The following is a 286,101-nucleotide window of genomic DNA, read 5'->3' on the forward strand; positions in this document are numbered from 1 at the left end:
AGAGGCAAGAAGATCCATTGACCCCGAGTTCAGTGCTGAGAAATTGAGAAATGTTCTTTTTAATGTCTATTCAATAAATACCGCGTCCACCTTGCAAGGGGCTGCACAATCCACTGCCAATCCATTACGGGATGTTCTCGGGGCTGACAAGTTGTCCCGAGACAACCATGGCCACGAGATGAGGTTGGCCCTCGCTGTGGCTGTAAATCATCGGCCACCGCGGCTCAGGCCGGGGACACCTGCACCGAGTGTGCGTGTCCTTCCCGACCGGCGCCTTCTCAGAGCTCACGCTCACGGGAGACACTGCGGCCCAGACGCTCGCCGCGCGGCCGAGAGGGCCTCCTGGACCAGGCCCACGGAATGGGACGGGCATTCCGTAGAAAAGGGCTTCATGGGCCAGTCGGCTGACGGAACACTGACCTAACTGCAGTGGGTCCCCAAGTAGCGTTGCTTCATTATGACATCGATGAGGTGGACTCAGTTCTTTTTTCTATCCATTAGCCTGTAGCCAATTGGGTTTCTTATATGTTGTTTCGCTTAAGCAAAGCCACAGAACCTGCCAGGAACTGGCTGCCTGGCCTGGCTCCCAGCGCCCGCTCCCATGAGCAGCTCATTGATTGTCGGCCTCAGGAAGGAGGGCGCCGCACCCGTGCATTGTCTGCCTTGGACCCGCGAGTGGTCGGACGAAGGAAGAAGTCTCTGTTGGGACCAGCCTTCCGTAGAGCACACGTGAAGGACGTGTGTCCACCAAATGGGCCCTTTCTCAAAGCAGCTAGAAGAATCTCGCAGTCAACCTTGATTTTCTGTTTTGTGTCTGAGAAAGTGCTGGAAGTGGGCTCCGCTGGACTCAGGAGGCAGATTTATGTCTCCCCACGGAGCCAAGCGGCTGCAGCCGCAGATTGCGGGCTGAGGAACGGGAGCTCCGGGGAGCAGGGCGGTGGGGGCACCTGGGAGCAGCTCCGCAGAAAAATGAGTCCACCTGCCCCGCCCCCGCCCTGCTGCTCCCTCCGCCCGCCCCTGGGGACAGAGTGTGCGCAGCGCTGCGCCCTGCGGCGGACGGAGATGTTTTCTCCCTCTTTTGCACTTTCGTGCACCTCTCCCTGGACACCTCCCTACGCAGGTGAAGGGTCATTAGCACCCGTCTCCGTTCCTTTCTCCCCGTGGCGAATGACGGGGCGTCCCCATTGCCTTAAAGAGGCCCAGCCAGGGAGCAGGGAGGGTGCGGGCGGACTTTACCACAGCCTGTGCCCCAGGCCTGCTGCTGGGGTTTCATTCAGACCTTTGCTCACGGCCTTCGGGGCAGGTGTGAGCGTCCTCCGTCCACAGCCCAGGGGAGGCAAGTGACACCCAGGAGCGGCACCAGTGAATGTGGGTGAATTGCGCCTGGGCCTGCTGACCTCAAAGCCTGCTGCACCCCACACAGGTGGGCCCCACGCAGGTGCAGGAGCTGTACAGGCAGCCACAGATTCCGTGTGGCATCATCTCGTTTGAATCCTGACAAGTTTTATTAAATCAGCTTTCAAAGCAAAAGGGGCTGCCACTACCCAGGGACACATGGCAGGCCAGAGACCAGAGGAAGAGGCTGGACACCCTGCCCCGGGACGGTGGCAGCTCAGCTGGGTTACAATACGGTTGCTGAGTTTTGTAAATCATGATGGCCCGCGCATGGCGTCCTCCCGTTTCACCCTGGAAGCCGCTGTGGAACAGGCAGACCGTTTTCTGTGTCCCGACGAGGAATAAACAGGGTCTCCCGGCTGAGACAGGCTGAGACTCAGGATGGACGCCATGTGGGCAAGGCTGAGAGGCTGGTGGTCCTTTAACTCCATCCTCAGTAGGCGCATGCGGTAGGTCCCGGAATTATCCCCGTTTCACAGAAGAGAGCAGCGAGGCGCAGGCAGCTGAGGCGAGGGGTGCTGGGGCTGGCGTCCGCCCTCCTCAGTCCCATGGCCTCGTCTCCCCGAGGGCCTGGCTGCCTCGCAAATGCACAGCCTCCAGAGTCCCTGCTCCTGATGCGCACGCTCTGTCCCTGCAGTGGGGCTGGCAAACGTGGGAGGAACCCGGTCACCCGATTCCTTCCCTGGAGGAAACGCCCCTCAGCAGGTGCGGGGACGGTCACGTGCGCACAGCCTTCACTGCCGGCGGCTGGCGGGCTTCTCTGGGTCCTGTGTCGCTCTGGGTGCAGTGAGATCCTGTCGTCCATGACTGTGGTGATCCTACCCGAGGATACTTTCCCATTGCTTTTTTTTTTTTTTAAGAGACAATGAAAGGGAGGGAAGAAAGGGGGGGTGGAGAGAAACATCGATGTGAGAGAGATACTTCTATTGGTTGCTTCCTGTGTGCACCCTGACCTGGGCTGTGGATCTAACCTGCTACCCAGGTACATGCTCTTGATCAGAATCGAACCCGAGACCCTTCAGTGCGGGGGAGGGGAATACAAGGAGGGCAACGCTCTAACCACTGAACATGCCGGCCAGGGCAATGGGTTTCTTTATATCCGAGTGCAGGTGAGTGTCCCCTGACTGACCAGGGGAGCCGCCCTCCCTCAGACGGCCTGCTGGGGATGGCGTGCAGCCCGATCGGCCGGGCCTGGTCCTGGGGAGCCGGCGTCCCAGGGTGCATCTGCCATGGACCACGGCGCGGTGCTCGCGGGGCACAGCAGCTATTGTTACGATCGTCACTTCATCTGGGGCTTCGCTCTGGGGCTTGGGTTGAGCCCCGGTCACGGGATGACCGCCTCCTCGAATCAGCACTTAGGATGCCTGGCTCCCAAGGCTGCGGCCAGAGGACGCGCTTGCTGTGCAGAGCAGCCAGCTCCCGCGCGCCCGCAGCCTCCCTCCGGGCCTGCGCCGGGTCTGCGCCCACCATCCGCAGGCAGGGCACCGCTCCGCCCCTCACTGAGGAAGAGCCGACCCGGGCGAGCTGCCAGGTAGCGGGAGGCTGGACGTGGACAGGCGCCACCTGCCTGGCTTCCTGCTCAGAGGCAGGCCCCGGTCCCGGCCCCGCCACCACCCTCGCAGCCATGGCGGTGATGGTGTGTGAGCGGCCGGTGTCCTTGACAAACGGGGGAGCAGGGGCAGCTGAGCACCTGCGGGCCAGGGCGCCGGGGGCCGGACGGGATCTCGTCCACTCACGGCCTCCTTCCCAGCGAGGAGGGCGGTGGAGGCAGGAGAACTCCTCGGTGGGGCTGCATGCGGGCAGGGGCGCCCAGGGGGGAGGGGGGAGGAGGAGGGCACCACGGTCCTGGGGAGCAGCTGGCTGCCTCTTCTCCACAAACCACCAGCAAGTCCAAGGTGAAGGCTGACACCAAGGTCCTGCTGTTACCCCTGCGGCCTTCCTGGCCGACACGTGTGAGGGGCGCGCGGACCGGCGCCGGGGCTGCTGCCCGGCTCGCCTGAGGCGCATGCTCCTCGGTGACCGGTGCCCACTGCGCGCCTCCAGCCGTCCCTCGGGAGCCTTCCCAGGTGACTCTGTTGATCTGTTTTCTTTCCAAACACAGGAGCTGGTGGAAGAGGGACCGAGGGTGGGAGACGGTCATGGATGTGGGGCTGGGCCAGCGGCCGTGAGTGACGGCTGGGCTGTTCACCTTCCCCACATCCAGACGTGGGAGGCGGGGTCCCCGGCTGGTCCTCAGGTTCCGGTGGGTCCTTATTTTCTATCCAAAAGGGAGCAGTGTTTACTCCCTGAAGCGGGCGACAGCCTCTGAGGAGTCCTAGGTGCAGGGTGGGGCAGGGGCTTGGCTCCATCGCCTCCTTTTCCGTCGCCGCCGCCTCAGTGCCGCCCTCGCAATGAAGCGCGGTGGCCGGTGCCTTTCTGTGCCGCCCGGCCAGTCCTCCAGGCTGAGCCCGACCGGCACTACTCTCCAGTAACCAGTGTGCTTCGTATCGTCCCTCCAGAAACACACACGCACGCATGCACATATGCACCAATGCACACACACATGCACACACACAAATGCACGCTGGAGATCTATGGCCCCGACAGTAATGTAAGGCGAAGGAGCACACAGCTGACGGGCCCTCCAGCCCTCGTGGGAAGAGACTGAGATGCGTGCTGGGAGCCAGGCATAGCAGCGGCATGTGCTGGGTCCGTCCCGGCACATTTGGTGCACATCATCTTTTTAGGCGAATTTTAGCCTCAGAATCAAAACTTGTGCTGATTAACCTGAGTGCCGTACACATTAGGAAGCCGAGTCGCAGAATCACTTGCTCAGGGTCAGAGAGCCCTGGATTCCGGATTGAAGTGCCTTTGGTTTTTCCTCAAATTAAATGGAAAGAAGGCAAGTTTATGTCATTTTCCCATGAGGGTGAATGCGGCTCCACGTGGACAGAATCTGGTCTCAGGGCTGACAGTGGAGGGGACAGCTCTGCGTGTCTGGGGTGCGGGCGGAGGGCGGGGTACGGGCGGAGGCTGCAGGCGTGTCTTCACCGGGTAGCGTGGCTCAGGAAGGCACCCCACGCCTGAGCCTCCTTTTCCCTGTAAAATGGGATTGAATTCCTTCCTGAAGGTCACGGTGATGGGTCAGGATGCCAAGCTCCCGGCAAATGCTCCCCCTTCTGCAGGCCCAGGCCAGGCCGTCCTTCTAATAACAGCAGCGAGTGTTTCTGGGTGGGCCACAGTCTGCAGAACGCTTTCACGCCTTCGTTCCAACCACTCCGCCTTCCGGACCAATAAGAACATGGTCAGAGATGAGTGTTCTGTGAGTCTGAAAGCAGAAAACCGGAGCCATTGGGCCAGCGGACGGGGATGTGGGCGCTGTGCCCAGCTCCTCGAAGGACCCCCAGGAACCTGGCAGATGGGACAGTCTGTGTTCTGAGCCCCGTGGAAGCCTGTGCTCAGGTCCCACACCTGCTTTCCCATGTGACCAGGGCCATGCCGCTTGGGCTGTTGACTCAATATTTACCCACGTCTGCCACCAGCAAGGACACGCGTCTCAGCATCATGCTTGGCGAGAGGAGGGACGGAGTGGCCCTGCAGCGGTCATCTTTATTTCCATGGCAGGCAGGTCAGGAAAACTGATCAGATTAATCATACGAACCAGCAAACGTCAGGAGTGAGAGCGCAAGGAGCAGAGGAGTTCTCGCGGCATTCCGGGACGCACCTGCCCATGCGCTGATGGGATCTGTGGCCTCGGTGGGGGCATGGCCGTGGGAAGGAGGCCTGGGGGAAATCGAACACCAGCCATGGCAGGCCTGGGCCCTTGTGAATCAGAGCCTCGGGCCACCCCGAGCTGCTGGCCTGGAGGCCTGGGGTGTGCGAGAACGTCCACTCCCAAGGGCGCAGGGAGTGCGGGCTGCCGGTCCGAGACTGGGAGGGCCTAGTCGTGGGGTCTTGTTCTGACCCCACCCTGATTCTCTGAGCTCCGTGAACACTTCACGCGTGGCCTCTGAAACCCCATGTGTAACCGTGTTGCCTCCTTGATCCACAGGCTCCCGGAGAGCCCACGGAGCCCCTGTGGGTGGAAGTGTATGTAAGGCACAGGGCAAAGCCCAACCTCCAGCTGCTTCTACTCCAAGTCCACTTTGCTTGGTGTTTAATCGACGTTGGTGCGATTATGACAACGTCCCTCCAGGTTATTCCTTCATTAAAGTGTAACTGAAGAGCGCCATTGTGCGGAGGCGGGGAGGTGGCGATGCCGGCGCAGGCGGCTCTGCCCTCCAGCAGCCTACACCATGCAGGACCGCGGGGACTGCAGCCACCTGCACGCTGAGTGTGGTTTTCACACATTCAATGGTTGGGAAAAGTCCAGAAGAAGGGAGCTCACGAGGCATCAGGATTATGTTGAACGCGGGCGTCAGTGTCTATGGATAAAGTTTGATTGAAACCCAGGGATGCTCACTCATCTTCCTGTTCAATGGCTTCCTCTGTGCAGCGTGGCTGCGTGGGGCAGCCGTGGCTGTGTGGGGCAGCTATGGCCGCTTGGGGCAGCCGTGGCGAAGGCTCTGCCCTTTGCAGAACAGTCTGCGACCCCGTCAAGGGGACGAGTTGAACCCCACCGTATTGGGGGAAAGGGAAGGTCTGGGGAGACTCCCAGGTGGGCCTGCTGCAGACAGGGAGGCTGGCTCAGGCCTAGGGAATGGCAGCAGCCAACATTGCAGGCCTCAGGGCAGCAGAGAATGGCAGGTACAAAGGCCCTGGGGTGCAGTTTGACTTCAGAGGCCCTGCCGGGGCTGACCAGCAGACCCTGAGCGATGGGTGAGTGATTGCTCTGACAGGATGGCTGTGAAAGAGAGGGCTAAGGGGCTGCCGGCCAAAGGAACCAGACAGCCTCCATCGCCTGCCTCTCCAGGCTTTATTGTAGCAGCAGTTTGAGATACAGTTTGTCTTGTAGAAACAATCAGTAGGTAAGTAATCTTGGGAGGACACATGTGTCTGCAGTGTCCTTTAAGCAAGGACACCCGAAGATTATGTATAAAGATTGCGGTAAACACCCGGGGGTCCGCACGTACACAGACTTGTTTGGAAAGGTCAAGGGACATTAGGGGCAGCCAGCTTCAGCCAACTCCCCTAGGTCGGAATTCCAACAAACAGGGCGGGCTGCCTTCAGCCACTTCCCTTTTCAGAATTTCCTCCTTCCAGACTTTCCAACCAAGTCTCTCCTGCTTTCCTACAAGACCCGGTCAGTCCTCCTGCCCCAGGACTATAGGCCTGCTCCCCCCTCCCCCAGGACTATAGACCCTGCTCCCCCCTCCCCCAGGACTACAGGCCCTGCTCCCCCTCCCCCAGGACTACAGGCCCTGCTCCCCCCTCCCCCAGGACTATAGGCCCTGCTCCCCCTCCCCCAGGACTACAGGCCCTGCTCCCCCTCCCCCAGGACTACAGGCCCTGCTCCCCCTCCCCCAGGACTATAGACCCTGCTCCCCCCTCCCCCAGGACTACAGGCCCTGCTCCCCCTCCCCCAGGACTACAGGCCCTGCTCCCTCCCCTCCCCCAGGACTATAGACCCTGCTCCCCCCTCCTCCAGGACTATAGACCCTGCTCCCCCCTCCCCCAGGACTATAGACCCTGCTCCCCCCTCCCCCAGGACTACAGACCCTGCTCCCCCCTCCCCCAGGACTACAGGCCCTGCTCCCCCCTCCTCCAGGACTACAGGCCCTGCTCCCCCTCCCCCAGGACTACAGGCCCTGCGCCCCCTCCCCCAGGACTACAGGCCTGCTCCCCCCTCCCCCAGGACTACAGGCCCTACTCCCCCCTCCCCCAGGACTACAGGCCCTGCTCCCCCCTCCCCCAGGACTACAGGCCCTGCTCCCCCCTCCCCCAGGATTACAGGCCCTGCTCCCCCCTCCCCCAGGACTATAGGCCCTGCTCCCCCTCCCCCAGGACTACAGACCCTGCTCCCCCTCCCCCAGGACTACAGGCCCTGCTCCTCCCTCCCCCAGGACTACAGGCCCTGCTCCCCCCTCCCCCAGGACTACAGGCCCTGCTCCCCCCTCCCCCAGGACTACAGGCCCTGCTCCCCCTCCCCCAGGACTACAGGCCCTGCTCCCCCTCCCCCAGGACTACAGGCCCTGCTCCCCCTCCCCTCCCCCAGGACTACAGGTCCTGCTCCTTTCCCCCCTGAACTGTGGCCCTTCCAGTGCTGGGACAATGATGCTGTGTCTCCATCTCTGATGGGTCCCGGTCCGGCATCTGACGCTTGGTCCATACGCCCAGAGGCCTGGAAGAATTAGTGCTCATTCCTGCTGCCCACCTGTGAGCCCACCAGCCTCCGCCCCGTTGCTGAGCCTCAGCGTCCACGTAGATTAATTTATTTGGGGAAGTTTTTTCTTTGTCATCTCTAAAACTCTTCAGGGGCTTGCTATCCTCCTGAGCGGCCGTGACATTCTGGTTCTCAGTGTATTTATAGACCTTAAGCTTAAAAGCAAATATCACAAAGGTCAGAAAGGTGCTTGGAGATGTGTGCACCACGGGTTCTGTTGCTTTTTTTCAGTAAGAATAAGAAACTAAACACAAGAAAGGTCACATGTGGTGCATCCACGTTCTAGTCACAAATCTCTAATTTTATCAGGGGAGTCCCAGAGCCGCTAGAAGCCAGGACAGTGAGACAGCAGCGGCTTTGTGGGCCCTCAGTGGCCCCCGTCCCATGGTTCTGGCACTTGCACTCCCCTGCCTTCCCCTGCCCTCCCCTACCCTTCCCTGCCCCTACCTTCCCCTCCCCAACCCCTTCCTTCCCCTCCCCTCCCCTACCCTGCCCCTACCTTCCCCTCCCCTCCTCTCCCCTCCCCTGCCCCTACCTTCCCCTCCTCTCCTCTCCCCTCCCCTGCCCCTACCTTCCCCTCCCCTCCTCTCCCCTCCCCTGCCCCTACCTTCCCCTCCCCTCCTCTCCCCTCCCCTGCCCCTACCTTCCCCTCCTCTCCTCTCCCCTTCCCTGCCCCTACCTTCCCCTCCTCTCCCCTCCCCTCTCCTCCCCTCCCCTCCCCTCTCCTCCCCTCCCCTCCCCTCCCCTCCCCTCCCCTGCCCTCCCCTGACTCACGGGGTCCCTTCACATTCCAGGAGACTTGCCCACAGTTGCCAGGCAACGTCACAAGACTGGCCTTTCCCCCCGCAGTGAGGCATCGGCTATTGTCATCACATTTCAGGTTACTATTACTATTTAACAAAACGTGGCCGCGGCCTGTGTCGGGCTCAGTGGGCCCTCTCTCTGCAGAAACGCTCCTGCAGGTTCTGGGGCGGCTGGCTTGTTTGCTGGTCTTGAAGCAGATGAGTTAGCCTGGGGAGGACAGCGAAGGTCTGGCGTGGAGGAGGTGATGGAATGACAGCACCGGCGGCCTCGGGCAGGTGCACAGCCAGTACGGGGGTCACACAGGGAGGAGCGGACACGCTGCTCGACCCTGCTGAGCCCCGGCGTGCTGCCCGGTTCCCGGGAGCGGCCTGAACTGGAGGGACAGAGCCCTGTGCCCTCGGATCCGCCGCCTGCCCAGGGGGCGCAGCAGGCAGGATGTTCGCTCCTTAGACTTCTAAGGACTCTTGTTTCTCATTCTTGACTGACGTCTGGCCAGCACCATCACTGGCCAATTCCTCGGCCATCTCGCTGCTTGGTAAATAGTGCCCGTGGGTTGGGGGCTGGCAGAGCCAGCCAAGCACATGCTCACGCCGCTCTTGGTGCCTGTCCTTCCTCGTCCGGGGACACGGAGACGTGTTGGCCCGACAGAGCGTTGACGTGCACAGCGTACTTGAGACGGTGGTTGCGTAACGGTCGCGTTTGCTGTGCACCTGCCACTGGCCAGCACGGCGATAAACGCTTCCAGCCTCCGGCCGCCGTACCGCAGCCCATGCTGGATGTGCCCCCGCGTCGTCTGGTCACTCACGGAGCAGACGCTGGGGGGCGGGAGGGGGCAGGAACCAGCACAACCAGTGAGCACTCGCGTGAGCGCCAGCGAGGGGCACCTGCGCTTCCCGGGGTAAGTGTTCTGTGACGGAGACGCCGGAGCTGAGAGGACAGCGAGGCAGCGACGTGGCCCGGGCGCCTGTCACACAGGAGTGCCGGCTCCCGGCCAGTGCCCCTTCCACGTCATGGCTCTCCCAGCATTCCCCACCACGCGCGTGGGCGCACGCCCTGGACCCGCTGCTCGCGTGCTCTTGGACACCCCAGTATAATATTTTGTTTAAAAGTGTCTAATAACTTTGAAAGTAGGAAGTCAAAACAAAATTACACTTTTTAATATATGTCACTTGACCATGTATCATTTTACAAGTCTCGTGTGTACACAAGTGTGTATCCGTGTGTGTACACAAGCGTGTACACATGTGACTATGTCAATAACTGTGGGAAGAGCAGCAATGGGGCTGGGGGAACATCTTGGACAGCGTGCTACAACGGGGAACAGCAGCAAACATACAAACCTCCGTTTTCTGCCGCCCTCGGCTCCGGGGAGAGAGGACTCAGGAAGCTTCTGAGTCTCTGGCTCCCGCCCCCCCCCCCCCCCCCCCCCGGGTAACACAAAGGCCAGGGGAAGGGCGGGCAGACCTGGCAACGATGCTGGAAGGAAGAGAGGACACAGCCACCAGCAAGCGTTGGGAAAGGCAGAGCCAGCCTGCATCGAGCCTTGCTGACAAGCACTATTAAATATTAATCCCGTCGCCGCGGGGACTTCATTAACCGGCGTGCGTGCCGGTGCTGACCGCGCACGGCCCGCCTTGCTCTGCACCTGGGCGTGGCGAGGTGCCGGAGGCCAGGTCCCGCTGCCATGCGCGGCCTCTCACGTCACCCAAGTGCTCCGTGCCCTTGGCCGTCTGTCTGTCCTTTCCTTCCACTAATTGGAGACACTTTCCAGGAGAACGAGGGGCTCACCCGCGTGAGGCCGCACACGTGGTGCAGGCGGCTCACGCCTAGGCCCTGGTCTCAGACTCAGAACAGGTGCCACGTACACGCGTTCGGAGAGGTGAGGCCCCGGGGCCTTGTGCCGGCTCACTGCTCGGTTCCAGCTCCTCCTCTTCGAGACGCTTTAAATGAAGACCCCGAACATGAAGGAGGAGAAAGGTCACCCCACAGAGCCAGCAGAGCGTGTGGATGCAACGTCCTCCTGACGGGGCCGCACGGCACGGCTGCGGATGCGAGCGAGGGGCACTGCTCTCGGGCCAGGACCCCGGCTGCAGAGGCCGCCGCGCCCGGCCCCGTGGTCTGTGGCCCCAGGGGCGTCGGAGCATCGTGACCCCCGCGTCCCTCCCGAGACCCTGGCACAGCAGGTCTGGGCTCTGCCGACAAGTCCCGGGAGCTGAGGCTTCTGACTGGGGCAACACTTCGAGAATCTGCTCTCGTCCAACCTCACATCTTACCGACGGGAAAGCTGAGACCCCGAGACATGACTGCGGTTTGCCGAGGTGACCCCTTTACTGTAGGAGTGGCCAGGGCTGTGCCCACAGCCGGGGACAGCCAAGCGCCCGCAGCCACTCCCGGGCCCGCCGCCCTCTCGCCCGGCCCTGCCCAAGCTCCCCACAGAGGTGGCATCTCGGGGCCACGTCCCTGCCAGGGCTGAGACCCACCCAGGCGGCCCCTCTGGCACAGTGGCGGCGCCCAGCGGCCCTGCAGGATGCTGGTCTCCCCACGGAAGACTCCATGCAGCGGAAACACCCAGAATCACGGTCCCCGAGATCCCAGAGCGCATCATGGGGACCACGGGGCCCCGGCCGTGACTGCAGGAGCCTCTGGCCGTGGGGAGCCTGTCCCCCATTAAAGACAGGAAATGCGTTGTTTTCCGCCCACTGGACAGGAAGCCACATGCAGTCCGGCTGCCTTGGCGTTATATGCCCACCAGGGTCTCTTCTGATTTTAAAAGACATGGAAGTTAGAACCTTTTGGGGGCCCCTCCAGTAGGCACCGTGCCAGGTGTGCCCAGTGGTGAGGGGGCGGGGCCTCTCTGCCCCGAAGGCTTCGGCGCCGAGCTCAGCCCTGGGCTCTGCATGGAGACAGAGGGCAGCCCCTCGGAGGGTCGGAGGGTTCGAGGGGGGCAGCCCTGGCACCTGCACCCGTGCCCAGGACAAGCGGCCCGGCTCCCCCGGCGAGCCGCACCGCAGAGGGGCGCCGGGCGCAGTGGCTTTGCATACAATTATAGCGATGGCATCATTTTTTCTGAAACAAACTGTCCATAAATGTCACAGAGAATCCGGGTCTCCTTTTATTAAAACTGAAAAATGTGTATAAGTGTAAATAACAAATGACTGCTACAGGAACGGGAGCGGCACAGCGCGCGGGCGGCTCTCTCCCCTCTCCGCTCCTCTCCTCCTCATGTAATTTGCATTAATAAAGAGGCTGTTCCTTGTCGGAATGTGTTTCATCCGGTTTAAAATCCCAGGGCGATCCACTGGGAAGAGCTCGGGGAGAATCCAACTGTCAGAGCCGACGAGACAAATGAGTCCCCGTGTCAGGAGCGTGTGGTTCAACGATGACAGATTGAGAAGAACTGTCCCCCTCTCGACAGGCGGGCTTCATTTTCAAATTAATAAATCTGAATAAAATATTTTTCCTTTCATTACGCGCGGAGCCTGTTTGACAGTCCCGTGACAGGAGGGAGTCGCAGTGTTGATGAGAGCGGTTTGCAGATCCCACCTGGGCCTGTTCTGCTTTATTTTTACCTGCAAGCTCTCCCGTTTGCCTGGCGCCTGCCCTTCCTCACACCCTGCCTCCGGCGCCCTCCCTCCTCCCCGTCCCCGCCCCCCTGCTCCCAGCTCCCAGTCTTCCCTCCCTGCCGCCCCCACTCCCCTCACCTCTGAAATGTCACCGCTCCTGGGCTGTGCTGTTCTCGGCATTCACCTGCAGGCCGGCACGTTGAATTAAAGGCCGGAGCACATGTCACTGAGGAAAGGAGGAAGAGAAAGAAAGAAACACCTCTAATTATCATGAAATATTCGCTTTCTTCCTGTGGTTGTTTATCGCTGATCATGTCACGGTAACAGCTCACGCCAAGGCTGGAGGAGAGAGTGGATCTCTCTAATTTGTCATTTCACCTTAAGAAGCAGTCCTCATCATTTCCTCTTCACACACACACACACACACACACACACACATCTACACACATCACACACACACATCTACACACATCACACACACAACACATACACACACCCTCACACACATAACACACACACATCACACACATATATCACATACACACACCACACACACCACACACAGCATATACACACATCACACACATACATACCACACACTTCACACACATAACACACACACATCACACACATATATCACATACACACACCACACACAGCATATACACACATCACACACATACATACCACACACTTCACACACATGCATATACACATCACACACACATACACATCACACACATACCACACACATCACACAATACACACATACCACACACATCACATACACACATCACACACCTACACACACCACACATAGCATATACATACATCACACAATACACATCACACACTTCACACACATACACATACATATCACACATACACACATATCACACATACATACACATCACAGAATATCACACACACCACACACATACCACACACATCACACACCTACACATCATGCACCTACACATCACACACATGCATATACATCAAACACATACCACACACATTAACTGCGTACATATATATCACACACATACACACATATACACATACACATATCACACACACAATGCCACACACATATATAAATGTCACACACACATCACAAACACACACACATACACACATGCACACACACACACAAAAGCAACCCTTCCAATCAGACAGATTGTAGCCAGACCTTGTAGCCAGCTCCCTGCCCAGAGCGGAAGGCGCTCCTGCGCCCCAGCCGTCGGCACACGCAGGCGCATCTCAGTGCTCGGGGGACAGCGAGGCCTCTTAAATAATTCAGGGCACTTTGTGGGACGCGCTAGGCGCTCATTAGAGAACGCTCCTGAGGAAAGGGCGTCTTGCTGGCAGAGGGGGTTTTGTGTTGGCACTTGGTGTGGAATCTGGGCACAGCGGGCAACTTCCAAGTGCCCGTTCTGCGGCCCGAGATCCAGGCAGAGAGAAATGGATCTCATTACGTTCACGGCTGCAGCCAGCGACGCCCCAGTTCCCACCTTCAGGCAAACTCCCCTCCCCCTGGAAGGAAGGAGGGAGACCTGCCATGGCCACGGAGCTGAGAGGGGGGACCCTGAGGTCCGTGGCACACGCTCGGCCCCGGTCGGTGGTACTGGCCGTTGTCCTGCCGTCCCCGCCGCTCCGCGAGGGCCGAGGCTGCGAGCTCCTCTGCAGCTGTGCGGGCGCTTCGGTGCCGGGCCTGCACCCGCTGTCCCTGGGGGTCTGCCCCCCGCCTCCCCCAGCAGTCTCTGCAGACACAGGGCACCTAGGTACCAAGCTTGTGTTTGGGTAAATGTAGGTGGAATTTCCCAGTGACAATCAGATCTTTAGGCTTAGGGGAAAATGGGAGTGAGGGTGTGTGTGACATTTGGGGTTTGAATCTTGAAATCAACTATTTGCGTGTAGCCATTTGGACACAGGCACAGTTAGGGGAGCTTCCCGAATACCCACATGTAAGGGAGGCACTCTGTATGGCTGGGAAGCAGAGCCTGGTACGCAGACTTCTCAGACGGGTGAGATTTTGCTGAAACATCAGATTCCTCAACAGGATAAGTAGAAAATCTACCCACTAAAAGGTCCAAGGCAAGACATCCGGGGAAGACGGAGCAAGCTGGATGGTCAGTGTCCACATTCCAGAAGTCCCACCCCGGCGGCTGTGGCTGCTGTCTCGTTGTTTCCTGAACCGTTTCTCCCAGAGACAGCTCCCTCTGAGGGCGTCCCGCCACTCCAAACCGTCGCTGTGACCTAGAGGTGAGTCTCTGAGCAGCTGCCGTAATGCCAGAGGAAGACAGGGAAAGGCGTTGGGTGTTCAGGGTCTCTTTACATGCCTGAATTCATCCGATTTCACAGCAACCCGGGGACAGGCAGGCATCACAGCCCTCACTTCCTAGAACTTACGGGAAGTGCAGTGTCAGGATGAAGTCACTTCATAAGATCACTTGAGTCACAAATAGAGAAGGGGATTGATTTTCTCCTTAGTCCATGTTCACTAAATTGTACTTCACTCTGCTGTGTGTTTCTGTGTGTGTCCGTGTCTGCGTGTCTCTCTACTGGTATGTGTGCACGTGTGTGCATGCCTAATTGCGCATGTGTGTTTGTGCTTATGTGTCTGTGTTTGCATGTCTCTGTATGTCTGTGTCTGTATGTGCATGTCTGTGTGTTTCTCTATGTGTGCATGCCTGTGTGTGCATTTCTGATTGTGTGTGTGTGTGTGTGTGCATGCTCTCGGTTACACCACACATGAGTGGAGCTGACTACTGTTAACTGGCTGGAAGTTACTGCCTGGACTCCTACCCGTTCCCATTCAGCCTTGTTGATTACTTTGTATCTGCCTCTCGAAGTCTACATGTTTTCAGATTCTCTTCCATTTTATTTCTGGATAATATTCAGGTGGTTAAGAAACAGTCACATGAGCTCCATCAGTGCCCTCCAGCAAGTGGTGTTGGTTATTGATTGTTAAAGGGAGAGAACCTACAGAAATCTTGAGATCTGTAAGATTTTTACAGCAATGAGAAGTACTCACAAGCCCTGGCCTGTGTGGCTCAGTTGGTTGAGCGTTGGCCATGCACCAAAAGGTGGCTGTTGGATTCCCAGTCAGGTTCCATGCCCGGATAGTGGGCTTGCTCCCTGTAGGGGGTGTAAGGGGGTGGCTGATAGATGTTGCCACTCTCACATCAATGTTTCTCGCTTTCCCTCTCCCTTCCTCTCTCTAAAAATCAATTTTAAAAAATCTTAAAAAAATATTCATGGGATTGAAAGAGGGTACGGAGATCATAATAGATACATGATTTGTGTATTTTTAAAAGATGGGGAATTATGCCCTATTGTGGGTCAGTGAGCTGGTTACTTATTGAGTGCTAGGCTTTCTCGGGCCGTCTCACTTCCTCCAGGCTGTGTTAATATCGCAGACAATCATTGGTTTAGGAGACACTGGAGAATAAAGCAGCACCTTCACTTACATCTTACAACTGTCACAGAAACATTGTGTCTCTGCTTTCTTGAATTGGGCAGAAAAGAGAGTGAGTGAGAGAATGAATGAATGAAGAGTAAACAAACATCTTCATGTCAGCACTCCCAGGAGGCACTGCCATCCCGTCATTGCTGAATGAGGACGCAGAGCATTGACCGGCTTAGGGGCCAAAGCACTAAAGCGCGGCCGACCCTCCCGCACCCACGCCATCTGTCCGGGTGCTTTCTCCTACGTCGCAGTATCCGTAGCCTCAGGTTTCTGAAGGGTAGAGGAGCTTCTTACTCTGGGGTTGGGTCTTCCACGCCCCTGGGCAGACGATGGGTGTGGCTCACCTGCCATGAACTGGCATCTTGTATTTGGGACAAACCCATGCTGGGCAACTGGGGGGCGGAGAGGCTGAAAAGATTGCCGGCCTCACTCCTTCCGTGGGTCCCTCTAGCTTCATGGAGTGTAGCTCCACGCTTCGCTAAGGGGGCGTGGCTGCAGGTAGTGCCCCGTGGTGGCTCGCAGGTAGGGACAGCGGGAGCAGCCACGTTCCGAGCTCCCGCCTGCAGGCCTTAGGACCTGGGCTGCTTTCCCTCTTCACTCGGAAGCCCCGGAGGCAGCTGGGAAGGAGGAGCAGGTGACGCACTTGCACGTTTGCTGAGCTGCTGCTCTGTGCCAGGGACTGTGCTGGACCCGCCCTCCGGAGCCACACACACCTCCGCCTGTCTGCCTGGGTCCCCAGGGCCCGTCTCCAGAGCTGGGGCAGACGGTGCAGCGACTGTGGGGCCTCCTGCAGGTCTGCCTCTGGGCCGGTGCTTAGAAATAGGAGAATGCCACTGACAAGTACACGCCCTTGTGGCCAGGGCGAGTCCTGTCTTTGCATTACTTGTTTACAGCATTCCATCCTGCACTTAAATTGAATCACTTTCCTTTTATATTAATAATCCCTGCCACTGTTGTTATTACTACAACATTTGTTAGGCACCTACTGTGTGCCAGGCACATGCTGAGTCTTCCATATGGGTCTCCTTTTATTCTGACAATAGCTCTGTGAGAGTATTTTATCTTTCTCTCATTACTGAACGTAGCTGAGCAAATGGAGGTTGGAAGCCAAGCAGGCCCTCCTGGGCCCTGTGACTCGTGAGGAGTACAGCTGGGATTCGAACCGTGGACTTACCCCCAGGTCTGCATCATTAATACGAAACGTTATCACTTACCCTGTTTACACAATGTCTCTGTGCCTTTGCTGCATTTGCCTAGAATTGCCTTCCCCTGTATTTACACTTGTCACAATCCCCACACCTCCAACTCAGGGCTGAGTCCAAATGCCTCCTCCTCCATGAAGTCTTCCTGAATTTTCACTGCAGGGTGATGTCTCCATGTTAAGGGGATCCTTGAATATGACATTGCGGCTATCACTGTAGGATAATTGTGAGCTCAGGACCAGGAGCCCGTGGTCCTGCTTCGCGCAGGCTTGGCCCGTGTCCTCCCTCAGAGGACTGGATCTCTGTCCTCCTCACATGCCCAGGGATCGAACGTCTGCAGTCTCCCCCGTGGCCCACTGCTTTCCGGAGATCAGCACTCCCCCCCTCACCTGAATGCACGCCTCCTGCTGGCCATGCCACCGCCACTGAGGCGGCCTGCTCACCTGCTCAGGGGACGCACCAAACGCCGTCCCTCAGCTCCAAGCAGTAACCAAGCAACCCCGGCTTTCCCCTCCCTGACCTTTCCCACTCGCACGACCTCTGGCAGAGCCTATTTTTCATCCCTTAATCTTGTTGTCACTGCCCCCTCTCACCTCTGGCGTCAGCAGCAAGGAGAGCAGGTTCTGGCGCACAGAAATGTCACTAGCAGGTGGCGGCAGGCGCCTGCTTCGTGCCGCCCGCACCCTCCGGGATTAATAATAAGTAAGATCTGATGGTGGAATCTGGTGGTTTCCTCTTCCATGAGACAGGGTCACCATCCCCTTCCACAGGAGAGATGAGTAGAATACAAACGACGCAGCCGCACTTCCCGCTCTGCTCTGGAGGCTGTGCTGCGGCTCCGGGGCAGTCCTCCGGCGCAGCCCCGACGGCAGGAACCTCGGCAGGAAGACTCCAATTCCGGGTAATGCTCCTCCAAAAGCTCTGGGCTCCATTTCTTGGTCTGACTGGTGCCTTGAATTATTAAAGTCGATGATTCTCACCACCGACTAGAACTCCAAACAATGTGGAAAATCAGATACAGACTAGTATGTTAAACAACTGGGTGGCCTTCCGAGTGGTAGAAGGATTCATTCTGCTGGCATTAAGTGAGAACTTTCTGGATTCTAGGCTAGAAGCATTATGGGCGAGGGCTGCTGGGAGGGAGCTGAGGGTGGAGACCCTGAAGGTAACCTACCCCAAATGCTTTAACTCCCAGCTAATAAGTCGGAGGCTCCAAGAGGCTGTTGGAGGTGTGGCGTCACCAGGTGAGCCTGTGGGCTGTGGAGGTGTGAAATTACCCAGGTGAGCCTGTGGGCTGTGGAGGTTGGAATTATCCAGGTGAGCCTGTGGGCTGTGGAGGTGTGGAGTCACCAGGTGAGCCTGTGGGCTGTGGAGGTTGGAATTATCCAGGTGAGCCTGTGGGCTGTGGAGGTGTGGAGTCACCCAGGTGAGCCTGTGGGCTGTCGAGGTGTGGAATTACCCAGGTGAGCCTGTGGGCTGTGGAGGTTGGAATTACCCAGGTGAGCCTGTGGGCTGTGGAGGTTGGAATTATCCAGGTGAGCCTGTGGGCTGTGGAGGTGTGGAGTCACCAGGTGAGCCTGTGGGCTGTGGAGGTTGGAATTACCCAGGTGAGCCTGTGGGCTGTGGAGGTTGGTGAGCCTGTGGGCTGTGGAGGTGTGGAGTCACCAGGTGAGCCTGTGGGCTGTGGAGGTTGGAATTACCCAGGTGAGCCTGTGGGCTGTGGAGGTTGGATTTATCCAGGTGAGCCTGTGGGCTGTGGAGGTGTGGAGTCACCCAGGTGAGCCTGTGGGCTGTCGAGGTGTGGAATTACCCAGGTGAGCCTGTGGGCTGTGGAGGTTGGAATTACCCAGGTGAGCCTGTGGGCTGTGGAGGTTGGAATTATCCAGGTGAGCCTGTGGGCTGTGGAGGTGTGGAGTCACCCAGGTGAGCCTGTGGGCTGTGGAGGTTGGAATTATCCAGGTGAGCCTGTGGGCTGTGGAGGTGTGGAGTCACCAGGTGAGCTTGTGGGCTGTGGAGGTTGGAATTACCCAGGTGAGTCTGTGGGCTGTGGAGGTGTGGAGTCACCAGGTGAGCCTGTGGGCTGTGGAAGTTGGTGAGCCTGTGGGCTGTGGAGGTGTGGAGTCACCAGGTGAGCCTGTGGGCTGTGGAGGTTGGAATTACCCAGGTGAGCCTGTGGACTGTGGAGGTTGGAATTACCCAGGTGAGCCTGTGGGCTGTGGAGTATGCAATTATCCAGGTGAGCCTGTGGGCTGTGGAGGTGTGGAGTCACCAGGTGAGCCTGTGGGCTGTGGAGGTGTGAAATTACCCAGGTGAGCCAGTGGGCTGTGGAGGTTGGAATTACCCAGGTGAGCCTGTGGGCTGTGGAGGTGTGGAGTCACCAGGTGAGCCTGTGGGCTGTGGAGGTTGGAATTACCCAGGTGAGCCTGTGGGCTGTGGAGGTGTGGAGTCACCAGGTGAGCCTGTGGGCTGTGGAGGTTGGAATTACCCAGGTGAGCCTGTGGGCTGTGGAGGTGTGGAGTCACCAGGTGAGCCTGTGGGCTGTGGAGGTTGGTGAGCCTGTGGGCTGTGGAGGTGTGGAGTCACCAGGTGAGCCTGTGGGCTGTGGAGGTTGGTGAGCCTGTGGGCTGTGGAGGTGTGGAGTCACCAGGTGAGCCTGTGGGCTGTGGAGGTGTGGAGTCACCAGGTGAGCCTGTGGGCTGTGGAGGTTGGAATTATCCAGGTGAGCCTGTGGGCTGTGGAGGTGTGGAGTCACCCAGGTGAGCCTGTGGGCTGTCGAGGTGTGGAATTACCCAGGTGAGCCTGTGGGCTGTGGAGGTTGGAATTACCCAGGTGAGCCTGTGGGCTGTGGAGGTTGGAATTATCCAGGTGAGCCTGTGGGCTGTGGAGGTGTGGAGTCACCCAGGTGAGCCTGTGGGCTGTGGAGGTTGGAATTATCCAGGTGAGCCTGTGGGCTGTGGAGGTATGGAGTCACCAGGTGAGCCTGTGGGCTGTGGAGGTTGGAATTACCCAGGTGAGCCTGTGGGCTGTGGAGGTGTGGAGTCACCAGGTGAGCCTGTGGGCTGTGGAGGTTGGATTTATCCAGGTGAGCCTGTGGGCTGTGGAGGTTGGTGAGCCTGTGGGCTGTGGAGGTGTGGAGTCACCAGGTGAGCCTGTGGGCTGTGGAAGTTGTTGAGCCTGTGGGCTGTGGAGGTTGGTGAGCCTGTGGGCTGTGGAGGTGTGGAGTCACCAGGTGAGCCTGTGAGCTGTGAAGGTTGGAATTATCCAGGTGAGCCTGTGGGCTGTGGAGGTGTGGAGTCACCCAGGTGAGCCTGTGGGCTGTGGAGGTTGGAATTATCCAGGTGAGCCTGTGGGCTGTGGAGGTGTGGAGTCACCAGGTGAGCCTGTGGGCTGTGGAGGTTGGAATTACCCAGGTGAGCCTGTGGGCTGTGGAGGTTGGTGAGCCTGTGGGCTGTGGAGGTGTGGAGTCACCAGGTGAGCCTGTGGGCTGTGGAAGTTGTTGAGCCTGTGGGCTGTGGAGGTGTGGAGTCACCAGGTGAGCCTGTGGGCTGTGGAGGTTGGAATTACCCAGGTGAGCCTGTGGACTGTGGAGGTTGGAATTACCCAGGTGAGCCTGTGGGCTGTGGAGGTTGCAATTATCCAGGTGAGCCTGTGGGCTGTGGAGGTGTGGAGTCACCAGGTGAGCCTGTGGGCTGTGGAGGTTGGAATTACCCAGGTGAGCCTGTGGGCTGTGGAGGTTGGTGAGCCTGTGGGCTGTGGAGGTGTGGAGTCACCAGGTGAGCCTGTGGGCTGTGGAGGTGTGAAATTACCCAGGTGAGCCAGTGGGCTGTGGAGGTTGGAATTACCCAGGTGAGCCTGTGGGCTGTGGAGGTGTGGAGTCACCAGGTGAGCCTGTGGGCTGTGGAGGTTGGAATTACCCAGGTGAGCCTGTGGGCTGTGGAGGTTGGAATTACCCAGGTGAGCCTGTGGGCTGTGGAGGTGTGGAGTCACCAGGTGAGCCTGTGGGCTGTGGAGGTTCGAATTACCCAGGTGAGCCTGTGGGCTGTGGAGGTGTGGAGTCACCAGGTGAGCCTGTGGGCTGTGGAGGTTGGAATTACCCAGGTGAGCCTGTGGGCTGTGGAGGTGTGGAGTCACCAGGTGAGCCTGTGGGCTGTGGAGGTTGGAATTACCCAGGTGAGCCTGTGGGCTGTGGAGGTTGGAATTATCCAGGTGAGCCTGTGGGCTGTGGAGGTGTGGAGTCACCCAGGTGAGCCTGTGGGCTGTGGAGGTTGGAATTACCCAGGTGAGCCTGTGGGCTGTGGAGGTGTGGAGTCACCAGGTGAGCCTGTGGGCTGTGGAGGTTGGAATTACCCAGGTGAGCCTGTGGGCTGTGGAGGTTGGTGAGCCTGTGGGCTGTGGAGGTGTGGAGTCACCAGGTGAGCCTGTGGGCTGTGGAAGTTGTTGAGCCTGTGGGCTGTGGAGGTGTGGAGTCACCAGGTGAGCCTGTGGGCTGTGGAGGTTGGAATTACCCAGGTGAGCCTGTGGGCTGTGGAGGTTGGAATTACCCAGGTGAGCCTGTGGGCTGTGGAGGTTGGAATTATCCAGGTGAGCCTGTGGGCTGTGGAGGTGTGGAGTCACCCAGGTGAGCCTGTGGGCTGTGGAGGTTGGAATTATCCAGGTGAGCCTGTGGGCTGTGGAGGTGTGGAGTCACCAGGTGAGCTTGTGGGCTGTGGAGGTTGGAATTACCCAGGTGAGTCTGTGGGCTGTGGAGGTGTGGAGTCACCAGGTGAGCCTGTGGGCTGTGGAGGTTGGAATTACCCAGGTGAGCCTGTGGGCTGTGGAGGTTGGTGAGCCTGTGGGCTGTGGAGGTGTGGAGTCACCAAGTGAGCCTGTGGGCTGTGGAGGTTGGAATTATCCAGGTGAGCCTGTGGGCTGTGGAGGTGTGGAGTCACCCAGGTGAGCCTGTGGGCTGTGGAGGTTGGAATTATCCAGGTGAGCCTGTGGGCTGTGGAGGTGTGGAGTCACCAGGTGAGCCTGTGGGCTGTGGAAGTTGGTGAGCCTGTGGGCTGTGGAGGTGTGGAGTCACCAGGTGAGCCTGTGGGCTGTGGAGGTTGGAATTACCCAGGTGAGCCTGTGGACTGTGGAGGTTGGAATTACCCAGGTGAGCCTGTGGGCTGTGGAGGTTGCAATTATCCAGGTGAGCCTGTGGGCTGTGGAGGTGTGGAGTCACCAGGTGAGCCTGTGGGCTGTGGAGGTTGGAATTACCCAGGTGAGCCTGTGGGCTGTGGAGGTTGGTGAGCCTGTGGGCTGTGGAGGTGTGGAGTCACCAGGTGAGCCTGTGGGCTGTGGAGGTTGGAATTACCCAGGTGAGCCTGTGGGCTGTGGAGGTTGGAATTACCCAGGTGAGCCTGTGGGCTCTGGAGGTGTGGAGTCACCAGGTGAGCCTGTGGGCTGTGGAGGTTCGAATTACCCAGGTGAGCCTGTGGGCTGTGGAGGTGTGGAGTCACCAGGTGAGCCTGTGGGCTGTGGAGGTTGGAATTACCCAGGTGAGTTGTGGGCTGTGGAGGTGTGGAGTCACCAGGTGAGCCTGTGGGCTGTGGAGGTTGGAATTACCCAGGTGAGCCTGTGGGCTGTGGAGGTTGGTGAGCCTGTGGGCTGTGGAGGTGTGGAGTCACCAGGTGAGCCTGTGGGCTGTGGAGGTGTGGAGTCACCAGGTGAGCCTCTGGGCTGTGGAGGTTGGTGAGCCTGTGGGCTGTGGAGGTGTGGAGTCACCAGGTGAGCCTGTGGGCTGTGGAGGTTGGTGAGCCTGTGGGCTGTGGATGTGTGGAGTCACCAGGTGAGCCTGTGGGCTGTGGAGGTTGGAATTACCCAGGTGAGCCTGTGGGCTGTGGAGGTTGGTGAGCCTGTGGGCTGTGGAGGTTGGTGAGCCTGTGGGCTGTGGAGGTTGGAATTACCCAGGTGAACTTGTAGACTTGGTCAGGGCAGGTGTTGTTATGCCCTTCAGCTCTGTCTCCAGGCTCACCCACTACTTCTGGTTTGTTTGTTTGTTTGTTTTTCTCAAAAAGCGCTAAGTAACTGCTGTGGGAAAATAAATACAAAACGATGGCCAAGACTTCCAGGACAGGAACACTGGGTGCGATTCGGTGAGCTTGGAGCCATCGTCTGAATTAGGGACGGAGCCTGTAGTCTGGCTCCCGGGAACCCCGGGCTCAGGAGAGCGCAGACGCAGTTTCTCCAGGCAGAGGAGGGAACCACAGGCCCCTCTCTGTGCCCAGGGAGGCCACCGTGGAAACCATAGAGTTAAATAATAATTCGGGAGACAGGCCTGGCCACGGAACACACCAGGCGTCTGAGTGTAAGACCTACTGCCCAGCGACTGGCCGTGCAGGGGCAGTAGCGCTTAGTGGCAGCAGCACCGAGTCAGGAGGGCAGGGCAGCCACAGCTCAGCAGCGTGGACCAGAGTAGGGGGGCCGGGGGCCTGGAGGGAGGCAGCCACAGCTCGGAGGGGTCGCAGCCGGTGGGGGCAGGGGGCCTGGAGGGGTGTGGGACTTGGAATCGGGAGAATGTGACGTGTGCTTGATAATGCATAAATCCTGATGGCACCGCAGAGTCTGGTGAAGCAGGTTGTTGGGATCGGCCTGAGAGGCAGGCTTGGATGAGAGGGTGAAAGGTCAAGGAATGGGAGGGACTGAGTCCCTTAGCACTGGGCTGCCCAGTTCCCCACAGAGGCAGCCGTGAGGACCCACACACACACCTCCTAAGTGGATGTGTTTTCTGATGACGGCCATGTGGGCTCTGATTTATGAACCAACAGTGACATCTACCCCATGTTCTAGCCCGACAAAGCGAGTACTCTTCCGGGCGTGCCCTGCCTCGTTCCTGCCCCAGTGCATGTGGCTCCCGTCCTGTCCTCACCACCGGCCACTGCATACCTGTCTGAGCCACGTGGCGCCCGGACACTGGGAGTGACGCCCTAAGGCCCCCTGCGGACATATCGGTTGCCTCCTCCTGTCCTTACAGTGTGGGTCACGCCCAGACATGTGGTCCTCGTTGGAATGAGTTTAATTCACAAAACAGCACGTGTAAATACCGCCCATAAATTAATCAGCAGGACAGGTGTCTGCTGCCAACTTGAGGGCCCGTGGGCCACATGCAAGGAGACGAGGATGTGCTACTTGCCTTGGTTGGGGGGAAAGCTATCAGACATAACAAATCAGGACTTCTTAGGCATGCGCCTGTGGGTAGGGCACACAGAGGGAAGATGCTAGTCGGTCAGGACAGAAATTACTTGGTTGACGATTATTTGATTCTATCAAATAGCCCGTGAGTGTGTTGCCTGCCTTGTGGTTGAAGGTGGAAAAATAGTGTTGTCGTTAGACCGACAGTACAATGTTTTGGAAGGAGGTCCGTTTCTAAGGGAGGAAAGGGATGCTGGCAGGACCCTCTGCCCTGGGCCAGAGAGAAGGCAAAGGAGAAAGGAGCAGTGGCCGCACCAGGAAGTGGAGGCGGGTCTGAGCGGGGATGGGCGCCGCCCTCGACTACAGGGAGTGGAACTCACCGGGAGATTATAATGCCTTAAACCAGGGACCACGTGATTTTCTGGAGACAAGACAACATATAATCTAAGAAAACCATCGCCCGGTTTACCAGATAACCCTGACATAGTCGTGCGATGTTTGAGGCGGATTGTTAGCTTGAACTCGGAAGTGTTCTAACTTCGGTGTCTCCGGTCACACTAAGAGCCGCGCCCTTTTCTTCCCGCGGAGCCCGAGGCGCCTTCAGCAGTGTTTCCTGGGGCTCTGAGGCTCTGACCCCGTTTCTAAAAGGCAGCCCCGCAGTGTGTCTTTGTAAAGTATTTGTGTATTTTTAAAGGACAGTGTCTCCGTTTTAATAACGGACATATATTTGCATTATTTTACTAGTTATCAAGTGCTTTTGTGTACATTTATTATAACATTTTTTTCAAACCTTATGTGATAGTAATAAAAATTGTATCTTTTTTTAAAGAGAGTAGAAGAGAGGGGGGAGGGAGGGAGAGTGAGAGAGAGAGAGAGAGAGAGAGAGAGAGAGACATCAATGAGAGAGAGGCACATTGATTTGTTGCCTCCCACCTCGTGCCCCAACCGGGCTCAGGGATTGAACCTGCAACCCAGCTGTGTGCCCGTGACTGGGAATCGAACCCACGACCCTTCGGTGCACTGGCAGATGCTCTAACCACTGAGCCCACTGGCAGGTCTACAATAAACATTTGTATCTTCAATCAAAGGAACAAAGGGTCCAATTACTCAACCAAGAAGCCACACCCAGGACCGCCCCGGCTGCCCTGAGAGCGGGGTCCTCAGGGTCCGGACCCCATGTGCTCTCTGAGGGACCCCGCAGCTTCCAGTGGTGGTGAGGTGCCTGGACACCCCAGAAGAGGCTGTCGGAGGGAGCACTGCCCCCCGCACGGCGGTGCTGGCTGAGGTTTGCCTGGGAGGCCGGCTCCTGCCGGCTGCGGCGATGAAGCCCTCATTACGGAAGGGGCATGGGCTCCGGAATGGGGTTGGAACTGAAATTTTATTTTTCCTGCGGCTCTTAAATTCTCAGATAACTTTCTCCCACACTTACTTTCTGGTTGCAATAGAAATAGCGCCAAGAAAAGCTGACTGTGGAATTCCAGGCCATCAGAACATGAGAGGGTTTGAATGTCGCAAGAAATACTGGTTTCCTCGCGCTTTCAGACATTTTTCTAACCACATAAATAGCTTGGGGTGAAGAAAGAACAGGCGAGTGACGGAACGAGTTGGCGTGAAAATGTTGTATTTTCAAGAGAGGTAGCGCCGGGCTGTGCTTTGCCTCGTCCCAGCCGCAGCGGAGGGCTCAGGCCGGTAGCAGGCCCGGGTCCCGGTCTTGATGCTGCCCCTGAGGGTGATGGCGGACAGCTTACTTAATCAACTTCCAGCTATAACGTTAGAGTCTTTAAGATTAGAGATACATTAGCCCTTTGCACTCGCTTGCTTTTTTTCTCGATTCCTTTATTCTACTCGGGATTTAATTTTTTAAATACCCCAGATTTTACAAAGCACGGCAGTAGAATAAAAAACTGGAGTTTCTTTTCATACCAACTTATTTATTTAATGTAAGAAAAGCCCAAATAAAGGAGGAGGGATGGAGGGAGGGAAGGGATGGGCTACCATTGCTAACCGTGTCGAGTCACACTCGACATCCGAGTGCAAAAGGTTAGGAGACCTCTAAGACACTGGCTCTGAAGTTTGGTTAGTCCCCCCAACACCACCACGGAGCTGCCGACGCCCGGCCGATATCCCTGCCCTCGCTCGCTGTCGGGTGAGCGAGGAGGGGCTGCAGGAGGCTCTCTGAGGCCTGAGATGTCACAGGAGGAATCAGCTGCCTCCTCCAGGCAGAAGGCCCTTCGATGACGAGGGAGGGCAGGCTCGGCGTCCTGTGACCCCAGGGACCAAGGACACGGGGCCGCTTGCAGGCCGGAGCTCACCTGTCAGCCTCACACTCTGGCGGCCTGCAGTACCAGGCTCGCCGGGTCATTTATGTAGGAACCTCGCATTCACCCCGTGAGGAATTCAGAAGAAGACATAAGACAGCGCCTGGGCTACTGAGGCTCCGAGACCGTCAGCCGGTGCGATTGGGAAGCGGGGATCCGAGAACGTGGGAGCCGACAGTAAGCACCTTAGTGGCCGGGAACCTGCATGAGAGGAACCTTCCCGGAGCTGTCTGGGTGGAACCGGCTCACTGAGCTCATGCTGTCATCCGATAGCTCACTGTTGATGCAACGCAAGGGATCTCAGTATCATCCCATTGTGGCATCTGACAACGGTGCTCAGCCTCACGCTGTCTGCCGGCCTGCGGCTCCTGGAAGGAGGGTGGGCACCAGCTCTTTCTGGGGGTTCTCAGGCAGACACGCGAGGCGACTCTCCTGCTGAAACAGCTGAAATCCCACTTTTCCACCCTGGGGTGGTTAGCACCGCGCGGAGGTGTAAGGGCCCCGGGACGAGCCGGCACTGCCTTCCTGCGGTCCGGTCCAGAGCCGTCGGGGAGGAGTTCCCGCCTCCCTCAGCCGCGTGGCCATGGCCTTGGTGCCGTGATGGGACCGGTCTGCGTCCCCACACTTCTGCCGGGACACCTGTCTCGTGACCCCTCTGGTGGTTCAGAGCGACATCAGCCGGGATTAGAACCCGAAGCTCCCCGTTGCGCCCTCGCAGCTGGGACAGAAGAGCCGCGACCCCGTGGGCTCAGCACCTCCAGCCTCAGGCACTGCCTCGGCCTGGGTGGAAGCGCGACCACGGGAAATGGGGAATCTCAGCTCAGATTCAGACCGAGTTTCTTCTACAAATGGGCACTTGTTTTAATTTGCTAGAATGTTCTGGAATCATCGCCCTGTGATGAGCCAGCCTGGGCCACAGCCTAGAACCCTGAGCGAATGGCATTGACGGTCATGTAGCCCCGCTGTGCCCGGGGGCCCGCGGCTGTCCCGGCAGCGCCGGACGACTCCTCCCCACGGTCTGACGCGGCGTGTGTGGCCACGGGCGGGCTCCTCACGGCTGCGTCCAGGCTCACCTGCAGAGCGCACCTGGGTCCAAGCCCAGCGTCCGGACCGGACTTTCTCTCGGAGACACGGACACCTGGTCCCGCCCGTTCTTGCAGCGCTGGACGCTGTACAAAGTCCCCTCCCCCCTTTTCCAGGCAGATGTTGGGGTTGGAGCAGTGGTGAAGCTGGGGCTCCGGGCCAGGCTTCCTGACCCTCAGCCTGGTCTCTTCCCCAGGGCGGCACTGCACCCGCGCTGCTGGGCGGACCCTCGGGCGAGGACCCCGCGTCCCCACGACCAGAGGCTCTGTCGTCAGCAGATGGACGTCAGGAGCTCTCTCTGCTCCCCGGAATCTGGGGGAGCCATTCATGCTCTGGAGTCTCCATCTGTAACAGAGGAGCAGGCTAGGACTTGGGGAGACTGATGTCCGACCCTCTCCCTCCCCAGAGGGGTCTGTGAGATGCTAATTACCGGGGAGGCCACCGGGGCTCTGACAACAGAAAAGACGCCCTGTAAGTGGAAGCATTATCGTCGTCATCGCTTGGATGGATTGGTCTTAAAGCAATACACCCACACAGGCATTCCCTAGGTCCAACTGACGATCTGCTTGGAGGGAAGAATAAGCCAGGAGTGCAAACCTGATTGGATGCCGGGGGTGCCCGGGGAGTAACACTTCACAGAACCCTTGACCTGCCTGGCGTTTGTCTCGTGCTCTTAAACCTCTGGTTTTGTTTCAGCTCCTACAGGTACCATCAGTTCATGGGCACCGTGGCTGACGGTCTGGGGCCTCAGGAGCCCATGCGCTGTCTTATGTCTTCCTCACGGGGGTGAATGCGAGGTTCTTACATAAATGGCCTGGTGATCAGGATATTGCAACTTAAAAAAACACCCTCCCTGTTAGAATTCACTATTTCATTGTGGGAATCGGCCTGGTTAGGTCTCCTGGGGGTGGGGCCAGGGAGCTGGCATGCCGGGCTCCGCCTCGGTGAACCGGGGAGGGAGAGGTGGCGGGGTCCCGTCCCAGTCCTGCGCTCATGCTGCGTGCCGGTGGCCACACTCGGGGTTTGCCCGACAGCCCTGCTTTTGTTTGTGGGTCAGAGCCTGCTCCCACCTTCTAGGTGGCACCACAGGCAAATCACAGCCTCTTTCATCCTTAGCTTTTCACCTGAAAAGCTGCTGGGAAACTCCTAGCATGTAGCAAGCATGCAAGAGATGCTCGCTCACCATTGTCTTCCTCAGTCACTCCGTGGGACCTGGGAGGGTGACGTGTTCTGTGACCGCTGGGGCAGTTGCCTGCCGCCCACCGCCTCTGACACGCAGCTGAGCCCGGGCCTCTCCCCGCTGCTCTCTGCATCCGGGGAAAGCCTTTCCCCACCGCAGGGCCCCACAGCCACGCAGCGCCTTCTGCGGTGGCCGGGCCCCGGACCAGCCCCTGGCGGACGCTGTGGTCAGGGGTGTGCTAGAAGGACAGGACGATGCGGTGCAGGTGTGCTGTGATGGGCAAGGTGCGTCCCGTGGGCTGTTCCCGTCATCCGTGTGCAGTTTCCTCCATTTCAGCGACCTGGTCAGCAACAAGAATCAGCCAGTCTCACCTGTCACTCATCCCAGCTTTCGCTCCGCCCCTTTGCTGAGCCGCAGGGGGGCTGTGGAGCCAACCCCTCACGTCTGGGCCTCAGGCGGGTTTGGGAGTGATGGACACGCAGCTGTGGGACGCTGTGGTTCCTCGGGAGGGCGACGGGAGAGGTGAAGGGTGTCTGCGGGGTCTCCTGCTTACAGGGCTCAGCCTGCACTGTTCTCCCAGGGGCTTAGGCAGCAGCCAGGCAGGCCCCACCCTCCCTCACGCTCACACCCGTCAGGTCCCCCTCCCTGGGGTGGAGGCGGTCTGAGCACCCTGATGCCTCCGGCTCCAGAGCGGCTTGGTCACCCCCACCCCCCCACATCCCCAGTGCAGCGAGAGGGCCTAGTGATACTGGACTTCAGGACAGAGTGGCCAGGATCCCACTTGACCCCTGACCCTTCTAGTAAACATAATGGCTTTCTCCCAGACGCTACCTCAACGACAGTGTTTTCCACAGCACAAGGGTTCCTGCTCCTCCAGCGCAGCAGGGAGGCCACTTCAACGTCCTTTTGCATGATGAAGAGGGACGTTCGTGCCTGAGATGGAGCGGCCAGGGTTCTTTAGAGGCGAACGCCTTGCCCAGAGGGGACCCTCCTTGCCCAGAGGGGACCGCCTGGCCCAGAGGGGACCCACCCTGCCCAGAGGGGACCCGCCTTACCCAGAGGGGACCCACCTTGCCCAGAGGGGACCCACCTTATCCAGAGGGGACCCACCTTGCCCAGAGGGGACCACCTTGCCCAGAGGGGACCCACCTTGTCCAGAGGGGACCCACCTTGCCCAGAGGGGACCACCTTTCCCAGAGGGGACCACCTTGCCCAGAGGGGACCACCTTGCCCAGAGGGGACCGCCTTGCCCAGAGGGGACCGCCCTGCCCAGAGGGGACCGCCTTGCCCAGAGGCGACCACCTGGCCCAGAGGGGACCGCCCTGCCCAGAGGGGACCACCTTGTCCAGAGGGGACCACCCTGCCCAGAGGGGACCGCCTTGCCCAGAGGGGACCGCCCTGCCCAGAGGGGACCGCCTGGCCCAGAGGGGACCACCCTGCCCAGAGGGGACCACCCTGCCCAGAGGGACCGCCTTGCCCAGAGGGGACCACCTTGCCCAGAGGGGACCGCCTTGCCCAGAGGGGACCACCCTGCCCAGAGGGGACCGCCTTGCCCAGAGGGGACAGCCTGGCCCAGAGGGGACCCACCCTGCCCAGAGGGGACCACCCTGCCCAGAGGGGACCACCTGGCCCAGAGGGGACCACCCTGCCCAGAGGGGACCACCCTGCCCAGAGGGACCGCCTTGCCCAGAGGGGACCACCCTGCCCAGAGGGGACCCGCCTTGCCAGACAGCCTTGAGCAACATTTCTCTGGCTGTGGTTCCTCTTCGCCTGGTCCCCGGTTACATTGTTTATTATTCAACTAAAATGCAAGCCAGTTGCTCAGATTTCTCATTTAATGATACACTTAAAAATTAATTGAGTTTTAGAGAGAGAGGAAAGGAAAGGGAGAGAGAGAAACAGTGAGTGAGAGCAATACATAAATCGGCTGCCTCCCGCACGCCCCCTTCCTGGCAGGGACAGAGCCTGCACCCAGGTAAGAGCCCTGCAGGGAACTGAACCAGCAGCCCTTGGTGCACGGGATGATGCCCCACCAACGGAGCCGCCCCGCCAGGGCTCAGGGCACACTTCCCATGAGTGTGTGATTGTCACTTCACTTGCTGCACCTGCGGGCTCTCGTGGCGCTGAAGGGGGCCTCCGGCGGCAGCCGTGGACAGCCGTGCTCTCACATGACGGGGAAGTGCTTTGAGGTGGTCAGTCTGACGGGATCCCAGAAGTTTGAACAACTGTTTCCTCCAGTTTTGAAGAATGCCGTCACATTCCACGTTTATGTGTGTGTGTGTGTGTGTGTGTGTGTGTGTGTGTGTGTGAATCTTCACCCAACGATACTTTTTCATTGATTTTAGAGAGGGTGAAAGGAAGGGGGAGAGAAACATTGATGTGAGACACATCGATTGGTTGCCTCCCACACATGGCCTGACCTGAGTGAAGAACCTGCAACCCGGGCATGTGCCCTTAACCAGAAATCGAACCCGTGACCCTTCAGTACGCAGGCCAATGCGCTAACCACTGAGCACCGGCCAGGGCCTCTTATTTGTATTTTATCCACGTGATGAAGAGCAGTGCGTCCCTGGCTCGTGAATCTGAACAGACATTAGCCACCCTCTCCCCTCTACCAAGTCATTGACCTCTCACAGCGTCCATAGCTCCTCGGTCCTTTCTCACTTCTCGGGGCGTTGCAACATGAGAAAAGGTGTGAGGATATGGAGACACCTGTGTGTGGCTCTCCCACTGAAATCTGCCTGCTCCATAAGATAAAGGAGGAGGAGAGAAATAAACTCTCCCCCAAAGTTAAAACACAAGTGAGGAGCAGCTGTGCAGAGGAGAGAGAGGGAGGTCGTGGCGGCGAGGCCCAGGGGAGCGGGTGTGAGAGGGCCAGGGTGACGGGCCGCAGGGTGGGCCCCCGAGGTGGCTCAGAGGGCACGCCCTTCAGGGAGGCGTGGGCACACCACAGGGGCAGGCGGTCAGCAGGACGATGTTGTCCTGAGGAAGGAGGTTTCATGTAGGTCCATCTAAACCAGGCGTCCTCAAACTACGGCCCGCGGGCCACATGCGGGTGTTTTTGCCGTTTTGTTTTTTTACTTCAAAATAAGATATGTGCAGTGTGCATAGGAATTTGTTCATAGTTTTTTTTAAACTATAGTCCGGCCCTCCAACGGTCTGAGGGACAGTGAACTGGCCCCCTGTTTAAAAAGTTTGAGGACCCCTGATCTAAACAGAAAGTAAAAGCTAAACGACTTTGCATGTTTCTTTTTCTTGTTGGAAATGGCTGCTTTTGTAAAGATGGCCCCGGGGCTGCCTAGAACAGGTCGCAGGGGTGACCCTTAGTCAGGCGAAAAGAATTCTTGAAGCTTGAGCAAGGAAGATGGCATCCGGGTGCTTTGACCAGAAGGGAACTGATCTCTGGCCCTATATGCCCTGGGGGCGGGGGGGTCAGTGAGGGACGATCCTGGACCTGGGTCTGAGGTAGCAATGGGGGCATTGGGAAGACGGGAGGAATGGGATCAAATCTGAGACTCCCCCTCCATCTGTAAGGACGCCTGCACTCCCGACGCTCCGCGCTGCGTCTGAATGTCTCATGGGCTGTCCTGGCTAGTCCTGCTCCTGTGCACTCTGCAGGGAGGATGGCATCAGGCCTGCAACGCCCCTTCCTCACTCCCACAGCCAAGGGCCTCAGGAAACTCTGCTGCGCGTATGTGTGCGTGTATGTGCGCATGTGTGTGCATGTGCGTGTGCATGTGTGTGCATGTGCGTGTGCGTGCATGTGCGTGTGCATGAGTAAACTTTATTGCAGCCTGAACTCTCCTGCCATCAACCTTTCCTAACCTGGAAAGGGTCTCTTTCCCCACGCGGTTCCTGGTGCTGGTGCCTATTGTCCTCCGAGTCTCACTGAGTCCATCTCCGCGATTAATGCAATCACTCCCCCTGCCCCCCCTCTCCCCCTGTCCCTGCTCCTGCACGGGGGGAGCCACCGCAATGGCTGACGTTCGTCTACCGCTTGCTGTGTCAGGGCCACATGCAGCCTTTCGCATCGTCCGATGCAAGCTCTGCAGTGACCCTGGAAGGGAGGCCGTTCACACGCAGGCGCGCAGGGCCAGGACTCAGGCGGGGATGACCTGCGCGGTGTCCGGCTGCTTGTGATCTGTGCCTTGGGTGTTAGTGTCTCTTGGCACTGCCTCACCTCGCTCTCCTGAACAGTCCCTGCCTCACTGCTGCCACCTGCCAGGTGCCCTCTCGGCGCGGAGCCGTGCCTCCATCGTCCGGAGCCCCGGGCGGGGCCTTTGCTCAGCAGGGCGGCTGCCTCTGCTCGGCATCTGCCTCTGAAACCGGGCTGCTTAGCGTATCCGTGCCAGCTGCTTGTTCCCCGGCGGCCTGGGCGGTCTCCTCTGGCTGTGACCTGCTGCTAAGCGTCCAGCCTCTCTCGGGGGCTGCTGCCTGAGGGGGTGCCCCAGGGCACTGCATCCCCACTCACCTCCCAGAAGGCCTGCCTCGCCCTCCCGGGCAGAAGGAAGCTCTTCCTGCCGAAAGCGCTGCTTCCCAGTAGGAAGCTGGCGGCCTCCCTCCCTTCCCCGCCAGCTGCCCTCACTAGGCCCCGACCTGGTCTCCTGTTTCTGGCTCTTGTATCGCTCGACAGCACCTCCGTCCTTGTTGCTGCATCTGGACGAGGCTCCGTGAGGACCGGGAGCCCGACTGTTCTTCATTCACAGGGTCGAGGTTCCTGTGGGTGCCGGTGCCCAGCGCCCGTCCTCGCCGTCAGAGGACAGAGCTCCCGGCGCGGGCGTGTGCAGGGCCCCGAACCCCATGCTGATGGAATTCATCAGTGGACAGCGCTCTGCCAGCGAAGGGCACGTTAGAAAGGCTACGAGTCCTGGTCCTAGGGCGGGACGTCTAGTGTTTAGAGAGAAGTGTCAGCGGGATCACAGCGGTCACTGTGTGGAAATGCCAGTGGCTCCCGGCCTGTGGGCGCACAGCTCACAGAGGCCTCAGTGCCACGAGGCGGGCAGCGTGAGGACCAAGGAGCCAGTGTCAGGGCGACGTGGAAACCCTTTTTGGGGGTGACATTGGTTAGTAAAATTATATCTGGGGGTACAATTCTATAATGCATCATCTGTATGCAGTGCTGTGTGCTCACCACCCCAAGTCCAGTCCCCGTCGGCCCTCTGCCCCGGAGCACGCTGCAGGCCCCGGACCGCGGCCTGCGCCTGCCCGCAGGAGCCCGCCTTGGCAGCGCGGTCTCGGATGCCGCCTGCCCTGGGCACAGGGCCTCATGCCCTAAGGACATCCCTGGGCACAAGCTCGCAGACCGCGCGGGCCGGCTGCTCTGTCAGCCCTGCCGGGGAACGGGGGGGCCGGGAGGTCAGTGAGCAGCAGTGAAGCTGGACACGAGGGGACGCGCAGGATGGGGGCTGGGAGCCCTGGGCAGCAGCACCCGTGCATGGCTGGGCCGGGCCGTGGAGAGGAGCCTGAGTGATTCCCTCTCCCGAGCCCGGGGTTCTGCGTCCGTGTTTAGCTTCCGTCCTTCCAGCTCAGCCCGAGCTGCGGGACACTGAGTCTGTGCGGCGTGCTGGGCCCGGGGCTGAGCTGCAGGGGACGCCGGCGAGGCTGCAGCTGCTGGACTCCTGGCCGGGGTTCCACACTTAAAATGGGAACCTCCCTGGTGTGCGGAGCCGAGCCCACCGCGCCCAAAGGCTCCTGGCGAGCGGCCTGTATAACAGACGCAGCTGGACTGATTTAAGGAGACCTGCATGACGTGAGCGGCGGCTGCTCCACGCAGGAAGTGAGAAGTCCCAGTTCCCATCTGCTCCCTGGGTGGCCCGTGCCAGCGTGGGACACACGCGGGCCCAGGTTACCCCCATCCTTTCCAAATAGCACTGAGCTCCCATTTGTCCTGTCCTGTGGGCCTGATGACACCCTCCATGAGAATTTAAGACAGAGATAAACTTCCCAATAACTACATGGCTCTGAATTGGCTGAACTCGAACCCTGTCAGCCGGGTCCAGCCAGGCCCTGAGGCTGGTATGCAGAGAAGGGAGGCGCTGGTAAAGCCGTCGCGATAAAAGAACTGATTCCTGTAGGTGCAGGCCCGAACCTCCGCCTCTCCGACGTCTCCACTTCCCCTCACCACCCCGGAGGTGCCCACGCTCAAGGTCCCTCTGACCTTTGCCCGCAAGCACTTCGATGGCGATCCCAGCGATGAGCACAGTTATACACAGAAGGGTTCAGTCCGTGTTTAGCGATTTCAGGTGGTAGAAGGCACCCTACAAGCAGCACAGGTAACCTTGCAGGTGAGCTTCCCTGGGAGTCACGCTCAGCTCTTTGCAAGAAATTAACCTGTGAGGGTTGAAAAGAGAAGGGCCTCATCTCAGGCGCCACGGTCCGCTCGTGTCTGCAGGATACGGACAACTTCCGTGGCTGCCACCACGCTCAGGGCTAGGGAGGCGCTTCCGTAAAGTCGCTGAGCGATGGTTTTAGAAGAACTCTCCCGTTTGAAAGGACCGGAACAAGTACCTTGGGCATTAGCCCGGGTCCCAGGTGCTCACAATGTTCCAGGTCATGAGCCTTCAATCCACACACAGAGAAGACAGACGGCACAGCCATGGATCTTTTATCAAAAATCAGGCTTCCAGGAAAGAATACACATGGGAATCTTAGGAGCCAAAGTATGCCCCTCCCCCAACTTCAAAGCATAGGGACCCACGGCTGGAAATGGCTGCAGCTCGTTTCTCCAAATGTTTGGTCAATGACTCCCTTCCCACCTCACATGATTCCACAGAGGGCGAGGGGCTGAGGCTGTGGTCCATTATGTAAACGCATCATAAATGTGAAAACGAAAGTGTAGGGGAAAGTAGACATTGTTTGAAATATGAGAAATGTAGTTTATATAAATTCTAGAGGCCCAGTGCATGAAATGTGTGCATGGGTGGGGTCCCTAGGCCTGGCCGGCAATCAGGGCCGGGCAGGAGAGGAGGCGATGGTTGCCGGGCCGGGCGTGGAAGGAACAGACGCCAGACATGACACCACCATTATGGGCACCCAGCCACTACGCGGTTCCCCGCCTCTCCCCCTCCTCCTTCCCTCACCGCCATGCCACCACCACGGTGGGCAGGCGGCGGGCCTATCGGGGCCTGCCAGCTGGGGAGAGGGACGGGGCACGGGAAGTTGGCTGCCGGCCCTTGGCCCCCTGGGAAAGGGGCTGGATCCACCGCCACCCACCCCCAGTTCCCCGTTCCAGCCCAGGAGCTGGCCCTGATTGGGTGATCGGGGCCTGCCACCCAGGGCGAGGGAGGTTGGATGGCCGGGGGGAGATTGGCTGTGGGAGTGCACTGACCACCAGGGAGCAGCTCCCGCATTGAGCGTCTGCCCCCTGTGGTCAGTGCATGTCATAGCGACTGGTCATTCTGGTCATTCCAGTGGTTCCAGTTGCTTAGGCTTTTGTATATATAGACTAGAGGCCCAGTACACAAATTTGTGCATGGGTGGGGTCCCTCAGGGTGGCCTGCGGGGATCGGGCCCCAGCTTGCACCCCCAACTTCACAGACCTGCAGCCCCGCCTGGCACCCCTCATCTACTCCACCATCCCACCTGAGGGGCAATCGATCAGGTCTGGGCACCCCCACCTGGCTCCCTCAACACCTCGGAGCCAGGCAGTGCCCCCCCCCCCCACCGCTGGTCTCTGTCTGCGGGGTGATCAGGCCCCTGCTCGCACCCACCTTGGCCTGAAGCCGCCCGCTCACTTGCTCTGCCATCCTGCTGCGGTTCCACTCTCGTCGGGGCCCATCAGGGCTGGCAGCACCTCCACTGCCAAAGCTGTGTCGCCGGTGCCCCCTATGTTCAGAGCCGCCCCTGGTGGTCAGTGCACGTCATAGCGAGTGGTCGAACTCCCAGTCGAACAATTTGCATATTAGGCTTTTATTGCATAGGATAAGGTGGGTAATTACTAAGCACAAGATATAAACACTTGCTTATGATTTTATTTTCTGTCTAGGAAATAATTCACTGTTAGGAAAAGGTGACTCTCCACTGTGTGGTCAGTTTTAGGCTATAGGATGGAGACAGTGTAGGAAGCCAAACAAGACTTCTGGAAGCCCTGCTGGTGCCCAGCTGGTTGGAGCATCGTCCCTGCAGCAAAAGGTTGCAGGTTCCGGTCTGGCCTGGCAGGTTGCTGTGACTTCGGGGCACAGCCGGCCTGTTCTAGGGCAGAAATAGGTGCCTGCCCACCGAGAGGTCAGAGGCACCTACAGCCTCAGCCTGAGCACTCCCGGTCAACCTGCGATTAGCACTGAGTGAAAGTGCCCGGATATGACTCCCTTTACGCCGCAGCTGGGATGGCAATAGGGCTTGTCCTGCTTCCAGCGTGGCCGTGGCTGCCGAGACTATGCCTTTAAATGGTCTGGCTGCCAACAAGATCATTGGAAACAAGTAATAAGATTGCTTAGCAATGTCGGTCACGAGCCAGGGCTGGGTTCCATCCGCAAGCTGGTGGGATATTGACTTCACTATGTAAAGCAGTAAAACCTCCCAAACGAGGAGTCTACCTGTCATTTGCTCTATGGCAGTGGTCGGCAAACTCATTAGTCAACAGAGCCAAATATCAACAGTACAACGATTGAAATTTCTTTTGAGAGCCAAATTTTTTAAACTTAAACTTCTTCTAACGCCACTTCTTCAAAATAGACTCGCCCAGGCCGTGGTATTTTGTGAGCTGCATGTGGCTTGCGAGCTGCAGTTTGCCTACCACAGCTCTATGGGATCCCCTTTTTTGGGTCTGAACATACATGTATACACATATGCACATGGGTACATGCTTATCTATCCACTAACATACATGTACATACAATGAGTGGCCAGATTATTATGATCTCTGAACGCATAATAATCTGGCCACTCAGTGTATATCCTATATAATAAAAGGCTAATATGCAAATTGTCCCCTCGACCAGGAGTTCGACCAGCAGGCAAGCCGGCCAACCGCCCATGTCCCCTCCCCCTGGCCAGGCTGGCCGGACCCCACCCATGCACGAATTCATGCACTGGGCTTCTAATCCTATCTAATAAAAGAGTATTATGCAAATTGACCATCACTCCAACACACAAGATGGCTGCCCCTGTGTGGTCAAAGATGGCTGCCCCCATGTGGACACAAGATGGCCGCCACAAGATGGCCAGCAGAGGAGGGCAATTGGGAGGGACCAGGACTGCAAGGGAGGGCAGTTGTGGGCAATCAGGCCTGCAGGGGAGGGCAGTTAGGGGGATCCAGGCCTACAGGGGACAGAAGTTGCGGGGGGGGGGACCAGACCTGCAGGGGAGGGCAGTTGGGGGGGACCAGGCCTGCAGGGGAGAGAAGTTGGGGGTGACCATGCCTGCAGGGGAGAGCAGTTAGGGGTGACTAGGCCGGCAGGGGAGGGCAGTTAGGGGCAATCAGGCTGGGAAGGGAGCAGTTAGGCATCATTCCGGCTGGCAGGGGATCCTATTGATCGGGCCTAAATGGGCAGTCAGACATCCCTCTCACAATCCAGGACTGCTGGCTCCCAAATGCTCGCCTGCATGCCTTCCTGATTGCCACTAACAGCTTCTGCCTGCCAGCCTGATCACCCCCTAACCACTCCCCTGCCAGCCTGAATGATGCCTAACTGCTCCCCTCCCATTGGGATCAGGCCTAAATGGGCAGTCGGACATCCCTCCAGGGGTCCCAGATTGGAGAGGGTGCAGGCTGGGCTGAGGGACACCCCCCCCCATGCACGAATTTCGTGCACCGGGCCTCTAGTATATATATACACACACACACACACACACACACACACACACACACACACACTGAGTGGCCAGATTATGATGTGTTCAGAGATCATAATAATCTGGTCACTTGGGGCATTGGTGGTATAGTGGTTAGCATAGCTGCCTTCCATAAAATCTGGTCACTCAGTGTATTCATAAGTATAGATATTGGGAATGTGTGAATACATGCACTTACATTTTTACACAAATTCTAAGTACAGAACTCAGTGAATTTTCACAAAATGAATGTACTCAGGTCACGACGTAGATGTTAGCTCAGAAGCCCAGCCCATGTCCCTTCAGTCATACACCCTCTCCCAGTGACACCAATGTTTTATACATATTTAATTTCAGAGAGAGGAAGGGGGGGGGAGAGAGAGAGAGAGAGAGAGAGAGAGAGAGAGAGAGAGAGAGAGAGAGATGTGAGAGAGGAACATCAATGGGTTGCTTCCCTTACTTGCCCCAACTAGGGATTGAACCCACAACCTAGGTATGTGCCCTGATGGGGAATTGAACCCACAACCTTTTGGTGCGTGGGACGATGCTCCAACCACTGAGCAGCCCGGCCAGGGGTGCGGTGTTCCCGCTGACACTGTGGACCAGCTCTGCCTGTGCTGAGATGTATGTGATGAGACCTCACAGCACGCCTCTTCTGTGTCTGGTGGCTGTGGCTCAACATACTTGGGAGACCACTCACACTGCCTGTTTCCACTGTTGTGTCCTATTCCATTTCATGAGAACCCCGCAATGTATGATTGCCTATCACTCATGAGCATTTGGGCTGCCTCTGCTGGGGGTCATGAACCCGGCTACACGCATGGCTCTTGCAGCCTTTCCGTACCGCTCGGTGGGGCATCTATTCAACTTCAGCGGAGGCTGCTGCACGTGCTCTGAAGAAGTTGTGTGACTGTGTCATCACCAGACGTGTGTAAGACCTACAGACACTCTACCTGCACTGACACTGGGCACTGGCCATTCTGTGTGGTGCAGTCATCCCAGGGGGTACGTAGTGGAACCTCACTGTGGTTTTAATTTGCCTTTCTCCGATGATCCAGGACGGAGAGCACCTTTTCGCATCCTTCTCTGTGGCCAGCCTTGTCTTGAGATGCTCTTAATCTTCCAGCAGGAGGTAGATCCTTGCTGTCAGATTTTTTGTGCACGCATCTTGTATTATGAAGTTCCCTGCCCTTCCCAGGGTGGCAGCGTTTGATACATTATACACAGTATTGTGTTTTACTACATGCATTTCTCCAACTGCTGAGACGATCATATGATTTTTATCCTTTATTCTGAGAATGTGTGGCCTTATTTTAATTTTTTTCAAAAGTTTGATTTTTAATCAAGTATTTTATCGATTTTATTAGTCTATTATAAAAAACTTACTTTCATCCTCTTGATTTTCTTCCCATGTACTCTTTTTTTTCTATTTCATTGACTTGTGTTCTCTTCTTTAAGATTTTGTTTAATTTGCTCTTTTCCTCCTGGCTCCTTGAGATTGGCACTTAGAGCAGGCATTGCCCCTTTACACGTGCACGCAGTAAGGGCTGACTAACCTTCCTTCTAAGCTAGCTCACACTTCACCCCATAACATTTGATTTATGTTTTTATTTTCACTCAGCTGAAAATGCTCTTTAATTTCCTTGAGAATTTCTAGTTTGACCTCTGGGTTAAGTAGGAATATATTGCCTAATTTACAAATGTGGGGATTTTTTAGGTTTTCTTTTTCTTTTCTTTTTTTATTTCTAGTTTAATTCCACTGTGGTCAGACAGCATGCTGTGTGAGACTTCAACACTTTGGGATTTTTTGAGACTTGCTTTCTAGCTCAGCATATGGCAATTTTGGTAAAAGTTTGGTTTACACTTGAAACAATGTGTTCCATGCAGGTGTTGAGTATTGAATTCTATTAATGTCACTTAGGTTGTTTGTTAATTGTATTTTCAAATACCTTTTTCCTTTAGTGATATTTGGTTTGCTTTCTAAATCAGTTACTAAAAGAAGTTCATTACAATCTTTAACTATGACAGTAAATTTATTAATTTTTTCTTATATTTATTTTTGTCCCATTATTTCTCATGTTTATATATTCTTCTTTTATTAAGTTAGGTAGTTTTGATCTATTTTGTTAACTTCTGAAAACTCATGATTTTTATTTAAATCTATTTTTTAATATATCTTTACTGATTTCAGAGAGGAAGGGAGAGGGAGAGAGAGATAAAAACATCAATGATGAAAGAGAATCACTGAATGGCTGCCTCCTGCAGGATCGGGCATCTAGCCCCCAACCTAGGCGTGGGCCTTGATGGGAATCAAACCATGACCTCCTGGTTCATAGGTTGCTGCTCAATCACTGAGCCACTGTGGCCAGACTAAATCTATTTTTTAATCTAACTTATTAATTTCACTTTTATCTTTATTATTCTGTCTGTGTAGGTTTCACTCTGCTGTTCTTTTTCTAACGTTTGAGCTGAGAATTTAATTAATTTATTTCTATTCTTTCATGTCTATTGATAAATATATTTAAGTTCTAGATTTTTCTCTGAGCACTGCTTAACATAGGTCCCCGAGGTCTGCTGTGTGGTGCTGCCATCATTACTTTTGGATAGTCTTAGTTCTGGTCTGTGTTGTACTCCCTCCCAGGCATTGTTTACTGGGAGTTTTACAATTAACAGCTAGAAAGGAACTTAAACGCCTGCTAGTCATTCCTAGCTCTACCGCCCTGTGACCAGACTGTGGAGCTTCTAAATTATGAAGTGTGGTTATGTTTCTCTGTGACCGCACATACACATCGTTCTGTGGATGTTCCCTGTAGGAGAATGTGAATTCTTCATCACCAGGGCACAGATTCTGATATAGGTGCATATGTACTTATTGACATCATGAGATTCCTACAACCTAATCTCCACCTGCTGTTGGTCTTGTACTGAGAGTATGTGTTAAAGCCTCCTGTTATTTTGTTTCTATATTTACTTGATTTAACTTAGTTTCCCTTCATATAATTGGCTGCTGCGTTATTTGCTGTACTCAAGATTTTTGTAACTTTGTGTGAATCTTGCCTTTATTATTACTATTTTAAATATGTTTTTATTGATTTTTAGAGAGAGAGGAAGGCAGAGGGAGAGAGGGGGGAGGAGAAAGAGAGAGAGAGAGAGAGAGAGAGTCTGATTGGCCGCCTCCCGCATGTGCCCCGACCAGGAATCAACCGTGACCTTTTAGTGCACGGGACGATGCTCAGCCCACTGAGCCACTCAGGCAGGCAATCTTGCCTTTATTATTAAATCCTGTCTTTCCTTGTGTGTCGGTGACATTGGCTCGAGGTCTGCTTTGCTGGACATCAGGAATGCTGTGCTTGTTTATCTGTTATTTTCATCAGCTGAGTATGCCTTTGCCCCTTCCTTTACCGGAGCCTTTGGAATCATTTTGTTTGGGGCATATCTTGTACATATGGTCAGTACTTGGGTCTCTGTCAGCTAAATGAGATCCTTTCCATTTAATAGGTCAGTAAAGCCTGTTTCCATTTATATCATATAACTTTATGTTCTAATTTTTATGGATATTATATTTCTCACTAGAGGCCTGGTGCCTGCACCCTCTCGCAGTCCAGGAGCCCTCAGGGGATGCCCGACTGACAGCTTAGGCCCGCTTCCTGTGGGAGCGGGCCTGAGATGTCAGTGGGACATCCTTAGCGCTGCTGCGGAGGTGGGAGAGGCTCCCACCACCACTGCTGTGTTTGCCAGCCATGAGCCTGGCTTCTGGATCATCGGCACTCCCCTTGTGGGAGCACACTGACCACCAGGGGCAGCTCCTGCATTGTGCATCTGCCCCCTGGTGGTTAGTGTGCGTCATAGTGACCAGTCGTTTTGCCCTTCAGTTGATTTGCATGTTAGCCTTTTATTATATAGGACTAGGGGCCCGGTGTATGAAATTCGTGCACTGGGGAGGGGTCCCTCAGCCCAGCCTGCCCTCTCTCACATACTGGGAGCCCTCAGGGGATATCCTACTGATGGCTTAGGCCCGCTCCCCATTGGGAGCAGACCTAAGCCGCAGTCTGGCCTCCCTTTGCGGGAGGTGACTGGGCTGATCAGGGGAAGGTGTTAGCCCCATCACCCCGCAGCTGCAGCCACTGCCAGTCACCGCAGCCACCAAGGTATTTTCATCAACACGGACTCTAGTCCCTTCACCATGAAAAAATGACAACTCTCTTTAAGCATTTTCAAGATGTGTCTTTCTTAGGCTATGAATTTCTTTCTTTATTTTTCTTTTTATCCTCACCTGAGGATATGTTTCCATTTATTTTTTTTCCCCTTCCCTTCAGTCCCAGGCTCGGCCCCTTCCCAAGCCTAAAGCCTCTGCCCGATGGCCAGCTGGGAGTGACCTGGGTGCTGAGGAGGTTCCTGGGACCAAGGTATGTATGCAAATTAACCGCCATCTTTGTTGGGTTAATTTGCATACTCAGTCTGATTGGCTGTGGGCGTAGCGGAGGTACGGTCAATTTACATGTTTCTCTGTTATTAGGTAAGATGTTCCTTTTTCTACATGATATTTTTAAAATTCTTTGTAACATTTGTTAGCATATATGAAAGTGGGTATTTTTGTTCTGTAATCTTTGTACTTACTAGTATACCTGTTTATTGTCCATATTTCCTTTGACTTATCAGTTGCTGATTTTAGCTTTGTCAGAACATAAAATAAGAGATCAAGCATACATCATGTAAGAAATAGCTTATCACCGCTCCACCTTCACTGTCAGTTTTGTGTCCACCTTAGATCTCTACTTATCTGCACCGACTTCCCTGAGCCACCCCTCGAGGCTTCCCCAGTCATCCTGGTGTGGTGAAGCTTATTTTCTCCACTCCCCAAGGTGACTTGAAATTTGGAGCTTCTGTTCTCCTTCTATTCATTTCAGGGGATTATGCAAGTTCATTTTTGTTATTATAAGAAATTTGGATTTACACCAGACCCATTACCTTGGCTGCACAGAAATCTGGTGGATACACTTTTCAGCACTTTAAAAATCAATCTATTTTCTTCTGCCTTCCATAGTTCATTTATAAAAGTCAAAGTTCAGTCTTACTGTTGCTCCTTAATGAAAATTTTAAAATGACAAAAAAAAAAAAAAGCTTTTATGTGCAATATGTATTTGCTATTTTCACAACTTTTCTTTCTTTTTCGGAGACCCAAGATCCCAGCTAGTCTTTTTCCTGATGTATGAGAATGCCCACTAATGTTTTTTTTAGCATCAGGGTCTTGGAAGCATAGCTGTTAACTGGTTCTTTCATGTGGCATCTTATGTCCTGAGATTAATTCGTCAGGACGGGAGGTGGAAAAGAGTTGGGAGATAAGGTGCGTCGGCCGGGAAGTGCCACAGAGGGCCCACAAGCATTACCACCCCATCATGTGTTTCTGAAAATTTGGAAATGCAATTTATTTTTTTAGAAATAAACTTTCATATAGCAAATAATCTCACATTCAACAAGTTAACTAACAAAAACGTAGTTGCCATATAGTAAGATTCGGGGAGAAGTTGATACACACAAAGTTAGCAGCTTAAACAAGTTTCTAATTACTGGATGGACCTGCCCCCCCCCCCAAAAAAAAAAAAACACACCAAAAAAACAAAACAACAACAAACAAACACCAATTTTTGGAAAGGAAACCTAAAATAATCAAAGGCCAGTAAAGAGCTCACCTACAGTTAACAAGGAGACACCCTGTATGCAATATTGATTCTATTTCTCTGGCTTTCTTATCTGATTAACCTAAAGCCGTCGTCTAGAGCCTGGCTCTCTGCAAAGGACTGCAGGTCCCTAAGGAACTTTACAGGCTACCTCCATGAAATGCCAAGCAGACCCTGGAGCAAAGCTTCCAATTTCAGGGAACCTATGGCCACTAGCGTACCCACCAGCACGGTAAATGCCGTGTCTTCTTAGCGCACAGTCAGGTGGTTTTACCAACATCTCGAACTTGTACTTGAGGGTCATGAAAGAACCCTGCTCTGTGCAATCTCATCTCCATGAGGTCAAGGTCAAGGTCAGAAGCATCACTGCGTGCCCACAGGTATAACTAGGAAACACGTAATCAACAAGGGTGCTTTTGGCTGGCATTTGAGTGGCTTTTTGGAAAATGGTAAAAATGCCTTCTTGTATAGATCTAGAGAATATCACAGGAAGGCTGTCCCTAAAGATCATGTGCAAACTAAAAATTAAAACAAGACACCATCTTTTACCTATCAAATTTGGAAAGTTTTTAAAACATAATAACTCTTGTGTTTGGTGAGGGTGCAAGAAAATTGGTGCCGCCATATTCCAAACAGGAGTTAGGGCAATTAAACATAAATTAGGATAATTAAATGATGGTAGGTTGAGACCATAAAATTGTATGTATATATTGAAATCCATGCCTTAGCTGGGTGTTTGATGACGTGAGCACATAGTCATGTTCTATGGCGGAGCGGTTTGTGCAGAAACTAGCCTTCACCGTTGCTGTGGCTCTGCCTGCATCCCCGGAGGGTACACACAGTGGGAGGGTTTCTTAGTGAGTTCCCATGTTTTCCAAATTTAGATAATTAATATCTGTGTCTTCTATAATCAGAAAAAGTTATTAATTGACAGGAAAAATTGGGAAGCATACGCAGGAAACACATTGCAATTATTCTGTCTCAGTGACGACAATAAAATAATGTTTGCATCCTCTAGTTGTATCATATTTTTCAAATTCTGTATAATTAATATGTATTTTATGATGAGATTAGCCCTTTATGATCCAACTGCTTGTGTATCTGTGTGTGCAGGAGAGCTGCAGATAACATCCCAATACCTCAGCCCGGCGCCCTCGGGGACCGGGGCTTTTGATGGTTTCCATTTACTTCTTCATCTTTTCTGATATTTCCTACTTTGCACATTTAAGAACTCTATTTTCTAATAAGACAAAGGAAGGCTGTTCAAGTGCCCTTGCTACGCTGTGTTTCCATGTTGCTTGGCTTAGGGTGCGGTGTGTCCTCACCCGCCTGTGACAGGAAGCAGGCTTGTCTGCGTGAAGGTGGTGAGTGTGGATGTATTTCAATCACCAGCAGATTGAAGCGCCATCCAGCCACGTGCGGTTCGTGCCGGAACTGGAGACGTTAGGCCTGACGCAAAACAGGAGAGAAACCGAGTGCCGCACGGCAACCACAGAGGGTCCCAGGCGCAAGGGAACGGGGTCCGCACTCACGTCGCTCTGTCTGCTTCTTCTGCTGGAAGAATCGGGGACCGGGGCAGGAGCGCCCGGCCACCCTTTCACGACCTCTGTGGTGAGCAGGGAGAGCTGCTGGCATCCCTCAGAGCAGCTGCTGCAAGTAACTGAGGAACCAGGGCGGCTGGCGGTCAAGGTCACGCCACTAGGAGGTCGCTGACCCTCAACCGGGACTGAAACCCTAGGATAGTGTTAGGAGGAATTTTGACACAATGTAAGTATTCTAGGTGACCACGTCAGCGTTCTGTGAAAAGCAAGCTGAGATTAAACAGACCGAGAACTCCCAAAGACTAATTCAGAAGGAACCCAATTACACAGAGGCATTGGGTTTCTTGGTTAACTAGCTTTGTGGTAATAGTAACTTTTTAAAAATAACTTTTATTTATTTTTAAAATGTTTTTATTGATTTGAGAGAGAGAGGAAGGGAGAGGGGTAGAGAGAGAAGCATGGATCGGCTGCCTCCTGCACGGCTCCTACAGGGGATCAAGCCCGCAACCCAGGCATGTGCCCTGACCAGGAATCAAGCCGGCAACCTCTCCGTGCACTGGACGGCACTCAACCAGCTGAGCCGCACCAGCCAGGGCGAGGCACCACGGTTTTAGATTTGATGAAGTCCAGTTCATCTATTTTGTTGTTGCTTAACTTTAGGTGTCATACCTAGGGGTTCATGGCCAAGTCCAAGGCCACACAATTCACCCTTTATTTCTTCCAGAGTCTGATGGTTTTATTTGGGCACTGGCCCATTTTGTGTTAGCTTTTGGCATGGCAGGCAGCGGGCGGCACCTGCATCCTCTGGGACGTGGAAAGCCAGCTGTCCTGGCGACTTGTCACATGGACGCACGTGTTTGACTCTGGACTCAGCCCTGCGGGGCTGGTGTCTGCATTCTCCCAGGCTGCCTCCTGGTCTGCGGATTCGGAACCGGGAAGCGTGAGCCTCCAGCTTTCCCGTTCGCTCTCAGTGCCGTTTAAGCTGCCCGAAGCCCCTCGCAGCTCCGCGGGAATTGTTCAAAGAGCGGCTTTCTCATTTCCGCGAAGGCTGCTGGAACACGGGCGGGGACTGCGCTGGGTCTGTAAGTCATTTTGGTGGGTGAACAACTCGGCAATGTTACGGCTTCCTCTCCCTGCACACAGGTCTTCCCACTTCATTGAGGTCTTTCTTCAACTTCTCTCAGACCTGTTTGAAGTTTTCAGTGCACAAGTCTTTTGCCTTCCTGGTAAAGTGTTACATCTTTAAAAGTCTGCGTCTATGGAACTGCTTCCCATTAGGAACCCTGGGAGGTTGCGTGGAAAGCTGGCGACTCCACTGGACACGCTGCCTGTGCCGTGGGCAGCGGCTGGTCAACAGGGAGCATTCAAGTCTCTCAGGAGCTTATGACTCACACTCCTAACAGTCACAGAAGGCGTCTTTGCCTTCACGTAACGGGTACAGCAAGCCTAATGCCATCGTCCTTGGACTCCGAGGACCTGGGGTTCCTCGGTGAGGTCATTCGAAGCATGAACCACATCATGGAGGCACGGCAGCAGGAGGCTTCGCACGGGGCAGTGTGTGGAGGCTTCCAAACTGCTTGTGACTTTTGGTGTTTTTACAGGCGAAGTAGCTGACGTTGTCTGGATAGTTTTTTCTTCTCAAAAGAAGTAATACAATATTTTACATTTTATTTTAATTCATCCAGACTGTCTGTGCATTTCAGATTAAAACGAAACAACATTAAAGAAAGAAACCAAACCAGGAACGCTGCAGCGAAACCCGGGCCGAGTGTCTGCCCCAGGAGGGTCCTCGGAGCACCTCCGACGCCGCCCGGCCGCCCCGAGGAGCTGGGTCCGGCACCCTTCCGCCTGGTGCTCCTTCCACCCAGGAGGGTCTGAAGGCTTCTTCCTGCCTTAGAACACTCTGGCAGCGTGATCGGAGTCCCCCTGGACATGAAACGTTCCCCGGGAACCTTCTGGAAAGCCGCCTGGAAGTTGAACGTGACAGGAGGGTAGGACTCAGGTTCCCTGGGAGGGTTTTCAGGACCGAGTCACGGAGTCCGCCCGGGGCTGGCCTCCCTCTCGCGCAGCCCGTCTGCACAGGAGCCCTCATCCTTTCCAGGAAAAGACACCAACACGCCGAACTCCGCCGCTCTCCTGCCTCCTCGTCGGTTTCACACGCGGCCTGGGCCCGGGCGCCTGGGGAGGGAGGGTTTCAAAATCCAGGTCTTACAACGTGTAGTGGAGCCACTCGGACTTCTAACAATCCCGGTGCAGTGGGAGTGGCTGTGCAAACGAAGCCCGGGGTGCGGCGAGGGTTTAGGAAAAGCCCAGCCGTGGGAAAAGACCGCACCTCCCAGGAAGCAGGCGTCCGAGTCTCAGCGAGTCTCCTTGGACCATAAAAGGAGGTGTGAGAGCTTTACACAAGTTATTATCCGCAGTGATGATAAGGAAGTGATACTATGCAACAGGTAGCAACGTTTATTAAACAGCTCAATGGTAAACGAGGCACAGAAAACGAGTGAATTTACAGGCGGACGTAACACGTGTTGCATATGCGTGTGCCGGACCACACACGTGGCGCCCAGGAAATGACTGTGAGGTGGACATCAGTCTGGCCTTCTTCTTTTTCCAGGAGGAGATGATGTAAGGAGTCACATCCTTGGCTCTGGACCCTTGGACCCAGGTGCAAGCTCGGCCTGCTGCTGAGGCTCCCACGCCCCTGTCCGACCCCACGCCCGGGGGCTGGCGTCACCCACAGCCGCTCTGAAAGGCAGCACCTCCCTTTCAAGCCGGGTCCAATCGAGGGGTCCAGGAGAGGGCGCTCGGTTCTGGGTTGCCCAGTCGGGTGTGGCCAGCCGTGCGCCCCGGCTTTAGAGAGAGGAGCGGCCCCATGAGATTATCCCGCCGGCGTTTGCAGTGCGGGAGCCGACGGGCAGGCCGTGAGTGCGGGGCCAGCAGAGGAGGCTGGTGTGGAGAGATGTGAGAGGGAATTAGAGGAAAGCAAACGACAGTGAAACCTGCGGGACAGCCACACTCTGCGCAGCCTGAGGAGCAGCGCGGAGGGAGGCGTCAGCTCCTGCAGAGGGAGCGGCCGGGTGCCAGCCCCGCCCCCACGGCGAGGTTGGACGGCACAGGCCGGCATTTCTATGAGGCCTCTGTATTTTTGCATAAAAAGGCCCAAACCTGTTATTTCTGGAGGCCGTGGAATGGATTCCTCTTTTTTGAAACTTGAACCTAATCATGATCCCCGAAAAATGCTATTTGAGACACAGGCGCCGTGGCAGTTTTGGTTTCGCCAAGAGCTATAACCAGGCAAGAACCAGAGCTCCGGTCCCGGGATTGTGGGCCCTGCCAGGCACAGCTCTGCAGTTCACATGACATCTCCCCACCAGGTGGCAGGAACGGGTTCAGGGAATAAGCACAGAAGGCGTGTCCTTTCCCGTGACCTGTATGTGAAGGTCACCATGTCTGCTGTGTGAAGGTCACTGTGACCTGTGTGTGAAGGTCACTGTGGCCTGTGTGTGAAGGTCACTGTGACCTGTGTGTGAAGGTCACCATGTATGCTGTGTGAAGGTCACCATGTTTGCTGTGTGATGGTCACCATGTCTGCTGTGTGACGGTCACTGTGACCTGTGTGTGAAGGTCACTGTGACCTGTGTGTGAAGGCCACTGTGACCTGTGTGTGAAGGTCAGTGTGGCCTGTGTGTGAAGGTCACTGTATCTGCTGTGTGTGAAGGTCACCATGTCTGCTGTGTGACGGTCACTGTGACCTGTGTGAAGGTCACTGTGGCCTGTGTGTGAAGGTCACTGTGACCTGTGTGTGAAGGTCACCATGTCTGCTGTGTGAAGGCCACTGTGGCCTGTGTGTGAAGGTCACTGTGGCCTGTGTGTGAAGGTCACTGTATCTGCTGTGTGTGAAGGTTACCATGTCTGCTGTGTGAAGGTCACTGTGACCTGTGTGTAAAGGTCACTGTGACCTGTGTGTAAAGGTCACTGTGACCTGTATGTGAAGGTCACTGTGGCCTGTGTGTGAGAGTCACTGTGACCTGTGTGTGAAGGTCACTGTGGCCTGTGTGTGAAGGTCACTGTGGCCTGTGTGTGAGAGTCACTGTGACCTGTGTGAAGGTCACTATGGCCTGTGTGTGAAGGTCACTATGTCTGCTGTGTGAGAAGGTCACTGTGGCCTGTGTGTGAAGGTCACTGTGACCTGCGTGTGAATGTCACTGTATCTGCTGTGTATGAAGGTCACTGTGACCTCTGTGTGAAGGTCACTGTGGCCTGGGTGTGAAGGTCACTGTGGCCTGTGTGTGAAGGTCACTGTGACCTGTGTGTGAAGATCACTATATCTGCTGTGTATGAAGGTCACTGTGACCTGTGTGTGAAGGTCACTGTGGCCTGTGTGTGAAGGTCACTGTGGCCTGTGTGTGAAGGTCACTGTGGCCTGTGTGTGAAGGTCACTGTGGCCTGTGTGTGAAGGTCACTGTGGCCTGTGTGTGAAGGTCACTGTGGCCTGTGTGTGAGGGTCACTGTGACCTGTGTGTGAAGGTCACTGTGGCCTGGGTGTGAAGGTCACTGTGGCCTGTGTGTGAAGGTCACTGTGACCTGTGTGTGAAGATCACTGTATCTGCTGTGTATGAAGGTCACTGTGACCTCTGTGTGAAGGTCACTGTGGCCTGTGTGTGAAGGTCACTCTATCTGCTGTGTATGAAGGTCCCTGGCAGGAGGGCTGTGGGAGACGAAGGCTGAGGATGAAGGAGGGAAAGGACTTTTGCAAGGTTATTGGGATGTGACATGAAGCCTGCAGTTGGGCCAGAGACGGTCAGAGCTCATGGGACCACAGAGAGCATGTCCTGTCTCCTCGTTTGTAGAGAGGGGAGGCTGGGGGCCTGGACGCTCCGGAGGATTGACACCCAGGGCCGCCCGCGCTCCGCGTCCTCAGCCTCATTCCTCCTCGTCATGACCGCTCCTTCCCCGAGGAGCCTCTCTGCAGGGCAGGCAGCCGGGGCGCCCGGCAGACTGGGCACCGACAGGGGCCTTGGGATTCGTCAGATAATTAAGTCCATGTTTCTTTGATTCCCAGTAACCTGAGGCTGTTAGGAAGCAGGGAATAAAAGCACACTCTGTCCTGATTTGAGCCTTTAAAACTTTCTAAGTCTTAGAAATTGGTGAGTCTGAACCTTAAGGCCTAGATGTCCGCCTAACCTTCTCACTGAATAGAAATGCCTTTCCTCTGTACGTATAAACATTCATGGGTATGCAGTTGAGAGTCATTCGGGTGGAAATAATAGCCCGTGAACTGAGACCACTGGCTAAGCTCCCGACCGAGCCCGGCCGCGGGAGGAGACCGGCGCTCGCCTCGCTCCCGCGTGTTTCTGTGCTGTGCGCCATGAGCTCGTTAGCCTGGAGATGCTGAGTTTTGATGGACTTGTCGCCTGTAGTAAATTTTCGCATTGAGCAAAAAGCCTGGAAGTTCCGTTTGGAGGACTTGCCACCTGGCCTGGTCGCCCTCACAAGCCTTCATAACTGACCTTGCCTTTGCTCACAGCGAGGCCAGGCCCTGGAAACCACGGCAGCACCGTGGCCGCCAGAACGAGCCGACGAACACGTGGACGCAGCCGGGCCGGGAATCTGAACGTCTGAGCAGAGGCGTCGGGGAAAGTGAGGAAGACGGAGCCACGTGATGCTGGTGGCTGTTTGTTGAGTGTCTGACCTGTCCCGCTGTGATGTCATCATGCTCATGACTGTCCCCGAAGATGACGTCCGTCCAGTTTCAGGTAAGTAGACTGAGGTTCGGAGGGGAGACCACCTAACTAGGAAGAGGCAGACTGAAATTTAAATGTGGATGCAGCTAATCAATTCCCTAAGCCCAGGAATTAATTAACCAGGACACTGCCCTGTCTGTCACGTGACCTGGCAGCCACGGGACTTGGCCTGATACTGTACGACCCACGTTATAGCTGTCCTGCCTCGGGTGTAAGATGGGCTGTGATAAGGACAAATGCTCCGCGGGGGAACTGGACACAGATGTTGGAGGCTCAATAAGCCAGGCGTCCTCGATCTACGGCCCGCGGGCCACATGCGGGTGTTTTTGCTGTTTTGTTTTTTTACTTCAAAATAAGATATGTGCAGTGTGCATAGGAATTTGTTCATAGTTTTTTTTAAACTGTAGTCCGGCCCTCCAACGGTCTGAGGGACAGTGAACTGGCCCCTGTTTAAGAAGTTTGAGGACCCCTGCAATAAACAAACAAGCCCTGGTGGCTGCCAACCACAGGCAGGGCGGACGCCGGCCGCTCGCTTCGCAGGCGCAGGAGCCTGGAGGGCGGCTGGCAGGGAGACTGCGGACCAGGTGCGCCCACGCGGGCGTGGGGGGTGCTCGATGGCGAGAGGCACCTGAGGGCAGGAAAGGAGAACGAGAAGCTGTGAGCCACCTCTCCCCAGGAGAGCCAAGACTCGCGCCACAAACCACGGCCGACGCTCCTGGGACGGCTGGTGCCGCTGGAGCGGCGATCTCTGGGCTGCTGGGCTGTGGGCCCGTTCGGGCTCTAAAGGTGGACTCTCCAGGAAACAGCCTATCGCAGGCAGCGGCGAGCACCTGTGTGGGTCACCCGCCTGGAAAGGACACTGTCTAGAGTGTGATGGCCTCACGCTGCCGGACTCACCCGGCCGGAGAGCACGCGTGGGCGGCATGTACCCCCCGCCCCCGCGGGAGGGGAGGCCGCTCCCTGCAGGCGGGATGCTGGAGTCTCGATGTGCTTTTCAGCCTCAGCTCCAAGGAGCCCCGCCGGTTAAGGAGAGCAGCCCTGTTCTCCGCCCGCCGCCTCTGGGCAGTCGCCTGGTTAGGAACAGCGTTTGAACCGAGTGGTCAGGAACGTCCAGCAGTTAGCAATGTCCAGGATCTCTGTCTAACAACTCCTCACCCGGACCCGTGAGAAGCAGAGCAGGCCGCCGTCCAGCGTGTGGATGTTTGCTGCTTCGTCTGTGTCCCACGCCTGTCACCTCACGTGCTGGGCTGACGTGCTGCGGCCCCGCTGTCAGGCTTGTTGTAAAAGCCACCCAGGTCCCGCTGTTACATGTTACAGAGCCTCCCCATGTCTGCTGTACTCGGCCATGTCATCAATCAACGCCACGCGGATCACCCACCTCCCTCAGCTCCTTGTCTGCCTTCCTCTGCGATGGCCCCGCGTGCCTCCTGCTGACAGAAGCCCCTGAGACACCTGTGAGCCTGAGAGTGGCCAGGCCACCCATGCAGTGACATCCTACACTCACGCCCCATGCTGCCAGCCCAGGAACCCCGTGCCAGTTTGGTGAACAGCACTGGCCACTAGGGAGACTACGTATAGACGTCTGTCCTCAGAGTCCACTGGATCCCAGCACCAAAGAAGTTGTTGGTAAAACTGTGGCCTCTCTTCTTCAGAGAGCAGTGAGCGAGGCAGAGGCAATGTGCAGGTGCTTGTGCTCAGGTGCGTGTGCTCAGGTGTGTGTGCTGCAGGTGCGCATGCTGCAGGTGCATGTGCTGCAGGTGCGTGAGCTGCAGGTGCGTGAGCTCAGGTGCGTGTGCTGCAGGTGCATGAGCTGCAGGTGTGTGTGCTGCAGGTGCGTGTGCTGCAGGTGTGTGAGCTGCAGGTGTGTGTGCTGTAGGTGTGTGAGCTGCAGGTGTGTGTGCTGTAAGTGTGTGAGCTGCAGGTGTGTGTACTGCAGGTGCGTGTGCTGCAGGTGTGTGAGCTGTAGGTGTGTGAGCTGCAGGTGTGTGTGCTCAGGTGCGTGTGCTGCAGGTGTGTGTGCTGCAGGTGTGTGTGCTGCAGGTGCGTGTGCTCAGGTGCGTGTGCTGCAGGTGCGTGTGCTGCAGGTGCGTGTACTGCAGGTGTGTGCGCTCAGGTGCGTGTGCTGCAGGTGTGTGAGCTGCAGGTGTGTGTGCTGTAGGTGTGTGTGCTGCAGGTGCGTGTGCTCAGGTGCGTGTGCTGCAGGTGCGTGTGCTGCAGGTGCGTGTACTGCAGGTGTGTGCGCTCAGGTGCATGTGCTGCAGGTGTGTGAGCTGCAGGTGTGTGTGCTGTAGGTGTGTGAGCTGCAGGTGTGTGTGCTGTAAGTGTGTGAGCTGCAGGTGTGTGTACTGCAGGTGTGTGTACTGCAGGTGCGTGTGCTGCAGGTGTGTGAGCTGTAGGTGTGTGAGCTGCAGGTGTGTGTGCTCAGGTGCGTGTGCTGCAGGTGTGTGTGCTGCAGGTGTGTGTGCTGCAGGTGCGTGTGCTCAGGTGCGTGTGCTGCAGGTGCGTGTGCTGCAGGTGCGTGTACTGCAGGTGTGTGCGCTCAGGTGCGTGTGCTGCAGGTGTGTGTGCTGCAGGTGTGTGAGCTGCAGGTGCGTGTGCTCAGGTGCGTGTGCTGCAGGTGTGTGAGCTGCAAGTGCGTGTGCTCAGGTGCGTGTTCTCAGGTGCGTGTACTGCAGGTGCGTGTACTACAGGTGCGTGTGCTGCAGGTGTGTGTGGTGCCGTGTCTCTGTCCAAACGTGGGAACCTGCGCTTCTCCCCCGCTTCCGTGTCTGAGGTGACACACTTGATTTTGTAGACCTGGCTAGGTGTGACTCCAGTCTCCTGCCTTCGGGGCACCTGCAGCTCAGTTAAAGGAAGTGCTTCTGAGGCTGCCCCGATGCCGACCCAGCTGGCAGTGCGACCCCTGGAGCGCTGATGGAGAAGGAAGCGGGACTGCAGGGGAGCTGTCCCCGGGCTCTGACCCCCCACCCCTGTCCTTCCCAAAGTCCTTAGAGAGGACGCTGTCTTTACAATGGAACCCCAGTTCTCGAGTGTAATTTGTCCCGGAAGGCTGTTTGAGAAACAATTTGTTCAAAAACCGAATCATTTTTCCCCATTAGAAATAATGTAAATTGAATTAATCCGTTCCAGACCCCCAAATGATTTCGTTAACCTTTGTTTTTTTAAAAAAGATATTTTTATTGATTTCAGAGAGGAAGGAAGAGAGAGATAGAAACATCAATGATGAGAGGGGATCATTGATTGGCTGCCTCCTGCATACCCCCTACTGGGAATCGAGCCCACAACCTGAGCATGTGCCCTTGACAGGAATCAAACCTGGGACCCTTCAGTCCACAGGCTGACGCTCTATCCACTGAGCCAAACTAGCCAGGGCAACTTTTCTTATATACAGTAGATGTCTAAGGGACTGTTTAATCTGTAAACAAACACTTCTTTTCTTAAATTTATTGAACCACCCCGTCTAGCCTTAAAGAAATCGCTCCCAGCACGCGGCCCAGGGTGTCTGTCAGGTCAGCAGGCGGCATTTTGCTTGGTCACATGTCACTGCCTCGGAAATGCTGTCACTGGCTCAACACTGTTCCTTCCTCCAAATCAACAGCAGTTTCCCACCTCTTCCATTGCCTGTGGTCATGCTTCTTTCACCCCCTTAGCAACATGAGCACTCCTGACGGTCTCTTGTGTTTTAAAATCGTGCTAATTGTTGATTTTCTGGCCACAAAAGCATCCTCTCCTTTGTTTGTGGCCCGACACTTTTTGTCCTGCTGAGGTATCAGCACGAGAGGGTTGTTAGGTCAAAAACCAAAGTTTGGTTTGACAACCAAGACATATTTTTTCTGTGAGAAACTTGGTGGAGAACTGAACTGTTCAGATGGGCGATGTTCAAGAAACAAGGTGTGACTGCATTTATTTCCATCCTCCACAAAACACTGCCAGGAAGTGGGTCGGAGCCCCGCGGAGATCTCGGGGTCCGGCACCGCGCAGCGCCTTCGGCCTCCTCTCTCACGGCCACGGCTCTGCAGGGCTCCTGCTTCTCTCCTCACAGCAAAGCCGGAAGCTGCCTTCTCTTGTCTGTTCATGCTTGTTAGCCTGTGAATGTGCTTGTCGGACTCCTGGCCGGTCAGTTTCTAAGCCCAGTGACAGGGGTTCCGAGGGGCTTCGTGTCAGAGCTGCCACCCCGTGAGGGGTGATCCTCTGCTCTGTGGGGTCTCCTTGCTGGAGCAGCTATGACCTGGAAGGAGGCGCTACGCCCTGTCTCTCTCCTGACCAACTCTTGCCTGGGCTTCCCTGTGGGCCAGTTGTCCGTGCTCCCCCCTTCCTGACCTTCACTGTGAACATCTTAGTTCCTGGCCTTAGACAGGACCTGAACACAGCCAGGGGCCGATGGCCAGAAGTGGGCAGGTGTCACTTTGGGGGACTTGCCAGCTGCTGCCCGGAGCACCTAGAGCCAGCCCCCGGGTACCAGGCTTTCTCTATTTCCCTCCCCTCCAGCACATGCTACAGCCGGCAGTGGAGGAGCAGGAGGTGGAAAAGGAGGACCAGGAGGAAGACCAGGAGGAGGACCAGGAAATGGAGGACCAGGAGGGGGAGGACCAGGAGGGGAAGACAAGGAGGGGGAGGACCAGGAGGGGAGGACCAGGAAATGGAGGATCCGGAGGGGAGGACCAGGAGGGGGAGGACCAGGAGGAGAAGATGGAGGACTAGGAGGGCGAAGACTAGGAGAGGGAGGACCAGGAGGGGGAGGACCAGGAGGAGAAGATGGAGGACTAGGAGGGCGAAGACTAGGAGAGGGAGGACCAGGAGGGGGAGGACCAGGATGGGGAGGACCAAGAGGGGGAGGGCCAGGAGGTCTCTGGGACAAGTCAGGCTGTGGCGGGAACTCACACGGAGCACCCTGAGCAAGCGACTTCTTCCCCGGCATGTAGATGCTCTGGGCCTCCTCTCAGACCCCGGCTCTGCGTGTGGAGGGAGGCACGCAGGGTCCCCAGGCTGTTCTGCAGGCCACCATGCTCACCTCGGAGCCCAGGGGGAAGCATTTCCCGGGAGCAAGGACATAGTCGTTCTTGAATGTTGTCACATGATCAGACCCCCCTTCTCAGCCAGATTTGCTTTTATGGATTAAACAAAGAGGAAAAATAAAAAGGTAAAGAGAGTTGGATCTTAGCATATTTCCCTCAGCAGAGGGGAGGTGAGAGGGGCCTCAGGCAGCTCGCAGGGCTCAGTGGTCCCCTAGCATTTATTAATTCTGTTTTCAGAATTGTGCTCGGGCTCCGATGGGGTAATAAACAGTGCAACACAGCTCCCACCCCGCAAAGAATTTATGCTCTAACTGGGGAGAAGAAATAATGAGACGGTTTAGAATAAATGCTAGATTGTGTGTTTCAGATCCTATGAACTCTAAGAAGGAAGCGGGTTGTCACGGAGACCTAGAACAGCCAGAGAAGCCTGCGATAAGGTGACGGTGGAGACAAATCTTGAAAGACGGGTTAAATATGGTTCACGTGACCCCCACATGCGTGAACTGGGAGAGTTAATTAATCTGGTGTGGGGAACTGGGACCTGGCACCGGCGGCATCGTCACCCTTCTCCGTAATTACAGAAAGCCCGACCTGCACCCGGCAGCATTTGCGATGCATGGCCGCTTTGAGACAATTTATAGGCTTGTCACTTAAGGAGCGGGCTCTCTGCTAATTGGCCGCATTTCTCCTTTCCACTCCCTTTGTTTTGTGGGCGTTGTAACCTTTAACGTCTTTGAACTGTGGCTTCCTGTTAATATCCTCCTTCCTGGGAGCATTCCCCGAGACCCCGGGGGGCGGCGGGCTCAGGGCGCACGGAGCCCCTCTCCATATCTGCGGTCCAGGATGGCACCTGACCCGGCCCTGGTCTGTCCTCAGGCTCCATCTCTTGCTGCCTCGGTCAGCCAAGGGCGGCACCCAGCCCGCAGCGCGCCGCTCAGGGGATCCAGCTCGGCTTCCTTTTGTCTCCTCACGCACCTGGGAAAACCCCTTTGCGTCACCCTGTGTCACCCTGAATTAGGCTGCGGACGGCAGAGGAGAGCGACCCCTCCCCCGCCACCTCCACACGTTGCCTCTGGTTTTGTTCCGTAACATCCACGCCTCATGGCATGACCAGTTCGAGGAGAAGCCCTTCCATGTTGCTGCAAAGTGAAATCATATCAACTCACGTGTGTCAGCGCGTTCATATTCTTTCTCTTACTCACTCCATGTGCCAATTCCACGAGGCAGGAAGGAAGGGAGAGATCACACAGTCCCACTTCCCACGCAGACACGCTCTTTCCTTCACATGAAATAACCAGAGGGATGCTCCCTCTCAGAGATTCCTTCTTCTCTATATGCAAGCCGTACCGGATAATTGTAAACATGTGTGAAACACTCACCAACCCCACGCACTGCGTTCAGTAAGAAGGAAAAGATGTGGAGGGAACGTCTGAGCCTTTGGGTGGTGAAGGCTGCCCAAGGTCACCTGCCCAGCTACGTGACCAGACTGGGCGCCAGTCCATGCTGCCTGAGGCCCATCCCTGCCGCTGGGCCAGCCAGGGTGCCACCGAGAGAGCAATCCGCGAGGGCGCGGCGGCCTCAGCTCCCGGATCCGACCGTTAGGGCACATGACTTCATCAGCACAACACGAAGGTTAATGGGATCGCCTCCTTCCAGATCCATCACCGCGGACGCAGGCTTGATGGCTGCGTTAAAAGGACGACCTCTCTCAGCTGCGTGCTGCTCATTAACGAAGTTATCTCCCACCAGAGATTTACCGAGCCAGGGAGCACTGACCACTGACCGCGATGAAGTGTGCGGCCCTCACACTCCATAAAGCGGAGCAGAACCCCTGCGTCAGCAGCGGGGCCCGAGAGCCGCAGAGGCGTCCTCCGGCACCAGGGGTCTGCCCACTGCGGGGTGCTCCGGCCACATCCTCCTACGCCACGCCTGAGCAGCCGGCAGCTTGCGCTGCACGTCCACTCTTAAGCATGGAGTGCGGCCGCCTTTCTAGCCTCCTCCGTGGGGTGTTGGAGGGAGCTAGGCCGCCGCTGCAGGAGGGAAACCGTGGGATCGGTACACCTGGGCGGCTCTACGTTTCATTTCCAGCGAAGAGGCAGTGGAGAGAGCAGACAGGTAGTCATTCTTCATGGGCACTGCCATGCTGACTTCCCCTCGGGACCCTCAGGGCTATTACCCAGCAGCGGGCATGGTGTGACTTAGACGGCACCATCAGTGCCCGGGGACGCCGGTGAAAGACCCCGCTGTGCTCAGGGGTCACTCAGGGAGCAGAGACAGCCTCCTGCTGCCCTGGCCCCCCAGCCCCCTGGCCTCCTGCTGCCCTGGCCCTCTGGCCCCCTGGCCTCCTGGCCCCCCTGGCTCCCCTGGCCCCCTGGCCCCCTAGCACCCCTTGGCTCTGCCTTGTGGATTGTGCCAGCGTCTTGTGCTCCAGCTGAACTCATGCCGTGGTTGTTTCTTAACCACCACCAAGTGGCACATTAAGTCTGCACAGCCCAGACTGTTTTATCTGCTCGTGACAGCCACACTGATGGGGGCCCAGCAACGCTCACCATAAGACGCAGACCAAGTCCGGTCCCCATGTGTGCCGAGGGCGAGTCCAGATCCGGGTGTGGCTGATCGCTGAGAGCGCACAGGCTACCTCCCACTGAGCCCGCGCCAGGCGCACGGAGCCCTCTGCGCCCTCAGTCTTCCCCCCTCGGCCCGCGGCCTGGCTGCCTCCTTCCCCCTGATGCGGGTTGTTCCTGGGGTGGCATACTTGTTGACTTGCTCTTTTGGTGACATCTCCTTTCAATAAGGAGATCCGTCTGGTAACGCCTGGCCGGAGGGTGTGCTTCCTTAAAGTGTAAAATGTCAGGCTCGACCACGGATGACAAGGCCCCGGGCGGCGGAGCCCGCCTGTCGTCAGTCACTCGGAGCAGAGAGGAAGCGCCACCCTCCCCAAGGAGAAGAGGCGGGAATTGGCCGTGGACGTGCTCGTCCCGCCACTGCCCATCAGCCAGCTGGGGCCTGACCTGTCACCATCTCCCAACCGCCAGAAGGGCAGCAGGACAAAGTCAAGAGTCACAAAACCCAGTTGGGAACAGACATCCCGGCACCGAATCAGTTGGAGCTTGAATTTCTCCCGCCGAGAACCCACTGGCTGCACGCAGGAAGCACCGCCGGTCGTGGGCGGAGACCGGCCCCGGAGAAGATCAACGTCACAGTCCAGGATGTGCGTGAGGGACGTGGGAGGGGCAGTGGCTGCAGTGACCCTTACAGAGCTGGTCTCCGACTGTCCCGACATAGCGCCCCTTACACACCACAGCTGCCTGACGGCCGGGCACGCAGCCTGCAGGAGGCGGGTGACAGCTGGGCCTGAGGGCACCTTGCAGGGGCGTGGTCTTCCCGGGTCGCCACACAGCATGGGGACATCTTGGTTTGTCTAAAGCAGACCAGAAAGTGACTCATTCCACAGTGAAGTCACCTGGCGGCCAAGCATTTCCGTGTCTGGCAGAGCCGCACCCGTGCACACCGGCCTCCCTCCCGCAGACTGTGAAGCAAGCGCCAGCTCCCTCGGAATGCTGGGAGCGCCTTAGGCCCCGAGCCGAGTGCTCTCATCGGTTCCCGGTGGCTATAAGGCCTTCTTTTCTGTTGCAGCCGAATCACAGGCTTCCTGCGATCTTGGCATAGTGCCCGAGCATCGCCCTGACTTGAATTTTCCCGGTGAGGAATTATCTTAAAATCAGTTTAAGAGCTGGGCTTGTTATTTGCAATCTGAAGTCGCCTGGGTCAGCTCACAGCCAGGGATAAAGGGGATGGAGAGGTGATGGGGTCTACAGGTGAGGAGTCAGCGGCGGGACTTTCCTTCTTAAGACACAGTCACAGTCGGAGGCTTGTGGGAAAATGTTGAGGCCACGCGGTTACCTGCATCCGCGCACAATGGTACCTGGGTGTTCCAAGATGCCGTGTTGCGTGCTGGGAACCTGTTCGGCAAACACCACATTTTAGGTGCATTATTTAATTTATTCTCCTGAAACCATAGGAAGTAGGGAGCAGTAACTAACATTGTGGGTGAAGAATGAGCTCCCGGGAGGGCAGATAGCCCCAATCAGCAGAAGAGCGGGGCTTCGACTGTAGGTCTGTCTGAAATGCTAATTCAGTCTCATTCCTGAAGCCCAGCGGCGAACACTTCCTTATCTTTCACGGGAAAGAGATGACTATGGGGTTGGATGCATAGATTTTTTCTCTTGCCCTCCGCACTGAATTCACACATGTAGCTTTTCCCTTTCATTTCAGGGGTCCTGAGACTTGCACAATTTTCTCGAGTGACTTAGTTTAAGTGAAATTAACCCGCAGAGCTTCTATGATCTAACAATCACGCTGAGTAAGGAATATGCTAGGGTTTCTGGAAGGTTCAGCCTTCATATTTGGGGAAGATCAATGTGGTTGATGACCGACAGGACGATTTCTGTGCTCTTTAGCGAGAGTCACACAGGCCACCGAAGACCCCAAAATAGACTAATAACTCACCGTTGTTCAAGCTCGAGATAAATATCAGCTGAGATTTATATTCCGACGGAGGTTGAGGTCAGCTCTTGCTGCGAGGCGACCAGCCCCCGAGTCTGGTTTAAATTGGCAGGACGAGCCTCCCACCAGGCCTGACCCAGGAGGGTGATGCCCAGCTCCCACCCCGCCGCCCAAAAGCACCTTCGTGGCCGGGGTCGTGTCTATGGAACCAAACAAGGTGGGGAAAGAAGACGGTCATCAGCGTGAGTCAGGCCCGAATCACACTTTCATGAAAATCACCCAGATAATGGGGGTGTGTCTGATATTTTGGGTTGGCCCTGTCTAATCCCACCATTCCTTGGTTTTCTTCTTGAACACCAGTGAGGTTATGTGAAATTGAGTTTAGTGGTGCCGGGATGAATTTTTTCTGACTTCCTATTGTTCTTGTCTTTGTCACGGGTTGGAAATACCAGCTCTTTCCTGCCTTTTCTGTCTCTTTGGCGAGTCGGCAGTGAGGGTCACCATCCCACAGGGAGCATTGCAGGGTCATTCTCCGGGGGTCCCAGCCCCCTGTCCTACCCCTGAGGTCAGCTGAAAAGACAGCAGCCCCATGGAAGCATCAGCTGGCCTCTGGAAGCCGCCATGTCCAGCGAGTCCCAGCAACCTCAGCGTGAAGCCGGGAGGACACGGTCAAGTCTTGTTCTGGTGTTGACAGCTTGACACAGGGGCTCTTCATCGTCACCATTTCCACTTACCGTTTTCAATAATGCCCATCGGAGACTCGACACTCCCTGCCGTTAGGCTTTGTGCCAGCTAGTGTTCAACTATTTATATCGATAGTAATAGCAAAATGCAACTTCATGGGGAACTGTCCTTAAAATGATGTAAAACTTAGAAGTAATTTGAAAAGTTGGATGTCAGTATGATTACCCCCACTTCTCTTGTAAGTCACTAGGTAGTCTTAGTGTATCATGTATAGTGTGCAGTGAATATTTAAGGTACTATTTAAAGTAACAGGAAATTCTGAAATTTCAGTGGTTTCATAATAACAGGTGACTGGTCAGCAGCGGGGCCAGTGCATGACTACAATCGTCCAATGCTTATGTTTGGAGGAGAAACTGCCTGGTGACTCGGAGACCCAGGCTCTTTCCACCTTGTGGCTCCACCGCATCTCCAGGCCCTTGGGGTCTGCCACGTGCAACAGAAAGAAATGGACAGCGAGGTGCAAAGCCACACCTGCTGTTCCCCACTCTAGGCCTGGAGAATGCATCACTCCCCATCACACTCCACTGGCGATGACTGGGTCACGCGGCCCCATGGACACAGGAGGAGAGGGTGTAGCCTCCTGGATGCACATGGTGCTGAGGTGGGGAGGGGAGGTGCGCGTGGAACCGAAAGGCGGCGAGGGGCACAGATTCACCTCACTCATCTACGAGCTTGGCTTAAGGTGGGCAGCTTTTTGAAGGCTTCTTCATGGCAATAGGAGACAGGTCAAATGCAAGTAACCCCACCAACTTGAAAAACACAATTTCGGGTCAGTAGTCACGCGATGAACATACCAGGGCCGTTCCGCAGGGGACAGGAGGGACACAGAGGCAGTCGCATAGAGCTCGGTGGGAAGGCCGCTGCTGCAGGTGCATTGTCGCATGAGGATGCGGAGGGTCGCTGGCCTAGAGTTTTAAAATATGAAAGAGTTCCTTCTATGGAAAGAGTAAACTTTTAAAGGACACCGAGAAGCACCGAGGAAAGTAACCTCCAATAATAAGGGTGACTTTCTTCTCCAGATTTTGTCAGAGTGGATGGTCAGTATGGAGCAGAATTCCCAACCCCACGCTAATTTCATGTATGTCTACATGCATGCATGGGTTTCCCTCTGAGGACATTCAGGAACTTTACAACCGAGGGAGCTGCTCTTCAGGAAACGCTGATTCAAATGGTGACCCGACCGATATCGACTGAACACACGTGTGGCACACTGTGCCGCACACCCGGTGGGACTCGCTAGCGAGCGCTGCGGTGAGAAGCAGGAAGACCGGCTGGATTTCCGGGACACGCCGCGCTTGCTAGGAAGACAGCTCTGGGACCGCCCAGTGCTTCTGGCCCTGGAGGAGAGGCGGACCACGCCGACCACTAACCAATCACGTGGGGCTGTGTCTCCTGCACCTCTGCGTCTCAGTCCCGCTGACATACCAGCCCAACCCCGAACTCCTTGCTGAGTGGTATCTCCAGCGACTCAGGAACCGCTGGCGAGGTGAGTGCATACGTGCCTGTGCCGGTGCTTTCTAGGTTAAGGCATGTCAGATCTGCCTAAACCCCGGGCTTGGTGCTCAAATGTCACCCTGCCAGGATTCATTACATCCAGCTTATTAATTAACTAAACTGTGTTTACCGAGAGCAGGCCTCCGGAGGCGAGTGAAAAGCAGCATCAGGAGCGGCATCCTCCAGCCGGGGGCGTGTCTCCCATGGCAACGGGCTGCCCCCACGTTCTCCGCAGCGCCCCCAGGAGGCCCGAGATGCTGCGGACAGTTAGTGACAGGGCAGGAGGCCGGAGGACTTGCCTTCACTCCAGAGCTGGATATGGGGGACGTGTCTCTTTTCCAGACCACCGTGAAGTCACAAATACCAATACCACTGAGGCTGTTCAGATTAGCAAATCCCTCTCCCCGCCGCCCCCCCCCCCCCGCCCAACACACACACAGGTTTTATGGGGATGTCAGGTGTGGAGCTAAGGCAGCCCTAGATTCAGCCCCTAGACTCGGTGCTCCCACGACCTTTCCCGTCAACTGGCGGTGTGACACCAGGACCTTCACCCGCCCGCCTGACCTGCAGGCTCCCTCCTCTCTGCCGGCGGGTGAGGCACGCCTGCCCGCTGCCCCAGCGCTGCTGGGAGCTGAACCGAGTGTGCGGCCCTGCTCTGGAAGGTGGCCTGCCACAGACATGGAGTGTCCTTACGCGATGCCTTCTCAAGCATCCGGTGAGGACGTGTTTTTTTCACTGTCTAGACATGGGTTTAGGGCTCGGGGCTGAGGTGTGAGCTGAGGTTTCAGGCAACCGCTGGGCAGGTTGGTGGTGGCTGCGACGGGCACGGTACTAAGCTGTGGCAGGGCGGGCTTACTGCCGAAGAAACACCTCACGGATGCCATCGGCTGCGAGGAACCCACAGAAGCCTGTGCTGTAACGCTGGGCAGAGAACGGTTAAAACGGGGAAAAGTAAAACAGAGCAACAGGGGTGATAAGAAGTAAGAAAGAGAAAAGCCGCGGCGGGCCTGGCTTCCTTTGTCTTCCAGCAAATGGAGACGCAGCGAGAACACCTCGGTGTGAGACAGTGTGGGCACATTTGTTTGTTGAAATATCCGAACCAGTCTTAAGAGGGTAGTTAGTGCTCTCCAGGACGCAAATACAATTTGATTTATGTAGACTCTCTTTAACTCACTTCCCAGTACATGCCCGTTTCGGGGCCAGCTCGGTGTGGGCCTGCGCCTGCGCCTGCTGCCGGTGGGGACATACAGCAACGGCCTTGCTTCGTAATCATTGCTGGCCAATTCCAGGCTGGAGGTTGTGTTTAATCCAAAATTAATCCTTTTTAAAAAGTACTAGTCCACAGTTCGTAACTGTGTGATGCATAGCTCTCAGCACTGTGGGTCACTGGTCTCTTGCGGGGGACCGTCCCCCCGGGCCTGTGGACACGTTTCGGAAGAGGGTGGGAGACACAGTTGGTGGCTGTGGCAGGTCCGGACGCAGGTCTGTCCACCGGAGTTGAGTTTCTCGGGTGGCGTTCCATCTGCCTCCGTTCGTGCTAAAGCCTGGCTGGGCTCCTGCCCGGTCCTCCCTCTAAAAGGGGTGTTCTCTGCGCAAGGAGACCTCGTAGAGACGCTGGGAAATGAAATCAGTTTTCCAGGACTTACCCGGTTGGTAAGCCGGTGCATTTTCAGACCAGCCCCCGAATGCTGGCGGGGTCACACTGGTCATGCTTTCCATCGGAAGGGAAGCACTGTCCGATGGCCAGAGGGATGCTCGCTGGTGATTGGTGCTCCGAGATGCCCTCAGCCGGGCGAGTCTGGTTTAGGGGGATCTCTGTGCAAATGGGAATAAATACAGGAAAGTGTAATGTAAGGGCTAATGGCTTTATTTAGTCCTGCCTTGCTTCCGCATGCTCCCGAACCCACGCCACTTAGGGTCCAACAGTCCTGGCCCAGCAATCTAGGCCACGGCAGGGACGGGCCGAGACGCCTCCTCCTTCCTGCTCCGGCTGTCCTGGGGCATCCTGTTCTCGACGGCATTGCTAAAAGGCGGCATACATACGACTGCTGGACCCCACGGAGCCTTGACGAGGAAGGAGGGAACCTATGTTGAGTTACAGCAGTCAGATTTGGGGGCGTGTCAGATAGGCCATTGGTGTGAATGATGCATTTTTAGTTATCCTGGTGACGCCTCTTTCCTTCCATTCCCGGGGTTGCTGGCCTCATGGATACCAAATATACAGCTTCCTAGCGACCGGGTGTCATTTCAGTCAGAACGTTGCACCCTCCACGCAATGCCCTGCTCCGGCTGTAGCAAGATGTTTTGCGAATTCCAAGCCCTGGGAAGAGAGAGCATCCTGGTTTCTCTGAAAGGCGTTTCTTGGCACTAAAATATCTAAGGACCCCTCCCCACAGGGCTGGCGGTTGGCGTGTGGAAAGCCCTTTCTCTTTTATACGCGTGTAAAGGCCACGCTAAGCCATTTCCCCTCTGTGGACGGGGATCCCCGTGCCGGGACCCCGGGCCCGCCCTGCAGGACAGTAACTATTAGGACAAAACACAGGTCGATCGCTTTGGCGAAGATTGTGACCTGACACGTGTAGTCTTCATCTGTTTAGTATTCATAACATCCCAGGGAGGTCTATGCTCACTTCAGGACACGAAAAAGGGCAGGAAGTGGTCAGTGATGGTCCGAGCTCACACCGCTTGTCCATGGCAGCTCTGAAATACAATGTGGGTGTCTCGGCGTGTTCCCCCTCCTGGGAGCACGCCAGGCCTTTCCCTTCCCGCTCTTCTCCCCTCCCAGGTGTGTACCTCCTAAGCTCTGAGGGACCCCACAGGACTGGCAACCAGGGGAGCAACGGGCAGCGGCAGCTCGTCCCAGGCTCACCCCCTGAACCTGTCTCCAAGGCCCCCTGTAGCTTCCCCTATCCTGAGCCCTTCCTCATCTCACCGCCCAGCGTTAATAGACGTAATCTCGAGATAAAAATGCAGCACAAAGAAAACTGATGTCTCTGTCCTTGAAGGAGACATTTGTCACCGAATGGACCACGGTGTGACCAGCGCACTGAACGTGGGATCCCTGCGTTGAGGACTTTATCAGCCTCGAGGCCCTGCCTCGGGCCCTGCCGTGGGGTGTTGGGTCAGTGTGGGCTATTCTGCTGCAGCCAAGTCAGGGAGGCCCAGTCTTCACTGGCCACGGGACGGAGGGAGGGCGAGGCCAGCTCGCTCTCGGCCACCTGTCATTCTCAGCCCAGGGTACAGGGAGCAGCAGAGCGAGGCTGCAGCAGCGCTGACGTCCATGGCCCGTCGGAGGATGGAAAACACCTCTCTCTCTTTTCCTGCTGCATCTTAGGTTCCTGTTCCTACTGATCAGCAATTTCCGGTCCCTTGTGAGCGAGGAGAGGGAAGGAGAGGAAGAGAGACACTAATGGCTTGCAGCCTGGACAATGTCACGTCAGGCGGAGAGCAAACCCATGTCCACGCGGCCTGCCCTCTGCCTTCGGGCTCCATCGCAGTCAGGCCTGTGCGGCGGCGCCCGGCAGAGGGTCTGAAGGTGGAGGCCAATGCACACACCCGATCCTGCCTGCACCGCCTGGTCCCGTGGCCGCCTCACTGCGGGGGCCAGGCCCACGCCCGCCACGTTCCCCACGCAGTGCGGGAGAGGAGCCGATGGGGAAGACGTGTCAGCCACGACTCTGGATTAGCAGTCGCGCCTCAGAAGCAGCGGCTCACGTTTCCGTGGGAAACGAGTGCGTCTGGTGGCAGCTGGGCAGGTCTGTGCTCCTGGGACAGAGCACGGCGCTCTACTCCGGGTGCTGGGCCTTTCCGAGGGAGCTGCTGGCGCCTCACTTCTGACCTGGTTCTTGGCCCCCGGGACCACCTTGCTTCATTACAACGAGAGCCTAATGGAGGGGCGAGAGAGGTGGCAGACAGGACAGGGCGAGGGAGAAACCGCAGTAAAATGGAAAGGGGTGGCGGAGGCGAAGGGAGAGAAATCTGCCCATATGATCAATGCAAATTCCAGGTCTCCGAGCTACACTATCATCTTGCTGTGATAATTGCAAAATTAATAGCCTGCCAGTGAACAGGGCTCATCCCTGACCGCGGCCAGGCCAGGCCGCTGCTGAGGGAGGCTGGCTGGCGCAGGTCGCCGGTGTCATCGGCGGAGCCCGCCTCGGACCGGCGTCTCCTCCTTCTGTGCTCCGTCTGCACCGCTCAGCCCCCCTCGGCCCCTTGGCAGCCGCTGCCTCACCCGGAGCCCCCCTCCTCGAGACCCTGAACCCCATCTCAGGGGTTTGCTGCCCTTCTTCTCAGGGGTGGCAGTGAGCACCTGCCATTGGCATCCAAAGGTACCTGTTGTGAGGGCCGCCCTTCCACACTGCCCACGTTGATCCACACTGCTCACGTTGATCCACACTGCCCACGTTGATCCACACTGCCCACGTTGGTCCACACTGCCCACGTTGGTCCACACTGCCCACGTGGATCCACACTGCCCACGTGGATCCACACTGCCCACGTTGGTCCACACTGCCCACGTGGATCCACACTGCCCACGTTGATCCACACTGCCCATGTTGGTCCACACTGCCCACGTTGATGCGCCAGGTGAGCCAGCAGTGTGAGCGATGCGCTTACTCCCCCGGAATGTCTGTACGTGCATAACCGAGGGCTCTTAGGGAGCCTGCGGAGAGCAATTGGCGCGCGTGGGTGGGACGGTAACGCCTGTCTGAGAACAGAGGAGCCCAGGGCTTGCCTCTGCGGGGAACACAAGGCCGTCTCCCCAGAAGAGACCTCCGTGGAGCCACGTGTTGAAGGGACAGGTTAGAGGTCTGAGGCGTACAATGTGGCCCCGGACCAGATCCCTTAGGAGCCGCTAGCGGTGTTGACCCTCCGAGCCCACCCGGAGAACGGAGCCTAACCCTGCATTTAAAGAGCCCTCGCGTGCTTTGGGGTGTCCTCTGTGCACTGACGTTGGGCAGCGGTGAGGATAGGTCCTCACTTTGCACATTCGAATCGCCCGGGTTTGACGACAATATCAGCGCCCAGGGTCGCTCTACTGCAGCTGCTCACCAGACAGGCGAGCTGGCGCCGGCACGGAGGGGGTGAGGGTCTGCCCAGGTGGTGGTGCGTGGCTACGGGCATAGCTGAGGGTTTTATGCAGCCAGATTCAAGGCATGAAAAATGGGCCTGGTGAGAAGATGCTGAGAAATTCTTTCAACTCTTCAAACCACAAACGTGGGTAACCTGCAAATGGCCGTGACGACTTCAGTGGATGCGTGGCTCCCACGCCAGCTCACAGGACCAAGTCTCAGAATCCTCGGAGACGTGGCATTCGGGACACTGCGGAAAACTCCCACCGGCGGGGACTGGAGGCAGGAGGACAGGAGGAGGGACCCTATTTGGAAAGCTGCTTGTCCAGACTGTGAGGAAGGAAGGCTGTGCGAGTCCTGGGTCGGGCTTGCAGGAGGGTCGGAAGCGCGGAGTTAATTTGCGCAGCTCCCTCGTGGTTTTGGTCTAGTTCTGCTTCTTGCTGCCCCGCTCCGCTCGGAGAGAGAAATACCCCCGGCTGTCATGATGGATGTGACAGGTCCCGTGGTGTTCCCACCCCATCCACCGCAGCGTCCCGGCCAAGTTGCAATCAGAAAATTGCTCTCTGTGACTGTAAATTTCACACCTCCACCGTGAAGACTTCTCCGAACACACTCTCTACCCTGGCGGCAGGTCCTGCCAAGACCACGCGTGACATGTCCCCTCGAATGGGCTTCAAACCGAACAAGGCCTTGGCTAGACGTGTTTTAATGACAACACGTAAGTTCAGGTCATCGAGAGAATAGCTCCCCCTTCGTGTGACCCCTGTGCTGCTGGCATAAAATTATATGGCTGACATTCCCTTTCCGCGTAGGGAGGGCTGAGAAATCTTTTTCCCTTTCAGTCTGAAATTACTCTGCGGTGTAAATTATTACTCACAGCTCAACACTTGCGAGCTTGCCCAGAGGTGCCGCCTTCTCAAAGGCTCTGTGATTTATGGGGGAGGCAGAGAGTGGGGATGCTCTGTGCACACATGTACCTGCCCCCATGCCCCATCTGATCCAACAGAGAGTTGAGGGGGTGGGTCCCACTGAGTCCCACAAACCAGGCAAATACAGAGCCTGGAAGTTCACGGATAGGGAGCAGTTGGTGCCAGAGGGTGGAGAGCCACTGGGGCACTTCTGCCTGCCCAGCGGGTCCCTCCAGACTGGAGCCAGTGAGACCCCGGGATGATCTGAGTGGCAGGCCCAGGAGCCAATGAGACCCCAGGATGATCTGAGGGGCAGGACCGGGAGCCAGAGAGACCCCGGGATGATCTGAGGGGCAGACGGTGGACTCCAGGGCTGTTCCGCCTCTCGCTAACTTTGGAGCCTGAATGAGCATCTCAGCCTCCATTGCCTCAGTTATAAGATGGAGATAATATATCCTTGCTTACTTTACAAGGCTATTGTTTCACCCGAGTGAGATAAATAGGGGCGTGTTGTGTGAGCTGTACAAATGTGCGGCACCTTTATTAGATGAAGGTTCTGTTATCACACCTGGGGGTTCAGCCAGAGCATCCCTCCTCCGGAAGTCAAACACCTGCCCACAGGTGCTCACACATAACCCTGCAGCGCCCTGCACAATGCCACGCCCTCCAGAGACCCTGCAAAGGGTGCATTTTTTTTTTAGTCTCAAGAAATATTTGTAAAGTGTCTGTTTTCCTTTAAATCAGAAAGGACATAGATCTCCAGTACCTTCAGAAAATAAAAGGCCGGGTTAGCACCTGTCCTAGGAGAGCAGACAAGGACGGAGCGAGCGGTGTCCGGGCCACTGCCGGAAACCCTCCACGCCGCACCCAGCCGGTCAGAGGCCTGGAAACCGAGGTGCGGGAAGAAAACGGAAGGGGCACTGTGGCCGATCCCACCCAAAGCCACTCCCCACCTGGCCATGCCGCCTCAGAGAGAGCGGCCTGAGCCACGCTGCCCAGGGCTGGAGCGGGTCCCGCGTGAGGAGCCGCGGCCGCTCCGTCCAGGCTGCAGACCGGCGGCCAATCTGAGTGCATGTGTCTGTAAGAAGTGCTCGTCCCTGGGGAGTCGCTGAAAGCTCTGGGCCACACAATACAAAACAGAAGGCAAACGTGACAGTAGCCCTGCTCAGACCACGGCCCACCGGGCGGCCTGTGCGTGCGGGCGGGGGGACCGCAGCACGGCCGTGAGGGTGGGAGTGCTGGACTTCTGGCGAGGGGTCCTCCCCACAGGCCGCTGCCCATGCAGGCTGAGCTCTTCTCTGCCTTCCCAATTGGCTCTGCAGCTCTGGCCGAGCCCCCCTGGCTGGCTGCTCTGCCAGATGCACTCCTTCCCTGGGGTGTCGGCCTCTGTTTTACGGAGAAGAGCCCCACCGCCCAGTGCACGTGGCCGCGTCTCAGGCACCTTCCCCGCCTCAGCCCGACTCGGAGGCCTTTTCTCGCTGGGCCCACTGCCTCTCAGTGCCCAGCGCCGCCGCCTCAGACGCGCCGCTCTTAGGACAGAATCATGAAAGGACCCACGTGCTCACTGTTGGCAGCGTCGCTAGGGCTGCGTGGGAGTTAAGGGGCTGAGAGCCGCGGCAGGTGGGTGAGGGCCCGAGGGCCAGGCGTGCTTTGGCCCAGGAGCTGCTCACAGATGGTCCAAAACAAACCACCTCCAGGGGCTCGATCAGAGCTCTCAGGGATCTCTGTTGTGCTGTAATCTAACATTTGAAGTTTAGATTTAAAAATGCATGTATAATAATATGCATGTGTAATAATTGATACAAATCCATTTTAAAGTTTTTCTTAATAACTAGGTTCATCGTTTCTTCACATTGACACTGCATATGTGCATGTGAAATAATAGGTGATTGATAGAAACTGTTTACATGTCAGTTCTCAGGGGAACATTTTAGATATTGAAAAATACATGAGAGTAGAACTTGTTCAGAGCAGGGCTACCTGGAACTTCAACTCTGTCAAGATGCCGAGGAGCACAGTGTGGGGACACCGCGGCCTCGGGGACAGTGGATGTGTCAAGGGAGGTTCCCAGAGCGGTGACAATGGAGCTGAGTCACAGAGGTGAGAGGTCAGCAGGTGGAGAGAGAGACCATTCCAGGCAGAGGGCACAGTCTTGTGTGTGTACACGTCTGTGTGCATGTGTGTACATGTCTGTGTGTGCTTGTGTAGCTGTGTGTGCATGTGTCTGGGCACACATGTGCATGTATGTGCATGCATGCGTGTAGGAAGCTGGAGGTGACCTCATAAGGCTGCAGAGGTAGACAGGGACTGGTAGGAAGGGTTTTGTGTTCCCGATGACGCCCCTTCTGTTGTACCCTGAAGCCATGGAGTGGTGTGAATACAGAAGTCACAGGCGAGCCCCTGCTTCGTGCAGCTGGCCGAGCAGGTCATGGAAATGACCTCTGCCCTGACATGGCGTTCTGAAGAGTTGGCACGTCCACGGGACCTAACTCCCGCTCAGTGAAGTCAGGACAGAGTTTTGGAATTGGAATTGCTCGGTGTCCCCGTGCTCACAGAAAACGTCTGCAGCATGGAAGCGGGGTTCTCCGGGGCGGGGCCAGGCCGGGGTGGGAGAGCTGTCTGTTAAAGGCCTCCGAAGGAGCAGAGCTTCGTGGAGGCTTAGAATCACTGATGTGCCCGCGAGCCGTGTAACCAGAGCTCACGTGTGCTCCACTGCAGTGTCTTAGGAATTGCTAGTCAGAACGAGGAGAGAGGCCGGTGAGGATGAGGGCGGCATTGCCGGGAATGGCACAGGCCACCTGGGAGGCGGCAGCTGAGCCCGGGGACCGGTGGCCCCGCGCCTGGGGCAGAGCCTGGCAGGTCCCTGGAAGAAAGAAGGTTCCACTCACACACAGTCTTGTGCCAACCATAACCAAGTGTCTCCTATACAATTCGGTTTGTGTGGTTGTGAGGTTCTATGGGCTTTGCGCGGGGTGGGGGGCGGGGGGGGGGCGCTGCGGCAGGTGCTGAAGCTGCCATGCATTTCAGGTCGGCTGGCACCAGGCCGGTGCTGACGTCGGAATTTGCAGGCAGAGGTGTGAGGTCCATCCTGCATGGCCTCCCTCAGCCCCTGGAGTCCCTGCTGCGGGGGTGGGGCCCAGGTGTGGGGCAGACAAAAATAATCCAGGGAGGAAGGGGCCCGTGCCAGCTGAAGCAATAGCGACAGCTGCGTTCTCCAAAGTCACGGAGTGCAATCCTTGTTGCACACTCACCTTTCTTCCTCCGAATCCTGCAGATAACGTGACTTCAGGCAAGGGTGCCGAGCGATCGTGAGGGAAAGTGAGCGTGGAGCGTGGTCTGCAGGTCCTGCCGGCAGCGGAATGTTCAGTTGCTTCCATGGAAAGGAAGCCGGGCTGGGGCTCCTCCCTGCTGCGCGCCGTGGTGCCACGGGGGCCGCGGGCCCACTCTGCTCCCTCGGACGCCGCACCCCGCTTAGTGCGCAGAGCAGACTGTGCGCTCGGGCCACTGCCAGGCTCTTGTAGATGATGGCGCCTAAAGCTGCCCCGGCCGGGCTCAGCTGGATGGAGCATTGGCCCAGGTCACCCTCATGAGGCTCCGACTTGAACCTTGCTGGCTGGGATGCAGGTCACACCTGCAGACACGTGGACGCAGGAGACACGATCACGTGCAGAGTGAGTGTGTCCGTAAGAGGAGCGCTCCTCCGGCTCCACGGGACCAAGCCCGGCTTCTGCTGGGCCAGGCCGCACCCTGCGCACCGCGAATCCAAGCTCCTGCAGATGGAGGAGAAGGAGGCCTCGGACCCGGGTGCGCTACGTCATACGCGGCCTGGCCTGTTCCGCACAGGACCCCTCCTGCCGCTGTGGCACAGGTGGGTCTGACCTGGTCTGACTGCTGTGCTTCCGGCAGGAAAGGCTCCCCCTGCTCTGCTGGCCCTGAGCGCCGAGCGGCTGCCCCCGGCCACAGGGCGGGTGAGGGACCCCCGGTGCCTGGGCTTGAGCCCTGCCTGTGCGCTGCTCCGGCCCTGGCCCTCAGCTTCTCACCGGTGCTCATGAAGCATCTGTCATCGCTGCCGCTGACAAAGGAACCGGACGGCCCTTCACGAGTCAACGACGCTAGTGCTTTTGAAGGGCAAATGTCCCTGGTCTTCCCACTCTGTCTTGACAAGGACAGCGCGGCCCGGCTCGTGAATACTAACAGGGCGCGGGCGCGGGGACAGCGCAGGGGGCAGGGTGGGCCCACAGCCCGGAGCCACGGAAACCCACACACTCCCTCCTGGTGACGGCCAGGTGGCCCCCAGGATGCTGACCGCCCGGACAGTCCCAATCACACCTGTGCGGACACTGAGGGCTCAGAACTCAGGGGAGCATCCACACAGGAAGCAGCATGGAAGAGGGCGGGACCACAGTCCAGTCCCCTCCAGAACATTCCGGGGCTGGCTGGCATAAGGGGTTAAACTCCCTTAAGAGTGGCTTTGGCCTTGACTGGCCCACACCCCGCACCTCCCCTGCCACTTCCTCACATTTCTGAGACGTCCCTGGTGCTGAATTCTTATTCAACTTCAAACTGACAAACTGTTTTTAATCTTTTCCCTCTATCCAGCCTGGAGATTGGGAAGCAAAAATCAATACGGGTTGGCAGGTGATCAAGCTGCTTCCGATGGGTGAGGGAGCGAGTGGAGAGCGGGCTGCGGGCGGGAGGGCCTGGCGGGACGTTGACGGAGCGCCGTGAATTACTGGCCGGGGGCCGGGGGCTGCGATTTCCCTGGCCTTGAGCAGGGGAGCCTGGGAAGGCCATTAGAACAGCTGGGTCAGGAGTTCACGCCGCGGAGGTGCCTTCGGAGCGAGGCTGGATTGTCCTGACAGCCCGATGGGCGGAGGGAGGCGGGGCCGCAGGGAGGGCCAGTCTGTGCAATTCACACCAGCTCAGGCCCCACACTGAACCTGAAGGGGAGTAAACGTTTTCCTCATTCCGTTTAAAACAGGGTACGGGGCCCTCATGTGTGGGAGGGCGGGGATGAGGGGCAGGGAAAGGCATCCCAGACACCCTCATGCCTGCGACTGGGCATGGGGCTCGGGTTCAACCCCAGCACGACGCCCCCGAGCCCGACGCCCGGTGACTGCCAAGACAGTCCTGGCCTCCACGAAGGGCGTGGGGTTCCGGATGTCCCTCTGTGTTTGGTGACTGCCAGGAGCCAGACCAAGCCCGCGCCTCCCAGGGTCCCACACCACCTGCCAGGCTCCTGGGACGCGGGGGCGTCCAGACGAATTCTGAGATCCTAAGGGAAGGGTCTCCCCTCGCCTTCCCTCTCGCGCCCTCCTGGCCGAAGCTGCCATTCTTGGGGTGGGACCACGTGGAGGGAGCAAAGTCGTGCGCTTCCCCAAACAGTCTCCTGTCTATTTCGTGGCGGACACGCTGCTTCAGTGAAAAGGTTTCCCAGTGTTAAGAGTCAGGTTTGGGCATGACGGCGCACAGGCTCCTGGGTGGTGCCTGCCCCCTCCACCTAGGGGAGGGATGCAAAGTCTTCCCCGGGTGGGGCCAAGCGTTCCGTCCCCTGGGAGGGAGAGCGAGCAGAGGGCCGGCGATGGTCCTCTGGGCCCCATGCGTGCCCCTGGGCTGGGCAGGAAGCACAGAGTCCCAGGTGAGTGTGGGGACCCCAGGGAAGGCCTTGTGTCTGAGACGGAAGGCCGAGGGCAGCCTGTCGCAGAGCAGAGTGACGGAGGCTGAGGCATTGGGGAAGGGCGACGGCAGCCGCCTGAGGCGCCAGGAGTCACTGCTGCCCCCGTGGCGCCCGGGGCACTGGCTGCTTCTAGCTGAGGCCTGAGACGTGTGAGGGCGGGAGAGCCTGCTGCGGGGAAGCAGGTCCCACCCCTGCTGGGCCGGGCCTGGGCTGGGGCAGTGGGGTGGGGGGGGTGGGGGGGTTGTACAGCCAAGTGAGACTCTCCGGAGAGGGTCTGCAGGCCGTGGCCTCCCTAGCGTGTTGGAAAGGGTGGCGGCAGCCGGGCAGGGGGCGTCGGGATGGACGTGCAGCCCTGGAAGAGGTGGGCTCCAGCTGTTGTCCGTGGCTGGAAAGGGGGCACTGAATGCTGCCAGGCGTGTGCTTCTCCGTGTCCCGTGACCAAATCGCATCTTTGAAATTGATTTTCAACCAGCACATGCGAATATTGTTGTGTTCCAAAATGTGGTCAGCCAGCTGGCAGATTTCCACCCATCCATCCATCCATCCATCCATCCATCATCAGCCCCATCGTCCATTCATTCACACACTCATTGGAAACGTGTACATGGAGCTTCCGTGTGCCAGGCAGGAGGGACGGAGGAGGCAGGGTATTGTCTGGTTACGGGAGCTCCTGAGGAGCGGCCGCCTCAGGGAGTTCAGAGAAAGAAGCACGCATGCTCTGAAGCAGTCATAAGAACGAAGCCTTGAGATTCTTGTTTTGTTTTGTGTATCTGAAAAACAAAACAGAACGAACCTCTTTTGATTTCAGGAGGGGGCAGAAAAACAAGTGAGGGTGAGATGGTGGGAGACGGCTGGAGTGACGCAGTGTGAGGCCTAGAGGCACCCTCGCTGGCTCTGATGGCCGGAGAGGCCGGAGCCAAGGAACACAGGTGCCTCCGGAGGCCGGAAAAGGCAGGACACGGGGCCTGCCCTGGAGCCTGCAGAAGGGACGCAGCCCCCAACTCCTCGGAGTCAGCCTGGGGTTACGGCCAGCTGTCTGACGCCAGAACTCTAAGATGCCGTTGTAAGCCACTGGCGTGTGGAGATGTCAGAGCATCCACGGACAACCAACCAAGCTCCGAGGGGCCCGCGTCGGTGTCTGGGCCCGACACACAAGTAACATTGAGTGTTCTGGCTGAGCAGCAGGTCTGGATGGTGGCGACCGCGGGAATCATGAGCTTGCTCCCACCTGTGTGCGCACAGCTTGGAAGCATAAACCCCGGGTACGTGACACCCGTTCCAACAATGGAGTCGGGATGCTCAGAGCTGTCGCACCCGCCCTTAAACGGGACGTGGATGTTCAAAGCTGAGGCAGAGCAGGTGCGTGGCGGCCCCGCGAGACGCGGCCACCCCCGTGGACAGGCCCTGCCTGCTCCCGGAGACAGGAGGTGAAAGAGGTGGATCAGGGGGTGCAGAGCTCGGTGGGAGGAGGCATTGGTGGTGGGGGGTCACGTGGATGGTCGAGAGGCAAGAAGAGGGCTGGCTCTGTGTCCCAGCAGCCGCCCAAGCACAGGCACAGCAGCACACGCTCTCTCCTCTGGGCTGGGCTCACCCCCCAGGGATGAATAACTACACCTGGCAAGTTGGGGAGCAGGTTTGGGGAGTGACAGAGAAATGGGCCACCCCCCGCCGTGGCCTCGCCTGGTTCTAGCTGAGCCGGGACACCGGAAGCGCGAGCTGGGCCACATGCTGGGCTGGGCGTTCTCAATCAGACGCAGCGCTGCATTTGGCGGCTGAAGTGACCACAGGGCTCCCGTGAGGGCACCAGCCGTGTTTGGTGAGAGGGACAACCGGGGAAAAGCAGGAAGGACAGCAAGTGCCGGGCCAGCCCAGGGTTTCAGGGCGGGAGCTCCACCTGCCAGTGAGCACGCGGCGGGCTGTGGGGGAGAGAGAGTCACAAATGGAGCCACTGAGCACAAACCGAGGAAGCTTCAGAGAGCAAATGGGCTTTGCTTTGTGTGGGTCACATTGGTAAACATCTGGTGGAAACCATACTGGGGTGAATAATGAGACCAACCCACAGCCACACCCGCCACGAGAACATGGGGGCCACGGCCCCACCTGCCATGAGAAGACGGGGGCCATGGCCCACCCGCCACGAGAACATGGGGGCCACGGCCCCACCTGCCATGAGAACACGGGGGCCATGGCCCCACCCCACCATGAGAACATGGGGGCCACGGCCCCATTCACCACAAGAACATGGGGCCTGCACCTCATATCTTCTGTATCCCATATCTGTCTGCTGCACCCCATATCTGCTGCACTCCATATATGTTTTACCTCATAACTCTCATAACTATCTGCTGCACCCCATATCAGCTATACCCCATATCAGCTACACCCCACATCTATTTGCTGTACCCCATATCTACTGATGTACCTCATGTCTGTGGCACCCTATATCTGCTGTATCTCATATCTATCTGTTGTCCTCCATACTTACCTACCATACCCACATCTACCTGATGCACCCCATGTCTGCTGCACCCCATTGAGGACCTGGTTGCAGGCCTCTGTCTGCACACTCAGCACGCATCACCTGCTGTTCCGGCCTCCTCAGGAAAACAGTGAGTCTGAGTGGAGCTGACCTTGGCTTCTGTGGGAATACGTTGGGCGAGTTTAACTGGGGCAAGGTTAGGAAGGGGAACCAACCACGTGTCCAGGAAAATACTAAATATGATTCTACTGACCTTCTTCATTCTAGAAAGTGTAATGTAGAGATGGTTAATAGTCACTCGTGGCTTTTCAGATAAAGCATCATTGGGTTCATGTTTAACAAGGCCTTCGCAGCCATCTTATAAGATGCTTTCCTTTCTGCATCCCCATCCCTCGCCATCGAATTTGCAACCTCTGGCTCAGGTTCCTTGTTCACAGTTCCAGGGGCTGCCAGTGGGAGTTGAGAAAAGAGAAGGAAAACCTTGCTGCGTTCGACATATGTTAAAGGAGCATTCCTCTACAAAGCATGCCGACACGCGACACCCAACCACCACGCCTCCTCATACTTCAGAGCTTCTCTTCTTCCTCTTCATTTTTATTCTTTTGTAGCCAGGTGATCAATGGATCTGGGCTGCCTGTCACTTTGAGCCAATTCAGCAGAAACAGGGTTGAATCATATATGAACGTTTATTCCAATCCTGCCGGCAGCATGGAGAGCAGCAGGTCATCCACAAACATCTGCTCTGCGCCCCCATAAGCCAGCTGCTTATATTGGGTAGACCCGTGGTCGGCAAACTGTGGCTCACGAGCCACATGCGGCTTTTTGGCCCCTTGAGTGTGGCTCTTCCACAAAATACCACGGCCTGGGCAAGTCTATTTTGAAGAAGTGGCATTAGAAGAAGTTTAAGTTTAAAAAATTTGGCTCTCAAAAGAAATTTCAATCGTTGTACTGTTGATATTCGGCTCTGTTGACTAGTGAGTTTGCCGACCACTGGAATAAATGGATGAAGGTCCCATGGGGAAGTAGGCAAAAGGGTATGCCAAATGGGCAGTTAACAGGTAATGTGGGATGGGGGTTTGCAAAGGACTGAGGGTTTTCAAAGGGCTGGCGGCTCTGGTTTCTGCAGCAAAGTTGGTCATCTTTCCAGGATAACAGGCAGCTCCCAGATGGGGAGGGTGGGCTGCATTTCCAGGGGCGCTCCCAGGTCCCACTGCAACTCCCAGCCAGGTTAGAATGCACCTTAGTTAATCAGAACAAAACAATCCCGGTTAACATGATCAATATTTCTTATAATTATAGCTGGTCCCCAACATTCTATTTCTGCCCCGAACATATTCATTCTCCTCCGGCTGATCTGCTTCTCCCTCCTCTTTCTTGACTTCTGATGAGTCTCCTCTGTGTGAAAGCAGCTGAAACAAGAGCCTCCCGAGCTCGGACTCTGCTCAGCGGCACGCAGGCATCAGGGCTGTCGGAAGACATGAAGTTCTTACAGAAATCCCAAGGGCGTGGGGTGTCTCTAGTGTCCCTGTTTGTCTGAGGCGGGACACAGGGCAGCATGATCCTGCCTTGGTGATCTGGTCACTTCCAGACTATTTAGCACAAACAATGTGCTCTCATTGGTGCCTGAAGCAATCTCACGGTGCAGAAGGCACAGCTTCTTATGCAGGGCTCGCACCTCGTTCATCAAAAAGTCACCCTTTCTGTCCTGGGTTTCCGGTCTCAGGGAATTGCTGTGATTTCTGTATTTGGGGGAGATCATGGTGAGACTAGCAGCGCAGCAGGAAGTGCCATGAACTGGACCCGTGGAGGCCATGGTCTTGGAGGAGGTGATGGAGGATCTGATGAGCAGGTGCTGTTTCATAGTCCTGCTCAGTGGACCCTCAGGATCCAATACGAGGTAAAAAGCAGAGAACAGGATGACAGGACTGGTTTGTGAGCTGCACGCTCCGCCCATGGATGCTGAGGCGGGAATGCTGTTTTACAGAAGGCACCTCAACAAGAACACAGTGAGGAAAAGCCAGCTCCAGATATTTAGAGGTGATTAGACCAATGATGATCTCACTCATGGTTTTATATTACTTTATACGTTCCCAATACACCCCTACCTTTTCTTCTTTCAGCAAACATTTTGGGTAAGATGAAGTTTTCTCAGTTGCAGATGCAGAAACTGAGGCTGAGAGGTAAGTGTCTTACCTGGGGCCAGTGAGTCTGGAGTGATGGGTGGAGAAGAAAGGTACCAGGTCCACTCAGGCTGTGCTGCTGCTCTGGATCTGTTGATCAATACCCAGATGCTGAGAGAGAGGGCTGAGTAAACCACATAGCAGTTCTATAATATTATAGCATTATACTATAAAGTACATGGCAGTTCTGGGATATCATCCTATCTAATAAAAGAGTAATATGCAAATTGACCGTACCTCTGCTACGCCCACAAGCCACGCCCACCAGCCAATCACGAGCGCGCATGCAAATTAACCCAACCAAGATGGCTGTGGCCATGGAGCAAGCAGGAGGCTTGGCTCCACTCAAGGCTACAAAGTTTCAATTGTAGAAGATAAATAAATCCCAGATACCAGGGCCTCCCCTTGGGTCACTGGGTGAGGGGGGGACGTGGCCAGCCTGCAAACCACTACAGGCCCCTCACGCAGGCTGCCCCATACCCCAAGGGAACCCCCACCCTGAACCGGGACACCCTTCAGGGCAAACCACCCGTGCACCAGGCCTCTATCCTATCTAATCCTATCTAATAAAAGAATAATATGCAAATTGACCATCACTCCAACACACAAGATGGCTGCCCCCATGTGGTCAAAGATAGCTGCCCCCATGTGAACACAGATGGCCGCCACAAGATGGCCAGCAGAGAGGGCAGTTGGGAGGGACCATGTCTGCAAGGGAGGGCAATTGTGGGTGATCAGGCCAGCAGGGGAGGGCAGTTGGGAGGAACCAGGCCTGCAGGGAAGGGCAGTTGGGGGGACCCAGGCCTGCAGGGGAGGGCAGTTTGGGACAAACAGGCTGGCAGGGGAGCAGTTAGACATCAATCAGGCTGGCAGGGGAGTGGTTAGGGGGTGATCAGGCTGACAGGCAGAAGTGATTAGGGGCAATCAGGAAGGCAGGCAGGTGAGCAGTTGGGAGCCAGCAGTCCTGAATTGTGAGAGGGATGTCCGACTGCCAATTTAGGCCCGATCCATTGGGCCTAAACGGGCAGTCGGACATCCCTTGAGGGGTCCCAGATTAGAGAGGGTGCAGGCTAGGCTGAGAGACAAACACCCCCATGCACGAATTTCATGCACCAGGCCTCTAGTACTACATAATGTTATAGAGTACATAGCAGCTATATAATCCGATATAATAAAGAGGTAATATGCAAATTGACCCTCACACCCTCACAAGATGGCTGCCTACAACCAGGCCAGTAGGGGGTTTGGTTAGTGAGGGATGACCAAACGACTGAACAAGCAGGCTATGTGGGGCGACTAGGTCAGCAGGTGGGCCATGAGGAGTGACCAGGCTGGCAGGGCGTGCAGTTGGGGGCAATCAGGCTGGCAGGGGGGGCCATTAGGGGCGATCAGGCCGGCATGCAGAGGCAGTGAGGGGCGATAAGGCCAATGGGGGGGGCAGTAGTTAGGGGCGACCAGGCAGGCAGTAAGGTGAGAGGTTAGGAGCCAGCCATCCAGGATTGTGAGAGGGATGTCTGACTGCTGATTTAGGCCCAGTTGGACATCCCCCAAGGTGTCCCTGATTGGAGAGGGTGCAGGCTGGGCTGAGGGAACCCGCCCATGCACAAATTTTGTGCACAAGGCCTCTAGTATATTATAAAGTACATAGCAATTATATAACATAGTATATATATATTTTATAAGGCACATAGCAGTTATGTAATATTATAGCACATAATGTTATAGAGTATGTAGCAGTTATATGATATAGTATATCTTTATATATAAAAGCCTAAGCAACCGTTACGACTGGACAACTGGATGACCAGCTGGTCGCTATGACATGCACTGACCATCAGGGGGCATACGCTCAATGCAGGAGCTGCCCCCTGGTGGTCAGTGCATTCCCATAGCCAACCTCCGCCGCCAGCCAACCTCTGTGGCTGGCCAATCTCCCAGGGTCCCTCCCCCGGGCTTGCCAGCCCTGGATCAGCCCCGATTGCTGGCCAGGCCAAGGGACCCCACCCATGCATGAATTCATGCACCGGGCCTCTAGTATATTATAAAGTGCATAGCAGTTCTTTAATATAAAGGGGGAAATATATTAACCCTCTGCCATTATTTACCTACTAAATCCTACTGGTGCCCTTGGCTCAGGCCATTGCAGCTGAGATGGACAGGGCACTGGGAGGCCCGGCTGCCTGGGAGGCTCCGGGGTGATCCGTTCTGCACCGCTCCGGTCTAGGGATTCAAATGGTGCCTGCCGTGTTCATTAGGAACCAGTTTGCTGAGCAGTCTCTGGAGTCCCCGAGAACGGAGCTGACATTTGAAATGATGGGCTCAGGCACGCTCTCCTCCACAGACCCCTCTGACGGCTCCTTTCCCTCGGAGCCTGCCTCCTGGATGCGGTCAATCTCCAGGAAATGCACTTGTGTTTGCTGTTGTCACATCTCATCAGCGCTGCGCCGGGCAGGGGAGCTGAGGGAGGCCGGGAGGAGAGAGCGCCCTGGGTGGACATGGCAGCGCGTGCAGATGTGCTTCCCAAGCAGCCACATTGTGTCACCACCAAACTGTGGGATACGGTGCCTAAATAATGCCAAAAGAGGGACAAAAAAAAAAAAAAAAAAGAGTGAAAAAGTGAGCGTGCATAATTCATTCTTAATAGGCTCACTTTTCCAAATGGCCAGGGTGCCTGCGTTCCAGTTGTTTACATCTCTCAACAAACATGTGTGCATATTTACGGACCGTACTCGCCGCCCGAGAGAGGAACTACAGGTGCCTGTGTCCACATGAACTTTTACGGCTCTATCCAAATCTTTTGTCCGTTGCCATCTTGATTCTGTTGAGAATCATCAAATTTGACTAGGTCCTTGGGCATCCAACTCTCCCCAGATGCGTCGGTCTGGAAAGGCGATCCCAGATCTTAGCACACCCAACCAGGAACTGCCCGGTGCCGGTCACCGGCCAGACTCACCCGGGACTATTTGAAAGTACATCTTCCTGGCAACCACTCTTCTGAGATGGTGACGGGCTGGGCTGGGCTGGGGGTGCGGGGGCCTGGCCATGCGGACTGGGAAGCTGGGGGTCACTGCTCCACAGGCTCAGGAAGCTACACCACGCGGTCATGGCGGCTTTTTGCAGGATTAAGTTTGGGACAAAAAGTGAGGTGTAGTGGCTCCGCTTACGTAGGAGGGAACGTTCCTAGGCCTGAAACGGAGACAAAGCACAGGGTGGGATGTAAAGTGACGTAAAACCACAGCGTCAGAGCTGTGAGCCCAGGGCTGTGCTGTGCCTGGGAGAGGATGTCTGCATTTTACCTGCTGATGGGAAAGGTGCAATTTGGTGATTCTTCTGGCAAAGGGATCGTGGCCAAGTAGCGACGTAAGCAATAGTGGGAACTTAGGTTTAAGCTGTGCCTGCCATCAGCAACAACGTGGAAATGGGCGCACTGGGTGTAAAGCATGTGGTAGCCCGCGGTCACAGGCGTGCTGTAGACTTTCTGTGCCCTCCACAGTCCTGTGCTGAAATCCACCCCCACAGTGCGATGGCATCAGAGCGCCCTCCCCTCCCCATGCCCTCCCCTCCCCCCTGCCCTCCCCTCCCCCGGGTGAGGATAAGAGAGCAGACAGACCCGTGGGTCCGGAAGCGAGGCCCCGCCCGTGCTGGGTCTGCGGCACCTTGCTCGTGGACTTCCAGCCTCCAGAGCCGTGAGACGTACATTCCTGCGGTCTGTCCATCACCCAGCCTCCGGTGCTAGTTACCGCCGCTGTGTGGACAGACAATGTGTCAGACACCGTCACAGCCACATCTGCCCGGTGCCCGCAGGGCTCGGCCGAACCCAGGACGCACGCGCCCCTGCTCTTGGTGCGAACAGGCAGCAGCTTGCTCGGTAACCCACAAGCTAGGGGTGGGGCCAAGTGATGCCAACTGAGGCAGCGTATTCCTCACGGACATGGCACGGGCGGGCACATCGGGGCCTGAGGGGACAAGCAGCTTGAGGACGTGGCACGCACTGGGAATGAGGTCCCTGCAGGCAGCCGGGGTCCCAGCAGAGCGGGGTGAGCGCCGCAGCCTGCCTCCCGCTGCCCCGGGCCCTGCGGCGCGCCGGCCTGCGAGGCTGCCGCGTGGATCAAGAGCACGGCACGCGGGAAGCGTGTGGCTGGACAGGGGCCGAGGGCCGCGTGCACGCTGTGGCTTCAGGAGGGACAGGCAGGGGTGAGAGCAGCGGGCCCAGGGTCAGGCTGGCTCCTCTCAGGAGACACCGGGCGGCTCTTCGCCCGCCTCTCCTCGCGCTCCACCTGCAGAGCCGAGCCAGAGCCAAAGGCCCGCAGTCAGCAGTCTGTCTCGAGCCCAGCCACCGCCTCGCCGAGACGCGTCTCCTCGGCCGCACCGCTGTCGCTGGCCAGTAGCCAGGGTGCTTTTCATCTTCATGAGCTCGGAACCAGGCTGGCCCTCAGCTGTGCTGGGAGGGCTCTGCCCATGTCGCCTCCCACTGCCTGTCCTGACGGTCGCCTCCTGCCTTGGCGTGTGCCTCTGGGGCCTGCCCCTCAGAAAACCGGGCAGCCAGCTCCTTTCCAAACAACGCTGTCATCTGCAGTTTTCAAATAACCAGTCTTTGTATTCACTCTTTTTATTTATTTATTGACGTTACAGAGAGAGAGGGAGAGGGAGGGAATGGAAGGAGGGAGGAGAGAGAGATGAAAGGGGAGAGAGATGAAAGGGGGAGAGAGAGAGAGAGAGAGAGAGAGAGAGATGTTGATTTCTTGTCCCCCTTATTCATGCATTCATTGGTTGGTTTGTGTGTGTCCTGACCAGGTATCAAACCTGTAACGTTGGCGCATCGGGCCAGCACTCCAACCACTGAGAGCCGGCCAGCGCCTGTCTCAGCATGAGCGGGAAGTGATGCCATGTTAGTTTGGCCATCGGAGAAGGAAACCTAAAAACCCTTCCTCAGACAACTCCCTCATTCCTTTATTAGGAAGAAACGAACGAGCTGAATACGAAGTGTCCTTGTCTTCTTAGAGATATATCCTGAAGTGTTTTCAGTCGAAATACTCTGTTTCTGGGATTTGTTTTGAAATAAACCTGAGGTGGGGAGGTGGCGGCCAGGCATGGCTGAAAGAAGACTGTCCATGTAGTGATGCATGAAGGGTCTGGACTGTGGACAAATCAGGTTCATTATTCTATTGCTTTTACATTTGCAGACATTTAAAATATTTTATAAATCACTTTTGAAAAATGCAGGTGTTCTGGTGGAGTTGGGATCAGGCTAAATACTGACATAAAGGCAGACTGGAGAAATGAGCCGCGCAGGCCTGTCGCAACGTCACCAATGAGCTGACTGACACCGCATGCTCCCCGCACACCCTGCCAGGACTGTGCTGAGGAAGCCACCGTGTGAATGGATTACCGTTGAAAGACAGGATGACCCCCAGTCATCATCCCTATAGTGAGATGTAGATAAATAATCATAGTGCCTGTGATTCTCCTGGAGGTGGGAGTGGGGGAGTTGGGTGCCTGAGGAAAGTGGAAGAGACAAATGAGAACATGACGCAAAGTAATGAACAGAGAGGAAGGGACTGAGCTCACTATAGAGAAATTAAAGGCAACATCTGTAAAAATGTCTCCCAGGATAGGCATAATCAAAGGGCTTTGAGTCTTTGGACACACTGACCCCTCTCTGGGCTGGGAGGACTCACATCTGAGCCTTTTGTTCTCTTTTTCTGCATAATTTCTAGTTTCTCCAACTAAGATATTTTGATGAGCTGTTTGTTGAAAAGAGTCATACCTAATATTCATCGTTTGAAGAGAGGTGCGGGTAGGAAAAGGACAGCCATCTTTATTGGGCCCTAACTCCAGGTCAGGCACAAGCTCGGAGCTATGTGGACAATGTACTACCTCATCAAAGTGCGGAGATCTTGAACCTGAGCGTCCTCGGGGGGTGTGCACTGACTCTCCACGTGCTTGGCTTTTCTCTGCAGCTGATGGAGCTCACTGTCCACTGACAAAGGGGAAGGAGCTCTCTCCACATGACCTACCTAATTCCAGCTGTCGGAGGATCCGCGCGGCACGTTTCCAGTGTGTGTGTGTGTGTGTGTGTGTGTGTGTGTTGGTAGCATGCTACTGCCATGGACAGCATTCATCTAGGACTTAGGACAGACATTTAGCAGGTTTGGGGCCTAGAGTCCTGGCTCTGACTTTCCCCCTTGCCTCGCTGGGCCATTTCTAGATGGGGGCTGGCGCCTTTTGGCATTATATGCCCCTGTTACCCCACCCAATCGCCAAGAGTAATGACACTTTTAGAGGACATTTTCCAGGCTTAAGAGCCGTGAGACATCCAATATTTTATGAATATGGGCGGGTCCTGTGAGCAAAGATGATGTGATACTTTAAGACCCTAAGATGTGGTCGGGAAGGCTCGTTGCAGCAATTGTGTGTGTGAGGCGATGGACTGATACGAGGAGGATTTCCATCAGACTATTTGACATGAAAATGTTAGCCATGGGTCTTCAATGGCACCACACCCGTCCCCATGAGATTCCGTTCAGACCCCATTCCCGTGTGGGCGTGGCCTTCAGGAATAACGCAGGAGTTTCTACCTTTAACTTAGCCTGCTCTGTGCTTTTCTCCGGTGTCGAGAATTAAAATTCTGTCTCCGAGGTGTTCCAAAGCCTCGCTGTGTAGAATGTCACGTAAAAGGCGTACGCCGTTTCCCATCAGTGCTGAATGCACACCAAGGTTGGCAATGCTACTCTTTATACTGTGAAACCTCGGGGGCGGGCTGGGACGTAGAATCTGGGAGCAGACAGCGGGTGGAACTGAGCACGTTCACTGGGAATCGATACCTGTGAGAGGGGGGAGGGAGCAGGTCGAGCGGAAGGGAAAACTGTGCGGGGCCCAGCCAGCCCCCCACCCCTGGTGGCGGGTGACCGCGTGTGCGGCCCGCCAGCCCGACCCAGTGTTGCTGTGATAAATGTTTAACAACAGTTCTCTGGAAAAAAGTCCTGCTTTGTAGTATTTGTGAATTTCCATCCCATAAATTCTCCGACGTCGCGGACGTCACTCCGCGGGGAGTGGGCAGAGGTGCAGGCTGGTGCACGGGTGCCGCCGCCTCGGCACAGCCCTGCCTGTCAGACCCGCTCTGGCCATCGCCGGGTGTGGGCTGCTCTGTGAAGGTCCTGGCCTTGAGGGAGCCCACTTTCTACAACGAAGCAGAAACTGGGGAGCTTCGGGCGGTATGCATTCCGGGGAGCAGGTCCTGCCTCGCAGTCATTAAATGATTCATCTCTCCGTGGCATTTGGTCCCGACCCCTCAGGTGCACGTTTCCATGAGGTGGCTTGCAGCTCCGCCGGCCTGGGTCCCCTGTAGAAGCGCACGCGTGGAGACCTGGAGCCACAGCCCAGGTGAGGGACCTGACCGTGGAGGTCCGGAGCCACAGCCCAGGTGAGGGACCTGACCGTGTGGAGGCCGGAGCCACAGCCCAGGTGAGGGACCTGACCATGTGGAGGTCCGGAGCCACAGCCCAGGTGAGGGACCTGACCGTGTGGAGGCCGGAGCCACAGCCCAGGTGAGGGACCTGACCGTGTGGAGGCCGGAGCCACAGCCCAGGTGAGGGACCTGACCGTGGAGGTCCGGAGCCACAGCCCAGGTGAGGGACCTGACCGTGTGGAGGCCGGAGCCACAGCCCAGGTGAGGGACCTGACCATGTGGAGGTCCGGAGCCACAGCCCAGGTGCAGGGACCTGACCATGGAGACCTGGAGCCACAGCCCAGGTGAGGGACCTGACTGTGTGGAGGCCCGGAGCCACAGCCAGGTGAGGGACCTGACCATGGAGACCTGGAGCCACAGCCCAGGTGAGGGACCTGACCGTGGAGGCCCGGAGCCACAGCCCAGGTGAGGGACCTGACCATGGAGGCCCGGAGCCACAGCCCAGGTGAGGGACCTGACTTCATGGAGACCTGGAGCCACAGCCCAGGTGAGGGACCTGACCGTGGAGGCCCGGAGCCACAGCCCAGGTGAGGGACCTGACCGTGGAGGTCCGGAGCCACAGCCCAGGTGCAGGGACCTGACCGCCGGTCAGGACGTTCCTGGGTGTGACAGGGCGACCACTCGGCCTCACTCCCAGTTCCTGCAGCCCCACAGCCGGCTGGTTGGGGACATCGTGTGCACTGTGTCCTGGGCCGTGGCAGCACACCCCCTCCCACCCCTGAGAGCTGGGTGGGCCCTTTCTCTGTGAAGAGCCAGGTGGTAATTATTGTAGAATTTGTGAGTCATATGGCTCCAGTGACAACAGCTCAGATCAGCCCTTGTTTGCACAGCGACCTTGGCGATGTGTGAGCGGGCGAGGACGCTGGGCGCCATCAAACCTTCATTGCAAAAGCAGGTGGTGGGCCGGGTGTGCCAACCCCACTCAGTCACAGCCTCTCCACCGGAGCCGGGCCAGCACCCTCCCACTGGGCCTTGCTTCCCGCGACCAGTGCAGCTGCTGGGCAGTGTGGCCTGTGGCACGGCCGTGGCATCGCGCTCAGGGCCCACGTGCTGGGCCAGGGGCTGACGGGGCCTCTGTGAGCAGAAAGGCACATGGTGTGGGACTGAGTCCCTGCGAGGCGTCGCTGGCTCTCAGCATCCGGGGGACCCAGTGCAGTCGACCTGTTGGCAAGTGGCCAGGGGGCGTCACAGAGCAACTGCCCCCCGGGCTTGCATTGGTCGCAGTCACTGTCCCCATGGACCTTCAGCGGGTCAGCCTTTGTCAGAAGAATTCCTGCTGCTGCTCAGGCCAGCCCAACACGGTGTCTGCGGTTATGTACTGTGTCTGCGGTTACCTGGTGTGTCTGCGGTTAGCTGGTGTGTCTGCGGTTAGCTGGTATGTCTGTGGTTATGTTGTGTGTCTGCGGTTAGCTGGTGTGTCTGAGGTTATGTGGTGTGTCTGCGGTTAGTGGTGTATCTGCGGTTATGTTGTATGTCTGTGGTTATGTGGTGTGTCTACAGTTACGTGATGTGTCTGCGGTTATGTGGTGTGCCTGCGGTTAGCTGGTGTGTCTGCGGTTAGCTGGTGTGTCTGCGGTTATGTGGTGTGTCTGTGGTTAGCTGGTATGTCTGTGGTTATGTTGTGTGTCTGCGGTTAGCTGGTGTGTCTGAGGTTACGTGGTGTGTCTGTGGTTATGTGGTGTGTCTGTGGTTACGTGGTGTATCTGTGGTTATGTGGTGTGTCTGAGGTTATGTGGTGTGTTTGCAGTTACGTGGTGTGTCTGTGGTTATGTGGTGTGTCTGAGGTTACGTTGTGTGTTTGCAGTTACGTGGTGTGTCTACCGTTACATGGTATGTTTGTGGTTAGCTGGTATGTTTGTGGTTATGTGGTGTGTCTGCGGTTAGCTGGTGTGTCTGCGGTTAGCTGGTGTGTCTGCAGTTAGCTGGTGTGTCTGCGGTTAGCTGGTGTGTCTGCGGTTATGTGGTGTGTCTGCGGTTATGTGGTGTGTCTGCTGTTAGCTGGTGTGTCTGTGGTTAGCTGGTGTGTCTGTGGTTATGTGGTGTGTCTGCGGTTATGTGGTGTGTCTGTGGTTAGCTGGTGTGTCTGCGGTTAGCTGGTGTGTCTGTGGTTAGCTGGTGTGTCTGTGGTTATGTGGTGTGTCTGCGGTTATGTGGTGTGCCTGTGGTTAGCTGGTGTGTCTGCAGTTAGCTGGTGTGTCTGCGGTTAGCAGGTGTGTCTGCGGTTATGTGGTGTGTCTGCGGTTAGCTGGTGTGTCTGTGGTTAGCTGGTGTGTCTGCGGTTAGCTGGTGTGTCTGTGGTTATGTGGTGCGTCTGCGGTTATGTGGTGCGTCTGCGGTTAGCTGGTGTGTCTGCGGTTAGCTGGTGTGTCTGCGGTTATGTGGTGTGCCTGAGGTTAGCTGGTGTGTCTGCGGTTAGCTGGTGTGTCTGCGGTTATGTGGTGTGTCTGCGGTTATGTGGTGTGCCTGAGGTTAGCTGGTGTGTCTGCGGTTAGCTGGTGTGTCTGCGGTTAGCTGGTGTGTCTGCGGTTATGTGGTATGCCTGTGGTTAGCTGGTGTGTCTGCGGTTAGCTGGTGTGTCTGCGGTTATGTGGTGTGTCTGCGGTTAGCTGGTGTGTCTGCGGTTAGCTGGTGTGTCTGTGGCTGCTCTTGGAGTGTGTGTGAAATGGTCACATTCTACTCACCCAGGGTTTCTACCTGGGATTCCTGTCCCCATGGTTCCAGCCCATTCCTCTTGGGCAAGACTTCTATTTTGAGATGAACATGAAGAGAATTAATTCATTAAGAACTGTGCTCAGAATATTGGGCTAAAAAATACAGGGGTGGGCAAAAGTAGGTTTACAGACACGAGTAGGCTAAACACACAGCTTATTGTTGCAGTATTGCCTATTCATCAGGGTAGTATTTTCCATCCGAACAACAGTGAGGCTGCCTGTGCCCGCCTCTGTGCGCATGGAGGAATTACCATCGCAGTCACCTGATAGGGGCTGCACTGAACCCAGGCACGTCGCGAACCCGCCACAGATGTGATCCCACTGACACTGCACAGCGGCTGGCACGTCGGGCCTGCTGCTCCAGGTTGCTCACAGAGAGTTGGTGCACAGCGAGGAAACCTTCACCGGTCACGTGGTAGGAGGGCAGCGCGGGTGTTGAACCGGGGCCTGCGTGTCTCACTGACGATCCGTGCGTTCAGCCGGAGAGGTGTCAGGCAGCGCGGCTCCCAGGCTTGCTCCGAGCAAGCTAGCGGTGAGAACAGGAGAGTGACCGACTGTCTCCCGCCCGATCTGCTCGTCCCAGGCACATCCACACCATCGCCTCCGAAACCTGTGCTCTGCTCACCATTTCAACTCCTGCTGAGTAACCACAGACAGCTGTGGCATGGTGTGAATGCCAGGTGGATGGTAGGGAAGGGCAGGTGGATGGAGGGAAGGGCAGGTGGATGGAGGGAAGGGCAGGTGGATGGCGGGAAGGGCAGGTGGATGGAGGGAAGGGCAGGTGGATGGAGGGAAGGGCAGGCGGATGGAGGGAAGGGCAGGCGGATGGAGGGAAGGGCAGGTGGATGGAGGGAAGGGCAGGCGGATGGCAGGGAAGGGCAGGCGGATGGCGGGGAAGGGCAGGTGGATGGCGGGGAAGGGCAGGTGGATGGAGGGAAGGGCAGGTGGATGGCGGGGAAGGGCAGGTGGATGGAGGGAAGGGCAGGTGGATGGCGGGGAAGGGCAGGTGGATGGCGGGAAGGGCAGGTGGATGGCGGGAAGGGCAGGTGGATGGCGGGGAAGGGCAGGTGGATGGAGGGAAGGGCAGGTGGATGGAGGGAAGGGCAGGCGGATGGAGGGAAGGGCAGGCGGATGGCGGGGAAGGGCAGGTGGATGGAGGGAAGGGCAGGTGGATGAAGGGAAGGGCAGGCGGATGGCGGGGAAGGGCAGGCGGATGGAGGGAAGGGCAGGTGGATGGAGGGAAGGGCAGGTTGATGGAGGGAAGGGCAGGTGGATGGAGGGAAGGGCAGGCGGATGGCGGGGAAGGGCAGGTGGATGGAGGGAAGGGCAGGTGGATGGAGGGAAGGGCAGGTGGATGGAGGGAAGGGCAGGTGGATGGAGGGAAGGGCAGGTGGATGGCGGGGAAGGGCAGGTGGATGGGGGGAAGGGCAGGTGGATGGAGGGAAGGGCAGGTGGATGGAGGGAAGGGCAGGTGGATGGCGGGGAAGGGCAGGTGGATGGCGGGGAAGGGCAGGTGGATGGAGGGAAGGGCAGGTGGATGGAGGGAAGGGCAGGCAGATGGAGGGAAGGGCAGGTGGATGGAAGGAAGGGCAGGTGGATGGCGGGGAAGGGCAGGTGGATGGCGGGGAAGGGCAGGTGGATGGAGGGAAGGGCAGGTGGATGGAGGGAAGGGCAGGTTGATGGAGGGAAGGGCAGGTGGATGGAGGGAAGGGCAGGTGGATGGCGGGGAAGGGCAGGTGGATGGAGGGAAGGGCAGGTGGATGGAGGGAAGGGCAGGTGGATGGAGGGAAGGGCAGGTGGATGGAGAGAAGGGCAGGTCGATGGAGGGAAGGGCAGGTGGATGAAGGGAAGGGCAGGCGGATGGCGGGGAAGGGCAGGCGGATGGAGGGAAGGGCAGGTGGATGGAGGGAAGGGCAGGTTGATGGAGGGAAGGGCAGGTGGATGGAGGGAAGGGCAGGCGGATGGCGGGGAAGGGCAGGTGGATGGAGGGAAGGGCAGGTGGATGGAGGGAAGGGCAGGCGGATGGAGGGAAGGGCAGGTGGATGGAGGGAAGGGCAGGCGGATGGAGGGAAGGGCAGGCGGATGGAGGGAAGGGAAGGTGGATGGAGGGAAGGGCAGGTGGATGGCGGGAAGGGCAGGTGGATGGAGGGAAGGGCAGGCGGATGGCTGGGAAGGGCAGGCGGATGGCGGGGAAGGGCAGGTGGATGGCGGGGAAGGGCAGGTGGATGGAGGGAAGGGCAGGTGGATGGAGGGAAGGGCAGGTGGATGGCGGGGAAGGGCAGGTGGATGGAGGGAAGGGCAGGTGGATGGAGGGAAGGGCAGGTGGATGGCGGGGAAGGGCAGGTGGATGAAGGGAAGGGCAGGCGGATGGCGGGGAAGGGCAGGCGGATGGAGGGAAGGGCAGGTGGATGGAGGGAAGGGCAGGTTGATGGAGGGAAGGGCAGGTGGATGGAGGGAAGGGCAGGCGGATGGCGGGGAAGGGCAGGTGGATGGAGGGAAGGGCAGGTGGATGGCGGGGAAGGGCAGGCGGATGGAGGGAAGGGCAGGTGGATGGAGGGAAGGGCAGGTGGATGGCGGGAAGGGCAGGTGGATGGAGGGAAGGGCAGGTGGATGGAGGGAAGGGCAGGTGGATGGAGGGAAGGGCAGGTGGATGGAGGGAAGGGCAGGTGGATGGAGGGAAGGGCAGGTGGATGGAGGGAAGGGCAGGTGGATGGCGGGGAAGGGCAGGTGGATGGAGGGAAGGGCAGGTGGATGGAGGGAAGGGCAGGTTGATGGAGGGAAGGGCAGGTGGATGGAGGTAAGGGCAGGTGGATGGCGGGGAAGGGCAGGTGGATGGAGGGAAGGGCAGGTGGATGGAGGGAAGGGCAGGTGGATGGAGGGAAGGGCAGGTCGATGGAGGGAAGGGCAGGTGGATGAAGGGAAGGGCAGGCGGATGGCGGGGAAGGGCAGGCGGATGGAGGGAAGGGCAGGTGGATGGAGGGAAGGGCAGGTGGATGGAGGGAAGGGCAGGTGGATGGAGGGAAGGGCAGGTGGATGGCGGGGAAGGGCAGGTGGATGGCGGGAAGGGCAGGTGGATGGAGGGAAGGGCAGGTTGATGGAGGGAAGGGCAGGTGGATGGAGGGAAGGGCAGGTGGATGGCGGGGAAGGGCAGGTGGATGGAGGGAAGGGCAGGTGGATGGAGGGAAGGGCAGGTGGATGGAGGGAAGGGCAGGTGGATGGAGGGAAGGGCAGGTCGATGGAGGGAAGGGCAGGTGGATGAAGGGAAGGGCAGGCGGATGGCGGGGAAGGGCAGGCGGATGGAGGGAAGGGCAGGCGGATGGAGGGAAGGGCAGGTTGATGGAGGGAAGGGCAGGTGGATGGAGGGAAGGGCAGGTGGATGGAGGGAAGGGCAGGTGGATGGAGGGAAGGGCAGGCGGATGGAGGGGAAGGGCAGGTGGATGGAGGGAAGGGCAGGCGGATGGAGGGAAGGGCAGGTGGATGGAGGGAAGGGCAGGCGGATGGAGGGAAGGGCAGGCGGATGGAGGGAAGGGCAGGCGGATGGAGGGAAGGGCAGGTGGATGGAGGGAAGGGCAGGTGGATGGAGGGAAGGGCAGGTGGATGGAGGGAAGGGCAGGTGGATGGAGGGAAGGGCAGGCGGATGGAGGGAAGGGCAGGTGGATGGAGGGAAGGGCAGGTGGATGGAGGGAAGGGCAGGCGGATGGAGGGAAGGGCAGGTGGATGGAGGGAAGGGCAGGTTGATGGAGGGAAGGGCAGGTGGATGGAGGGAAGGGCAGGTGGATGGAGGGAAGGGCAGGTGGATGGAGGGAAGGGCAGGCGGATGGAGGGAAGGGCAGGTGGATGGAGGGAAGGGCAGGTGGATGGAGGGAAGGGCAGGTGGATGGCGGGGAAGGGCAGGTGGATGGCGGGAAGGGCAGGTGGATGGAGGGAAGGGCAGGTTGATGGAGGGAAGGGCAGGTGAATGGAGGGAAGGGCAGGTGGATGGCGGGGAAGGGCAGGTGGATGGAGGGAAGGGCAGGTGGATGGAGGGAAGGGCAGGTGGATGGAGGGAAGGGCAGGTGGATGGAGGGAAGGGCAGGTCGATGGAGGGAAGGGCAGGTGGATGAAGGGAAGGGCAGGCGGATGGCGGGGAAGGGCAGGCGGATGGAGGGAAGGGCAGGCGGATGGAGGGAAGGGCAGGTTGATGGAGGGAAGGGCAGGTGGATGGAGGGAAGGGCAGGTGGATGGAGGGAAGGGCAGGTGGATGGAGGGAAGGGCAGGCGGATGGAGGGGAAGGGCAGGTGGATGGAGGGAAGGGCAGGCGGATGGAGGGAAGGGCAGGTGGATGGAGGGAAGGGCAGGCGGATGGAGGGAAGGGCAGGCGGATGGAGGGAAGGGCAGGTGGATGGAGGGAAGGGCAGGTGGATGGAGGGAAGGGCAGGTGGATGGAGGGAAGGGCAGGTGGATGGCGGGAAGGGCAGGCGGATGGAGGGAAGGGCAGGCGGATGGAGGGAAGGGCAGGCGGATGGAGGGAAGGGCAGGTGGATGGAGGGAAGGGCAGGTGGATGGAGGGAAGGGCAGGTGGATGGAGGGAAGGGCAGGCGGATGGAGGGAAGGGCAGGTGGATGGAGGGAAGGGCAGGTGGATGGAGGGAAGGGCAGGTGGATGGAGGGAAGGGCAGGTGGATGGCGGGAAGGGCAGGTGGATGGCGGGGAAGGGCAGGTGGATGGAGGGAAGGGCAGGTGGATGGAGGGAAGGGCAGGTGGATGGAGGGAAGGGCAGGTGGATGGAGGGAAGGGCAGGTGGATGGGGGGAAGGGCAGGTGGATGGGGGGAAGGGCAGGTGGATGGAGGGAAGGGCAGGTGGATGGAGGGAAGGGCAGGCGGATGGAGGGAAGGGCAGGTGGATGGAGGGAAGGGCAGGTGGATGGAGGGAAGGGCAGGTGGATGGAGGGAAGGGCAGGTGGATGGCGGGGAAGGGCAGGTGGATGGCGGGAAGGGCAGGTGGATGGAGGGAAGGGCAGGTTGATGGAGGGAAGGGCAGGTGAATGGAGGGAAGGGCAGGTGGATGGCGGGGAAGGGCAGGTGGATGGAGGGAAGGGCAGGTGGATGGAGGGAAGGGCAGGTGGATGGAGGGAAGGGCAGGTGGATGGAGGGAAGGGCAGGTCGATGGAGGGAAGGGCAGGTGGATGAAGGGAAGGGCAGGCGGATGGCGGGGAAGGGCAGGCGGATGGAGGGAAGGGCAGGCGGATGGAGGGAAGGGCAGGTTGATGGAGGGAAGGGCAGGTGGATGGAGGGAAGGGCAGGTGGATGGAGGGAAGGGCAGGTGGATGGAGGGAAGGGCAGGCGGATGGAGGGGAAGGGCAGGTGGATGGAGGGAAGGGCAGGCGGATGGAGGGAAGGGCAGGTGGATGGAGGGAAGGGCAGGCGGATGGAGGGAAGGGCAGGCGGATGGAGGGAAGGGCAGGTGGATGGAGGGAAGGGCAGGCGGATGGAGGGAAGGGCAGGTGGATGGAGGGAAGGGCAGGTGGATGGCGGGAAGGGCAGGCGGATGGAGGGAAGGGCAGGCGGATGGAGGGAAGGGCAGGCGGATGGAGGGAAGGGCAGGTGGATGGAGGGAAGGGCAGGTGGATGGAGGGAAGGGCAGGTGGATGGAGGGAAGGGCAGGCGGATGGAGGGAAGGGCAGGTGGATGGAGGGAAGGGCAGGTGGATGGAGGGAAGGGCAGGTGGATGGAGGGAAGGGCAGGTGGATGGCGGGAAGGGCAGGTGGATGGCGGGGAAGGGCAGGTGGATGGAGGGAAGGGCAGGTGGATGGAGGGAAGGGCAGGTGGATGGAGGGAAGGGCAGGTGGATGGAGGGAAGGGCAGGTGGATGGGGGGAAGGGCAGGTGGATGGAGGGAAGGGCAGGTGGATGGAGGGAAGGGCAGGCGGATGGAGGGAAGGGCAGGCGGATGGAGGGAAGGGCAGGCGGATGGAGGGAAGGGCAGGCGGATGGAGGGGAGGGCAGGTGGATGGAGGGAAGGGCAGGTGGATGGAGGGAAGGGCAGGTGGATGGAGGGAAGGGCAGGTGGATGGAGGGAAGGGCAGGCGGATGGAGGGAAGGGCAGGTGGATGGAGGGAAGGGCAGGTGGATGGAGGGAAGGGCAGGCGGATGGAGGGAAGGGCAGGTGGATGGAGGGAAGGGCAGGTTGATGGAGGGAAGGGCAGGTGGATGGAGGGAAGGGCAGGTGGATGGAGGGAAGGGCAGGTGGATGGAGGGAAGGGCAGGCGGATGGAGGGAAGGGCAGGTGGATGGAGGGAAGGGCAGGTTGATGGAGGGAAGGGCAGGTGGATGGAGGGAAGGGCAGGTGGATGGAGGGAAGGGCAGGTGGATGGAGGGAAGGGCAGGCGGATGGAGGGAAGGGCAGGTGGATGGAGGGAAGGGCAGGCGGATGGAGGGAAGGGCAGGTGGATGGAGGGAAGGGCAGGTTGATGGAGGGAAGGGCAGGTGGATGGAGGGAAGGGCAGGTGGATGGAGGGAAGGGCAGGCGGATGGAGGGAAGGGCAGGCGGATGGAGGGAAGGGCAGGCGGATGGAGGGAAGGGCAGGTGGATGGAGGGAAGGGCAGGCGGATGGAGGGAAGGGCAGGCGGATGGAGGGAAGGGCAGGTTGATGGAGGGAAGGGCAGGTGGATGGAGGGAAGGGCAGGTGGATGGAGGGAAGGGCAGGTGGATGGAGGGAAGGGCAGGCGGATGGAGGGAAGGGCAGGTGGATGGAGGGAAGGGCAGGTGGATGGAGGGAAGGGCAGGCGGATGGAGGGAAGGGCAGGTGGATGGAGGGAAGGGCAGGTGGATGGAGGGAAGGGCAGGTGGATGGAGGGAAGGGCAGGTGGATGGAGGGAAGGGCAGGTGGATGGAGGGAAGGGCAGGCGGATGGAGGGAAGGGCAGGTGGATGGAGGGAAGGGCAGGTTGATGGAGGGAAGGGCAGGTGGATGGAGGGAAGGGCAGGTGGATGGAGGGAAGGGCAGGTGGATGGCGGGGAAGGGCAGGTGGATGGAGGGAAGGGCAGGTGGATGGAGGGAAGGGCAGGTGGATGGAGGGAAGGGCAGGTGGATGGCGGGGAAGGGCAGGTGGATGGAGGGAAGGGCAGGTGGATGGAGGGAAGGGCAGGTGGATGGAGGGAAGGGCAGGTCGATGGAGGGAAGGGCAGGTGGATGAAGGGAAGGGCAGGCGGATGGCGGGGAAGGGCAGGCGGATGGAGGGAAGGGCAGGTGGATGGAGGGAAGGGCAGGTTGATGGAGGGAAGGGCAGGTGGATGGAGGGAAGGGCAGGTGGATGGAGGGAAGGGCAGGTGGATGGAGGGAAGGGCAGGTGTATGGCGGGGAAGGGCAGGTGGATGGAGGGAAGGGCAGGTGGATGGAGGGAAGGGCAGGTGGATGGAGGGAAGGGCAGGTCGATGGAGGGAAGGGCAGGTGGATGAAGGGAAGGGCAGGCGGATGGCGGGGAAGGGCAGGCGGATGGAGGGAAGGGCAGGTGGATGGAGGGAAGGGCAGGTTGATGGAGGGAAGGGCAGGTGGATGGAGGGAAGGGCAGGTGGATGGAGGGAAGGGCAGGTGGATGGAGGGAAGGGCAGGTGGATGGCGGGGAAGGGCAGGTGGATGGAGGGAAGGGCAGGTGGATGGAGGGAAGGGCAGGTTGATGGAGGGAAGGGCAGGTGGATGGAGGGAAGGGCAGGCGGATGGAGGGAAGGGCAGGTGGATGGAGGGAAGGGCAGGTGGATGGGGGGAAGGGCAGGTGGATGGAGGGAAGGGCAGGTGGATGGAGGGAAGGGCAGGTGGATGGCGGGGAAGGGCAGGTGGATGGCGGGGAAGGGCAGGTGGATGGCGGGGAAGGGCAGGTGGATGGAGGGAAGGGCAGGTGGATGGAGGGAAGGGCAGGTGGATGGAGGGAAGGGCAGGCGGATGGAGGGAAGGGCAGGCGGATGGAGGGAAGGGCAGGCGGATGGAGGGAAGGGCAGGCGGATGGAGGGAAGGGCAGGTGGATGGAGGGAAGGGCAGGTGGATAGAGGGAAGGGCAGGTGGATGGAGGGAAGGGCAGGCGGATGGAGGGAAGGGCAGGCGGATGGAGGGAAGGGCAGGTGGATGGAGGGAAGGGCAGGTTGATGGAGGGAAGGGCAGGTGGATGGAGGGAAGGGCAGGTGGATGGAGGGAAGGGCAGGTGGATGGAGGGAAGGGCAGGCGGATGGAGGGAAGGGCAGGTGGATGGAGGGAAGGGCAGGTTGATGGAGGGAAGGGCAGGTGGATGGAGGGAAGGGCAGGTGGATGGAGGGAAGGGCAGGTGGATGGAGGGAAGGGCAGGCGGATGGAGGGAAGGGCAGGTGGATGGAGGGAAGGGCAGGTGGCACCTTAGGGAAGGAGGCGGTGGCCTCGTTCAGTGTGAGTGACGGGTGCATGGCCCCAGCATCTTATGGAAACTGCTCTCAGTCTCCGTTAGCGGTTTAATTGCTGGTACAGACTCTAACTTTAGGTTCCTTGAGTAAACACACACTTAGAAACAAAAGGATAAACGTAACCAAGGATGGCCGAGGCGCCATCTGGAATCTGAAGACTTTTGCTCACAATCGGCTAATTGAAACGTTCCTTCCATTTGTGCTGCTCAGTGTTGACAGTGGCTCTGCCCCTGTCATAAAATCAATGGTCCCCGCTTCCCTCCCCGCAGTCCTCCGCTAGCTCGCGGCCGGGCGCCCCTCTCTGAGTCTTCCTCAGGTCATCGGGGTTAAGTGATCTTTTCAGACCGCCCGCTGGACTGTCACCGGCATCGAGGGGCTTTGGAAAATGAGCCGTGTTAAGTGGCTTGATGGGGGTTACGCCACCATTACGGCCGTCAGCGCGGTGATAAAGCGCAGCCGTAATGACGGGGAAGGTGCTTATCACTGTCTTTCTGAGATCACTTAAGATAGTTTGGGTCTGAAGCTTTTTTCCAAAGATAAACGGAACACGTGCCAGATAAATGTTCCTCCTGAAGAGTCCTTTGTGTGTGAATTTGCGTGGGCTGCGTGTTTACCCGCGAGACAGCGGGCGGGGAGGCAAAGACAGGCCGGCGGCCGGGGCGGCGTGCGGCGGCCACCTGTCGTGGTGACGGTGAGAGTCCGCAAACAGAGGGTGGAGCGTACACAGGCCTCCTCTCTCCTTTGCCTCAAGCTCATGAGGTCCCAGGATGGTCACATTCTGTGTTTCAAAATCCAGCCCTCACGGGCGATGGCAAGGCCGGGACTGGTGGCCAGCAGCTCAGGGCTGTGGCCCGGGCGTCGCGCGCTTGCAGAGTGGCCTGGGATGAGAAGTCCCCTTCCCGTGTCTCCATTGCCCGGGGCGGTCCGCTGACCCGCTGACCAGACTGCCCGCCTCAGCCCTGGAACTCCTGTCCTCGGAGACGCCTGAGTCCTAGCCGTCGGGGTGTGGGGTGCCACTGTTCCTCACCCACCTCGTCACGTGACATGTTTGCCGTTATCTCGCCGACAGGAAGTCCTGAGGGCGGTTCTGGGGTCCGGCTCAGCCCAACGTCGTGCTGCGGTCAGTCCCAGGAGCCCCGCAGCCCCCACAGCCCCTCCCCAGCGCCACCACCTCCCAGTGCACCCAGCTTCACGGGACGCCCAGCACCTGAGGACAGAGCACGCCTCCTCCGAGAATGCGGGAGGCCGCCACCGTCTGTGTCCTTACAGACTCACGACGAGGCCCTCTCTCCTTAGAGTTTGAAATTTAATCCTAGCTGTTGCATCCTTTAGTTAAAATACAGGACAGGCCCTGGCTGGTGCGCTCAGTGGTTAGAGCGTTGCCCCAAGCACTGAAGGGTCAGGGGTTCGATTCCCAGTCATGCACACACCTACCTGGGTTGCAGGTTCGATTCCTCGGTCCCAGTCGGGTCGCGTGTGGGAGGCAACCAGTTGATGTGTCTCTCACATCGATGTTTCTCTCTCTCTCCCTCCCTCCCTCGCCCTCTCTAGAAATCAATGGGGAAAATATCCTCAGGTGAGGATTAACAAAACGAAATAAATGAAATGGGACAAACGGTGGCGCAGACACCGGGAGACTGAGCTCTAACCGCACCAGCCTGTCCTGGCGCCTGTCTCGTCACAGCCCGTCTCCCCCTGCACACTGAGGGGTTGAGGCCGGCGGCCCCGAGGAGCCGCTGAGCCCTCAGGGCGTGGTGTCCAGTCTCATGTCCTAACAAGTAGGTTTCTGCGTTAATAGGAAACCAGGCTGCACCACAGCTTGGGATTAAGAAAGAACAACGAATGACGTGTCTTTTCCCTCCGTGCCGTGTCTCTCATTGTGCTTCCCGTGTCCCGGGCCGCTGAGGCTGGCTGGCTGATGGACGGATGTGTCTGTGGGGCCACGGGACTTGCCCACGCTGCTCCAGCTCCCACCGACCGTGGCCATCGGGGACAAGGATGCTCAGTGCAGACCCGGGCGGGTGTCTGAGCCCACCGTGCCCGCTGTCTGGGAGGACACTCGGGGTGCAGGGTCCACCCCGAGGCCCATGACCATGCTGCCTGTACCTGTTGCGGGCTCATTCACAAGCCACCCATGCAGGCTTTGTGCGTGTGAGCTTGCCCACCCAGGACTCTCGAAGGCCCCGGAAAGCACCTGGAGCTGAGGACGTGAAACTCCTGTGGCTCCCGCTCAGGATCCGTGGATCTGCCGTGGCACAATGGCCGGGGGCGTGTTTCAGAGCCAGATCCCTGGCCCACCTGGGCCGGGATGACTCAGGGTCTCCTGGACGCGAACCGGGAACCTGCTTTTACGAGGCGTCGAGAGAGCCGTGACAGTGCGGACCCCCATCCTCCCCTCCAGGACCGCTCCTGCACCCTCCGAGTGGGCCCCTCCCCTCCGGCGCATCTTTTCGTCCATGAAATGCATTTGCCGCCTTCCTCCGGTGCTGGGTGCCCTGATGCCTGGAGCGCAGCCTCTGCCCTGGTTGGGTAATTCCCAGCGTCTAGTTTCTACCTAAGCCCCGTCGTCTCCCTCTCACACCCTCACCCTTGGGAAACGCAGAGTCTTCCTGGGACTCTGACAGCATCCCGGTAGACGACCCTGAGCCTGCTTCTCTAGCCCCACCGTCTTCCCGAAGAACTCCTGCTCCTTGGACACCCTCCCCACCTTCCTCCTGGGATCTCGCATCGTCACCACTGAGCTAGGGCCTGCAGCCGGCGTCACTTTATTTATTTCTCCCTCAAATAAAAAGCAGCCTTTCTTTTGTTCCCCGTGTCCGGAAGTCTGCCAAGCTTGAAATCTAATTTTTCTCTATCCAATGGTGTTTGCATTTTCCTCCGGACGTCTCCATCAGCCCGTGGTCTGGGTCTCCATCAGCCCGTGGTCTGGGTCTCCATCAGCCCGTGGTCTGGGTCTCCATCAGCCCGTGTCTGGGTCTCCATCAGCCCGTGTCTGGGTCTCACTTCACCCTCAGTGCGGCCTTCACCTTGGCAGGCAGCGCTTTTTACCACAAGGCGAAGCCCTGGACGGAAAACAAGCATCGGATCTCCCCAAGTCCTTGCTTCTTCAGCTGCCCTCCTCCTCCCCCTCCTTCCTTTCTTCCTCCTCCTCCCTCCCCCTTGGCCTTCCACCCCCTTCCCTCCATCCCTCCTTCCTTCTCTCCTTCCCCCTTCCCCCATTCCTCCCCTCCTTCCTTCCCTCCTTCTTCCCCCTTCCCTCCATCCCTCCTTCCCTCCTTCTTTCCTTCTTCCCTCCTTTCCTCCTTCCTTCACTCCTTCCCCTTCCCTCCTTCCTTCCTTCCTTCCTTCCTTCCTTCCTTCCTTCCTTCCTTCCTTCCTTCCTTCCTTCCTTCTTTCCTCCCTCCCTCCCTCCCTCTCTCCCTCCCTCCCTCCCTCCTTTCTGCCTCCCTTCCTTCTTTCCTCCCCCCATTTTACTTTATTTCACCCTTTATTTATTTCTTTATTAGTCATTTCTTGGGCGTCTTATATGGAAAAGGTCTCATTCCAGGTGCTGGAGGATGATGACCGGGGTGGGGGGTGGGGGTTGGGGGGTGTGGGGGGGTGAGAAGGGAATGCTAAGTGAGAAGGGCCAGGGCCAGCCGCTGACACGGTCCTTGAGGTCTTGTTTCCACGCCGCTGCTTTGCTGTATTTCGCTGGAGTTCTCCGCTCTCCTCTTCAGAGCCACCAGGTAGGCCTCCGCTGCCTCTGTCTGGAGGGATCATCCACCCAGATTTGCACAACAAGGGAGGTCCAGGGTTCAGGTGTCCCCGCTGCCCTCAGGGTAGGGAAGGGACGCTCCCTCCCAGACTGCACAGCCCGCACCCCCTTCCCGCCTGGAGCAGCACCCTCCCACTCGCGTTCCACAGGTGGGAAGTGTCCTGCCCTGAGCTGTGAGTGACCTAGACCTTCTTAGCGCCACTGACCTTTGCCCTGTGGCACAGCGCCGTCACCGACTGGGAGCCTGTGGAGTCCAGGGGACACAGCGTGTGACGAGTGTTCATAGGCAGCTGTGGGTCAGTGTCCTGTACACGGAGTAGATCCCAAAGCCGCCGCCAGCTTCCCCCCGCCCCCACGGCTCGCAGGGGAGGGCGTCGTGCACACACAGCCCCTCTCCCAGGAAGTCCCTCTCGTGGCGTTTTCCCAGCTGCAAGGAGCAAGGAGCCCCCAGGCCCCAGGCTGCGGGACCTGGGAAAGCGGGGTTCGAGTGAGGAGCAGTGGGTGCCCTGAGCAGCTCTGAGGATGGGGAGAGCCTTCTGGAGGAGGAGCGATTGGAGGGGCAGGATCACGTGTCATCAGGATGGCCTGGGATTGCTAAGGCGGCAGACACACCGCGGAGCCAGCAGGAAGCGAGGCCAGCCCTGCCCGGCGGCCTTCAGCAAAGATCTGCCCCCCCCCCACCCCCCCGTGAAGGCAAGGCCACAGCTGTCTGCCAGGAAGCAGGTCAGCCTCCTCTCTTCCAGGCGCAGCGCGGTATCTCGGCGACTGCTCACAGGCTGCCTCTGAGGACCCCCCCCCCCCCAACCGCCTGTCAGTGACGCTTACAACGGACAGCCCAGCCGGTCCCCCGCCCCCGTCCGTCTGCAGACCTGCTGAGGGTCATGGTCACAGAGTAACGGTGGGGTTGTTGGCCCCCAACCCCCTGGTACCGGGAGCTGCCGGCGACCACTGTGTTCTCTTTCCGGGACTCAGGGCCTGCCGCCCCGAGGAGGTGACAGGCCCACCCTGAGCGCAGTCAGCGCCGCCAGCAGGACCGCACTGTCTCCAGCACGCAGCCGGCGCCAGGTGTGGGCTTAGCTTCTCACGCAGTCACTAACAACAGGACCAGAGACGCAGGTGACATTAACTTGGATGTATTACAGTTCATGTGACCAAAATGATAGCGTTTCAATATATAATCTCAATACATTGCTGTGGCCAGTCAATACAACCGAAATGCGCTTTCTCCCGGGCCTGGGGGCGGAGCCTGACGAGTGTCACTGGGTCAAATCTCTGTGTCAGCAGGCCGCCCCGCAGCAGCGAGCCCCTCGCTGACCTCCAGCTCTGGTGGCCGCAGTCAGTGGCTCAGCCCCTGCCCAGGCCGCGTGCCTCCTCCTTTGTTTATGCCCAAACCTCCCTCCCCTCGCCCTTGCCCGGACCCCTGGCGGCGTGTACAGCCCACCGGGTAGTCCGATCCTCTCCGCGTCTCAGAATCTTCACGCACATCTGGAAAGACCCTTCCCGAATACCGTAACGGGAACAGTTCCAGCTTTAGGACGCGGGACCTTTGGGTGGCTGCTCAGACTGCCACAGAGTGTAAGCGATGGGAAAGCTACTCCCCAGCTGTCCCCCGATTCTGCCACGCTTTGAACGCTCCTGTATATTCTCCAATTTTAGCGCCTCTCCATGTGGATGCTAAGTCTGAGGGGGCTTAAATGCCATGTGGTCCTGCCTTGCCAATGAAATTCTGATTCACAGAAAAATCTTACACCGGTTCGGGTGTTTAAATTTAAATCAAACTTTGATTACTCAGTCACACCTGCTGTGTGCCAGCTGCTCCATGGCCACAGGTGGCCACTGGCGCCTTAGGGACCACAGGTCTAGAAGGTCCCTGTTCTTCCTTCTCTTTCCTCAAGCCAAGATGATTAGAGAGAAAGAGATAGATGGTAGATAGATTAGATACAGATATAGGTATAAGCATGTTCTGTGTGGAGTAAAATGAGGCAAAGTACATGAATATCGGTTACTAAGCCGAGTGGTGAGAGCACCATGGACGATCAGCACATGTTGGATGGATGGATGGATGGATGGATGGATGGATGGATGGATGGATGGATGAGCTAACAAGCCAACACCACACAACTTCTTCCTGACTCACCTCCAACATTGCACAGCGGTCCTGGACTTAATACCCTGGAGTAAAAGAAGCTAAAAGGTGCTGTCTGGGTGGAGGGGGTGGCAGGGGGCAGGGGTGGAGTCAGCAGCCATAAAATGGGACTTCTGGTCAACCACAGACAAGCCGAGCCGCCGGAGCAGTAACAGACCCTGATGAGATAAGAAGAGGTGGTTACGCAAAGCATTCTCCATGAGCCACGCACCCGAGCCTCTCCACCGCCTCAGTGGTGGCTTTTCTTCTTCTTTTCCACAAAGAGCGAGCAGATGTGAGGCACCTGGCTGACAAGCGCACACGGTCCTCGCCGTGGCTGCTCCTCGAAGGGAGCCGGCTTCCACGGCAGCGGGTCGCGCTGCTCCTCTCCTGGCGGGTTTTACTCTGCGGCCGGGAGAACGGCCTCCCATTCGGAAGTTCACGCTTGTTTCAGTAACAACCTTGCCAGGGGTTGAATTCTGCCCCAAACACGGCTCAGGCGATGCGGCCCGAGAGCAGCGAGTGGCATGAGCTCTGGCACACGGACGATGGCGCCCGAGGACACGGAGAGAAACTGCGGAGCAACACGGCGCACGCTGTGTGCCCAGAACATGCGGGCTGTGCTCTGAGGACATGAACTGGTGCTCCGCCAGCAGCTGCCTTGTGGATCCCACCAATTCCATGCCTCGGTTCAGAAATAACACGCTTGTATTATTTCCTACGTTTTACAGCACTTTAAAAAAATACTTTTATTGATTTCAGAGAGGAAGGGAGAGGGAGAGAGAGACAGAAACATCATGCTGAGAGAGAATCTTTGATCCGCTGCCTCCTGCACGGTCCCCCCTCCCCAACACCCCGCACTGGGGATCGTGCCTGCAACCCAGGCATGTGCTCCTGACCCGAATCAAACCTGAAACCCTCAGTCTGCAGGCAGTACTTTTTAATGAATCATTGTACTTGCTCTCCTGAACAGTGCTTCAAATTAGATAAAAAATAATAACTTTAACCCTGGTTGGTTGCTCAATGGTTAGAGCGTCAGCCCATTCACAGAAGGGTCGTGGGTTGGATCCTGGTCAAGGGCATGCACCTGGGTTGCAGCTTCAATCCCTGACTTGTCAGGGCACATTTGGGAGGCCACCACTCAATGTGTCTCTGTCACATCTATGTTTCCCTCTCTCTCTCTCCCCCCTCCTTCCCTTCCACTCTCTCTTAAAATTCAATCCTCAGGTGAGGATTAACAAAAGATTAAAATTAAAAAATGACTATGAGAATATTGAGTCACATAGGGGATAAATGATGAGGGGAAAAATAAAGAAATAGGAAACTAGGAAAAATAAAACATAAAAGCAATAATGCATGCTCGCATGTATTTGTCACATGAAAGGGGAGCAGCATTAATGTTGCTGAAGGGCCTGTCCTAGGCCAGGCAGCAGTTGGAAGCTGGTGGAAGTCACAGCGCGGCCTGTGCTGTAGTCTTGTCAATGTCAAAATTCTGCTGACTCAGGTGTTTCTCCGCGGCTGCCTCTGACACTTCAGCCCTGCCGAGCGCCGCGGACCTCTTCTGTGTCAAAGAGATATTCCATCTTCTCCGCCGAGCCTCCCAGGCCTCACCCCCCTCCCCAGCCTCGCTTCAAGCGGTGCTGGAGCGAGAGATGCTGACAGACTAAAGGATCACTCATTCCCCACAGCCCCACAAGGTAAATTAAAAAAGGAAAAGTCAGAGCTCTTTCTGGGCCCTCTCGCATGGAGGGACTCCCAGCTCAATACATCCCGGCTGCTGGGGGATGATGCGTATTGATAAGTGAGGGCACCGCGAGTTCACGCGGCGCGGGTCACCAGTGAGGGCCGTTTGCTCCCCACACCACCTTAGCTGTGGGTGTGTAGCTGTTGCACAAGCAGTTTAACACTGAGGCCTCTCCTGTGAGCAGGTCTGGGGGCCACCAAGGACCATAGATGCCGGGCCCGTTTCCAAAGACCCCCAATCCCAGCACACGAACCTGGCCACCGAAGTCCCCCCAATTCCAGCACACGAACCTGGCCACCGAAGTCCCCCCAATCCCAGCACGTGGAACTGGCCACCAAAGTCCCCCCAATCCCAGCACACGAAACTGGCCACCAAAGTCCCCCCAATTCCAGCACGCGGAACTGGCCACCAAAGTCCCCCCAATCCCAGCACACGAAACTGGCCACCAAAGTCCCCCCAATCCCAGCACACAGAACTGGCACCAGCCCACCAGTGCCCCAGCGGTTAAGGTCACTTACAGAATCAATGTCACATGTAACCAAGTTAAACTGCCACTTCTCTCCAAAAATAAAAGCATCCAGAAAAAGAAAATATATTAAATTTATTTATATATTAAAAATGTGATCACAGCTTATGAAATATGCATTTGATGGACAGAGTCTAGATAAAGTGGAATGGAGAGCTTTGATATCCAATCTTTTGAATCTGATATTGAATTTCTTTAAAATTTTTAAAAAATTTATTAATTTGAGAGAGAGAGAAAGAGAGAGAGAGAGAGAGATTTATTTGTTGTTCCACTTGGCTGTGTGGGGACTGAGTCTGGAGGTGGCGTCTCCGCGCCTCCCGCTGGCCGCCCTCCCTTATATGACATATCATGAAATAAGTGACCGTATGAAGAAATGGCCAACATTTAAAGTCATGACAAGACAAAATGAACCAGAGTCCCTGCTAGACACTGCAAGAACGGAGAATGAAGACCAAATGGAAGCTATACACGTTACATCATGAAGTGGGTGACAATTATGGGTTAGCACAACCCCAGGAAATCAAAGAAATAAAGTGGAAATGACCCCTGACACAGGAGTTCAGAAAATGGATGCAGGCTTGCAGGAGAAACAAGACAATAGAATGTGATGGAGACTGAGCTGACCGAGCTCAGGAGCCAACAGGAGGGGAAGGTTCATAAATGAAGGTCACGCTCAGCAGCCAACACGGGCAGGAGCGACTCGTGCGCCACGGAAGGGCGTGGGGCCCGAACCAGAACAGAAGCCCAGGGCCGGACGTGAGCAGAAGAGAAACAGCCACGTGGGATTCACGGGCGTCTAACGGCACGTCACTGGTGTCTCCTGGGCAGATAAAAGGATAAAGAAACATTAAAAATTTCAGAGTTATGATAGGGAAAACATGAAGTAAACCAAACACTGGGTTCACCGTGCATCTCAAGATACACAATATGACACAAAGACACGGCCGGGGAAGTCACTGAACTTCGGTGACAAGGAGAGGGAAGGACAGCCCGAGGGACTCCGGCGGGGGACTCCGGTGGGCGTCGGCTCACCCCGCAGCGCCCACGGGATGCCACGGCGGCGCCTGCGGAGTTCCAGGGAAGGAAGGCTTCCTAAGGATTTGATAAAAACGCGGAAGCCATTTCAATTTTGTCAAGAAAGACACATTATACATGAAAAAAAGTCTAGAAATTGGCAGCGTGAGACTTTTAAAGTGAAGTTGAATACGTTTCAGACACTTGGACAATAGGCGAGTTCCTGGAACTAGGAGACGGTGAGAGTAGTCGTCAATTAGTGCGGACAGGCTCATAATGTAGACATGAACATATGAGGAAGTATCCAACATTTGAAGTCGTGGCGGGAGAGGGATGAAGACCTCAGAAATAAGTGGGTTTCCTCGCCATTCAGAGCAGCGGTGCGAACAGACTGTTGAGGGGAGGAGCGGATCCCTGGGGTCCACCCAAAGGACCGCTTGCGCAGGCGGCAGCAGGGCGAGCTCGCGGGAGGGAAGGAGTGCACACCCTTGTCTTCTGTGCTTGAAGACTGCGACTCCAGACACAGAGGGCTGAGGCTCATCACTAGACGAAGACACACCGCCCCCGATGGCCGGGAGTAAAGTCACAGCAAGCACAGGCTGTGGGAAGTGAGAGCCGGTGGGATTCAGACCAAGCGTCTGTGCCCCATACATAATGTTAGCAGGACACCCAGGCTTAACGTAAGTTACCCTAGAGACTAATATAAACAGGCAGCTGTGTACTGCGTGAAAGAGACGCATCTAAGACAGTGACGGTGACCAAGGCAGGCTCTGCTAGGGACACAGGGTGGGTACATTGCTAGCAAATCTCACAATAAAAACACAAGGTATTTTTTGAAAATATACGATTAATCTTTATAGGTGGCAAAAAAGCATTTGGTGACATATGTCATTAAATGTTGATGAAGACAATAACTTTAAAAAGAACTCTCTCTCTCTCTCTCTCTCTCTCTCTCTCTCTCTCTCTTTCTCTCTCTCTCTCTCTCTCTTCCCATTCATATTTCTTAGTTAAGACCCAGCGCTAGGTTTAATGAAAACACGCCAGTCACGTTTTCTGTGCCGATTATGCTTACTATTGTTAAGCAAGGTTCTAGAATCCAGATGTGGTTGCCAATAAATTAGACAAGAGAAATGAAAGGTATAAAACTTGAAAAGGAAAATTATTATGGCATAGAGATATGGTTCTATACGTAAAAGCCTCAAAAGAAGTGGCCAAGTACAAAATTAACACTCAAAATTAAAACCTCCTCGCACACTAAAATCACTTGGAGGAGAAGACGTCATTGACAGTAATAACAAAGATGGTAATATATTGCAAGTTCGACTTATTAAGGAACACTCAGAGCATGTATTAAGAGAACTCTAACTCCCCCATCTAGGATATAAATAAATCTTGCATAAATAGAGAGGTCTTCTTTCATATAGAAATACTATTATTGTAAATATGTCAACTGTCTCTTCAATAATCTGAAATTTTATTGCAATTTCAAAAGAAATGCTTTAAGATTATTGCATATGGCTAGGGAAGCAAGTTGAGTCTCAGGCCTGTATGGGAAATTACTGAAAAAGAAGAGATGATGTGGACTAAACCTATTAATTATTAGAAGCTATAGATGTCAAAACTCTTTCATACTCGTGTATAAATAGGCAAACCACGAGAACCAGAGCATGTGGAAATAAATCCCATCAGATGGCCATTTAATACATGAAAATGGTGGCATTTCAAATCACTGGTGAAATAGATGAATTTTCCAATGAATGGCTGTGTACAGCTGGCTGGTCAGATGGGGTGGGGTGGATGGTATATGGAAATATTCTCACTCTATTGCTAGGGAGAAGAGGAAACTACAAACCACAGGTAGTATTCCCGCTTTTGTGCAACATGCGGGTGTGTACAAATGTATTACATAGAGATACATAAAACCAGGGGAAACCTGGGTTTGAGAGTGTAAATAGTTCCTGCTTCGCCTGTGCCTGTGCCTTAATGTTTTCCAAGGGTTTGCTTTCGAAACTGGGTGAAGTGTGCGTTGCCTACACAGAGGGTGGAGCGCATCGCTGCTCAGTGTTGGTAGAGTATAGGCTGCACATTTCAGGTCTTTCCTACAAGCTTCTAGTCACTACCGCTGTTCACCACGGAGCTGCCTGTTTGAGACAGGACGGATCGCTGCCACCGGAAGTGGGCAGCGTGGAGAGGTGTGGCGGGGACGGTGTGGCAGGAGAAAGAGCTGGCCTGCGGGGTGCTGGACATCTGTGATGTTCGTCAGCACGAAGCTGCTCCTGTCTGGACCGCAGATGAGCCTCTGTCCTCTGTGCCCAGCGCGGGCCCAGGTGCGACTTCTCAGGCGTCCACACGGGAGACGGCCGTGGCCTTGGTGGGAGTCATGCTGCCCAGGTGTTCTTGGAGCCCCGAGGCTAGAGGCGGAGACGAGCTGGTTTCCTTGAAAATCTGCGGGTGTGGAGGGGTCTCTATTTGCACGGCAGCACAATTAAAACAGACCAGTGTGTGTTTATACAGTGTCTATCCTCACTCTAGAGCCCGGAGCTTCGTGGATCCAGCCCTGCAGTGAGCACAGACACCAGGGAGGCCACCAGGCAGAGGCCACTGCTGCGCAGGCCACGGGGAGGGGGCGCGGGCTGAGGGCTCCCACACCCGGAGAACCCGAATCGCAAGGACGTGGCTCTCAGCACCACAGGGTGCACACGCCTTATCAATTCTCAGACTCGCCGACCAGATGGAGAGGCTTGGGTACAGATGTCCTATTTCATAGATTATAAAATAAGGCCATTATTTTCAAAATTGCGTTTTCAACTTAAGTGAAAAGGGTATAACGTCGCTTCTGAAAGTATGCCTCCTAATCTGTCCAGGTAGCTGCAGCTCAGTTTCACACTTACATATTCATGCGGGTGTCTGCGGCGTCGGGTTACCTCATATCAAACCTACAAGACGCCTCTTCCCTTGGCAGTCTGAGTGTTTCTGTACATGGTATGCCATGAGTATAATGTCATGGCAGGGGCTGCATATCATTTTCTACATCTGAGTCCCACAGTTCACTGACAAATAGTGTGATGGATTTGTGTACAAGACTCCGTCAGCATTTATTTCAGATTATTTTCCTGGGAGTCGAATGAGCATTTTTCGGGCTGTTAATACCTGCGGCCATGTTGATGAATCTCCTGAAACGTGTCCAGATGCGCAGTCTCAGAAGCAACGTGTGCTTAGCTTAGTCCATCAACATTGTACGTGACCATTTAAAAATTATTTTCAAATTTGATAAAACATACATCCATTGTAAAGTTGAGTGACGTCTATGAAAAACAACCATGTGTTCATGTTGGGACTTTGTTCATTGTGCTATCGGAGCGTGGTGACCTTGGCCGATTCAGGCTGTGCGAAGGATGGTGACTCTTCCCCTTTGATCAGGGGGCAGCGTGGCACCTTGGAGTCCTTCAGCCCTGACTGCCACACTCGGCTCCCAGGTCACAAGCTGTGTGGTCACGGATATGGTGTCCTCCCCGCCCCATTCAGTTTCCTAAATGACCAAGAGGGGCTGGTCGGGGTGGGTCACCGTGATGCCAGGGAAGGCCCTGGAATTGTGTTCACTCTGTTGTACAGTTTTGAACAATTTGAAAATTAAAATCTTTTAACCACACTCAGACCACTGTCTCTTTCCACTCCCAGTCCCCACTTTGCCACTGGTTCCAGCCACACATAGGTTGCTCTGTCCACCCCATGGCAGGTTGCGCCGGAGTAGCAGCATTTTGTCTGGATTTGGCAGATGTTTCTACGTGGCTCACCACTTCCATGTTCAGCTAATCATCAGGATGAGGAAGGTTCCAGAACCAACCCGTGGTGCCAACCTCCTGGGGTTGCTGCTGGGCAGGAATGGTGCTCAGAGCCGAGAGTTGTAAATGGGAGACCAGGATTTGTGTGAAGCCAGAGGTCATCTGGAATACGCCTCAAAATCTTGCAGCTCACGTGTCGAAGAAACATGCTAGAGGTTTCCCCAGTGTTGACAGCGATCCAAGCCTTCACATGGCATGACCAGCTATGCAGCTGTGAAAAAGAGGGAGCTCTTACCCTTTGGGGCAGCATGGGGGGGACCTGGAGAGTATGATGCTAAGTGAAGTAAGCCAAACTGAGAAGGACAAATATCACATGATCTCACTTATCTGTGGAATCTAATGAACAAAACGAATTGACCCACAAAATAAGACCCAAAGCAGGGAGTCATGGAACAGACTGACATACCTTGATTGGGGGTTGAGGGGACAAGAAGAGATAAACAAAAGAACTTATACTAGTATACGAGTACTTATGTGAATAGCCCATGGACACGAGCAATAGGGTGATGAAGACCTGAGTGGGGGGTAGGGAATGAGAGGAGGGGGGTTAAGGGGAGGAAACTGGGAGATATCTGTAATATTATCAACAATAAAAAATCTATATATATAAAAGCCTAATATGCTAAGTGTCCGTCCAGATAATGATGTCACGTAGCAACGCCCGGCTTCCTCTCCCTAGTGACTAGCCTTCTTGCAGTTTCTTCAGCCCAGGAACACGACTTGCTTTATATTCAGGTAGAAACACTTTGCATTGTAACCAAATGTCTGTGAAGCATTTTCCTGTGCCTCATCTCATTCGATCCTCACAGAAGTCCTGGAGTAGGTAGATAGGAGACTTGGTGGAATCCTATTTTCTTTTCATTAGCCAGAAAATGGAGATTTAGAAAGCTTAGAAACTTGATCTGACTGAAAAGAAGTTAGAAATGGTGGACCTTGAAAATGACTTCAGGTTTTCTCACTGTGCAGAATATAGTCAAACACTGCTGCAGTTAAATATTTTACCCTTTGTTCTCCCTGTGTGATCTACAATAATAATCTGCTTTGTGTTGATATTTACTGCTGTGTTGCTGACAATTACCTGAAAGAGAAGTTGGGGTGCTTCACTGGGCTGGAAAGGTTTAGCTACATCAGAAAGCAGGTCTAATTAAGCAAGTTTATTCTATATCTGTAAAAGGCGGCATGCATGATACATATATAGCTCTAGCTGGCACCAATTGCACACATGTGTTTCCATCTGTCATTGTTGATTGTGAATTTTGTTGACACTTCTATTATAGAGAAAGTGCGAATAGTGATATTAAAGTATTTATTCTAATTAATTTCCTTTCAATGTGCAATAATTCATGCACCAGGCCACTAGTCCTATCTAATAAAAGAGTAATATGCAGATTGACTGTCACTGCAACACACAATATAGCTGCCCCCATGTGGTCAAAGATCCTGCCCCCATGTGGACACAAGATGGCCACCACAAGATGGCCAGCAGGGGAGGGCAGTTGGGAGGCACCAGGCCTGCAAGGGAGGGCAGTTGAAGGCGATAAACCCTGCAGGGGAGGGCAGTTAGGGGTGACCAGGCCGGCAGAGGAGGGAAGTTGGGGGCAAACAGGCTGGCTGGGGAGCAGTTAGGCATCAATCAGGCTGGCAGCGGAGTGGTTAGGGAGTGATCAGGCTGGCAGGCAGAAGCGGTTAGGGGCAATCAGGAAGCCAGGCAGGTGATCAGTTGGGAGCCAGCAGTCCTGGATTGTGAGAGGGATGTCTAACTGCCCGTTTAGGCCTGATCCGGGATCGGGCCTAAACAGGCAGTTGGACATCCCTCAAGGGGTCCCAGATTGGAGAGGATGCAGGCTGGGCTGAGGGACACGCCCCCCCTCCGTGCACGAATTTCGTGTACTGGGCCTCTAGTATCCTATCTAATAAAAGGGTAATATGCAAATTAAACCTCACTCTGCGACAAAATGGTGGCACCCATAGCCACAAAGATGGCAGCATCTGCCAGAGCCGTGGAGCTGGCAGAGCAGGCAGGAGACTTGGCTTCCTTTGTTGCCTGGCGATGAAGGAAGCCAAGCCTCCTGTACACCCAGGCCGGCCGCTGAGGGAGACATGCAGGGAGTGCAGTGGGGAGACATGCGGGGAGTGAGCGAGGTTCCCTGTCTGGGGGTTCCAAATCCGCCATTGGTTCCTTTCACCGCTGACTCCCCTCCTCACAGGTATCCTCCACACAAAATCTGTTCCATGCAAATATGTCATGTCCTTATGGGTGAATCCTAAACCGAATGAGTGTCACATCTGGGCAACCTAACTCCCGTTAGAAAAAGGACTTGGGAGGAGGGATTTAGGAATCACGAAGCCATCATGACCTGCTTGGTCTCCGGAACTGCTGTCAAACACAGGCAGTCTGAGACCCTCCCAAACACCACCTGAGCTAAACCTGAGAACCAAGATATCTTCAAGGCCCAAAGTTGACGGAGGTAAGGGGACAGGGGAGCAAAGCAAGCAGAGCAGCCAACTCAACCAAAGATGCAGGAGCCTAAGATAATGCAGAGAAATATCCTGGCCACCGATGCTCTCCCGCAGACGTGGTGCCCACACCCAGCTGGGGGGAGGGGGTGTGCACGTGCAGAATTTAAGGCCACCGGCAGGAGGGAAAGTCGAAGCATGCCTAAGGATTTTTTGTACATGTCCCACAGTCGAGAAGCAGAGTCAGAATCAAGAAGCGAAGTCTTACCTCAGCGCTGGGGTGTTTAAAAGTATCTAAAAATAGCAGTTCCATCACCGAGTCCACTCCATGTTTGCTGCAGATTGGAGGCGCGCAGAGAACTTTAGGGCAGCCCTATAACCTCCGGGGCGACAGCGGCTCGGGAGAGGGAGAGACTGCAGCACTTCCGGTGTCCAAAGAGCTAGCGCTGCAAACCTTGGCCTATTCCGAAGCGTGGTGCTGCCGGAAGCCTCCGGCCCCCCCTTCTCCAGAGCGGAGGAGAAAGGCTGAGAGAGGACAGGAGGATACGGTGGCTCCAGTGGTCCAAATCCTACTGTTGTCTCCATTACCTAGCCTCTGCGCCCTCCAGGACAGCCTCAGTACCAGTGCAGAGGAGGCTTTGGAGAGGGTAGTGGTGAGGAGAATGCTTCTGACTCTGGATACCCAGTGAAACAGCTGTCAAGAGCCTTTCTAGGGCTGGCAGGAAAACACAGCAATGAGGGAAGAATAATGTCTCAAAATGAAGAGGTTGTTTTTTTTCTCATCAGCAAAATGTGAATAATACCTAAACCATAGACTTTGCGAGAATTAATTGAAATAAAATTCCAGAAATTGTATAACAGCCAGGCTGAAGTGGATAGGTTGGTTGAGCGTGAACGTGGTCCTGTGCACTGAAAGGTTGCAGGTTCAATTCCAGGTCAGGGAACATACCTGCCACATACCTGGGTTTCAAGTTGGATCCCTGATCAGGGCTCCTAAGGAAGGCAATTGAAGGGCTGTTTCTTACCTTGATATTTCTCTCTCTCTATCCCTCTCCCTTCCACTCTCTCTATAAATCAATGGGAAAATGAATTAATACCATATCTACAAATGTGGATAATCTAAAAAGAAAAAAAGAAGAAGTGGGGGGGGGGGCTCTAACCAGTTTGGCTCAGTGGATAGAGCATCGGCCTGCAGACTCAAGGGTCCCAGGTTCGATTCCGGTCAAGGGTATGTACCTTGGTTGCGGGCACATCCCCAGTTGGAGGTGTGCAGGAGGCAGCTGATCGATGTTTCTCTCTCATAGATGTTTCTAACTCTCTATTCCTCTCCGTGAAAAAAAATCAATAAGATATATTTAGAAAAACAAAAACAAAAACAGGGTAAAAGAGGTTGAATATGTACTGTATAATTTAAAGTGTGTAAAATAATATAACTTTTTAGGGGCATATATGTTATCTATACTAATAAAAGGGTAATATGCTAATTAGACCAGACATCTTTTGGACATCCATCCGCACAAAGCCACGGTGGTGGGGGCCGAGGCAGAGGCCATTGGGGCAATCAGGCCGGCAGGGGAGGGCACTTAGGGGCAACCAGGCTGTCTGGGGAGGACACTTAGGAGCGACCAGGTCGGCAGGGGAGCAGTTAGGTGTCGATCAGGCTGGCAGGGGAATGCTTAGGGGGTGATCAGGCTGGCAGGCAGGCAAGCAGTTGGGAGCCAACAGTCCCAGATTGTGAGAGGGATGTTCAACTGCCAGTTTAGGCCCGATGTAGGATCGGGCTTAAACCGGCAGTCGGACATCCCCCGAGGGGTCCCAGATTGGAAAGGGTTCAGGTTGGGCTGAGGGACCCCACACCCCCCATGCACGAATTTCGTGCGCTGGGCCTCTAGTATATATATAAAGAATGAGTTGAGAATCTGAAGAAATGTCTTTAAATAATCAGTAATAAAAACTAAGATTGCTGTTTTTGGGAAAAAGTCATCAAAGAGCATGCAGTCAAAACACATGCAGAAGAATGAACATTTGATCCAAGTGGCAGACAACCATTTCATTAGAAGTTGTTCCAGCCCTGGCCAGTGGCTCTGTGGTTGGAGCCTTGTCTATGCACCACAACCTTTTTGAGTTTCCTCTCCAGTTGGGGTGAGTATGGAAGACAATGGATCGATCGATGTCTCTCTCTCTCTCTCTCTCTCTCTCTCTCTCAAATCAATAAACATACCCTGGGGTGAGAATGAAAAAATGTTTTTTTTCCAGATTTCTTATTTGTGAGATGTGTTAGCTTATATGAAGTTTGTATTTTGTTTGTTTGTGATTTTTCCCTCCGAAGCTAATATTCACTTTCATAACTAATTTTGTGTCGTATTTTTCCTGACAGAGGGCACTCAGAATTGTGATCGCTGCATCCTTTGCGACCTGGGTCCCTGGCGGCTGCTCTGGGTACGTGGGCACGGGGCTCACTTTGGCCATGTCTGGTACGTGTCTGCAACACCCCAACTGACGACAGCTTCCTTGTTGATGTGAAATGCTAACTGGCCACCTGTTGGTGATCATCCTCCAGATGCCAGGCGCTGTCTGACCTGCTCGGTAATCAAACCGTGTGCTTCGGAGCCAATAGCCCAATTTCAATGACTGTACGTTAATGAACTGCCCGGTCTACAGGGTGAGCTCTCCCAGATTTGTGGAGCTGATTTTTATGGAAATGTCTATTCTTTCTGGTGGATTATTCTGAACAAATTCTAGCACCATTTTGTTTTTCCCTCCCAGGCTCTTTCAAAACCCCTTTGACTAGGAAGCTAAACAGCTTCCCTCTCTCTCTGTAGGTGATCCCATTCATACCTGAAGATTTAAGTATCAATCCTTTAATGCACCTTTCAGATACCCCCTTTAAGTCCTAGTGCGAAGTACTCCTCCCCGGAGGCTTTCTCAGGCCCCGGAGTGTGCTGACCACCCTGAGCCCTGGCCCTCGGTAAGAGATGAGCCGCGTTTATTGACTTGTCTGCGCCAGGTGTATCCTGTCTCCCAAAAGGATCCTCCAGGGCTCGCTCCGGCGTCTTCCTCTCTGGGTCCTAGTGAGGTGTCTGCTCAGAGGACTCGCGCTGGGCTCCCCGTGGGGCGGCTGGCGATTTGTGTATTTCCGTTTCCTGATGCACCCATGTTTTTCCTCTTCAAAGCAATTTCTTTTCCATATTTAGTCTCGTGATTTTTGGGGCCTGACATTTAGCATTTGCTTAAATAAGTCCTGTCAGCCATGTAAGTTCAAAAGGTGAGTTGAAGCCTGGCTGGTTTGGCTCAGTGGATAGAGGGTCGGCCTGCGGACTGAAGGGTCTTGGGTTTGATCCCATTCAAGGACGCATGCCCTGGTTGCGGGCTCCTTCCCAGATGGAAGGCATGCAGGAGGCAGCCGATCAGTGATTCTCTCTCATCATGGATGTTTCTATCTCGTTTTCCTTCTCCCTTCCTCTCTGAAACCAATAAAAATATATATTTTTTAAAAAGACGAGTTGAACTTTAAGTGGCATTATTTCCTGGAGAGAACTTAAGTCGCGTTTCATACCACCCAAGAGGAGTCTGCGGTTCCAGGCAGGTCCAAGTGGCCACCCCGCCCTCCAGCGCCAGCCCCCGGATCCTGCGGAGGAGTATCCCCAAATCACCGAGGTGTCATTCCCACGACAGTGTCGCTCATCTCATTTCTTCCCGTCCTTCCGTTTCCTGAGGGTTAGAGACACCCTTCTGGTGTTAGCTCGATGGTGTACCCGGTCTGGAACCGCTGCCCATGCTCGGCCGGCTCCAATATCTATTGCACTCTCCTTCCTGTGCTGGGCCCCTCGCCGCCCGGCCGCCCCGTCGAGCAGGGACACATCCTTGATGGCTGTTTCCTTTGCATTGAACAATATTAATGTCAATATTCATGCGCTTGTGCCCCCCCCCCCCATCGTGGGGCTCAGAGGGTCTTCTGTGGCTGCTGACCGGGCACCCTGGTGGTCGCGAGTCTGCACAAAGTGGGTCTGAGGCTCATCAGCATTCACACCGCTGTCCCTTCCGCTCCCTGTCTCTCCTCGTCTTGTGAGACGTTTTGTAAGAATTACAGTTTCCCGACTGAACTTCTCCAATAGTTCGTGGGAAGTGCGTCTGCCCGGCGTCCACGGAGCCGTGCCCTTGGACGGCTGCCCGGGGAAGGTCAGGACAGACGATGGCTCCGCTGTCGTGGAAGGGCTGCCCAGTGCTGCGCTTGGGAGGGACCAATGAGCAGCAAGTCAGGGATGGAACCACGTCGGTGCAGCCTTCAGGCTCGGAAGGACGGAGCCGTGTTCCAGGGCAGTTCTTCCGCTTCCGTAGGAGGGCATTGGGCTTTCTCCTTCGAAGGGCCCTTTTGCACTTTGGAGAAACGTCCTTGCCCATGTTGGGGGACAAAGACGAAGGGGGCGCTGCTCTGGGTTGGCCGGGGCAGGCCAGGCAGACCCGGGCTTCCCGTGAGAGCGAGGCGGGGCCTGGGCCGCAGAGGGTGCCCCGCAGCACCACGCCGGCCAGCGGCCGTACCTGGAGGGACAAGGACACGGAGCCGTGTCCCTTCCGCGATACCAGGAAACCATGCTTACAAAGAGGCATATTTCGCAGCAAGTCTTTCTGTTTGAGTGTTTTTCCTGAATGTTCATTTCTCACTGTTGCCCCGAGCTGTGAGTCAGGTTTTGAGTTTTGAGAAATGCGGGAAAGCCCGGCCGCGGTGCTGCTTCGGCGAATCGGGGAGCAGCTGCGTTCTCAGAGGGGACAGGACGTGACAAGCAGGGCAGCTCCCATGGCCACGGCGGGGTGACTGCGCAGCGGGCCACAGGTCACGCGTGAACACGGAGCCGGGCCTGTGTGGCATGGAACGGGCCCTCACGGGTGCCCGGGATTCTGGGGAGAAAATGCGGGCGGGCCGGACTGGCCACGTGGCAGCGGCCTCAGGTTACTGCTGCTGTGCAGGGGCAGGGTCTTCCTTCTGAAGAGGGCCCAGAAGAATTACAGGGACTTGGGTTAGGGGCAGGGGGGGCCTCCGATTGCACCCCCACGAGATCCTACACAGATCCAGCACAACTCCGCTGGTGCCTTTCTTGACGTTTGTGCCATAAAGGAACTCTCGAGGTCCAGCACAGCCAGTTTTGAAGCAGTGAGTGGAAGCTACAATGAGTAGCCATGAGCAGCGGGAAAACTAGAACTGGGTCATCCTGAGGTCACTGGAATTGGGAGTCTTGTGTAAGAGGGAGAGGGAGAGGGGGAGGGAAAGGGAGAGGGAGAGGGAGAGGGAGAGGGGGAGGGGGAGGGAGAGGAAGAGGGAGAGGGAGCAGGGGAGGGAGAGGGAGGGGAGAGGAAGAGGGAGAGGGGAAGGGGGAGGGGAAGGGAGAAGAAAAGAGAGAGGGAGAGGAAGAGGGGGAGGGGGAGGGGGAGGGATAAGGAGAGGGAGAGGGAGAGATGAGGGAGAGGGAGAAGAGATTGATTGATTGGGCGGAAGTGGCGGGAGCAATGTGAGAGGCTGAGAAGTGCCGTGAGGTACCATCTGCAAGCTGAGGACCCAGGACAGCCGGGCTGTAACTCCCCGAGTCGAAGGCCTGAGAACCAGGGGATCCAATGATGTAAGCCACAGTCTCATCGTTTGAGAAGAATTGAGGCCAAACATATTAATTTAATCAACAGAAGGAAATGAGCTCAACAGGCATAGTAAAACGAAAAAGCTTTCCAAATGGACACACAGAGTAAAGCCTAAAATAAAGTGATTCAAAAAGTCTAAATTTAAAGGGACGCAAAGGCATCTCAGGCGAATGGGGGGAAATGAAAGCAGGTTGGGAGTCACATCACCAGGAAAGATCACTCCGGCCCCGGGAGCATGACCTGAGACGAAATAGGACACTTCACACACGAAAGCCGTGGTTGTCAATGAAGATGCAGTGATTATGAAAATTCCTGCACAGTGACCTACAGCAGAAACTGCATGAGGTTAAAGGAGAAATCGATCAGAAGGACAATAGTAATTCTCATGAAATATAAACATTACAAATGAGAATTTCTAATCATATGCAACAAAACTAAAAATTAAAAACATTCAGTTTCAGGAGAGGCCCTATAGATGAACCCTTAAGTACATTGTAAAAACTCTTGGTTAAAAGAAAAAGAACACAAGTTAGGAAATGTTTTAAGGGTGAAGATGAAAACACTGCAAGTCAATTTCTGAGATGCAAAAACTGATCAGAGGAAAATATATGGATGTAGGCACCCGTATCAGTAGAAATAAAATAATAGAAATAAAAAATGAACTTGTCAACTTATAAATCTAGAAAAAGAGAAGCAAGAAAGTGTAACAAAGCAGAAAAAAATGAAATAATAACAAACCGATTTATGAGCTAAGAAATAGGAAAAGAGTAGAATAAATTAAATCAAAACTTTGGTTCTTTGAAAAAATATGAACAAATTACATAAACCTCCATCAATGCAATCTCTAATAATAAAAACATAATATGCTAATTAGACCGGACAGCCAAATGACCTTCTGGATGTCATTCCGGATGAAGCTGAGGTGGTGGGGGCCGAGGCAGAGGTGGTTAGGGGCGATCAGACAGGCAGGCTAGTGGTTAGGGGTGATCAGGCAGGCAGATGAGCTGATAGGGGTAACAGACAGGCAGGCAGAGTGGTTAGGGATGATCAGGCAGGCAGGTAGGCAAGTGGTTAGGAGCCAGTGGTCCTGGATTGTGAGAGGGATGTCCGACTGCCGGTTGAGGCCTGATCCCTTAGGGGTCCTGGATTTCGAGTGGGTGCAGGCCGGGCTGAGGGATCCCCCCTTCCTCACATGAATTTCGTGCACCGGGCCTCCAGTTAAGGTATAAGGGAGACAGCACAAATGTAGAAAATACGAAATGAAAAAGAGGAATGACTTTTGATACAGGAGAAATTTGAAAAAAATGGTAAGTCTGCTTTGTACAACCTTATGCACATACATCTGAGTCCGGGCAAGGCAGGCGTCCCTCAGGAGCAGCGCACCACGCTGACCGCGTTAGAGACGGGCGCCTGGACGGCCGTGTGCACGAGCACAGGCGCGGTGGCTGAGGAAGAGCTGGGGTCGGAGAGGCAGCGTGGTCACGCGGCCGCCGGCGCTCCTGCCGATGCTGACACGGCTGCTGTGGGCCCGGCCTCGCTCTCCTGCTCCCGCATCCTCTCATCCACTCTCACAGCCGGGTAAGATGCTCTGCCGTATCCATTCGAGTGGAGAAGGAAGGTAAGGAGGAGGAAGGCCGAGTAACTGGCCCGGGGGCCGAGGGGCCCGGGAGTAAACACAGAACCGGGAGCCAGGCCAGGCTTCCTGCTTAGCACCCGCTTTTAAAATCCTCGATGCAGTTTCCAAACTCCGAACTGCGACTCTGTAATGAGTTGCGGAATAGTTCAGGGGTCATGGCTTGCATGTAAAAGGGTATGAAATTCTAGAATGCACCCCACAAAGTAAGGGGGGTTATTTTGTGTGTGTTTCAGAAACGTGTCGACATACCCCCCGGGCAGCACCTTTGCCTCATGTTCATGAAGTTGCCTGAGAGCTGGCGGCGCCTCTGTATGCACGTGTGCGCGGCGCGGACTACAGGCGATCCCCAGAGCCTGGCCGGCAGCAGGAAGCTCCGTCTGAAATCAGTGACGACAGAAGCCTGCAGGCCTCAGGTCATTTCCAAGGTCGGGCTTCCCAGAGCTGAGCAGGGCGGGGCTGGGTAGGACGAGGGGAGCGTGAGCGGGCGCGGGTGCAGGCGGGTCTCGGGTGTTGGCTTCGGGTGGGTCCTGGCAGCGCCGGCTCTGTCCACGGACAGTGGCATACAGCCCGTGCTGTGGAAGTGCTCTCGGGACAAGCACACCGGTCACCGTTTGGAACTCGGGGTTTAGCCCGCTTACTTGAAAGTTCCATTTAAAAATACAGTGTGCCTGGTTTGTCCAGCCTGGGTTGTCCAGGGTAGTGAGGAGGGGGAGGAGGGAAGGACAGGGAGGAGAAAGCATCATCAGTGGCAGCCACAGCAGGTCCTCCATGTCCTCCCTGCACACGGGCGGCAGGGCACCCAGGGCGAGGGCTCATGCAGGTCCCACAGTTGGGAGGGCTCCGCCCGGGAGGTTAACTGCCGCCCACCCGCCTCAGGGTCCAGGTCGGCTCTCTTCTGTTCTGCCTCTAAAACGAATAGAAAGTTATTCTGGTCCCATGACAACTGCTGAAACCAGAACTACTTTTCCAGCTCCCTGGACAGGATTCCATGAAATATTTGTCGTTACGAGGTCAATATTCTAAGCAATCCACTAGCGATCGTACATCGGAGGAGTCGCTCAGTCTTACTGTTAAAAATACTGTGAAGAAAACCCAGTGTTGCCTGATGATGGTTGGATAATTGATCATCTCAGCCCACGGCCCCGTAGAGACTGGGGCGTCGCCCCGGGGACACGCGTGTCTGCTACCTCTACTGAGCCCGAGACTTCGCTCTCAACGCCACGAGTCTCCAAGGGCCGCGCAAGAGTGCCCAGACCTTAGGGTCTCACTGGGACACGCCTGCCAGCAAGAGATAACAAGCTGCGAAGGGAATAGAGAGCATCAGTTGATAAGGACAGAAAATCGTCTCTAAATGCTGGGTCTCTCCAAGTTTGGAGGCTGTACCGTGTCTGTGAGGGCAGCTCCCTTCCTCAGGGCAGCCGGCCCTTCATCTCGGAGGCGCAGGCCTCGGCCCGGGCCCCCCACTTGGGAATGCCAGCCATCGGGAAGTCCCTTCACAGTATCTGCTCCTTCTAGCCGGCGATGGCACAGAACCTGGGAAGGGCCGTGACTCACATCCGCCTTCACCAGTCATTTCCTGTTGGCGTCAGCGTGCTGGTCCTCATTTGTATTGACCAGTGGACATTCGTTTGCCAAGACAAAACCAGAAGAGATTTGCTGGGTGCCCGAGACATTTTCAAAGGGGAAAGTTCATCCTTTTCGGCATTTCGTGTATGACGGGCTTCGGAAGGAGGGAGTTAGTCCACCTGAGAGGCGTCTGGGATGAAACGAGGAAGGTGGTCCTTCTGTCACGTCCTGTTTCCCAAGGGCCAGCTTGACAAAGTTGGAGTGTGGTTTTTTTAATGGAATTGAGACCATCGAGTCATTCAGTTCAGTTAGGTGCCAGGATTTGGAAGCTTGTAATCAAACCTTGGCGTGGATCACACCCTGTGAGTACAGGCAAGTTTCAGAGAAACCTTAAAGCTGTGCAGTTTTTGTGGATGAAACAGTGGCTCATGACATATACTGAGTTAAAAGCCCTAATCTATACTACATGTGCACATATGTGCATTGTGTGGATGTGTGCATGTGTACATGTTTGTTGGTGGGTATGTGCATGTGCATGACATGTATGTGCATATGTGCAGGCATGTGGCACACATTTGTGTCTCTGTGTGCATGTGTTCATGTGTGTGGATGTGCGCATGCATTTGTGTATATCTGTGTGCACATGTGTGTGTCATGTGCACCTGGGTGCATGCTCATGTGGTGTGCATGTGTGTGTACATGTGTGCAGTGCCCCTTGAATCTGAGAAGAAAAGCTGTATGCTAATTTGGGCAAAATATTTATATACCAGTGATAAAATCTGTTAGAGTCAGAACATTGGTATCTATACAACTTATATCACAAAAAAGTTATTGGCATAAGATTTTATCAAATCAAATATCTGCTTTGATAGAAGGAGGCTCTCTGAGGAAGAAGTTAGGAGTTATGGATTAATGCGTTCAGAAACGAAGGCTCCAACCAAATGCCCATTAGGCAACAGTTACTGTATTTCATCCTGACACTAAAACGGACAAGGGCGTTGAGAAATTGACCTTTTGTGGGATGCTGTGTGGCAGCATTCTTCTCCAATTGATCTTGGGCTGCCTCGGGTCACATGCAATCTTATATGGCCACCTGAGGGGCTGGCGATCAAACCCAATCACCAAACTGAGAAGGACAAGACGCTCCTTTGAAGGTCATCGCTGATGTCTGGTTACAAAACTCGGTGACTTCTCCGTTCTCTCGTTCCTGCCTCCCCGCAGCTGCTGAGACACGAGGGCCCTGTGCGAGGAGGCCTGTCCTGCCGCCCTGGTCCCGGGAGGAGGGCTGCGCGTTTGCCACGGCTCCTCTCGCTCCTCTCCCAGCGGAGACGGAGCTCCTGAGCTGGGGCCGCGGTTGCCTCTTTTCTTTCTGTGAAATCTCAGTAGTGGTTTTGTTTGTTCCCCGAGGAGCTCCCATCCGTGTCATCGTGGCCCACCTCAGGCTTAGCCATGCTGGCTTTGGCACAATATTGGGAAACCGAAAATATTGAGTTCAAGTAGATCTATACAGCCAGGCAAAGACGAGGCTTAGCACATGAAAGCAAGAACTGATGGGGTGGGGTGGGAAGGGAGAGTAGGGAGGAGAAAAGGAAAGGGCAAGGCTTTCTTACAGTAGAATGCCAACGGGTGTAACCGGCATGAAGTACACCATACCCGAAACGAGCAGGCAAAGTTTAAGGAGAGGCAGGATGTTACATAGTCCCAAGCGGCCTCTCAGTAACGTCCTTACTCACACGAAGAGCACACAGGACGAGCAGCAGCAGCTGTGTGGACGCCACCTTAGCAGGTAGTCAGTTTGCAGCATCCGTGTCAGACAGACTGGCATCGGGTGCTCTTGCCTGGCGCCCTGAGGACAGGCAGAGTCCCCGGTGTCCCTGCAGGACACGCACAGCCTGCAGGGACCGTGTGGGCCACTCTGCAAGCCTCTGCTTGGCAGGTAAAGATCAATACAAACAAAAGCCGGAGGGACCATTCCACACGAAAGGAGACGGCTCGCACTAGATCCTGGAGCAGGAAAAAACAGCTCTACCGATGACACCTGGTGAAATTCGCGTGTGACCAGTGGATCAGAACATAAGGTGGTTGTCAGTGTGAAATATCCTGCTCTTGGCAATCATCCCACGGCTCTATGCGACCATGTCCATGTTGTTAGGAGGTATGCACTGAGGTGGTTAGGGACAAAGAGGCAGGGCGTTTCCAGTGCATTCTTAAAAGGTTCAGAAAGAGATCAGACGGATAGACAGACAGAGGATAGCGAGAATAAAGCAAACTGTCCATAAGTGGGAGTCTGTTTAAAGGGTATACGGAAATTCTTTGTACCAATCTTGCTACTTTGCTATTGTTCTGAAGGTTTGAAAATAATTGAAATAGCACTTCAGCTAACCAAACCACTGCTAGATACTGACGTTTAACAAAAAGTTGCCTTATGTGATTTCCAAAAATTATACTCGTTCTGATAAAGATGTAATGGGTGTCCAGAGGGTAAAAAACTTCTTAACAACAACAATAATACCTCAAAACGTACAATAGCGTGGACGAGACGGTCCAGTGACGGGTCAACATGTTGCATTAGCTGAGGCGATGGCCCTCGGGTTGTTCTCTCCTGGTTTCCCGCTCAGATCACTCTCTTGACACCTGTCTCCTGCTCTCTTACATGCTGTCAGTCATTTGCAGGGTGAGGCGCATGGGGCAGTGGTAGGAGCGAGGGCTGTAGCGCCACCATCTGGTGTGGCTGTGTGACCTTGGACAAGACAAGTCTTTGTTGCTGTTGTTTATACCATAAAATAGGAAAAGTGAGAGCACCTATATAATAGGGCTTCCAGGAGGATCTTAACCATCACCTAACATCGCCAAGTCCTTAATAACTTGGATCCTTGAGGTGTGACTTCTCTCCTCCCAACCCCATTCTTACCTTTTACTTTTTAACAACTGCCTTCAACAGAGAGCAACTCACGGGCGATTATCTCCTTCCCAACTTCACCCATATGATGGGGAGTGTTATTCTGCCTCATTCTCTTCTGGGTTGTTCTATGTCATGCTGCCATTTTTCAACCGAGCTAAATGGACTTCCAATGCATTAGGTCCAAAAGGAGTCTCCTCTCGTCCCCATAAGACATAGAATGCCCTTGTTTGTTAGTTCTGACTCTGACATCTCACTAGTTTAAACAAGCAGGAGAGTGTCTATAAAACACTCACCCTCAATAGGATCCAAAGTAGAGCGCTTTCTGCTTTGGATTTTTTTTTATTAATCAACAAAGACGTATACGTTTCTTCAGGCATAAATATGGCTGAAAAGAATGCACGTTGTTTAAATAGCAAATACAGTTAGTGAAGGTTGGGGGCAGATACATGCAAGCCACGCTCCGGGAAATAGGACTTGAGACTCAGAGTCTTTGTGCAACCATTGTGAGATGGGGGCGTTTAATTGACACCCTGATTTTAAAACTGCCCCGCCCCATGGGTCAGGCCACCCCTTCTTTGCTTCCAGTTCTTACCCCCGCCACCCCCACCCCCAGCACTGAAGCCACCCCACGCCGGGGGCGGGTCCACCGGAGCTGAATTCCAGGGGCTGTTTGGAGGATTTGAAACACCTGATCAGCGTGTTTAAGGAGAGGCTTTGGGTGCGATGGCAGCCAAGTGACGGGCACTGAGCAGGACCAAGTAGGAGGCCGTGTCAGCACCGGAAGCAGCAGTGGGAACGGCTTGTCCATGTGGCTTCTTATCCGTGGGGACCCGCCTTCCCGCACCGCCTCACTAGGTCGCGGGCGGTGTCTCGAAAGCAGCGTTCAGGGCGCTTGCCTGGGCCGGGATGACGGCAGGTGAGGCCGGGCTCGGGCTGGGGAAAGGGACCGAGGCCAGGCGCCGAGCGACCTGGAGAGCGCTCAGGGCTGAGTGTGGGGGAATAAACAGTTCTGTCGGGTCACAAACCACTGAGTCTAGGTCATTGGACCTTCGTTCAAACATTACTTGCTGTTCGCAGCCAGCCAAACGGATTGATTAGTGGACCGCGCTGGCGTGGATGCCTCTGACGTCCCTGCTTCCTGGAGGCTGTGTCTCGGTGGGTGGGAGTCTCAGCCCCCAACCCCCCGTGATGTCCTCCCCAGCCCAGCACAAAGGGCCAGAGCGAAGCCCGGACCTGCTCCATCACCACAGACTTGGTCAGGGAGCAGCCCTCATCGCCACAGCCCACCGCAGCATGTAGGCGGTGGGACCCTCCGGGCGCGGACCCCCTCCCGCCGAGACAGGGCTGCCGCTGCCCCCTGCACCCCAGTCCCTGGGCACCGGGCCCGAGGACAGGCCGCTCCGGATGCTCGGCCCAGCAGGGCGGGTCGTGAGCGCTGCCGTTTCACCAGGTTATCGCACAGCTGTCCCTGCAGTGCAGGCGTGATGTCCAGCTGTCCCTGCAGTGCAGGCGTGATGCCCAGCTGTCCCTGCAGTGCAGGCGTGATGTCCAGCTGTCCCTGCAGTGCAGGCGTGATGCCCAGCTGTCCCTGCAGTGCAGGCGTGAAGTCCAGCTGTCCCTGCAGTGCAGGCGTGATGTCAGACACTGTCCCTGCAGTGCAGGCGTGAAGTCCAGCTGTCCCTGCAGTGCAGGCGTGATGTCCAGCTGTCCCTGCAGTGCAGGCGTGATGTCCAGCTGTCCCTGCAGTGCAGGCGTGATGTCAGACACTGTCCCTGCAGTGCAGGCGTGAATTCCAGCTGTCCCTGCAGTGCAGGCGTGATGTCAGACACTGTCCCTGCAGTGCAGGCGTGAAGTCCAGCTGTCCCTGCAGTGCAGGCGTGATGCCCAGCTGCCCCTGCAGTGCAGGCGTGAAGTCCAGCTGTCCCTGCAGTGGAGGTATGATGTCCAGCTGTCCCTGCAGTGCAGGCGTGATGTCCAGCTGTCCCTGCAGTGCAGGCGTGATGTCAGACACTGTCCCTGCAGTGCAGGCGTGAAGTCCAGCTGTCCCTGCAGTGCAGGCGTGATGTCAGACACTGTCCCTGCAGTGCAGGCGTGAAGTCCAGCTGTCCCTGCAGTGGAGGAGTGATGTCCAGCTGTCCCTGCAGTGCAGGTGTGATGTCCAGCTGTCCCTGCAGTGCAGGCGTGATGTCCAGCTGTCCCTGTAGTGGAGGATTGATAGAGGCATGATGTCAGACACTGTCCACTTTCTCCCCGTCTAAAGTCACTCCATCTAGAGACACCACTCAAAGGTTTGAAGTTTCCAGGTTTGTATCTGAGGATCTTGAAAGAAATAAGGAAAGAAAGGGTTTGTCAGCTCAGGAAAAGCGTGGTCAGGGTGTTCCTGAGGACCCATCAGTCATACTTAGAGCCCTCGGAGGATGATCTGGAAGCGGCGTCTCCTCGCTTGGACAGGCAGCCAACCTTGCACTGGCCGAGGAAGCCTTCGATCTCGCTGAGCTAGACTCCAGCACAGCACTGGGGGCATTCAGGTAAATTTAAAATGAACCACTGGTTAAAAAATGGACACGTTAGAGGTTACACCTGTGCTGGGTGGTGTAACTCTAATTTCTCGGCCCCAGCTAAGTCCTTGCAGGACGGCCTCTGCCCGGCCCAGGCTGAGGAGTGGGCACCGCTGACAGGGATGGCCACTGTGTAACGTCCCGGCTGGAGACACTTCCGAGAAGTGGCCCACTTCCCGACAAGGGGAACTCACACTCGGAAATGTATCTGTTATACTGTCCTTTCCAAGTGGCATCCAGGTCTCCGAGTCCAGATTAGTGTCATGTTTTTATTTTTTAAGTATATTTTTATTGATTTCAGAGAGGAAGAGAGAGGGAGAGAGAGATAAAAACATCAATGATGAGAGAGGATTATTGATCGGCTGCCTCCTGCACGCCCCCCACTGGGGATGGAGCCCACAACCCAGGCATGTCCCCTGACTGAGAATCGAACCATGACCTCCTGGCTCATAGGTCGATGCTCAACCGCTGAGCCCCTTGTCGCGGACAGTGCCATGTTTTTTAACTGACATTTATCGAACAGCTATTATACATGTGGCATTGTTAGGGTTGCCCAATTTAGCAAAAACACAGGACACCCAGCTAAGTTTAAATTTCAGATAAATGATAACCACTTGTTTCAGCACAAGTGTGTCCCAAATATCGCATGGCACCTGGATGTTACCTGGCAAGCCTGCGCCTGCCTGAAGGTGATCGTGTCACGGAGAATAAGGAAACAGGCCGTCATTCTTCCTGGGTCATTTTTTAGCTGAACCCAGATGGTTTAACTTAACGTAAAAGCCTTCAAAAGTATTTTCTCTGTTTCAGTTTGGATCCCAAATCCCAGTATCAGCTGTCACTTTATCTTCTGGAGAGAAGAGCCTGTGGCCCCGGCTGCCGTCCGTGGGGGGGATTGGTTCTTACAAGAGGAAGGAGCCATCGAGAGCCGGCCCTGCAGCCACCGTCGTAAAATCACGGCCTTGGGCTCCGCTGAGGCCTCTCCGGGTTCGAATCTGCTCCCACGTCTTATTAAGGAAGTGAATTACTTAGAAATATGAAATGGGGTGAGAAAGCCTCATTTAAAATGATTAAGTGGCCACTAATTAAAGTCAACTTCCTGTCCAGGAGAGACCTCTGTCCAGGTGTGCGTTGTGACAACGTGGCGCTCCAAGTATCAGCTCATTAAAGTGTCTCCACGTGGCTCTGCATACCTCCCATTGCACCTCCACCTTTCCTGCCCATTCACACAGGCACACACATGCATGCACACACAACACACATGCACACATACAGACATGGACACAAACAGGCACACATGGATATTCACACATGTACACACTGCACACACTGCACACACTCGCACAAATATGCACACATGTACACATGAGTACACAGGTATACAAAAGCACACGTACACATAAACACACAGTTACACATGTACATGGTGTATAAAGTACATATATGCACACATGTGGGTGCGTGTATACATGCTTACACTTGTGTGTACATGTATGCACACACTCACACATATACACACATGTGCACACAAGCACACCACACACACACACACACACACACACGTGCGCACACACGGTTGAGTGCTGCGTGGAAGGGCTGCCCAGTCCTGGCTTGGAGAGAGTGCGCGCCTCCTCCACCAGCACCCCCGCAGACGGCCCCCTCCTGCTGGCCCCCATCCAGGTACCTGCGGCCCAGCTGTGCCTGGGAAGTCTGGGATGCTCACTGGTTCGCCTGGGCACTCATTAGGCGCCACTCACGCTGCAGCTGTGGAGAGAGGTCCTGAACCCCAGGCTCTGCAGCAGGCTTTGTTTCTCATTGACATTTGCATATTAAAGTGTTTGCCTGAAATAGGCTATTGAAATTAATTCAGGATTAATTGGTGTCTTTATCTCATTAGGACAATCTAATTTAAGGATGATGAAATTGTTTAGCCTCCCGTTTGCATAATTAGATTGCTTTGAATTGCTGTCATTATTGGCTCTTTAGCATCATCTGTAGGCCTCAGACAGACAAGAGCTTCCACCTCATAAAGACCAATCATGTGTGCAGCCGAGGCCTGTTAACCCCTTTCAGCCCACGCTCCGGGGACTGGCAGTCCCAGCCGCCCGGCCGTGGCCCCTGGAGCCCAGTGCCCTCCTTGCTGAATTCTTGATGTTCAGGTGGCGAACATCCTGCTAGTGTGTGTTTGCTGTGGGAACGGTACAGCACCTCTTCCGGGATCCAAACTGTTCCCAGACCCACTGCTGCCCTTTGAGCAGAACCCAGTGTCGGGGCCCCGCCCACCGCACATCCGGCTCCCTTCTCCCGAGCTCACTGCCGATCTTCTGTGACCTCAGCAGGTGGCACGTCTCAGAGAGGACGTCGGGTCTGGGTGCCCAGCAGCAAGTGCGGCTGTCACTTCAGCCCAGCTACAGGATGGACGAGAGCAGGGAGCAGCCTGACCTTCGCTCAAGCCTGTACCCGCTCAGCGTTCAGCACGTGGCAGGGACCCCTCGCATGTGCCTGCTGCTGGGCCCTGGGACACCACGAGGAATGTGACATTGTTATGGGAACACACAGAATGAGGGACGGGAGAGCCGGGTTCTGAGCCAGCTTGGCCGCTGCCTGCTCTGGGGAGTCACGTGACCTCCATGAACTTGAATTTCTCTATCTTGTTTTATCGATGAAGGTGGTATGTAGTCATGATTCCTGGATACACATTGCATACCTATGTTCATGAGCCAGTCCTCAGTGAATTAAATCAAAATCATCAAAAATGGGCGTGACCCCCAAATTCTTTAAAATTCGTTGAATCTAAGGCACCAAAGGCCAGTCTCCTACGTGGTTTTAAGGTTGCTTGTAGTAATTAAAACAAGAAAAAAAAAGATCATATTTTTATCCGTTGCTAAATTCCTGGTGAGAATGATTCCTGAAATACAAAATGTGACTTTAATTTATTCAGGTATTAATAAAAACTAAGATTGCAAAATAAAGAGGATTTTTATATTTCAAACTAAAAACAACTCCAAAAATTGATGCTTTATCTGAAGAATACACACTTGAAGAAATCAAATTAACAAATTTAGCATAAACAATGTAAATAAAACAACAACAGCAGTGGCATATGTAAACACTTGGTAGCATTTTTTTCCTGAAAAATTGGCGTGGCTTACTGTATAGCATCGTCAAGCACTTAAAGAAGCTTGATTCTCTGTTCATTGTGTTTCTCTGCTTCTCTGGCTCTGTTGCTTAAAAGAACTAGAGGCCCAGTGCACGAATTCATGCACAGGTGGGGTCCCTCGGCCTGGCCTGCAATTGGGGCCGATTGGGGCCGTCTCACCCAGTCCCAATTGGGACCAATCGGGCTGGTCAACCATGGGAGGTTGGCTGTGGGAGCACACTGACCACCAGGGGGCAGCTCCTGCACACTGGCCCCCTGGTGGTCAGTGCACGTCATAGCTACCAGGCCAGTCATCTGGCCGTCTGGTCGTCTGGTCGTAATTGTCACTTAGGCTTTTATATATATAGACTAGAGGCCCGGTGCACAAAATTCGTGCACGGAGGGGGGTTCCTCAGCCCGGCCTGCACTCTCTCCAATCTGGGACCTAAACCAGCAGTCAGACATTCCTCTCTCAATCTGGGATGACTGGTTCCTAACCATTTGCCTGCCTGCCTGCCTGATCGCCCCTAACCCCTGATTGCCCCTACCTTGCCCCCCTGCCAGCCTGATTGCCCCTACCTTGCCCCCCTGCCAGCCTGATTGCCCCTATCTTGCCCCCTGCCATTCTGATCACCCCTACCTTGCCCCCTGCCAGCCTGATCACCCCTACCTTGCCCCCCTGCTGGCCTGATCGTCCTTACCTTGCCTGCCTGATCGCCCTTAACCTCTCTGCCTGCCTGCCTGATCACCCCTAACTGCCCTCCCCTGTCTGCCTGATCTGGCCCTCAACTGCCCTCCTCTGCCGTCCTGATCTCGCCCTTAACTTCCCTCCCCTGCAGGCCTGATCTCACTCCCAACTGCCCTCCCATGCCGGCCTGGTTGTCCCCAACTGCCTTCCCCTGCCAGCCTGATCTCGCCCCCAACTGCCCTCCCTTGCTGGCCTGATCACCCCCAACTGCCCTCTCTGCCTCGGCCCCCACCACCATGGCTTTGTCCAGAAGGAAGTCTGACGTCTGGACGATGGCCGGTCAACCTGGTCTAATTAGCATATTGTCCTTTTATTAGTTTAGATAGATTATATAGGATAGGATTGCTTAAATGGCGAGGGGGGGAGGCTTTTTTCAGCAGGAGGAGAGGCTCTTGGCAGACAAAAACACATAATCCCTATATCTGGACTGATAGCAGCCATATGGTAAAGCTAAGGAAGCTTCAGAGCCCCTGTGAGGGCTGGACTTGTTCTGGGGGAGAGAGCAAGCAAGTTGCAACCAGCATATTTTGCCTGAAATGATTTAAAAGAGAAAGGGACAGATTCCCCAAGCCTACAGTTATTTGTAATTTATTTTCTTATTCTAAATAAAGTCATTTTTGAACCTTATTTAACGCCCACCCCCCCTCCTAAAATTAGTTCTTCAGGTTCAATAAACTTTAGGCTCACAAAACCTGTGTTAGTCCCTGAGGGTTGGGGTCCCCAAAGGAGTTCAGATTCATTCGTTATATTTATTTGCTTCTTTTATTTCTTGTTCTATAAGGAGATTGAGGACAGTTTTTTATCAGTAATTTTATAATAAGAATTGTATTGGAACCTGCTCCTTCTTTGGCTGTTTATAGGTTTACCTTACCAGGAATTCACAGAGACTTTAAGCCCTTTGAAGATGGGGACAGAGCTGTGTTGTGTTTCTATAATACAGGCACAAAGTTAATACAACTTTTATAAATGTTTGTTGAAGAAACTGATAAATTTCAGTGCCATGAGGCAATACTTTTCCTTCTCCATCTCTTTATTGAGACTTTTGTGCAAAGCATAAGGCTGAGGGGATGAGCAGGTAGAGCAGAGTAAAGTTGCTTTTTCCAAACCCTAGATCCCATACTTTGATTTTACATAGTAGAGGCATTTCTGAATGACATTTTGAATTGGGTATATTAGATTTTGTTAATATCAACTCCCTTTACTCATAGAGATTATTTTTAATAATGTTTAAACATTTCATACAATAAGGTGCAAAATATTTTGCTTATTTCAAGAATCTTTGTGCATTCTTTCTGTAGCAAAGTGAATTTTCAACATAGTAAGTCTATTTGGGGAGTCTGCTTAACATGGGGCACACCAGTACTAATTCGGCTCTAACAATGACTAATTCGCACACCACGTGTGGCGTTAGATGGCTGTTGGACATAACCATTTTTTTGGTCCCTTTGCTCCCACAGCACCTGCTTCAACCAGAGGGGTGTCTTGACCCTCCATGACCTCTTTGTCATGGCGACCGCGGGGCGTCTACTGCCTGAGGCCTGGGAAGTCAGCCAGGCGTTGACCATCCTAAGATGGCGGCAACCCTGACAAACGTGAGTCAAGGGCGGGGTCCCCTTGGCAGAGGCAAAGCATGGAGGCACATGGGGAGAGCTTTCAGGAAGGCCGGCTGAACCCCACAGAGTCACACCGACAACTTCTCTCCTCCTCTCCTCTCCTCTCCTCTCCTCTCCTCTCCTCTCCTCTCCTCTCCTCTCCTCTCCTCTCCTCTCCTCTCCTCCCCTCCCCTCCCCTCCCCTCCCCTCCCCTCCCCTCCCCTCCCCTCTCCTCTCCTCTCCTCTCTTCTCCTCCCGTGCCGGTGGGCTGATGGCTGAGGGGCGTGGCAGCCACTGTCAAGGCTGGGTGCGGACTCGGGAGGGTGGGGAGCCTGAGGCTCCAGTCCTGGCTGGGTGGGCATTTCTTCCCAGGGTTTCGGAGGGTGTTGGGGGTGGAGACCTGCCCCAGCCTCTGCGCTGGGACGGGGCCTGGAAAGGAGGGAGGCTGCCCCCTCCCCCACTGCTGGGTGGGACTTTGCGAAGGAGGGGCTGTGGATCCCTAGCCCAGACCCACCCTCCCAGGGGCTGTGGTGGGCTCTGGTGCCACTGAGGCCAGACCCTTGGGGGTGGGAAGGAGCATCTGGGCCCGCCCCGCAGCAAGTCCCTGGCTCATGTGTCTGAGTGGCGGGTGGGCAGCAGGTGGCAAGAGTAGACAGAGAAACTGGCTCCGGGCCAGATAGGTGAGGCGTGCAAAACTTCTGCCCGGGCAGCGCCGGGGCCGCAGAGTTGTGGCGGATAACAAAGCACTGGCATCTGAGGCCTCGATGCTGGCGCAGGTGTCTGAGAACCTGGCGGGGTGTGGGATGCACCTCTCCTGCCTCCGCCTGGCACGGGCTCCACTGCGCCACTGGCAGGGGGAGGGTGGGGGCTGGCCCAACATGAGCCGCTCGCTGATTGCTGCCCACTGCAGCTAGCCAGTCCCCTATGGGCTGGGGGGAGGCGACCGGTCGAGCCCACAGCATGTGGCAGCAGCTGTGAAGGTCGCCACGGCAACCCAGCGCTGACTGCAGGACTGACTTCTGGTTGGTCGAGCCTCCGGTTGTTACTGGTCGATATGGACCCAGGGTTTTTATATATTAGAACTAGAGGCCCAGAGCCCAAAATTTGTGCACAGAGGGGGGGGTCCCCTCAGCCCAGCCTGCACCCTCTCCAATCCAGGACCCCTCAGGGGATGTCCGACTGCCAGTTTAAGTCCCTCTCACAATATGGGACCGCTGGCTCCTAATTGCTCACCCGTCTGCCTGGTCGCTTCTTACTGCCCCCCTGCCAGTCTGGTCGCCCCCAACTGCCCCCCTGCCAGCCTGGTCACCCCTTACTGCGCCCCCCTGGGTGCCTGGTCGCCCCAAGCAGCCTGCTGTTTGGTTGTTTGGTTGCCCCTCACTGCCCCCCTGATGGCCTGGTCGCCCCACACAGCTCACTGCTCAGTCATTTGGTCGGCCCTCACTAACCCTCCTGCTGGCCTGGTTGCCCTACGCAGCCTGTTCGGTCGTCAGCTCGGTTGTTTCAGTTGCGATGGTTGCTTAGGCTTTTATATATAGAGATAGCCAATTGCTCCATGTTATCAACTAACAGAAGAATCCTTATTAAGAGTACACAGAAAAGAAAAACCTCTAGACATGAAATTATAAGCTGGGTTTCACTGTGGGACTTTTACACGGACATTCAAAGAGCCCTCTGTGAGGTCCCTTAAGTGCCCTCCACATCAGCACTATGCCGGTGAGCGACATGTGGCCTCATCCCCACGGCTTATGGAGGAGACCCGGACTCAGACAAGGACTGGTCTCCATGGAGGATCACAACAGCGGAGTTCCCACATCTCTTTCTCTTCCACGCACTTTGCTTTAAACGGAGCCCGGCTTCAGATCTAAGGGGCGGAGAAGGTGCTCATGTGATTTCAGCTTGTCCAGTTAGCAGGCGTGGCTTCTGAGGGCCACCAGGTCGGGGGCTGGCGTTGCGGGCTGGACTCAGGGCTGCACAAGGTTGGGTCATCTGCTCCACTTCCGTGGCTTCCACAGGAAATGTAGCCTCAAAGCTTTGCTGCGTCTGAGCTGTGCTTCGGGACATTTGTCAGGATGGACTGAACCCCGGGCACTCAAGTCCTGACCCCTTTGAAGGAGGTGGGTCGGGAGTGAAAGGTAGACCTGCCGCGGGAGGAGGGACAGAAGTTGTGCCTTCATCGCCCATCACATCTACAGGGCCCGGCGTCACCACAGCCACCATCACAGCAGCTCAAAGAAAAAACACAAGTGTGTCCAAGAAGGCAATAAGCCCCGGGCAGCTCTCAGGGACGGAAAATACCACACAGTGGGTGGTAAAAACTGCTCCGTTATTCAGCCTGAAAAATAGAACGACCCTTGCTGGTATGGCTCAGTGGATAGAGCATCGGCCTGCAGACTGAAGGTTCCCAGGTTCGGTTCTGGTCAAGGGCACATGCCTGGGTTATGGGCTCGAACTCCAGCAGGAGGCATGCAGGCGGCAGCCGATCCATGATTCTCGCTCATCATTGACGTTTCTCTCTCTCTCTCCTCCCTTCCTCTCTGAAATCAGTAAAAATATATTAAAGAAAAAGAAAAATAGAATGGATTCAGGAAATACTTGGCTTCAGCCAGGACCACTAAGCCCCAAGCGGGTCTGAAGACCAGCTGTCCCAGCTCCTGAGTCGGAGGCGAGCAGAGGAGGGCACTGCTTCTTGACCCGGTTCACACCGCAGCATCCGCAGATGCCTCATCACGTTGCCGACTTACGGCCCTGGGAACAGGCGCTGGCGATGATCTCTGCGCAGAGCAGCCTGAACGTCAACCAGAGCCGTGGCCGGGGCCGGGGCAGCACCCTCAGAGCTGGCAGCTCGCTGACTCGGGCCAAGCAGGTGACGCTGGGATGCTGACCTGCTGCGCCGAAGTCCAGCCACTTCCCGAGTGCGGGGCTCGCTGACAGGGGTCAGAAGGTCCGGAGGAAGGAAGGCTGGACTCCCCCAGGGAAGCTCAGGGGGACTCAGGGGTGGCCAGACCGCACAAAAAAATGAGAGCTGAGAAAGACCTATCACAAAGCAAGCTGGACCCCTTAACTCCCATGAGGCGGAGTCACCAAGTTACCACACAGCTCTATTCTCAAGGAACACCGGGTTCGCTTGTGATACGGCTGTAACGCAGATGGTCCGAGGCAGGCCCTGTGTGTGTGTGTGTGTGTGTGTCTGTGTGTGCATGCACACATTATAACGACCCTGGCCACTCGTCACAGCCAGTTTGCAGGCTGAGCTGCGTCCCGTCTCGCACTGTTTCTAACAGAAGGAGAGAAACAAGACCCTCCAGGAAGGATTCTCCTCAGAGAAATCCCTTCTCTCAAATGAAACTGAAGACCCTACCCGTTTCCCATTTACAACACACTCCTCATGTACCTCCATCTCCACTTGACGGCCTCAAAATGGGAGACTGGCCTCGTTCCCGTGTCACTTTATATTAAACTATAAACCTGCTCTAGGACTGCTGCTAAAAGACAGAATGTCCCTCCACACCGCTCCTCGATGCTTGCTCCACAGAAGCAAAAAGATTCTTTTCCCAAAAAAGAGAAAACTCCGCTTCCTAAGAAGGTAGGAGTATCGGCTCAGGAGAGTGAAGGCCGTGGCGAGCCCACACAGACTGCGGGCCTCAGAGCGCATGTTGTCTTGCAGTAAGTTGGAGTCTTGAAGGATCCATGTGACATGGTTTCCTTGGATCGACGAGAAGCAGTCGATTGGGGGGTAAGGAAGGTGGCCCCAGACCCAGGGAAGCACTCTGAGAGCAGCCCAGCACCACCAGGCAAGAGTAGGGTGGACGGGTGTTAATGAAGGGTTTACCCATCTTTGCCAACTTCATCTCCCCCACTAATAATAATAATAATAATAATAATCCTATCTAATAAAAGAGTAATACGCAAATTGACCATCACTCCAACACATAAGATGGCTGCCCCCATGTGGTCAAAGATGGCTGCCGTCATGTGGACACAAGATGGCCAGCAAGGGAAGGCAGTTGGGAGGGAACAGGCCTGCAAGGGAGGGCAGTTAGGGGTGACCAGACCGGCAGAGGAGGGAAGTTGGGAGGGACCAGGCCTGCAGGGGAGGGCAGTTAGGGGTGACCAGGCTGGCAGAGGAGGGAAGTTGGGGGCGACTGGGCCTGCAGGGAAGGGAAGTTGGGGGGGACCCAGGCCTGCAGGGGAGGGCAGTTAGGGGCAAATAGGCTGGCAGGGTAGCAGTTAGGCATCAATCAGGCTGGCAGGGTAGCAGTTAGGCATCAATCAGGCTGGCAGGGGAGTGGTTAGGGGGTGATCAGGCTGGCAGGCAGAAGTGGTTAGGGGCAATCAGGCTGGCAAGCAGGCAAGCAGTTGGGAGCCAGCAGTCCTGGATTGTGCAAGGGATGTCTGACTGCCCATTTAGGTGGGATCGGGCCTAAACGGGCAGTCGGACATCCCTTGAGGGGTCCCAGATTGGAGAGGGTGCAGGCTGGGCTGAGGGACACCCTACCCCTGTGCACAAATTTTGTGCACCGGGCCTCTAGTAATAATAATAATAATAATAATTACAATAATAATAATAATAATAATGGGTAAACATTTAAAAGGAGAGAATTGCACAGAAAACAACTCTGAAGTTGCTAGCAAAAGTCAACTGAACAGAGATGAATAAAAACACATGGTAAAGCGGGCAGCATTCCCAGTGTGGCGTGCAGACTGCTCACTGGGGACCGGGCCACATGGGAGGGCCTGTGGGAGGATGTGGCAGACTCGATGGGAGGGTATTTCCCTTGCACGGAGCAGAGGCCACTTCCCCTGCTCATGTTCTCAACTGATCTTAGGCGTAGGATTCTCCCTTCTAAAGAGGATTAATAAGCAGAAAAAAAAGCACCCAGTGTTTTTCCTATGCAAAGCAATAGTTTTAACAAGGAAAAACATACCAAGTGACTTGCACACACAATTTACAAGAAGAAATATAGAGGAAAATAACTGAATTTGTAGACAAATGAATTACAGAGACTATTGCCTCATTCAAGGAAGAAATGTGAGCACTCAAAAAAAATAGAAGTTGTTAAAATCTGACATGGCTGAGTTCAAGAAATGTATACATTTATATTACGGAAACAAAAGCCACGTTAAAAGTCCTGAGACTTGGAATAGATGTCATGCGTGAAATGTGGCGTGGTGACGTAACGCAAAGCAAAGGAGAGAAGAGTGAAAGGCCGGGAGATGAAAGGACGGATCGGATGAGGGAACCGGAGACCCACTGCTGGCAGAGCCAGCGTTCCCGAAGGACGGGCCGGGTGAGAGGAAAAGACGCAAAGAAACCATAGAGCAATGCTCTCCGGACTGAAGAAGCCGTGGCACTGCAGATAGAAGGGACGGGGTTGCCTGTAGCGGTGGCACCGAGGCAGCCCCATGAGAACACTGACCAAACAAGGGCCTCGCCAGCATGAGGCTTGAGCTCTCCACTCAGAGCAGGAGAGGCGCCAGGTTTGGAATGCAGATGTTCTGGTTTACAGATGTCCTAGGGATTCTCTCTGAAATTCAAGTTGAAGTTACTTTATGCCTGAACTGTAACTGCCTTCAGCTCACTGCAGTTCTTCGATAAAACCTCTGTGATTAGCAGCATTGATTAGTGTATAAAAAGAGGTACCAAAGGGTTCCAGTCGGAGAATGTCCAGCAGGAAAGCCTGAGAAGGCGGGTCTCCCTGGTTGCGGGCAGAGCGGGAGGTGCGGCAGGCCCCCCGCAGGGGCTGGCCTGGGGAAGGCCTCTCCTCGGTACCCTACCAAGTGCGGGCACACGGGGCAGAGGCAGCCGGCTCACTGCTATTACCCGGCGGGAATGCTCAAGCAATTTAATTTATTTTATTTTTTAAAAATATATTGTTATTGATTTCAGAGAGGAAGGGAGAAGGAGAGAGAGAGAGATAGAAACATCAATGATGAGAGAGATTCATCGATCGGCTACCTCCTGCATGCCCACACTGGGGATCAAGCCCCGAACTCGGGCATGTACCCTTGACTGGAATTGAACCCGGGACCTTTCAGTTGGCAGGCTGATGCTCTATCCACTGAGCCAAACCAGCTAGGGCCATCAAATACTTTTTTTGTGTGTAATTCCTCCAAAGAAATAGTGCAGTGTGTATTGCTGGTCATTTAAGAGCAACATAGCCTTAATTCTGACATAAAAGAAAATAAACCAGTTATAACCTCAAGGACTTTACCATCCAAACAGGCACTGCTGGCCCTGGCCAGGTGCTCAGCTGGTTGGAGTGTCGCCCTGCACACGCACACCGAAAGGTCTGGGGTTGAATTCCCAGTCAGAGCACACATCGAAGTGCCAGCTCGATCCCCCCGTTGGAGGTGAGTTTGGGAGGCAACCGATCAATGTTTCTCTCCCTTCTTTTCTCTCTCTAAAAAAACACATATCTTCAGGTGAGGATTAAAATATATTAGAAAAGAAACAAGAAAAAAATAACAAAAAAACAAAATCACAGTAAAACAATGCACTGCCCTGGCCCGTGTGGCACAATTGGTTGGGCATTGTCCCAGGCACCAGAGGGTTCAAGCAATTTAACTTCAACTGTAAGGGAACAGGAAGCCCATGAAGACTGAAGACTATGGAAAGGATGTGGTTATAAAAATAACAGCATAGAAACGGTCATGAGACAGAAGATGCCGTTCACATACGGGAAAGCACAGCCAAGTCCCTGCAGAACGGGGGAGACTCGGGCAGGGACCGAAGTCTGACCCGTGGACAGGAACAGCCACGAGGGAATGGCGTCGGTTTCCCCACGTTCACCTGGGAATTGAGAATGATCTCAGTGAAAACAGAAACAGTGTCTTTTAACAACTTTTCAGAGTGATCCCAATGTTCCTCTTGGGGGAGGGGATGTTAGAATAGCTTTAAAGAATATGAAAACAAGGATTATAAAGGGAAGCCTAATCCTAACAAAGATTAAAGACCGATTTAAGGCCTGACAGTTAAAACAGTAGACCTCCAGTGGAAAAAAAAAAAGACAGATTATTGGGACAAAAATAATACAAGTTCATATGAGAACGCAGTATGAGATAAGACATTACTTTTGAAATTAATGGGAGAAAATGTGATACATTTGCTTTTTCTCTAAAGTGGGACAACTGGCTAGGCTTTAACTTGACTCATCAAAAATCAAAGGGAGAGGCTCAAGTTCAAGTTCTTGGATTCAGAAATGGCAGCGGGTCCATCACTGTGACCTCCCAGAAGTAAAAAGGTCCGTGAGAGAATTCTAGGGGCTGCTCCACACTAACCAGCCAGACAACAAAGGAGAAGTGGGCATTCCTCGAAAGACAAGCTACCCAACTTACCCAGGAGCAAATGGACCCTCTGATTAGAGACCCACAACAAGCAAAGAGACTGAATTACTAGTTTTACAATTTCCAACAAAGAGCAGCCCCAGGCAAGGTGGCTCTAACTGTGAATTCTATTTACCAAATATATAAAGAAGAATCAATACCAACCCTGCACAAACTCTTCCAAAAAATACGAGAGGATGGAGCAATTCTCAAGTCATTCCCTGTGAGCAGGGTTACCCAGAAAACAAACCCAGACAAAGGCATCTCAGAAAGAGAACTACAGGCCATTGCCCGTGTGACTGTCCTCGGCCACGGCCTTCCACAGGTTAGTGACAAACCAAACATGGCAACACATACAAAGTGGGACATGTATCAGGAATGCAGACTGATTTCACATCCAAAAATCAATCCACAGAACATCATATTAATAAAGGTCGAATTTTACACCACCATCTCACTAGATGCTGAAAAATTTGCTTCTGACAAAAATCCTACTCACTTTCATGATAAAAGCAAAATAAACAGGAATAGGAAGGAACCTGATGGGCAACGTCTATGGAAACCTCACAACTAATGAAATTAATGGAAAAAGGTCGCACACTTTCCCCCACAACTAAGGACCAAAAAAGAAGTTTGTTTTGAAACTTCTCAACATTGTACGGTGGTTCCAGGGCATAGGCTCACTAACAAGTAGCTATCTGCATGGCATGCACATTGAGAAGGAAGATATAAGACGTCGTTATGTACAGATGACAGGATCATATACGTACACAGCATAAGGATTAAGGATTCCTCAAAAATCTCTATTAAACTTAATAAATGAGTTCATCAGTGTGGTGGGATAGAAGAGCAATACACAAAAATAAATTGTATTTCTAAACATGAGTAGTAAGCAATACAAAATTAAACCACGGAAAGAATTTCATTTACAAGAGCACCAGAAACTATAAGACGATTAGTAATAAATTTAGCAAAGGTATACAATGCGTACACTGAAAACTACAAAACATTTTGAAATAAATTTAAAAGGACTTAAATAAATGGAAAGGCAACTCATGTTTATTAGATTTTGTTAAAGTGTCACTACACCCAAAATTAATTTACAAATTCAATAAAATTCTTCCCCAAATCCTAGCTGCTTGTTTTTGGTGGGTTTTGTTTGTTTGTTTGCAGAAATTGATAGGCTGATGCTGAAATTTACATGGAAATGCAAAAGACCTAATATGGCAAAAACAAGCTTGAGAAAGTACAGTTTTGTATTTCTTCCTTTCGAGCATACTACAGAGCTCGCCCAATTTTAAGCCAGAGTAACCGATACAATGTGGTCCTCTCATATTGGTGGTAATAAACAATGGTGTAGAATTAGTGTAGAAATCAGCCCTCACATTTAATATCAACTGATTGTCAACAAGGTGTCAAGACAATTCAAATGGGGAAGCGTAGTCTTCATAGCACATGGTGTTCAGACAGCTGGAGATCTGTGTGTAAAAGAATGGGTGTCCTACCACGCACAGTATTTAACTCAAATGGATCACAGACCTAAATGTAAGAAAACTCTCAAGTTCCTTAAAGAAAACATAGGGCAAATCTTCTGACCTTTGGTTGGGGATGTTCTTATAGACACAACACCAAGTGCATGAATGGCAAGAGGAACAGCAGGCACATGGGACTTCCACAGAATTGAAACGCTTGCGTGTTGAAGGATGCCGCCAAGAATGTGAAAGACCACCCACAGAGTGGGAGAAAGTATTTGCAAATCGTGTATGTGACAAAGGACTTGTGTCCAGAACATATAAACACAACTCAACAGTAAAGAGACAATCATCCCCTCCGAAGCAGCTGAGGGTTTGAGCAGACATGTATCTAATGAAGGGACAAGCGGCCAATGAGCACAGGAAAAGGTGCTCATCCTCACGAGTCTTCATGGAAACCACAGAAACACCGCTCCACGCCCACCACAACAGCTACAATGACAGCAGACAATTGTCCTGGTGAGAATGGGGGACATTGGGGGCCTTCCAGTTGACTGGTGGCAATGCCAAGAGGTGCAGTCACTTGGGACAACTGTTGGCAGCTCCCCACCATGCTGCACGTAGGGTAACCAGGTGCCCAGTAATCCTCAGTAGGCGTCGTCCAGAGAAATGAGAACATATGTCCAATAAGAACTGGCAACAAATGCTCAGAGCGGCATTCCTGATAGCCCTGAAGTGCCTGTCAAGGGGTACCCATGATGGATGGATACCCAAAAGTGGTGAAACCCTACGATGGAATATTACTCAGCGATGAGGAGAAGTGAAGTACTACTGGTGCATGTCATGTGGAGTGAGAAAGGCGGTCACAAAGGCTGCGTGGGGCGTGACCCTGTTTCTGTGAACTGTGCGGAGCAGGCACCCTCGGACAGAAAGGAGCCTCCTGTGTGCCTGTGCCGGGGCGGGCAGGGGAGGGGAGCAGGGACCGAGGGCACTGGGCTGCCGACAATGCCCTAAAATTGCTCTGTGACGCTGATGCAGCTCTGAGGAGAGCAAAACCACTGGGCTGTGTGTCTAATGGAAGGAGTTTCTGGCATGGAAAACCAAGATCCGTAACGCTGTTAGAAAATGAAAAGCGCCATCAACTCAACAGGGACACATTCTTGTCAAAACCCATGGACACAGACAAATAGAAATTGCCAGTGACTATATTAGAGATGATGAACTCTTCATGATTTTAAAAATGAAAATAAAATGCCTTTTTAAGTTGATTTTTGCAAGGATTTAAAAGCTTGGTAATGTTCTGTTATATAATAGTAGGAACCTAAATTGTAACAAACATTTTGGAACACCATTTTAATAGAGAAATAAAATATCTCAACATTTGAAAATGCATACATATATGAACCCAGAACTTTATCCTAAATACCTACAAATAGGTACATATGCAAAGATATTGATTTTCTATTGTTTGGTATAGTGAAAAAATAGATATCAAGTCATCATGTAAATATTGATGAATAATGTATAGTTTAAATACTTAATATTTTCATAGAACTAAATATACTGAAATATGCAGCCATTATATATTGAAAGATCTACAATGATATAAAATATGATGTAACAATGGTGAGAAAATCAAGTTGCAAGAGAATGGAATAATATAATTTGAAATGTAAATTGAATGCAGTAGATGCAAGAGCACACAAATGCTCCCATCGGCATAGGAAATGCACCCCACACATCAGCTAACTGTGCCTCTGGATGGGCACCTGTTACTCGCTAGATTAGTGCTCAGAGGCTTAGAGCTCTTCTAGCGAAGATGTAATACAAAAGTTTGAAATCATCATGGGTGGTGCCCTGTGGTCAAAGCATGAGCACTATGCCACGGCTGCTGATGTCTGCCTGTTCTATTCCCACTTAAGGTGTCTGGACAGTAAGCAGCATTGACAGGCAGCGCCAGGCTGGTGCTAGCTCCCGGGTGGCCGGTGGCCCCGCTGCCTCCTGGCAGATCCCGCCGTGGGCGACTGCCTGGCCCACCGGAGGCTGGAGCTGCCGCCTCCCTCAGTCTGTCCTCAACGCCTCCGCCCCGATGTAAAATGTGGGCACTTACACTTGAGTGCAATCATCACTATCACAAGGAAATCACAACTGGCCACTTCCTGTTGTCATTATAAATAATGTCAGGGGTTAAAATCTACATTCACATGGTCACTCCCCACCATGGCTCAGGCACTTCTTTTGGCTTAGAGAAAGTGAAATACAAACAAGGCAACAATAACAAGAAAGGGGAGGGAGGAGTAGCTTGCAAGGAACCCAAGCACATCAAAGGCAGCTCAGACACGCTCCTGTGCTGCAACCGGCGCCGTGTCTGCTGGCCCCTCGACGTTCTTGTCCACCAGCACTGTTCCCCCAGCTCCCCAGCTTTCACCCCCAAACCGGTGCGCACAGCAGGAGGCTGCGTTCTGATGCTCCAACACCCCCTCCGCCATCCACACGGGCCACATTGCCAGGCGACGGGCCTCTCATAACTCCTTTCAGATTCCTCTGGTTATATTAATCATAACTGATGAACTCTGTGTATTCCGTGGGCGTAATGGGCAATTCTCTATGACTGAGACTCTAATTTCGCTCTGTCCTAATGGGCACTAATTGTAACAATCAGTGGTTGTGTCAGTTAAGGGCACAGCCGATGGCGACTGATGACAGCGGGGGAAGCTGACACCATTGGCGACGGGATGTGGAGCAGCCACTTGCAAAGACGGGAGAGCAGCTGAGCCTCGCCCATTCCTGTCCTGCGCTGTCCACCGTAAAATGCTCTTCTGTTTGGGAATGCCACGGAGCGTGTGGCTCTTCAATCTGATGGCTTTCTCAGCTCTCTCTCCCAGCCATTCGGATAGTACTTCTATTCCAGTGGACACGCCGCTCTCAAACACCAACATGCCTGAAAGGCCTTTAAAACAATAACTCTGCATAGAATTGTCTCTTAAATTAGGGGTGAGCTATGCTGAGGAGGTGACAAATGACTGAGCCGACTGTGCAGCCACCGGGAGCACCTGGGTCGGGGGTGGGACACGCTAGACTTCCTGGCTGCTTCTCTGTCCGTTCTCCACGGTGTTTACAGGTCTCCTGCTGCCCCAAACGAGGGCAGTCTTTTTTGGAGATAATTAAGGTTGTGTCTTATCTGAAGACTAGAGGCCCAGTGCACGAAATTCATGCACGGGGGTGTGGGGGGGAGGGTGTCTTTCAGCCTGTCTTGGCCTGCAAAGACGCCAGCATCCCTCACCCCAGCCTCTAGCCAGAGGTTCCTCCCCTCCTTCTGCACAGCCTCTGGGAAGATGCTTGTCCTGGGGCCTCCTCAGGGCCCCGGCCCACAATGCCCTGCAGCTCGGGTGCTCGGGGGCTTGGGCTTTCAGGTCTGGCTTCCTCACCTGGCATGGTGAGCATCAGCTGCCATGGGAGCCTTGCCTTAGGAGTCACCACCTTGGACCATACTACTTGTGAATGTGTGTGGGGGGGTGGCCTCGGTGGCAGTGATTTGATGTCTGCAGCATGCCCGCTGACACCCACCACCGCAGCGCCACACTGGTCCCCTGCTGGCATGGGGCTTCCAGTCTGCGACTGGGGCTGATGGGCTGCGACTGGGGGCTGCAGGTGGAGGACCCCAGCACCCATAGGGCTGTCAGCATCAGGAACTGGAAAGATCCATTTTTCTGGTTCCTCCCCTGCCACGCGGATGCTGAGCTCCGGGCCCCACAGGCCCGTTCACTCCCGCCGAAAGGCAGGCCGGGGCGGGGACATGGGCGCGTGGCCCCGGAGGCCCGTTCACTCCTGCTGCATGGCTGGCCGGGGCAGGGACATGGGCGCACTGCCCCAGAGGACCCTTCTCTGCCTCAGCACAGCCATGGCGCAGACGCTGAGCTCGCGTCACCGCTGGCGACGCGAGCTCAGCGTCCCGCCAGCCCCATTCAGTCCCCACCCCCCGCACCTCCCGCCGGCCCAATTGGCCACCCCGGCCACCCTGAGTCCCACCCCCCGCACCTCCCACCCAATAGTGGGCATAGCAAAGGTACGGTCAATTTCCATATTACCCTTTTATTAGGTAGGATAGGCTTCAGCCCTGATTTACAACATGTTTCCGGAAAGGGTCATGGCCAAGGGTAGGGAGAGAGCAGGCCGTGGGCAAAGCCTTGACTTGGGACAACAGAGCAGAACAAACTCTTCTTGAATGGCTGCCACTGGCCGCCATATTCTGGGTCTGTGTGCAGCCAACCTTGCTAACTCCAACCGCACAGGGTGCCTACGGGGGCTTAGTCAGTTTGAGTAACCCACCCAGGCCCGAGCAAGGACCCGCTCCTGCACATGTGACAGGGTTCACTCAGGTTTGATGTCACGTCTAAAAGACCCTTCTGTGACCCCTTCCAGACTGAACGTGGGTCCACCTGCCCATTTCCCTAGAGTCCCTGGCTTCTGCCTGGCGCCATGCTGGTCACAGTGAGCCCAGCTTTCTCTTCACTTCATCTCCTTGTTGGAATTCTAACTCTTAAAACTATGAGCTTCTCTTATTACTTTTTAATATACATACATATATATTATATATATATATATATATATATATATATATATATATATATATATATATGTGTGTAATCTAATAAAAGAGTAATATGCAAATTGACCATACCTCCGCTACACCCATAAGCCACGCCCACCAGCCAATCAGGGGCGAGTATGCAAATTAATCCAACCAAGAAGGCTGCCGCCATGGAGCAAGCAGGAGGCTTGAGTTTCCCTGGCGATGGAGGCAGCCAAGTTCCTGGCCTGCCCTGGCCTCCACTGAAGGCTACAAAGTTTCAATTATAGAAGATAAATAAATCCCAGATACCAGGGCCTCCACTTGGGTCACCACCACAGGCCCCTCACCCAGGCCACCCCATGCCCCAAGGGAACCCCCACCCTGATCCAGGACACCCTTCAGGGCAAACCAGCTGGCCCCCACCCATGCACCAGGCCTCTATCTTATCTAATAAAATAGTAATATGTAAATTGACTGTCACTCCAACACACAAGATGGCTGCCCCCATGTGGTCAAAGTTGGCTGCCCCCATGTGGACACAAGATGGCCACCACAAGATGGTCAGCGGGGGAGGGCAGTTGGGGGTGATCAAGTCTGCAGGGAAGGGCAGTTGGGGAGACCCAGGCCTGCAGGGGAGGGCAGTTAGGCATCAATCAGGCTGGCAGGGGAGTGGTTAGGGGGTGATCAGGCTGGCAGGCAGAAGTGGTTAGGGGCAATCAGGAAGGCAGGCAGTGAGCAGTTGGGAGCTAGCAGTCCTGGATTGTGAGAGGGATGTCCGACTGCCCGTTTAGGCCCGATCTTCCCGACTCAGTTTCAGATGCTTCAGGAGAAGGTGGTACTAAAAACAAGCTGGTAACCACTTGCAAAAGAATGTGTGATTAGCATGTAAATGTTGGGTTTTGTGAATTAAATGATATAAAAGAGTAATACACTAGCTTATACAAAATGTATCTTTGAACAGATAAGTACAGTTCTATGCATATGTGTGAGTGTATGTATTCATAGTGGTTACCTTTCAATTCAGTGTTCTTGGTCATTTTAACAGTCTCCCTTATCTTTCCTGGCTGGTTCGCATTTCTGATGGTGAGTGTGCAAACTTAAATGGCTGTAAAGACAGCCCCTGTGTGAGCACTGCCTGCGAGGTGCTTTGCTGGGGTCTTAGCTGGATGATGTCATTCAATGCTCGGGACAGCCCATAAATTAAGAAACGGCAGCTTGAAGAAATCTGTTAACATTCCATAGGTTGATGAACCATGGAGTCGCAATTCGAACCCTGAGCCCATTCTTGTTAACAATACGCATGAAGTTGCTGGAAAAGAAAATGAAAGAGAAATTGAGAGAGATGGACAGACAGACACGCTGGGCCATTTGGTCATGGCTCTGCCTGAGTCCAGCAGGTGTGGTCCAGTGCAGGCGGCTGAGCTGAAGATGTGAGCTGGGAACCCACCCAGGCCTCTTTTTCCCGAAAGTAACTAATGTGGGCTTGGACCCGATCGCTCTAATGTGTCTTCCAGCCCTAAATTCTGGCGTTGCAAAGCTCGGAAGCCGCTCAGAAGCTTCTAGTTGATAATAATATCCAGGGAAGACGCTACTCACTCACACGTACCATCATCCTATTTGGATCATCATGTTTGTCAACTGAATGGGGCATCAGGGACCCATGGTCACTGGTTCAATAGCTTCTGATTTTTAGGGACGTAGTTTGAGATGAGCTATTTCCAGCACACTCTAAACAAAGCAAAGGGGATGAAAACGGGGGTGGATGGGGCTGAGGTGGAGGAGGGGGCAGTGAACCAAGTCATCACCCCTCGGGGGTGTGAGGCTGGCTGTGGTTGTCACCCCCACGCGCCCCGTTTTCCAGACCCTCCCTCCCGTGATAGTCAGGAGACCCGGGCGCGGGCGGCTCCCGGCCCCAACGCCACCGCACGGCTGTTCTCTGGTCTCCCCACCCGGGCTGCAAACCCCGACTGGTGACAGTTTTGTCTACTCGTTTCAAAGACGTAAAACTCCCACAGTTCCAAAGTGTGTGCCTTTCTGGGGACACTGCATACGGGATCGCAGAAAAAACAATAGCAGAGAATTGAAGGCGTAGCATTTAATGTTTTCATACGCATAGTATAAGAGTGAGTATTTAACCAACCGTAATGAACTTACTCGGGTGCCTATGACGTGGTTCTAGTGTTATTTTACAAACGACCTCATCCTTTCTTTTTCCCCCTGGTGGACTGCTTCTCGGCTGTTTGCCAGTCCACTTGGGTCTCCTTGTCTCCATCTCATGACTCTTAGACAGGTCACGCCCTGTCCTGGACATGGTCTGAGGACCAGGCTCCACTTTCCTGTGTCTGCCATTGACCAGAGTTCAGTGTCTAAGGTCCCAAGTCTTCCTGAGCTGCATGTCCGCACATGTATCAAGTTTAGCTCTGATTTACAAGGCTGCTCCTCGGGGAACGTGCGCCTTCTTTCTGTTCTCCTCCATGGAGACTTGTTAGACGCGCCTAACCTGGAGCCTGGGGGACGTGTACTTTCTGTCCACCTGCTGTGAAAAGTAGCCCTTAAATGCTACCCACTGCTGGGCAGGGAGAGAAAGCCCCGAGGAATAAGCCCTGCCATAGAAAGCGTTCTCCCGTTGGCCAGGAGATTGTCCGTGTAGTTACTTCTTGTTCATGTTGCTGTCGATCTCACAGCAGTTTTGGAGTTATTTCCGTTTTAGGCCCAGGAATGAGGTGGTTCCAGCTGTCGAGTCTCTTTCTATTGCTCAGTCTTCTGATGACCTGGATAAGACATGCAGGTAAGTTTTCCTTCTACACACAGTTTGGGTTTATGTCATAAGCAAAGGGGTTCTACTAATGAAACCATCTGTGCACCAGGCTTTCTGACCTGGTTGTTATCATCCTGTTTTTTGTCCTTGCTGAAGCTATGTTTATTGATTTTAGAGAGAGGAAGGAGAGAGAGAGAAACATTGATGCGAGAGAGAAACATAAATTGATTGCCTTCATACACGCCCCAACCGGGACCGAATCCACAACCTAGGTATGTGCCCTGGCCGGGAATCGAACCTGCAACTTTTTGGTATACGGGTCAATGGTCCAACCAACTGAGCCACGGCGGCCAGGGCTGATCGGACTCGTTAATGGGGAACAAAGCACCTCAGGCACTTTGCTTCCTCCACTGAGAGCCTGTCTGAAGATGGGGGCCCCTAAGACCTGAGGCTGGAGGGCAGGAGCTGGGGTAGCCGACCTATCAGCCAGTCACAGTCCTGAGAGCCGTGGGAACCGGGACAGAAGCCGCCTGATCACTCTGCAGACGTCAGATGGAGGGGAGAGCAGCGTGGGCGCAGCTGGAACCTGGAGCCGCACACGGAGGCTGGCCAGCAGCGCCTCTCACTGCTTCTGCTGCAATGGAGGGGCCACGACTCAGGAGGACTCCTGGTCTCCGTGAGCAGTCACCCGGCACATGGCACTGGCTGCCGTGACTTCAGCCCCAGGAAGACACGCTGCGATTTCCCGCTGCTGCCGAGGGGCCTTCCGGAGGGACCTGAGCGTGTCTGAGCAGGGAAGGCCTGGTGCGCCTGGGGACTGGCGCCACGTCAGGAGAAAGGCATCTTTCTCTTCATCCTTCAGAATGCAAACAGAAATTCAGCTGCTCCAAAGGTTTAATGCAAAGGATGGATGACCTTAAACCCATCGTTGGTTTTATTTACTGATTCGGTTGCTTCCTGGCATTAACTGTGTGTTTTTAAACAGATGTGTGGCAACAGTGGAACAGAAGACTTCTCACTCGGGGGTGAGAAGCACGGGTGGTGCCCACGCCGTCATTTCTGAGGTCCCTGGTGAGCTCCCCTCGCTCCGAGGGCTTGTGCACAGTGGACGGCTTTTGGAGGAAGCAGGGCTGGGGTGAGGGAGCTACTGACCAAACAAAGGAAGGAGGACTTGGGGGCTTGGCCGTCTTTCCTTTGGGGAAAGAACAGAGAAGAGCTTTAACGTGGGCATCGCCTCTTGTTTCTCTGGGGATGGGAGGGAGCAGGTGGCAGGGCCGTCCTGGTGGCTGAGCAGCGAGTTCGGGTGGGTTGACTGAGAGGGTGTTTCTGGGAGAGGGTGGAGCTCAGTCAGGTCAGCGTCACATCTGGTTTGGTGTCACGGGCTTGAGCACGAGGGAGGCCATTGGGCCCGGGGCGTCTCTCTGACTTAACAAGTGAGATGTGTCCACACGGCATCTCCGTGGTGACCTGTGTAAGTGGTGGTGACAGAAGGGTGGGGAGGGCTCGGGAGTGTGTCCCAGACCTGGCCCCTGAGTGTCTCTCCTCGGAAGGCCCCAGCACAGCGAGCGCGGTGGGTCAGGCCGCGTTAGAACCACACGGAGTCACGGGTGGGGGGAGGGCAGGCTCCTCACAGCAGCCTGACCCCCCCCAGGGATCAGCGTTCACGCTCTCGTGGGAAACGGGAATGAAGCGGGGCGTCAGGACAGGTAGCAGTTGTGATATCGTAATTAATAATGTCACCGAACCACAGCCCGGGGCCTGCGCATGGAGAGGCCATACCTGAGGCCAGGAGGTGCGGGCTCAGGCAGGTGGGCCGATGGAGAAGGTGCCCGCTGGGAAGCGGGAGACTCTGTGGTGCCTCTCCCAGCTCCCCGGCGGGGTTACAGCACTCACGGGGTTAGGGGGAGGCACGCAGAAGGGCTGGCAGGGGGCCTGGCCATTGAGGGTAAAGGGCGTCACACCCATCTATCTCCCTGGGCCGCAGGCCTTGGCTTCGGAAGGGTTTGGGCCTTTAAGGTCCGCTCCGTCCTGGTCCTCTGGTTCCGAGGTGGGGAGGGGCGACCTCGGCTCGGGGCAGCTGAAGGCCCAGGCCTCCACGCTCATTTGTGGTTTGGTCTTTGTCTCTGAAGAAACAGCTCAGTATCTTGTGGATTACAGTGATAAGAAAATTACATTTGGTTTTTGTCCCATTTCTGGCACTGAGCTTAGAAAATCCTTGGAATTTCTTAAGTGAGGAGAGCTCACAAAGGTGTCTTTTATGTTAATGAGGCGACTTCGGGGGTGGGGGGGGGCGGGGGGGGGAGTGCCTAAGCATTCGGGCTGGCTGCCAGGAGAACCAACCGTGAGAGAGAGCCGGACTTTCCAGCCCCACCCCTGACCTCAGGGAGGTCAGTCATGCCCATGTAACAACCTCCATGGGCCCAAAAGGACAGGCTTCAGAGAGCGTCCAGGTTGGTGAACACGTGGAGATTTGGGGTGGTGGTGACTTGGACACAGCACCGTACCTGGCCAATCCAGCAAATTGGTCAAACCCAAGGTGAGGTTCTTGGAACCTCCAGGCTGTAGCCGTCAATCAGAAGCACGGAGCACCTGGGCTGGGGGCAGGGAGAGGGGGTTGGGAGGGGGATGGGGGCAGCTTGTAGGGCTGAGCTCTCACCCTGTGGAATCTGATCTGTCCTCAGGCAGGTGGTGTCAGAACTGAGTTCATGTGGGATCCTGAACTGGTGCTGAGAGCCGCTTGCTGGTGGTATGAGAAAGCCCTGCACCACACGTACACACACGCACACACACACGCACACCTGCACACATGCACCTACATGCTCATGCGCGCACACGTGCATGCACAACACATGCACACACACGTGCATGCACGCACGCACACACACGCACACACTCTGGAATTGGGTGCAGGGCCTTTAACAGTGAACAATGATGGCAGCATGTGGGGAATTTGAATGGAAGAAGCAGACTAAAAGGGGATCGCTAGTTTACGTAAATCTCTGCTAATCCCAATTCTGCCCATTTTCAAAGTCCCTGACCTTGCAACTCCCAGGTGGGTGCACTGGCCCAGACAGTGAAATGTGAGCTCATCGCTTAAACGGCCATGGTCCCATCTCCCACGGGAGCCTGGAGATTATTTCACAAGGATTTAAAATGCTTTTTAAAACCATTGTTTTCAAAGCTCTGCAGATAATTTGATCAGCAAATAGCATTTCCTCATTTTTTACTTTTCTTTCCCGCCTTCACCTCAGTTCTTAGATGCTTGATGATGGTGATGCCATTAAACCTTCTTGCTCTGAGTACCGGCCCTCGTCGCTGGGGTCTAAGTGTCCCCGTTGCTTAGGGAACCGGACCTGGGCGGCAGCTGCCAGGCCCCACACCAGGTCGCTCTTGGCAAGTCAGCTCCTTTGTCAGAGGTCAGGCGGCTATTTCAGATGTGCATTAATTTAAGTTAATGATATATTTTGCAATGTAATGATTCAGGAAGTCCTCCTTTCTGAGAGTGCTGCAGGGAGGGGGCTGCATGCCGTCCTGGCCACATCTTCTGGGTGATGACAGGTGTACCTGACACAGGCGGCGCTGGGACCTGCTGGGAGGGGGACAGAGCGCCACACGCAGGAGTGCCAGCGTCTCTGGACAGGCAGTGAAGCCCCTGCCAGGACAGGGCACCCGGGGCCTCCCGCAGGCCGGCTTCACGCCAGTTGTTCTCAGAAAAGGAAGGAAGGAGTTCCTCCCGCAGAAATGCAAGTGGCCCGGAGGTGAGCGTGTAAGGGCCGCGGCTTCCGCTGGGCCTCAGCAGGTCCCGCCCTCAGGGCCCCGTTCCTGCGCGTCCTCCTCACAGCTCAGCGCTCTTCTACTGAAGAGCGGGCCATCGCATATTTTCTAGGCGCAGTCTAAAAACGAGTATCGTTTTCCTCTCGAGTGTCTTTACGTTTTTGACTCACTTGCGTCGTTTGTGATGGATGCTCACTGCCTCGCCCAGCACGCATCTACCTGCCAGGTGTGCGCTGCGCCAGGTGTGCAGTGAAGAGCCAGCGCGGCCCGGGCCTCGGGCGCTGGAGCTGCCCTGCAGCGGCCGGGGCTACCGGTCTAGGGTTAGGGACTGCGGGAGCGCACCGAGCAGCCAAGACCGGGGTTGGATGACGCTAAGGATTTTCCAGAGCAGTTTCGCTGAAGCCTGGAGACGGCATTCCCTGCTTGTAGAGCGTTCATAGCGAGCTGAGACTTCCGCACGGAGGCCAGTGGCCTGAGGTGGTGCTAGCCAGCAGAGCAGAGGGCAAACCAGGCGAGATTCTGTTTGCCGGGTTAGACGTCTTCTTTGTCACCTCCTCTGAAGGGCCCCGGGGGAGTTTGAGACGGGGAAGGAGTTTGCCTGGTGAAGAGCTCATTTCCTTGTGGTGCCTGGATCGGAAGTTGGACAAGACCAGAGACCTGTGAGCAGCTGTTACCACAATGGAATCCGGTGAGGAGATGCCGTGGCTTAAACTAAGGCAGAACCAATGGGATGCAGCAGGTGGACGGGCGGGAGACACATTCTGGAGGCAGACTTGATGGGGTCTGGCTTTGGGGTACGTGGACTGAGTGAGAGAGCACAGGCTCCCGCTGAGATTCCAGAACGGGCAGGTGTGTGGCAGGGCCCTCCTTCAAGAGAGGAGGATCCCCGAGAGCCCGGGCCTGGGGGGACGTTGAGTGAGCCGAGCCCTGGCCGTGACCTCCTCTAGGCGCCGGAGATACAGCGCAGAGCAGAAAGCCAGGACGCTGGCCTCCAGAGCAGAAGTAAGAAACTTCCAGGTGGAGCAACAGAACAGCCACCTGGTGGTGCAGCTTGGAGTGACAAGCGGGAGGGCTGATAAGAAGAAGGGGGAGAGCAGGGTGCGAGGAGAGAGCGCCGGGGGGAGACCGTCCAGATCGGACGACGGGACGGACGTCTTCCCCACCGACATGCGCCATTGGCCGAGCAGTGAGCCAGACTCGCTTCGTGCAGACCCGGGAGCACGGCCTCCCAGGCAGAGGGACCAGCGAGGGCAGAGCCGAGCTGGGACGGGACCTGACGTTCCAGAAACAGGAGGCGTGTGGTCAGAGCGGTGGGGGCAGGGAGCGAGATGGCACAGGTGGGCAGGGACCCAGTCGCAGGGACTTGCAGGCATCAGCGAGGAATTTCCATTTTATTGTGACAGGAATGAGAGGACAATGAGAGACTGTAAGCAGGCAGGTGACATGCTCTGACTTCTCCTTGGCTGCCGTGCAGAACGCGGATTGATTATAAGGGGACCCGACAGCAGGACACGGGGTAACAGGGCCTGGTCACACAGGAAGGCGGATTGGCAGGCACAGAGGCGATTAGATGCAGCTTTTCTGTTCTTATTCCCATTATTCTCTCAAAGTATCATGAGGCAAAGTGTTGATGGAGGATGCGGGTGAAGGCGGGAGTTTGGGGTTTGCGGAAGGGGAGAGGGGCAGGTAAGACATGTGGTTGGATTTGTCCATGTGTGGAATTTGTTATGCCAGAATTAAGGGGTGAAAAGAGGATGAAGGAAGCAATAACGTTTGCCAGTGAATGATTACAATATTTCCTCATAGAACGAGTGGTGGATATGGAGGTGACCACGGGATTGGAGTCCGCAGTGAGGGGACAGTGTTAGAGGGAGGGATTAGACTGAAGCATGAGCTGAGGAGGTAGGAGAGAGGGACCCTAAGCTGAGTGTCCGAGGCCTTGCAGTTGGCAATGACATGGAGTCAGCGAGATGGAGAGCATGGTCAGTGGAAATAAGACAAGGCAATGAGAGGCTGCGCATGGAGGGGACCCTGAGCGGGTTGTTAAAGGGTCCGGGCATCATGCAGGACGCAGGAGCGAGAAGAAACTGGCCCAAATGCTAAAGTCATCAGCAAATAAGAACGGGGTCACCAGGACCACCGCCACGGAGAGCGGAATTTGATTACATGAGCTTCAAAGGGTCTGGGATGTTTGCAGGCGGGTGGGGGAGCCGTCTGCAGCGGGTGGAGGGGCTGTGGGTTTAGGGCCGCCCAGCCAGGCACAGTGCTTAGCCACTGAAGGCCCGAGGGCAGCACCAAGGGAATTGTTCACGTGACCTGGGGCCCAGGAAGCGAGATGAGCAAGACGTTGACGGCAATTGAATATGTGGGAGCAGGGACGAGAATTCCCAGCTGATGAGAAGTTTGAGGGTCCCTCCCTTTAGGGGAGGCAGGAGGAAGGAACCACGAAGCAGAGTGAGAGGGGGAGGGCATCCGCGTTGGTGCTTCAGGAGCAGGGAGCGCTGCAGACAGAGGCAGCAGCTGGCCTCCTGGAGAAGGTCAGTGTGCGGTCCGTGGTGGGAGGGGCCAGGCGGGCGGGCAGGGGGGAGGATTGGGGGAGGGGCCAGGCTGGGTGTGGGGTTTTTTTTTGGGTGTGGGGGGCTATGGTGGGAGGGGACAGACCGGGGGGAGTCGGGGGGCTATGGTGGGAAGGGACAGACCGGGGGGAGTCGGGGGGCTCAGAAGGAGCTGTGGTGCTAGTTTTAAGCATCAGCCCTAGAAATGGAGAAACCCCCCACGTGTGTTCCTGTGGCGTCTCATGTGCTGAACGCGCCGCACTGTGATCGTTGGGGCCAGCCTCCCACGGACACTGTGTCAGCTTAGTGGGGTGTGTGAGCGAGGTTTTCAGCGTGGCGCTCCCCATGTCTGCCACGCGGGGCATGGAAACGTTAAAGACGTGCTTTTGGAATTTATTTCTACAGGAAACGATATTTTGGCAAAACAGACATTAATGAGGTTAAACGCAAACAGAGGAGAAGAAAGGTTCGAGAATGGTTTTAGGCAAGATGAAGAGTTTACTCTAATCCTGGCGGCGGGATGGTGTGAGGGGCGTGCGTAGCCAGGCAACGGCACTGCAGATGCTTCGCAGTTACCCTGGCCCAGCAGCGCCTCGCGTGTGCTCAGGAGCCTGGGAACACGCCCACCCAGCCGCCCGGGCTGCAGCGGCCGCCTCCGCGAGGCCCCGGAGGGAAGCAACCCAATGCGTGTCCCCCGACGCCTGGCAAATACGCGTGGCACCACACGGCCGCCCCTTCAGGGATGCAGAGGGGTGCCGTGCGATGACATGGACGCGCACTGGAGAGCCTTAAGGCGTGTCCGTCATGGCCCACCACGGATGCACATTTTTTCAGATTCTGTGTGTGTGAGAGGTCCCGAGCAGGCGGGTTTGTCAACTGAAATTATATCAGCGGTTGTCAGGGTGGGTAGGGGGGCAGGAGGGGGTGAGTCTGGTGGATGGGAGTTCCTGGGAGGGGATCAGATGTCCGACAAAGACGACGGTGGAGGCTCCGCAACGCTCGGAACGTGCTAAAGGGCTGCACCGTGCATCCTAACGGGGGAATGTTGTGTGTTGCAAATTGCACCTCAAAGACGCTTTAAAAAGGCAACACTCAGGTGGATGGACCGTCACAAGGACGAGCGGGTGACGGGACTGTGTAAGCCTTCCAAGGAATGGCAGGTGTCTCACTGGCTGGAGAGCGTGCGCAGGGGGAGCAGCGAGGACTGTTGGAACCGCCGCTGCGGTGGCGTGTGCACCTGCGGAGGTCGCTAGAATGACACCACTCCTCTGCCCAATGGGCCGTGGGAGCCACTGAGGGCTCCGGAGCAGGAGGCTAATGTCATCCAAGCAGGACGCAGGAAGACGGATTTGGGGTTTAGATCCATATCATTCTTGCATTTTAAAATGCCATCATTCTCACAGCCACTCTTGCTCAGTGGTTGAGTATCCACCTATGAAACAGAAGGTCACGGTTCAATTCCCAGTCAGGGCACATGCCCGGGTTGTGGGCTCCATCCCCAGTGTGGGGTGTGTAGGAGGCAAATCCATGATTCTTTCTCATCATTGCTGTTTCTATCCCTCTCCCTTCCTTTCTGAAGTCAGTAATCCCATATAATAAAGAGGTAATATGCAAATTGACTGTCACACCCTCGCACAAGATGGCCACCCCCATGTGGTCACAAGATGGCCGCCACAAGATGGCCAACAGGGGAGGGCAGTTAAGGGCGACCAGGCCAGCAGGGGAGGGCAGTTGGGGGCAATTGGGCCAGCAGGGAAGCAGTTAGGTGTCGATCAGGCTGGCAGGGGAGTGGTTAGGAGGTGATCAGGCTGGCAGGCAGAAGTGTTCCGAGCTCACTAGCTTCAGATGCTTCTGTTCCTCCCCCCAGCCGCCAGCAGTGCCTCCTGGGCTACGTCCCAGGAGCCAAGGGGCCAGACTTCAGCTGGGTCCGATTCTTACGCAGATCTGAAGAGGGGCCTCTATTCACTTTGAATCCTAACTCTCCCTAAACAGAAGAACGTGAACTAAGCTGGAGCCAGAGATCTGGGGAGAGAGAGAGAGAACGTACACCCAGGAAAAGCCAGCCTTTCCCGGAAAATAGCAGTGGCCCTGCTCCCCATCCCGCTGGTGCGAGCCCCGCCCTTGGACCCCAACTCCAGGCAGCACCAGCCACAGCTCTGGGTCTGGAACCCTCCCCCCAGCCCTTCGTATGAGATCACTCTGCCTGCCTCCTGGCCTCCTCGGCAAACGCCCACGCCCTGACAGTGCCCTCCCCCACTTCTAGAGCTCCCCTCACCCTGCACACCCTGCCTGGACCCCTCCCCCACTTCCCTTCTCCTCCGGACCTTCACCCCATCTGTGGTTAGACCTGACACAAGCTGTTCTCACGGCTCGGACCTGGACTCGCTACATTCAGGGACAAACCCGCAGTTCAGCTCCGCCGTCTCCAGCCGGGGTTCGCCCTGTGACAGCGGGAATACAGAGCAAACCAGAGTTAACCATTTGAGTGAAATCGAAGTGTCTCAGGCGGTAACTTGTGATGGACATGGAAATGAACAGAAACGTCCCTTTCTTCATCATTTGGTCCAAAAGAACAAAAAGACGTTTGGTGGCCATTCACGAGTTTCCTAGGTCTTGTGGCCCCCACGTGGGCAAGGGCACATGCTGGGCCCTCACTGAACCTGCTCTGAGAGTCTCTTTTTCCCCAAGAACACCTACCGCTTATGGGCCTCACGCGCTTCTGCCTGCCAGCCTGATCACCCCCTAACCACTCCCCTGCCAGCCTGATGGACACCTGACTGCTCCCCTGCCGGCCCAATTGGTCAGCTCAAGAAGCCAGGGCGGCTGAGGCTGGGACATGGATCAGTTGTGGCCCCAACCACAGGAGATGTGGCTGCCCTCCCTGCGCCACTTGTTAAAGGGACAGACTTCGCGTGGGAGACAGGGTGGGGCTTCTCTGGGACGGAGCCTGGGGAGTTGGAAGTTTAGTGGGAGTCTGTCCCCCACCCCCAGATTAAACCTGTGACTGAAGTTGATAAAAGCAACTCTGATGCGTGATAAGAAGAGTGAGATGGTGTGAAAAATGGGTTCCATCAAAGAGGCGTTGTTGGTGTTAGAAGAGCGAGTTTCCCCATCTCTGGCTGTAAATTGAGGGGCGTGGACAATCGGTTTCCCTCCAATCCATGTCTCCTTCCCCAGTCGCGAGCGCTCTGAACCCCCTGCTGTCCGCCGCCCCACAATCACAACGGGAACCCGGTCACAGGATAGTGTCAGGTGTCTGTGCAGGGGAGGCCCGGGGCAGGGTCTGCAGCCAGGGCTGAGCGGCCCCCGGCAGCTGCACGCGGCCCACTGCCACTCCTCCGCAGTGAGGCAGCCGCTGGGCACCCCCAGGGAGAGCGTCCTGGATGGGCTTTGCTTCCTTTGGGGGGGGGTTCCCCAGGAAGTGAGGCTGCCCTCACCCGGGCAGCTCCATGGCCTGCTTAGCAGGCCCTGGCGTTTCTGTAGCAACTGGCCAGGACTTCCAGGACACACCAGGCTGTGCGGTTGCCAGGGAAACAGCGCCAGGGACAGGTAGAGCAGAGGCGGGAGGCTCCTGCAGGAGAGGCGGCTCCGCATCCTGAGTCCCCAGCCACCACGGACACCATGGAGCCTGGATGCGCTTCTCCTCGCCCCTCGGTCGGTCAGGAGTGTGTGAGAGAGATTGGGCCGCCCCATTATAAGCTGACTCACAGAGGCGACTCGCAGCTTCAGCGATGAAGGCTGCCTCCTGCGACGTGGGCCAGGTGGCAGGTGTGTGGTCAGGGCCACCCTGGGGGCGTAGCCTGCGAGGTTGGAGAGATGCCGGAACGATACAGCTCCTAGCGGGGCTGCTGCCCCCAAACAGTCCCCATCACCTGTCCTATCCCTGTCCCAGGAAGTCAGGCCACCGGTGCTGGGCATCCCCTTCCCACGCTCAGTGAGTGACGCCATGATTAGCCCTGCAACCCCCCCACCCCCCCCCCCACCCCTCACCCCCGGAACAGGCCAGAGCTCCCGGGCACTCCCTGCTTCCCGAGGGCTCATCCACATCTGCAGTCACCTGGCTTCCTCGGGCGGGCCCTCCGTCTCAGGAGATGGACAAAAGTGAACATTCAAAATATCTCCTGCATCTTATATATTTTCAGCGTATGTGTGAGCATCGTTAATGCTGACTGTGTATCTGCAGCCCTGTGAATGCTACGGTGACAGACCCTGACCCAAGCGAGTGCGCTGGAGCCAGAAGAGCCAGCTGCCTGCCAATAGCCTGCTGACTGGCCGGCGCCAGAGTGGGGCCATCCTGGGTCTGGTCTGCCCACTGACCGGCGAGCCCAGCAGCAAACAGCCGAGCTGACCTTCTCATGAGAACTGCCCAGCCAATCCACAGAATCCTGAGTTACGTAAAGAAATACTGTGTGGCCCACAGCCCAGCGCGCGCACGCACACACACACACACACACACACACACACACACACACAGACACACACACACACACACTATCTAAATTGTGGGGATGCTTGTTGTGCAGCAAAAGCTAACCGGTACAGCAGGGAAAGATAGGGCCATTCAGCCGTGAGGTTCCAAAGTAACCCACTGCCTCTATTCCCACGTCTGCAGAAGAGGAATGACTGCATTCCCCAGATTTGTTATTAAGCAAGACGGGGATGACTTAGGAGAGAGAAAGCAGTGTGGACTGGCAGCAGAGAATGGCCGGAGGGCTGAGCCAGATCAGGATGAAGACAGTTCTGCCTGCACAGGCAAAAGGCAGGCGGAGGCCAGGAAGTGGGTGAGCCCCTGGCGGCTCCCAGAGCCCTTCTCTGCCGGGTTTTTAATGAAATGAAAGGCAGGGCTGGCGGCCGAGGATGAGGATGGGAGGAGACGCAGGTCAGAGACGAGAAGACAGTCTTAGAAATTCACCTGGAAACTGGTGTGAGTGAATCGAATAAAGGTGGATGAGACCCTCCCTTGCAGCAGAGGTGATGTGTGTTAAACATCCGTGAATGTGAATTTATTTTAAAAGTATTGTGATTCAGCTCTACAATAAAATATCACACGGACTGGTAAAACCACATTTCTAAAAGACTGTTTAAAGTCAAAGGAAAGTACTTGGAAATACTTGAAAGTAACGTTAAAAGAAAAGCAGGATACGAAAGTGTGCGTGGATTGTGACCACACAGAAGCATGTTCACACACACAGATAAAAGTAAACTGGGAATCACACGCCAGCGTGTTAGCAGGAGTGTCATCTGGGAAATTCTAGACACTCTCACATCGTCTTTATACTTTCCCGCATTTTCTAAATTTCTTACAAAGGACGAGTTAGGAAATAGAAGAAGAAACAATTGGTGCTTTTGATAACAAACCCAGCATGGGAACCGCTCCTTCTCCCTGTCCTGCCCCCTGAAGGCAGCTGGAATACGGGACTTTCCAATGCGGCCAGAGGGCGACGGGAAAGCAACAGGACAGAGAGGACAGCGCCGCGCCCCGGCCGCTGACAGCGCCCGCGCTCCCTGAGCTGCTGTTCCGAGATATTCCCGTCCAGCCCGGTCAGCAGCTCGTCCCGCCCTCGCCTCGGCCTCTCACCTCGGCCTTCCGCCTGGCCTGCTGGCGGGAAGCCGCAGGGAGACCCCGGCCCGGCCCAGCTGGGACCCCGGAACCCCTCGGGGTCCACGCTGGGAACTCAGCCTCGTGTCTGCACTCCTCCTGGTTGGAATGCAGGTGTCATAACTGTCACGTCACCATTCCAGTGAGACCCTGCCCCCCCCCCAGAGTCATACAGTGAGGTTCGATGTAAAACAGCCATCTCCAGCAAAAACGTTTCTTAACATCAACCATGAGTTTGAGCCACAATAGCCGACAACGCCGAGCGCCTGCCCTCCGGGTCAGTCGGATGCAGAGAACGTATAAGGCAGTGCAGTGGCTTCCCATTTCTTTTGCCTGAGCAATGTGGCCCACAGCCCAGCGCGCGCGCGCACACACACACACACACACACACTAACACACACACACACACTAACACACACACTAACACACACTAACACACACACTAACACACACACACTAACACATACACACACTAACACACACACTAACACACACAAACACACGCACACACACTAACACACACACTAACACACACAAACACACACTAACACACACACATTCACACACACACACTAACACACACATACACACACGCATACACACACTAACACACACTAACACACTAACACACACAAACACACACACTAACACACACACTAACACACACACACACTAACACACACTAACACACACTAACACACTAACACACACACATTCACACACACACACACTAACACACACACACTAACACACACAAACATACACACACACTAACACACACACTAACAGACACACATACACACACTAACAAACACACACACACAAACATATACACACTAACAAACACACACACAAACATATACACACTAACACACACAAACACATACACACACAAACACACACTAACACACATATACACACACTAACACACACACTAACACACACATACACACACTAACAAACACACACACAAACACATACACACTAACACACACTAATACACACATACACACTAACACACATACACACAAACACACACACAAACACACATACACACTAACACACACTAACACACACTAACACACAAACACACACACACACACACACAAACACAAACATTTCAGGCAATGCTGCCCTCCCTCCGTGCGCTACCCCTCTCTGGTACTTTTAAACTTAATTCTATGAGTCATGAGCAGGTCACAAACGGGTGTGGGGACTCCGTTCTAGGACAGAGACAGAGGATCTGCGGTCAGAGGGACCTGCACTAACCCCCAACCTGTGCTGGGCTGGCTTCCTGACCTGGGTGATGAGTTCATCTTTGCTGGTCCCGGTTTCCTCATCTATAAAACCGGACAATGGGATATACTAGTGTTCCGAAGGGCCGTGCTAAGGGTTAAACAGCATTCCAGCTGAAATTCTAGCCCGTCCGGTACATGGAGAACGTTGGCGGCCGCGGCCATTACTGTTTCCACTGGTGATGGTTGTTGTGATGGGACACTGTCCTGGTGTGCAGGTGAGGAAGGCGGCCCAGCCTGTGGTGGGGCGCACAGCGGAGCTCGGGGGACACACGGGGGCGCCTGGCGGTGTGGACGGCTTTGAGGCCGCGTGTCTGCTGCGGGGAGGGAGGGAGGGGGTTGTGGGCCTCAGCACGGGCCCTGCCGAAGGGTGTTGGTGCACAGAAGCCGCAGGCGCCTTTTCCCCCTTTTTACTGTCAGTTTAAGAAAATGGTGGGTATGTACATAAACTTATGGTTTCAAAATCCGTTATAAAAAGGTGGGAAGGAAAAGAACGTGTATTCAGCGAAGAGGCTTCAGTCTGAAGGTGGTCATATGTCTTTGAAAACGCCTTTAAGGAAAAAGCTGGCCAGTTTTTGAAAACATTGGGACCCCAGTCTCTGAAAACCCTACCATCTAAGGGGCATTCTGAGTCGGGTGCATAGGAATACTTTTCGGGGGGATGGGGCGAGGGGGGGGGGATGACGGCCCCTGAGTCACTGGACCCTGGGGGCCCCGTTCCCGGGAACAGCCTGGGATGCGCCTCCCTCCGCTGAGAGGGGAGGGCCCGTGTCTACTGCCTGACCGGCTAATAAATCATACGAAAGTGATATTAGCCATCCTTCTAAACGCCTTACGATTCAAGATGAACATTAACGTCCACATTTTCTCTGTTCAGCAAAAGCCTACTACCTGGATAGAAGGACAGGGAGAAAGACTGCTTCCCTCCGCGTCTCCCCGGCCCACAGGAGCCAGAGCGAGACAAATGGCCCCGTCGCTCGCTGAGAGACCAGAGCCTCTGACCTTCGGGTGCTGGGTGCGCGTGAGGGCAGATGATGGAAAAGCCAACTTCAGTTCCGAGGCAGGATCATCCCTGTTCCATCTCCAGCTCGCTGGCGCCGGCCCCTCCCCCTCCCTCCTCCTCCCCCTTGCCCTTTAGCTAAGCGTTTGGAAACCATATTGCAGATGGATGGGAGTTTACCCTGGCGGTTTATGGGGTTTGCTTATGTAAGCCGCTAAATGACCCCAACATGCCGGGGTCTCTGATCATGGCCAGACTTGGTGTTCCGTGACCCGGGGGCAGGGGGCGTTCCTGGGAACATCAGGGGGCAGGGCTGCTTTGGGGACCTGCGGAATCAACAAGGAGTTTCCATGAAATGTCTCGGTGGCTAGAAATTCCACAAACAGAAAACCTGAGGCCTTCGAAATGGTGTGTTTTTTTAAAATATGTTTTTATTGATTTTAGAAGCGAAAGAGAGGAGAGAGACATAGATCAGCTTCCTCCCGCATGCCCCCTACTGGGGATTGAACCCACAACCTGGGCATGCGCCCTGACGGGGCATCGAACCGGGCACCTCTCAGTGCATTGGATGACGCCCAACCGAGCCACAGGGGCCAGCGCATCGTGGCATCTGGGTTTGTAAGGTCAGTCAGGGGGAACCGAGCCCAGCCCTCGGGGTCAGGGAAGATGAAGTGTCCAGGGGACGGAAGCATCTTGCCGAAGGCCACAGAGCAAGTGGGCGGCAGGCAGGCCGCCTGGCGTGGGGGCGCCCTCTCGGGACCCACAATGCCACCCTGAGCAAGCCCTAGGGTGGCCCTCATTCTAAGGGTTCTGAAGGGGCTGCCCCTGTTTTGATGGTAATGAAATGATGGATGGTTTAGATGCACAGGATTTCATAGAAATTGAAATAGCAACAACAAGGACAGAACCAGGATTTCTTCACACAGAGGAATATCTTGAAAAAGATTTTTTTAAAAAGCAGCGAGTGCCTATAGACTACGTCTCCATGGAGGGACGGCACGTTCCCGAGGCATTACTTGTCTAGCAGATGAGCTGATGTTTCCATGTTTCTGGTTTACAATGAACTCATCGCAATGGCTCGATTGCCTTGAAAGCCAGAGCAGGCTTTCCCCGTCAGTGTGTGTTTCTAAAGACCAGCGCCCCGCGTTCGCAGAGGGGCAGAAGGCAGAGTCTCTGGTTTTCTCTTTCAATATTTTATTGGTTTCGCTGTTGTCTGCGACATTGTTTCTATCTTGATAGGAGAAGCAGAGGAAAGCGTTGGGGAGAGGCCTGTAGAGCAGAGAATGGGAAAAGGGGGTGCAGGGGTGTGAGGAGAGTCAAGTGCAAGCCCAGACGTTGAGCACATTGATGCCCCGTTTTATGAAACCATCATGTTACCCCCAGATAAAGAGGAAACGTTAGCTGTTTTATGGCTTATTTCCTGCACAACAAGGTAGCTGTTCCCACCCGCTGACACGCCCCTTTCAGAGCCGCCCACGGGCCCTGCACGCTGCTTTCCCGCTAAGATCTGTCTTCATGTTTTGCTCACAGCGGCGTCCATGCCCGATCTTCCCGTGTGCTCGGCAGGCGTGTTTAACTAGGAACTTTACCTTTTCTTCAAAGCACAGGACGCAGCTCCCTCCCGCGGATGGGGCTCTCTCTGTCCCCACACCGCCCCCCTCCTTCCAAACATCACGTGGCCGTGTTTTTAGTTCCTCACCCACATGCTTCTTCCCTCTGGTAGAGCAGGAATTCCCCAAGTTGGGATGTGTGTTATTTATCATCCTGCATGTGCCTCACACATGGTTCATGCATGTTTAGTGAAATGAACGTAGTCCATTCTCATGTTCGCTGAGAGACCTGCTGGTGGACGCTGCCGCCGGTCCCCTTGTCAGGACCGCAGGGACCCCAAGCTCCTGGCCCCGTTCCCGGCACCCCCCCCCCCCCCCGCCCCGCGGCTCCGGGTGGCCTGAGCTGGCGGGGGGGGGGGGGGGGCGCGGGGGGCGGCGGTGGGGAGCTCACCTTCCATCCGACCGCTCGCCGGGGCAGGCAGCCTGTCGGGTGGCCCTGGGGTGAGGCAGCCGGCAGGAGTCGCTGCGTTTCCAGTCCCAGGGGGACCCGGCTCGGGAGAGGCCACGGGCTGACCTGGAATGACCAGCCCGCTCCATACAGGGGGGCTTCGCTCTGGAGAAATTCTCCTCCGAGAACCACGGGCTCCGTGGGCTGTGGGGTCACCTCCACAGTGTCCTGGCGGGTGCCGGTGGCGCCCAGACCACGTGCAGGGGGCCGCTGCAGGTGGCCGGTGGTGGGGAGGCCGGCACCCCAGGGCGCTCTGGCGCGGCCCGAGCCCTCTCCCACCGGAGCTCCCCTGGCGTGTCTGCCGGGCCTGACCGTCCCAGGCCACCAGCACTCTGTGCGGACCGCCGCCCTCCTTAAGTGGAGAAGTTCAGTCCCTTTCTCGCCAAAAGCGAGCGGCCGGATCCCCGGAGGGAGCGGCCAGCAGTGGCGGCCAGCGCTGCGCAGAGGCCGATGCCTTCGTCCACGCAGAGCCCCGGGCGCGCCTACCCGGCTGGTGCTGGCCGCGTTACCCACTCGCTAGTGATGCCAGGGAGGGTGTGTACGTTCCGAAACCCGGGAAACAGGGCACTCCGGCCAAGCCACTGTTCCTTGTGCCTGGGCCACCAAAGCAGCCGTCGGCGCGGGGCCTCGTGCCGGGGACGCAGAGGGGACTATCCGTCGGAACGGCTTTTCAAAGAACAACCGAGTGAGGGCGCTCTCCTGCCCCGAGCCTCCCGTGGCTCCCGCCAGACCCTCCCAGACCCTAGACAGCCCAGGTGCGCCCGAGCCCCTGCCCCTGCCTCGGGGGCTCCCGTCTCCCCGGGAACCCAGGCACCCGCCGCCTGGAGCCGGGTTCTGCCTCCATCCCGCCGCGCCCGCTCTCCGCCTGGCCGCCTCCTGCTCCTGGACCGGGTGTCAGGCCGACGCCCCGCCCGGGCAGCCCCTCCAGCCGGCGGCAGCATCGCTGCCCGCCCAGCGGTCAGCTTGTGGCCTCGGAACTTGCTCTCATTTCAAGTGGGCGGCAGGCGTGAGGGAGAAAGAACAATTTCAAAGACTTAGTCTGAAAAAATAATGCAAAGTATCTGGTTAATATGACAAGTTGAATGGTGATATTCGGCGCGGATCGGATGACGTAACGCCACATTAAAACTGAGCTCGCGTTTCAGATTGTCCAGGGAGCTCCCCGGACCGCCCGCTTCCCGAGGCGCTGGGTGCGGGTCCTGCCGGGCATCAGTGCAGGCCGCTGCCCTGGCGTTCCTGGCGGCCCCGGGGCTCTGCATGGTCCTCGTGGCTGGCTGCTCTCGGGCCCTCCCGCCGGCAGGGAGGCGGCGTGTGGGCACTGCGGCCTGCAGCGTGAGGCAGGGCTGGCGGGTCGCGGGCGCCGAGGAGGGTCACGGCCGCTAATGAATAAAGTAACGGGGGCTTTTTCATCAATCCCACTGCCTGTCCATGGATTCCGCTCCACGGGGCTGGGAGTCTTCAGAGGAATAACAATTCTTTTATACTACGGCTCTCTCTATCCACCGCCTCAGCAAACGTTTTCGTCAAAGCCCAGTCAGTGACTCTTTCAGTCCTGCAGGGCAGACGGCCACTGTCACAATAGCTAGGGAGTGAGTGTGGTCCTGGTGTGGCCCTGGTATGGCCCTAGTGTGGTCCTGGAGTGGCTCTGGTGTGGTCCTGGTGTGGTCCTAGTGTGGTCCTAGTGTGGCCCTAGCATGGTCTTAGCATAGTCCTAGTGTGGTCCTAGCATGGTTCTAGTATAGTCCTAGTGTGGTCCTGGTGTGGTCCTGGTGTGGTCCTAGCGTGGTCCTGGTGTGGTCCTGGTGTGGTCCTGGTGTGGTCCTAGCGTTGTCCTGGTGTGGTCATGGTGTGGCCCTGCTGTGGTCATGGTGTGGCCCTGGTGTGGTCATGGTGTGGCCCTGGTATGGTCCTAGTGTGGCCCTAGTGTGCTCCTGGAGTGGTCCTGGTGTGGTCCTAGTATGGCCCTAGTGTGGTCCTGGTGTGGCCCTGGTGTGGTCCTAGTATGGCCCTAGTGTGGCCCTGGTGTGGCCCTGGTGTGGTTCTAGCGTGGTCCTGGTGTGGTCCTGGTATGGTCCTAGTGTGGTCCTGGTTAGGTCCTGGTGTGGTCCTGGTGTGGTCCTAGTATGGCCCTAGTGTGGCCCTGGTGTGGTCATAGCGTGGTCCTGGTGTGGTCCTGGTGTGATCCTAGTGTGGTCCTGGTGTGATCCTAGCGTGGTCCTGGTGTGGTCCTAGTGTGGTCCTGGTGTGATCCTAGTGTGGCCCTAGCATGGTCTTTGTGTGGTCCTGGTGTGGCCCTGGTGTGGCCCTGTTGTGGCCCTCGTGTGGTCCCAGCAGCATGTAAACTAATGAGCAGGGATGTCTTTCCAAGGGCACTCACAGACACGGGGGTGGCTGCATTGAACGGGGGAGTAGTTTGATGGGCCCTGGCTTAGGCTGTCCAAACATAACATGTGACCACAGAAACGTTTGAATCAATTAACACGCATGTTGAGCACTTGTAACATGAAGTGCGTGGCAGCAGAATCAGTGAGCTGTGCTCCAGTCTTCACGTGCTTCCACGTCAGCTGTAGAAACTGCACGCGCATTTATGTTAAATTCTTAATATATACATAGATGTTAAGGTCTTACCTAAAAGCCACACTAGGAAGGGTGATGGCTGTCCCCATCCCCGATGTGCCAGGAATATGCGTGGGATGTGGGAAAGCGACACAATGTGGACATTCGACCGGGAAAGAGACACCCCTCAAGGTCCGTGCTGGGAGCGGGCGTCCCGGTGCCGCCGACTCCGACGCCGCAGACGGAGCTCTCCAGGCGTCCAGCGGAGCTTCCCCTGAGTCTTCAGCAGCAACTGTTTCCTGAAACCTCGCCGTCTGACCTTGAACTTCTCCCACAGCAGGTTGCGTGTCCAGGCCACTGTGGGAGGGGAGGCAGGCAGGACAGGCGCTGGGCAGCCGGTGAGCGGCTAAGCTGGGTTACACCAGCCACAAGACTGTGATCGCAGTATTTTACACTCAGACCTCAGGGAGTCGTGATAGGTCTCTAGGTCCTCCAACGGTAAGACTGTCCCCAATTCCACTGGGTGCGAGGGAGCATGCTCCTTCCCAGACAGAACTCTCCACGCTCCGAAGAGGTGGGACCCCACTATTGAGGAGCCAGCATCACTTCATAATCTCGTGCCTTCGTCGCCTATTGGCCTGTTGTTGGATGTGGCCACCTACCCCCAGGTGAGACCTCGCCGACCTGGCGGCTCCATGTCCTGGCCACACTCCCCGTCGGGAGGACAGAGGGAAAGAGCGCTGGGCCCAGCCTCAGGCAGCCCGTCTCAGCAAGTCCGCTCCCCGGTCTATTCCTCTGGCCTCGCTTCCTCTCTCCTCGCTGGTCAGGACCCTCCTCACTGCGGTGCAGCCGCCCCCCAGGAAAGGGGGTGAGTGACGGCTGGATGGCAATTGGTTACACAAGCGCCCTGCGCCAGAGAGGAGAGCCGGGCGAACCCTGCCTGCCTGCCGCCCTGCAGAGGCGTTGCCGCCCAGAAGGCCCATCACTGAAGGCCCGGCCTGCGCTCCCGCCTGCGCAAGAGGGACGGGGCTGAACAGCGGGCAGCGGGGCGAGGTGGGCGAATAATGACGTTCGGATGGCGCTCTACAGCTTTCCAAGTACTCATATACGTGATCCTGTAGGGCCTGGGGGACTCCTGGAGGAGGGCACCCCCTTGGTCGGCAAGTCACTGCCATGTGTGATCACGCGGTTACACCGACAGCCTCTGTTGGAATGGCCAGAATGGGAGGCGAGGGTGGACACAGCGGCCCAAAGGCTGAGAACGGCAATGAGGATTCCAGGTGAGTAGCGGGCACCATGCCCCGGGCCAGTCTGTGGGAGCTCCATCGGACCAAGGAGCGCACGCCTGATTTCTGTCCCTAGAGCTTAGGAGTAAATTCTGGGGCAGAGAACACCAGACATGTTCCTATATGAGCTGGACGTGTACACAGGGCACGGGGGCCACGCAGCGCTGAGAGGGACAGCCCGCTCACATGCCAGGGCCCAAGTGCCCACTTGGCTTTATTCCTGACCATCTCTCTGTAAAATCAGACTGGGAAATGACCACACAGCGACAGGCTGCGTGTCTGACAGATCAGAGGACTAAACAGAATGTCAGTGCCTCGGGGGAGAAGGTAATGCAGAAGAGCAGGGTCTGGGGAGTGGACGGGCAGGTCCAGGTCACGGAGGGAGACAAGGCTCTGGGGAAGCGAGGGTGGGGGGTAGGGCTCTCCATGTCTGCATGGCTGGGAGGCAGAGAGGGGCGTGTGCTGGGAGCGTGGAAGTTCTCAGTTCATTTCTTCTGTCTCTCAGTGAAACAGGAGGGGGTGTCAGCGTTGAGATGAGGGGCAGAGAACTCGCGGTGGTTTGCGATGCGGGGAGGAGGCAGGAAATATTGATTGGGAGACCAAGCAGTGAACCGCTGCAGGGCGTGGGAGGGCCAGGGCGCCTGGCGGTCGGCCAGAGGTGAGTGGTCTTGAATTAAGAGGAGGGATTGTTTGAAACTGTAGGAAGTGTTCAAATTCAAGCTTTGCCAAGAAACTGAGTTACAATAGCTGAGAAACCCCCAGCGTGCGGCCAGAACCAAGTGCGAACTTTCACAGCCGGTGGCTACTGTGTGAGTGTGTTCACGGACAGGTGGGCCCGTGGGAGAAACACCCCTGGAGGCCTTCTGCATCCCGTCGGGTCCTGGGGATGGCGGCCGGGTTCCCACAGAGTGGCCGGGGGTGAGTGAACGGGATGAGGAGAGGCCGCCCCAGGAAGGCTGCAGGGTACAGAGCTGTATAGGGTGCAATTCCCCCTAGTTCTATGCAACAGTGGAGTCTGTCACCCCACACCCCGTGCGGCCACTGTCCAGAGGAGAGGACCCTGCCCCATGCAGAGCTCGCGTGCCAGGGCGGCAAGCGCCGGGCAGGGCGTGCTGTGGCCTCCAGGCCGGGGCGCAGCCCAGGGGACGGCGCCCAGAGCAGAGCATCAGTGCAGACACCTTCCCTGGTTCCTAAGGAGACGGGATCGATGGGGCAGCAGACACTGGCCTGGACATACCTGTAGGCGTGGAAACAAACCCTCCAAACATGGCTTGTTCTCCTTGTCATTTAATCCTTGGCCTAGTGTGTGCTCACTGTTAGTACCGTTCTGCCACTCTCCGCATTCGCCTCATCTGGAACCTAAACACTCATGGGCCCCAGTTCCCTAACCTGCGATATAGGCACAGAAACCCTTACCTTTTCACTCACCTCGGAGTATATGTCTTCTGATTCTCTCGACGCCAGGGGTTTACGCGAATTGGAGAGCTCACAGAATCTAAACTTCACAATTGTTAACGTGGCTCTGCTTTTGTCCATTTGTAATTTATCAATTACTCTAGTAAAATACAGTTAAGAGAGGAGAAGCTATCCTATATAATAAAAGGCTAATATGCAAATCAATAGAATGGCAGAATGACCAGTCGCTATGATGTGCACTGACCACCAGGGGGCAGACGCTCAACACAGGGGCTGCCCCCTAGTGGTCAGTGTGCTCCCACAGGGGGAGTGCCACTCAGCCAAGAGCCAGGCTCACAGCTGGCGAGCGCAATGGTGGTGGCGGGAGCCTCTCCCACAGGGAGAGGGCCTAAGCCGTCAGTTGGACATCCCCTGAGGGCTCCCAGACTGCGAGAGGGTGCAGGCCAGGCTGAGGGACTTCCCCCTTTCCCTCTAAGTGCAAAAATTTTGTGCACCAGGCCTCTAGTATAAAATAATTCTGTGACTGCAGACAGTTCTTTTTTTTTCTATTTATAATTCCACAGCCAACATGAAATATTGCCCCAAGGAAAACCAGACTGATGTGGGTATTTTTAGCTCCTCCCTACTGTCTGTAGTTTCTAAGCCCATTTCATGTTTTAAGAAATGAGAAAAGGGAAAAAAAAGTTGATGTTGGTTTAACATCCTGTGTGTAGTCTTGTCCTTGAGCCATGAAAACAGCCCAGGAAATGAGCCCAGCCTTTGCTCCCACCAGCAGAGCCCAACGCGGGATGGTCGCTGCGCCGAGTCACACACATCACAGCCATCGCGTCTGGGTGGTTCCTTCCCAGACGGTGATTGTCTTCCTTTAGGTTTCAGTGTTTCCCTCTTGTGTTTACGATAACATGGGGATGCTTTATTGCATTGCACTGGGCTGGTTGCCATGGTGATCAGCAGTGGCTGTATGCTGTAAAAATAACCTTCCTTCCTTGATAGATTTCACTTGAGTGAAAATAACCCTTAAAAATAGGTTGAAATTTACATACTAACTCTTCCAGCAGGTTCAAGGGGGAGCGAATGGATGACAGTGTGACGCCAGACGCGCCGGGCGGGCTGCAGGTGGGGCAGAGACGGGCTGCAGGCCAGTGGAGGCCTCCAGGTTTCAGGGGGGAAACCATACATTTCTCGTGGCTGAAAAATAGATCAGAAAACATCAAAATCTCTGTGGGAATTAGTGGCTGCAAGAGCTGGTGGCTCGTGGATCATATTAAGTGTTGGTCTAGACTTGATCTGCATTTCTCCAACTGTGTTCCAGAGGACGCTGTTTCAGAAAATGGCAGCGGGTGCTATTCCGGACCTTAGCCAGTGGCTCCGTGGCCAAACACATTTGCGAAGCTACATGCTGTGTTCACAGCACATACTGTCATGGCGATGTGTCAGGTATTCGAAAGCAAAGACCCACCTCGCTGTGTTTAAGAGAGACTTCAACTTTTTTGAAGCACAAACACAGGCAAGCCTTGGTTCTTGAATGTCTCCCATCTCAGACAATTCTGTTCTCAACCAATTTGTTCACAGGAAAAACGTTTGGGTTGTAGAACAAAACTTCAGTTCTAGACCTGACAACCCTTTGGGCTGGTACATCAGCATGACAAAAAGCACTTCTCAGGCCAAAACAAAGGCGAGAATGGGCCAGCAGAGTCCTTTAGGACTAAACCTAGCCTAGTCAACATCTCAGGAAACTGTGCTGTGGATATTTTTGTGGGTTTCTTTGTTGTTGTTTTTGTTTGTTTGTTTTATTTTTGTTTGTTTGTTTTTTTTGTGTGTGTGTGTTTTGGCTTTTGTTGCTGGTGAAATCGATGATTAGCACAATTTTAAAACATAAAGAGGCCATCAAGAGTGCTAATGTTGCTAAGGTCGTGAAATAAACAATGATCACAGGCAACTGAAGAGGTAGGAAAACTGCTGTTGATTGGCATTTGGGAGACAGTGATATGTGAAAAAGCAGAGATGCCACATACTGGCCTTAACAACACCCCTGGACCAGGGCTGACAGTGATTCCTTTAAGGCTAGGAGGGGGTGATTCGATAAATGTAAGAAAAGAAGTGTTTGTTTGCAGATTACACAGTCCTTTAGACACGTCCTGTAGATGAGAAAGTTTAAAACAGGGAATCATTTGGGGGTCTGCAACGAATTAATTTAATTTACATTATTTCTAATGGGGATAAACGATTCAGTTTTCAAACAAATCACTTCTCCAATAGCCTTCTGGAATGAATTAAGTTTGAGGTTAGCTGTATCCTACTAATAACAATTACAAGAACCTCTTCTGGGAACCTTCTTGGATCCTTCCATTCCTCTTTTGTGTGGTTCTAAATGATTTCAGGAAGCTGGCTTTGCAGACTGGAGGAACTTCTACTACTTCGGCGATGTTTTGCTTAAGAAAATGAAGAAAGAGAAACCCAGGCTATTTGGTGGTGATAGAGCTGGGACTGACATGCAGGAATAATAAGCATCATGACATAGTCCCATAAGAATGAGCAGACTATAGCCCCAAATGTGTTTCAGAACAAAGTCAGAGTGGTCTGCCCATCTGCGTCAGCAGCCTGGGGCGAACCAAGATATTAACTGCAACATGTGCCCTGAGTAGCTCTTGGTTTCTAAAGAAGTCCGTCTGAAGGGTTGGTAGGGAAACACACACTGTGTGTCTGTATTTCCCCAAGACACAGAGCCCTTGGCCCCTTGTTGCTCTTCTCTGGTTCCATATCCCAATCTGTGAGCATCGTCAGGCTCAGGGCTCACATCAGGATTGGAGGAAAGGTGTTTCCCAAGCAAACATTAAAGTCTAGCAATGTATCTTCCTGTCTACTCCCCAAGAATTCCTGGGCACTAATTGGTCACTTTTGAAGTGCTAGCTGAACCCCTAACTGTACGTAGGTTGAAGTCTTATACCACCAGCGTATTCCTCATTCTGAGTTTACTGATTCGACGATGCAGTTCCCCGTATGCTGGAAGCTTTCCAAAGTCCTTGTGAGCTCCGACCTCTTGTCCTCACTCTGTTGGGAGAAGAAGCCACAGTCTGTATACCATATACCCTTGAAAACTGATCAATTATGATGGATTAAATGTGCTTATTTTCTATTATCTAAAGATTTCAGAATTTCTTTTCCTTTAACCTTGACCCCCTACCTCACACCATACACAAAAATTAATTTGAGATGGATCATATAAAACTCTAAGAAGAAAACTAAGTAAATTTATTTGCAACCTTGAACCAGACAAAGATTTCTTAGACAGGATGTAAAAATCAAAAGCCACCACCACAACAAAAAACACATAAATTGGAATTTACCAAAATTAAAAAAGTTCTGTTCATCAAAGGACATAATTAAGAAAATGAATAAGCAAGCCACAGACTGGGAAAAACATTTGCAATACATGTATGTGGCAATGGGCACATATCTAGAATATATAAAAATTCCCACAACTCAACAATAAAAAGACAAACAAGACAGACAACCTATTAAAGATTAGGAAAAATCTTGAACATGGATGTAATGAAAGAGGACAGAGGTATGGCCAATAAGCATGTGAACGGGTCCTCAACATCATTATTCATAAAGAAAATGCAAATTAAAACCTTAATGAGGTATAATTTCACACTCATTAAAATGACCAAAATTGGAAAGATTGACAAATCCAAATGTTGGCAAGGAGGCAGAACAACTGGAACCTCACATACTGTTGATGGAATTTTTGAATAGCTTGCCATTTGGAAACTCTTTGGCATTTTCTTTTACAGTTGAACATACATTTAGTCTAGGACACATAAGCTTTATTGCCTAAAGGAATATATATGTACACAAAGAGACTTAAGCACAAACTTTCATATCAGATTTATCCATTATAGTAAAAAGTGAAGCAACCCATATATCCACCAACTGCTGGATGTTGAACAAATCTTGGTGGCTTTCTACAATGGAATGCTACCCAGTGAGTAAAACTTAAACTTTGGAAACGTGCAATGGCATGAATGAGTCGCAAACTCACCCTGGGTGTGATGAAGCCAGGCACCAAAGGACACATACTTCATACTTAGCTTTCATTTATGCTAAGTCATGGAATAGGCGAAAGTGGGCTGGGAGAGAGAAATCGGAACAGGGATGGCCCAGCGGACTTCCAGGGTGATGGAGACGTCCTTCGTTTTACTGGGGAGGTAATTATAATTGGCAATAAATCCAGGGGCCATCCATCACCACCCATAGCTACAAAATAGTTTCCTTGTGATGAGAACTTTTAAAATTTACTCTCTCTTTGCAACTTTTGAATATGCAAATATGCTTATTTTCTAGTCTGCCAGTATAATTTCCCAAGTAATCCTTGGTTTCTCTGTTTTTTATTTAGAAATTTATTTCTGGAGAGAGTAAGAGGTTATATTCGCCCCTCTCGATGGCAGGGACTGGCAGTGTTTATCCCGGCAATGACCACACAGAGCGTCCTCAGTGTGGGGGTGAGTGCGTGCACGTAGGAGAAAGGCATGCTTTTAAAGGTCAGGCCTGTATTACTAACAACAACACTGCCACAGTCTGTCCTCAGGGTGAGGGTGGTAGTTCTCTCATTTTACAGGGAATTTCTCTGTGACCCCCTCGAGCATCACCATGGGGTTTGTGCTCAGGGCCTCCACCAGGAGGAGGTGGGGTAACTCAGAATTACCCTCAGCCTTCGCTTTGTGTGGCAGATGCATTTGCGTTCCTGTCCGGAGCGCAATGAGGTTCACAATACATGTTGGTAAAGCGCGGAAGTATGCTAGGGAATTGGTCATCGCTGCTGTGGCATTGGGGGCAAAAGGTCATGTAAAAAGCAATATTTTTAATTGAAAGGCATTTAGAGAAAAGCTATTTAAACGTGGCTTCCGATTTATATTCGGGGCTCACGTGCCTCCATCCCTTCACTGTAAGGCGGTCTGGCGCAGTGCTGTGCAGCGAGCCTTGCTTCCCGTGCGTGGAGACCTGCTGTGCACGGTGGACTGTGCTTGAAGAGAACAAGGTCTTGCAATCCAGGCCGCAGCCGGCACGGGCGGCACTTAATGCTCGCATCCTGATGATTTCATTATTGACTCGATTAAGCTCTCTCTGGGCTAAGAACCAAACTCCCCGCAGCTCTGCAAAGCTGCCTCGCTGGATCTATTTGCTGTTAAGTTTAAATCCTCATCTCTCCCCATGACACGCTGATTGGCTGGGGATGGCTCCCCCTGGTCCTACAGAGACATCAGCAGAAGCCGGATTAAGTGTCTAACCCTCCATCCCTCTACCCCCAGCTACACTTTGCCGAAGGTCTTCACTCACATATTCTTGCCTCTCTCTTCCCGGGTCTCCCTCTTTTCCGTGACTCCGTCACTTCCCCGGGCCCTGAAGACCATTCTTAGCTCCAAACACAACCAAATGCTTCTTGCAAGGTGAGCGCAGCCATCAGAAGGAACGTAATGAGGTGACGATTAAAGCCACACCTCGATAGTAGAGTATCCATCACGCTGCCTAAGAAATCTCATCTCTGACCAGTCTCATCAATCTGACCTCCTGATTCCTCTCGCAGCTCACGGCTCCGAACGCGGCTCTGCTTGGTCCCCACGCTTGCCGCAGTCGGATCTCTCTTGAGGAGACTGTGCCTCCTTTGGAAGTAACTTGTTAGGACCAAACCTGGTCACGCTTACTTGGGCCTGTGCCTGACACAGACTCGCTGCTGTAGTACAGTCTCCAGGGCCGGGGCTAACACAGTGCACGCGTGTGCTACCAGCAGCCACAGAGGGCGTCCTGGCTGCCGGGTGCTCTCCTCTCCATGGAGCTTCAGGGACTCAGGTGCCCTGTCTCACAGACCTGGCAACCGAGGGCCTGGGAGGTTCTGAGAGCTCAATCAAAACGGAAAGACTTTGGTTCTTGCAAATAGAAAGTGAGTGAGAGAAATGGTTAACTATGTTTTTGAAGAAGAATTGGGACAAGGATTCCATGAAGTGGTTGGTGCTTGCTTTTAGTAGATACAGCACTAAATAGTTTTAATTTGTTTATCTCTTTCTCTAAATTGCATATGCCTTTTTGTTAGTGACAGCCGAGTACTTAGATTATTTTTAAATGATTTGTTATATGGACAAATCATAGTTTTTTAGAAAATGCTAGTGTTTCTTAGTTATTTGTGCCTTAAAAAATGTACCATTGACACGGGTTCTAGCAATACATACAGTTTATTTAAAAAGAACCTCCTTCAAAAAGGATAAAAATCCTCTCTAATAAAATGGTAATATGCAAATTAACCATCACTCCACTACATAAGCCACGCCCACCAGCCAAGCCATGCCCACCAGCCCATCAGGGTGAGTATGCAAATTAACCCCATCCAAGATGGCTACAGCCACAGAGAGCAAGGTTTCCCAGGTAACAGAGCAAGCCAAGCTTTCCGATAGCTGTTGCAGGCCTAAGCCTCCACTCAAGCTACAAAGTTTCAATTATAGAAGGTAAACAAATTCAAACAAATGGCGGCAGAATGGAGCTTGAGAGAGCAGGCCAGGGCCATCAGGCTGGCAGGGGAGCAGTTAGGGGCATCAGGCAGGCAGGCAGGTGAGCGCTTAGGAGCAAGTGGTTCTGGATTGGGAGAGGGATCTCAGACTGGAGAGGGTGCAGGCCAGGCTAAGGGACTGCCCGCCCCATGCATGAATTTTGTGCACCATGCCTCTAGAATATTTTCTAAAAGGAGTATCCACGTTTTGACTTTCTGCATGGGGAAGAGTGTGTGCCGTGTCCCTGCACATTGTGCAGGTGAAACACAAACAGAGTCACACAGGGAGCCTGTTAGAGCAGCGGGAGCCCAGGGAGCACGGAGCCCCCCATCTGGGAAGCTGGCATACCAACCTGCCTTTGGCCGAGCAGAGGAAGCTCAGAGGTAAATCAGACTGAAATCTAAACTAACGAAGCAAAAACACCAGGAAAATACAGGTGTCTCAGTAAAAGCCAGACAAGATTGCGTACCCTTCAGTCTCCAAGGGAGCTCATGAGGCAGCCACACTGACCAGTGTCTGTCAGAGATCCAGAACTCTCTCCCGGAGAGACTGAGGCTCAGGCACCTGGATTGTTCAGGTGCTGGAATTCACCGCTGGAGTCATGGACGAGGGACAGTCACCTCGGAGACAGCTTTGCTCGAAACATCTCTGGAAAAATACTCAGTTCTTCTTTGTTCCAGAAAAGTCATGGGGAACAGACCATGGGTGACCTGGAGGTCTTTTCTAACATTGAAAACCATGTTCATTTTTTCACATATACCAGTGTGTGTATACACACACACATGCACACACATGCACACGTGTGCACACACTGACAGTCACAAAGAGCAGCACCTCCATGACTATTTCAGGGCAGCTGCTGGGAGGCTCTGACTTGGTAGGAGATGAGTGAGGTCACATGATCCCTCCCCATTCTCCCCAGGGGAGGTGGTGCAGATGCAGTGGGGGACTCTATGACAATGCCCCATAATCCCAAGCTAATTTACTTTATCAAATTAAAGCAAATGTTGCTCTTTGACCCAAGGGACCTTCCATTCTTTCCCTGGGTCCTCACCGTGAGCTCAAATCTGTTTAGTAGAAGAGTTTGCCAAGAATATAAATTAATAAAACAGGATTAAAGGGGGACATGGTTATAACCGATTCCTTAATCCCAGCAAATAATTAACTGTAGCGATTCATGATTCTGCTGAATTCTTTTTATTTGTGAATAACTTGCTGCAAAGTCATCTTTCCATGCAAACCAGCTGGGTCCAGGCCGCTCCTGACCTCTGCTCGCTGGAGGCCCGTCCCTGAGGCAGACCCAGGGCTTCCTCCCTCCACGTGCTGTTCAATTCATATTTCAGGGGAAGGTTAGTGCCACTCCCCACGAAAATCTTCCATATTTAATTTCTAAAAATATATTTAAAATCTTTGCTGTTATCGTAAGGTAGTCTGCCCAATAGACGTAGGTTGTCGGCCTACAAAAGCAATTGCCGATAGTAACATAACAGCGACCAGGAAGCAAGGTTCCAGGGTGGCGCCCTCCTACGTCCACTCAGGACCGGGAGCGTTCGCCATGCCTGCTGGGCTCCACCCCCGCTCCAGCAGCCGGGGGAGCACCGTGTGCACACCCGCTCGCTGCCCTGCTCCGAGGGGTGCTCCACAGGGGCCCACGTGGGGCTATTTGTCTTGAGATCTTTCTCCCACAAAACGCACTGTTTGACTTGTGCTTAAAATGGTGCGGGTGGACGCCGTGACGTGGAAGTTTTCCATGGCAGCTGTGCCATTCTGTCCATTATTGACTAAACGCATTGGTACCCAGCGCCTGGGCGGGTCCCGGTGAGTGAGCACAAGCTGGGTCATGTCCTCCCTCCGTCCGTCCGTCCGCTTGATCCTGAATGCCCCCCTGCTGTGAGGCCTGAATTTGCTTTTGCTCATCCCCTGGGATATTCACTATACATGACACCAAAGGGATGGAAAGCAATTCGGCTGAGGCTGGCTGATTCATGAGCACCCCATTCTCCCATTGCACCCCAAACAACTCCTAGTGCCCTCAATCTTTCTAACCTACACCCTAGTTCTGCAGAGAGGGCTGTATTTAACCCTATTTTATGGTTCTCAAAACCCATTGGTAACACCCTGGTTTTATCCCAAAGTAAAGTTCATAAATAAAGAACCTATGACAAACACGATTTGATTTTTTAAATTATATCGTTAACAGTATTACAGATGTCTCCCATTTCCCCCCCTTTACTTCCCATCCCCTATCCACCCTTCTCCAGGTCTTCACCACCCTATTGCTCGTGTCCATGGGCTATGCATATAAGTATGTAAGTTTTTTGGCTTATTTATCCTTGCCCCCCTCCTCCACATAGAGGTATATCAGTCTGTTCTTTGCCTCCATGCTTCAGGTCTTATTTTGTTGCTCAATTCGTTCTGGTCATTAGATTCTATAAATAAATGAGATCATGTGATACTTGTCTTTCTTAGATTGGCTTATTTCACTTGGCATAATAGTCTCCAGGTCCCTCCATGCTGTCTCAAAGGGTAAGAGATCCTTCTTTTTACTGCTGCATAGTATTCCATTGTGTAGATGTACCACAGCTTTTTATCCATTCATCCACTGATGGGCACTTGGGCTGTTTCCAGATCTTAGTTATTGTAAATTGTGCTGCTATGAATATAGGGGTGCATACATTCTTTCTGGTTGGTGTTTTGGGGTTTTTAGGATATATTCCCAGGAGTGGGATCTCTAGGTCAAATGGCGGTTCCATTTTTAATTTTTTAGGAAACTCCATACTGTTTTCCATAATGGCTGCACCAGTCTGCATTCCCACCACCAGTGTACTAGGGTTCCCTATCTCCACATCCTCGCCAGCATTTGTTTGTTGATTTATTGATGATAGCCATTCTGACAGCTGTGAGGTGACACCTCATTGTCCTTTTGATTTGCATCTCTCTGATGACAAGTGACTTTGAGCATGTTTTCATATGTCTCTTGGCCATCTGTATGTCCTCTTTGGAGAAGTGTCTATTCAGATCCTCTGCCCATCTTTTAATCAGATTATTTGTCTTCCTTTTGTTGAGTTGTATGACTATTTTATGTATTTGGAGATTAACCCCCTAATAGAGTTATCACTGGCAAATATGTTCTCCCATACAGTGGGCTCCCTTTTCATTGTGATGATGGTTTCTTTTGCTGTGCAGAAGCTTTCGTTGGATGTACTCCCATTTGTTTATTGTTTTCTTTGTTTCTCTTGCCCTAGGAGATGTATCGGCAAAGATTCTGCTACATGAGATGTCTGAGATTTTACTGCCTGTTTTCTTCTAGGATTTGTATGGTTTCATGGCTTACATTTAAGTCATTTATCCATTTTGAGTTTATTCTTGTGTATAGTGTAAGTTGGTGGTCTAGTTTTATGTTTCTGCATATGTCTGTCCAGTTTTCCCAATACCATTTGTTGAAGAAACTGTCTTTACTTCTATGTATGTTCTTGCCTCCTTTATCAAATTTTAATTGACAATGGTGTGGGTCAATTTCTGAGGTCTCTGTTCTGTTCCATTGGTCTATATACCTGTTCTTGTGCCAGTCCCAAGCTGTTTTGATTATAGTGACTTTGTAGTATAGTTTGATATCCGGTATTGTGATCCCTTCAGCTTTGTTCTTCTTTCTCAGGATTGTTACAGCTATTTGAGGTCTTTTATGGTTCCATATAAATTTGTGGAGTATTTGTTCTAGTTCTGTGAAGTATGAATTGGTATTTTAATAGACATTGCATTGAATCTATAGATTGCATTGGGTAGTATGGACATTTTAATGATGTTAATCCTTCAAATCCATGAACATGGTATACTCTTCCATTTGTTTGTATCTTCTATTTCTTTTTTCAATGTCCTATAGTTTTCCAAGTACAGGTCTCTTACCTCCTTGGTTAAGTTTATTCCTAGGTATTTTGTTGTTGTTGTTGTTGCAATGATAAATGGGATTTATTTTTATTTATTTTTTTTAGTTTCTCTTTCTGAGAGTTCGTTATCAGTGTATAAAAATGCCATCAATTTCTGGATGTTGATTTTGTATCCTGCTACCTTGCCAAATTCAGTCTAGTAGCTTCGTGGTGGAATCTTTGGGTTTTCTATGTACAATATCATGTCATCTATGAATAATGACAATTGTACTTCCTCCTTTCCAATTTGGATGCCTTTTATCTCTTCTTTTCTGATTGCTGTGGCTAGGACTTCCAGTACTATGTTGAATAAGGATGGTGAAAGCAGATATCCTTATCTTGTTCCTGTTCTTAGGGAAACTTTTTTAGTTTTTGCCCACTGAGTATGATGTTGCCTGTAGGTTTGTCATATATGGCCTTTATTATGTTGAGGTACGGCCCCTCTATTCCTACTTTGCTGAGAGTTTTTATCAAAAAAAGGTGCTGGATTTTGTGGAATGCTTTTTCTGCATCTATTGATATGATCATGTGATTTTTATCTTTCATTTTGTTTATGTGATGTATCACATTTATTGATTTGCAAATATTGTACCAGCCTTGCATCCCAGAATAAATCCCACTTGATCATGGTGTACAATTTTTTAAAATACATTGCTGGATGCAATTTGCTAATATTTTGTTGAGGATTTCAGCATCTGTGTTAATCAGGGATATTGGCCTGTAATTTTCTTTCTTTGTGGTGTCTTTATCTGGTTTTCAAATTAGGATAATGCTGGCCTCATAAAAAGAGCTTGGAAGTGCTCCTTCATATTAAATGTTTTGGAATAGTTTGAGGAGGATAGGTGTTAGTTCTTCTTTGAATGTTTGGTAAAATTCTCCTATAAATCCTTCCAGTCTAGGATTTTTGTTTGCTGGGGGTTTTACATTTACTGCTTTAATTTTATCCGTTGTTATTGTCCTATTCAGGTTTTCTGACTCTTCCTGATTGAGTTTTGGAAGATGGTATGTTTCTAGGAATCTGTGCATTTCGCCCAGGTTGTCCAGTTTGTTGGCCTATAGTTGTTCATAGTATTTGCTTAAAATCTTTTGTATTTCTGTGGTGTCTGTTGTTATATCACCTCTTTCATGTCTGATTTTAATTATTTGAGTCCTCTCTCATTGTTTCTTGATGAGTCTGGCTAAAGGCTCATCAATCTTGTTTCTCTCTTCAAAGAACCAGATCTTGGATTCATTGATCTTTTATACTGTTGTTGTTTTTTGTTTGTTTGTTTGTTTTGTTTTTAGTTTGTTTTTGTTTTTTTTAGTCTCTATATCATTTATTTCCACTCTGGTCTTTATTATTTCCTTCCTTCTACTCCCTCTGGACTTTCCTAGCTGTTCCCTTTCTAATTGATTTCGTTATAGGGTTAGATAGTTTATTAATGCTTTTTCTTGTTTCTTGAGTTAGGCCTGTAGTGCTATGAACTTCCCTTTCAGGATCTTCTGCTGTTCCCATAGGTTTTGGGTCATTGTGTTTCATTTTCATTTGTTTCCAGGAAGTTTTAAATTTCTTTGCTTGATCTCATTGGTAGTTGACTCATTGTTTAATAATGTGTGATTTAGCTTCCATGTTTTTGAGTTATTTTATTGGTTTAGTTGGTTTCTAACTCCATGCCATTGTGATCTAAGAAGATGCTTAATATTATATCAATCTTCTAGAATTTGTATAGACTTGTTTTGTGCCTTAACATGTGGTCTATCTTTAAGAATGTTATGTGTGCACTAGAGAAGAACATATATTCTATTGCTTTGGGGTGAAATGTTCTGTAAATTTCGGTTAAATCCATCTGACCTAGTGGGCCATTTAAGGCCTCTGTTTCCTTGTTAATTTTTTGTCTGTAAGATCTATCCAGTGATGTCAGTGGTGTGGTTAAAGTCCCCTACTATGACTATATTGCTGTCAATCTCTTCCTTAAAGTCCATGAAGAGTTTTTATATGCACTTGGGTGCTCCTATAGTGGGTGCATATATGCTTACAAGGGTTATATTTTCTTGTTGAATCATCCCCTTTAGTTTTGTGAAGTGGCCTTCTTGGTCTCTTGTTATGGCCTTTGTTTTGAAGTCTATGTTGTCTGATATGAGTATTGCTACCCCAGCTTATTTTTCCTTTTCATTTGCATGGAATATATTTTTCCATCCCTTCACTCCCAGTTCTGTAGTCAGCATATGTATGGGTCATGTTTTCTTATCCCTTAAGTCACTTTATGTCTTTTGACTCGAGCATTTAATCCATTTACATTTAAGGTTATTATTGATAGGTATTTATTTATTGCCATTTTAATTTTCTTTATGCCTATGATCCTCTCTCTTTTCCTTCTTCTTAAAACAGTCCCTTTAGCATTCTTTTTTTTTTTTTTGGTCTGGAATGCTTTTAATTTCACCTTCAATTTTAAATGATAGACTTGTTGGAAAAAGTAGTCTTGGATTCAAGCCTTTGCTTTTCATTACTTTGAAAGTTCATAAATAAGGAACCTACCGACAAACATGATTTGATTTTTTAAAATAATAGTTAAGACATTAGACATCTCTTCTGGGGGAGATTTACTGGAAAGGTGGCAGCTACAGACTCACTGGGAACGTGCGCGTCGTGCTGGACACTAGACACCACGGCTGCTTTTCCTGCGATTATGCAATTTTCCAGAATGGTTACCAGGTTACATAAAATTTCCAACCACATGAGCTAAATGCTTTCTTCACTTGCAGGGAAGTTGCAATCCTGGAAAAGTCAGTGTATGCTAAAATCATATAAAAATATGTAATACTGCCTGGCCAGTGTTGCTCAGTGGTTGAGCATCGACCTATGTACCAGGAGGTCATGATTTGATTCCTGGTCAGGGCACATGACAGGGTTGCAGGCTCAATCCCTCCATGTGGGGCATGCAGGAGGCAGCCGATTAATAATTCTCTCTCATCATGGATGTTTCTATTCCTCTCTCCCTCTCCCTGTCTTTCTGAAAGCAATAAAACTATATTTAAATTTTTAATATTTAATACTTACATGGCACGTGGATTTAGGTTTAAAACTTAAATCATTGGAAGAATTTTTGGTTGCAGGATTATCTCCTTTCTTGTACTAGATTGTGTCGCGGATGGCAGGCCTCTGCCCCCCGGATGCCCACCGTTCTCCACACCCACTGTGCCACCCAGAAGCTCCCGCACGTCTGGAAACACCTTTGAGGAAGTGTGTCATCCCCTGTTGAAGCCCACTGCTGGGGACATTTGCAGCTCATCTACTGGAAATTTGTAAAAAAAAACACAACAAAATTTGCTTTGAAAATTTTAATCAGAGATTAAAAGTTTGCAATTGGAAAATCAAATATGACATTTGCTATCAAATATGATGTTATTTCCAAGTCCTGGCCCAACGTCGTGGCCCAAGATGGGGTGAGATGGACGAGGAAGCAGGCTTGGGGCCGGTTCCAATGAGTTGCCATTTCAGCCCGTTTTCTGAATGTAATGCGTCTGGACTGCAGAGCGGGAGCGCTGCTCCCTCTGCAGCTTTCGGGGAAGGAGCCCTCCACGAGTTCATGCGCCAACTTTGCATGATTCCTGCTTCGTGTGTGATGCTGGGCGGTGAGAGTACCTCGCGAGCTTCTTGCTTAGGGGAACATAAACCGCACATGACATGTGACAAACTCTCGTCCCTACAAATAGTCCACAAATTTTAACAGAAATGCAAATCAAACAGCAGCGGCTCATGCAGTTTGCAGATGATCAGGTAGGTGAGCAAGAATTTGTATCTAAATTTCCACCATTGACATTTTCCTTTCTCACAGATACAATCTGTAGAAAGCTCAGTATCATGTCCAGGACGTGGTTGGGGGCATGAGGGGGTGGGGAGGCAGGCAAAAATTTTTGTGAGGTTCATCTATGTAAATAATTTTATTTAAAAATGTATCACAACGGGAATACCGGGTGCTATAGGCTTAAAAAAGTGTATGCACTTGTGTGAGGTGCAGTGATTTATGAACGAAGTTTAAGGAGAATGAGGAGAGAAGAGGTACTTAGACGTGTTGTCCAGGCGCCGTATCTTCCTGTTCATGCCTGGGAGTCATTTCTTTGTGCTCTTTGCTGTCAAATGGCCATTCCCGACTAGTCTCCTATCTCCACCAAACAGTTATTCTCGTGTGTGAACAGTTTACCTCTCCAGTCGGTCAGGCATAAGGTGAGGTGAGAAGCCATGTCCTGGCATGTCTTGTCCACGAGCTCTCGTTCGCTTTGAATCAGCTGGGCCGGCCTTGGCGGTGAAATAGAGGTGCTTAACCACCAGTTCCATCAACGAGAAAGCAGAGGGCAGCACTTAGGCCCGCTTAGCAATCGCGCCCGAGGAACTGCGGAGCTGTGCGAGCATGAAAACCCGCCGCTGCCAGCGCCCCGTCCCGGACACGTCCTGCTCATCTGATGGCTGCCAGACGCGGCGCCGTCGCAGTGGGTTATGCTACAGCCTCCCAAAGGAGCGGCCGCGCAGTGGGTTACCCTACAGCCTCCCAAAGGAGCGGCTGCGGCTTCTTCCCCCACCGGAGGCGGCACGCCGTGGCTGGCTGTCTGTCGGAGGGAGCCAGGTAGCAGTGGCTGTCCCCGGCTCTGCAAGGGTTTCCTCTTGGCCAGGAGCTCTTCGCAGGGCTGCGTTCCTATCGCTTTGCCAACGGCTCCTTTCCGAAGTGGCATCAGTGCAAGGCGGCTAGCGGCGGTGCACACCGCCCAAAGCCAGTCCCTAGCTCCGCTCGTCTCCGTCTCCGTCTCCAGGGGCTCGGTCACTCCCTGGACTCGCCTTGGCTCAGCCCAGGCTCCCTCGGGCCGGGACTCCCGCCAGGAGCCACAGGCGGGCGGGGGGGGGGGGGGCGGGGAGCAGGTCTGCAGGGGGGTCCACCCGCTCACAGTCCTTCCCGGACCCCGCTCGGTCCCGGGGTTGGGAGCCTGCCACCGGCGGCGGGTCCTCATGCTGGGACACAGCAAGTTAGTGGGGAAACGTGCAGTAAGCAAACAAAACAAAACAAAAAATAAAAAACAGACGCCAGGGAGGGACTGTGTGCTGCGGGGAGGGGCGGCCTGAGTCGGTGCCTCAGGTGCTGGACAAAGACTCCGAGGGACTCAGCGCTGGAAGGAGATGGCGTGTGGTTTTCTCTCAGGAGTCTGCGGGAGTGATCCAGGACGACTGTGCCTCAGGGCCATTCGTGGGCCGAGGGCTCCCTATGTCCCCTCATGATCCCCTGGGGCCACGGTGCTGTCGCATGGCTGTGACCGGGTGGCACTGAGCGTGAGACAGGGCGTGGCTGTGACTGGGTGACACTGAGTGTGAGACAGGGCGTGGCTGTGACTGGGTGACACTGAGTGTGAGACAGAGCGTGGCTGTGACTGGGTGACACTGAGTGTGAGACAGGGCGTGGCTGTGACCCATGATGGCACTGAGCGTGAGATAGGGCGTGGCTGTGACTGGGTGGCACTGAGCGCGAGACAGGGCGTGGCTGTGACTGGGTGGCACTGAGCGCGAGACAGGGTGTGGCTGTGACCCATGATGGCACTGAGCGTGAGATAGGGCGTGGCTGTGACTGGGTGGCACTGAGCGCGAGACAGGGCGTGGCTGTGACTGGGTGGCACTGAGCGCGAGACAGGGTGTGGCTGTGACCGATGATGGCACTGAGCGTGAGACAGGGCATAGATGTGACCGATGATGGCACTGGGAATGAGACAGGGCTGGCTGTGACTGGGTGGCACTGAGCAGGAGACAGGGCGTGGCTATGACTGGGTGGCACTGAGCGGGAGACAGGGCGTGGCTATGACTGGGTGGCACTGAGCGGGAGACAGGGCGTGGCTGTGACTGATGATGGCACTGGGCATGAGATAGGGTTGGCTGTGACTGGGTGGCATTGAGGGGGAGACAGGGCGTGGCTGTGACCGGGTGGCACTGAGCATAAGACAGGGCGTGGCTGTGACCCATAATGGCACTGAGCATGAGACAGGGCGTGGCTGTGACTGGGTGGCACTGAGCGCGAGACAGGGCGTGGCTGTGACTGGGTGGCACTGAGCGCGAGACAGGGTGTGGCTGTGACCCATGATGGCACTGAGCGTGAGATAGGGCGTGGCTGTGACTGGGTGGCACTGAGCGCGAGACAGGGCGTGGCTGTGACTGGGTGGCACTGAGCGCGAGACAGGGTGTGGCTGTGACCGATGATGGCACTGAGCGTGAGACAGGGCATAGATGTGACCGATGATGGCACTGGGAATGAGACAGGGCTGGCTATGACTGGGTGGCACTGAGCGGGAGACAGGGCGTGGCTATGACTGGGTGGCACTGAGCGGGAGACAGGGCGTGGCTGTGACTGATGATGGCACTGGGCATGAGATAGGGTTGGCTGTGACTGGGTGGCATTGAGGGGGAGACAGGGCGTGGCTGTGACCGGGTGGCACTGAGCATAAGACAGGGCGTGGCTGTGACCCATAATGGCACTGAGCATGAGACAGGGCGTGGCTGTGACCGGGTGGCACTGAGCATAAGACAGGGCATGGCTGTGACCCATAATGGCACTGAGCGTGAGACAGGGCGTGGCTGTGACCCATGATGGCACTGAGCGTGAGACAGGGCGTGGCTGTGACTGGGTGGCACTGAGCGCGAGACAGGGCGTGGCTGTGACTGGGTGACACTGAGTGTGAGACAGGGCGTGGCTGTGACTGGGTGACACTGAGTGTGAGACAGGGCGTGGCTGTGACCCATGATGGCACTGAGATGAGACAGGGCGTGGCTGTGACTGGGTGGCACTGAGCGCGAGACAGGGTGTGGCTGTGACCCATAATGGCACTGAGCGTGAGACAGGGCGTGGCTGTGACCCATAATGGCACTGAGCATGAGACAGGGCGTGGCTGTGACCCATGATGGCACTGAGCGTGAGACAGGGCGTGGCTGTGACCCATAATGGCACTGAGCATGAGACAGGGCGTGGCTGTGACCCATGATGGCACTGAGCGTGAGACAGGGCGTGGCTGTGACCCATAATGGCACTGAGCATGAGACAGGGCGTGGCTGTGACCCATGATGGCACTGAGCGTGAGACAGGGCGTGGCTGTGACCCATAATGGCACTGAGCGTGAGATAGGGCGTGGCTGTGACCAGGTGGCACTGAGCGCGAGACAGCAGGGAGAGCAGCGAGCATGGCGTCCAGGCCGTGGAGGGGCTGCAAGCAGGGATCTCACTCCGTGGGAAGGACTTGGTGAGCTGGAGGCCACTCACAGCAGGGCACCCAGTGGCACCGCGCAGCCCAGATGCTGGAGGAAGGACGGCTTGTAGGTGCTGGCTCCGCCCGGAGCGAAGGGGAGGCCGCTGGTTTAGACCGGCTGAGTGGGAGACAGCCTCCAGCACCTGCCTGTCTCCTTAATCTTTCCAGTGCTTCCATTTAAGGAGACAGCATTTCAGTTCTCCTGTGAGATGACTTACCGTGAGATCCAAATGCACTGAAGAGTGAGCCACTGGATATTTGAGGGCGGAGGGTCCCCAGCAGGGCGCCAAGCAGCAGCCCAGCCAGGAGAGGCTGGGAGAGCGTGGCTTGCCTGAGGGAGGAGCTCCCGGGAGTCAGAGACAGAACCAGGAGGAGGGAGTCCCTGTGCCCAGGTCCTGACGGGCCTTGGGGGCGCTGGGAAGAGGAGTAAGGCCCAAAGCACGCTGGCCACGGGTGAGGGCGGCGTGCCGAGCCACCTCCCCAGGCAGACCTGTGCGCCTGCAGGCGCCGATGGGGAAGACAGTGCCAGTCTCAGGCCCGGCTTTCCCACGGCGCGGCCACGCGGGGCCGCGAACAGAGGTCTGACTTGCGTGGTTTGTGTCATTCATTCGACGTGAGCTTTCAACTGCCACCATCGTTCAAGAGCAAGATTGCGGGAAGTGCTTTAGCCTGCAGTATTTACAGCCATTCCTCACCCTACTTAGCGCTTTATTTATACTAATGAAAAAGCACTTACATTCATTTGTATAGGCTGCTCTAAGAGATTGAGAATTACGAATGTGTGCTATAAATATATGAAAATGACTCATTTCATTATTCTTCTAATAGCTGCTCCGACACCAGGGGCTGGGAACGCAGACTGCAGTTATGCTTGAATGTACCCCAAAGTCAGCTCACAGCTATTCCCACGAATGAATGCCTGTGCCCGTGATTGGCGAAGCAGTCTGCAAGTGGTGAAAGGCAAAATCTTGATGTTTCTCTTCATTATCAGCCATCACATTAGATAAAGGGCCGCCCCACTTCTACTCTAGCACAGCCTCCACGCCAGAGCTTGGAAATGAAGGCTCCCGTGGCCTGGCCTCGCATGCCCCTTGGTGACACCCACCTCTAGCCTGGAGCCGCTGTTTGAGGCCGCGTGCGCGACGGAGCGGTCCAGGAAGCAAAGCAACCGCAATGCCGCGGCCTTGTCCGCAGCCGGACCGCCGTGCTGAGCAGCACTCCGTTCGAAGCAGGCCCTGTCCCCGGGCTCCGTGGGGAGCAGGCATCAGCGTCCCTGTCCCGGGCCCCGTGGGGAACAGGCATCAGAGTCCCTGTCCTGGGTTCCATGGGGAGCAGGCATCAGTGTCCCTGTCCCCGGGCTCCGTGGGGAGCAGGCATCAGAGTCCCTGTCCAGCTGTCTGTGGGCTCCCGCTCTGCTCTTGTCATTCGTGAAAGGGGAGACCAGCCCCTTAGCACGACCTGGCGTGGAGCCACTGGGGGGGAGCAGCGTTGGGGGCTTTAGAAGAGCTCTGGGTTCTGTAGTGAAAAGGGAGAGAGATGAGGAAGTACACTCAGGGGGCTTAGGAAAGGGACACCTTTGCGCCGCTCTCTGTGTGAGGACGCGGAGAGTGGTTAGTGCGCTTCGCTGTGCTAATTTGAGGGTGACCAGCACCACCACTGAGGGTGGCAGAGCTGTCACCGCCAGCAGGAGACAGCAGAGAACTTCCGAGAAGGCCTCACACCCTCGATCCCTCTCTCGCTCACTCCTGCTGTCTTCTCCAGCCCGAAGCTCGGAGCTGCGGAGGCTGAGGCTGGAGGCTGAGGCTGGAGGCAGGGGACTGGGGACCAGACGGGCGTGGCTGAGGACTTGACTCCACCTGACTCAGAGCAGTGAGGACAGAGTCGCTTCAGTAGCCACAGCATTCGCTGTTCATTTGGCTCCTTTTCTAGACAAAGAAAACACCAGTAGTAAAGTGGGCTGATCTTGTTTTTGTCTTTATCTTCATCCTATTAATTCCTTATTTTAATTGGTAAATAACGCTTCATCATATTACAATGGGTTCTCATATTATGGTTTCCAGATATTACACAAACACACTTATACTAAAAGTATTTAGTATGTTGTCCATCTGAAATTCAAGTTTAAATGCATGTTCTATGCTCTCTCGTATCCATGTTCTCACTTGAGGTCCAGAACAACTTTGAGCTAGTTCTGAATAGCATCCTTTTCAAATGGATAGACGATGCTTTGATTGTCACGCTCGCCTAAGTCTGCCCCAGTCTCAACATGTTGGGGATTTTCAGCCCTGGCTACTGCCCATGCCACTGGCTTCTTTTCTTTTAAATATATTTTATTGATTTTTTACAGAGAGGAAGGGAGAGTGATAGAGAGTTAGAAACATTGATGAGAGATCCATCGCTGCCTCCTGCACACCCCCCCCCACTGGGAATATGCCTGCAACCAAGGTACATGCTCTTGACTGGAATCGAACCTGGGACCCTTGAGTCCGAAGGCCGACTCTCTATCCACTGAGCCAAACCAGTTAGGGCTGCCACAGTTTCTTGTTTCCGCATTATCAGTTCTCTGTCTCTGAGCGGTGACAGCACTCACTACTGGGTAACCAGGGAAAGGTCACTTACAGGGTTGGAACCTCAGTTTGTTCATTTGAAAATGATGATAACTCAGAACTACATCGAAAAATTGTTCTGCACCTCAAAGGGCTACAGCAAAGATGCCAAAGGCATTCATTTTTTCTTTCTGATTCCAACAGAAGTCTTTGTTTCTTTTAGTGAGAATGGTATTTTAAGACCATCGTCTGTACCTCAGGAATGCTCATTACTATTGATCATTGGGAGCTGATCTTTTATGCATTCATAAATCATTTATTCATTTGACAACTTTGGGGAATTTCTTATAAACAAGATATTTTGAAGGGCCTATGAGAATTCAATGGCATCACATAGATCTCTACCTCAAGGAACTGACAGTGTAGTGAACAGAGAACTAAAATGCCTGGTAGGTAATACTGGTGATTTTTGTTGTTGTTCTCAAGCTTCGGGTGTCATATCTAAGCATCCTTTGCCGAAACTAAGGTCATGAAGATTTACTCCTGTGTTTTCTTCTAAGAATGTTAGAGTTCTGGCTCTTACACCTGGGCCGTTGGTCCATCCTGGGTGCGTTTTTGTGCACGCTGTGAGTCAGAACCCAGCTTCGTTGTTTTGCACGTGGTACCCAGTTGTCCCAGCATCAGTGTGGACACGTGACTCTTCCCGTTGTATGGCCTTAGAACACTTGTGAAACTCTGTGGCCCACAGACGCAGGGTATGTTTCTGGCTGTCAGTTCCAGTCTATGGACACACCTGTCTGTCCTGTGTCAGGGCCACACTGTCTTGATTTTGGTTGCTTTGCAGTAAGTTTGAAATGGAGAAATGTAGGTTCTCCTGCTTTATTTTTGTCTTTCAATAATTTTTTTGGCTATTTGGTACCCCTCCCAATGCCATACAAAGTTTAAAATCAGCTTGTTGATACAAAGAAGTCAGCTGGAATTCTGATAGGTATTGTATTAAATTTGTGGTTTAGCTTGGGGAGTAGTGCCATAATAATAATGTTGTCTTCCAATACACAAGCATGGGGTGTTTCCAATTATTTAGATCTTTTTAATTTCCTTCAACAATGTTTTGTAGTTTTCAGGAGTATAAGTTTTACACTTCTTTTATTCAATTTACTCTTAAGTAATATTGTAAATTGCAGTTTTCTTAATTTTACTTTCAGATTATACACTGCAAGTATATAGAAATTAAATTGATTTTGTATATTGATCTTGTATCCTGCAACCTTGCTGAACTCATTTATTAGTTCTAAGATTTTTTTTTAGTGTATTACCTAGAATTTTTTATGTACTATCATATCATCAGTGACTAGAAATAGCTTTACTTCTTTCTTTCCAAACCCGATGCCTTTTTTTTTTTTTCCTTGCCTAATTGCCTTGGCTAGAACATCCAGTACAATGTTGAATAGCAAGCGTGAGAACAGACATCCCAGTCTTGTTCCTGATATTGTGAAAACATCCAGCATTTCACCATCAGGTATGTTCACAAAGAATCAGTAGTAATTCTTCAGGGTTACACTTTGATTATTGCCCCATAAATTATAGTCATACATGAGATGCACACACACCTTTCTCTTTCTCTGTCGTGTTTCTCTCTGACCTCCGGCAGTGGTTTTGGAAATGGGAATAAGTTGTCCTAGAAGTGAGGATACATCACAGCGAGGGGGGGTGTTACCTGGGAGAAGGTGAGTGACAGTCAGAGGAGTGGGTCCCGCCCTCCTGGAGGGTGGAATACCGCACACATACGTTTCTCCTGGCCTTCGTTAGCTGACCTCCTGCTCTCACTGAGGGAGGCAAACCCGGGCTCTGTACATAGGATGCTACCGCGGCCTGAGGTGCTCCTGAAAGGAGAGACTGACTGACGTCTTCTCCGATGTGACGATGGATGACTGACACATAGTGCTAATTCAGTCAGTCCCCAGCCCCCATCTTCCAATTTCCTGGTCCAACTGGTTAAAGCCAAATTAAAGGAGGCCACCACCACAAACACAGCTTTAATTCCTTATTAATTTTAATCATACCCGACCTTTCCAATGGCACCACGACTGTGTTCACAGAGAGGGAGGTACGTGGTCATGACATTTCTTGGACCTTTTTTTTTTTATTGTGGCTTAGCATCAACTTGTTCAAACACAACCGAATGGAGACTGATTAAATGTCAGGGCTGGACTGTAATGAAAGAAAAGTCCACCGCAAATACGTGGTGATTGTTTTAATCAGATGCGTGGGAGACGGAACGGCAGGCGGTAGCGGGCAGCTGCCCTCCGGGTCCCGGCCCCGAGAGGAGCTGGCTTCATCCGGTGGCTGCCGGGGACATTGTCTGAGCCCCGGAAGGCTGAGGTTTCTCAGGCCTCTTTAAGCGAAGGGGCCGTTTGAAATGGGTGAGAAGAAAACCTCTGCGTACTCCGCGGCGCCAGAATTTCGGTCCACGGAGTTAGTGAGGTCACGGGCCAGGCGTTTCATTTGGGGTTTCCACCTCCAGTTCACCTGTTACGAGTCAGACACCTGGCATGTCCCCTCATTGTGCCCAGACACCCCGCTTGCGTTTTGATCTGACTCTGTGCTACAGACCGGCAGGTGTGGGTGAGGGGACACGCCGGGCAGGTGCGCCCAGGGGGCCCGCCGGGCCTTTGGCTTGGGCTTCGCCGTGTCTGTCCCCTCCCCCTGACACCCGCTACACCCAGCCTTCCTTCTTTGCCGACTTCTGTGTTTGAGGGATCGGACAGGAGATCCTTTCCCAAACTCTTCCTTGGGCAGAAGAGCAGGAGTAGAACTCAAGGTCACAGTGAAAATTCCCGGTAATTTCTTACATTATCCCAGCCAGCTTCCCGTTTCTAATTGATTTTTCTCAGGTTGGTTCTCCAGTTGTAAGCGCTCCTCAAGCCAGATGTTTAACAAACGCTCTCCTTGGAGGTTTGATGACTCCAAGTCTGTTTGATTCCTCAGCTCCACTGGGGTTTGGGCTCGTGCAGCGGCCACCACAGAAGAGCAGACAGAGGGTCCACTGAGGGTCATGCGTTATGCATCCGCTGCCCCGGCCTGGGCTCCGACCGGGCTGTGCGTCTTCCCGGCGTGACATTTACTTTAGCCGCTGCTCTGTTTGAACATCCTGCCTCCAGGCTGCGAGGCTTTAACTCTCGCGGCCACTGTGTACGGCTGCTCACACTCTGAACTCCAGGAAAAGTCAAGGAGATTTAGATCCTGGGTGTGATCTTTAAATGGCCAATAGTCTCCACCCTCTTGTCAGGCAGAGAAACCTTCCCCTCCCATCCCCCATCCTCCCACCACCCAGCAGCTCTTCACACGAGCACTGGGGGGCCATGTGGGAGACTGCAGTCTGGACCCTGACTAGGGGAGGACAGTGAGTGCGTGGGAGAGGGCAGGTCTGGGTCTGCTGCTCCGTAGCTGTGTGGTCCTGGGCCCGCCATTCCACGTGTCCATTCCCAGCTTCCCCAGTGGTCAGGTGAGACGTTGGTACCAGTGATTCAAAAGGCCTATCCCGCCTCTAAAATTCTGTAAATTCTAACAGCAGGGCCACTTCACTGCATGTGTGGTGTAATTGTGTTCTACAACACAGCTTGGGTTTGGTTCTTATTTAATGTATTGACTTTGTTGTTGGTGTTGCTAAGCCTCACCCAAAGACATTTTTTTCCCCATTGCTTGTTAGAGGGAGTGCAAGGGAGGGAGGGATGGGAAAGAGAGAGAGAGAGAGAGAGAGAGAGAGAGGGAAACATCAATGTCAGAGAGACACATTGATTGGTTGCTTCCCACACTCACCCCAACTGGGACCAGGGATGACCCTGCAACCCAGGTACATGCCCTTGACTAGGAATTGAACCTGAGACCCTCTGGTGCATGGACTGATGCTCTAACCACTGAGCTACCAGCCAGGATTTAATGTATTGACTTGTAATTGGGTCTCCTAAACAGAGCCTAGATGTAAAGAAATATTTTTTCAGGTAAAAAAATTAATACTTTGGGGTAATACAAATTCAAAGTCTGGTTTCCGCTATTTGCTTTGAAACAGTTGGTTCAAATTACATATGACTATGTTATTAATGTGTGTGCCTTTTGACTTTCTAGAGAAATCAGGAAGTCTCTCTGATAAGATTGGAGAAGTCCCTGGAGATTTCAGTTCCTGGTGTTATCGGAGGCCCCTGATCCTCTGTCTGTGTTGGGATGCTGGTGGGTGGCACACTCTGGATAATTTCAGGTTCAGCGTAACATCCTCCCACTGTTCTCTACAAACAGTAAAATACACAGCACATGCAGCTGCCATTATAAAATAAGAGAGAAACAGCGTCATGAACTTGGAAATGGTTTTCTTCACACACACCTCTCTTCTCTGTGACCCCCTGGACGGACGGCTCGGGGATATTCTGTAGAGCTCACCTGTTTTCCACAAGTAACCTGAGACATGCTGTTAGACACGAAGACCTGCTCCGTTGGCTGAGCCGGAGGCACATCGCTCTGCTGTGGAGGCGGACACAGCCTCTCCCTGACTTAACGCAGCGCGAGCACCGCAGCGCCGCGGAGCCCTCCGTGACCTCCCACACCAACACTTAGGTCGCTTTTCCTAAATTACAGTCATCTCCAGCCAAATACCACCTCGTCATTTACTCAACACATCTTCACGCTCCCACTGATGCTCCCGCCCACTCTGCTTACCAAAACCCGCCAGTTCTTCGGGGAGCCAAATGCGACTTCCGTCTGCACTCTGTCTCAGACCCTCCCCAGGGGACAATGCCTCCTTCCTACCCCTTCCCTGTGTCTCACAGCGTTCCCGGGACCTCCTTTAAGGCGCTGAACACACCTGGCTTGTGAATGGCTGCTGTCAGTGGGCTAACAGAGACCATGGTCACCTGCTGAAAGGGAGGCAGCAGGTGAGAACTCAGGGCTCATGCCACAGAGACCCGGAAATGATCACTCCCTCGGCAGGAGAGTCTTGGTTTCACAAATTAATTTAAAATCCTGAAACACACATACTTTCAATGCATTGACTAGCATTTTCTGTATCGCAGTTACGTTTAACTCACCTCTGTATAGGGGACATACCTATTGCATAAACTGAAACAGTAAAAAATAAATGAAATTCACTTTAGTTCATAAAAACCTAAAACTAGGAACAAAACAGTAGTGTTGATGAGGAAAATTAGACTTTTTTTTTATTTGGGGGGGGGGTGGTTTGGACCCAGGGTTGCAGCCTGACTCTGTACCTAGTTAATCAGTATCCCTAATGCACATTCTTGTTAGCCTATAATCAAGTCACTGCCCCTTCCTTAATTATCTGGTCTTGCAAGACCTGTTTACCTAAAACTCCCATTTCACAGAGGCCATAAACCATGAACCATACACAACCCCCGGAGGGGTTATCAGCGCTGGCGCCAGGCCAGGCCTTTAGGTGTGGTCTCACGGCCCCCATCCCAACACAGGGCTTTTTGCAAAAACTGTGAAAGGTCCGGAAGTCTGATCCATATTTGGGGGACAAGGAAACCAAAGGGCATAAAGGGAAAGCTCCCTCCATATTGGCTTGCTCAGGATTTGGAAACAGGCTCCCGAGTCACGGTGCTAGTACATCTGGAAATGAATGGGTTTGTCCTGTGTCTCCAGGTACTCCTGTGTATTTTTCCGTCGCCTGGTAAGTTCTGTAACAGTGTGACCACGGGGCCCTCATTTTAAATGGGCCACGAGTTTGGAGACTCCATTACCCCGGGAGCCCAGAGTCTCCACGTGGAGGAGCCGCCGGCCCTGCCCATGGCTTGGCTCCTTCCTGAGGCTCGAGCGGGATCCCGGAGACTCGAGTCATCCGAGGGCACTGCCAGCAGCTGCGCTCAGGCAGGGTGCTGCTGGGAGCACTGGGAATGTGGCCGAACTGCCCTCTGCAGAGCTGCCCCTCCTCCATCTCTCCGGCCCCAGCCTGCACCTCCGGGATCTGCACCTGTGTTGTTTGTCCGAGTTTCCCGGGCCTGGCCCCGGGGTGGGTGAGCGCTGCACGGCGAGGCTGCTCCTGGAAGCGTGCTGTGGTCTGTCCACCATCTGTTTGTGTAAATAAAGTTTATTGTCAAAGGGCCCAGTGTCAGGAGCAGAGGCGGGAGATGGGGCAGGACCCAGGGCAGGGCCAGAGCAGAGGTTTCCCAGAAGACCAGGGTCTGCTGTTTAAGGTGGGAAGCTATCCCTCTTCCCGGGCCTGGGACTGTTTTCTGTTTTGTTGCGATATGATTGACATATAGCATTGCATTGGTTTGAAGTGCGCCATGATGCTCAGTATCTGTGTATATTGTGAAATGATCACCACAGTACGTTTGGTTCTGTCCTCACCTCACACAGTCACAGTTTGTTTTCTGATGAGAACTTTTAAGATCTCTTAACAATGTTCACGTATACTGTACAGTCCTGCTAACTATGGTCACCACGGGCACGTGACGTCCCCAAGACATACTGGTCTGGTGTTGAGACCGGAGGTTTGTACCTTTGACCTTCTACACCCATTCCTTCCTCCTCTCACCCCCACCCCCTGCCCTTGGAAACCCCCAGTCTGCTCCCATTGCTTATTTAGATTCCACAGATACTTGCCTATAGCCTTTCTTTCAAGAATCTCCTTTCTATGAAACCAGACCAGCCCCACCCATCTTTGGACTGTTTGGGGCAGTCATTGGCAGGCCGGTTGGGGGAGTCATTGGCAGGCCGGTTGGGGGAGTCATTGGCAGGCCGGTTGGGGGAGTCATTGGCAGGCCGGTTGGGGGAGTCATTGGCAGGCCGGTTGGGGAGTCATTGGCAGGCCGGTTGGGGGAGTTATTGGCAGGCCGGTTGGGCAGTCATTGGCAGGCCGGTTGGGGGAGTTATTGGCAGGCCGGTTGGGGGAGTCATTGGCAGGCCGGTTGGGGGAGTCATTGGCAGGCCGGTTGGGGAGTCATTGGCAGGCCGGTTGGGGCATTCGTTGGTAGCGCTCATCCCGAGCCCTGAGGATGGAGCCCTGAGTTATGTCTGAGTTAAGTGCTATTGATCAAGCGGCCTCCTGCCCTCTCCTCAGGTCTTTCCCCTGATTACGTCCCTGTTCATTTTTCTAAGTGAACTTCAATGTCACAAGGGGATCTCCCACAGAAAAGCCGAGCCCCACACTATCTCCATTAAAACAAATGGATTTTTCATTGAAATCAACATATCTTTCTGAATCGAATACGTTTTCATGGGGCCAATAAATTTCTTGAAAACAATGCATTTTTTATTACAACATATTTTTGTTCAAACCAATACTTTTTGACAACCAGATATTAATGGCCTGGCCAGAACTATAAATTTACCCCAAACTGTGTGTTTTCTCAGCAGAAAATAATTTTTCTTATACAAACACATTTTTATTTGAATCAATCCTTTTCTGAAATCAGATATATTTCTGCAGGAGACACTGGGAACCTCTTTACTAAGAAATGTCATTTTGTTTAAAGGAACATGGCCTGGGTTTCAAGCTTCCCTAGTGACCTACCTTAAACATCTTTATTCAAAAGTGAGGAAGATGAAGGCTATTAAAGAAAATCTCCTTTTTTTTTTTTGTCATCCATGAATGCACAAAGGTGTCCACAGACACTTCTTATGGAGCCTCCCGCTGTGGGCGGCCCCAGGCAGCACCCCTCCTTCCCTGAGTGAGGCGGACACGGGCAGGGCCCTCCCCACAAATGCCCTGGAAATACCAGCCGCAGTGCCCGGAGCACGGGGCTCGGGCCCTCTCGGGACAGCGGGCAGCAAGGCCTGCACGGCTCTGGTGAGAACGTCCCCTGCCCCTTTGGATTTTCTCTGGATTTCACCGAAGCAGGAGGAGCCTGCTCTGAGGGAGAAATCTTCCTGCTGCCAGGTTTCCTGCTCACCAGCCTTCCCAGGAAGCGGTCCCTCCCTCTCAGACGTGGAGCTCCAACCCTTCTCACGTGGGAGTCAAGTGTGAGAAATTGGGACGTGTGACTTACAGGCTATCAGGTTCCTTGTTTCTGAGAGGTGAGCCGTACAGAAGCAGTCCCAGACCCACCGTGCCTCTCAGCGTCATGGGGGCGGTGCACTGCGGGTTTATTCTCTCCTTTGCTAGCGCACGCCCAGGTGATCAGCCCGAGGCCTCCGCGGAGGCCCATCAATTCTCCAGCGTCCGGGACCGCCGGCTTTGTCTCCACGCAGGAAATTTATGGGGCCCATGTCTCTCACTACCAGTGTGCGCACATTCATTTTTTCTGTTTCCCACTCATTTTCATAAAATAACAAAGGGAAAGCACCAAGGGGATGTTCAAATATGTACACGATGTTTTTCCAGACAAAGGAGCCGGCGCCGAGGCCGCGCTCTCAGCTGGCAGCTGGCCAGGCGGTCCTGGGGGTCAGGCCGCAGGGCGGGCACGTCGCCGCGGGCCCGGAGGTGCGCCCAGTCATGAGGGGCAGGGATGATGGGAAAACATTAGCCACTCGTGGATACAAAGTTGAAACAGGGAGAGAAGCTTCTAGGAAAAGATTATATACTGTATTTTAAAACATAGTGGTCATCCTAAGACATGAGTAGAACTTCATTTCGTGTCAAATCAAGGGTGCGGGAGTTCTTACAGCCTTGAGGTCTCGGATCTGCTGGCCCGCATGCGAGACCCCCTGCCTGCACTTGCGTGCAGATAAGTGTCCCTGTGAGTCCACCTGGCGTGTTCGTGACGTTACGAACCAACATGGCCCAGTACGTGTAACACACAATGAAACCTGAGAAAAATTCATGTCCATCCCAGAGCACAGTGCACCTGCCCAGGTGACAGCAAAGCCACCAGCACGGAGCCCTCCTGTGCATCCCGCTCCGCACACGTCACGCATCGGGGCTCAGCCCGGAGAAAACTGGTCCCCGCGTGGGTGAGTGGTCCCGGGCTGCTGGGGAGGCTGGCTTTTCTGACTCTGCCTCCGGGCGCCCCCGCGAGCTGGACCATCTCAGCCTCCCGTGCTGATGGCAAGTCCCCAGCCCCTGCGCTCCTGCCGCTGAGGACAATTGTTCCTCGGACGCCCAGAGCGAGTCTCACACGGATGGATGGAAAAGAGCGATGAAGGACACGAAGCGGGAGAGAGAGCTCGCAGGGCCTTCGGAGGCGTCTTCAGAGACAGGGCCTCGCCCCCGCAGGGCCGCAGGGCTGAGGCAGGCGCGGCCAGCCGCTCGCTGTTCCTCGGAAGAAGGAGCTTCATAGAAGCGAGGCCCTTCTCCTGAAGGGGCTGACACGCATGCGGACTGCTTGCCTAAGGAGACAGCTTGGCCGGTATTGCTTCTTCCGTAAAAGGCGAGGCCCTGAGATCTCAGGGCACCGCACTCACCTGCACTGAGGTCCCCCGAAAAGCGTCTTCATCCCCACGGCCTGGCCAGGCGCCCCGCAGAGCAGAGGGCTGGGCGCCACGCATTTGTTTCCCATTGCAGAGGATTAGGGCTCCTGACACGAGTGATTAATCACCACATTGCAGACGGCTGACGAACACAGGCAGGAGTCCACGTGGAGGGACAGTGCGCACAATCTATTCCAAACAGCTGCCGGGTGTTCCTGTCTCCCCGGCCCCCCGCCCCCGCTCCCTGCTCCTGGCTTCTCTCCTCCTGTCTCCCCTTTCCCCTCCTTTTCTTTCTTTCACAATCACCCAGCCCATCTGTGTGGATGTGGATTCTCTGGTGCTCTCTCCTTCCCATCCTTAAGCCCTTGTCTCACTTGTACCTGCCGGCAGCCGGTCTGGAGCCCAAGCCAGGCCCCAGGAGACCGGGCCCGAGGGCCTCCCCGGGACCCCACAGCCCACAGGAGGAAGAGCGTGGACAGGGCTCATCTCCAATAAGTGACTGCATTTCAGCCCCGGAGACCCAGGCCAGCCTCCTCCTGCGGGCGTGTGCCCCGGGGTTTGAAGGATTGAAGGAAAGGGGCTTGTGTCCCGGGGCGTGGTCTCTTGCTTTCGGTGGGAGTGGACCTGGGACCTGTTTCCTCCGTTCCCTTCGCTCCTTGTCCATCTCCTGTCTCACTAGAGAATCGTGTCCCCTCGCACCCCCCCGGAACCCCTTGGAAGGCAGCCGAACTCGCCCTGTGGAGGGGATTGCCTTGGGCGGGTCCTGGGTCACACATGGGCCTCTGCCCTCAGCGCCAGGCTCACCGGAAAGAGGTCAGAATCAGACGGTGCTCCCACCCCATGTCCGCCTGGTGCGTCTAGGCCGTGCCCGGTGACCGGCCCTGCGGCTCCGGGGCCCACGTCCCCACTTGCCTCCCTGCACCTTCTTCGCTCGCCTGTGGCTGAGCACCTGCCTCTCAGGAAACTGGGGTAACTTAGAGGAAGGAAGTGCTGCTGAGCGTCAGACACAGTGTGCGACCCAGAGTCCAAGAGGGCCACACGCCAGCTCGCTGTCCCCGCGGCGCCCAGGTGCACCTCTGCACCCAGACCCGCCTGCAAGCAGCTCGCCCTGGACCCTCCGCTCCAGCCTTCAGGTAACTCATCTCGCCCGCATGCTGGTCAGCGTGCAACCCACCCACGCGCCTTTGATGTGCTCCTACCTCAGATCCCACAGTGACTGACACATGTTGCTCATGGAGACCACTACACGCACACTGGTTTACACTTAACTGGCCGGGCCGCCACCCACCTGCCCACGCTGTGATGACTGCCTGCCCCAGCCCCTGCCCTGCCCCGCCCCTACCCCTGCCCCTGCCACTGCCCCTATCCCTGCCCCTGCCCCGCCCCTACCCCTGCCCCCCCACCCTGTCCCCCACCCTGCCCCCCACCCTGCCCCCCGCCCTGCCCCTCGCCCTGCCCCTGCCCTGCCCCCTGCCCTACCCCACCCGCTGTGATCTGCAGCCTGTGGTCAGTTAGTGACTGCAAGTGCATCTGGTTGTCATTAGTTACGTAACTTTGGGCTGTTCACGTTTGATTTCCCTGAAATTACAGCTTGGAAGCAGGGCCTTAGGAAGGGTGGCCGGCACAGGGACCGGGGAGCAAACCACAGTGCGTGAGCCTGGACACGTCACACGGGGCCCCACGCCTGCTGCTGCTCTCACCTGCTCAGGCATGGGTCTGTGCCGGGACACCTGCAGACACTGAAAGGCCTGCTTCCAAATCAATGTAGGCTATTGGGTTAATAAATACTCCCTCCCCCTCCCTCCCCCTCCCTCCCTGTCTCCCTCCCTGTCTCCCTCCCTGCCTCCCTCCCTCCTCCCATCCCTCCTCCCTCCCCATCCCTCCTTCCCTCTCCTCTCCCTCCCCCTCCCTCCTTTCCCTCCCCATCTCTCCTTTCTTCCCTCCCTCTCTCCCCCTGCCTTTCTCCCTCCCTCCCTCTTCCTCCTTGCCTCTCCTCTCCTCTCTTCTCCTCCCCCTCTCTCCTTTCCCTCCCTCCCTCCTTCCCTCCCTCTCTCATCTGTGTGTCTTGGTCTCCAACTAGCACATTGAGTGTTTTGCAGCTATCTGCTGACTCTGGGTTGTCCCTTTACACTGATGAGAGGGCAGTGAAGGTCTGGCTGGATATGGGTGGAACTGATGGCCACCCTCGTAGGAGGGCCTGGGGCAGGAGGGCCTGGGGCAGGGGGGCCTGGGGCAGGAGGGCCTGGGGCAGGGGGCCCTGGGGCAGGAGGGCCTGGGGCAGGGGGCCCTGGGGCAGGAGGGCCTGGGGCAGGGGGCCCTGGGGCAGGAGGGCCTGGGGCAGGGGCCCTGGGGCAGGAGGGCCTGGGGCAGGAGAGCCTGGGGCAGGGGCCCTGGGGCAGGGGCCCTGGGGCAGGAGGGCCTGGGGCAGGAGGGCCTGGGGCAGGGGGGCCTGGGGCAGGAGGGCCTGGGGCAGGGGGGCCTGGGGCAGGGGGGCCTGGGGCAGGGGGGCCTGGGGCAGGAGGGCCTGGGGCAGGGGGGCCTGGGGCAGGGGGGCCTGGGGCAGGGGGCCCTGGGGCAGGAGGGCCTGGGGCAGGAGGGCCTGGGGCAGGGGGGCCTGGGGCAGGGGGGCCTGGGGCAGGGGGGCCTGGGGCAGGAGGGCCTGGGCTGGGAAACTTGGCGCTTTCCAAACCCAGATCTGTGTCTCATCTTTTCTCCGTTTCCTCAGAGAATTCTGATTTCTCGCTCACAGAGCTCTTAAAAGTGAAACAGTCTTGGCATCTATAAGCATTTTATTACGGTTGTTGGATTTTACTGCCCCTTTAAAATAACAGGTCTTTGGGCGTTGCGTTTTGGAGTCCCGGGAAGTACCGGGAAGTACCGAGTGGAGACCTGGAGGAGGAAATGCACGATTTGTCACAACCTTCAGGGCAGAACCTTTCCGTGAGACAGTGCTGCTCAGAGGCCAGAGGCGGGTCCGCAGGAGGGACGGGGTCTCCTCGGCTCCATGGCGACTCCGTGGGCATATGACAGTGTGGGCGATGGGCCACATGCTACCCGACCAGCCCGGGAAGGCCTGCGTGGCGGCTTTGCAAATGAAGAGACGCAAAGTAACCACAAGGATGGTCTGAAATTAAACTTTAACAAAAGCAGTGACGGTGGGGAGTCCCCTCCTGGGCCGGTAACTTCCCTGACCAGGCCCACCTTTACCTTCGCTGAGCCTGTTGTCTTTTTGCATCTATGATAGCATCCCTGTGAAATGTCAGGGTCACTTGTAACTCCCCTTTCCCCAGGCTCTTGGGGCACAACCTAATGTGCTGGGTGCCAGGACAGAGACCACAGATTCCTTGATTATTAGTGTTATCGTGTTAACTGTTGACGGTTAACTATCCTGCACCCACCAATCCCAGAGGTTTCCCCACTTTGCTTTCTCCCGCCTCCCTAATAATGGATTTCATGTACCCACCTACGTCCCTCCTATATGTATAGAAATAGATGAAAGAACGCCATTCTCGAAGCGCTATCTCAATCTACTGAGGTTCTGCATCCCGGAAATTGTCGACAGTTTGGCTCAAATAAACTCACAAAACCGGGCGGAGTGTCCCTCGCAGGAAGAACAGACAAAGCCCTGCATTTCCTGCAGCCGCGGCCTCTCCGCAGCGGGAGTCGGCGCCTCCAGTCCTCATCCTAGTAACTCATTCCATGGCCTGCCCTGGGGCCTGAGCAGGAGTGCTCCATGGAAACAGTGAGCAGGGCCCAGGAGGGACGGCGGCCGCTCCCGCTCCCCAGGGAAGGAGCGTGTGTTTGTGCGAGCGGGAAAGGGCCCGGATGTCGGAGTGCAGGCCACTCTTTCCACCACGAGGGGTGGCCACACTGAGCTGGTGCCTGGTTGCGAGCAGGCACTTTCCTGTGGGCCGTGCTGAGCAGTGGACAGCAGCTCCCACGACACCGGAGTGATGGCTGTGCTGTTGGGCCCCGAAGAGGTGAAGCATCCCCTGGGAGCTGGGGGCCACGGGGTCGGAGCAAGGCCAGGGAAGCGGAGGGCGTCTCTGCAGCATTGCTTCAGCCCTCCAAGCCTGGGCCACTGCCCCCGTGCTACAGACTCTCAAGTGGCCAAGGTCAAGTGGTTTCAGAGAGACGATGAGGAAAATGGAAGAAAGCAAGCCTTCCCGGACCACTGCTGCGTGCACGCACACACACACACACACACACACACACACACACATGCAATAGCACATACACACACACACATGTGTGCACTCGCACGCACATGCACGCACACACACGCGAATGTGAACACGAGCGGGAACTCAAGCAGCACGGGGTTACTGGTCTCTCACACGGTGGAGCACCTGCCTGGGAGGGAGCTTCTGCAGGGCACTGACGTGGACAAACCGGACAAATGAAGGTGATTTGAAAGGTTCTCGCCTCACAGAAGGGTCGCATCCCAGCTCCTCCCCGGAGTGGCTCTCCTGGGGCTTTGACAGTTCAGGGGAACCGGAGGCTGTCGGAGGGGAGCTGGGCTGGAGGGGACTGGCATTTGGGCAGCCGCCACAGGGTGAGAATTAATTAGACAAAGAAGTAGGGTCTGAGTTGATGTCGGGAACTGCAGAACTGAAGCAGTTTATTTTTGCCTGGCTTTTCAAAACCATGATTTTTTGGTAATTGGCAAACTACACCCACCAAACCCCATGAAATCGATATTTATTTCTCAAAGGCTCTGGGGAGCCGCAGGGGTGCGTGGGAGGAGGCGGCCTCCGGCTCGCACAGCGCCAAGGCCGCGTGCACCATCGGCGGGCAGAAGACCAGCAGGAGAGACGTGTGCGGGGGCAGCAGACATGGTCACCAACGCTGCTGTTTGCCCGCCACAGACTTTAAACAAAGCAAAAGCTTCCACCTACCATTCTTTCATTCCCTCTACGGACACAGTAAAACTTGAGAAAAGTACCCACTAAAGTGAGGACCATCTCAAAATAAAGGGCAGCCCTTCATTAGCTTAAAATGGGTTAACACCAAAGGTTCCCTCCGTGGTCTTCAGTGTTGCGTGGTGGGCCGTGCAGGCAGGCGCCTGGCGTGGTGAGCAGCGGGCACAGAGGCGGCTGGAGCTCGGGTCCGGACAGACGTTGCCGAGTGCCCAGTCTCCCTGTGACCCAGACGTGACCATGTGCTGGAGCTGGACGGGACCTAGAACCTGCTCTGTCAGACCCTTTGCTTCGCAGCGAAGGAATGAAGCTTCGTCTGGTCCGGGGTGGCCCAAGGTGTCGTTGGGGGCAGCTCTCTGGTCCTGGCTCCCACGGGCTGCCTGTCACCCCCTCCTGGCTGAGGTGCCAGCATCGGGCTCAGCTGGGCAGGACTCAGAGGCTCCTCAGCCAGAACCCCTTCACACTGAGAAGCTTCCCTGCCCAGAAGGGTCAGCGGGGTGCACGCAGAGCAGGCCCCGGGAGGCTGAGCGCCATGGGCCTGCAGACCCCCCCAGAGGGTGAGAGCAGGACTGAATTGCAGGGTTCAGGCAGGTGGCCGTGCCGCTGAGACACATGTATAGGAAGCCAGGCTGCCACATGCCACTTGGCTCTGGGGCCCAGAGTTCGCATCTGCTGTCTGAGCCCCAGAGGGGAGCCCAGCTGGGCCAGTTGCCCTCGGGACATCGGACGTGGTCGCTGTCCGCCACCGCAGTTTCCCAGAGGCCTCGGGACTGCGGGGGAGGGCGTGGACCTGGAGCGTCCTGCTGGTCCCCATTACATGGGGCGACCGTCACCATGCGATGTGCCCTTTGCCTGGTGGGACATGTTCCATGTGCCGCGCTCCCAGGCCTCCGGGACACACTGCGGCTCAGACAAGCACCATCCTAGATGGGTCTGTGGGGAGGCCCAGCCTGCCCGTCCATCCGCACCTCCTGGGGCTACCCAGAGGGCGCGGGCTAGATGGGGAACCTTTCTGCATCTCACATCCTTAGTCCACCTGTTAGCCGGGCTCTGCCTTCAGAGCACGTGTCCTCTATGCAGGCTGCATCTGTCAGCAGCATGCTACCCGCCGATCCGAGGTCTGCGCGGGGGAGGGTGCGGGTGCACCCCAGGCCCTGGCGGTGACAGGGTGGGGTGTGGTTCACTGGGTGCCCCTCAGGCCTCTGCTCAGCGCCCGGGGCAGCTGCGGGCCTGCCGCCCCCTCCGTCCCAGCTTCAAGCAGGATGTGGGCTTGATGGGGAGAGAAACCCCATCCTCTGAAAAGAGGTGAAAGACCCTGGAGAAGGGAAAATGTGCCATGGAGAATCGTGGGTGAGGGAGAGAGAAGTCTTGACCTCTGGCCAGCACCCGGATGCAGCCATGGAGCAGTTTCTGGGAAGTCGGTGCCCGCGGGCAGTGTGCGGAGCGCGCCCTGCCGTGGCGTTCCCCGTTCCCGCACAGGATACCTCACGGCAGGGCCGCCAGCACCGCCTGGACTGCAGTGGCCTCTGTGACTTCGCCAGACGTGCACCACCCGCCAGAAACGCTCTTCCACGAGAAGTCCTGAGTGTTCTCTGGTGCCCTCGGCGGACGGACCCGCAGCAGCTGCCTGTGCGGCCTGCTCCTGGGCCACCGCTTGGGCAGTTGTGCAGAAATGGATATTTGTATCCCCTCCTTGCACTCACGGACATGCGCCTGTTGGGGCCCTAAGTTCCCGCCACACAAAGGCATGCGGATGAACACTCGGGTCCGAGTCTGTGAGCAATGGGTTTCCTCCCCTGCGGGGACCTGTCCTGCTTCCGCACCTGGGAAATAGGGGTACGGCAGGGGAGGCACCAAGGTCTGCATTTGGAGACGATTTCTTCTGTGAACACGGCAGCCCCTCATTTGCTTAAAAATATTTGATGAGGACACACTGCGTCCCAGCCCTGGCGAGCACGGCTTTGCTGGGTAGCAGCGGCGTGCAGAGCGAGGGGGTAGCCGTGGGGGAAGACAGGGCTGATCATCCGGCAGGCACGCAGCTTTCCGGGCACACGGCCTGGTCCCTCCGCCGCGTTGACACCTTGTAAAGGAGGAGGAGGGTGCAGGCTGAGTCCTGACACTGGTCATGGGACCTGTGGGACAGCTGGAAGTGGGCACGGGGGGGGCTTCCAAGTGTGGGCACAGGGGGGGGCTCCCAGGTGTGGGCACAGGAGGGCTCCCAGGTGTGGGTGCAGGGTTCCCAGGTGGGCACAGGAGGGTTCCCAGGTGTGGGCACAGGTAGGGCTCCCAGGTGTGGGCACAGGGTTTGCAGGTGGGCACAGGAGGGTTCCCAGGTGGGCACAGGGAGGGCTCCCAGGTGTGGGCACAGGAGGGTTCCCAGGTGTGGGTGCAGGAGGGGTCCCAGGTGGGCACAGGGAGGGCTCCCAGGTTTGGGTGCAGGAGGGTTCCCAGGTGTGGGCGCAGGAGGGTTCCCAGGTGTGGGTGCAGGAGGGTTCCCAGGTGTGGGTGCAGGAGGGTTCCCAGGTGGGCACAGGGAGGGCTCCCAGGTGTGGGCGCAGGAGGGTTCCCAGGTGTGGGCGCAGGAGGGTTCCCAGGTGTGGGTGCAGGAGGGGTCCCAGGTGGGCGCAGGAGGGCTCCCAGGTGTGGGCGCAGGAGGGTTCCCAGGTGTGGGTGCAGGAGGGGTCCCAGGTGGGCGCAGGAGGGCTCCCAGGTGTGGGCGCAGGAGGGTTCCCAGGTGTGGGTGCAGGAGGGTTCCCAGGTGGGTGCAGGAGGGCTCCCAGGTGTGGGCTCAGGAGGGTTCCCAGGTGTGGGTGCAGGAGGGGTCCCAGGTGGGCGCAGGAGGGCTCCCAGGTGTGGGTGCAGGAGGGCTTCCAGGTGTGGGCACAGGGAGAGAGCATGAACTTGTGCACTCAACATGGGAAGACTTGGGAGTTTTATCTTCCTACTTGTCCATTAAATTTCTATGTGTCTTTAATTTTCACAGGTTCTCTCTTATTCCCTGACTCATAATTTGTTATGACATCCTGTGGGAAATTTATTAATGAATGTACTAGTCGTCCCTTATCTCTCTGAAGCTATTAACTGTGAAATGTGGTTGAAGCTTTTTCTTCTCTGCGTTTGTCTTGGTTTTTATGAAGTCCTTTGTTTCCTATCCTTGATTCTGGCCCGTCGTTAATATTGGATGCTTCTTATGAAACTCTGGGTGACCTCTGATCGCTCGTTTATGAGAGGAGGCATTGAAAAGTCAGCGGAAGCTCCGTGGGCCTGGGCGGGCTGCTGGCGTGGTGGCGGCGGGCGCGGCTTTCACGGAAGGTTTCTGGGCCTCAGTGTCTCTGAGCGCCTGAGAATGGAGTTGCGGTGTCCTGCCTGAGGCCCTGGGCTGTCTGCATTTGACGTGGACGTGGTTCCGGTTTCGGTCTCGACACGTTGGAGATTGGCGGGAATCCTTGAGAATAAAGACTGGCGCCCCATTCTCCTCCAGGAGGCCTCAGCGGGCCCAGCGCCCAGCCTTCTGGGCAGAGAGTCCAACCTCCTCCCACTCAGCAGACACTCACTGTGTCTCAGGGGGGACACTGGTCTCTGGGGTGAGGGTGACACTGGTCTCTGGGGTGAGGGGGGACACTGGACTCTGGGGTGAGGGGGGACACTGGTCTCTGGGGTGAGGGGGGACACTGGTCTCTGGGGTGAGGGGGGACACTGGTCTCTGGGGTGAGGGTGACACTGGTCTCTGGGGTGAGGGGGACACTGGTCTCTGGGGTGAGGGGGACACTGGTCTCTGGGGTGAGGGGGGACACTGGTCTCTGGGGTGAGGGGGGACACTGGTCTCTGGGGTGAGGGTGACACTGGTCTCTGGGGTGAGGGGGACACTGGTCTCTGGGGTGAGGGGGGACACTGGTCTCTGGGGTGAGGGGGGACACTGGTCTCTGGGGTGAGGGGGACACTGGTCTCTGGGGTGAGGGAGACACTGGTCTCTGGGGTGAGGGGGGACACTGGTCTCTGGGGTGAGGGGGGACACTGGTCTCTGGGGTGAGGGGGGACACTGGTCTCTGGGGTGAGGGGGGACACTGGTCTCTGGGGTGAGGGGGGACACTGGTCTCTGGGGTGAGGGGGGACACTGGTCTCTGGGGTGAGGGGGACACTGGTCTCTGGGGTGAGGGGGACACTGGACTCTGGGGTTGGGGGACACTGGATGCTGATGGCATTGGTTTCGGGTGGACACAGCCGCCTAATTACACATCCTGTGGCGCAGGGATTCTGCCAATTAACACACAACACACCGCCAAGCCGCGGCGCCCTCTGAGCCCAGGCTGAGCCCAGGCTGAGCCCAGGCCTTGCTGACAGGAAGCTGTCAGGGCTCAGGGACGCTGTTAGGGGCTTTACATGCACATTTTGAATTTAAAATGCAAATGGCTTGAAGCCTCCTTTCCTTCCACATTGGAAAGGACAGTTAAGTGGGTAGAGAGGGTTTTAGTTCCTATTTTACTAATCACAGAGTTGTGACTCCAGTGGCGAGCACTCTCAGCCGCGTTAGAAATGCAGGAGGAGCCCGCCCACAGCAGCACTCCCTCCGCTCCCGGCTGGTGGGAAGCAGGAGGCGAACCACCCGTCCATGCTGGCAAGTCAACACCCGTATTGAAACAGAGAAGGTTCACAGTGCCACAGGCAGGACCGGCCCCGCAGGCCGCACAGCCACGAAGGCCCACACCTGACCCACGGGCGGGCGGGCGGAGTGCTGGGAGGGGCCGGGGAGGCTGTAAGATGTGGGGGGCGCTAGGAGCTGCGGGGGGGCGGGCATACCTGAGTGCCGGCTATGGCAGCTGAGTTTCAGGGCCCCGGAGAGCCAGCGCCCCAGGAAAGTGACGGAGAGGATAGAGATTGAGCGCTCTGCTCCGCCGTCCTGTGTCTCTCTCCTCCCCCCCGCCCCCCGCCTCCCCCCCGCCCTCCCCGCCAGCCCCATTACCATCAAGTCTGTGTAAGTGGGACAGTAGCCAGGACGAGGCTGAGAGGAGGTCCCCTGGCCTGCAGCCGGAGCGGCTTGTCTCCATTTGACGCGGGTCCGGCTCCCCTCCCGCGCTGTATTTGCGTTCATCCAGCACATCCCAGCCCGCGATGCGCACGCTCCGCCCGCAGAGCCTGTTCTCCAGCAGAGCGGGGCTGTGCGGGGCGGAGGCAGCAGGCCTGGGCCTCCTTCCCTGCCTCCAGGCGACAAGCACTCGGCCAGAGGGGCCCAGGGGACCAGCACCAGGCGGACACAGAAATTATCTGAGGGGAGAGGGAGGGCGTGTCTGTGAAACCAGAGACAGAATGTCGGACTGGGGCCTTACAAGTAGGGTTTGTCCTCGGGGCCTGAAGTGCAGGTGCGATGCTGCCGGGGCGCTTGGGAACGATGCTGGGCAGTCAGTCCCTGGAAGGAGTGAAAGGGGTCCGAGAGCACAGGCCGTGGCCACCCAGTTCAATGAGGAACCCCGGCTGGTCCTTCCTGGTGATCTGGCTGAGCCTAAGCCACGCGTCCAGCCTGTCCAGGCTGAAGGTTAGCACTGAGACTCTGAACTTTTAATTACTCTTTTCCCAATAAATAAAACAAACTTGGGAGGCAGGACTTGGATGGAATAACCAATCCACCGGATCATTGAACTGGTTTCAATCTTGTGGCCTCTTCAGAAGGGACTCCACAGCTTTGGTCGGAGCTGCATGCCAACAGTCAACCCAATTTATTTTGTTTCCATTAAATTCAGTCCCCACCATATGTGCGATAATCGGTTACATACATGAAAGCACGCGGACACATATGCGCACACACGCACTATTCTGCTTGTCAGGAAGTTCACATCTTTATGGAAGAAAGGGTTTGTGTACAAGGAAAAACTACAGAGCAATAATGCATTCATGACAAAATACTAGATTGAATAGTATTTCAAAATACTCCTCCGTGGCAAGATCTGTAGTAAAAGACAATTCTGTGGGTGGAGGGATGGGAGAAACCAAAGCTGGAAAAGCTTAATGGAAATTGGCTGGAGTTAATAATTTGTCGATGGATGCACCTCGCAGCCTAACGCAGGCTTGGTAATTTGACCAGCGTCGGTAATTTGAGATGAAAAGTGACATGGATCCATCAGAAAGTGTAGTTTTGAAAAACTTGTCAAATTATGCTTTATTTAAAGTTCTTGTCTTTAAAAAATATCTTTCACATATGGAACTATTTACTTTTATTAAAATTATGCTTGGAAAACTGGTTTTTTCAAATTTATCTTGATTTTTAAGGGTAAGTTAAATGTAATTTCCTAAATAACATAATTGTAGGAAAATTGATTGAATGGCACTTAATGGATTTTGCTCACTGAGATAATTAAACGGTAATTGCTTAATAATGTCAAATTATTGTCTGCTGTATACAATTATTAATTCCATACAAAGAAGAATGGAATAGTTTATTCTTTTTTGGCAACTACAATGATTGAATAAATCATTTAATAGCATCCAATTAATTGTGTTCTATTCAATGATAAGATGATAACTGACTGAAAAGTAATAGCTGAATTTGGTCTACGCCCTCGGTAAGCAGTACAGCATGGAACAGAAATTTATATGAAATCCAGAAAAGGGACGCATGCCAAATGTATCCGTACGTATCAGTAAGTTGCTGAAGTTAATTTATTATTGATATTTCATAAGCCCCGCTGGCCCTCCTGTGCAGCGAAGCGGCCCTCCCATCACGTGGCGTGCAGTCCTCCCTGACTCCAGGGCTCAGGACCCATCACTGCTGAGGAGCCTTCACGCTCTGGGCAGAGAGGTGTCTCCCGCAGGCTCTCTTCCTTCCACATGGGAAACGCCCACCCCCCCTTCACTCACAGCCCGCCCTTGGTAACGGCTGCTCAGAGAAAAACACGTCCAGTGGGGGCGCTGTCCCAGGGGCAGGCACGCATCTCCTCCTGGGGGTCAGCGCAGCGTGGGGGCCTCGGCCAGAGGGCAAGGATCCATGCACTCGGCGGGCAGCAGGAACTTCCTGTGTAGTAGCCGATGGTGTCTGGGAGGACAGGAGAGAAAAGGATGAGGAAAAAGCAGCAGAGTTAACGGGGAGGAGATGTAGATAAACAAAAACGGTGTGTTGTCGGAGCATATTCCAGTCCTATGGTGAACATGAACTCTATGTATCCATAGATCAGATTGAGATAGATGATAGGTAGGTGGCTAGGTAGGTAGATGATAGGTAGGTAGGTAGGTAGGTAGGTAGGTAGGTAGGTAGATGATAGGTAGGTAGGTAGGTAGGTAGGTAGGTAGATGATAGGTAGGTAGGTAGGTAGGTAGGTAGATGATAGGTAGGTAGGTAGATGATAGGTGGGTAGGTAGGTAGGTAGGTAGATGATAGGTAGGTAGGTAGGTAGGTAGGTAGATGATAGGTAGGTAGGTAGGTAGATGATAGGTAGGTAGGTAGGTAGGTAGGTAGATGATAGGTAGGTAGGTAGGTAGATGATAGGTAGGTAGGTGGCTAGGTAGGTAGATGATAGGTAGGTAGGTAGGTAGGTAGATGATAGGTAGGTAGGTAGATGATAGGTGGGTAGGTAGGTAGGTAGGTAGGTAGATGATAGGTAGGTAGGTAGGTAGGTAGGTAGATGATAGGTAGGTAGGTAGGTAAGTAGGTAGATGATAGGTAGGTAGGTAGCTAGGTAGATGATAGGTAGGTAGGTAGATGATAGGTGGGTAGGTAGGTAGGTAGGTAGATGATAGGTAGGTAGGTAGGTAGGTAGGTAGATGATAGGTAGGTAGGTAGGTAGGTAGATGATAGGTAGGTAGGTGGCTAGGTAGGTAGATGATAAGTAGGTAGGTAGGTAGATGATAGGTAGATAGGTGGCTAGGTAGGTAGATGATAGGTAGGTAGCTAGGTAGGTAGATGATAGGTGGGTAGGTAGGTAGGTAGGTAGATGATAGGTAGGTAGGTAGCTAGGTAGGTAGATGATAGATAGATAGATAGATAGATAGATAGATATCCTATCTAATAATAGAGTAATATGTAAATTACCATCACTCCGCTACGCCCACGATTGGGCGGCGGGAGGCTGGGGGGCGGGACTCGGGGTGGCCTATCCAGCCATTGAGAGGCGCGGGGGGCGGGACTCCTGCCCCCCCCCCGCGCCTCTCAACGGCAGGGTAGCTGGGTGTCCGCCCCGGCTCCAGGCCAAAAGCCTAGGGTCATCATGACCAGAAAGGCCTACCAGTAACCAGGAAGTGCATGGAGCACCTCTTGGTCCCTCCCCTCCACTTCCCCCACCCCTGGCCCACAGGCTCCCATCAGGCTGGATGGCCAATGGAGAGCCATAGGGAACCGGGCTGGGTGGCAGCGAAGCAGGACTGGGGATTGGCAACCTAGGTTGCAGATTTGATCCCCAGCCCCAGTCAGGGTACATGTCGGAGGCAACCGATCAATGTGTCTCTCTCACATCGATGTCCCCCCCCCCCCTCGCTTCCCTCCCTCTCTTCTGCTCTCTCTAAAAAAAAATCAATGGAAAAAGTATCCTGTGGTGAGGATTAAAATAATAATAATAATAGTAATAATAACTGCTTAATTCTTGGCTCCACGCTTCGAAATTAAGGCTACACACATAATCCTCTGTGTTCTTCTTACTTACCTTGGAATTTCACGGACTCTCACTCAGTCATTGACTGTGTATTTTTTAATGCTCACCGTGGGCCCAACACTGTTCTGCGAGCCTGAACGTGGCCAGAGGAGCCTGTGCCACCACGTCACGTGACCAGCTTTCAGAAGGGCCGCAATCCTCTTTGCCGGACACATGAAGCCTGGACTCCTGGTGGTTACCCTGCAGGCGCGTCCTCCCCTCGGGGCGGAGGCTCGGGGAGCTCAGGGAGGACCACGAGGAAGGACCGCTGAGGGCATGGAACTGTATTCTTCAGGGCAAAGTGTTCACGTGAGGGGACCAGCCAGTGACAGGCAGGTAGCAGGACTGGGTGAGACCGGAAAGCATCTTACTGGAAGGCAGAGAGAGGGCGCGCTCTGAAGTGCGGAGGCCGTGGGAGTGGAAGGAGAAGTCACGGTGGAGACACTGCAGAGTGAGAACCAGAGAGGCGCCCCCGCGGGGAGCATTAGTGGAGCGGGCGGAAAGGGCAGAGGCGTTCTTTTAAAAGCCGGTTCTTCCCTTCCTGCCGGGCTGGGGGAAAGGCGTGCTTCACCCATGAATGTGTCACTGTCACCAGACAGCTTGGTGCTACGCGTGTCCCGTAAAACACCCGGCGTCCATTAAACAAAGTGCTCTTGGTAAATGCCTTCCTTGTGAGACCTGCGCCCCAGCCCAGCCATTAGTGGGACAGAGCGCTAATGAGGGGGCCGCGCGGCTCCCGAGCGGCTGACCTCCCTCCGCAGAGCAGCGCCCATTACGCTGCAATGATAAATCACGCTCTCCTCCCCGTGTCCCAGCAGAGTCCTTGCTGAATGCATAAACGCGCCGCAGGGAGAGGGAGCACACAGACGGCCGGAGCGGCGGAGGGAGAGCGGCAGACACCCTCGGGTGGGACTAACACTATAAATGCGCCCTAACTATGTGTCCCCATATTTGCACCTTGTGAATCTGTGGCGTCACCCAGAGGGAGACATGGCCACAGAAAGCGTGCACTTGCTCTCAGGCGCGGGCGCCCCTGGGGGTTAGGACAGGACACCTCGGCGGGTGTCGTGTTTACCACGGAGGTGCTCTCTCCGGCTGCTGCACATTCAGAGGCAAACTAATCGATAAGCGGATAACTGAGCTGATCATCTACTTTGCTCAGCAGCCTTTCGGCTTCCCCGGCGAGCCCTTCCCACGTCACAGGCGTTGACTTTCAGGGAAAACGTTTGCTGGGCTCCCACCTTGACGCGTGGGTCAGGAACCACCACTGCGCAGGTGTAGGCAGCCCTGCTGGCGGGACAGCGGCGCCTCGATGGCTGTTGCCAAGGACGGCTCTCGCATCAGCACAGCACCGCCTTCCGGGACCTTTGTCTCTGTGACTAGGACACAGGAGCCCGACCTTGAGGTGACATTCAGAGCTCTGGCAGAGGCCCCTGTCCTGGAACAGGCTCTGTGTGGAAGCCGACAGGAACCCCTGGGCCGGGTCAAGGGCGCTGACCCGAACAGGGAGCCGTCCCGTTGTCTGTGGAGCAGTGGCTCCCAGGAGCACCTGGGCGCTGTCTGCCGGCTCAGAACAGCAGACTCTGCCTTCGACTTCCATCTGCTCGACGGCATCCTCCGCGTGAGGCCGCATCTCCCATCAGGGACCTTCGGCATGGCTCCTCTGACGTGTTCTTGCACTTCACTTCTCCGTCCAGTGGTGCCTGGTATGAACCCCATGGTCTCTGGCCCCCAGCCCCTGTCCGCGAGGGGACACCGGGGGGTGGGGAGGGGCGCTGGGCACCAAGGACACTGCCCCCAAAGGAAGCCCCCTTGTCTGTCGCTCTTTGTGTCTCGCCCTGTTTAAACTTCTGGTGGGGACTTGGACGTTGTCTGCAAGTGTCGCCTCGTCCCATCTGGGGGTGCTGGGACGAAGCTGTCCCCTCTCTCCTGCGGATGTGACTGCGGCAGCCTCCGGCTGTTGGAGCTGTGGCAGCCACTGGAGCCACAGGGAGCCGGGCTCACCGCCCCACAGCATCGGACGCCCCACAGCGGGGCATGTGGACACGGACGGGAAGCAAGTGGGCGTGGCTCCATGTCAGGCTTGCCTGGAGCCAGCTCCCTTCTGGACGTGTCCTTCACATGAGGCATTATGTTAAATTTGAGACCAATTTGAGTCAGATTTTCTGTTGTTCACCAATGCACGCACATCAGCTGGTGAAGGCGGTTTGTGCTGCCGGCTTCACTGGTTTTGGTCAAGAACTGGCGCACGCCAGGCCTACGATTGTAAATAGTAAGTGCATTGGCCATGTGCTCGACCCACAAGAAAAGAGGAACTGACATTTCGAAGTGCATATTCCAAAATCATTGGCCCTTTTATTTTTCCTCCATCAGGCATCCAGCTAACTGAAATCATACTTCCCTCATAGTCGACACACGATGCTGCCATGACACCTGCCTTTCCTATTTTCTCAAGATTGTTTTCCGCGTTCCTCCTCCTGCTCGCTCTTCTCCGTGATTGCTTCTGGGCTGCCCCACGCGCTGCCGCGGCCGTACGGACACGCCCTGTGTTCCTGTGAGAGCCAGCGCGCCGTGGCGGGAGGGACAGAGCGTGTCTGGCTGCAGCTGAGGAATTCCTCCCAGACGCTGATTTATGCCTCACGATTTTCAAATCTCTCCGCTAGTGCTTCCATCAAGAGCCACTCTATATGTACAAAGTATTCATTTTTTTCTAATAACCCGGCCGCTTTTGGACCAGACGTCAGTTCGGTAGCTCATCATTCCGGAGCCGTCATGATCTCCGTCCTCCTGATGTATTAGCGGACTCGCTCTCTCTCTCTGCCTTTCTTCCGGGATGTATTTGGGAAAGACGCTCCGGCCCCCGCTGCCCACATGTGCTGCTGGGCGGCCTTCGCAATGGCTGCGGTTTATGAACCCAAGATGAGCTTTGCTTTCAAAGGCCACTTTCGGCTCATTTCAACACAATGTCTCCAGCTGTGTTTATGCTTCAGCACCATTTGCAACCATCTTCTCCACTTGGCCCCAAACCTTTTTTTTATTCACAGACCTCTGGATGGTGTAGTACTTCGCTCTGAACCTAGAATGGCACCACTTTCAACCATCTCCCATCGCTGCTCCCCTGTCGGGCCCGCCCGATAGCCCGCGTCCGGAGGGCCACCGCGGCCTCCTGCCAGCAGCTCCGTGTACCCTCTGCCCAGCCCCAGGCAGCGGCACCAGCTTCGGGAACTCTGGCCCGTGGGCCGCCGCGGGGCCAGCCAGTGGGCGGGGAGGCTCGCATCACCAGAGGCCCTGTGACTGCACGAAAGGCCAGGTGTGGGCTAAGGGTGTTGGCCCACAAGAGCCAAAAAGGAAAGATAACCAAACTAAATCTAAAATAGTTTGCACTGTGGCCACGATGCAGGCGAGCAGAGCCCCTTCGTGGGTATGTGGCTGTCCCTTTGTCTGTCTTCTCTCCATTCTTTTGTTCTGTCTTCCACTTTATTTCCCTCTGCTGACCAGACGTCATGGGGGGTCCTTCAGTTTCACAGATGATGCGGGGTTCCCACGCGCACCCCTCTCGCCCACAGCCGCAGCACCCACGGCAGTGAGGGGGGTGTCCATTCTGGTCCTTCCCTCCAACTGCCGTGGAGCGGCCCCTGCAGGGCCCGCAGGCTTTCAGACAGCAGCGGGCAGTCCGCAGCGGGGCCTGGGGAGCGGGAAGACGGGGAGCGAAGACTGGGAGTGTGTGACAGGGGCCCATAGGCCGGGTTCCCCTCATGGCGTGGCTCAGAGGAGGGAAAATAGGCTGATCCTCAAATCAAAAGGAATTTGAGGATCAAACCAGGGAGACAAAATACCAGCACTGAGTCAGAGAAGGAAGTCTTCACCTCGGAAGTAGAGACGCGAGTAAGAAGCCAAATGAAAAGGGCCAAGGATTGCTGTGGGATCAGAGAGAGGGCTGTCTTCAGGGTGGTGCTTGTATATGGATGGTGTGTGACACTACCATTAAACACCTTTTAGGAACATGAGGGTCAGTGCTATTGGTCAACAGGCAGGAAGAAGCTGGTGTGAGGTGGGCGGGCCCCGAGACACTTCCCACTTCCGCAGCGCGTCCGGGAGCGGATGTGGCCGTGGCTCCATGACCTTCCTTGATCTGGGGTTGACACCATCTAAACTTGCTGTTGAACTATTTCCTGAAATACGGACCACCCTTCTTGGCTCAGTGTCCTGACTTCTGTTGCCCGCTCGCTGCCGGTGTAGCAGATTTTAGAGACGAATTTACCTTCATTGTCATCACTGATTAGAATGGGCAGAGCTTTTCCTGCAAAGGACAGAGGGTAGTCCCGCTGTGTTTAAATTCGATCCTGAGCCGTAACAACATTATTTCGCACAGTGACCTTTCACCCCGAGCATGATTTCTCGCCCATGTGAGCCCTGGAGCCTGCTCAGCGCCACTCGTTCTCCGATGACGCAGTGTCCCGCCGCATGAAGCCCTTCTGCTCTTCCTCCATGAACAGGCCTGTGACCATGCCACCCTGGCACGGATCCCGTGAGAGTCTGTAGACAGCGGAGAGCGGAGAAAAGACTAGTAACCACCTGTGTGCTCCCCTTAGTTGGAAAGAAAGAACATCTCGTTGACGTTGACAGGGAGTTGCTCATAGTTCCGAGCTCCTGGGATGTCAAAAATCTGAATTTATTAATTAAAAATATTAATAAATTAAAAGCAAGCAGTATCCTATATGCAATAGGATACAGTGGACTGAATTCTGGAAGGAAAAGAAAGGACTGGCAAGACAAACAACAAACAAGCAAACAACAAAAACCGGTGATGCCCGAATAGAGCCTGCAGCTCCGCGCACAGTCACCACCCATTACCGGGGCTGAGACGTGCAGGCAGGTGTTGCGGCGCGAGCGTCCGGGACGCTGGGTGAAGCGCCATGGGGAACATTTGTGCTGCCTCTGCAGCTTTTCTGTGAATCTAAAACTAGTCCAAAATGAATTTATTTTAAACGTCACGTGGTTGACAGGAGGCAGCATCTCGGGCAGCACTCACCCCTTTGTTTAAATGGTTTAATTTGATTTCTTCGTTCCAAAGGCCTGAGGAAAAGATTAGGCCAGTGTGTAGGTATCAATAATCTATGGATGGGAGGAAATTTTATTAAAACAGAAACAAAAGCATAGAAAACAGAAATTTAGCTCTGCTTCCTCCTTTTTATCTAAAGGGATGAACACAGAGGCCTAGCCGGTTTGGCTCAGTGAATAGACCATCAGCCTGTGGACTGAAGGGTCCCAGGTTCGATTCAGGTCAAGGGCACATGCCCGGGTTGCGGGCTCGATCCCCAGTGGGGGGCGTGCAGGAGGCAGCCTATCAATGATTCTCTCTCATCATTGATGGTTCTATCTCTCCCTCTCCTTTTCTCTCTGAAATCAATAAAAATATATTTTAAAAAAAATAAAGGGATGAAGACTGAGGTTCTCGAGTAGGGTCAGGGTTCCAAAAAACCAGCTGTCAGGATGCCCTGGTGTTTGGCCGGAGTCCTCCACACACTTTCCTCGGGAGCAGCCGCAGGTGCGGTCTGGGCTGCAGCCAGGTGGTCAGTCGAGCTGCGACAGGATTCTGGTCTCACCCCTCGAAGGCCTGGCAGGTGCTGGCTGCCCAGTAGCTGCTGCTGAATGAACAACGTGGCCGAGCGCTGAGCTGCCTCTCCCTGGGCATGTATCGCGCATTGTCTGCCATCCCTGCTGGCTCCTCTCCCGGGCAGGAGCTGGGTAGGCTTTGCCCATGAACTTCCCAAGAGGCAATTGTGTCCAGAGGGAATAATTATACTCTGGGGTCAAAATGGAAGAATTTCTCAGTGAGCTTGGTTCTTGTCTTGAGAAAGCCAATTGGCTGTTGAAAGTTCTCTTTGTCATGAACTCCGCAGTTTCCGATGTGTGTGGGCGTAATCAAGGGTAGTGACCAAGGACCATAATGCCAAGAGGAAATTTCTTTGGCACTCCCTGTCATCAAAGAGCTACATGGGCCCGATCCCCGACACCTTTGCAGTTAACCAATGTCACCCCAATAATTCCATTTTAAAAAAGCAAATCAACATAAAAGTATCTCTACACTAATAAAAGAGTAAGATGCAAATTGACCATACCTTTGTGACACCCACCAGCCAATCAGGGTCAACCCACAGGTTGAGAACCACTAGCAGGGTCGCCTAAGACCATCAGAAAACACAGATATTTACATTACGATTCATTAACAGTAGCAAAATTACAGTTATGAAGTAGCAACGAAAATAATTTTATGGTTGGGGGTCACCACAACATGAGGAACTGTATTAAAGGGTCGCGGCATTAGGAAGGTTGAGAACCACTGTTCTAGAGGATGGCTCTGATTTATGATGTCAGCTCAGAAAATTTCCCTGAATTGGGCACTGGAATCAGTCTGGTCCAGAAATAGCAATATGTGAGGTACACAGTTCTCCAAACTGTGACATGACAAGTCAGAAAATAGACATTATGCTTTGTTTCAGGAATGTCTGAGTTTAGTAGACAAAGGCCTAATTTTACTTCTGAATGTGTAATTTGGGGCACTGCCAAGTATCTGTAGATAACAGCATGCTTGGTGAAAGGAACACCCTCACTGTGTTCTTAGCTTGTGTAAATACCAGCTTCTGTTTTCTGAATTTTTCCCTGAGACCAGAGTACCAATATTTACACTTAAAGAAGAGGATAAAACCTGACCCCTCCGTTAACTTTCTCTGAACTGGGATGGCCATGCATCCTCATTGCAAATACATAGTTGCTCTTCAGGCTTAAACCTGGACCTGGACCTGACCCAGTGGACCTGTGAGGTTTTGCCTCATCTGCTTGAAGCCACACCATGGCCAAAGCCTACCTGAGACTATTGGTCCAAATGTTAGTTAGTTTCCACCTTTCAATCAAGAGTTGAACCCCTCCCTTTTATATAACTGGCCTAAATGGCCTGAGTTATTTTGTTCCTGTTGGTGGCAAATCTCATGGGGTCTCTATCCTGAAAACAACCTCTGTTTGGCACTTATCCCAACAGAGATGGGATGTGATGTGGAGGTTCAGCAAAGCATGATAAATTGAGGGACTATGCATCACACCTTCAGCTCTGTTACCTTAATTGCTCTGATCGTCACTGTGCAAGAAGGCCAACCCAGCAATGATTAGGCACTTAACAGAAAACAGTGAGGACGAAGGGCATGGCAAGCAGGAGTAGGGAAGCTCTAGGGTCAAGTCAGGTGTGGACGTCAGCAATGGGGTCAGTAAAAGTCGTGTAGTGTCGGGGAAGCCAGGCCTCTCCAAGTCACTCTGAGTCTAAGACAAGGTGCAAATGGACCCATGTCAGTGGCTGGTGGAGTTGTTGGGGTTGATGGACAAGCGTCACGGACCGTTTTGGACTCCAGCTGGTGACACAGCAAAAGCGCCCAAGGCAGTACAGAAGGGAAGGAAAGAAACTAAGAAACTGAGTATGTAGTTAACCAAACGTCAGAGTTTTAAACCCAAAAGGGTGACTTCCATAAGTTGGTAAGTTTCAGTTTGCTGCCACTAGCAGGGCGTTTTAGGTCTGCATGCCTGCACCTGTGGCGGGAAGCGCTCCGATGCGTGTGAAGAAGGGCTGAGGGCGTTGACGGAGGAACAGTGACCCGCAGGGTGAGGACCTCTGGAGAAGGGTCCTGAGAGGCGCAGCGTGGTGGTTCCAGGGCTTTGCTGGCCCCGTCAGTGCGGTGGTGGGAGTAGAGGGCACGTTGGGGAGAGAATGGGACAAGCACCTGGAGATAGTGGCCACGGCTGACTCAGGTCATGGGAGGGAGGAACGAAAAGAGGATAGAGAGTGGACGCAACAGGACTTGCGGTTGTCCCTCTGCGTGGCACCTTGGGGTACCATTATCCATCTTCTAGAGGATGACTTAGCACGATGTTAGTGCTACCATCACCATCATCAGCATCACCAGCATCACCACCACCACCACCATCTTCTAGATAATCCCCCTGTCGTGTGACTTCCGCGCTCAGAAAACTTCCCGGCCACCCGTGGTCACAGGAGGCTGTGGCTCGGGAGGAGGAAGGGTGTCCACCTGTGGACAGACAGGCGAGGGTGTCGTCGGAGAGCAGGCCCTGCCTCAGCTGGAATCGAGGCCATCGCTTCCTCCCAGCGGGTGACCCGGGCGAAGGCTTACCCTCTGGCCAGAACCCTGGTGTTTTGAGGCTAACGGCAGGGCTGTTGTGAGATTTGAATTTAATGTCGTATGCAAAGCACTTAGCACAGTGCCTAGTATTTAAACATTCTCAAATGTTAAGTGTTCACATAACCACTTATTGTTATGAGAGGAGACTACTACTAAGTCCCACTGGAACAAAGGATCCTGCTCGCCATGGACGGAAAATCTCCTCCGCCCCGCCCCCTTACTCAGACCCCTCAGCTCATCCACACACATTGAATTTTTCATGTCGGGGTGAACTCAGGGGCGTCTTGAGGGCACTTTTCCACCCAGGAAATAAAAACCCGTGAACCGTTCTGGGCGTGGTTTCGAAGGCTGTCTTTTCTGTAGGAGCCGCAGGAGCCAGGCTGTGCTGCCCAGGAGCTGACGGTGCGGCGGGGCAGCAGCTCCGTGGGCAGCTCGGAGGTAAGGCTGGCGTGTAACCGCCGGACACGGGTTAGACGGGCAGCAGCAGGGACTGGGAGGAGAGACTCGCATCGGGCAACGTGGCCGGTTTCCCTGAAGAACAGGTTATTCTAAGCTGAAGAAACAGCACATAGAAGCATAAAGGCATAGAACATTCTAGAAATGTTACCTTGTCACTTTAATCAGCGACTCTCATGCCTCTGGCTTGTTCCCTTCTGCCGTTTCCGTGTGTGGTCCGGACCCTCCAGGTGACAGGCGCGAGGTGGTGTGGTTCCCTCCTGGTCCCTGCGGAGGGCACCATCCCCTGGGGCAGAGCTGACACAGGGTCCTGGACTCTGGCAGGGCCTGGAGGAGGATGGCTTTGTCAGCAGACCTCTTAGCCTGTCATCTGCCAGACCCATAACATTTAAATTTAAAAAAAAAAAAAAGAAAGAAAGGAAAAATAAAACAGTAAGATAAAAGGAAAGAAACAAAAAATCCAACCCAGTGAAATGCCCCCCCTCACTCCCCCACAAATCCATGGACAGGCCGATGCAGGCAGGCCCAGGGCCCGGGCAGAGGCGGCGGGGGGAGCGGGGGGCGGCTGCCCTTCGGTGGGTGCTGGGGGGGCTCCCCCACGCCCCAGCCTCCCCTGCCCAGCCCCGCCCTGGTGCACCACGGAACCTGGGGAAAGAAGACAGCCAGGGGTGTTCAAGCAGGGAAGGATTAAAACCAGACCCTCCCAGGGGGCTCGGTCAGGCGAGAGCAGGGCGGGCGCGGGAGCCAGGCCCGGCACCAGGGAATGGACGTGAGCTGCCCGGCGCTGGGTGACGAGCGGAGCAAAGGTCGGCGCTATTTTGGGCTGAATATGAGGAGACTTCAGGCATCTCAGTACAAAGAAACTGCTCAAGGAGAGAGGCTGGGGGAGGTGGCAGCATCTGCTGGAGATTGGCTGGCGCTTTGAGAGAAGATAGAAGGCGTGAGATAGGAGACCGGAGCGCCTGCCAGTTGTCTATTAATAGCACTTGGTGGTGACAAACACTCAACACGGTGTCCACGTCTTATCTCTCTGTGGTCTTTCTCTCCCCGTAGAGCGTGTTCCTTAGCCAGCAGGAGGCCCTAACACCTGCCCGGGGCCACCTGTGCCAGGGAGTTGCCTCAGTCCCTGGCGAGCTCGGGGCCTCCAGGGCCGACAGCGAGCAGCGGGTGCAGTGCCGCAGCTCAGTGCTCAACGGGCACCAGGGACTCGGACAGGGACTGTCCCGGTGCCATCGGAGGGCAGGACGCGCTTAGCTGGATTTTGCAGAATGAATAGGTATTGAGAAGGGGGGGGGGGGGGGGCGTTTCCAGCCACGGGCAGCTGGGTGAAATACTCAGCTTGGGAGCTCACCCCGAGGCGGAAGTCGAGGACACAGGGCAGCCAGGAGGGAGCTTGCGCAGGCAGAGCGCCGCTTCCTAGGTGCTGACTGAAGGCAGAAAAGGAGCTGAGCGCGGCTGGTCTCTGGTCTGAGCTGCTCCCAATCACTCAGCAAGCACCTGTGGAAGTCACACCTCAGCCCAGGCGCTCAGCGGGGCAGTCAGGTTCCAAAAGCTCTCAGGCAACATCATGGCCATAGACCAACCACATAAATCACTAACATTTCACAAATGAGTGGAGTACCAGCCACAGGTATGACAATATGCCCTCAGTGGGATGGGGACGGAGGGTGCCTTCCTGTTCCAAATGCCTTTTGGGGTACAAGAAACTTGCCCAAATTTTAGTAGTTTTAAAAAAACGCTTGTTACCCTAAAAATAAGACATTTCACAGTGAGAGGCAGCGGCACTTACTGGAGATCGGGGAGAGCGACTTGGGAAGAAGTGGATGAGGCAGAGGCCCAGGGCGCGGCGGCAGGAGGCGAGGTGGTGCCTGCGAGAGCGGGCAGGGGAAGGACCAGCTAAGAAGGAAGGCGTGCCATCCATGCAGAAAGCATGACGCAGCGATGCTAACTCTGAGCACCTGTGGGCTCTCAGCACACGGTCACGCCTGCTCTCCTGGCACCTTGCCGACGGCCCAGGCTGCGGCAGGCCGTGCAGGGCGCCTGGCGCTTTGACATCCAAGGTGGAGCCGAGACGCAGAAGCTCCTCTGGGCGGCAGCTCCGTTTGTATTTGACGCTTTATTGTGGTTTGACTGGGCTCAGCTGGGTGGCTCTTTCTGGGGTCCCCCACGCTTGCTGAGAGATGGCAGCTGGGGCTGGTGTCCCCTCCATTCCTGCGTGCTGAGCCTCTGTCGGGATGGTGCACAAATGGGGCCGCCTTGCAGGCCTCGGGCACAGACGGGCACAGACAGGCACAGACGGGCTCAAACGTCTCCCGCGGCATCGGCTGCCTCGAAGTGACCGTTCCCAGAGGCGGAGGAAGACGCGGTGGGGCCACTGACGACTCGCCTTGGAGGTCAGGCAGGGTCACCCCGTCACACACAGAGTCAGGGGAAGTCACAGGACAGCCTGTTGAGGACCCAACATCAAGAGGCACGGTCACACCCTGGCCGGTGGGTTCAGTGGTTAGTGTCAGCCCAGCACCAAAGGGTCGAGGGTTTGATTCCCGGTCAAGGGCATGTACCTGGGTTGCAGGTTTGCTTCCCGTCCCCGGTCAGGGCTCTTGGAGGAGGCAACCAATCGACGTGTCTCTCTCACATCCATGTTTCTCTCTCACTGCCCCTTCCTCCCTCACCTCCCTCCCACTCTCTCTAAAATCAACGGGAAAAATATCCCCGGGTGAGGATTGAAAGAAAGAAGAGGCCGGTCCCTGGAGGGCCACCTCGGAGAAGGGTCCACGGTGCCCCGGGACCGCGGGGAGGGCCCAGGGAGAGAGCGCGTGGGGCAGCAGCCGCATTCTCCAGGGCGTCTGGGTTTAAATCTCCTCAGCCACCACTTCCGGCCTGTTTCCTGGGCTTCACCTCCCAGCGTGGCCGAGCGGAGAGCGACGACATCGGGCCCTGGGCCCTGGCCAGGCCTCACAGACAAGCAGGGGCCTCCGGACCAGCTACGGACACGAGATGCTGAGGACACAGCGGCGACTGCGGCGCGTGCTAGTGACACGCAGAGTGGGTTGGAGGGGCTGGCGGCAGGCGCCTGGGCTCCCGTGTCTGCCTTTGGCACAAGTCGTGCTTCCTGAGGGCATATGTGGGCACCGACCTGGCCAGACACCCCGGGTGTGACCGGAGAGCCAGATGCTGTCTTATCCCAAAATGCCGGCCTCTGTAACGCCCTCTGCTCCACCACCTGTGCGCTCTCCCCGGTAAGAGACCGGGTCCCCTGGGGTCTCTGTCCCAGCGGGAACGCTGTGGAAGAGGCAGTGCGTGAAGACATCAGCAGCCACTAATGCTGCATCTCACGCCTGACGTTACCATTCAACACGATCGTCACAATATTCTGGGTCACACAGTGCTTAACCGTTCCCACGCCCAGGCCTTTCTCTCTGGGGCATCGCGGGAGCGGCGTCGCTGGCATGGCATCGCTGGCATGGCGTCACTGGCATGGCGTCGCTGGCATGGCGTCGCTGGCATGGCGTCGCTGGCATGGCATCGCTGGCACATCAGGTGCACTCCAGGCAGCCGGCCTCTGTGTCCACTCCGCCCGGCTGCTTTCCACACCCTCAGGTCCCACAATCGCACGCAGGAGAGAAGACGGGAGAGCCGTGCCCGGCGATTAGACGTCCCTCCGAGAAAGTGGCACAGGCCACTCTAGTCACAACCCTTTGGCCACGCGAGTCACTGGCCACACCCGGCTTCACGGGAGGCAGGAACTGCAGAGGCTCGCGTGCCCGGCGAGGAGCCGGCGCTGGTTAGGGGAACGCACACACTGACCGGGAGGTGCTCAGGGAGGAGGACTCGGGCTGCAGGGGAGGAAGCTGGACAGTGAGGGGAGGCCTGGGAGCTGCGAGGCGGACATCTGACGGGTCGTCGCTGTGGGTCGCAGGCCGCGTGGACACGCAGGCGGCCCTGCGCCGGGGAGAGGCGGTGGTGTCAGCACCGGAGTTTCCCAAAGGCAGGGAGAGGAGCAGGTCCCAGCACCGGCTTGGGGTTCGCACTGACGTCCTTGTTGTGACACTGGCCACGGCAGGCCAGCCCGATGGGAACCGTCACCACAGTGAGCTGAGCGGGAGGAGGCGCTGGAGGAGGCCTCGTGTCCGAGCAGAAAGGGAGGGGGCACGGGCTGGAGCCGCGAGCTCGACAGGACCCTGCGGTGACACTCGGTGGGGGCTGGGTACAGGAGGATCATAACGAGAAACCGAGAGAGCCGGGTTGTCGATGTCCATTCCAGCTTGGGGTGAAGGAGGGCGCATGCGCTTCTCAGGGGGAAATCACCTCGGGGAGGGAGCAGCCGGGAGGAGCCAGGGACCCCAGGGGTCCACATGTGTGTGGTAGAGAGATGCTGAGTAGGGGTGACGGCACCCTCTCCCAGGACCCTGCCGACGCTGCCCACACGGGGACACTCTCGGGGCTGACCTGCCCCCCCCACCCCACGGCCCACCATCGCTCACCCACCAGGCAGTGCGCTTACAGTGGGCGAACTGCTGGCCGCTTTTCTGGCTTTGGCTTCACAGCCGAGTGAAGACAGCACCCAGAACGGCCCTACTCCCCGCTTCCCTGTTCCTTTCCTCGCGCGCTAGTAGGCGCGTGGCCGCACCTGGCGAACCAATATTGAGACATTATGGTTATAAGTAAGGGATGATCACTTTTAAAAGCCAATTCTGTGCGTGGTTTAGCGATTGGCAGTGGGAACAGTACGTGTTTATTTCGAAGGAAACCAAAGGGTCACAAAACAGTAAAACTTTACGTAAAGAACAGAGCATTTCAGCGCCTTTGGCAGGCAAAGGACAGCAATAAGGCAAACGAAGCGTCTCTAGGGGTGAAACGGGCGTTATTCTCTCTGTGCAGTAAAGTTCAAAGTCAGCGGGGCGGAAGCAAACGGCAGGACAGCAGGAGATGGAGTCCATGGTATCGAAAAGCAACAAGGGAGCCAGCCTGGTGGCAGCAAGGACTGCGGGGCTCAGCTGTCCCCTCCTGTCGCCACGCTCCAGAGACCCAGACTGGCAGCCCCGCCCCCCCCCCCCCCCCCCCCGCCCGGGCAGGCTCAGCCAGGACCCGGTCCCGCAGGCGGGGTCACATGCTCCTGAGGCTCGGGCAGGCCCGATCGCCCCTGTGGAACCTCCAGGTGCTTGTGCCCCGTCTGAGCTGCCGCTTCTTCACCAACACCCAGCCGCCACCCCCTCTCCCGCCCTCGCTCCTGCCGAGCCCGCCCACGGCTGAAGACCAACGGCCTTTCCGGGGGGCTCCCCAAGAGCCCGTCTACCTGTGCGACGGACGGGACTGTTTCCAGCCCGAGAGACAGTCCAGTGCTCCTGACTGTGAGCATCACCCTGACTGTGGAGGGTGCCCTGCTGTCCTCCCGACTCCCTGGACAGTCTCAGCAGCCGGCACTGCGTGCACGTGGCCGCCGCCCTCCAGCGCTGTCTGCTTCCTTGTGCACAAACCGGACCGACGGAAAGTCTGACGTCTCCACACAAGTACCTGGCACACCTGGTTGACTTGAGCAGAGGTGGAGCCACTGCGGACAGCAGCAGTGGGTGAGCGCATACGTGTGTGTGTGCATGGGTGCACATATGTGCATGTGTGTGCCCACACATGTGCACACGTGCGTGAGTGTGTGTGTGTGTGTGTGTGTGTGTGTGTGTGTGTGTGTTTGGGGGGATGTATTGCTGGAGTTCATAAAAGATCTGTTGGCCCCGAGTACCGTGGTTAGCAAAGGCCATTGTTGGGGAGAGTGTGTGCGGTAGACAGGATGTAGGGATAAGAGGAAAAGGAGGTGCCCTCCAGAAAGAACCAGTTAGATTTCTGCACAGGGACCTCGCCTGCGGGAACAGGAGAGGCGAGGCGGCCGAAGGGATCAGCCCAGAACCAGAGGTGAGGGGGCGGCCGCCCTCTGCAGCGGGGGCCTGAGTCCCAGCCGCCGCCACTGCTCTCCGCGGTGGCCGCAGCCTTTCGCATCTCACTTAGCCTAATCCCTGAAATGCTGCCCCACGCCAAGAAATACACTTTTTGCCAATCTGACAAAAAGAAAGTAGGAAACTCTGATTCATTCACACCGGACAGCTATTGCTGTGTTGACTGTTGTCATTTTTTTACAATCTAAGGAAAAAGAGTCAGTGCCCGACTGAGTGGCCAGATACGGCATGTTTTAAACGTCCCTGCTCACCTGGTTGAAAGTTGATGCTCTAAAGCATTAGACTGGCTGGTGCGTCAAGACTTGGACACAAACCATCCCTGGCTTTGAACTCCATCTGCGAGTTCCAGTGTCCGTCATGCTCACGGGTTCTGTGTCATTAGCGGGAAGATATGAGAGCCCTCCAGTGGCCAGAACCAGAACCTATGAGCTCATGCACCTCCAAGCCAAACCTCTGGGAAGCCTGGGGGCGGGCGGGGTCTTCTCTCCATGTTTCCAGGCAGAGAGCGCAGCATCTGGTAAGGTGGGACTTTGGCCATCACTCTGCTGACGCCCCCACAACCGGAGGGACTCTTGGCCAGGCAGAGAGAGGCACAGCGCTGGAACAGCATCAGCACGCAACATTTCCACCCGAAAACAGCCCCTCGTGGCATCGCCCTGAAGGGAGATCTGCTGGGGACACTGAAGCGGCTCAGAGAGGAGGTGAGGCTCAGAGGGTCGCGTTGCGAGCCCACGTAAGAGGAGCCCGGATGTTTTCCGGACAATGAAAAGCACCGCTGGGACCGGTTCCTCTGTCCCCACAGGCACAGGGCCAGGCAGGCCGGGCTTCCCTGGGCTTATCTGGGCGGCACACGCGCTCTCATCGCCGCGGAGGGACCAGCAGTGCGGATAATTGAAAGCGCTGTGCCAACACACTGCCTGCGGTGCTGCCAGGCCCTCCCGAGCCCACGGCGAGGAGCCCTGGGCCACGGCAGGGCCCCCCTCCCCGCGCAGCAGCCCGGGGACCGATGCCTGTCATTTACTGCGCCCTGCCTGGGCGCCAGCTGGCGAGCTGTATGTCGATGACCCCGTGGCAGCCTCACCCTGGACCCTCTGCAGTCGGTCTGCTTTCTCTCCTTATGGACGAGGAAATGGAGCCTCCGAGGGAGGTCGGATACCTCCCGGGCCGCTCTGCTCACTGAGGAGGCAGAGCTGTTCCTAAAAGGAGTGAAAGCCGCATCCCTGCACGCAGCCCCTTTGCCCTCCCACCTCCTGAGGCCGCAGGGGGCTGGTCAGGCCTGGGGTGCCCTGGGGGGGAGGATTAGAAGAGGGTTCAGAGCATTGGCCCTGCTCCAACCCTCCACTGAGAAATATTTCCAGGCCAGGCTTGTTATTCATAGACTTTCGGGATTTGAGTTCCTCCTAAAATTTTAAATCTCTCTGGGAGACGGAAGGGTTTGAGGTTCCACGTGCAGTGGGTCCCTGTGGTCTGGACCTCACGGAGGCCCTCTGTGGGGCCAGGCCTAGTAACAGCTCCCCTGGATGGCCTTCTGGTCTCGGCTCTGGGGCCCACTCAGTCCTGGCTCTTTCTTTGAGCTGTCCGGTCTCTGTCATCGTCTCTTCCTCTGCCCTCCCCTTAAATATCGCTGTTCCCGTGGTGCTGCCCTTTGCCCTCTCGTGGGCTTGCTGTTGTTCAGGATGTAAGTTCACCCGGGACCCGATGCCAACACGGTGCCAGCCAGTCTCCATGCTCACCTCTCCCTCGCCCACACTGCCAGTGGCTTATCTCCATTTGAAAGTCATTGGCACCTCAGACAGACCAATTGTGAGTGTCTTACTTAGATTGCTAAGAAAATTATGTTATTACTTAGCAAAGAGCCTTTGTAGGTGATCTCTGTTACCATTAGCATCAATAAGTAATTAAGCAATTCTATATAATAAAAGGCTAATATGCAAATCGAACAAACGGTGGAACGACCAGTCACTATGACACACACTGACCACCAGGGGGCAGATGCTCAATGCAGGAGCTGCCCCCTGGTGGTCAGTGCACTCCCACAGTGGAAGTGCCACTGGGCTGACTGGGATGAGAGGCGCTCCCACAGCGGCCCGATCCCCACAGGCCACACCCCCCACCAGTGCACGAATCCCATGCACCAGGCCTCTAGTAAATGTATAAAGTTCAAACTTCTTAGCCAAGACTCTAATGATTATCTTACCCGGGCTTTATAGCCACACTTTTATACCTTAGTTCCTTCCATTCTGACCCTCCCCACCTCCCCTCAGATACCCTCTGTGCCTTGATTTCCCATTCCTACGTGTAGACAATATTTTGATTCTATGTCTCTGGTTTTATGTATATTATGCTCTTAACTTTCCTCTTTATCTTGTGAACATGTGCTTACCTTGTAAACTTGACTCCAAATGACTTCTCTTTTTGCCCAGGTCTTCTAGGCAGACTTCGTACTACTTTTATCTTTACGTGTTAGTAACTCGGATTTTGTATTTTAATGCAAAAATGATCAGACTGTCCATTGTGTTCACTGTGAACCATGTGAGCTGAGAGTCTGCGATGTATGCCTCTTCTTATTTTTATGGTCAGACACAGTGCCCTCGCACACAGAAGAGGGTTGCCGACAGTAAAGGATCCTTACCCCACATCGTGGACCTGTCCTGGTGCAGTTACTCAGTCAGAATCAACCAAGTTACTCACCCCGGTGCCCTGCCAGGGAAGGGAAGCAGCCTCAGAAATGCAATAGTGTAGTGTTCAAGTGAATATAAACAGGAGTTTCACGAATCAACCCTCCGAGGAGAGGCAAGGAGAACCGGCCGGTTGAGTGCGGTGCTAAGACATCAATCAGGACAAATAATTCAAACTTAAATGAGATGGAGATTGGCAGGCCCTCCTTCCTCGCTAATGCAAACCACTCTTCACTTCCATCCCTGGCGACAGCATCCAGACACCCTCTCCACCGCCCCCTCCTGTTGGCCAAACCGGAGGCATTTCCGCTCCTTCTCCTGTTATTCTTCCCGCTCCCTGGGTTGTGTGCAGAGCAGACAGACGCGAGTGGCTGCAGACGCAGGGGGACGCGGGGAAGCAGGAAGAGCAGCAGGAGCAGGAACTCAATCGAGTAAAGGAGGCGTCCTCCTTTTGCATTAGTTCATTCAGTGCATGAGTGCCGAGGTCACGGTATATGCAGTTCCTAGGGTTTGTGAGAGTCCAATGGCTTGGTGTATGGGCATCCTTTAGAAAGGTGCCTGGGCCATAGTATGGGCTCAATGTGAAGGTTATTAAATTAAGTGATGAGCTATGATCACTGTGCTCATGGGGGGGATGCATTCAGCTGCTAAAGCGCCCCCTGTGACCGAAAGGCAGGGAAGGGCTGGGGTGGGGGCAGGTGTGGAATGAGGACCAGACCTGTGGCCTGTGTGCCTGGCCCCCACCACCCTCTTTGGGGCTTACAGGCGCTCAGACTTCCCACGCTCTCCAGAGGCCTCGGGTGCGCACTGCCTCCCTCTGTGCTGCTGGGCCAGCAGAGGCACTTCCTAAGGTCATGTGGGGGAGTGCCAAGGTCACGTGGGGAGTGCCAAGGTCACGTGGGGAGTGCCAAGGTCACGTGGGGAGTGCCAAGGTCACGTGGGGAGTGCCCACAGAAAGATAAGGAACCTTCTTATTCTTGTTCGTTCTCATCTGCACACCAGATGGGGTTCCAAATGAAACTGCATCTGTGCTTGCCCGTGGAGCACACACACTGTAAGATGAAAACTACCTTGGAAGGCCACTGGGAGTGGGTGCCTTTCCTGCGGGCATGGAGCCACTGCTCGCAACCTAATAACAGTCATCAGAAGGATCACCACAGCATGATGAGAAAATACCAGCTGGGTGTGCTCCATACTTGAATCTCTCCAGCATAAGTCCATTCATTTGAAAAAATTCATCCATGTTCTTTTAATTTTATTAATAAACTTATAATTTTCATAAAATATTAAACATCACCTGTTGTTTTCCTAATAGTTCTAATATAGGCTGCAATTCCTCCAGTGCCATTTTTCAATGTTTTCCTATAGGAAACTTTCTGTCGTGTTTTTTGTTCCTTGACCCTAAGTCTTCATTTTGAGAATTGAGTGAGATCCTTATCCTATCTAATAAAAGAGTAATATGCAAATTGACTGTCATTCCAACACACAAGATGGCTGCCCCCATGTGGACACAAGATGGCTGCCACAGATGGCCAGCAGGGGAGGGCAGTTGGTAGGGACCAGGCCTGCAAGGGAGGACAGTTGGGGGCAGTCAAGCCTGCAGGGAAGGGCAGTTGGGGGTGACCAGGCCTGCAGGGTAGGGCATTTGGGGGGGGGGGGGACCAGACCAGCAGGGGAAAGCATTTAGGGGCAATGAGGCTGGCAGGGGAGGGCAGTTAGGGGTGACCAGGTCAGCAGGGGAGGGCAGTTAGGGGCAATCAGGCTGGCAGGGGAGTGGTTAGGGGGTGATCAGGCTGGCAGGCAGAAGTGGTTAGGGGCAATCAGGAAGGCAGGCAGGCGAGCAGTTGGGAGCCAGCAGTCCTGGATTGTGAGAGTGATGTCCGACTGCCCGTTTAGGCCCGATTCTACCTGGATCGGGCCTAAACGGGCAGTCAGACATCCCTCAAGGGGTCCCAGATTGGAGATGGTGCAGGCTGGGCTGAGGGACACACACCCCCGTGCATGAATTTCATGCACCGGGCCTCTAGCTAATAATAATACCAATAATGAGGAGTGTTATTATTCTCATGATAGTTTTCTGTGGCAACAATAGATGTTTATAAACACAAAAAAGAATGTTTACAGATACAGTGGCCAAGCCAGGCATGACCCCCAGACAGAGACACAGCAGCCCAACTCCACAGCCAGTGGGGGCACTCATTCCCTCAAAAATCTTCCTCACATTTTGCTCCCTGTCTGGAATTCCATCATCAGGATTTCAGACTTGACTGCAACTTAATGTGATGAGGACTTACCGCTGACACCAGTTTCTCCTGGGCATGAAACCCCCAAAGCGATCCCATCAGGGCTGGGGGTATGGGGCCGAAAGTGCGGGGTGTCTGCAGGGATGAAAGTTAGGAGTTCGGGGCACAGTGATCCAGGGGGAAGCCTCAGGACCCTGTGGTTCCCCAGGCTCCTGACCGTAAGTCTCTCCTTTATGTTCCCACCCACCCCTCCTTCTCTGGCAACCTCTGCACGGCATGTTTGAACATCCACCAGCTAGGGGTCAGCATTCTGGGGGGCAGGCTGCTATGCTGCTGCCTACAAGGTCTACCCACTTGGAAAAGTGTCCCGGGAGCCTCTCAGGCTGCACATTGTCCTCCTTTGGCCCATGCGTGGGCCCCAGCTCTCCCGTAGCGCTCACACCGACGAATGACTCCCAACTCCTTGCTGGTCCAACTTCCCCGCTGCACTGGCACTGCCTTCCCAGGAGAAACGAGGTCTCTTGTTCACTCATTCATTCACTCAGTGAGGGCCCCCGTCAGTGCTTAGTCCCAGGCAGCACCTGTCCTTGGCCAGAGAAGAGCTCAAGGCATGTCTGTGGGGTGAATGAGTGAATGAACAAATGATGGAATGAGTGAATAAATGATGGAATGAGTGAGTAAAGTGGCCACCACAGTGAACACAAACTTCTACTTTATAAGTTCACCATCTGGTCCTTGTTGCTGATGGTCACAAACTGCCATCAGAGGCAGATGTATAACTGTCTCTCTTCTGGAACGTTCTGTAGCGAGGTGCAGGAAGAGACCTTGTGATGAGAGTAAGATTAAGCAGGTTGATAACATCAGACTCCAATCACCCTCCCCGTGGTGGACCGAATGATGAATGCGCGCCTGTCAGGCCTCTAAATTCCCGGAGCACCTGTCTCCGGCTTCCAGGGAAGCCCTTCCCGTCTGTTTCTGAGCAGAAGTGAGGAAATGCATTTCAACCTTAACTTTATCTTGGCAGCTCCAGAAACTGGTTTTACTTCCTGGAATTTCCCATCAGGAGGCTGTTTTCCTGGACTTCCTTTGGCCTCTTCACTCGCTGACAGGGCGGAGAGGTTGGGCTAGACTGTTGACATGTCCAGAGATGGGCAAGAGGGAAGTGCACCTTGGAGTTTCTTAAAAACACATTTTCAGGGCAGAGCAGGTATTTTATTTGAAGCAACATCAGAAAATATACTTGGGGACCAAACAATGTCTAAGGGGTGGCAAAAGCAAAGAACCCTGGTTTTTCCAACAGGTTTGCCTGCTGTAGGCACCCTTGTCATTTCAGGGATAGGAGACAGTCATGGGCGTTAGAGCTGACACTTTGTATCTAATTCCACTAGTGCAGGTTGCCATGGTGAGATGCCGTCCTGGAGCTCTGGAGCGGTTGCAGGTGGAGCAGAGCCACCTTCCACTGTCTCCCTTCCTTCATTTCCCATGGTCCTCTAAAAATGTACCCTGTTCTAACATGCTAGTGGCCCCGTGCACGGAATTTGTGCACATGAAAAGGGAATTAATTAGAGGAAATATTCTAATATTGCTGTTTGCCCTTTCTCTATTATAGAAGTGTAAAGATGAAAGAAAATTAGTAAGATCTATATGAACATCTCCCTGCTGTCAGAGTCTGGGGCGCGCTGCAGGACCTAGAGTCAAGTCCCCGCCCACCACCCGCACGAGCTTCAAAACGCAGGAGACCCAGACCCGGCTGGCCCCACCCCCATCAAGCCCCTCTGGGTGGGGGCGCAGCCTCAGGTCCCCCAGCCTGGCACCGGGTGAGGGGCTCAGGCTCAGTTCCCCCAGCCTGGCACTAGGTGGGAGGCACAGACTCAGGTCCCCCGTCAAGCCCCACTGGGTGGAGGGCTCAGCCTCAAGTCTCCTGGCCCAGCACCGGGGCAGGGGGCATGGCCTGAGGTCCCACAGCCCAGCACTGGGACAGGGGGGCACGGCCTGAGGTCCCCTGTCAAGCCCCGCCAGGCTGAGGGTGTGGCCTGACATCCCCTGTATAACCCCACAGGGCAGGGGCCATGGCCTGAGGTCCCCCCAGCCCAGTGTTGGGTCAGGGGGCATGGCATGAGGTGTCCTGGCCTGGCACTGGGGCAGGGGGCACAGCCTGAGGTCCCCTGTCAAGCCCTGCAGGGCGGAGGGCGCAGTCTGAGGTCTCCCAGCCCAGCGCCGGGGCTGGCGGGGTGGGGGGGCACGGCTTGAGGTCCCCGTCAAGCCCTGCGGGGCAGGGGGTGCGGCCTGAGGTCCCTTGCCCTGGCCAGGCGCCACGTAGCCAGCTTCAGGTCCCTGCTGTTTGGTTGTGATGTTACGGCATCCTGGCTAATTTGCATATTCCTCTATTGATATAGATAGATAGATAGATAGATAGATAGATAGATAGATAGATAGATATAGATAGATAGATAGATAGATAGATAGATAGATAGATAGATGATAGATAGAACTTACAAAGTTGTTCAATATTCAACAGGACTTAAGCAACGTGTGGGTATGATACTGTGCTCAACATCATGGGGGTTTGAGGATGCGTCAGACACTTCCCCCGCCTCCCCGCCCCCCCCAGTCTCCAGGAAGCATAGAGTCTGCTGTCAGGACAACACGACAGCCTCCGAAATGACGTGCAGCGGGAGCCTGGGAGCAGGCTCCGGGCGGGACACTGAACCTGCGGGCTGCCTGTAATGGAACCTGACTGCGCGTTGCCAGCTATCATCTTGGTAACCATCCAGGGAATGTCCTTTCCGGGCGCTGAGCTGGATGCACATTTGTTCACCAATCTTGCGTTTTCCATCGCTTGGAACTGTCATCCATATTTCTCCAGGGGTCCCTGGCATCACTCACCCGAGTCCCAAAAGCAGTCCCTCGTGATCATCGCTGCTGAGTGGAACAGGCTGTCCTAACTACCCAGAGTCGCACGTGTTCCTTCCACGAGGATTCCAGCTACAGGGATCGTCACAGCTTAGGTCAGAAGGTGAGGCTCTAACCCGTCCGATCTGGGCCAGGTGGTGTTTTCAGTGGGAACCAGTGGCTGATGTGGGGTAAATACTGGGACACTGCGCCCACTCACCCAGGCCGAGGCTTGGCGCTGAGCGCCATTTCTCCTTCCCACCTGCCTCACTCCACAGCAACACCAGGACCTGTGGCCTGGAGCCAGTCGCCTGCTGTAGGTAATAATGGCAATGCGTTCGACTCGTTTAGATGTTATTTAAATTTGTTTACATTAGTTTTCATTTGATTTGTGCGCAATATTTACAAATTACTTTCTCAAAAGTTATAGGCCTTAAGAGTCCATGAAATGTGTCAGACCATTTAGTTATGCCCATTTCTAAGCCGAAGACATGTGTGTTTATGCCTTAGAAAAAATAAATATTCTAAAATCAGTGGAATGTTTATCGTGCATATTACAATAAAAGCAAAATAGTGGAAATCTAAATAAGCATTATGCATTATTTCACGTTTTTCTCTCAACAAGAGGTTATAGGCTTAAAATAATTTAATTTTTTTCATTTGTATGATGCATCTGCCACCGACATTTCATTCCTGCTTCTGAAAGCATTAGCAAATTACTCAGCGGCATCAAGCACCCCCCCACTATACCTCATCTTTCAAACCCAGCTCTTGTTGTGGGAGAAAGAGCACTTTTCAAAAATCACCTGCTCAGCTGGGGCTCTGCATTATAATCTGAAAGCATTTGGAGAAAGCAGGTCCCCTCCAGCGCGGAACGAGAGCCCTGCTCTTCAGAACAAACGCCCAAGTACCAACGATCTCCCGCCGGTTCCTCGTGCTTACCCACGCGCAGCTTCTGCGCCTGTAAATTCAGAATACATGAGAAGATATTTTATTTGAGTTTTGCTGTGGGATTCCTCTTCCCTCGAGACCCTGAGAGAGAAACTTTCCCATCGGCGAGGAGGACCTACTTCCTGCAGGCACGTGACCGCCTTCCAGAGCCGGAGGCTGGTTTGCTTCCGATGCATTAATACCAACAAGGACCGCGCTGGGCGTCTGGCAGTCCGGCTAGTGCACAGGGCGCTCGCACATCCCCGTTGCATTCACGACCCACAAGTCCCTGTGAGGTCTGCGCGGACAGAGACCTGGGAAGGAGGCCAGGGACCGGACACAGCTGCACAGCCAGCCCGTGTAGGTACCACAGGCTGGACGCCCGGACGCTGCATGTGCGTGTGTGTGCAGGTGTGCATATCCGTGTCCACGTGGTGTGCTGGGCTGCACCTCACCCGCCTGTCGCAATAGGAATGAGAGGAAAGCTTCTGAGAGAAAACGCCTTCCTTTGCCCTCTTAACAAATGATGAGCAGGCCAGAGGAAAGTGAAGGCCAGAGACAGCTGCTGAGCCAGGCTGCCGGGGCTGAGGGAGGGGGGGCACAGGAGGTGCTGGTGCAGGTGCCTGTGGGACCCAAGCCAGGGTGGACAGGGCTGGGAGCCGTGGTGGGCGGGGCCGCCCTCTCCCCTTGGCAGTGAAGTCATCGCAGTGAGCTCCATGCTCTTGGATGGAGATCGCTGAACATCCATTCATTCCTTTCTCACACGTGTTTACGGAACATAAGCCACGTGCTCAGTCACGAAGGTGGCGCCAGGGGACGGGAGAGGGGCATCCGGTCCCACAGTGCAGGCGCGCAGGCTTGCGGAGAGGAGGGGTGCGAGCCCTCTGCATGGGCAGGAGGAGAATCTAAGTAAAATAGAAAACAAAGCGCACATCAACCAGACACGTGGGAGGTCGCATAAAGGAGGCCTCCATGCTCCTGAAGTTGGAGCCAAAGCTTCGTGGAGAACCTGGGGCTGAAGATGAATGAGAAAGTATTGATTTAGGAGTTAGAAGCAGCAAGTCACAGCACTCAGCGAGGGGATCCTCCGTTTTAGGAATAGGAGAGACGAGGGTGCCCAGGGCCCGTGCTGCAGAGAGACCCCGCTGGTCCTGGGAGGGCCGTGGGAACACACTCTGGAGGGCACCTCCCTGAGTCCCCGGGACCTCGGCCTCCCCCCTGGTCCTCGGGCCTGACTGGAACCTCCCAATGCCCGGAGTTCGTCCTCCACAGAAAACCCTCCAGGTGTCTCCCAGGTCTTCCCCTTTCCAATCGGAACATCCCAACCTTTTCTGCCAGCCCGCAGTCCGAAATCTTGGAAGTGGGTGCAGAAGACAGAGCTGAGAATACAGTCCTTCTGTGGTCAGCTGGGGCCACCCCGGGGATGCTGGCCCAGAGATGTGGGCGTAGTGAGGACTGTCCTGAAGGCCCGTGCGGGTGGAGACACGTCTCCTTCTTAGTTGGCTGCCTTTGTGAGACTGTTAACATAAACACATTCAAACCTGCAAAGAATTTGAGCCCAAAGAGTTTATTTGAGCCAAACTGTCCACAATTGCCAAGAGGCAGAACCTCAACAAATTGAGATGATGCTCCGGAGAATGGCGGGTTACATCTGTATTTATACATTGCAATCAAAGGGACGTAGGTGCGTTACATGAACTCCATTGGTGATAGATTAGAGAGGCGGGAGAAAGCAAAGCGGGGAAACCCCTGGGATTGGATAAAAAGTGAAGTGATAGACCCATACTTAGGTGGGTGCAGGAACAACTTTGTGGTGACTTTAGGTCTGAGTTGCAAGACTGCCATGCAGGCCGCCCCTGAGCCTGTCAGGTCAGCATGTGGCCCCTTCCGCCCACAGACCAACGGGTGTCTGGGTTGGTGGTGGTGGTGGTCCCCTGCCCCTTTGCTGGGACTCTTCCTTCTCTGTTGATAAGTTAAAAGCCTGCGCCTGAGCAAACAGCGCTGAGCTGGAGTCCCGAGCAGGTCCTCCCGCTCCTCACATGGAACCTACTCCTCTACACACAAACACGCCTCCGATTCCCGATGAGAGGCTGGTACTCGCTGGTCTGGAGCAGATACAGCTGGTGCGCGTCACGCGCATGGGGTGTGGGCAAGGCCAGCGTGCGCGCGGACCTGGATCCCTGAAGAAGCCTCAGGACTCCTGGTTTAACCTTCGCCCTTTGTTCATAGGCATGGCAACTGAGACACCCCGTGAGAGCCCGCAGAGACCCTGCCCGCTGCGGCTTTATCCATCCTGTCGATTTCTCCAATACCTCCTAAGGTTTGGCTCAATTCTCAGACTGCAGCGTTCTGTGCGATAAACCCCCCTAGAGACCCATTCAGAGGCCTGTGACGTGCAGCCAGGAGACGGCTCTGTGAGCGACAGGGCCATGGCAGTGATTTTGAAATCGCTTTTAGGAAGCCCAGCCAGGGTTTATGGTGCAGGCTTTTAACTTATCAACTTATGGAGTCCCAGCCAGGCTGAGTCAGCAGGAGGCGAGAAGGGGGGTAGGGGGTGAAAAGGAGTTGCTGAGTCACCAATCAATTTCATCCTCACTGAAAGTTAGATAACCAAGCAGAGTTTGCTTCCTAATGTGAGGTATTAGGGGAACACAGTCCCAACTAGGAAGTGTTCCAAATGTAAATTGAGACAGAATCCAATTAAAATTTGGAATCGAACTTTCTGTCCACAAGAAATAGGAGGAAGAGAGAAGCTGAATGACTCCAGGAACCTGGCACATTCCGACCTAGTTGTTTCAGAAAGTCAACCAGGAAGCTAACAACAGGAAAAAATAAATTTAAAAGGGAGGGATGTATGATAGTTCTGGATTAAGAGAAATTTTAAAAATATGTATGATACGATAAACAAAATAAGTAAACTGTTATATTCTGATTGAACAAGCCAACTATAAAAAATTTTTAAGGCAATTGGGTCATTTAAATATGAACTGGGTATTGGATGGTATTTAGAAAATATTGTTACTTTTAGGTTATAATGATGGATTATAATAACATGTAAGACAATATTACCTTGAAATGCAAACTACAGCAGTTGGAAGAAAATGGAGGCTAGTGTTGGATTCAGATTACTCAGAGGAAAGCTCAGAAACAGGCGGAGTGAAGGGCCTGGGACACACGCGTTTCATGTTTATAACACAGCGTGTTTAGGAATCAGAGTGGCGAAAGGAAACCTAACCCTGAGAATATGATATTTCGGATCCGTGACACTTAGCAGAATGATTAACACTAAGCACATGTTGGGGCGCTCTGAGTCACCAGTGCCGATGGTGCCGCCCCCCGGGCCCCTCCCCAGGCGCCGGAAGAGCCTGCAGGTGATGAGATGCTGAGAGTAAGGAAGACGCATCAGGTGGGAAGCAGGTGGATTTCCCACTGGAGCAGTTCCAGGAGTGACTGCAAGTCTGACTGGATTCCTATCCCTCCCTCCAGCCAGCCCATCTGACTCTTAACCTCTCCTAATAAAAAGATGTAATTCACTTGCACCAGTTTAGGCATGAACATTAAAAAAATTTTAAGCATAATGAGCTTTAAACAGCAGATTAGCAGGAAATGAGAGTGTTACCCTCACAGCAGTGGTGGGAGCGGCCTCCTCTCTGATCACCAGGGCGCTGCCTGCACGTCAGACACCAGAGGAGCAGCCGGGACCAGCGCGGGGGCATCCGAGCAGCCGTGGGCAACGGACTCGCCTGGACAGCCCCTGCCCAGCTGGTGCCAGTTTGAACACATATTTTTCTCACCAGATGATCATATCTCACAGGCATAGCCAGGCCATTCAGCTGGCGCTCCTGCCGGCTGCCCACTTGGCTGAGGGCCGTTGGAAACGCGGGCTGTCGGCCAGGAGACACGGATTGCTTCTCTCTGTGTCGAGGGTTTGAGGTTCCGCTCTGCTTGGTGGGCAGGCAGGAAGCTCTCTGCTGGTGCTCGGGTGCACGGAAATCTCTCTTGGTTCATCCGAGAGAATGCAGTAAGGAGTCGCTATTTCTTTGAAAAGTTACGAGTGGGTAACGTTGACCCTAAAATCCACCAAACGCAGTCGTAGGCCCACGCCCTGGTCCCTCGGGCACGTGACAGCCCAGGCTGCCATCTGACTGACGTCAGCAGGCCCGTCTCCACCTGGCCGCGGGAAGCCCAGGCAGATGCTCTCCATTTGGTCATTTATGTCTGGGACCCTCCCCATCGCAGGCGCAGGGCTCAGGTGGGCGCATCCTGGGGAAATGAGGAGCGTGGCTTCTTTATTGTAGAGCCAGCGATGTGGGGAGAGTTTCTAACAGCAAGAAGCTTAGGTGCTGGACAAGGAGGTGAGGGAGTCCTCCGTGGACTCGGCTGCTTGGGCTTTTTTACGAAAGGCGTGACCCACGTTGGCTGTGCATAACCAGAGGCCAAGTGTATTTACTCAGGGTCAGGTTCGTTCACTCTGCAGGTTTCTATGCAGGAAACTCTACACATGCATGGACACACACAGACGGCTTCTGTTGTCGAACCCTGCCCCCATAATGCAGACAGGAGCCCCGGAGTGTGCGTTGGGAAGGACAAACCAGAAAACTCAGAATGCAAAGCATGGCATGTCCTCGGTCCGTGGGGAACCTTCCATGGGCTCATCTGGGTCTCTAAGGGTGGCAACTGCAGGCAGCTCATATGTGTGTGGGCTCTTCTCCTTCCTCCTCCCTCCCCACGTCCCTGGACCCCCCTCCTCCCCGTGGCGTGACTCGTGCTGGCTGTGGGTGACATTTACTCCCACCTCCTGGAAGGGCTGTCATGTCTTACAGGAGACAGAGCGTATAAAGTGCCCAGGGTGGAATGTCACTCAGAAAAAGAGGTTTGTAAACAAATAAGGCCCAGGACAGGCCTGGCGATGTCACGCATTCAGACTTTGCTTTAAAGGCCGACTGTAAACCCCCGCACGCACACACTGCTGTTCCCATGGAGCTTTGTGAACGCAGCCCTGCACCTGTGTCAGTCGCCGTGGTCTCCCCGGTCCCGGGACGAGCGCCCCGATAGCCGGCCAGGAACAGATCACAGGGACTAGGGACCCTCAGAGTGGTCCTCCGGACACGGTGCGGAGCTCTTCCGTTTCTCTCGTGTAAAAACACACACAACTGGACTCAAATGTTTAATCTGCCCATTTCTTTATCTTTTCATGTCTTATAAGGACAAATGAGCCACCCATGTATTGTTCTTCAATTCCTTGAAGAAATATTTAATGAGCTACTATAACATTCCGCTGCTCGGCAAGCTCTGCTCTCAGATTGCTTAGAGTCAAAAGGTAAAAAGCCCCAAGAAACCAGAAACACCAATCAGAAAGGATATATGCACCCCTATGGTCAGAGCAGCACAATCCACCATAGCTAAGACCTGGAAACAGCCTAAGTGCCCATCAGCAGATGAGTGAATAAAAAGCTGTGGTACATCTACACAACGGAATACTACGCTGCTATAAAAAAGAAGGCACTTGTACCATTTGCAACAGCATGGATGGACCTGGAGAGCATTGTGCTAAGTGGAATAAGCCAGTTGGAGAAAGATAAATACCACATGATCTCACTCATTTGTGGAATATAATGAACAACATAACCTGATGAACAAATAGATACAGAGATATAGAAGCATCGATCAGACCGTCAAACCTCAGAGGGAAGGCAGGGGAGGGTGGGGGGGCGTTAAGAGAGCAACCAAAGGACTTGCCTGCATATGAGCATAACCAATGGACACCTACAGACAGTAGGGGGGTCAGGGCATGTGCTGGGTGGTGGGAGCGGCCGGGGAGAGGTCAATGGGGGAAAAAGAAGACATACGTAATACTTTAAACAATAAATAATTTAACTTTTTTAAAAAGAAAGCACAAACACCACTGTTAATATAAGGAGACACACGTGGTCAGTGAAGAGCAAACCACTATGGAGGGGGTGCTCAGAAAAGACCGCTGACGAGACTCCTGCTCTGCGGGCAGAGGCCAAACCGACTTTACCACCATTGTGCCCTCCAGGCTAATGACTTAGCCCCGCCTGGCGAGGCCTCTATAGTGAATCCCTCATCTGGGAAAGCGGTGGGAGGTGGGGCCTTGAGGACTGGCCAGACTCGGGGGGCTCTGAGCAGCGCGGGGTGCGAGTGGACGCTGGAGAGCAGCAGCTGACTATGCTGTGAGCACGACCCGGCCAGACATTATTTCTTTAAAGCAATTGGCCGCCGAGAAGCACTGGGCCATGGAAGCCAGCAACAAACAAAGATCTATTACATCATCCTGCTGCTCCCTGAGGCCCCGGTCAGCGGTCAGCGGTCAGCGGGGGGCCTGGTGCTGCCTTGCTGCAGAGCTGTGGGTCAGCCGGGGAGGGGCCCAGGGACCGACCGCTCCCTGCTTCCTCCGAGGCTCTTGCAGAACGTTCCCAGGACCCCGATGAGCAGGGTGTCAGCTCTCCCGGCTCTGCAGCCACGGCGCCCAGTTTATTTTAAATAAAAACTACTCAGGTCCTAGCAGGAAGAAGGCGCATCTCAAGTTGTTCTTTTCCGAGGCTGCTGGCGCCTTGGAAAGGAGGCTTCTGCTGTTGAATCTCCTTTCAGCAAAGCGCGCAGAAGTGTTCACAGACATTACGGAGGAGTCTGCCCTCCTACGATGATTCTGGCATTATTTTCTCAGCTCGTCCTACTACAACCGTAAGCCCTGGTGCTGCCCACCCAATGACTGCCGCTGCTCCCTGGGCCACCACTGCAGGCGCGGGGGAAACCTGGACTCTCCCCGGCCTCGGGATCCTCCCGCCCTGCTCACCTGGTCATCCCGGCTTCCTGGGTTCTTTGTCACATCAAACACATGCACACACAGAGGTCTAAGGTACTTACGGTGGCTGGGATTAGACTTGTTTGCTTGCTGGCTTGCCAAGGCTCATCAGAAATGGTCCAAGCTGATCCGAGCTCCCTGTGAGAGTGAGTTTACTCCTTTGATGCCCAGAAGAGGGCACAGCAGAAATGGCACCATCAGAAAGTAGAGTGGGGTGCCGAGAGCCACACCTCGGCTTCCTACGAAAGGGCTATGTAGCCACCACCATCCGGCACCTGAGGCCAACTCAGCCAGGATTTGAACAGGCGCAGCTGAACCTCGCCACATTGTCCTTCTCTCCAGTATCTTCCCTGTAATTACCATGGTTTCTGCAGGTGACTGGAGTCTTATCTAAAACTAGAGGCCTGGTGCACAAAATCTGTGCACTCAGGGGAGTCCCTCAGCTCAGCCTGCACCCTCTCGCAGTCCAGGAGCCCTCAGGAGATATCCAACTGATGGCTTAGGCCCACCCCGGTGACTGAAGGCTTAGGCTAACTCCCTGTAGCAGGGAGCGGGCCTAAGCCATCATTTGGACATCCTTAGCGCTGCTGTGGAGGCAGGAGAGGCTCCTACTACCACCGCTGCACTCACTAGCTGTGAGCCCAGCTTCTGGATGAACAGTGCTCCCGCTGTGGGAGCACACTGACCACCAGGGGGTAGCTCCTGCATTGAATGTCTGCCCCCTAGTGGTCAGTGCATTTTATAGCGAGCAGTTGAGCAGCCTTAGCATATCATTAGCATACTAGAGGCCCAGTGCACGAATTCATGCATGGGTGGGGTCCCTCGGCGTGGCTGGCAATCGGGGGCCGATCAGGGCCGTCTCACCCAGTCCCAATCAGGGCCAATCAGGGCCAGCCAGCTGGGGGGAAGGATGGTGGGAGGTTGGCCAGCCCCAGGAGGTTGGCTGTGGGAGCACACTGACCACCAGGGGACAGCTCCTATGCTGAGTGTGCATGGTCAGTGCGTGTCATAGCGACCGGTTGTTCGGTTGTTCGGTTGTTCATTCATTTGGTACTTAGGCTTTTATATATATAGATCATGCTTTGATTGGTTGAATGGCTGACCAGACACTTAGCATGTTAGGCTTTTATTATATAGGATGATGTAAATGCATCATGACAGAGGCTGCGTGGTAAGGCCTAAGACGTCCCCTCTATTAAAGAAATCGGGGACCGTATTGTCACGCACTCATTCAGTGAACATCTCCAGTGCTTTCTCTAGTCCTGAGCAGTCTTCCTGTGGGTTCCCAGGTGACGGAATTGCTACAACGACCCCCGAAGGCCCCTCTGAGGAGACACTGACGCAGACCGCACTGGCTTATCTGACTCTCAGATTTGTTTTGTTTTGGTCATTTGTACGTTTCTTACAGTGGAATCTGTGTCTGACATGCTAGACTTGGACCGGTTCACATTGACAAAAAGATCTGAGTCTCTAGGCCCCTAGCAAGACGGCCTCTGCAAGGCCTCCTGGGAGATCGGACAACTGCCCGTGGGGACCATGAAGAATGGACTCGTCGTCTCCTCGGACAAACAGTTGGCAGGAGTCACACGTTTCCCAACATTTAGGATCCAGGCAGCACTGTGACGGGGTCCTGGGTGACTGGTGTCCATGGTGGGCAGACCCCAGTGGCCCCGCTTCCTGGTGTCCTGCCTCGTGTGAACGCTTCCTCTCGAGTGTGGGAGAGGCTGTGGCTGCTCCTAACAGCCCAGCCAGGGACTCCCTGAGGCCTGTCCTGCTCGGTCGTGGCAGCTGCCGTAGGAGGCCCCCTTGGGGACTGGAGAAGCTGTGGCAAGGAACCGGGGTGGCCTCTAGGACCTCAGGGGGTCTCTGTCCACAGCCAGCACATAGCTGGGCCTCTAGTCGGACAGTCCCCAGGACGGGTTCTGCCAGCGTCCCGATGAGCGTGGGCCAGAAGTCTCCCCGCTCACCGCAGCCTTGCACAGCGTGAGAGCTGGAGCAGAGGGTCCACTAAGCTGCCCCACTCTGACCACAGCACCTGTGAGACCCAGGCCAGCTGTTGGCTGAGTCCACGGGGTTTTACTGCCCCCAATGCCCTCTGCCACCACCTGCCCTCTCATGCAGCACCGCTGTCTGCCTGCCCAGCCCCCGTGGTCCTGCACCGCTCAGTGTCCCCGTGTATTCCTGAGTGCACCTCGCTTTCTGAAGCGCCGGCCTCACCCTCCCGCCCCTTACTATCCACTTGCTCGCTCATTGGCCACAGAGCCTCTGACCCCACCCCCCTGGGGGCCAGTTTCCCTCCTCCTGTAACAAAGGACCACACACCCGGGCTGACAGCAGCGCTGATGGACTTGCAGTCCTGTGGGCAGGGACACAGCGGCGGCGCTGGGGGTGGCAGGCACGTCTCTGTCCAGGGGCTCGGGAGAACCAGCCTCTTCCTTCAGCAAGAATAGCCCAGCCCCTCACGCTTCCTCAGGTCCTTCCTCTGCCTCCTTCCCCCGCGGGACTCCCTCGATCACAGAGGCCCAGGGTCCGGGGCACCCTCCCGCCTCAGTCAGCTGCGGCGCCGTCACAGTTCCACCCGTTTAGCTTTGCGTGTCGCCCTGTAACACCTGGGGACGGGATGCAAATGTCACGGCCGGTTTCCCTGCCTTCACACGTTATGAGAGCTGTCAGTTCAAATAACAGTCTGAGGCCTCCCTGAAGCTTGGGGTTCACCCTCCAGGGGACGAACACCCTCAGGAGACCCACAGAATGCTTACATCTAAGGGCTCTGCTCCCCATGGCTTCCTGGCACTGGGCACGCCCCGAGGATATATTTTAAGGGGGGACATTTAATGGCTCACAAACCACAACATAAAAATGACGCCTGGGTCCGCCTTCTTGTGAAAACGTCTCCCAGTGTGCCTTCACGGTTCACACCCTCTGATCTCCTCTCACAACCTGAAGGGCTGGAGGTGCAGCTGGGTGATGAGCTGAGAGTGAGGCCGGAGCCGCTCAGAGCCGGTGCCAGGCCTGCAGGGCGGGGGCAGGGGGCAGCCACTGCGTCACAGCCCCCAGCAGCAGTGGCTTCAGGGGCTCCGCTGGGCGACTCCCCGGCGTGCAGCAATGGTCTCAATGGGAGTCCCAGATTTCCCAATAAATCTCCAAACAAAATTAATTTTAATGGCTTTAATCAGCCTTAATGGACTGTTCCTATTAGTATCTGCTCCTTTTGTGAGCTTGTGGAGGAAATACTTAGAGGAACAAACCAGCAGGCCAAACAGGGAAACAATTGGTCCAAAATCTTTTGCAATTAATTGCCCGTGTGCTATCTACTCACATCCCTAAGACTGGGACTAGGTCATTGGTTCAGACAGGGCCAGGAGCCCAGACTCTGATTTATTTCTCTTCAAAATGGCTATTTCCTTCCTAATAGACAAGCAGTCAAGAGGAAAAAACACACACGTGTTATTTCTTAACGTGCTTTCCTGGGCCTCCAAGTCCCAGCTCCGAGAGCTGTCCCGAGGTCACTGCTTCCACTCTCCCCCCTTTAAAATCTGGCCGCGGTTGTCAAGAGGAAATTAATCTTTTGCAGCCAAATGAAATTTGGGCTTCCCAGCACTAGCCCTAATGAAAAATGCATTAACAGCATCAGAAAGCCCGGCTCACAGGACCAGAGGGCACATTTAAATAATTCCATGAATACAGATCAATATACTAATTTACTTATAGCCTCTGTGTGCCGTGTTCGCGTCTGAATAAGTCATCTGCACTGCAATGTTTCACGTGAATTTGCGGTATCTGCTGTTTTACATATTAAATTAATCTTGGCCTTCAGAGCTTCGTGTGGGACATTGAACCATGGGGCCTGGGGTTGGACTTCCTAACCCAGCCGGGGCGGCCGTCACGGGCTCACAGGGTCCCGGAGCCAGGCCTGAGCGCGAGGCAAGCACAGAGCAGAGGCTGCGGCGCCGCAGGCCCCCGGGGACTTCGGGGTGTGGAAGGGGAGCCCCCTGAGCAAGGCCGGGCCAGTGGCCTCATAAGCACCGGTGCCGGGAGCACCAAGGGGCGGCCACGGAAAGAGAGTCCGCCTCGAACGCTGGGTCCAGACGTGACCCGTCTCAGGAAAGGTTCTTACTCGCCAGGTTTCCTCGGTGCCGGCGCCTTACCGGTGCTTGGGAACAAAGAGGAAGGACCTGGACCGGGATGCTGGGAGCTAGGCGTCCACGCAGGCCAGCGCTGGGCACGGGTGACGGTGCTGCCCGGCGGCAGGGGCGGTACAGGCCCGAGCGCCAGCCAGCGCCCCCGCTGTGCTCCCTGTGCTCATTTCCACGGAACCCTTTAGGCACAGACCAGCCTCTCTCCCCTGGGAGTCTGCTCAGACGGGGCTGAGAATGGAGAGCAGCGGCTTAGTAACCGAGAGGCAATGGAGGTGGCACACGCAGCCCAGCCTCCCTCCTGCTACAGCGTGAAGCGCAGTCACCATCAGATCAGCAGTTCCCCCAAAGCTGGGGGCCGCCCCGCTCCCGGCAGCGTTACTAGCACAGTCGGCGGTGGACAGAGCCCGCGTGCCCACGGAGGCGGGTAGGTCATGCACATGGACTATTAGCCTGAGAAAGGAACGAATCATGGCACATGCTACAACATAGAGACCTCGAAGCTCTTATGTTAAGTTTAAAAAGCCAGACACCTCAGGACAAATCCTGTCCGGTCAAACTCACATAAAGTGCCCAGAGGAGTCCCGGGCACAGGGCAGGGGGGAGAAGGCTGCCATGGACCGGGGTGGGGGGCGTGGGGGAGGTGGTGGGAGTGTGGGGAGCTGGTGCTTAATGAGGGTGGGATTTCAGTGCCGGCAGATGAAAATGATGTGGATGATGGTGGTGACGGTTACTTAATCCCTAGAACTGTATCCTTAAAAAGGGTTAAAGTGGTAAATTGTGTGCTATGTATATTTACCCCAACGAAAGAAGCAGCACTTTTTAAAAAAGTAACAAAGCAAGATCTCAGCGGCTCTGCCCGTGCCGCCGCCTCCAGAAGTCCCTGTGCTGGGCACCCACCAGGCCTTCCGCTCCGCAGGCTTCCGAGGGCCGTGGCAGCTCTGACGCTCTTGGCAGTTTCAGGTATTTGCTTGAAATCGTGTGGGGACAGGGGGCGGTCAGCTTGCCCGGGCCCGCGGCGTCCTCCGCCTCAGCGCGCTGCATCAGGGCCCGTCTCCCCACCTGCTGTGGCGGGGTCGGAGGCGAATGAGCTTTGCAACATACAGAGAACGCTATGCAGTTGGGGCATAACGTTATTATTATGCTTGCCGAGAGAGAAGTAATGGCTTCTCTCCCCCACGGCTCCTGGGATTCTGGGCCAGCAGGGCTGTGAGACAGTCAGGCTGTGGCCTCTTCCCCTCCTCTGAGCCCTGAGATGACATTAAGGCGGCGAGAGAGCGAGGAAACTCCCGGTCACCAAGCTCACCTCAGAATGATGGGGAGGCTCCAGCGAGCAGAGATGTGTGTGGGGCGCGGGGTGGACCACGGAGCCCTGTGTGCACTGACAGGCCCTCTGCCCCGGCCGCGCCCTGTACAGCGCTGCGCACAGCCACGAGCGAGGACAGCGCCCCGCCTTTGGGGGCCCTGGGTCCGGGGCAGGACCGGCCTTCTGGGCTGTCATCCCTGTGGCCACCCCGAGCCCCCATTTGTTGCACATGCTGTCGCTGTCTTCAAGTTCTTGATCATTTGAGCAAGGCTCCCTGCACTTTATTTCACACTCAGCCCCAGAGATACGCAGGCGGTGCTGCTGCTGTGATGAAGGAGACGCCGGGGACACGCTCGGAGCAGAGGCCGCGCGGAAGCGTCCAGGATCTGCTGCAGATCCATGAAGGCCGGAGGGACCCGGATAGAAAGAAGACAAAGGGGAGCGGTGCCCCGTAGCAAAGCTCAGTGAGCACCGTAACGAGATGGAGAATTGCCCTGGAGAGCAGAATGAAGAGGGGAGCAGGGCAAGCCGCACCCACCAGCAGGGAGCGGAGCCGGCTGGTGGAGGGGGTGGGGACGGGTGAGCTGGGACAGGGTGAGGTCACAGCCTGCCACCTTGGCATGGCCACATCCCATGACTGCTTGGGATGGAGATGGAGTTCCTTATGGTGGTCTGCCCTAGGCAGCTCCTGCTTTGTAGTTTCCCAGCATGATCTGCTGTGGAACAACCCCCTGCCTCCAGGGCCCCGGATCTGGCGGCTCTGTGCCCACGTGGTTGGAGACTCAGCCCTCCTCCCAGATCACCAGGCACAGCAGCTGCATTATCTGCTCATTAATGCCCTTGGCCATTTTTACTGAAACCACTGAGCCACGCCGGCCGGGCTGTTTAATTTGTTGAAGAACTGCCAGTTTTCCAAAGCAGCGGCACCATTTGCATTCCCACCAGCAAGGTGTGGGGATACCGATTTCTCCACGTAGCGCTGCCTGTTGTGTTGTTTGCGTTTTGGATCACGGTGCTCACGGTGGGCGTGAAGCAGCCCCTCACTGGGCTTTGACTTGCAGTTTCCCGAAGGCTCGTGAGTCAGTGTCTTCTGTGCTTAGGCCCTTGGTCTGCCTTTGGAGAAATGTCTGTTCAGAGGCTTTGCCTACTTCTGAGTGAATCTTTTTAATATAGAGTTGTAGTGAGTGTTACGTATTCTGGATATGTCCCTTATCTGACACATGATTTGTAAATATTTTCTCCTATTTTTGCTGAAACCGGTTTGGCTCAGTGGATAGAGCGTCAGCCTGCGGACTGAAGGGTCCCAGGTTCGATTCTGGTCAAGGGCATGTACCTTGGTTGTGGGCACATCCCCAGTAGGGGGTGTGCAGGAGGCACCTGATCGATGTTTCTCTCTCATCGATGTTTCTAACTCTCTATCCCTCTCCCTTCCTCTCTGTAAAAAAGTCAATAAAATAAAAAATATATATTTTTTCTCCTATTCTGTGTCTTGTCTTTTCAGTTCCTTGATAAAATCATTGCAAGACAAAATTTTAACTTTTTATCAAGTTCAGATTATCTATTTTTTTATTTTGTTGTTAATGCTTTACTGTCATATGCAAGAAATATTTGCCTAAACCAAGATGGCAAAGACTTACACTTATGTTTTGCCTAAAAGTTTAAACGCCTTAGCTCTTACTTTTAGGTGGATGATCCACTTTGAGTTATTTTCGGTGTATTATACAAAGAAGGTCCAACTTCCTTCTGAATGTGGACTACCAGCTATTGCAGTAGCATTTGTATAAAAGACTCTTTCCCCATTGTCTCAGCATCTTTGTAGAAAATCAATTGACCATAAGATAAGAGTTAATTTCTGAACTCAGAATTCTACCCCATTGATCTACACGTCTACCCACATGCCAGTACCACACCATTTTGATTATTGTGGCTTTATGATGCATTTTCAAATCAGAAAGTGTGACTTCTCCAACTTTGTTCTTTATTATTATTTTAATATTTAAATTACTGCTGTTTATCCTGGGTTTTTAACCACTTCATTGTGTGGTATGTGGATGAAAGGGGCCACATGCTAACCTGACAAGCTCAGGGGAGGCCTGCATGGCGGTCTTGCAAACTCAAAGACCTAGAGTAACCACAGAGGATGGTCTGAAATTAAACTTTAACTAAAAGCAGTTATGGTGGGTAGTCACCTCCTAGGCCGATATCTTCCCTGACAAAGGTCAACCTTTACCTTATCTTGAGATGTCAGGGTAACTTGTAATTTCCCTTTTTCCAGACCCCTCAGGGCACAACCAAGTGCCCTGGATGCCAGGACAGACACCATAAATCCCTTCATTGTTATCATGTTAACTATCCTGTACCCACCTAAGCAAAATAAGTATGTGTCACCCTAGCTGGTTTGTATCAGTGGATAGAGCGTCGGCCTGAGAACTGAAAGGTCCCAGGTTTGATTCTGGTCAAGGACACATGCCCAGGTTGTGGGTTCAATCCCCAGTGGGGGACTTGCAGGAGGTTATCAATGATTCTCTCTCATCATTAATGTTTCTATCACTCTCTCCTTCTCCCTTCCTCTCTGAAATCAATAAATATATATATATTAAAAAAAAGAAGTATGTGTCAAAAAAAAAAAGGACGTATGGGTCTATCATTTTACTTTTTATCCAATCCCAGAGCTTCCCCCCCCCCCCCCCCCCGCTTTGCTTTCTCCTGGCTCCCTAATCCATCACCAATGATTTCATGTGACCCACTTATGCCTCCTCCTTTGATTATAATGTATAAACAAGGTGAAAAATGCCATTTTCTGGGACATTATCCTAATATATTGAGATTCTGTTTCCCAGCAATTGTCAACAGTTTGCCTCAAATAAACTCACAAAAATTCTTTACAGGTTTGAATGTTTTTTATGTTAACAGGTGTGACTTCCTAGGTATTTTATCCTTTTGATTGCTATTGCAAAAGTAAATTGTTTTTTCCATTTCTTTTTCTGAAGTTTTGTTGTTGGTAGACAAGAAGGCAATGGATGTTTGCACATTGATTTTGTATCCTGCACCTTGACTGTATTTGTTTATTGTTTCTAGTAATTTTTTGGTGGAGTCTTTAGGGTTTTCTATCTACAACATCATGTCTTCCGCAAAAAGTGACAGCAAAAGAAACAGACAACAAAACAAACAGGCAGCCAACCAGGTGGGAGATGATATTTGCAAACAGTAGCTCCATTTGCATATAAAGGTTTAATATCCAAAACATATAAAGAACTCATAAAACTCAACATCAAATAAGTAAACAACCCAATCAAAAAGTGGGCAGAGGACCTGAACATACACCTCTCCCAAGAAGACATATATGAACAGCCAATAGATACATGAAAAGATGTTCAACCTCACTGGCCATTAGGGAAATACAAATCAAAACTACAGTGAGCTACCACCTCACACCTGTTGGAGGGGCCATTATCAACAAGACAAGCAATGACAAGTGTTGGGGAGGCTGTGGAGAGAGGGAACCCTCACTCACTGCTGGTGGGAATGCAGACGGTACAACCATTATGGAAAGCAGCCTGGCGATTCCTCAAAAAATTAATAGAGCTCCCATGCACAGCTTTGTTTCCTTTACAGTGTACCTGCCAGGCCACGCCTGAAGGGATCTCTTTTTTCTCTGAAATATGTAGCAATTATTGTCTGTACCCAGTGATCCCTTTCCTGGCTACATACCCCAGAAACTTGAAATCATGCATTCTCAAAGATATATGCACCCCTATGTTCATTGCAGCATTATTTATGATGTCCAGAACACGGAAACAGCAAAGTGCCCTGTGATAGAGGACTGAATAAAGAAGATGTGGTCCATACATACAGTGGATACTGCTCAGCCTAAGAAAGGATGAAATAGCATCACTTACAGCAACATGGATGGACCTTGAGAACATTATGCTGAGTGAAAGAAGTCAGACAGAAAAAGCTAAGAACCACATGATTTCACTCATGTGTGGGGTATAAATCTGAAACTCATGAACACAAACAGCACTGAGGTAGTTGCGAGAGGGAGGGGGTGGGGGCAGAGGGGTCCTAATATGAGGTGACAGGCGAAGATGTGACTCTGGGTGGTGGGCACACGGTGCAATATACAGGTTTTATAACTTAGAGATCCATGAAACCTATATGTTCATGTTGACCAATGTCACCCTAATAAAATTTAATTAAAAAAATACAAAGACAGGTGTGACTTTTAAAAAGTTAATACTGTCTGGGTTTTGTCAAGCATTTGGATATGTGGGTTTATAGTTTTCATCACATTTGTAAATTTGTTGGCTATTGTTTTTTCTGTCCATATTTTTTCTGTCTCCTTTCTCTTCTCTTTTTAGGACTCCAATTACATTTGATTTTTTTATTATCTGATGTTGTCACATAATCACTGGGCTCTGTCATGTCTTAGCCTCTTCCTCTCTGGCCTTTATCTCAGACAGTTCTTGGGCTGCGCTCCGGCCGCCCCGGCTTGCTGTGGTGTTAATGCCTTACCGCAGTGTCCTCTTTTTCCCCATTGTGTTTTTTAGCCCCAGGATTTCCACTTGGGCCACGTTCATACTTTTCCATTTTCTTCTTATCGCTTTCCTGCCCACATTGCCTTCTTTAACAATAACGCAGACTCACAATGGCTCTTCTCGCATCTTCCGCTGCCCCGTCCCTTCTCTCTTGTTTCTGTCGCTTGATTATCTCCTTGTCCTGCTTCCGCGCGCGCCTGGGCACTCTGGCTCGGATGCCAGGCACTTGGGGTTTTATGCTGTTAGAGCTGGATTTCGTCACTGTCGTCATTCCTTTACAGAGTTCTAGGCTTTGTCCTCGAAGGCAATTAAGTAACTTACTGGTTCCGTCCTTTGTGCTTGCTCTTTGTCAGGGCAGGCCAAGGGCGTTCTCCGGTCTGGAGCTAATTTATTCCCACTAACAAGGCATTGCCGCTGTGAGCACTCTGCCAAATGACCCGTGTTTTACGAGGTCTTTCCACGCTGGCTCTTAAACACATAAACTACTCCCTGCCGTCTCGGGCTCCGGGCGTGTCTCAGTGGAATATTGCCGTGGTGCTTTCCTGGCTCACGGCAGCTTTTCCTCGCGTGTCACAGGTCACTCCGTGGCTCAGAGCTGTCCAGAGCTCTCGCCGCAAGGTCTTCCTCTCTGGTCCGCGCCGTCAGCCACCTCAGCTCCCCAGAAGTCCGCTCTGTCTTCCCAGTTAAGCAAGAGCTCCAGGCTGGGGTCCCCAGGCCACCCGAGGGCCAGGGCCCAGGCAGCACGGGGCTCTGTTCCCGCTTCGCGGGGTCGCAGTCCCACAGTGTCTACAGTCCAGAGACTGAAAACGTTGTTCCAGACCTTTGCCTGGCTTCCTACCTGTTTAAGCTGAGAGGCGCCCCTGTCCTTGGAGACTCCGTCACGCTGCCTGTGAAATCCCGGTTCTTGTTTCTGGCAGCCAGCCTTGGCAAAGCCGTTCACGACGAGCCTCAGCTTCCTCGCTCATCAGGTGGGAACGAGGGGACCTATTTCACAGGTTATTGTGTGACGGGCCCGGCACGCAGCGCACTGCGTGGCTGTGAGATGAGGGCCGTTGCTCTCCCTGTCCGCTGGTAACTGAGAGGCGTGGCACTCTCCGCTTGCCAGGCACTGCCATCCTGGCAACAGGAGTCCATTGAGGCTTTGTTTCCTTTACAGTGTACCTGCCAGGCCACGCGTGAAGGGATCTCTTTTTTCTCTGAAGTATGTAGCAATTACTGTCTGTACAATTTGTTCTGTCATTAATTGTAGGTGCCCTCTAATGGCATAGCTACTGTTGTCTAGGAATGCTACTTAAATCCTTTATTGTTGGATATTATCTAATGCTTGTAGGTCTCTGGGTGGACTGGTAACTCATAATAAATGTATTAATATCCCAAATCAGTGCCCAGCACACGGAGTGGGGGGAGGGGCAAGATTATTGATTTAGTTTCAATAATTTGTGGTCAAAGCAGCTAGCATTGTTTCATTTTAATAGTTTAATGATTTTTTTAGAGAGAGAGGTGGGGAGAGGGAGAGAGAAACGTCGATGTGAGAGTGTAACATCTATTGGCGCCTCCTGCATGTCCCCTACTGGGGATTGAGTCCAAAACCTGGGCGTGTGCCCAACCCCGGAATCCAACCGGCGACCTTGTGGTGTCTGGGATGACACCCAGCCAATGAGCTGCACCTGCCCGGGCGCCAGCATTTCTTCTTGTCTTCCTCACTCCCTTTTACATTTTCTGTACATCAGCCTCAAGGACTTGAGATATTTTCCTAAAAAGGCATCATGTTCATTGTATGAAATTTACACGGAGCTCATGGGAATCACCCTCCCCTCTTCAAGTCACCCTAAATAATGAGCGTCTGAGCCAGGGGTCCTCAAACTTTTTAAACAGGGGCCAGTTCACTGTCCCTCAGACCGTTGGAGGGCCGGACTATAGTTTTAAAAAAAACTATGAAAAAATTCCTATGCACACTGCACATATCTTATTTTGAAGTAAAAAAACAAAACGGCAAAAACACCCGCCTGTGGCCCGCGGGCCGTAGTTTGAGGACGCCTGGTCTGAGCACTTTCCGGAGCCCCTTCTTTGGCATTCTTCAGAGAAATGAGGGAGGAAGGAGGGCCCGTAGGACCAGGGAGGGGCACACGGGGAACGAGATGCGGGACCAGCAGGTCCTCGTGACCGAAGAGCCGCGTCCACCTCGGCTCTGTGCCTCCCGTGGCGCGTGGCACCGGCCTCTGTCCAGCCAACATCACTCACTCTGACCGAGAAGTCAAAACGTCGGGGAGATGGGGCTCTGTGTCCTCACTGACCACTGACCGGCGATGGAAAAGCTAAGTCACGTGCTCTCTGTGAGCTGCAGGGTTTATTGCACGGCTGTTAATATTAAGAGAGATTTCCCCCAAAGAGCCTGCTTGCCCCGTGAGCCAGACTCCTGACGCTGCCCGAGCCGGCGGCCAGTCACCTCCACACTCTCCGGAGGCGTCGCGTGGCCTGGCTTCCCCGCGGGCGGCCAGGCGTCGCCCTCCCGGGACGGGGACTTTCCAGGAGGAGGGACACTGTGTGAATGATGATGTGGGTTTGGGAACCCCCTCCAGCTCAGCGGCTTCCCCAGAAAGCGCCTGTTCGCTCGTCACCTGGGGTCCGCGGGGTCCGACACCACGCGCTCCCCTCGGAGAAAGGCCCCGCATCCCAGCGGCCCTGGCACAAGGCCCAGGCACATCTGACTGTCATCGACTCCACTCACTAGGAGATTCGTGGGTCCATTTTCCTAAACTCTGCGGCGGGTCGCGTCACCTCCCCGGGGGTGAGTAAGCCTGAGGCCCCCTCAGCCTGGAGCTGGAGACCTTGGCTCATCACGGGCGCTGGTAGGAGGATCATGGACCAGGAGATGCCTGTCCCGGCCCCGCTGTCCTCGCCGCCCACTGGCTTCTGTGCCGAGAGCTGGGACGGAACACTGACGTCTCCAGGTCCCCGGCCTGCCTGCCGTCCCTTCGTCTGCCTCAGAGACTCAGCACCGCCACGGCTCGCCCAGGCGCCACGCCTTACGTCTAAACCAGGGAAAGTGTTTAAATTACCCAGCTCTTCTCCCTTTCTCTTCTCTCACACGGGCACGGCTTCATCCGAAGAGCTGTCTCGAAGGGGCATTTCAACATCACAAATGGAAATCCGGGTCCCAGAGCCCCCTCCCGCTTCCTCATCTGTAGCCACTGCAGCCCTCCCCCCCACCCGCCCTCTGCGGGTCAGGACCCCGGCGGAGGCTAAGGGGGTCCCCTGGTGCAGCAGGGCGGGGGGTCCCTGCAGTCCAGCCCTTCACTCCCGGAGAGCCCCCCCTGCAGAGCAGCCTTCCGTCTCCAGCCCCGCGTCCTCCTCCACATCCTGTGCGCATGGCTCCCTGTCCTCTCCGTGACCTGTTCTCCGGGATAAGTGCTTCCTGTGCGAGTTTATCTGAGCCCCGGGAGGGGGGGGGTCGTCTCTGGTTTCACCCCCCTCCCTCTGTCACCACCACAGAGTCCTGGCTCCTGGGCCCCTCCTCCGCTGTCAGTTCCTGGACCCAGCTGCACTCCCAGCCCCTGGGGCCCCGCAGCCAGGGAGCCGCCGGGCAGGATGCTGGTGAGGGTCGGCTCCCTGGCCACGCAGGCGCCTGCTGGAGGACCTGGCGCCCTGTTCCCGGAGATTTGCTGCTCGGCTCCGAGCTGGCGCTCCAGGTTGAAATTGGCTGACAGGGTCTCAGCTTGGGAAGGATTTATTCCTACATATTAAATTATTTTAATTAGTTCAATGCCCCAGTCATTTCTAAACCAAAGACACGTGAAATAAATACGCTCCTGAAGTGGATGGGGACTGGCCACGGTTTGAGTTAGTTGTTCAGTTTGTGCAAAAACGTCTGCAGCTCCAGGTCCTTACGCGCTGCCGTGCACTGACCAAGGGGCTACTGCCGTGCGCTGGCCAGGCCCTCGGGGCCACGAGCCTGGCCCCACGAGGAAGCCCTGTGCCACCGGCCTCCCGGCCCCTGCTCGAAGGCCAGCACGTTTGGGGCAAGCGTGAGGGGCGTGTGGGAGGGGGGTGGGGAGGCCAGAGTGGGGCCTTGCATTCCTGGCTCTGAGGGTCTTCTGCGTCCGGGCCCAGTGAGTGTGGGGGGCGGTGGGTGGAGGGCTGTGCAGGCAGATTGTGGGGAGGAGGCATCGCCCCGCACGGGTGTGGGCACACACTCACACTCACACTCTCACACACACACACCCCAGATGGCAGCTCGGGAGAAACAGGAGCCAGCAACACCAGGAGTTATTTTGGGAACAAAACTAGAAATCTGCATATGGCGAGACTCTTCATCCTGAATGCTGCTCTCGCCTGTGACAAGCCCCTCAGAGGTGGGAGCCCGTCCATCAATCAATTCACATGAACTCCCTGCAGCTTTGGCGGTGGAAGGAAAGAGGTGTGTGGTCCCTTTAACAGGACCAGGGTGCCGTGGCTGCGAGAACAGCCCCTCGCTCTAGCGCAGGTGTGCGGGGCGGGACCAGCCGGTCAAGTCAGGGACAGGGACGTGGCTGGGACAGGAGTCCCTCCCTGCGGCCTGCCGGGCCCCGCTGTGTGCGTTACGGGCCGTGGCTGGTGAGACCGAACCATGGGTTTCTCGCAGTTCAGTCAAGTCCACAAGCACTGAAAACTCCAATGTGCCCTCAACGCTGGCCAACATGTTCACCACTTCACACTGTTTAGGACAAAAAAGAAAGCGTGTCACCCAGAATTCATTAGAGTCATCTTTATAAATATGGACATGGTTACGATCCGTGTGTAAAAGCCGTGAGAAGGCGACCACTGCCTGCTTTCTGGCCAATCCCAACACCCTGGGCCGCAGGAGGTGGGCCTGGCAGGGGCGCAGGAGGAACCCTCCTTTTCTGAAGCGATGTTTATCGGAAATGCCACTGAGAGCTTTTTCCTCCCCACATTGTTGTGTGAAAGACTTGTTGCTTCCAAGACTTGGGAACAGTTTTAAACCAGAAACGATCATTTTTCTTCTGTGGCAGGAGACAGAATGCCAAGCTCAGTGCCAGGAGCCGGGCGCACCCCTGCGCTCACCTCCGGAGCCCGCCCGAGGGGAAACAGGCGCATAAATGAGGGCTGCAGGGCTGCTGAGGGGTTCCCGGCCGCACCCCTGCGGTGGGAGCGCTAGAGGGAGGCGGGAGGAAGGCTGCTGGGTCCTGCCCAGTGTCAGATCCTCCAAGTGAGGCGCACTCACACGCAGAGCTGGCTAGCAGCCCTCACGCCTTATGCAAAGCCGAGGGGGCCTGGTAGGCACCTGTGCGTGGTTTTTTCGTAACAGAGGCCCAGCACGCACCCACTGCTGGTCGGGAAGGTGCCTCCTTTCTTCTGAGAGCCGCACCCCACGAAGGGAAACACTGTTCTTTCTTCAAATGTGATCCACCAGGTCGTCAATCATAAGCCTCCCGCCGAGCCCCAGGGCTCTCCAAGTGAGACGGGGAGCTCAACAGTCCCTGTGAGTGGACGGGCGGGAAAGGCGAGCCTGGGACCCCCCGAGACTGTTTCCCAGCCCCGGAGAAGCCCATCTGAGAGAAGTGAGAAGACACAGACAGACCTGAGCCGAGACCCCCAGACATGGTCATGGACTTCGCAGCCAGCATTGGGTCCCCGAGGCCCAGCTGCACCCCACACTCCTGCTGTGTGATTGTGGAGCCACAGCCCTCACATGTTCCTGCAGACAGGTGTTCGCCTTTGCACCGGGAGTCGGCAGCCCTCTGCGGGGCCCACCCACCGCCCTCCCCGCGTGGATTTCACCTGCTGACCCCTCTCCTTTCCCCACATTAGAACCAGTCTCCAAAGGGAGGCTGTGGTCTGGGTCAAATGCAGAGGACGCCCTTGGGGTTTCCGGACGTGGAGGGGGGGTCCTTGAACCCGGTCCTGACCGCCCCGCCTCGCGCTGTCCTCTGGTAACGGGCTCCTGTGGGGACACCCCTCAGCCTGGCCGGGAAAGGCGGGGGCGGCCCTGCCTGCAGGCTCCTGGCAGCGCATCCGCCTGGCAGGGGCTGGACTGCCCAGCCATCACTGCGTGCTGCTCACCCCTCTGCCCTGAGCGGGACAGAGCCTGGCTGTGCTGCCCGCCACCTCTGTTAGCGGACAGCAGGAGGGGGCTGGCGGTCCGGATGCCGGAGTTGGCGATGTCGCACCTCCGGTCCCATTGGTCACGGGCAAAGGAAGCCTGCAGCCCACGGAGGGCCCCCCGTCCTGCAATGCCGGGGTGGGGAGGCCTGTGCCCCTCCTCCCCCCACAGTCCTAATGTCACCTGTGCTGAGACCCGAGGGTCGGTGGCAACTTCTGATAGCAGCCTCCGGTGCACCTGCCAGAAGCCTGTCCTGTCCCACAGAGGAGCCGGGGAGGGAGGAGGGAGAAAGGGCTGAAGGGTCTGCCCAGCAGAGGCGGAGGGGCCCCGTCGGCGTGAACAGCGTGCGGCGGGTGTCCCTGGGTGCGGGTTCCTGAGCGCGCCCTGTGGGGTAGACCCTGAACCTCCATCCGGGCAAGCCGCACCGCGGTTTAGCCGTCGTACGGCCTCGTGCTCAAAGGCAGACTGCTCCCCGCCCGCGCCGAGCCGTGCTCCGGAGGAGCGAGTCCTGGGGAGACGCTGTCGCATGGACACGGAGCTACCCTCCCCGAGAGTCAGCGAGACCGCCGAAGGGAGGTTCCGGCGAGGTCACAGGGAAGGCCGCGGCTGCTTCCGGCTGAGGCCAGAGTTTGAATATTGATGGTGTCGATCCGAAATCCAGGGAACCACAAACCCTGCCAATCCATTACCTCCCTCCAGGAGAGAACCTGTTGGCCACTGATGCCTTGATTGCCAGCTTACCACCCCCCTGGTGCCTGGAGCTTCGGCCTCAGGGCTTTCTTTTTCCCCTTCTCCTCTCTCTCTCTCTCTCTCTCCCCCCCCCCCCTCTCTCTCTCTCTCTCTCTCTCTCTCTCGCTCTCATTCTGGCTCTCACGCTCGCTCTCCAGGTCACGTCCCCCCGAGGACCGTGTGCGGTAGTGCCAGGCTTCCCGGGAACGGCAGGAGCAGCCGCGCTGGCTGTGTGGCCTCCTCTGCCCAGCACTCCCGTGGACACGCCGCCGTTGTGAGAACCCGCCTGGTCGCAGCCCGGGCCTCTCCGAGTGCTACCATTTCCATGGAGCGCGTCTGCTGCCCAGGCCACCAGGTCATTGCAGCCACTGGCTCCTCGTTTCCTCCGGAAGGAAACTCTTCGCTCACCAGAACAGCTGCATCCTCTGCCCGCACCCCTCTGGAAGGCAGCACGCGGGAGTGAGTGCTCAGAGGTCTAATTTAAAAAGCACTGTGGCTTGGTACATGTTATGAGACATCCTCACATGTGTGATCCTGTATATACTGTGTGACACTCACTTATATGGCATTGTACATGTAAATGTGACACCTTCACATGTGTGATCTTTTATATTGTGTGACACACACATGTATGATCTTGTACATATTATGTGACACTCGGATATATGCTCTTGTACATATTATGTGACATTCAGGAGTATGATCTTATACATATTATGTGATGATCACATGTATGATCTTATACATATTGTGTGACACTCAGATGTATGACCTTGTACATGCTATGTGACAGTCACATGTATGATCTTATACACGTTAGTGACATTCTCATGTATGGTCTTGCATATATTATGTGACACTCACATGTATAACCTTGAACACGTTATGTGGACTCCCATGTGTGTGATATCAGTGGAGCGGTGCCGTAGCCCTGTGTGAGAGAGCTTGTTAGGCCGTGTGGGATGAGGGACATGAGGCAGAAGCAGCTGAGGGTCCCGTAGCCGCGTGAAGGGGGATTTGTTTGGAACGACTCAGCACACGGTTGACCGCGGGGCCCTGGCTAGGAGGTGGGCAGAGAGAACAGGGCAAGCATGGTGGGGCAGAGGGGAGCCCCGGGCAGAGCCGTCCAGGCCACTACCTCCAGACCCACCTTCCGCACTCTGAGATGTTCCTGTGACCCCGCCCCCCGCCTCCCTCCTCGGGTGCCTGCGTGGCAGTGGGGTAGAGGGCACCGCCTCAGGGAGGTCACAGCCTCAGCCGGAACGCCACCGGCCAATCAGGACCCCTAAAGCGAGGGAGCCTGAGCTGTCACGGGTCGGGGAAGTAAACACTCGCACAAGCATGGGCACGGACACGCAGAGCCCCACGGCACCGTGTCTCACGAGTTAGCTCCGGTTCTTGCTCCGTGCCCTGGAATTGCACATCAGAAATTTTAAAAACACAGTCCAGGGCCCCGACCTGAGAACCCACTCGTTTTGCCGGTGCCGTCGGCAGCAGGTCGGAGAGGTCTAGCTGGTGAGGTTCCCGCGCACCCAGCACCGGGAACAACGCGCTCAGGTCCGGCCTGGGGGTCAGAGCCCGGCCCCTTCGTGGTGACGCTGAGCCCCTGGCCGTGTCCGCCAGGCACTGCCTGCAGCGCTTTGCCGGTGTGGACTCCGCGACTCCTCACTCCGACCCCGCGAGACGGTGTCTCCATTGTCCCCACTTACAGGCAGGAACACAGACACTGGTCAGGTCCCCACTGGGGCGGGACGCAGGGGCCAGGCTTGCTCTAAGTCGCACCCGTGGTGCCTCCATGAGGCCGGGCCCCGTGCAACTCCAATCTCAGAGCCTCTCAGAGAGCATGAGACGCCTGCTTCCTGAGTCTGTTTCCGTCCAGGGGACGTTTCTGGTGCTTTGAGTACAAAACAGATCAGGGGAAATGATTGGATCCAACCACAGCCCCCGCCTGTGGGTCTCGGTCTCAGAGAAGGGACTTTTAGGGACTAGAATCTCAAGAACCTACTTAGGAGTATGCAGCCTGAGCCTCTTCCTTCCTTCCTTCCTTTCTTTTCCTTCCTTCCTTCCTTCCTTCCTTCCTTCCTTCCTTCCTTCCTTCCTTCCTTCCCTCCCTCCCTCCCTCCCTCCCTCCCTCCCTCCCTCCCTCCCTCCCTCCCTTCTTTCTTTCTTTCTTTCTTTCTTTCTTTCTTTCTTTCTTTCTTTCTTTCTTTCTTTCTTTCTTTCTTTCTACAAAAAGCAAACTTGTGGATTAGAGCAGATTGGTTTTCGGTAATGTGTCACTCGCTGCTCTTAGGCCAGGAGAACTTTCACACGCTGACTTTCAATCTCAGGCTGCTTTTCACGCAGTTGGCGTGTCATACAGTCCCACTGAGGTGAGTCCAGGCCAAATAAATCAGAACAGTACCGACCTGTGACCTTCAGAGGAGTGTCCATCCGCAAGGGGGGCAGGGCCGTGCCCAGGATGGGCCTCTATGAGCTTGACTGTCAGAAACAGTGTCTGAAATCGTTTTCAAGCCCTAAGAGGTTTTCTACTCCTCATTCACTAAGAACAACAATGAATGGCTGTAAAAAATGCTTGTCACTTTCTCTTCCCCCCACAGACAATGTCACTCGAGGAAAGACGAACCGCCGCCGCCGCTGAGCGTGAGCGCTGGAGGGAGAAACGGCTTCTCCAGGGGCCGCGCCTCTCCCACGGCCGAGGGGGACTCCGGCTCAGTGAGCCCGGCCCCAGCCCGGGAGTCGCCACAGGACACAGTTCCCGGGGCTGTGACCTGCCGATCCCTCACGGTCCACGCGGCAGGACGTCCATCCCAGCCTCGGGGACAAGCCTGACCCGGGCAGGTCCCCGCAAAGCCTCCTGGGCCAACGGGGCAGCGGCCATGTGGTCAGCCGTGCTGGTGCTAATTCAGTTCCGTTAAGGAAACATGGAGTGTCCTCTGTTCTCCATCCAACCCCCCTCCACGTCCTCCCCTCCAAAGAGCTGGCCGCTGGTGCCGCCTACCAGCTTCTGTGAGAAGGCTGGGTGACCTGGGTGACTCGTATTGTCTTCCTAAAGGGTTATGTCCCGGACGCCCTCCGCCCCGGACAAAGCGGAATGGCTTGTCATCGCAGCCCAGCACCGCCCCAGTCGCGTCTTATCTCTGAGCAGCACTTCGTTTGGGGGGCCAAGCAAGGGAATGTGGGGCTCAGGGGTTCAGGAGGGACGCGTCCCTGGGCCACACCCCGGCCCTTGGACCAGGACCGCTCGCTCTGCCTTACCTGAGCTGCGGCCCCGGCCGCTCTGCCTCGGCACCTGTCCTCGGGAGACGAGTGTTACCTGCAGCCGCTCCGGGACGCTGAGACCAACGCGCGTGACGCAGCTTGGGTCAGCGCGTGGCGCCCAGCCTCGGAGCCCGGCCCGCCGGCCACGCCGGAGTCACACAGGCCTGATGAGGCGTCGAGGTGGGGCGGGCCGCCCTTCCCTCCAGGGCCGCGTGGCCCGCAGAGGCCGCGGCGGGGTCGGGCGGGAGTCTATCCTTGTCAGAAGACTGGAAGGCCGTTTGTGCTTTTCATGTCTCATAAATCACTCGCTTCCGTACTTGAGAACCCGAAGTCAAATGCTCAGCCGGGATTGAGAGATGGCCCCCTGCCTCCGGCGGCATGATACAGAGCGTTCACGGAGCAGGTCCCGGCAGCGCCGGCGTGTCATGTCATCCATCATGCGAGACGAAGCCAACAAGGCGTGAAGAGAGATGGTGGAGGGGACTCTTGTCAGAGGGTCAGACCACTTCATCAGGAGAGACGGCGACGGGGAGGGCTGCTCCGGCGAGTGCTGAGGGTGCCCTCCCAAACTCTCAAACAAACCCCGGGCCCCACGCGTGTTTGAGAAAGTGCTCTCACCGCTGACATCGCCTGCGCGTCTTCCCGCCGGCTGGGCCTTCCCAGCTGTCCTGGCTGCCCACGCGGAAGGGACTGCCTGCCGGGTGAGAGGAGGGGACTTCGGACTGTCGCTCAGACTTCACGAGGGATGCTCGCTGGGCGTGGACTTGAGCCCATGAGCCCCGACACCTGTGGTGTCTCCTGCTGTCCTCGCGGCAGGTCCAAGGACCCAGGTAGGGGCATGGCTCCTGCGGCGCAGGGACTTCAGATTTGGAGACACTGAAGAATGACCCGGCCGGCCCTTCCCCTCCCCAGCTCTACAGAGGAGAAGGAGGAGGGTCAGAGGGAGAAGTGACCTCCCTGCGGACAGTCCGTGAGCGCGGGCAAAGCCAGGGCCACAGCCTGTGCTCCTTCCGCAGCGGCATCGCTGGTTCCGGGGCAGCAGCGCGGAGACAGCTGGGACGCCATAGTGGGGTGCCTACAACAGACACGTCCCAACTCAGCTCCGGCTCCTGATTGTTTTCCCACCAGGCAAAACGTGGTGCCCACTCCAAGCCAGCTCTGTGTGATTTCCAAAGGCCACACGCTGGTCCTAAGGCAAGCAGACCCGACCACTCTCCTGTCTCCAGAAGAAGGCTCCCCTCCGCTGGGTAAACTTTTCCTCCCAATTGGGACCAGCCCCTCAGGCCTGCAGGTCCAGGCTCCACCCCCTCAGGCCTGCACAAGGGAAAGAAGGTCCCCTGGGGGAATTGCTAACAATTTAATGGCACAAGCGGATGGTTAGATGCCTTTGAAGATGCCAGGTGTTTTTTAGGGACAAGCGTGCCCGCCATGCCGTGGCGTGCCCCTCACTGACTCTCTGCCAGCTTCACTCTTCCTACTAACGCACAGAGCAGGCTCCCACAGTGGAGGGAGGTCAGCACGTCCCCTACAGACTGCACTGGGTGCCCCAGAGATTACGGGCTAAACTCGGTGTAAGTTTCCTATAAAGGGGTGTCAGGAGCAGCGGGTCCTCTCATGATTCCCAGAGGAGTTTGCAGCAGACAGAGGATCCGGGGAATCGGGAAGGCTAGGCTGTGACCTGGGAGGGCAGGGCTCAGCCCTGTCGCTGTGAGGCGGGGTTTCACCGTTACCAGGGCAACATAGGGCAGAATGAGGGGCGGGCGGCCCCCCAAATGGATGACCGCATTGTGTGTCCAATGCTTAGCCATGACAGTGGAACGCTAAGTGCTTTTTAACAGTTGCTCAGCACACAAGAGCGTTGATGTCATGGTCCTTTGGTCTGTGACCAAGTCCCTGGTGAGTGAGTACTGCCTGGAGTTCGTGGGGAGCTATTGACTCAAACTTCTCTCCACCCAGGACTTCCAGGCCCAACCACGAGACCGATGCTTTGGGGAGGAAGGTGAGTGGAGTTCAGCGCCCCTGTGCCCGGCTCTGAGAGCCACTTTGCTGGGACCCGGTCCCTGGGCTCAGTGCCGCCTATGCCCGCTGACCGTGGCGGTGGCCCTGTGCGTGTCCGGTCACCCAGCTGAAGTCGGCTTCCACAGGGGGACTTGGGCAGAGGCCAGGCCCCCACTCCTAGGAATCACTGTGTTTTTCCTGGGCGTGTCCTGTGAGCAAGCTTGCCCATAGGTGTGCCATGAGCCAGGCCCCGAGAGACTTGCCCGGCCTTTCTCATGAACCCCGATCTTCTCACATCAGTGGTCTGAGAGAGTCGCTATGTCTGATGAAAACCACCCTTGAGTTCCCTGAACAATATGCTCTGTAAACGTTCAGCTGCGTTTTCCTGTCTTGATGCACCCACTCCACACTTCCAGCTCCAACACAGTGAGGACCCCGTCCACAGCCCCCCCCCCCCCCCCCCCCCGCCTCCGAGGCCCAGCGTGCCCCACGGGGCCTCCGCACGCTCAGGGCAGACTAGCTTGTGCTCAATTCACTCTTGGCTTGACATGAGTTTTATGTCCACACCGGTGAGCCAGCTGTGGCTCGGTGGCCGAATCTGCCCGCCATCTGTCTGTATGAACGTCTTACCAAAGCGCATCTGCACACGTTCGTGTCGTCTGAGCCACGTGCCCGGCAGAGCCTGAGACACGACCACCTGGGCCTCCTCTGCAGAGGTGCCCAGTGCTGGTCCATGATCCTGCGGAAGCCGGCGCTCTGGCTGGCTCTGTAGTGAGCCATGGCTCACCCTAACTGCTCATCCTGAGAGCCGGCCCCACCGCCTCCCGTGTGTCCAGGAATGTCTCGCTGGCAGCTGGGAATGAGCCGTGTTCAAAGTATTTTCGCCATTGCAACCATCAAGCACTGCAGATTAGATTTGTTTTTCCTGCAGAAAGCTGGTTTTAAACATTTACTGGCACGACCCTGGTAGTTACTCTTTATCAGTCAGAACCTACTGATGCCAGATAGCACACGAGTGGGCACCAGACAGAGGTCTCGATCGCAATGTGGGCCCAGTCTGTGCCAGAGACGCCCATGGATTTTAAAGATTTTAATTTAGCCAATTGCAAAACTCATTCAGCTTAACATAGAGATCTTAGAAGACACCAGCAAAGCATGCTCACCAGCTCGCCACTGCGCATGCTCTGAGAGACACCAGGTCTTCCTCCCACTCATGTCATGTAATTGTAGTTAAAAGCACTAGACATACTATTCATAATGCTGGTAGCTGTTTCGATGGAGAAACTTTCCAAGTGGATAAACGTCCTCCTGTAGCTCATTTTGCATGGCTACCTGGTGTTTCCCACCATAACTTCATGAACTAAGTCTCTATTAAATATTAGAGAATGTGAAATATTAAAAAGGCCATGATGGGAACTACTATAAAGACACGTATATTTGTAATTCCGCAGATTTATTTAGGATAAGTTATAGAGCCTCATTTTACTAAAGCCTAAGAGTTAAGCTTAAAACTTAAAACAAAAACAATGTTTTAAGCTTCTCTCAATTATTCATTAACAAATCTAAGGTTTGTTAGCTCAACCACAGAAATCTAATTGATAATTAGACTTAAAAGTTAAAATTTTCTGTCATCTAAAAATACCATCAAGGAAAAAAGAACAGGCAACAACAGACTGGGGCAAATACTCATAATACATATAGCTGACAAAGTCTTGTATCCAGAATATGTAAAAACTCATTCTCACTTGAATGTCAAGAATCAAAAGAAAGGAAAAAAACAAATGCCGATGTGGAGCCCCTGGGACTTCCCAGGTTGTTGGTGAGGTTCGAAGGCTTCATATACTTTGAAAATATTTCTAGCAGTTTCCTATAAAACTGAGACTAGACATGCCCCACATTATGACCCAGTAATCTACTCCTAGATACTTCCCAATAAAAATGAAATCGTACGGTGACAAAGACCTTACAAATGAATGTTAATCACACCTTAATGAATAAGAGCTAACCTGGCACTCACTGCTCAAAACCAGGAGAACTGATCAATTAACTGAAATAGTAATAAAATCGAATACTAGTCAGCAATACAAAAAAAGAAATTCTGATACAATCATATTTAGTTTTCTCTGGGTACCATAAAAATTGACATGAATTTAGCAGCTTCAAACAATGCAAATTTATCCCAGCCAGTGTAGTTCAGTGGTTGAGCGTCAACCTATGAACCAGGAGGTCACGGTTCGATTCCCGGTCAGAGCATATCCCGGGTTGTGGGCTCGACCCCTGAGTTGAGGGCATGCAGGAGGCAGCCAATCGATGATTCTCTCTCATCATTGATGTTTCTATCTCTCTGTCTCCCTCACCCTCTCTCTCTGAAATCAATAAAAATATATTTCAAAAAGACTACAAATTTGTTATTATCATACAGTGATTTAGGTGAATAAACTACAATCTAGTTGTCAGCAGCACTGCATCCCTTCAGGAGGCTGTGGAAGAGTCCAGTCACCTGGTTTGTTGGCAGAAGTCAGTTCCTTGAGGTTGTAGGACTGTGGTCCCAGCTGCCATGCTGGCCATCCACCGTGAGGACTATCAACAGCTTCTATGGACCAACCACATGGCGTGGCTCATGGTCTCTGTATTAGTTTGTTAGGGCTGCTTAAAACCAAACAAACAAAAGCACAAAAAGATGGATTAGAACAACAGAAATGTACTGTCTTGCTGTTCTGGAGATCAGAAGTCTAAAGTCAGGGGTTGGCCAGGCCATGCTTCCTCTGCAGGGACAGGGAAGGGTCTGTTCTGGGCCTCTCTCCCATCTTCCAGAAGTTTTTTTTTTTTTTACCTGTTTCTTGACTTCTGGAAGTTTCTTGGCTTCCTAGATGACTCTAATCTCCATGCAGCATTCTCCCTGTGGGCATGTCTGTCCCTCACATGGCCTTCGTCGTGACACCAGTGTGACCTCATCATGACTCACGGCATCTGCAATGGCCCTGTTTCAAAGGAAGGTCACTCGATTTTGGGTCCTGAGGTGAACACAGATACCCTCCTTTGGCCATTACTCTGCCTACCACACCAGTGCTCGCTGCAATTTTCTTTTCTTTAGTATGTTTGAGAAAAGAGGGGCTGTGATAATATCTACCTTATCTCAAAGTGGCATTTAAATAAAATTCATCATCCTATTATGTCTGGTACCTTTTTTTTTTTTACATGAGGTATTTGTTAAATGAAAAGAGTTTCATTGAATGGATTGGAATTAAATCTACGAGTTGAATTTTGACTCTCTGATCTCATCCTTCCCAACCGTCCTAGATACACTCTGCGTCTCAGCATGGTGATTGCCAAGTCCTGGAACACCAGTCCTCTCGCTGCTGGGCAGGGCTGTTCCCTGAGCCTGAGCCAGTCTCCTCACTGCCTTTCCTTTCCAAACCCTGCCTTTGCCACCTCCACCTGAGCCTTGCAATTCGGAAACTCCTATGTATCCCTCTGCATATTAAACTTTACTTTCAAGTGCACTTTTCCCAAAACCCTGAATTAAATGAGGGCTCCATGTTGTGAATTTTGTATTTATTAAATGGATCAATGAGGTACTGGTTTTCTTTATTCTCACACTTTACTCCTAGCAGACTTTCTAATGCTCCCTCCTCCAGGCTCACTGTGGAGTCTATGAAGGGAACGTTGTTCGTCTTGCCCACCCTGTATACACAGTGCTTCTCACGAGACCCAACAAATAGTGGGTGCCAATCAATACTTATAAAATAACTAATGAGTGAATAAATGAAGGAGGAAGGGCTCATGACCTTTGCATCCGAATTCAACTGTGTGGCTTCCACTGCTGCTGTGGGTCTTGCCTTCTCTGACACCCTGGATCGACCTCCCCTATGCAGTACCTGGTGTGCACGCTCTGCCTTAACCTGCTCACCAGAACACTCCCTCTGGACACAGATCTGTGTTTCCTGTCTCATCCACTCATCCTGCCTCAGCCCAACTTGTTGCTTGATAAATAGAAGGAAACCGTCAGCACCGCCGTGGAGCCAGGTTTCTGGTCCGGGCCTTTCTTACTGGCTGTGCTGAACTGTCTCAGGCCTCATTGTCAGTCTCCCCGGGACAACTTTGAAAAATCACAAGCAAAAGCAGGGCTTGCACGTGGCCAGGGTGATGAGGTCTTCATTAGAGCTTGCCTTTATGTTTAGCCTTTTCCCGTAGGCATTTCGGCTCCTTCACGTCGCGCCCTGTTATACCCAGTATTGTAACTGTCCTCTGAGTAAAAAGAAGGGAAAGCAGGCGTTGCCCCTCACCTGAGCACAGTAGCTGTTGGAGGCGAGAGACGCTCTTCTGTGCAGCGGCAGCTCACAGAGCAGCCGGGCGAGCGGGGCAGGGCCAGGAAGATGCGTGTTAGGACATGACTGACAGAGCCACCAGTAATCATTGCAGGCTAATCGGGGCTCGGGGCCGCCTGTGAAGATGCGATTATAGGACAGCCAAGTCCATGCAGCTGGGCTCATAACAGAGTGGGATTCTTTGCGGAAAATTGGCAAACCACTCCGGCTCCTGGGTCTAAGGTAAATGAGATCAGCAAGATTCCTTTTCCCTGTTCACTCATGTCAGCGGACTAACCGCACTCCTATCGCTGAGGCTGAGAGTTAGACACCGTGATGACAGCTCAGATCTCTGCTTCCCGTCCCCCAGCTCACACACTCTGGGGGGATAATGGGGCGGCCCCCGGGAAGTCATGGGTAGAGAGACCCCAGTATCAGTGCCCCGTGCCTCACCAAGCCCTGAGCTCCAGATTGAGCTCGGATGCCTTTGGAATCTACGTCTGGTCTGGGGCTCTCCTGGGTTATGGACAAAACTCTCACCCGGACAATGTCTCTCGTCACTAGCGAAGCACTCCGCAAGTTCTCCAGGGGCCTCTACACCCCACGTTGTGTTAAGAGGTAGAGTTGAGACTTGACTTAATTAAGTGCTCCAGTAATCTGGTTCCCCCCACCTGCCAACTGAACCTACAGACGTCGTACAAATGCCACTGGTGAGCTCCCACACATGAAAATGGAAGTTCCAGGCCATTGCTCAGTGACTGGAAATGCCCGAATGGGATGAGGTTGCAGTATAGGCGAGATCCAGGGTCCTGCTAAAAATATAAGGGAACTCGTGCTCCAATTATTAACTCCATTTGAAAAGGTCACGATTCAGCCAGATGTTGGAGGTCAAATGGAAACACCTTTATTAGATGGGAAGGTACCAAGGCGCTTCCATGTGAATCAAGAAGCAAAGACCGGGGAATAAGATATGATCACTCCGCGTTGCCCTCGGCAGCCCAGCAGGCATTGCAGTAATTTATTCAGGGATGAGCTGATTAGCTGCTCCAGCCCGTGGGTTTTTCTATAGGACAGACTGAACGGTGGAGAGTGAAGGAGAAGGACTTGCTGACAGGAAGTGTAAACGAACATGTTATATGAGACTGAGAAAATACCATTATTTCATATTTTGAAAGTAAAGTGGGTCTGAGGAAGATTATAGGAAGTCAATGCGCCAGCCAAGACTTCCCTCCCTGGAGCCTCCTCTGGCCAGTTCGGTCTCCTCCCGCCGGAAGCTGCCAGCAGTGTGACCCTCCCTGTGCATCCCAGGAAAGAGCCCTCCGGACAGGCGAGCTCCCACCCTCGGAGGAAACACAGTGTACTTAATGGCACGGATTATAGTTTACATCAGCCACATTTATTGAGCATCTACTTTGCATCACGCACATTCTAGAAGCTGGTGCTACAAAGACAAATTAAACTTGGCTTCTCTCCTTAGGCAGTATCCATTTGGTGAGCTGGCCCTGTAAATAGACATTCCCTGAAACTGACAGCCACACACATTGCCACTGAAAATAGTGCCAAATTGGGTGCCAGTTAAAAGAAAGTAATCTAATTTTAAAAAGTATAAGTGTAAATACCTTTTAATATAAGTAGTATTTTTTCACCTAATTAAAAAGACACTTCACAGAAACTAAGGATCATAGAGTACTGATTTTCTATTTAAAATCTTATAGATGTGTGAGACTTAGTAAGGAAAAATTTCCTTCAGATTGTGAGGCAAAAGAAGTGAGTTTTCACTTAACCCTTGTCATTCGTTCATCTTTTCTATTTTTTATGAGCTAACATCTGGGATGTGTCAGGCACCAGACTAGGCCTTTTCATTGTTTTATAATTGATCTTGGAAGAGTCCTTTGAAGGTACTCTGAGCCTCCATGTCTGCAATGGAGCATTATATTTTTACAATCTGGGTTATTATGAAGATCAAGGGCCAGAGAGCACATGGGGAAAAACTACATGTTTGTAACACTAACTTTGAAAATTATATGTACAAGAACAAAATGCCCAGAAATTTCCTAATTTTCCTTAACTTATGAGCCTCCCATCTCTCTACTCATTCTTATTTTAAAGCTTCATGCCACCTACTGATTCTCAATATATATTTATTCCACATTTAAGGTAAATCTACATGAAGCTAGGAAAAAGTAAATTCAACAATAGTAGTTGGAGACGTCAGTAACTCACTTTCAGTAGTGGAAAGAATAATAAGCAGACGCTAAACAAAGAAACAGAAGACAATATTACAAATCAACTAGACCTAGTGGACATCGGAAGAACACTCCAGCCAATGGCACCAGAGTACACACTCATCTAAAATCACTGTGAGTGTTCTTTATACCATTAGGCCATTAAACAACCTCAATAAACGTAAAAAGTGTTAAAATCATACAAAGTATATTCACAGATTAAAACAGAAAATATTTGAAAACAATGGCATATGGAAATTTTGGAAATTCAAAAACATGTGGAAATTAAGCAGCATAGTCCTAAATAACTAAAGGATCATAAAAGAAATCACAAAGGAAATTAGAAAATACCTTGAGACAAATGAAAACAAAACATACTAAAATGTACAAGATGCAACTAAAGCAGTATTTAAAGGGAAATTTGTAGCCATAATATCTAATTAAATAATAAGAAATTTTTCTAATTAATTACCTACCTTAAAAAATCAGAAAAACTAAAACCAACTAAACCCAATGTTTTCAGAAGGAAGGAGATAATAAAGAACAGAGTGGAAATAAATGAAGTAGGGAAGATAAAGACAATAGCTAAAATCAACAAAAAATAATAGTGGGTCTTTGAAAAGACCAAAAAAATGATAAATCTTTAGTTACTGACCCCCAAAGAAAACAGTCAAATAAATAAATCAGCAATGAAATAAGAGACATTGCTACCACAATCAATAGTATACCAAGAATTAGTTAACTTTATATAAATTGACCAATTCTTAGAAAGACACAAACCACCAAAACTGAGTCAAGAAAAAATAGGAAGTTTGAATATACTAGAATGTGTAACAGATAAAAAGGTTGAATTCATAATTTTTAAAAATCCTCATGAAGCCCTAGCTGGTTGGTTCAGTGGATAGAGCATCAGCCTGCTGACTGAAGGCTCCCAGGTCCCATTCCAGTCAAGGGCATGTACCTCTATTGCAGGCTCCTCCCCAGCCCGGGCCCTGGTCAGGACGTGTGCAAGAGGCAACCAATCAATTTGTTTCTCATAAATCAATATTTATCTTTGTCTTTCACTCTCTCTTCCACTCTCTCTAAAAAAAAATCAGTGGAAAAATATCCTCAGGTGATTATAAATATAAATATAAATCCTCATGAAGAAAATTGCAGAGCCAAATGACTTAACTGGTGAATTATACAAACAATTAAAGAAGAATTAGCACAAATTCTTTGCACACTTTTTCAAAAAAATATAAGAGGAGATAACAGTTTCTAACACATTCTATGTGGTTAGTATTATTACCCTGATGCCAAAACTAACAAAAACATCAAGAAGATAAAACAACAGATCAATACCTTTTATGAACATAGACACAAATATCTTCAATGGTATAGTAACAAAGAGTCCAGCAACTCATTAAAAAAAGGATTATATACCAGGACCAACTGGTATTTATTCCATAAATATAGGTCAGTTTAATATCTGAAAATCATTGAATGTACCATATCAATAGAATAAAAAAATTAAACCACATGATCACTTCAAAAGGTGCAGAAATAAAGCATTTGACAAAATGCAACACCCTTCCATGATTTGAGACAAAACACTAAGCAAACTGGTAGCAGAAGAGAACTTCCTGAACCAGATAGAGAGCATCTATCGAAAGCGCTGGCATCATGCTGACCTTCAGAGATGGACCTCCACTCTCCCGAGAACAGGACCCTGACAGGGAGGCGCACGCTCCTGGCTGCCAGGCAGCGCTGTCTGGATTACAGGTTCTAATCAGGGCCATTGTGGAATAAATCCCATCTAATAAAAGAGCAATATGCAAAATAGCCATCACTCCACCACGCCCACAAGCCACGCCCACAAGCCAATCAGGAGCGGGTATGCAAATAAACCCAACCAAGATGGCTATGGCCACAGAGAGCAGAAGGGAGGCTTGGGTTTCCCCGGCAATGGAGGAAGCCAAGCTTTCCGCCTGCCCTTGCTGGCCTAGGCCTCCACTCAAGGCTGCAAAGTTTCAATGATAGAAGATACATAAATCCAAACAGAAATGGTGGCAGCCATGGAGCTGGAAAGAGCAGGAGGCTAGGGTTGCCCCCGGCGATGGAGGAAGCCAAGCTTTCCGCACACCCTGGCCGGCCCAGGCCTCCACTTAAGGCTACAAAGTTTCAATTATAGAAGATACATAAACCCCAACAGAAATGGCTGCAGCCACGGAGCGAGCGGGAGGCTTGGCTCTGCTCCAGGCTATGAAGTTTCAATTGTTAAAGATAAATAAATCCCAGATACCAGGGCCTCCGCTTGCATCGCCAGGGGGCGTGGCCGGCCTGCAAACCACCACAGGCCCCTCACCCAGGCTGCCCTACATCCCAAGGGAACCCCCACCCTGATCCGGGACATCCTTCAGGGCAAGCCAGCTGGCCCCCACCCATGCACCAGGCCTCTATCCTATCCAATAAAAGAGTAATATGCAGATTGACCATCACTCCAACACACAAGATGGCTGGCCCTATGTGGTCAAAGATCCTGCCCCCATGTGGACACAAGATGGCTGCCACAAGATGGCCAGCAGGGGAGGGCAATTGGGAAGGACCAGGCCTGCAAGGGAGGGCAGTTGGGGGCGATCAGGCCTGCAGGGGAGGGCAGTTAGGGGTGACCAGACTGGCAGGGGAGCAGTTAAACATCAATCAGGCTGGCAGGGGAGTGGTTAGGGGGTAATCAGGCTGGCAGGCAGAAGCGGTTAGGGGCAATCAGGAAGGCAGGCAGGCGAGCAGTTGGGAGCCAGCAGTCCTGGATTATGAGAGGGATGTCCGACTGCCCATTTAGGCCCGATCTTGAGGGGTCCCAGATTGGAGAGAGTACAGGCTGGGCTGAGGGACACTCCCCCCCCCCCCCCCCGTGCATGAATTTCATGCACCGGGCCTCTAGTAAGTAAATAAAACCCATCCAGGTGGGAAAGGACAACGCGGAGCTGCCTGTCTGCATATGGCACGACCTAGCACTAAGTACATACCAAGGAGCACATAAAAATCACTAGAGATAATACACGAGTTAGCATGGCTTCAGGGTGCAAGAGCAATGCCTGGAAACCTGTGTTTCATTTCCAGTCACTAACAGTGAATGCACGGCAAGATCCCGCCCACCTCCATCTCCATTGGCTCAGTCTCCTAGGCCAAGAGGGTAAGGTCCATAAAGCACTGTGACTGGCCCTAGCTGGTGTGGCTCAGTGGATAGAGTGTCAGCCTGGGGACCAAAAGGTCCCGGGTTCAATATTGGTCAAGGGCACATGCCCAGGGTTGTGGGCTCAATACCCAGTAGGGGGTGAACAGGAGGCAGCCAATGATTCTCTCTCATCATTGATGTTTCTATCTCTCTCTCCCGCTCCCTTCCTCTCTGAAATCAATAAAAATAAATTTAATTTTTTTTTAAATAATAAAAAAACACTCTGTGACTGAAGGGAGAATGTGTAATCTACGCACAGAGGCAGAAACAGTTAAAAACTACAGCCCAGCTCCACCTATCCTCCCTTTCCACAGACAGGTGGTTATTTTAGGAGGGTCATTTTCACTAGGAGAGAAGAAACAATGAGGAGAGCCCTCTGATGAATAGGGAAGTCTTCCGGCAGTTTCGGCGGAAGTATTTCTTTTTGCCACATGAGGACAGGGAGTTCCAAGTCATTTCTCATTGCAGCCATATCTCCACGGTCCAGGGCGCTGGGAGGGGCTGTGTAACCGCGGCTACGCAGAGGCAAATGTGATCCCTGGCGGTGCCGGGTGGGTTCTTTGTCAGGGCAGATGGTCTGTAAGGACAGACACAGAGCTGCTGCTGACAGAGGCTGAGTATGTGTTGTACTTAACATCTCTGAAGGAGGACATGAACCGTCTAATACTGACAACTCTGGGTGACACTGGGAACCTGGTGACAAAAAAGGTGATTGAGACCGGACCCTGTGCAGCACACAATGACCAGAACCCACTGCGAGGACTGGGGCACTTACCCCCAGAACCTCGGGACGCCGACATCTGAATATAAATTTTGAACAGCTTAGTGTATGTTTTATTTCCTATTGTTTCCATTTTGTGTAGAATTGTGTGTCTGGGGCTGCCATTAGAAAGCTGTCATTTAGACCTGATTGAAGAGGAGAACTGGGCGGGCTGGAGCTGACTGTGGTTCCGGTGGAAGGAGAAGCCCAGCTGCGCCTGCCCCTCACCGGACGGTGCCCGACACGGCTGGTCCTCACAGAAGCACTAGCCAACGCAGCAAGTGTGCTTCCTGTTGTGAAAAGGACGGATACATGCGCAAAGGCGGCATTGTTCCAAACACAGGACTTCCTGTGTGCATCGCCGCGGGGAACTGCCTTGTGAAGCAGCCTGGCCCTCACCAGGCGGGTGTGCCCCCTGAAGCAGCGGTCACCTGCAGCGATGACGCTGAGGGCTCGTGTGTCGGGGAGGACACGCCTTTGGTCACTGAGAAACCTCAGGAGAAACCAGTACTGCTGACCTTGACCTTGGGCTTCTCGTCTCCAGACTGTGGAAAATAAACTTCTATTGCATGGCAGCCCCAGCAAACTCATACGAGGGCCTTTTACACAGGAATGTTAGCAACTTTTCTTGCTGCCTGCTCTGATACCCCGAGTCTCGGACAGAGCCTGCACCTCACCTTCCGTCTTGCTAAAGACTGAGCCTACTTCAGGATTCTGGTTCTGCCCAAACTCAGTTATTCCTGAGCACACACGGCAGTCAGAGGGAAAAGCTACCATCATTGGGTGGTATTCTCTCTGCGGCTGAACTGTGAACTCACCGAGGGCAGCCCTGAGGTCTCCTGTTGGCACGCATCTCATCAAAACCCACTTTACAGTTGTCTGTTCCATCCACGGACCACGTCCTGCTCAACTTTCTCTCCCCAGCACCTGGCACAGTGACTGGATCGTAGTAGGGACGCCAGAAATGCACGCTAACGAATGGCTAGAGAGTGAGTGAGTGAATGAAGCCCAAGGAACAGGCAGTCCAGAGACAGCATGCACGCATTCGCATCAACAGGGCATTTGATAAATACGCCCATGGCCCACGGCACGCAGAGCAGCTCCGTAAAGATAACAAATGGCAGGCGTCCGGCTGGATTGATGACGTGTGCTACCCCGGCTCTGTCTCCCGCAACATTGTTCATTACAGGGAATACTAATGAGTTAACAAGGACCCTATCTCTGTTCGTCTCCTCACCCATTTAAACAGGCAATTCTGACGCTAATGGACAAAGCTGTGGATTTATAACAGCCGGACCATGGTGAGAACAGCCCTGGAGAATTCCCTGCACGGAGCTCTGTCGTGGGACTCCTGGGTTACATCTGAAAGCATACCAGTCGCAGGGACTACCCTACTGTTGGTAGGGAGTCTTTCCAGGGTTTCCAGCTCACAACTTTTTTTTTTCTAATCTTTACCCAAGGGTATATGAGAGAGACATCAATGTGTTGCCTCCCACATGAACCCCCGTCAGGGCTGGGGATCGAACCTGCAACCCAGGCACTTGCCCTTGACTGGGAATTAAACCTGAGGTCCTTCTGTACGCGGGATGATGCTCTAACCACTGAGTCAACCACGTAGGGCCAGGTCAGAACTTTTTAATCAACCAATTGATACATATTTTTTTAGCCTCTAAAATGTACAATGCCCTATGTGAGGCATCAGAAAGACCAGAACAATGTCTAAAATGTTGTTTCTCCTCCTTAAAGGAGTGCCAACTTGGTTTGTTGAAAAGATGTGTACAGGTGGCAAGTTTCTATGTAAGAATAACACTGTAGGTATTGTGAATGTCAAATAGCCTAGATGTAATCCTAATATATAAAAACCCAGGGTCCGTAACATCCAAAACGACCGAAGGCTCGAACGACCAAAAGTCAGTGCTGCAACCCAGCACTAACTGCCGAGGGGGCTGTGGATTAGGTCCAAACAGAGGCCTGGAGAGAGAAGCAGGGTCTGATCCGTAGCCTCCGTGGCAGCTATTGATCAGCACTTGCCTCTCTCTTTCACTCCGGGCCTGGCCAGCAGCTGCACCTCTCTTTCTCTCAGGCCTCTGCTGGGGTTGCTGATCAGCCCCGACTCTCTGATCAGGCCCATTGATAGGCCTGGAGATGCTGACTGGCATATAAACCAACCAATCAGAACCAAATCTGAGTGAAGTGCGAGGAGCCAATGGCTGCCTAGGAGGCGAAGCTTTTGATGCTGACTGGCATAGAAACCGACCAATCAGAATCAAATCTGGGTGAATTGCAAAGGCAGAACCTAAGGTGGGGGCTGAGGAAGGGTTTTAAGGGCAACAGCTGTTTGGTGTAAGGTGTAAGAAAGCAGTTCAATTTTTTAATGACCAGTTTGGCAGTATAGTGCATATGGCTGACTATCAGTCAAGATATAGGGATTATGTATTTTTGTCTGCCAAGAGTATCTCCTCCTGATAAAAAAGGCTCCCCCCCCCCAATTTAAGCAAGCCTAACCTATATAATTTATCAATACTACTAAAATGATAATATACTTATTAGACTGGGTCAACTGGCCATCTTCCAGACATCTGACTTCCTTCCAGACAAAGCAATGGTGGTGGGGGCCAAGGCAGGGGTCATTAGGGGTGATCAGGCCAGCAGGGGAGGGAAGTTTGGGGAGAGATCAGGTCAGCAGGGGAGGGCAGGTGGGGGCAACCAGGCCGACAGGGGAGGGCAGTTGGGGGTGAGATCAGGCTGGCAGGGAAGGGCAGTTAGGGCAGATCAGGCAGGCAGGCAGAGAGGTTAGGGGCAATCAGGCAGGCAGGCAGCTGATCGGTTAGAAGCCAGCAGTCCAAGATTGCAAGAGGGATGTCCAACTACCAGTTTAGGCCCGATCCCATGCCCCAAAGGGTCCCCAATTGGAGAGGGTGCAGGCTGGGCTGAGGGAACCCCCCATGCACAAATTCCGTGCACTGCGCCCCTAGTCTATATACGTAAAAGCCTAAGTGACCATTAGGACTAGACAACTGGATGACCGGCCAGTAGCTATGACGTGCACTGACCACCAGGGGGCAGATGCTCAATGCAGAAGCTGCCCTCTGGTGGTCAGTGCACTCCCACAGCCAACCTCCCATGGCCAGCCAACCTCCCATGGTCCCTCCCCCCGGCTGGTCGGCCCCCATGGCCCTGATCGGGACTGGGCCAGACAGCCCTGATCAGCCCCGATCGCTGGCAAGGCCAAGGGACCCCACCTGTGCACGAATTCATGCACCAGGACTCTAGTTCCATATAATAAAGAGGTAATATGCTAATTAGACTAAACAGCAGAACAACCGTCCAGACGACCATCTGGATGACCTTCGGGACGAAGCCGAGGCTACGAGGAGCTGCGAGGGCTGGCCAGGCTGCGAGGGCCAGCCGGGGCTGTAAGAGGCAGCCGGGACTGCGAGGGCCAGCTGGGGCTGCAAGGGCCGAGCCCCTTGTATGAATTTCGTGCATCAGGCCTCTAGTTTAATGTATAATACACTTGATAAAATAATCTCTATTATGAATCATTTCCTACAACATGTTTTATTTTAGAGAATAGCTATGAAATATATTTCTGTGTACATATGCGTGTGTGTGAAAAATATTGCAGAGGACTAAGAACTTCAGTCTTCAAGATAAATCCCAACATGCCGGTGGGGGGCTTTGGGCAGCAAGGTTCTAAGGGTTCTGACGCCTGCTTCTCGCCTGCGTAGAGGAGTGTCACACTTGCACAGCAGTCGCTTCGTTCACTTTAAACTGTGAGGCCGTGACTGCAGCTACCCAATGGGGAGGCACATGAAGGGCAAGGCTAAGGCTGGACGCCTCAGGTGAAGCTGTGCAGGAGGCTGGGAGAGCCAGGGTGGCGTGCTGGGCAGACCCGGGGGGCATGCCCCTGCGCAGACACACAGCCTCTGCGTCAAAGGAAGCAGCCCCCACCGCTGCGGGGGGAACTCTGGGCCCGGAACTGAGGACACCGACTCTCCTAACCCTACCCGTTTCCCATTCCCGTCTCCTGCCCCCTGCGCCCAAGGCCGGGTCTCGTCCACACGTGGCCTTGAACATGGTTTCCCCTCTTTGTCCTCTGCCCTTTCTCCAGGACACTGACCCGGATCCCCTCTCCTAGTTTTTCCTTCAACCCGCACTGAGCAGCAGACCTCACCACACCAGCCCTGGGACCCCACCCTGTGGCACTGGGGGCTCGAAGCACCATCCTCACTCCTGCTCCGGGAGTCAGAGTCTGACACAGGGCTAAAGTCCAGGACTCCGCGTCGCCTGCTCCCTCTGGGGGTGGAAGCGAAAAAGCTGTGTCCTGGCCTCAGCTGCAGAGGCGCCCGCAGGCCTCGGCACGTGGCCCCTTCCATCTCGCACGCCTGTGACCCAGTGCGCCTGCCTCACCTCACGCGCCCAACTGGTCCTGCCCGCCACAGGGAAAGGTTTGAGTTGTCCACTAGACAATGGGGAAATTTTGAAAGTTTCCAATAAGTGACAATGTAAAAGGAAGATTAAGATGCATAAATAGGGTGGGCTGGGGGGCAGGGGTCAATGGGAAAAAGGGGGTGTCTGTAATACTTTCAACAATAAAGAAAAAAGTTTTTTAAGACGCATAAAATATAGTATGGCTCATTTATTACCAGAAAACCAAGCATTTCCCCTTTCAATGATGAAGTCCCCGCTCATACCATCGGGAGGTCCATGTCCACTTTTGGTAACTCCACTCTGACGATGGGACACGGGCCCTGGGGATGGAAAGGTGGCAGGTTGTGCACGAGGTTGGTCAGAAATTGAGCCAACAGGAGTAGCTGACGCGCCGGGCTCCTCCCGCCCAGCTCGGGGGCCTGTGTCTGCCCAGACCGGGCTGTGATTGGGGCAGATGGCCGCAGATTCCACTCAGCCAGCCTGAGTTCTCAGCACACGGTTTCTCTCCGTCTTCCCGTGACTTCCTGCCACCCCCCAAAATTAATTTCAGACAGGCCTTTGTGCTTTGGCTGACATTCAAAACTGTCACCTCCGTGCACACATTAACTCCAAGGCCTCTGTCATCCGCACATTAAAATCCGATCACCCGCGTCAGCACAGCTTGGCTCAGCCAGCTAAGGGGCTGGTTCCGAGAGGACGCAGTGACAGCGCTTCGGTGTGACAGCCCAGGTCAACTTGACAGCTCGAAGGCACCTCCTTAGACCAGCTCCGCTCCTGCTGGGCCAGGTGGGGAGGTCAGCCTTCCGGGCGATTCCGCCCCTTCCCATGAGGAAGAAAGGCCCGGGTGACAAGTGTGGCTGAGGATCTTTGTGGCTAAATGACCACATGGTGGAGAACAGTCGGTAAATCCCAGACTCCAGGTTTGCATGCTAATCGGGCAGGGTAACCGTTGCTGGCTCAAGAGTGGGTCTTTACAACAATCACCCAAGAAACTAGACCCACAGCACGGACCACAGGCCTGGCAAGGTGTGTGGGATGCAGGATGGAAAATGAAGTCCTCCTCATTTATCAGGGAGGCCCGAGAAGTGAGATTGCCTGTGGCCACGCCATTAATCCCACCAAAGCAACCACCCCGATCCTCCCCCCCCCCCCCCCCGGCACAGCGCCTGTTTGGATGGGCTGTGCAGATTGCTCACTGTGACTGGGGACAAAAAATTCATGATGACCATCGATGATGCACTCATTCTCTCTCCTACCTTTTCAGACTAAGCTAAATTATACACAAACCAATAAAAAATGGCAAACAACAAAAGCACCCCTGTCCAAATTCACTTCCTCTGTGAAGTCTCTCATGATCTCTTCCAACTCCAGGGAGAAACGCCTTGTTCCATATGCCCCACAGTCATCTTTTTCTTAATTCAATTTAAGTGTGTAGTCTGTAAAACATGGACGTCGCTTAAAAGTCAAGACAACTCTCACATCTCCCCTTGCTCCCTCCCCACCCCCTGCCTCTGGAAGGTGTGTCCTTGCTCACTGGTCTCCCAACACCTCCGCCAGGAACGCTGTGCCCTTGGGGGCCTCATGAGAGACACGCTGGTCTCTCCGTGAGCTAGAAGGCCTCGATAGCAGGGAACAGGTTTTATCGTTAAAATGACAGTGCCCACCCCGAGTGCCGTGTACACTGTATCTCACTACACGTTTGCAGGACGTTCAGTGAAAGCCCCCAAGGACTCCCGACTCTGTGGACACATCCCACTCGACGGCGGGCTCTTCCTCCTTCAGTGCCGGTCACAGCCATGACAGCGCGGTGCCCGGGATGCGGGAGGGAAGGAGCAGCTCACTCACCGCCGGGGTCTGTTCTGTTACCACTAACACGTGGTTGGGAACAAAGCGCCCTTCACCAAAGGCGTGTGTGGACACCAGTGAGGTGCATGGCGAGAAGAGCCGGGACCGTGTTCCCGCCCTGAGTGGCCATCGCCGGCCAGGTCTCCACGGGCCGCAGCTGGGGACAGAGCGTGGCTGCTCTGAGCTCTTCCACCCGAGTCCCCTCCTCCGTCGCGAGAGCAGATGAGCTGAAAACGCTCGCTCCCGGGCCACCCGCTGCCTGGAACGTGAGCCTCTCCTTCACGGGGATTCTGAGCGGAGGCTGCCACGGAGCCCGGACGGGAGGCGGGCTGGGGCGGGGAGGAGAGTCACGGAGGAGGAACATGGGAGCAGGCGAGAAACCGACAAGTTCATACCCTCGTCCGGCCCTGGGCCCTCCAGACGCTGTTTCCATGCCCGTGTCCGGGACGCCACACACTGAGCTGCTCCCCGATGTCTGACGCCACCCAGAGCTCGCGTGTCCACGAGAGACCGCGCACACAGGCAGCCGTGGGGACCGCTAGGAGGAGACGCGGTGACTCCATTCCTCTGAGGCAGATCTGCAGCTGGTGCCAAGAGGGTCAGCAGTGTGAGCAGCGGGGTCTCTCTTCCGTGATGACAGCTCAGTGTCTCAGCCCCTCAGGCTCCACGAAGGAAGTTCCCGCGCGTCATCTCGCAGGAGCCTGTACGCAGTGCCCACGCACCACTGACCAAGCCGCAGGTCACCCGCGACGTGTTCCTGACGCTCAGACACCCTTAAGCCACAGAGCTGGGGGACATCAGCTCTTCTGATGCCGCCTGTGAGGCGTGGACTCCGAGCGGCAGCGCCAGGGACAGCAGACTGCCTGGCGACTCGTCACCCTCCACCCCCCGTGGACGGCCCTTCCCTTGGGTTTGGGCCCGAGCCCCTCTGTCCAGCCCCCTGGCCGCTGTGAATCCTGACTGGGCCACAGCCACGTTTTAGAAAAATTTATGATTTAAAAAAATTAATAGACAATTTTTTTAGAGAAGTTTAGCCTTTGAGAAAGATTGACCCGGAAGTAGAGAGAGCTCCCATGCCCCCTCGCCCCTCCCTGAATGCCCCCCGCCCCCCGCAGGACCTCAGCTGCAGTCGCTGAGCCAGTATTCACTGTTGTCATTAGCGCCGAGGCCACAGGTCTCAGCAGCGCTCACTGTGGTGCGATCCGCAGGTCTTGACAGACGCGTGATGCTGCGGTCCAGACTCTGGGCAGAGGACTCTGCCTGTGTCCCTGGCACCTGCTCACCCTCCCGCCCACACCCTGGTCTCCGCGCCCTCGCAGAGTTGCCTTTTCCAGACCGTCATAGCCGGGGAGTCCCACCGCGTGGCCCTGTCGGACCAGCTTCTTTCCCTCAGAGATGAACATACGTGTGTGTTCCTCCCTGTCTTTGAGGCGGGTAGCTGCTAATTTGCAGCTTTGACTGAATCTCGTTGTGGCACAGTTTGCTCATCTATTCAACTGAGACGCATCTTGATGCTTCCAGGTCCAGGTTCTGTCAATGAAGAGTAAGCCTCTGACGTGTGTGCTGGCACATGCTCACCTCCTCGCAGTAGATGCCGGGCGCATGCAGTGGATCACACACTAGCGGCAGGCTCAGTTTTGTCAGAAACCTCCAAACTGCCTTCCGATGGGGCTGCACCACGCCGTGTTCCCTGCATGAGCGAGAGTCCATAGCTCCACGTCCGCCAGTGTCCAGCCTCGGTGCTCTGAGTCGGCCAGCCCAGCAGGTGACATGGGCTGTCGTCGCTGCCTTGATTCGCTGTTCCCTAGTGACAGAGGATGTTGAGCATCTTCCATTTGCTCATCTGCCATCTGTCTGTTTTAGTGAGGTGTCTACTCAGAGCTTCTGCCCGTATTTAAAACCTGGTTGTTTGCCTTTCCACTGGGGCCAGTGCATGCTTTTCTTGGAAACTCACTACAGACATCCCAGCCCCAATGCACCGACCCTCCGAGTCCCGGGCTCTCTTCTAGGCGACTCCACCATCGCGTTACCGCGCGGTGCCGACTCTCTAACTTGCTGGCACCTCCTCATAGGAGGGGCAACTGCTGTTCCCCTCAAACCCGTTGTCATACCGAATAACATGCATGCACATAGTAGGCCTTCAAATGTTTAAAAGCCAACCAGAAGTTAATAACCTGGAAAGCAGTTCTGTGGGAGGCAAGGCTATTTTATAAAATGAGAACATGATAAAGCAGAGCGAGTCCACGAGGTCTGAGACACTGGGCTCCTGTGGCTTCTCTGAGACGGCTCGCCACCCGGACTCGGCCCTTCCCTGAACGGGTCCAGTCTGCACGCCCGGCCGGTGACTGTGGAGTCTGTCGGGATGTGCGTGAACAGAGAGCTCCCCGCTGCCTCAGACTTCTTACATCCTCGTCATCCCACCCCACATTGGAAGAAGGCAACGGCCAGATTCAAGCCTGTGTCCACCCCAAGGACCAGGCGTTCGCAGGAGTGGACACTGAGCAGCCGGCCAGCACTGGGTCAGCGTCTCAGTGGGCAGAGCAGCTGGTATTGAATAGAGGCGAGTAGAGGATTAGAAGGTTGGAAACATTATAAACATAAAACCGAAGGCTCCTATGTAGTCAACTCAGGATTGCACCAGGCCCCAGCAGTAACTCTGTTTATTCATTACTTCATTCCGAATCAGCTGATTCATTCCTTCGGTCACTGACTCATTGTTCTCTCACTAAAAAGAGTGAAACTCGGGACGCGCTGTGTGCTAGCAGGGTATGTACACTGGAACAGAATGCCGGTGTCTGCCGATGAGGCTCGGCAGGGTCTCGAGGTGAGCCGCTGATGAATTCCAGATGCCTAAGCGTGGCTTTGGGATTTCTCGGGCGAGGAAGGGTTTGGGTGGTCATGACAAAGCGCTCAGCTGAGGCAGGGCTGTGCTGGACCTTCCATCGCTGTCCATCAAGCTGTGCGGGCGCTCATGATAAGAGTGTTAATCTCCCCTTCAGGGGCTGTGAAGTATAAAGCACAGGGGATGGAGGGGGGAAGAGGGAGAGAAAAACAACCCAACAAATTCCGAGGGGTACGAGACTTCTCACCCTCACCAGCTCACTTGGGCAAGTCTGTTGGGTGTGGAAAGGCTGCCGGAAGGAGCGGCTGAGCGACGGTGCTGCCGC

Source organism: Cnephaeus nilssonii (assembly GCF_951640355.1).
Source record: "Cnephaeus nilssonii genome assembly, chromosome: 21".
Taxonomy (NCBI): Eukaryota; Metazoa; Chordata; class Mammalia; order Chiroptera; family Vespertilionidae; genus Cnephaeus; species Cnephaeus nilssonii.